The sequence below is a fragment of the Antechinus flavipes genome, chromosome 4 (assembly GCF_016432865.1).
Source record: "Antechinus flavipes isolate AdamAnt ecotype Samford, QLD, Australia chromosome 4, AdamAnt_v2, whole genome shotgun sequence".
Taxonomy (NCBI): domain Eukaryota; kingdom Metazoa; phylum Chordata; class Mammalia; order Dasyuromorphia; family Dasyuridae; genus Antechinus; species Antechinus flavipes.
Window position 1 is genome coordinate 386,838,765 of NC_067401.1, and position 288,358 is coordinate 387,127,122.

Genomic DNA, 288,358 nt, shown 5'->3' on the forward strand with positions numbered 1-288,358 from the left:
TCTAAGGGGTCCATGACTCAAAAGAGGAGAATTCCTGGATTGGCTCATATCATGGGACCCTACGGATCCTAGCAGGTCCTCCTAGGTGTAGGATGTAAGAGCTCCTTTGGCCCCCTCTTTAATCTCTGACCTTTTCATCCCTTCATCCTACCCTCATTTCTTTCCAGCAGCCAAGTTGTCCCATCTCCGATTCTTCTCCCCAGCTCGGACAAGAGGAGAACCAGTGGCCCTGATGACTCTTGGAAGGGAGGAGATCACCGAAGCCCAAGTAGAGATCACAAAACTCACTTGTGGTTGGTTTTATTTATTTATTTAATAAGCAGCAATTGTACATGGAGAGGCGGTGGGGAGAGGAATAAGTCGGGGAGAGAAAAGTGAGAGGATGGGGCAGTTATAAGTGGGAGGCAAAAGCTGGGAGAGAAGGCCGGAAGCCCCCCGCCGGTGTGCTCCCCTCCGCCCCCAGAAGTAGTTCTCCATCAGTGGGGTGGACCTGAGGCCCGCCCAGACGGCCACTCTCGGGCCCTAGGAAACGGTCCCCCTCTAACCTGGGGACGCTGGGCTGCTGACAGGAGACCAGGGTCACCGACGGGAAACCATAGGCTTCCAGCACTGGGGGGTGGCCCACCCCCGGGGCTTCCAAGACAAGATCCACATCAGAGAAGGCCACCAGGGCCTGCGTGGAGTCACAGGAGCTCTTCTCCAGCTCGTCTGGAGCTCCGTAGGCCAAAGGACTGGGCACCCCCGCCTGCGGCCGCAGGCGCCGGAGGTCCTCCCTGAAGTGGGGGTTGAAGAGCAGGTACAGGAGGGGGTTGAGGCAGGCGGGCAGGGGCAGCACCACAAGCAGGACAGACTTGACGGCCTCTGGGGTGACCGGGAAGAGGCCGAGCATGGAGGCAAAGCTGAGGAAGGCCACGGGACAGTAGAGGAGCCCGTCGGCAAAGATGAGCCAGGCCACGTGGCGCACCATGGCGCAGTCCCACACGGCATCAAAATAGTCCCCCCTGGGCAGGTCACAGTAGAGTTTGATATAGGCCCCGGTGACGACGAGGAAGCACAGGGAGTTCATCATGACCAGGGCCACGGAGAAGCCCAGGGCCGCGGGACGGCCCTCGGGAGGGGTGTAGGGCAGGCAAAGCGGGGAGGCGCCGTACTCCCCCACCGAGACCAGGGGCAGCGCCGCCGCCAGCCCCGCCAGCACCACGCAGCCCAGGGCGCCGGCTCGCACGCTGCCCAGCGAGGGGGACTTCCCGTAGGCGCGCGCGCAGGAGATGGAGATGCTGCACTGGACGGCGGCCAGGGTGAGCAGCAGCACGGAGGCCTCGGACGCAAAGACCGCCAGGAAGCCCGTGGCCCGGCAGCCCAGGCCCGTCTCCCAGCGGGCCCCGTACTGGGCGAAGCGGCCGAACGTCAGCGTGTCCACGCAGGCCAGGAGGCCGCAGGAAATGCCCGTGAGCGTGTTGGCCCCGGCGATGGCGCCCACCACCAACTTGACAGGGGACAGCGGGGCAGGCCCGCCCGCGAAGATGGCCAGCAGGACCAGCCCGTTGCACAGCACGGAGAGCAGGACGATGGCCCACACGGCCAGGCGTATCCCCCAGCTCTCCAGCAGGTGTTCACAGGGCTTGAAGGGGCCTGCGGAGAGAATCAGGCGGTCAGCTTCCAGCCCCGAGCCCGCTCCGGTTCGGCCACCTGCCCACGAGCGTTTATTAAGCACCCACTGTATGCCTAAGGCGTGTGAAACCTTAAATTGCCCGAGAGCCAGAAAGAAGGGCTGCTTTTTCCTCCTCCGTAGGACACAGGTACTGGTCCCACAGCGGTCCTAGGAAACGAGGTGCAGCCAAGAGCCAGAGGCTGCGCTCTACGGCCTCGGACAGAAGCTTCGCCCGGCAGCTGTGCCGGGGAGTCGGGACCGGCCACAGCGGGAGAGGGCCCGAGGAGGCCCGCAAGGGGAAGCAGGTCGCTGAGCGCAAGGAGAGAGCGAGAGCAGGTGTGGGAGGCGGGGCGAGGTGGAGGAGAGGAAAAGGAAGGTGGAAGAAATGGAGGAGAGTCCCCTGACTCTCCAGTGGCCCTGGTGCCAGACAGGATGTGCTTACTGCGGTGGGTGCCTGGTATCTATTCCCAAGGACCGGGACCTTTTCTTTACTTATGCATCTTAAGTAAATCGCAGGGGGGAAAATGGGCTTTAATTGCCGGAGGAATTATTTTAGTTAGATTTAAAGAGATTGAAGATGCAGATTGAAGGAGGAGAAGGGACTGCCATTTATTATTGTGGTAACCTTGCTGTAGACCTATCTTCTCATTTCTACAAAGAAGGGATTTGGACTCGGTAGTTATTTATTCTAAATATACTAAAATATATTATGTGTTACCCAGAGATGGTGTAGACACTTCTCTGGAGAGTTTTAGAAAGAAAGCTAACTGAAACCTCTCCAGGATGATTTAAATGTCATACAACATGGGCGTGAGGGAATGGTTTTGATGACATTTTAAAATTTTCTTAAAATTTCACGATTCTTTATTAGTAAAAACTGACAAAGTTTCTTGCTTTAGCCACTTTCTTCAAGAGTCTTTTCCTGATCCCCCAAGCTGCCTTCAGATTTCCTTCCATCTTCTTTGCACATATTTTGAATGTATCTAATTATTTACTTATTAATCCTTCATAAAATGTATACCTCCTAAGCACAGGAGCTATTTTTGCCTTCCTTTGCTACCCCAGCTCTTAGTACAGTGTCTGGCACATAATAAGTTCTCAATATATATTTGACTGATGGAGAATATTATATGATTCTATAGTTGACATTCCATCTCTCCCCAAAGGAGAGTCTTAAACTTGAGAGAGATTGTAATTATGAAAAAAAAAAGTCAAGAGATCAATGAAATTAGGACTCCTCCCAAAGCATAATCTCTATTCACCTTGGATGAGGAACCGATGATTTGTTAATCCAAAAGAGTCATTGTAAACTCTATCATCGTTCAAGGTACAATCTGATGAAAACGGACTACTTAACCTTTGTTAAGTGTTTTTCTAGGAGATGCATAAAAGAGGTATAGCTAGATGATAGATAGATAGAAAGGAAGGAAAGAAGGAAGGAAGGAAGGAGGGAAGGAAAGAAGGAAGGAAGAATGGATATGTTTGAACATATAAATTTTTTATATTTACATAAGAAAATAAAGGCCTGAGTGGAGCAAAATACATGCCCAGGAAAGTAAAACTGACTAAGGTTAATCATTCAATCATCAAGCATCTATTAAATGTTTATAATGCTGCCAGGTAAGTTATGCCCCAAGGATAAAAAAAGCAAAAAATAGTCCTTGCCCATATATATTATTTATACTTATATATACATATTATACAATAATTATATATTATACATTTACATACAACGTGTTTACATGTAACAATTGCACATTAAGAATGCAACATTTCCTTTCACCCCCTTCTCCTTCTACCATGACAAGTTTCTTGTCTCACCTGGGCTAGGACTGCATTGGATGCTTGAGTGTGACTTGGAGTCCTCCATCTCTAGCTGGAACTCATCCAGGTCAAGGTCATCTAGATTAGAAAGGAAAGGAATGTATTAAGAATGCTAGGCCCTAACATTAGTTGAACCTTTTCCCTTTTGCCCTTTCAAATCCTGTTACTCCAAACCCTACTTGTCTCTCTAAAGTCTTTTCCACCTAACACCTCTTTCCTCAATATCCCCCATCCCACTGCCTTCACTCATTTCTATTTTTGGGCAGATCAATCTCTCTTAATTAATTAAATCATTTCCTTTGTGGGTTCTTTCCAATAAGTTTCAAATTAAGTGTTAAGCCCAGTTTTATTCATCCCTGAGCATTTGCCTGACCATATTTCCAAATGGTCCTTAATTCACTTCCTCAAATGATTCTTCTTCAAACCTTTCACTTTTGTCTCTCTTTTCTATCCCTCACATATCCCCTGGATCAGTGCAGTAGTCCCCTAATTTGTCTCCCTTCTCCATTTCATTCTCTGCACTGCTGCCAAAATAATATTTCTAAAACAAATTTGACGAGGTTACTTTCCTTCTCACAAATCTTCAGTGGCCCCTGATTGCCTCAAGGATGAAACACAAACTTTTCAGTCTGGTATTCAAAGGAGTCTAGTATCTGGCTCTCACCTGTTAGTTTATTCTTTAGTTCATCTCACCTCTTGTAGGATTCTCTGCATTCCAATAAAAAGGGTCTGGATGCTGTTCTAGAAACATACTATTTCCATTTCCCACTTTGATGCCTTTATATAAGTGGTTCCAGGGACTCGAGTTCCCTTTGTCCTTATGTTTGCCTTCGAGAATCCTAGTTTCTGTCAGAGCTCAGCTGAAGTACCATTTCCTAATTAGGATCTTTCTTTTACTCAGCATTCATCTCCAATCTCATTCCTGGTTGCTAGTTCTTGCTTCCTCTTGAAATTATTTGAGGTCAAAGTTTTTATATTTATTAATTACTTAGGGTCATATTATATATCAATAGGAGAATATAAACTCCCTGAAGCAAAAACTGTAATTTCATTTATTTTTGTAATATTTTAATTTATTTTGTACATTACATTTTATTTAACTTTTGTGTGTATTTGTACCCTACCACAGTGCTTTGCACAATTTCTATTCTTATTATTGTTGACAAGACCTAGGATTTCTCTGACAAATCAAATCTGTATTTAATCTATGGATTAAAATCTATAATCTTTTACAATCTTAAAGTTGTCCAGAAACTGAGAAGATAAATGACTTCAGAGTCACATTTAAGTTGGTTTTTTACAGGCAAAACTTGTAGCCAGGACATCCTGATGATTCTATGCACTTTAGCCTCACTTTACACAATGCTGCTGCTGATTAAAAACCATGATAATAATAATTGCTAGCATTTACACAAGGTCTTCCCAAAAGCCTAAATGAAGTTTAAAATTATTAAAGAACCAAGATTTTGGGGACACCCTTCATAATATTTTTAAGTTTACAAAATATTTTATAGCAGTTATCTCATTTTATTCTCACAGCTGCTCTACAGAGTAGGTGTTAAATATGGTAGAATACAGAAGGATTCAGTTAAAATATGTATATTGATAGCAATGGGATAAAGAGGGAGGGAAACGTGAGGAGAGAAGATAAGGGAGGGAGTAAAAGCAAGTAAAAGTAAAGTAGAAGAGTTAGCAGGGATAGCAGGGATAGGAAATAAGAGATATATACAAATATAATAGCAATAATCAGGGGTAGAATTTATTAGGAAAAACAGTAGGACCAGTAATCATTGATCTCAGACAAAATCAAACTAAAAAGATTTAATCAAGAAAGAAATCTACATTATATGTCACAATATTTTTAGTTGTATGCGTGTATGTATATATGCAAGTGTGTATAACTATATACATATGCATGTATTGTATATATATGTGTATATGAGATTGTATATATGTGAAATTATGTATATATATTATCTGTGTGTATGTATGTATGTATACATAAATATATATTCATGTTGAAATGCAGCATGCTTGGGGAAGATGGGGGGAAGAAAGAGGGGAAAAAAGAATAAAGTAAAAAGTACACAGTAGAGAACAAAAGAAAACATACAAGGAAGCAAAAACATGAATACAATGTCTTCTATGATTATATATGCTTTCTTGAAATGGAAATTTATTGTTACATAGTTTAAATCCTTCCCAATATTCTACTGGGTACATGACAAATTTTTTGTTGTTTTTGTTTTTTCTTTTCCTGTCTTTTTTTTCTATTTTGTTTTTTTCTTATTTTGCATTTGAGTTTTAAATAAATATATTTTTAAATAAAGTAATAATCTCCATTTCACAGATGAGAAAACTATGGTCAAGAGAGTGGTTGACTGACATCCAAGGGCATGCAACATTTAAGCATCTGAGGCAAGATTTGAATTCAAGCTTCCTAACTGCAAGTCCACCCAGATGCCTTTAGTTGGGAAGAATAGGACTGACCCAAGTTGGTCTTTATGCTCAGTGAAGCCCTGAACAACTCTACAGCATGCTTAGGGAGATGCTCACAGAATCCTAACAAGGTTTAGTGCTCTGCAACTCATCAAGTTGTCCAGGGAAATTATATCGGAAGTGACTTGCAAGAGTGCCCTTGGGAGAATAAAGTCTGCCTTTAATAATGGAAGTGTCTGGACTCTGTGTCGGTCAGATCACATCTGGAGTATTTGGCTCCGAGTACCCCATTTTATAAGGAACTCTGACAAACTGGAGCATATGTAAAGGAGAGGGATCAGAATGATGAGAGGATTCAAAACCATGTTCAAGTAGGGGATGGCTGAAGGAGCTAAATGTTTAACCTGGAGAAGAGAGGACTTGGGGCAGGGTCCACTGTCTAAAAAGATTGGAAGAGTTGCTGGGAGGAAGAAGGATCAGAATTTTTTTTTCTTGTTTCAGAGCAGAAAACCAAGACTGGTGGTTGGTAGTGCTGAAGGACTAGACCTCTATCCAGGCTAAGGAAGAATTTTCTAACAATCAAGCTATCAGAAAATTTAAAATGCTAGTTTGAAAAGTCACCAAAAGTGTCCATGAATAGACTGGATGGCTATCTGTCAGGGGGGTTGGAGGAGACCTCTGCAGTAAGTGGGAAGCTAGACTCCATAGCTTCAAAGCTTTCTTCCAACTCTGAAGACCCAGCACAAATTGAGGGGTAGGGTTATATTGAAAAATATTGTCAACCCGTGTAAAATATGAGTAGGAAGGTAAGTCCACTGCCAAACCAAGTACATCATGTATTTGAGAATTTAAGAAAAGGGGCTTCCAAACATCAATAGCTTCTCCTGTGGATTATTTATGGCAGGGCCCCTGCCCATCTCTGCAGAACTTGCAAGGTTTTATCTTTGTCTTTCTGGCTGAGTCTTATGTCTCTTTCCTACAGTAGTGCATCCAGACCTTCCTGTTTGAAGCAGCTCTCCCCCCACTCTCCCACACCCTTCATATACATCCATTTCTTCCCAAGAAGGAGCTGGTTGGGGTTAGGGAAGAATTTTCTATTATTCCAAGTCCTGGTCTCCTCTTCTGATACATCTACCAACATCCCAATTAGAGATAACCAAAGTTCTCTTTGTGTTGGGAAGTCTAGGAGGTTCAGGCAAAAGGTATCTGCCGAGTGCTCCCCCATTCATTTTTCTCCCTTCCCTTTTCCTGTTTCCCCCTATTCTACTCACCCCTTGGCTATGGGCTCAGCAAGCCTTTGAAGCCCAAATGTATGAATGAAACACAAGGGAGTATAATAGACTCCTTCTGAAACTGGGAAAGTCACGGCTTAGGTGTTAAGTAACCATTCCTCCAACAGGAAGGAAATCCAACCTGGCTACGGTGACAGCTCCGGTTCTTCTTCCAGAGACTCATTAGCTCTCCCAGGAAGCTCCAGGCTCTGCCCCAGCTCCTGTTACAGGCAGCAAGGGGCCCAGGAGCCTGAACCCCTGTTGTTCTACTACAGAGTTTAGAACTGGTGGAAAGTTTCCCTTAGGGAAGGAAAGTTTCCACTCCTCTTTCCAGCCCCCCGAGGGAGTGTATACCAGACATCCGGAAAATCCTCCCGTGGACAGCCGTCTGCTGGGACTAGAGCCAGAGAAGCTGGGGCCCTGCCTGACAAGGGTCCTGCCCCTCTCCCTCCAGCACTGCCCAGGGAGAAACTGAACTGAAAGCAAAGGGCATTTTAAAGTGCTTTCCATACTTCCTATTCTTCTCTCTCTCTCTCTCTCTCTCTCTCTCTCTCTCTCTCTCTCTCTCTCTCTCTCTCTCTCTCTCTCTCTTTCTGTCTCTCTCTCTTTGTCTCTGTCTGTCTGTCTCTGACTCTTCTGTTCTCATCTCTTCTCTTCTCTTCCTTTTCCCCTCCTTTCTCTTCCCCTCCCTTCCTTTCTTCCTCCTTCTCCTCTTCTTTCTCTCTCTCTCTCTCTCTCTTTCTCTTTCTCTCTCTCTCTGTTTTCCTTTCTCTCTCTTTCTCTCTCTTGTTCTCTCTCTCTGTTTTCCTCTCTTTCTTTCTTTCTCTCTCTTTCTGTTTCTGTCTCTCTGCCTCTTTCTTTCTGTCTCTCTCTTTGTCTCTGTCTGTCTGTCTCTGACTCTTCTGTTCTCATCTCTTCTCTTCCTTTTCCCCTCCTTTCTCTTCCCCCTCCCTTCCTTTCTTCCTCCTTCTCCTCTTCTTCCCCTCCCCTTCACCCCTTTTCTCTTCCCCTCCCTCTCAACAATCTTCATAACCATAAGTTATGCATCAGCACATCCTCTGCGATGAAAAGGCATTTGTTTCTGTTAAATCAGCTTATCTTCACATTTGTTCTGTACTGAGCTGAATTTCTGTTTGTTTTTTTCTAACACAAAAAAAGGGGAGAAGGATCCAAAAACAAAACAAAACTCCAGAGAGAAAGGACCATTTCCCCTCCCTCCTAAAGCTCCGGCCTTGCAGCATCACTTACCTCCCAAGGGGGAATACTTTCTCAAGTCATTGAACAACTGGCTGAAAAGGCCTGACTTTGATCTCAGAGACCAGTCAATGAAAAGGTTCTGAACCATTCTCTTCTCCCTACCTCCCTGGCCCCACCCAACTTTTCCTTTCATCCCAACTACTCCAAAGGCAGAGTTCTAACTTGCCCCAAAAAGCTTTCACTGTGATCACGGTCCATGGCATTATTATCATTATCTCAAGTAAGAATAGTCACTAAGTCAACTCCAGGCGATGTTTGATAAGGAATAGGAAGGAGGGGCACAAATCATTCAAAACAGCAAACAATTGGCTTTTTTCCCCTTCCATTTGGCTCTGCAGTATATTGTATGAGCTTGGGTTTTGTCCTTTTGGGGGAGGAGGGGGGAATCAATGTAATTTAATTCTGCTTGGCTCAGGTTAAGACTGCAAAGAGTCTGTTTTCCTTAAGTAAGCAGACCAAAAGTGGGAAATAGGAGAGGAATCGTGATATGGTGGGAAGCAGAGGATCTGGGTACAAATATTGGTTCTACTATTAACTACCTAAGAACATTCTCTGGGCTTGTTTCCACATATGTAGGATGAAGGAATAGGAGCAAAGTAAGGTTTCTAAGCCTTTTTTTTTTATATCATAGATCCCTTGGGCACTTTGGGAAGCTATGGATCCCTTCTCAGAATCATGTTTTAAATGCAATTATTACAAAAGAAGTTATCAAGATATTAAAGACTCTAGGTAAGAATTCCTGAACTAGATGGATTTTTAAGGTCTCTTTTACCCCTGAAACTTCTAAAAACTCCTGTCAAAGGAAGGCACCTGGCATTAAGCACTGGCAGTAGCTAAACCACACGTGGATAACTAACAGCTCTCTTTTGGAGTGAGAAAGGGGAAGGGCATTGATACTTTTCTCCCAACTGGACAAAGTCCAATGATTCCTCCCCAGATTATACAGCAGCACTTCTCCCGGCAGGATCCTCCCTCCCTGCTTTCAGTTTGTACCCTGACTCATTCTCCCACAGTCACCTCCCCACAAGTCCCACGTTCAGCTCCCCAGCTCACTCACAGTGGCTCTCTGAATGACTGCCCAGGAGACCGGGGGGCCTTTTCATGGTTTCTTCCTCATCCGGGTGACCTTCCTCAGCCTCCCACTGGCCAGAAGCCTTGAAGTAGCCGGCACAGGTGCGATAAGCACAGCACTGATAGGCATAGGGCACCTCCAGGACCCTAGGGAGGAAACAGTGGGGACCTTGGAGACACTTGGGTAAGAGTATATCAAGTGACTTGCAGCCCGGGACCCACCACCCGTCATCTGTGGCCCTTGCCACCTGAAGTTTTATGCTCTTCAGACGGCCTTGCTCATGATATGTATTTAATAATTAATTGTTGGACATCATGAGAATTAATTTGAAGCTGAGCTCATGGGCATTATAGTGTATTGGGTTTCCAATACTATAGATAGATAGATATATGATAATTAGAAATAGATGATAGAGGTAGATAGATAGTAGATATATAGTCAGATGATAGGTGTATACATTCATATAAAAATAATAGACAAATAGATGATAGATATATAGATAGAAGATAAAGATATGTAAATATTCTATTTATATATTAAAGTTCTGGATTTGGAATCAAAGGAGCTGAGTTCAAATCTTAGCCCTATTACTAACATGTTTTTGGGCAATTTACTTCCCTTCTTTGGGCCTCAGATTTCTCACAGTTAAAGAGTTGGACTATGTGACCTCTAAGATCTCTCCCAACCTCAAAACAAGGATCCTGGGATTTAAAATTTTCAAAGTTCCTTCTATTCCTCCAAGGTGAGCCGGTAACTAGGAATGACTCATTTATAGAAACAGTCTCAGAGGGTTTAAGAAGTAATTGGCCAGTGATCTCCTTGGTATCTCTAGGAGGAGACCTCAGGAACTCTCACCACCTCTACCTCCTGGACTAGAATTCCACCATGGGATTTGGGTAGGATGGAGATGGAGATGGGGGGAGGAATGGAATTCTCTCAGCTCCACTCTACTTTCTCCCTCCGGGAATCTTCCCTCTCTATTCTTATCCTCCTGGGCACCTCCAAAGTGGACTCTGTGCCCTCTGCAGGCAGAATTGTTTGGTTTCACTGTTTAATTTGTGCCCTGCAGGTACCTCATTAATCTGTAGCAGACAAGACCTGGGCCACACAGACTGCCTAATTCTGAATGGAGGAGGCCTGGATGTCATTAGCACAGAGGGATTGGCTTCCAGCATGTTTTCCACTCATCCATTCTCCAGGCTCTCACCCTGATTCCAGGGACTCCACCATGGCCAGGGTGAGAATGGAAAGCGTGAGTGCGCAGAACTGATGGGATTCCCAACAAGAGCAGTTCTGGGCACAGAAGAGTGCTACTATTTTTAAGGGGGTAATCAATGGGCAGGCCAGAATGGCAAGGAGACAGGAAGGAGAAGCAGGGAAAAAGAGACAGAGATGTGTGGCAGCTCTTCAATGAACCTTAAGGAGAAATGATCAAGTACAATGAACCTTTACTACCCCACCCTTCTCATCCTACCTCAAAGGCTCAAAATGTGGCCAAGATTACTTAATTACATGATTCTTCTAAGTTCCAGTTTCACTAAGAAATAATGCTAACAGTATTTATACTACATATCTCATAGGGTTGAAACAATATATAAATGTTAATATTTTAAAAATAATATTTTTCTCAGTTCCATATTAAAACAATTTTTAATATTTTTTAAAAAAGTTTTGAGTTCCAGATTCTATCCCTCCCTCCCTGCCCTCTTCCTTTCTGAGACGGTTTATCTGATATAGTTTATATAGGTACAATCATGCAAAACGAAGTGCTATTAACAAAAGGCATATTGTTATTCTCCTCCTCATCAAACTTCCAAACCCCAGAAAAGGATGAGATAATAAATGAGAAATCTGGACAGGAAGAAACTCCTCTAGAATGGAAGCTGTGTGAACTTGACCAAATCATTTCTCCCATCAGACCTCATTTCTTTGCTTGAAAGAACTAGATGATGTCTAAGAAACCTTTTGGCTCTGATGTCCTTGTTCTTTGACAGTGAGGATTCTGGCTGTCCTAGGGGGGAATCCCTGCCTGATGGGAAAGAATCAGAGCCTCTCACCTCAGCTTGGGGAAACTGTCCTTGGAGAAGGCCTCAGAAAGGGACGGGTTCCCTTTGAGCTTGAGATGCACCAGCCCACTGAGCCCGGCCAGTGGGAGGGTGGTCAGCTGGTTGTTCGTCAGGTCCCTATCATGGGCAGAAAAAAACAAGCAGTGTGACGGAAAGCTCCTTCCGATGTAAGACAGAGACAGCTGTTAAATGCGCTTGGGGAGTAGGTCTGTGCTGAGAGGAGGGTCAGCCTGACCCCCTTAAGTGTCGGGGGACAGGGCTTTGAAAATGCAAGTAAGGATACATCCTGAGACTCCGCTGCCCTCCCTGGAAGCACTTTAAAATTCTCCAAAGCCTCAGTGGGGATGGAGGAATTAGGACCAAGCTGCAGCTAAGGACTGGCAGGGCAGGCCCAGGGAATACAGTCCTTTCCAAAGCTCCCGAATCCTCAGGCCTGGGACACGAGGATGTTTAGCAAACTGGTTCCTGTCCTGAGATGATATAGTCCCCTGCCTGAAGTTCCCCGTCCTCAGGGTCCAGACACCCCTGGAGGTTTCCTGTCCTTCCCGGGAGAGCCCACGCTAATTGGAAACGTTCCTGACACTGTCTCCCATCCTCCTGGCTTCCCTCTTGCTCCACTGTCAGAACAAGAGGTCACTGTCCATGGTCTCATTGCAGGCCCGGATCCGAGTCAGGGTTTGGAAATCCTTGTGCACCACAGTCACGCTCAGGGGCCAACAGACTTGAGAGCCAGGAACAGCCATGTTATTCTACCGGAGAAACCCAGGGGGCCAAAGCTCCAAAGCAAACACAGCCACAGACTGTCTGAGAGGCCGGCTGGAGCTGTGGGAAGAGCCCCAGACTCAAGAGCCTGCGGCCTGGGCTTTGGGCCTGCCACCGCCGCTGACTTCTGGGGGGGTGCCTTTGGATGGGATATGTCTCCAAACCTCAGCCTCCCTTCCCCCCAAACACCCGCAACTTCCCCCATCTCCCACAGGGAGAAAGGATGTCACACCTTCTGTGGCTACCTTACAGAGGGAGGGAGGGGGACACAGATGGTGTCTATAAGAGCACCTTGAAAACTAGGATTGCTATTGTCCTTGGTCCACAAAGTCACCTCCCCTCAGCCCCAGAGAGCCTCTGCTTGTAGGTGATCTCTAAGGTCAGATTATCTATGGAGGCAGGGGGTGCAGTGCAAAGGTCAGCCCTGGCTTCAGGGAGCACTGCCTCTCCCCCGGGGGCTGGATGACTCTGGTCAGTCTGTCAGTAAATGTTTAGTAGGTGCCCATTGTGTACCCTGGGGAGTGCCTTAAGTTTGCTGGTCTGCAGGGGGGAGGGAGGGAGGAAGGAAAGGAGAAAAGGGGGAGGGAGGGAGCAGAGAGGGAAGGAGACAAAAGGGAGGGAAGAAGGGAGAGAGATAGGGAAAGAGAGGGAGAAACAGACACACACAGAGGGAGACAGGGGAGGAGGGAAAGAGAGAGGGGGGAGAGAGGGAGGGAGAGAGAGAGAGACAGAGAGGGAAGGAGAGAGGAAAGGAGAGAGGGGGAGGGAAGGAGGAAAGGGGAGAGAAAGACAGAAAGAGGATGGAGGAAGGGAAGGAAGGGGGAGGGAAAGAAACAGAGCAAGGGAAGAAGGGAGAGAGACAGGAAGAGAGAGAGGGAGAGACAGAAACAGAGAGAGACAAACACACAGAGAGACACAAAGAAAGACGAGGGAAAAGGGAGGGAGGGAGGGAAAGAGAGAGGAGGAGAGAGAGGGAGGGGGAAGGAGACAGAGGGAGGGAAGAAGGGAAAGAGACAGAGAGACAGGGAGAGAGAGGGAGAGACAGAGACAGAGAGAGACAAACACACAGAGAGACACAAAGAAAGATGAGGGAAGAGGGAGGGAGGGAGGGAAAGAGAGAGGAGGAGGGAGAGGGAAGGGGAAGGAGACAGAGGGAGGGAAGAAGGGAAAGAGACAGAGAGACAGGGAGAGAGAGGGAGAGACAGAGACACAGAGAGACAGGTGGAGAAGGAGGGAGGGAAAGAGAGAGGATAGAGGATGGAGGAAGGGAAGGAAGGGTAGGGAAGGAGACAGAGGAAGGGAGGGAGAAAGAGACAGAGAAAAAAAGTGACAGAGACAGGAGAGAGATGCAGAGAAAAAAGGAAAGACAGAGAAAGAGACAGAGAGAGGGGGAGACAGAGACAGTGAGATGGGAGGGAGGGAAGGACAAAGAGAGAGACAGACAGATGACAGAGACAGAAATAAAGAGAGATACAGAGACAGAGAGACAGAGGCAGAGACAGAAAGATACAGAGACAGAGATAGAGACAGAAGAGAAATAGAAAGAGGAGAAGCAATGTGGCATAGCAGGTAAAGTCCTGTGTTTGGCAAGAAGACCTTGGTAATCCTACCTGGGACCAAATAAGCTGTGGAAACCAAAATTAGTTATTTAAGCTCTCTAGGCCCTGGTTTTCTTATCTACAAAGTAGGGAGGTTGAATTCAACTCTGACTTTTAAGCTTCTTTCTTGTTCTTAAAGCAATGACACAATGATCTTTGTTATAAGGTAAATTTCTAAAAGTAGAGATTATTTCGTTTTCTGCCTTTGTCTCCCCATCATCTAGCACAGTACTTGGCACAGTGCACTTAATAAATGTTTGTGGACGGATTGATCAATCCTTCTTTTTTAGAACTTAAGGGACTTGATCAGAATGGTGCCCTCCAGTTGTCTCCCAAAACAATATACGCTATTACTCTCCCAAGGCCTTGCCTGAGCTCCCACAAAAGCAAAAAATGTTTCCATCTCTATGAAGAAATCCTACTAGGAGAAATCTTCAATGCATTGAGGGTTTTGGGGTGAGGAGGAGGCAGAGAAGAGGTTAGTGAGAAAGGGCAGATGTGTACAATGAGAGTTGGTACTGTGGAAATGTGGGAACACATTCACGGATGATGTTCCCAGCTTAGGAGGTCATCCTACTATTTATCTTGCTCTGTCAGAAAGTCTGTCCAAATGAATGATTAGACAAGGGACACACTACCCTATGATCAAGCATTTACAAACACTTCCTCCCTGGGGCATTTATTCCCCTATTCCCCAGGTCTGGTTGACTGTCTTTAAGTCTTAAGCTCCCATCTCAGGTAACCAGAGAAAGGGAAAGGCTGAGTACTCACAATTTGACCAGGGAGTGGAGGGTTACAAAAGCTTCAGGATGGATGAATTGGATGACATTCCAGCTCAGGTCCCTATAGCATCCAAAGGAGATAGTGGAGATGCAGTTAGGAAAGGCAGGGGAGCTGATGCACTGCTGACTTAGTTTCCCCATCCAATAGTCTCATGATTCTTCATAACACTAACTGTAACCCACTCAAGTAGGAAGGTACCACCTGGCTCCGGATTTCTGTCTGGTCTCCCAAAGAACAGAAGCAGCAACAGCGAGGCTCAAAGCCCCAAAGGCCCTCGGGTGCCAGTCTGAGAAATGATTTGAGGAATCATAAATATTGCTGACACAGGCCAACAGTTTTGTGTGGATTACAAACATATATCAATTGTATATGTACAAATGTATCTATGGGCACATTACATATATATATATTTTTTTTATTTAGTCATAAATATCCCCAAATGTGCCTGTATATCCTTATGTGTACATATGTCTTTATAGAAATGAGTATATATATATATATATATATATATATATAAAATATGTGTGTATATAGATATACACACACCCCTACATAGAGAAATGTATATATTTTCTGTTTATATATATACAGGGGTGTGTGTGTATAGTATTCTAGGGGGGTGTAGTGCCTTTTACTAGAAACCTACGGTCCTTCCCCAGGACATCCCAGGCTACATTAGTACTCACAGAGCCCGAAGGACAGTCAGCTGGCTGAAGGTGTCCACACCAATTTCCCACATCTGATTGTGCTGAAGGCCACTAGGGCAGCAAGAGAAAACAGGGTGAGAAAAGAGAGGGGACAATGGGGAGGCTCTGGCCTTGCTCCCCACCCTAAGGGGGGGACAAGCTCCCCAATTCTCCTGGCCTAGGAAGAAAGGGCCCAGCCCGAGGAAGTCACCAGGATTAAGTGGAGCAGATGGGTATCCGGTTGCCCTGGATAAGTGGGTCAAGAAAAAAAGCTACAAAGCCACCAGTGTGGTCCCAGGGAGTTGCCTTTCAGAGCTCTCACTGGGTCTGGATTCCAGCCCCAAGCCTTCTTTGTCACTGAATTCTCCAGCTCTTTGGTGTCCTCCCTAGGTCCCTGGATCAATTAGGCTTCCCCTATCCAGGATTTAATTGAAGTGGGAGTTTCCTGATTTCATTGACCCATTAAATATTTGCCCCCTGGATCAGTGGCAATCTTTCCTAATTTCAAGGATTTGTCGTCCCTCCTTTCAAGTTCTTGGATCAGTATGATTTCTAGACTTCCAGGAGCAGGTAGACGGCACAGTGGATAGAGCATTGGTCCTGGAGTCAGGAGGACCCAACTTCAAATTCAGCCTCAAATACTTAACATTTACTAACTGTGTGACCTTGGCCAATTGTCTCAAAAAAAAAAAAAAAAAAGAATTCCATGCTTCTAGAATTGTTGAGTCCTACATGCCCACAGACAAATTGGGTACCCCTTCAGGGTAGGACAGTGTGTACCCTGGGGGGATAACTTGGGGGAGCTGTATGAACTCATGGGATATGTAATTACATCCCACTCTTTTTTAGGGAGCCAGTTGTGAGGCTGCTCTCCAATATAAATGTACCCCTTCTACACCCATGATGATTCTTCCACCTTACCCCTTTCTATTTCAGGACAATCTACCAGCCTTCCCTTTTCTGGACTGGGTATTAGCCCTCTGGGAAGTTATCCCAGCTAGCTATCTGAATAGCTACAGTAGCTATAAAGTTGCCATTGGAAAAAATCCCCTTGTCACTATCTCCATATGCCATTTTCCCCTCTTAGGATTCCCACCAGGGAAAAAGAAAACAGTTTACTTATAAAGGTACATGATAAAAATGTTTGGAAACCACTATTTTAAGGAACAGTGGTGGTACTGGGGGAAAGCATCCTGGTCAGAGGACAGAGCTGTCTCTGGGGTCTCTCTGGAATTTTAGTGGATCTGCTCCATTCTTCCTCACAATCCAGGAGTCCTGAAGAATCCTCTGGATGTGATATGTGGAGAGAGCCTCAGGAACATGAGGGAATCTCCTAGTAATTTTTAAGAAGAGGTTGTGCTTTCTCCTCCACAACCCACCCTCCTCTTGAACCACACTCTGATCCTAATAGCCACATGGGACAGAGTTGGCTCAGACCCGCATGGAAGCAGAAAGGGTAGAAATGGTCAGGCCCAGAAGCCCTCTCAGCCTGCAGACCAACTTTGCACTTACAGAGCCCAAAGAGAAACTCTTGTTAAAAAAAAAAAAGTGCCGTTTTCCAATGAAATTCCCAGCTGTTTCTTAGATTGGACCTGGCCCTGTTGTAATCCCACCTTATAGAGCCAAGTCTATACTCTCTCCCTAGCTTCTCCCTATTGCATCCCCCCATTTCTCTACCAACCCCTGCAAGGGTAAGAATACCAGACATTTAGCTTTCAACTAAGCTCCTCAAGAAAGCCTTCCCAGCTGACAGAAAAGCTCTTTCCTTTCACCCCACTCTCTTTTCTTGCATTTATCAATTTCTGTAGATTCTGTTGGTGTATTTGTCTTGTTCCCTTCATCCTCCACTGCCACTGAACCATCAGACCACTGGGTTCAGGCACCATGGCTGCTCCTTGTTCTGAGCCCCAAATGTTCCCCACGTGCCTTCTCCAGAGCTCCAATGGTAACAATACTTCCCCGCTTCTACAGAGCCTGACAACCCTGAAAACCCTGCAACGGGGTGGTGTAAATCTCCCTTAGCCAGAAGCTAAGATTCTGGACTTTCTGCCTGTTCCTCCAGACTGGCTCGGAGCAGTCAGCTTGGACTCCCGGGCCTCCCTCCTCACTCACATTTCTTCCAGTTTCTGACACCTGCGTAGGCTGGGCAGCTCCTCGATTTGATTATGAGAGAGTTCCCTGCAGGGAGAAAGGAAAAAGCCAACACGGTAAAGCAGCAGGGAACAACAGTATTGTAGGGATGGGGAAAGATGATCTGGGGGAGGGCAATGCAGGGGTGTTATCTCCCCTACCCAGTGGGGAACTCAGGAGGTCCCAGGGCGCAGATCCATGCTCACACATCGGACACTTGGACATCAATTTCCTCCTTCCCTCCCTGGAAACTGGGATGACTTACTATTCTCTCTCCCCTCTCCCATCATTTTATCTCTACTAAACCTTGACCAGGAGAGTCCAGTGTGGGATTTCTCCTATGGGATCTGGCCCAGCTTCATTGACTAGGGACTGGGAAACTGGATAAGGGAAGGGGATGACGGCTGGAGAGAAGACCCTTGAGGGCAGCCAAGAATGGAGGAAAGAAAGTAGGGGAAATAGTGGAGAGAGGCAGGGTGAGAGAAAATGAGCAAGAATCAGCATTATGTCAATTGATGTTGATTTATGCACATAATCATTTTTCCAATTAAGAGTTCTGGAGCCATCTGCTCAGACCATTTTTGGTAATTATGGAACCTATCTGGATGTCTTCAGAGCCAAAACCAGAGACAAGGAGAAAGCAAAACTCCCTTTGCCTTCCCAGATAGCAGAGCTATGCAAGTGCTCCTAGGACCTCGTGGGAGATTTATTTCCCTTGTGTAAACACAGTTAGGAAGGAAGGTCTGTCTTTAGCAGTCTCTAAGGGGGAGAGATCAGGGGGGCCTGGATCTGTCTCACTATCAGGGGCACCATCTGACCTCGTAGGATAGGAGTAAAATGGGCATTCCTAAGGCCATGGATAAAAGGAGATTATGAGGTCAGGTCTGGGGCAGGCCCAGGGTCTACTCACAGGACTCGGAGTCTGGGGAGCTGCTGGCACATGCCCAAGGGGAGCAGCCGAATGCCTGCCCTCGTCAGGGTCCTGGGGGGAGAAGACAAATAGTGTTGGCACCTAGCCTAGAGCCCGTGACCCCCCTTTCCCTCCAACTTTACCCCACTCTGGATCTGATGTTGATGTGGGAAGACAGAGCCAACAATAGAATGAGACAAAAGGCAGGGGGCTGGGTTGGGAAGGAAGTACAGATAGTTGTTTGGGTAAGGGGTAAGAAAGGTCCAAAGTTTAGCTTTCAACCAAGTTTCTGGAGAAAGTCTTCCCACCCATTCCTCAGCTGACAGAACAGAGTTCCCTGTCTCTCATCTCACTCCCTTTATTGCACTTATTTATTTCTGTGGATTCCATGTGTATATTCATCTTGTCCCTCTCCCCCTGCTCCCCACTCTCTGATACTGAGCTATTAGGTCACTTGGGACAGGGACCATATAGGATTAGGGCAGGCTGGGGTGAAAAGTGGGGGCAGGAAGCCAGGGATCCAAGGACATAGAGAGGGAGCATGCAATGCTTTGGTCAGTGGAAGGGGAAGAACATCAACCATTATCTCTATCCCATCTCAGGGCCCAGTCTTCCCCAGGAACAAAAAACAGATGTATATCCTTAGGAAAGCTTTACTTCTTCCTGGGAAGGCAGTTGAGAACATTGCTATTTGAGCTCCACTGATGGCCTTCTCATCCTGGAGCATCTCTCCAGCCCTGTAGCCCCCTCCTTTCCTGGGGGCATTCCTCCTAGAACCATCATTTTGAGCAAGGGTCCAGGCCACCATCTCTCATTCCTTTCCTGGCTCTTCTTATCCCTCTAGAGACTTTGTCAACATTTCTCCTCCCTTCCTTTTTCAGTTCTCTTTCATGTGTTTTTCTTTTCTCATTAAAAAATAAGTTCCTCTGGTCCTTGTTAAAAGGAAGGTTCCATGCGTAGGAAGAGGAGAAGCTTACATGAACAGGGAGAGGACACGGTTGGGTAAAAGATAGTTGGATTGGAGCATGAGGGTTAATGCAAGGGATGTGGTATGTTCTAGCTGGGAACTGAGGCCAAGGAAACCGATGGTTCAGTTTTCCCAGCTGTATTCCGAGGATCAGACTTGCCATTCCTAACTGTATCAGTGGCAAGAAAAAGAGAATCCATTGTTTAATCCATAAACATTTATTAAGTACCTACTATATGCCAGACTCTGTGCTAAGCACTGGTAGAAGCAAACAGAAATAGAAAGAAGGCAGTCTGTCTCACCATCTGCCTCCTCTGGCACTAGAGCTTCCCTATGGCTTTTGAGCAAAATAAGTTAAAGGATCAAGCTAAAAAAAATTCATCACATGTAGTTAAGCTAAAGAACAGGATGGAAGCCCTAGCCCCACATCTTGCCATGTTGTGACCAACGGTGGCAAGCTCCTAGAGGAACCCTGAGTGGGAAAGGTGTAAATGCTGGCTTACGGAGCCAGGTCTCTGGGAACAGAGGACTCCCCCCAGCTCAGCTGGCTCGGGGCCCACCTGGATGACCAGAGCCCAGGCCAGAAGTCCAGCTAGTGAGGGACCAGGTACGGGCCACCTGGCCGGGGATGACTTCATCACAGAGTCCTAGAGTTAGAGTTAGAGAGATCCTTTAGTCCAGTTCTCTCGTGTTATAGATGGAACAGGTTCAGAGAAGGGAAGCTGCTCACCCAAGAATACACATAGCAAAACTAGGATCTGAACCCCCTTTGTATGTGCTTCCCTGTGTCCTCTGATACCTCAAGAGGAAGAAGATCTCCTCTGAGCACATCTAGGGCGGTGATGGTGGGGACACAGGAAACATGGTGGGGGGTGTGGGGGGGACACTGCTACTTACAGAATCTCCAAACTGGTCGTGCCTTTCAGATCAGGGAACTCTCGGATATCAGTCGCCCCATTCAGTGACCTAGGAATGAAGAGCACAAACCTCTCTAAGGAGATGGTTTGGGGGACTGGCAGGGAGGGGTCAAAATGGGTTCTCTGCCAAGGAACGGGTTGAGAATCCTCCTTAATTGTTAATCTCCCCAAATTTAGCTTTCTTCCTCCAAGGACCTCATCTTCTAAACCTCCCACAGAACCTCCCTTTAATTTTTCCTAAGCCAACCATAGTCAGTAGGGATTGGATGCAGAACCCTAGCTATAAGGGAAGCCCGACATAGCTGAAAAAATATATCCAGCTGGGGTCAACCCACCCTACCAGAACAGGAAAAAAAGGAAAAAATAGGAATAGAGCAAATGCTAGAGGAATTCCTATGCATTTTGACTATGAGAAAAAACTCAACAAGCAACATGAAAATTGGAATTTTTTTTTTAAGTCAACAGCTTAGATCCTTCTGATCAAAAATCTACAACACTGACACTAAGAACAATGGGCTTGTATCGGTAGTCATCTAAATATCTTGTACAAATTGGTGGCCCTGGGAACTCTAAATACAAGTATTCGTTTAAACCAAGAAAGAATCAGATTTCTTATATTTTGTATCTCCCTATCCAGGCCTTAGCTACAGATTTCAGATGGGGAATTATGTATTCTTTCATTTATGCAAAGAACACTTATTCTAGACCTACTATGGACAGGAAAACTGTATTAAGTGCCTGGGGAAATGCAAAGAATAATAAATATTGTCCAGGCCCTCAGGCAGTTTATACTCTAAAATGGGAAGATGAGACATGTCAACAGAGAATTATAATACAACCTAGAATATGATAAATTCCTTTAAGAGAAAAATAAAGAGCTATGAGATTACTCCTTGAGTACAAGTACTGTCTCACTTTTGTGCCTGGAATATATTAGACCTTGTTAGTTGTCTGTTTATTCATTAAAATATGAGTAATGATTTATAACTAATTTATTTAAATTTTAAGTAATTAATTTAAATTTATGTATTTGGATTTTAAGTAATTTACTTTAATTTAAATAAATTTACAGTATTTAAGTTTAATTTTTAAATTTTATAAAAGAACGCTAGATTTTCATTTATTTTATGATTTAAGTATCACCTGGAACCAGGAAGTTCCAGTTTGTTTTCATTAGGCTAATAAATTTTCTGTAATTATCCCCTTTCCCTGATATAATAAAAATAACAGCAGCAACAATATATGTCGATTTATGATTTGTAAAACACTTTCTATCTGTCCTCTCCTTTGAGGTAGCTGCTATCATCCCTATCTTTACTAAAAAGGAACCTGAAGCTGACAGAGATGAAGTAACTTGCCTAAATGACAGAGCTAGTTGATATGTCGGAAGAGAAATTTGAACTTTGGGTCCTCCTGATCCCAAGCTTATTTATCTCCTAAATTAAGCTGCCTTTGCTATAAAATCACATTAGACATCTAGACCTGCTTTAGGAGCACTGTTCTTTCCCCTCAGCCTAATCTCCTTAGGGAACTGTGCTCCCCTCCCATGTAGAAGGGATCACCTGATTGCTGAACCTCTAGGCAGTTCCATGGGATGATGGGACACTGCTTGGAATTGAGTCTCTTTACATGAGCAGTGTATGCTTCTGTTTTCCCATCCAAATCATAAGCTAAGAGTAGAGATGAAGTTTTATCTTTTTTTTTTTTTTTTTTGCATCATCTTCAGTATCATCCTATCTAGATCAGGTGCTCAAAAGATGTTTGTTGGTGATGATTCTAAGAGGTGGACTAAGCCATGTGGAGCAAGGAGGGAGGAAGTGGGAGCTGAACTGAGTCTTAGGGAAAGGATATAGATAAAGACAGTATGTCTTCCCCTCAAAGGCAACGTAAGTCAGGAGAAGAGAACCAGCTTTTTTTCTAATTCAGCACATGGAACCAAGCAAGAACTATATCCACTCTTTCTCTGTATAACAGGGGAAATGCCAGTATAGTTCTAACAACCATGTCTCAGCAAAAAAGTCAACATATGCACAATACATTTTAAAATTTAATCAGCAGTATATAATACTTTGTCTGCCTCTTTCTTAAGTCTGGACAATCAGTAAAATAGTAAATCAAATTCTGATTTGTAGCAGTTGCTGAATTTTAAGATGTAAATGCTCATGTTGAAAATTTAACAGCATTTCTGGTGACTAAGAACTAGACCTAGCACACTCCTGTTACAATCCACCTGGATTAGCAAATCCTGAACAAGCTCTAAGGGTTTTGTTAATACTAATACTGCTACTAATAAAAATGAAGAGGAGGATAACTAATTTATTCTGTAAGTTCTGAAGCTGGATTTGCACTCAAGTCTTCCTGACACCAGACCCAGTGCTCTATTCACTGTATAATCTAACTGTTCCACATTGGCCAGTCCCTTTCTTCATACCATATACATGGACATGTCATACATAACAAAATTGATGAAAACTGGTGAAAAAATTTTGAATGGAAGTATTCCCTATTCCTGAGGACAGATCATTTCACTCATTTTCAGATCTAGGGAAATCTAAGGAAGCTTCAAAAGATAGAGTGATGTTCTGGACTTCAAAACTTGTTTTGAATGGGATTTTGCTGATTCTGCAAGGAAATTCTCTAAGGATTTTCATCAATGAAAACTTTGTCAAGAAAAATAAGGGAATATTAGGGAAATCTGACATGGTAAAGTGAATGTGAGAAGGTGGAGATAAGAAGTTCTAACTACCCCAGTCTACTTGTACCAACTTACAGTGTATGAAGCTTTGGCAGGTACTGAAAAGCTGACCGTCCCACAAACTGGATTGGGTTGTCATAAAAGTGGCTGGAAAGAGAAGATCCAAACTCCCAAGTCACTATATAGCTACAACAATTCTCCCCAAGTCCTTTTACCCACTCAGTTCTAATTTGGTTTTTCCCTTTTTTTCTCCTATCAATGGGAAATGAGTTCAGAGAGACTGAGAAGACACAGCCCTTCTTGTTTCTCTCTGGGAACTCTGGAAAGGCCATTCCATCCAGACCCATACCCCATTCCCACTACCAGAGAGTGCTGGCCCTTACATGGTCTGTAGTAATGGGTTCCCCACAAATGCCTTCTCAGGAATGGCCTTGATGTTATTGTTATGGAAACCCCTAGGAGAGAATAAACCATAGACAGTGAAGAAATGAAAGAGAGAATTAGTACAATGCGAATAATAGACAATCCTTTTAGCTAAAATTCAATTATTTGGTGACCTTTGAAGATCTCTTCCAGCCTTAAACCTAAAAGCTTAAGATCCTATCACCTGTTTCTGAGCCTAAATGCCCTAAGGTCAAATTTTGCCTAAAGCTCTTCTTTGTAAATCAAATTCCTCTTCTTTGCCCTGGGAGGTCTGAGAAAAGAAACAATAAAGTATCTCAAAACTTAAGCTGTCTTTAAAGAACCTATAGGCAATGTGGACTTCTCCAGAATTGGAGTTCTGGAGTTTAGATTCCCCACAAATGGGATTCTTACTCTAGAGGAAATCTGGGTGCTGAGTTTAGACCCCCACATATGGGGTTCTTACTTCTGAGGAGATCTGGTGGGCAGGACTATTTTTAGGAAGGATGCCTCGGTTAAAAAGAACAAAATCTCAGAATGAAGGCTAGCTTCAGGACCACTGATCCAGGGGAAGTGGGGAAGGATATTTACTAACAACGATAGAAAAGGCTGTGTAAGGACCCTTAAGCACCTGTGTCTTCAAGGAGACAAGCAAAACAGGCTAAGTTATAATTTGCATATGTGCTTATGGACAGATCTGTGGAAGAAATGAGGTCAGTGGTACCAAGGGAGCTAATTTCCTGAGCCTGGGGCCATCCAAAATGAGCTCTCTCAGCTTTCCTCTTAGATAACTAAAAATCTGTCTCTTTACTTTCCTTTTCTTCTTTTGCTCATGTATCAGTGGAAGAAATGTCCCTCTAGTTTTTCAAAACTAACTTCTTCACGGGTGCCTTTGATCCCATCACCCCACTCCATTCCTAGATGGTTTTCCCATCAGTCATCCCTTCTATCTTGCATCTTCATAAAGCTTTTTCCTCTCTGCCTACAAATATGCTCTAATATTTCCTTTCTTTAAAAAACAAAATAAATTTCCTTCTCCGGTGTCTTTGATGATGTGATTCTTTCCGATTTTCCTTGTATGTCTATAAGTAGCCCTTTCCCATCCCCTTCAGAGACTTCTCTTCCTCTTTCTGCCCCCCAAATGCATGTGTCTTCCCACCCCTCACTGATTTAAGGTCCTGAGCTTACTTTTGCCTACATTCATTTCTGGAGAAGTTCATCAACTCTTATAGCTGACCCTCTCATCTTTAAGACTCTCAAATCTTCATCTCTACCCTGAATTGCTCCTTTTTTTCTATGATACATTGCTACCTGGATGCCCTAACATCAGTTCTAATCAAAAATGTCTCTAAATGAAATAAAAGCTTATGATTGATTGGTTAATTGTCTCATCTCCTGCCCTTCATAAACCAGTTCCTCCTCTTGACTTCCTTGTTCCTGCTAATAGAACCTTCTCATCATCATCCAGATTCATCTTTGACTCCCTCTTCCTGGCAGCATGAGGTCCAGTTGTGGTGAGGGCGTTAAGACAAAGACCATGTTATGTATCTGGGGGGAGAGGCAACCCCAGGCCAGGGAAGGCGAAGAATCGTTTCTTTTGATGACAAACACAGTAGAAATGCTTCAAGCCAGGCTAATGAGGTCTGTGAGTATTTATTCCTAAGTTGTTGAGGGAGCAGAAGCAACTTTAAAGGAATGTGGACGGGGAGAGGATGAAAGCAGCCCCAAACAGGGGCTCCCTCTGCCTCCATCCCAAACCCTCTGGGACAGCAGACCTCTCTCCTAAGAAGAGGAGACCCATGGAAACCTACAGAGGCTCTTACAATTCCTGGAGTCTGCCAAGGGTCCGGATGGCCACAGGGAACTCCAGCAGCTCATTATAATTCAGGTCTCTGGAAGGCAAGAGCAGAGCAGTTATTAAAGGGGAGGCTTAACAGGGCATGGCAGGGTCCTGGAGAAATGGAAACTTGGCTCTGGATTCAACCAGAGAGATGGGTTTTCCAACCTTGGGGATCCAGCTGCCAATGTCTGGAAACAAATATTCACACTCCATCCTGCTCCCCAAATCACCAGCCATGCATTTTTTCCCTATAAAAAGAGACCATCTGGGGGGAGGGAAGATTCACCGAGAGGAGCTAATTTCACCCAAATGGCCCCCTAAAACACAGGTTAAACTCCAGGAGACACTGACCTATTCCTAGAGATGAAAAAATGGGGAAGGGTTGGCCATGCTCTTTCCTTCTAACACTCTGTCACCAGGACTACCAGGAAGAGCTCCTGCTCCTGCTAGAAGTTTCTCTTGGCATTCTCAGTCTAAGCTTTGGTCCTATTATAGAAAGGGACCATGTTGCAGATTTTTAAAGATTTATGTCTGCCTTCATACGCATGAAATTCATGTCATTTCTAAATGCCCTTAATCTGTGATCCTTTTGCTCAGGTGCCTACCCTGGTGCCTCCTTAGTAATTAGACTGCTCAACCTTTTCTTTTCCTCCCCAGCATCCAGTTCCACCCCCTTCACCTTCACTCCCACCCATCCAGCTCGTCCTGCAGGAGACAATGAGTCAGAGATCCCCAGTGAAGTCCAATGCTGGTCCAGGTAATGAATGGTAAGAAGCTGGGGAGGGTCTAGAGCCCTCACGATGATACCATTCTTTACCTTCTCAGGTCAGCTTCCTAAAGCCACACCCATCTGACAACTGGAAAAAGGCTAGAGCATAGGGACCACGTGGAGGCCCTTTAATTATAGGGCACCTAAGCAGGTTCTGTGGGTATAAATACCATGTTAACACGGCGATAATGACAGACTCCTCCAGATTGCTGGGTCATTACATTTAATAGTCCTGCAGGTAATTCATGGCAACTCTGCACCAGGGCTGAGAGAATCCAGACAAAAGTCTGACAGCCAGCCAACAGCTGCATCATTGTCCCCTAACTTCCCCCTCACTAATTAACCTATTACCCTCAAATCCTTCCCTTGCCATTCATCTATACACATTACATAACCCATTCAATTCCCTCCTTCTCCACCAAGGCCAGTTCCTTGCTCCACTACGTTCCAAACTTAATTTCCAAGCAGACTATTCCATGGTCTGAGAAGGGGAAGTGATGGTAGTCTCATGGCATGGATCTTCCAGGACATCTAATTGAACTTATTCATTTTCCCCAGAAAGAAATTAAAATCTAGAAAAGCTAGCTGACTGTCCTAAGGTCCCACCAACTATAAGTAGAATAGATTCTCTGACTCCCAAATAAATTCAGCGGCTTTTCCATTACCTCACTCTGACCCTCAGTCATTGCAGTAGAGGGATTAATATTAGACAACAGAAAAGGACTTTTCACACCACCACAGGTGGTTGGAGACTAGACTGGGTTATTGGGTTACAGGAAGTGGAGGAGATGAGAAGGAACAGGAAATCCCTTTTCTTAGACATTGGTATGCTTTGAGTCGAGAGGAGTCGAACCTGGAGACAGAGGCATGGGGAAGGAGAACTTTACGGGCAGTCAGGTGGCATGGATTCAAGTTCTATTCTGCTCATTGTATAGTCAAGAGCAAGTTAATTCAATTCTCTGAACCTCAAGTTTCCCGCCCCCTTCAAGATGGGGAAAACAACTCTTCTGCAGCAGGTTCACAGATTTGTTGGAAGGAAAGTGTTTTTATAAAGAACTAGGTAAATGGAAATGATTATTGTGGGTCCTTCTCTGAAATTCTGTGATTCTTTATCTCCAGGTAAGTCCCACTTAATGGCAACTTCCAGAGAAATGACTCTTTTGCAAAGATGACTCTTCATGCTTTCCCTTAAGAATAATGACATATTCTCACAAGAAAATTAAAACTCACCCCCAAAAAAGACAATGAATGAATGGAAGAAGAGCTATTACAAGAAAAAAAAATGAAGTAAGGAAATAATTGCTTCCAAATAGACTAGAAATCTAAATAAATTCAAAGAAGGATTAGTTAGATTCATGGGTGACAGCTTAATCTAAAGTTACACCAAGGGCAGGAGAGTTTTCAAGATTACCTAGGTCATTGAACCTATGTAGATATATGGATGAGCTAATTCCGGCTACCTCATTTGTTTCTAATTTAAGAGGTCTTGAAAGGGTTGTGCCTAAATCTTCTAAACTGATCTCAGAGACAACCACATCCTCCTGCAACCTGTGTTCTGTCACCTCTGAGTGACAAAACCCAATGCTGAGAGGCCATAAAGCTGACTCCTTGGGGCAAAGTGGTTGCTCCTTTTTCTTGTCACTTTCCCTGATCTTTGCTGCAGAAACAAAACTAGATAATTCTTTCTTTTTGTTGTTGTTGTTGTTCAGTCATGGTCAACCCTTCATGAGTCCATTTGGGTTTTCTCAGCAGAGATACTGAGTGGTTAGCCATTTATTTCTCCAGCTCATTTTGAGTAAACCAAGGCAAACAAGGCTAAGTGCTTTGAGCATAGTCACACAGCCAGCAAATATCTGAGGCCAGATTTGAAATCAAGAAGATGAATCTTTCTGCCTCCATCCTTGGAACTCTCCTGGAACTGCCCTTCTTCTGCAGGTGCTTTTCCAGAACTAATCTCATAGGCTGAGAGAAATTAGATTGAAGAAATAGCTCAGTTGGAATAGGCAAAGAGCACATGGCAGGGGCGATATTTGTACATTTAATCAAGAAATTAAGAGAAATTATCTGCAAAAAATTACATTTGCTATCCTTCGTGCCTAGAATACATTCCCTTAATTACTCAGGACTCATGCCATCCTTTCTTTCCTTCATGAAGGATCACAAGTTCCACCAACTACCTAAAGCTGCTGATTTCCCTTTCTGTTAACAGCTCCTCTCCCAGGCTACTTTCTGTTTTATTATTGTGTACTTATTCTCTTTATTCTGTTTTATGCTTTGTATTTGTATCCCTTGGACAGTGCCTGGAACATAGTAGATGCTTAATAAATTGTTGATTGAATAGCAGATTACAAACAAACATAATCTGGATTAGTCCATCCAAGTATCTATAGTGGTTCAATGATCTAGGTAATTTTGAAAACCTCCTTACCTTGGTGTTGTGTATGCATAGCTTCAGATTAAACTGGGTTTTTTTTTCTATGTAGCATTTTCTAATACACATCCCCATCTTTGCTTAAGGGTTCTTTCCATCTTTCTAACCAGCCAGAGTAGATCCTCCTAACCATATAGTCATAGATAATAGCAAACAATTCCTTTCCAGATAGGGCACTGTGTAGAACCTGCTTAAAACAACACCAGAAACACTGAGTCTTCTGGTTAGTGGCTTTGGTTTAACAGAGCTGCCCTTCTTGGGGAAGTTGGAAGCACAGTATGTATGACAAGCAGCTGAAGAAATGTCCCTTCCTAGCAAATGATGCAGCTGCTCACCTCCCTTCCAGAATGTTTTACAATGTTCTGAATGCCAATTGGAAAACTGATTCATAATTTTATAGTCTATTATCTTTAATAGCCCAGAATCAAAACAAATGTTGTAGAGTTAATTATTCTGCTCATTCCCAAGAGCTCAGTGCAAAAAGGAAAAAGTCCCAGCAAGGAGAAGCTGACCAAAGCAAGAAACCAATCTTCTGACCCGTCTACAAACTATAGCTTGCACCTTTTGGCAGACTTGCTGCTAAACCTTTATACTGTTTCGGGGGCCATTTCATAAAATCAAAATGATTTCTAAATCTATGTGCTACAAAATAACCAAAGGATATGTTTAAAGTACATTCTGACACCCACTTAAAGCAATGAAATGCACATCCACAATTGCTATGTAAAATTAGTGGGGGAAGGAAGGGAAGAAGAGAAGAGAAGAGAAGAGAAGAGAGAAAAGAGAAGAGAGAAACAAAGAGAAAAACAGATAGAGACAGAGTCAGTCAGAGATAGAGACAGAGTTAGAGAAAGAGAAATTGGTTGTGGTCCAGTCCTGTGATTCCTTTGGAATTAAGGAATTAACTCTTGATGAGGGAACTCCTACTTGTAAAGCAGAGTGCCAAATAGTCTGTGCCTAATAAATTTAGAAAGTTGCCCGATACACTGAGAAGTTAATTGACTTGTTGAGGGTCACACAACAATGGGTGATTTTAAAAATGGGGCTAGAATGCAGGCTCCCTGATTCCAAGACCAGTCCTCTATATCTGGCCACACTCTGAAGAACTTGATTCTCTTAATGTCCTAAAGATTATTTGTAGATGCTCAGAGAGTCACAGAAGATCAGAGTTGGAATAAGCATTTGTCCAACTCCCTCAGCTTACACAGCAAGTTGGTGAGAGAAGGAACATTAGAACTCAAGTTCCCTGAATTGTTTCATTGCATCATGCACATTACACAGTGCATTTTAAGTGGAGTCTCAGCTGGCTACAAAATGAAAGGTTCATGGTAGAATGTGAAGGGGGATGAAGACTTAAGTAAACTCATAAGTAAGTATGGGAGCTGGGAAGAGAAGATGGTAAAATAATGGGAATTAAGATGTAGTTCATTTGGTGTATATTTCAGAACCAAGTATATATATATATATGCACATATATATAAGGTTTGAGAATTGTGAGTATTATTTATGGGCACGTAAGTTGGGCATAACTGAAATGACTGAACAATAATTCATTTTTTGGTATCATTCCTAGCTTTTCTCCTCACATGTAAAAAATTAGTTCACAGTTTTCAGATATAATGAGTAACAACAGTTATGAAATTCATTATCTAGGGTTCTGTTTGTGTTATTATTCTCATGACTGATTACTCATTTTTATCTTGATCAGAGATATCAGTACTAGAAAATATAGAACAAGGCAAATTTCTTAGTGTGACTTAAAAAAATTTGTTGTTTAGTCACTTAAATTGTATCCAACTCTTCATGACTCCATTTGAGGTTTTCTTAGCAAAGACACTGAAGTGGTTTGCCATTTCCTTTTCCAGTTCATTTTACAGATGAAAAAACTGAGGCAAGCAGAGTTAAGTGACTGGTTCAGTATCATACAGCTAGGAAGCATCCAAGACCAGATTTGAACTCACGAAAATGATTTTTCCTGACTTGGTAATCTATTCATTTCACCAACTAGTTGCTGTCTTATGAAACTTTAGATACTCCAATACACATGTGAATAAAGATATTAACATTTGTTTTAAAATAAGTAATCAAGAAATGAGTTTTAAGAATAAAATATAAGCAAAACAATTCATTAATTTACTAATAGAACTTCTCTGTTGCAGACAGATATGAATATGTTTTACACCTGGGTTTCCTGTTTAGACCATATCACTTTGTCATATCTGGAACAAAAATTATGATAAGCAACTTAAATCAAAATAACCGATACAGACATGATCAGGGTAGTAATTAGTAATATTTTTATCTGTGTAAAATTGAAACTCAAAGATCCACTTTCCTTTCATTCTCCTGTGTGTTGCTCTGCTAATTTGCATCTATCTGATAACAAAGTTGCTAATTGCCACTCTATAACATGGATTTAGGAACATAGACTCTTAGAGTAGAAGATGGTTGCTAATTCTTCATTTTTGAAGAGGCTCAGTGACATCATGGGGTGATGTCTTGACTTGTGCATAAATTGGATTTAAGTGAGGCAAAGTTGCAAAAAGTGTTCGGCCTCAGTCTCCTTTCCAGAATCATCTAAGACAAAAATCAAGATGACTGGTGATGGCCCAGATTGTGGTGGATGACCTTGACGTCTTTGATGTCTGACTAAGCTGTAAGCGCTCCATAGCGGCTGTGTTAGCTGCCTTCATGACCATTGGAACAAATTGTTCTCATCCGCCCATTCTGCCAGGGGAAGTCTTCACATGCTTGTGGTTGACATCCCTCTAAGAAGGAAATGGCAAACCACTCCAGTATCTTTGCCAGGAAAACCCCACATAGGGCCACAAAGAGTCAGACATAACTGAAATGACTGAACAACAAAAAAACAACTCACCCACAGGTCTGAAGGCTGAAGGTTACCCTCACCTGATGGTTTACCAGAGTAACAGGCTGACAGACCAAGAGCCGTCAAAGACCTCAAGGACTGTCAAAGACCTCAAGGACCAAATAGTTCAAAGCCCTCATTTTATAGATGAGGTAATGGGGGTTCATGGAAGTTAAGTGAATTTCTCAGACCTATCTGGGGGGAGAACTTGATCCCAGGTCTTCTTACCCCAGAGTCACTGTTCTTTCCTTAGAGATTATTTTGTCCAACTACTTTCCCAGGGTGGGAAGAAACTTTCTCTATAACAACCCTTAATAGGCAGCCACTCAGGCTCTGCTATCTATCTCTAACATCTGCTCCCTTTGCAAGGAGGCCATTCGACTGTTGTCGGACAGCTCTAGCTATTACAACTACAGCTCTAGCTATTATAACTACTCCTGGGATTTTGCTAAAGAGAAGAAGCAAAGTCCAGAGGATACAGTCTCAGTCTCAGATCAGTGAGATCAATTCTGGGTAAGTCTAAGGAAGGTCACAGCCCCCCAATGCACTTGGTCACCTCTCTCAAACTTCACATTGCAGAGTAGATGCCTACGTGCACTGGTGTTGCTTACTGTGTTCACTCAAGTTCGTTCCTAGGAAATCACAGTTTGATGAAAAAAATAAATTAGAAACCTGTTTTCCTTAAATTCCAATCATAGATCTCAATTTTTTATGGGGAGATACAGAATAAATGAATTTTTTTCTTTATATGACAAGCCAAAGGATCCATCTTTGAGCCTTAGAAAACCCATTCAGGAGAACCAGGAAAACATTACACAATAACAGAAACATTGTGTGATAATTAACTTTGATAGACTTAGCTCTTCTCAGCAATACAGTGATCTAAGACAATACAAAAGACTCATGATGGAAAATGCTATCTATGTCCAGAGAAAGAACTATAAAGTCTGAATACAGATGGAAGCATATTATTTTCACTTTCTGTTGTTGTTTTTTCTTTCTCATGGTTTTTCCCTCTTCTTCTTATTCTTCTTTCACAACATGGCTAATATGTAAATGTGTTTATTATGATTGTTCATGTATAACCCATCTTGGGGATGGGAAAGGAGCGGGAAGGAAGAAGAAAAAATTTAGAGCTCAAAATCTTACAAAAAGGAATGTTTAAAAATAACTTTAAATGCAATTGGAAAAAATAAAGTACTATTAAATGAAAAAAAAAAAGAAAGAAAGCCCACTTTAGCTTTCTAGATAGTGAGCTTTTTTTCAGAACTGTTTCAGGGACTTTTGCCTTCATTCTTAGAGTTTTCTGTCCTAGATTCTAAAATTTCCTGAGTTCTTCTTTACAAGGCTGTTATGAATAAAAAGCTTTGTAAACCTCAAAGCACTTGTAAATGTGAGTTATTGTAATAATGGCAGACATTTATGGGTTGCCTCAAGGGGTGCAGTGGACTTTAGATACATTATCTTATTTCATCTTCACTTCAGTGAGTTAGGTATTTTATTAGCCCCATTTTGCAGATGAGGTAAATAAAACTAAGAGGTGAAGTGATCTGATTGGAGTTACACAGCTAACTATTGTCTGAGGCAGAATTTAAATCCAGGTCTTCCTTACTCCAAATCCAATATTCTATTCATTATTTTTTGTAATTCAGTCATTTTTTCAGTCATGTCTGATTCTTTATGACCTGCTTGGCACATAGTAAGCACTGCATAAATGTTTTTATTCAGTCATTTCAGTTGTGTTCAACCCCATTTAAGGTTTTCTTGGCAGAGATACTGGTGGTTTGTCGTTTCCTACTTAAGCTCATTTTACAGATGAGGAAATTGAGGCAAACAGTGAAGTGACTTGCCCAGGGTCACATAGCTAGTAAGTGGCTGAGGTCAGATTTTAACTCACGAAGATGAGTCTCCCTGACTTCAGGTCTGGCTCAGTATGAACTATGATGCCATTTAGCTGCCTTACTATTCACTGTTAGTTGTTCTCAAAGTTTGTAGATTCCTTTATTGAGGACCTCCCCCAAAAGCTTTTGTTTCTGTCAGTTATCTGTATCAGTGTTTCACCATATTAGAAATTAAAACATCTTACCATTACTCTGAAAACAATTTAAAAATCATAAATCTCCTTATAGAGTCTTAGAAACCCCAGACTATACTATGTCTGACTCCCAACCTAAGTCTTGAATCAAAGTCCCTTGACTTTCTAGCCCCTGACCCACATTGGCTCTCTGAGTTTCACCATGTGTTGTACCTGTTCCCTTTCTTTTACTGCTAGTACTGTCTCTAGGGGACTGGTTGCAGCATCCATGCTGTCTTTCCCATCTACTCCCTGACTCCTTGCATTCTAGACAACACGAATATATTTCCTAGGATTTACTTAAAAGGAGAAAAGGGAAACTACAAATTTTTTAAATGTGATCACTATAATTGGACATTGGATATGGTCTAATCAGTACAATGGAATTTTCATCTCCTTTGAGCTGAATACTGTTCTTCTATAAATGTAGCATAAGTTTGTTTTATTTTATTTATTAATAATCATATCACAAGGACAATTAGGTGGTACACTGAATAGAGTCTTGCTCCAGCCTCTATTTACCTCAGTTCCTCATCTATAAAATGAAAACACAATGGAGAAGGAAATGACAAACCAATCTACTATTTTTGCCAAGAAAACCCCCTGGCTTTGTCCACGGGGTCATACAGAGTCAGACATGACTGAACAACAACTTCATCATATTGCTAGTTTATATTGAGCTTACAATCAACTAAAGCTTTCAGACTGTTTTTTTATGACTTGTTGCAAAATGTTCATAGTTGACATTCAAAGACAATTTAAACAAAATTGAACAATGTCTCCTCTACCCGGTACTTGAGCGAATTGATTATTTCAACCTAAGCGCAGGACTTATATTTTCCTGTCTCTGTCAACGTGAATGAACCTCAGTCCAGAAAGAGTAGAATAAACATGAGTAAGTGAACAGAAACCTACAAGAAAGAAGATCACTAAGAGAAAAGAGGAAGCTCCTTTCTAAATTCCATCTTGTTTGTTTTGGTCCAGAGCTCATATCTGTTGAGATCCCTTTGGGTCATTATTCTGGTATGTAATGTGATATCTATTCCTCCTAGCTTCATGCCCTCTGAAAATCTCACAAGTTTGCCAGTAATATTTCTATTTGAGATAGTAATAAAAATGTTAAGCACGTAAGGACAGGGCCCTGTAGGACAACACTAGGAACTTGCTCCTCCCTCCTCACCACCCCCAGGTTAGCATAATCTTTTATTAATCAACACCCAATCTCAGTCAGCTTTGAGTCACCCAACTTAGAATTCTTCATCTTTTTTACAAGTTTATCATTAGAAACTTTTATCAAATGCTCTGATGAATTCAAGTTACATCATGTTTGCAGCATCCCCCACTCTATTCCTTTTAGTTGCCCCATATAAAAAGGAAATAAGATTAATTTGGCAAGAGTGGCTTTTTTTTTCTTAATGAATTTGCCCTGATTCCTAATGATTACCATGATTAACTCATCCCCCAGTTCAACATCAGTTTATTGGTCTGTAGTTTCCAGAACCCATTTTTGTCTTACTTTTGAAAATCTTTGCTTTTCTCCAGTCTAACTGGCAATTCTAGCATTCTCCATGATTTCTCCCAGGTCACCAAGAGAAACTCCATGAATTTCTCTTCATACTGGGATATAATTAATCAGGCCCGGAGATTCAACATAATCAGATGTTTTCTAATTATTTCTTCATCTTTTTCATAGGTTTCTAGTCTCTCTTACTCATGTTTCTTCTACACTTTCTAGACTGAAAATAATTCAAGTTGACAGAGAAAAAAGAAACAAACTATGAATTGAGTAGTTTTTTCTCTTTTGTTTGTTAACATTTGTTCAGCCTTGGATAAGAGTATTATTCCTTTTCTTTTCTTCTTATCCCCCAAATTTCAATGCATCTATCATCTTATTAGATTATGATTTTCCTTACCACTACACACCTGTCAGATTGGCTAAGATGACAGGAAAAAATAATGATGAATGTTGGAGGGGATGTGGGAAAACTGGGACACTGATGTGCTGTTGGTGGAGCTGTGAACAAATCCAACCATTCTGGAGAGCAATCTGGAATTATGCCCAATTTTGAATTGAAGCCTCAGATCAGAGCTTCTTCATAAACAGTAACTTCAGATGTGACTTGTTTTCTGTCAGGTATAAAGCCAATGGTCCTTATATAATTGTTCCATAGTATTTAGCAGCTATTTGATTTATAATTTCTCAGCTACAACCTTCAAAATTCTGAAAGCATTTATGTGTAAATGAGTTGAAAAACTATAATTCACTGCAACCATATTTACATTAGTAAATACCCTTTGATCCAGCAGCGCTACTACTGGGCTTATACCCCAAAGAGATACTAAAGAAGGGAAAGGGACCTGTATGTGCCAAAATGTTTGTGGCAGCCCTGTTTGTAGTGGCTAGAAGCTGGAAAATGAATGGATGCTCATCAGTTGGAGAATGGTTGAGTAAATTGTGGTGTATGAATGTTATGGAATATTATTGTTCTGAAAGAAATGACCAGCGGCATGAATACAGAGAGGCTTGGAGAGACTTACATGAACTGATGCTGAGTGAAATGAGCAGAACCAGGAGATGATTATACACTTCAACAACGATACTGCATGAGGATGTATTCTGATGGATGTGGATTTCTTTGACAAAGAGAAGATCTAACTCTGTTTCAATTGATCAATGATGGACAGAAGCAGCTACACCCAAAGAAAGAACACTGGGAAATGAATGTAAACTGTTTACATTTTTGTTTTTCTTCCCGGGTTATTTCTACCTTCTGAATATAATTCTCCCTGTGCAACAAGGGAACTGTTCAGTTCTACAAACAGAAGTATTGTATGTAGGATATACTTGACATATTTAACTTATACAGGACTGCTTGCCATCTAAGGGAGGGGGTGGAGGGAAGGAGGGGAAAAATCGGAACAGAAGAGAGTGCAAGGGATAATGTTGTTAAACCCTGGCATGGGTTCTGTCAATAAAAAGTTATTTAAAAAAAAAAGATTATGATTTCCTTGAGGACCGCCTCTCTTTGTATCTCAGCACTGGGCTTGGAGTTGGGAACTTGAGTTCTAAACTAGCCTCAGACCTGCTGGCTATGTGACTCTGGAAAGTCACTTAACCTCTGTTTATCTCAGTTTCCTTACCTATTAAAAGGGAATAACAATAGCACCTATTTCTCAGGGTTGTTGTGAGAATCAAATAAGAAAGTATTTGGAAAGTACTTAGCACAGTTCCAGGAACATAGTAGGTACTAGAAAAATCTTGGTTATTTTTATTCTTTTTAACGGTGTTTCCAGCATAGTAAATGCTCAAAAAATATTTGTTGATTTGTCTTTCAGTAGTACAGATAGCAACTCATCCTCACCTACTCATTTTGTGCTATTCATGTCTCTATCCTCCCCAAAAATAACCACAGAGAATCCATTTGTAAGATACTACCCATGTGTTATGTGTATATTTTGGTTGCTGAAGGGGACAAAATGAAAGAACATTTGTGTACAAGAACACTGATAAAATCAGCTTGAGGAGAAACACAGATCTTTAGAGAAAAATGCTTGAGAAGAGACTGGGCTAAGTGGAATTGTTTGAAGGCAGAACACAAATTAATGTAAATATAGTTGCAGTGCATTATAGTTTGTCAACTCATTTACACACAAATGTAATTTATGTGTAAAAAATTTTTTAAAATCTTGAAGGTTGCAGCTGAGAAATTATAAATCAAATAACTCAAACCTCAAACTTTTTAAATAGGGGGCCAGTTCACTGTCCCTCAGACTGTTGGAGGCCCGGACTATAGTAAAAACAAAAACTTTGTTTTGTGGACCTTTAAATAAAGAAACTTCATAGCCCTGGGTGAGGGGGATAATGATCCTCAGCTGCCACATCTGGCCACGAGCCGTAGATTGAGGACCCCTGCCAGGTAGATCATAACCCCTTGGTACCGTCTCATCTTGTGTAAGCCTTGTCCAAACAGCATGTTAAAGGTCTTTCTCTAGATCTCTTGAAGAGCCAATTCTTTTGATTGATTATGGATCATGTTTAAAAAACTCCACAATGTTTAACTGGTGCAAATAATACAATTGTCATCTGATCAAATGGAAATGACATATATGAAATGCTTTGCAAACTTCAAAATACTATATTCTCCAAAACAGGAGCAACTGGAGCATCTCTCCACATCTCTAGGGAATACATTTTCCATTTGACCTCTACGTTGGACTTTCTCTACAATGGTGGCAAACAACTTTGACAAGAATAGTCTTCCTGTTTTATGCTTCACTTGATAGTAATAATCAGAATATTGCAGAACAAAATTATCTTTGTGTTGCCTCTAGCAAAAAATCTTTTAAAATCTTAATTCATGAAAAACAAAATACTGATTTTTTTAAAAATGATCTTAATTTGTGGATTAGCGATATCTTGCTGTTTTTTGTCTTCTCCAAGCAAATACTTTAATAGTAAAAACAAACAAACAAACAAAAAACTAGCTCTCTGAGGCCCTTATAGTTTTTCAAGCCTTCAGTCAATTATGTAATTATAAAAATGTAGACTGCTGTGGAATGGCATTTGCAAAAACTCACCTGAATCTATTAATATTAGATTTAATAGAGACAAATAGAAAGTTCTACATGATTTAAAAAAAAATCAATCTCCAAATACAAAAGGGGGGAAGCGCTGGCTGGTCAATAATTTCTAAGAAAAAGATCTGGGAATTTTAGTAGACTACAAGCTTAACATGAATCAACATGTTTGTTTTTTTGTTTTGGGAGTTTTTAGTTTGTTTTCTTGATTTTTGTTTTTTTTAGACTAGGTTTCATTAGTTTCACCCAGGCTGGAAATACAGTTGCTATTCAAAGGCCCATTTCTATTATTAAACATCTTGGTAGCTTTGACCTGTGGCCCCAAGCTCTCAGAGGCTAACATATTGATGCCCAACTTGACTAACTGCAGCTCAGAACTCCACTCTCAGCTCCCCCAATGTCAGGGATTATAGGTGATTGATTGATTGATCGATTGAGGATCCAGGCAGATCTTTAAGTCTGTAAATTGCTTTTGTAGCAGGAGGTTTTCAAAACCAATGAAATCAAAGGTCTACCTTATCCTCATTATGCCTCTGAGTTTATTGAAGAAACAAAAAATGGATAGAGACAGTGTGCTTGAGGAGAATCGTGCCAAATAAAGCAGGACATAAACTTGTCATTTTAAAAAAAAGCCACTTTAACATATATTTCTACCATGTTTAACATATTGGACTACTTGCCATCTAGGGGAGGATGTGGGGGAAGAGGAAAACAATTGGAACACAAGGTTTTTCAAGGGCTAATTTTGAAGAATTGTCCACACATATGATTTGAAAAATAAAAAGCTTTAATTTTAAAAATCTACTTAATTAGGGCTTCACCTGAGGAAACTGTCCCTAGCTAACTCTTCCCTCCCTCTCAGTCCCTTTTCCTCTCTTCTCTAAACCAGCTGAGATGGGAGAACTAATAGTGAAAGCTGCAGACCCTCTGGCCAGTAGGGAAAGATGGGATAATGGCATTGCAGGGGTGACCTTGGCTCCCCCTGGTGCCAGCACGATGAGAAAGGGAATGTCATACCAAGTATAACTATTAATAACTCGTCATGGTCACAAAGCACAAGCAAACTCAATGGGTGGCTCAATTTTCTGCCTGTTAAAAGTCATTAGTGGTTCCTTGGGGGAAGCCAGAAAAAAAAGCTTTATATGGAACAATAAATTCCTCCATAGGCCACAAAAACCCCACAAATTTGCAGCTAATAAAGCCACAAAGGCATGATGATTAGGAATTGGAGGGGAAACAGTTTCTCATGATGACAGTCTCAGCAGAGAGCTAGACCCTAAAGGCAGCATGGTTTACAGGGTTGAGTGTTCCAGCTAGAAGCTAGGGGACTTGGGTCCTAGTTCTGGCTCTCCTACAAACTATATGACCTTGTATAAACATTTGTAAACTGAGGATTCAGATTAAAAAAAAAAAACTTGGGTTTTGTTGTTGCTCAATCATGTCCCAACTCTCCTTGACTCCGTTTTGGAGTTTTCTTGGCAAATACATTGGAGTGGTGGGCTATTTGCTTCTCCAGCCCATTTTACAGATAAGGAAACTGAAGCAAACAGGATTAAGTGATTAGTCCAGAGTCACACAGCTAGGAAGTGTCTGAGACTGGATTTGAATTTAGGAAGAGGAGAGTCTAAACTCCAGGTTGGGCATTGTGCACTATGGCGCCACCTAGCTGTCCTACTAGTAAGAAGACTTGCAGCTGAATCCTGCCACCTATTGTCTTTCCTTCTCTCCCATTCCCTGGTTGGTATATGAGCTCTTAGTAAGCAGTAAACACTTTCTTTCCTCTTTTTGTAACATTTGTATCTCTAGTGCTTACATAGTACTTCACATGTAACCAATACTTCAGAGATTTTTTTTTACTCATTCATAAGACATGATCTCAGAAAATTATAATATGTTATATCATGTATATTACAGATCAGATTACAGATACAATTAATTAAGGATAAGTAACATAGCCAGTTTAGAAATAAAAGTAAGCACTTCATGGAACAGAAATTAATTTGAGAAAATTTGAATGAAATGTATTGTAGAAGGCACAATCTTAATTAGATGGCTAAATATTTTTCTGAACTTAGCGCTAACATATATCTATGTATGTATATGTATGTATATATATTACCCACAGCTGACAATCATCAAGGAAAAAATATTTATTTAATATATACCTTACATATGCAGTAAAGCATGATGAAAGGCAGGTAGGTGGCGCTGCAGTGGATAGAGTACTGGGCTTAGAGTCAGGACTCCTTCCTGAATTCAAATCCTGCCTTAGACACTTACTAGCTGTGTGACTCTGCGTAAATCGCTTTACCCTACTTACCTCAGTTCCCTTATGTGTAAAAAGAGCTAAAGAAGGAAATAGCAATCTACTCCAATGTCTTTGCCAAAAAAACTTGAAATCATGAAGAGTTGAACATGACTGAACAATAACAACAACAAACACATGTACACGAGAAGCTCCATGATGTAGTGAACAGATAGTTGATCTTGGAGTCAGGAAGATTTGAATTCTGACTTATACCGAGTGTGGCCAAATCACTTAGCCCCCAATGCTTAAGACTGTCGAGGCAATTTTATGACTGTTCAGTATAAAGAAAGTTGGGTTGGAATTCCCCAATCCAGAAATTCACCATATACTTAAATCACAGGGTCAGACTTCATCCCTACTGAGAAAAAGGTCACAGTTGTGATGGGGTAGAAGGAGTTTTGCACCAAAAGACAAGGGAACTCAGTTTCTGCTCTCTAATCTACCTTCCTCAGGAGATGATAAGAAGATAAATGACACAGGAGAGGTGTCTTCAGTTAGGTAAGGGAAAAAAAAAGGATTGGGGGAGGTTTTTAAAGTTCATTATAATTACAAATGGTTATTAGTTGCCTATTGACTCGATTCCTGTAATAGGCCACCCTCCACCTGAAGGGAGAAAAGGAGCAGAGAATTAGACCATAATCAGAGGGCCTACACTCCAGAACCAATACTGCTACTTACTATCTGTGTGATCTTGGGGAAAAATCACTTAAACTCTCTTGGTTTTATTTTTCTTCTTCTGTAAAATTAAGATTCTATTTAGGGAAAAAAAAGAGCAGGAAATACGTCCATAAAGAAATGCCAATTTTCAATCCTTAGGGCCTAGAAGCTATTTTCTAGATGTCCTTCTCTGTCCTACCATGCTTAGTGATACTATCTTGTGACATCACAAAGGGTACCACCAATTAGGATGCCCATTTCCACAACCTGGTCTTCTAGGGATCTGCTAGATTTATGGAGTTGAAAGTTATTTGGTTTTTGCTAAGATTTCCATTAGAATAGTGTGGATGGGATCAATTGAGCATCTCTTAAGGAGTCTATATATTGTTCCTTTCTCTTGGGACCATTTCTCTGTTTACATATGGAGTTGCGGGAGAGGAGGGGAAGATGGAGGAGGGCAGGAGTGCTCCTAAGGAATTGGAGGGAAAGAGAACCTTTTCTCCCTTTTTTTCTTGGAAAAAAAATATTGAAACATAAAAAGCTGGGAGAGAGAATGTGGATCTGGGACCAAGGGTTCAGTGTTAGTGAAGGACTAGTAAAGGTTTAGAGGAAGGGTGGAGGCCATTATGATGAGAAGATTCAGGCACTGGAAACTATAGAAGAGAACATAATTTTCTTCATAAAATCTCTGATTCCCCATCTGCAAATGGGATCAGCACTTGAGCTCTCTGGATTATCCCAGAGAAGATAATCTGATAAAAACCAAATAAAAAGAGTGATTGGTAGTACAGTGGATAGAGTACCCAGCCTACAGTGAAGAAGACTCCTCTTCCTGAGTTGAAATCTGACCTCAGACAATAACTAATTGTATGACTCTAGCCTCAGTTTCCTCATCTGCAAAAGCAGGAGAAAGAATTAGCATTCTATGTCAGTGTCTTTGCCAAGAAAACCCCAAAACAAGATCACAAAGAATTGGACGTGAATGGAAAATGACTGAAAACATTAACAAAAATGACTAGCACCATGATAACTCTATAATTTAAGTAGCGCCAGTCCAAGCAAATCACAGATCCTCACTCATTGCTAGACAGTTCTAAGGGCAGAGACAGAATAAGGACAAAATCAGTTGAGTTTTCTTAAGGTGAAGTCTACTGGGATCAGTAGTTCTGAGAGAAGGGAATGTTTCTGTCAGAGCCATTTGGTTTCATGGAAACAGATCATTGGGTAAAGAGGGTGGTATTTGTGTTATGGAAGAAGGTTTCACATGGAATGTATGTTATTATATTATAAGAGAGGATTCCGTAAATTCCTGCATGGCCATTTTTTTTTTTCTCTCTCTGTGTTCTCACACAAATACTGCTCCCAATTTAGAAAGAAACTTGGGGCCAGACTTCCTCTGTTCTCACTAGGGCTGTGGGCTCATTCTCTAAGCGAGAAAGGCCCCACTGCCAATATGGTTCCAATTGGGCTGGATTTATTTAACAAGACTATAACAAGGCCCTAAGATGACAGCCTGACCAGGAAATAAGGGCTGATTAGATAGATGTATGTCTCTGCTGTACCCACATCCATCTCAGACCTAAAGGACATCAAACTTTCAACCCTGAGATCTAGGAATGGGTCCTTTGGAATGGAAGTGAGATGAACAGGATTTGGGATGATGTTCTGATGTTTTTGTCCTGAATTTCAACTTTAGATAGTCTTGGGGAGAGCCAGTGTTATTGAGCAACAGCACTGTTTTGGCAGGAATGATTATACCAAGACCATTTCATTAATTCCCCTGCTTCTGTACGTAGTGCAAATAGCAATTGTTTTCTGTTCTGCCCAGAAACTCTGAGGGTCTTCCCCTCTTAGACTGATTCTTCTGTGAAGGCAAACTAGACCATCATTTGCCACAATTCTTACTCAGCCTTTAACTACCAAATGGGTGTTGCCTCAGACAAATTGATGCCTGGAGAAGACTTTAGTTTAAAAGAGCTAAGGTCTCCCCACTGGGGCCCTCGTCAGTGGTCCTGACCCATGTCTTAGTCCTATACTCTGATGATTCTGGAGGACAGATTAAGATTTATAATTTTGCACAGCCCTGACTTGTTTGAATTCAATTCACTTGAAAGTCAAGACATCACCCTCAAACAACAACACAGTTCTCCCCACGCAGAGCAGGGTACTAGGCTATAGCTTCCTGGAGAAAACACTAGTATAGTTACTCCCTTTCCTAGTGTTTCCCAATGTAGGTTACTGGGAAGTCATATATTAGATAACTAATCTATGAAACAGTCATTGTATTGGGTATTTTAATTGGGGAGATAAACATATATAAAACTATATAACATAAATATAAAATATAATAATTGATAAATATTACAAGGCAAGAGACCTAGTTTTTATTCTCTGTTCCCCCACTGATTAACTGTGTAATCTAGAGCAAATCATTTAACATTCAGAGACTTCAGGTTCCTCATCTAAAGGCAGCTAGGTGGCTCAGTGGATAGAGTTTTGGATGTGGAATCAGGAAGACCTAAGTTCAAATGTGATTTAAGCTACCACCTATCTCCCAGAGTTGATGTTAAGATCAAATGAGACAATAAAGGAGTTTAGCACAATCCCTAGTACAGAACAGGTGTTATTAAAATGCTATTATTATTTTAAATAATTTTTTCCTAATTACTTGTAAAGACAATTTTTGCCATTTTTTTTTTTTTGAGTTCCAAATTTTTTCTCTGCCTCTCCCTTCCCCCATCCCTGAGATGGTAAGCAATGCGACACAGATTATACATGGACAACATAAATGCTATTATTATTATTTTTGTCTGCCTTGAGGTAAGGGGCTGGACCAATAGATCTTTGGGAATCCCTTCCTGCAGATCTATATGATTCCATGATCTTTGCCTATAAGCTTGCATCTTGTGGATGAGCTATGTGTTTTCCAGAACTAAAAGGGAGTGGAAGGTGCAAATAGCTGGAATTAGCATTGTTGTCTGCTTTTGTCGAGAACAGAGTCAGACTGACAGCCTTTCCCCTCCTCCCTCCTCTCTTCTCTTTCCATCTCCTGTTTTTTTTCCTTGGTCTTCTGGAGGACCTTCTCTATAACCACCCCTCTACTCCAGAAGAAACAGAGACGGGCTGCCCTTCCAAGGGGTTGTGTCTCCTGTCTGCTCACTACCTTTCTAGGGTCGTTTCCCAAAATGAGCAGGTCTGTTTCAAGCTGAGAGGGTACGGGAAATTTTCCCCTAGGTCAATGTTTGGGACATTTCTTTGGACACACTTGAATGATCCTGTGGAGAATGATTACTCATCCCCCAGCCTTATAACTAGGAAGTCCTATCTTTCTTTATAGGACCAGTGTCTTTGAGAAGGCAATTGTCTTCCTGCCTAAGATACTTTGGGGATCCAATGCTGTTTCCATTGTCAGAGGAATAGAAGAAACATTAGTATGCTTAGCCCCATTTGGAAGGTGGGTGGGGGTGAGTGAGCAAGCATATGTGTCTATGTTGTATGTATGGTGTTATACGTGGGTGTCCTTTGAATGAGCAGTACGTGGTACGCATGTGTCTATGGTGTGTGTGTGGTATGTATTTCTGGGAGTCTGTGTGTGTTGGGTGTGTATGATTTGTGGAGGGGGGTAATTGAGTGTATCTATGCATGTGGGGTGTGTGTGTGTGTAAGCAGAGGACCCCTTCCAGCATCCCCCACCCCACCCTGAGGTGGAATAGCTGGTGGGTGCCTTCTCTGGCTCCTAGGAGGAGGCTGGAAGGGAAGCCAAACCGCAGCTCAGCCCTCAGGGGTTTGATCCTCCCCTCTTGGAGTCAGGGTGAGAGATGAGTGAGTGGTAGAGATGTAAGGAGGCTGGGCCAGAGGAGAAGCAAAGAAGAACTTACATGAAAAGCTTCAGGAGAGATAACTGGAGGGAGGAGAGAAAGGAAAGGAGGGAGAGGAGGAACAGAGAGAAGAACATAGAGAGTGACAGAGATAGAGCCAGAGACACAGAGAGAAATAGAGGGAGAAAGAAAGAGAGAGGAAGAGAGAGAGGGAAAGAAGGAGGTAGAGATAGAATTGGGCCAATTGGGCAACAATTAAAAAGTGTGAACATTGTTTCTGCTCCCTTTCCACATCTGCTTCAGCTGCTAGGGGCCCCAACAAATGCCCCAAGCAACCTGGAAAAAGGAGAACACTTTTCTCTTTTTTCTTAAAGATCAAAAGCATTGAAGCCTTAAAAGCTAGGGGAAAGATTGGCCCCTTAAGTCATTGCTGGTTTGGGGTGGGGTTGGGGAGATTTGGTGAGAGTGATGGATAGAAAGATTTAGAGGAAAGGTAGAAAAGATGATGAGGTTCAGGTTCAGGGATGGGGAAAAACATCTTTCTTCTCATGGATTCTCTATTTGAATCTGAAAAGTGGGTTCTGTACTTGAGCTTTGTGGGAGTAATAGGGGTGGAGAGGGCCCCAGATGAAAGGAATAGTGGGGTGATTGCTCTGTAATTAAACTAGCACTAGCCAACTTAGGAGCAGCAATCTAGAGGCTAATTGGGAGAGAATTAGGCAGTGGGCCCCAGATGTTAAGAAACAGCTGCTGTGGGTGGCTTTCTGAAGTTGCTGTCCCTCATTCAATATATCCTTATATGGCCCTCCTCTTTCCCCTGCCCCCTTCAGTTGGCTCATCCTCAGGACAAAAGAGAAATTGGGATTGGAATCCTTCCTATTTGTCTAATGTCAAGTGGTCCTTAAGCACTTTATTCTAAGGAATTCTGTTCTGAGAGACAAGATGACTACTGAGGAAATGGAAATAAAAGAACTTTGACAAGGTCACCCAAGAAATGAGAACTCTTGATGCTCTTCCCCTGCCTCCTGCCTCATTTTCTTACGCCGCCCTGGGCCCACTTAGTCCTAATGGCTCCATGATGCAAGGAGACATATCCTTTCTTCTAGTTCTCCAGCTTTGGCCTGAGCTTCTGAGGACTCAGAGAATCATAAGATTTTAAGTTGGAGGACCTTGGAGGTCACCAAACACATTCTCCTCATTTTCCAGAAGGGAGATTGAGTGGATTCTGGAAGGTCACACTTATAAGCAAGCAGCAACACTGGGATTATGACTAAGGCCTGATGACTCCAAGGCCATTTTCACTCTCCTGGGTTTCTATGCCCCAGGCTTGTCCCACCTGCAGAAAAGGAGCACATGGAATTTAGTCTCAACTTCCTAGCTCTTCTTTCCCCTCTCACCCCAGATATGGATGAAGTGCAGAAGAGACCTGGCCAAAATAAAACTTCTCTGACTTGTTGAAGCTTGTTTTTCAGTCTTTGCTGTTTCAAATTCCTGAAAAACTTTCACTTCACAAGTAGAGTTTAATGGGGAGAGTGGAATTCAACTTTCTATTTCAGGTAAAGAGTAGGTTGAAGGGATGACTATTGCTTTGAGTCTCTGTCCAGCAGCAGGACACTCAAGTGAGGGATCCTTGGGCTCCTTCTTCCTCTCCTCTTTCTACCAGGAGATTTCTAGTTGTGCAATGGTATCCAGATTCCCAGATGGGAACAAATAAGAGACCCAGATGAGGTGGAGGGACTGCTCAAAGAAACCCAACCACTTTTTTTCCCCCCTAAGCATGACAAGCCCAGCATGGTTCCACTGGGATTGGCAGACACCCAGAGGAAAGGATGGGAAGATTGGGGTTTATTTTGACCTTAAATGAATTCCATGCAGATGATGTACAAATAATAGTTATTTTAAGCATCAATAACTCAGGAGCTTTTTATAGCACTGAATGGGCCATCATTCATTCATTACTTTATCTTTTCTCTGAGCATCAGGGCTGGCCAATCATCCTGGGTTTTTATGGTTATTCCTCCCCCACTGTCAGCAGCCATGTTCCCAAACTCAAAAATTGTCATTGTTGACAAGGCCTTCCCTCCAGTCTCTCAAGACGGATAATCCCAATTCCTGCAGTTTCTCCTTGCCACTCCCTCTCTTTGGTAAAAATCATTTGCATCATTTCAATTGGCTTCTACTGGAACTGGGAATAACCCAGACATATCATGCTTCCACTCTCCACTGCCATGCTGTCTGAACATGGATCTGACTCCTTACTTCCAATGGCCTCCCCGAGAGAGCAATGGCAAGGATGCTTGGATGCTTGGAAGCTTTAGGGAAGCCATGAGTGGTACCCAATGCTGATTCAGTTCACCTCTGTTCCTTATTTTCCCCACTCTTTCCTCCCCGCAACATGGGCTGGGACCCAGCCTCTACCCAAGCACTCACAGTGTCTCCAGGTTGTGCAGTCCCTCAAAACTGTTGGTACCCAAATGCTGGATTTGATTGTTGTGAAGATGCCTATAAATAGGAAGGAAAAAGAGATGTCAACTTGAAGTGTGGAGAAGTGAGTCAAGTCCCAGAACAGAAAAAGTTGAGAAAATGGTATGGTGGATATATCAGCACCCCTCCTCTACTTGTACCAAACAGGAGGGGCAGAGGTGGAGAGGGGAGAAGGGGGAATCACCGTCACCAAGACAAAGGACTTTGTGATTTTTTTTCAACAGACCCATTTGATGGAGGAATTCTCTCAAGAGTGACAGACTGACAACACACTTCTTCCTGAAGAAAGGAGAAAGACCCCCTCCCAACCAAAGCCTTCTTATAGTTGTCCATTTAGAGAGGTGAGATATCTGATAGAATACAGCCTTAAGGCTCTCTTTACAGAGACCTGCTCTCCCTAGCCACCAGCCCACCCTGCTTAGTACCCATTGCATATAACATCAAGGATTACTCACACAAAATAACAAAACAATACAAGCCAGTCTATAATTAAGTGCTAAGCTATCTGGGACAGACTGTTAAGTTCTATAGGAATTCAGAAAAGCAGATCAGTGCTTAGAGCAACTTGGAAATGAGCCTTGAAAGACAAGTAGGTTCTGTACTGACCCAAAGGGACAAAGGAAGGAGGTCATTCTAGACAGATTTAGTGTTAGCCCTTTCTCTCTGTTGATTGATTATCTGTCTACCATTTATCTTGAATATAGCCTGTTTGCATAGTCTCTAAATGTTGTCTCCTCCACTGAATTGTGAGCTTCTTAAGAGAAGGGACTGTTTTCTGCTGAATTTCTCTGAATCCCAGTGCTTAGCACAGTGCCTGGTACATAGTAGGTATTAAATAAATGTCTACTGATTGACTGATTGGCAGCCTGAAGCATAAGCTTGAGGATGAGGCAGAATTTTTTTTAAAAGGACACCAAGATAATAGAGGATACTGGAAACTTTGTTCCTTCCTAAAAAAGGTCTCAATTAAAAGGGGCCAGTCCCAGACTGGCCTGAGTGACACCTTCTGTATACAGAAGCTTGCTTATAGACACTGGAGAAAATTGGAGTTGGGACGGCTCAGAGGAATGGGGAAATATTCTCTGTCTTTGGGACGTTCTCAGTCCAATAAGGAAGATCCAGGCCTTGTTTCAGGTTACTGAGAGTTTAATAGGGGAAACAGTCTCTGGTTTTCCAGTTTGGGGGCCAGTCCCATATATGACCTCTTTGAAGAACTGACCATCCCCCACTTCTTGAACCTCCTCATTTAGCTTTCAAGACATCGAACTATTCTAGGCTATATTCAATCATCCTGATCTATATATTGCCACTAGATCCAGATGAGGCTGGTGATTTTGCATAATTCTCCCTCACTTTAATCTAATACACTTGCAAGTCATGGTATTTTGTAATATTGTGGCCTTCTTTGAGAACAAAAGAAAAACAATATCACAATGGACAGCAGATAAGAGGAAAAGAGATGTAGTTCTGAAAAGGACTTCAGAAATTCAACTCCCACATTTTACAGATAGCAAAATGAGGCCCAAAGTGGTCATATGGTATATGGAAAGAACCCTGACTTTGTAACATTGATTGTACCTCTGAAACCTCTGTAGGTCTCAGTTTTCTCATCTATAATCATGATCTAGACTAAATGGTCTCAAAAGTGTCTCTTAGTTCTGAATCTATGAGCCTATGATCTTCCACATCCATAAACATTCCTATGCTGGTTCCTCTTCTTTCTCCGACTGTCTCCATGGAAATATCTCCAAGGCTCCGTCTTCAGTCTTCTCCCTACTTTCCATACTCCTTCTCTTTGCCCACTCATAACTTCAACCATTTTCTCTAAGAGGATGCTTTAGGAATCTATAGTCTAGTCCTAATCTGTCACCCACATTCAGCTCCATGTTCTTCATCTCTTAAAGAACATTGTTGTTCCACTCAGATCTTCCTTCATCATCTCAAACTCAGCATGTCCAAAACTTAACTCTCCATTTCCCAGAGTGTTATCACTTCCAGTTAACAATATCAGCTTTAAAATTTTCTCTCTAGAGTATTACTCTGGTCTCACCCACTATGTGCTTCAGATTTCCCATTTCTCAAATGGGTCCGAGATCTAGCCCTCATTCCCAGGTCCTGAACCGGTCCTGGGCTTGGTCATAAACAGTGACTCCTCTGAGTCGGGTGTGTGGTCACTGGAAAGAGCCACTAATGGCAGTGCTCTGGGGCCGTGTTCCTTCAGCAATTAGCATGTGTGGGAAAGCAATTACCCATGACCTCCAAGCCCTTAGTAATTGCTCTATGAACTTACCAATCACTCAGAGCAATTAGCTGGAAACTAATTTGCACTCTAAAGTTCCCATTGAGAAGGCAAAATTAACCCTGAGTCCCCAATTCCTGCCAGGGATGCTATCTCTCAGGTAATTACTCTGACGGGCTTTGCCATGTAATTAGAAAGGATGACTTTGCATTGCTTCTTTAGGCTTAGTAAGTAAAGAAGATAAATTTGCCTGATTTCTAGGACCTTGAAAAAGCCTTATTTCTCACTCAAACATTGTTGGGATGTGATTGTTTTCTGGGGAGAGAAAGAATTCCTCCTTTGCCACAAAGCCTCACTTTGAGGTAGCTAGGTGATGCTGTGGATAAAGCTCTGGAAAATCTGAGTTCAAATCCAGCCTCAAATTCTTTTTTTTTAAATTTTATTTTATAATAACTTTTTATTGACAGAACCCATGCCAGGGTAATTTTTTTATAACATTATCCCTTTCACTTGCTTCTGTTCAGATTTTTCCCCTCCCTCCCTCCACCTCCTCCCTTAGATGGCAAGCATTCCTGTATATGTTAAATATGTCACAGTATATCCTAGATACAATATATGTTTGCAGAACCGAACAGTTCTCTTGTTGCACAGGGAGAATTGGATTCAAAAGGTAAAAATAACCCGGGAAGAAAAACAAAAATGCAAATAGTTTACATTCATTTCCCAGTGTTCTTTTTTGGGGTATAGCTGCTTCTGTCCATCATTTATCAATTGAAACAGAGTTAGATTTCTTTGTCAAAGAAATCCACTTCCATCAGATACATCCTCATACAGTATGGTTGTTGAAGTGTATAATGATCTCCTGGTTCTGCTCATTTCACTCAGCATCAGTTCATGTAAGTCTCTCCAAGCCTCTCTGTATTCATCCCGCTGGTCATTTCTTACAGAACAATAATATTCCATAACATTCATATACCACAATTTACCCAACCATTCTCCATTGATGGGCATCCATTCAATTTCCAGTTTCTAGCCACTACAAACAACAGCCTCAAATTCTTAATAGCTATGTTAGGTACTTATCCTGTCTCAGTTTGCTCAATTGTAAATTAGGGATAATAATAACACCACTTTCCTGGGTTGTTGTGAGGATTAAATAATGTAATATTTGTAAAATACTTGGCACATGCCTGACACATAGTAGGGCTGTTGTTATTCAGCTGTTTCAGTCATGGTCTGACCTGGCTCTCTATCTACTGGGTTTTCTTGATAATGATACCAGAGTGATTGCCATTTGGGCAGTGACTTGTGCAAAGTCACACAGCTAGGAAGTTTCTGAGGCTGGATCCACTAAGCTGTGCATAATTGGTTTAGCACTTAATAAATGCTTATTTTCTGTTTTCTTTTCTTCTGTAGAAGGAAGTTTAGAGATCTCATAGTTTATCTACTCATCTCACAAAGTAATCTACCCTCACGCACACACACAGCCCCTACATACACAGTTTCCCTAAGTCTCTACTCAGACTTTTCCAGTGATTTAGGCCCTGGAGAAACAGCAGGTTTTATTTTTCTATTTATGCCCAAATCAGTTTAATGTGGTTATTCGTTCTCCTCAGGAACTGAGCTAGATTCTCTGGTAGTCAAATATTAATGTAATACTGCCTTCTACTCATGTCACTTTTTTTTTCCCCCAAGGAGCTCAAAGCACTTTTAAAATTTTCCTTTCATTTATCCTCATTTAAAAAAAAAACTCCTCTTGAAACTTCTCATTTGTTTTCATAAAAATCTGGAGGTAGATCAAAAAAGTGATAATTCTCACCTCTTAACTGAGGGGAAACTGAGGCTTATATAATTAAATTAACTTACCTAAGATGCCCATGATTCAACAGTTAAATTAAATATTAATTCCCTAAATGGTCTCCCTCCCCAGATATCTGTTTCTGGTCAAAATTATAACTAGACTCTAGAACAGAGGTTCTTAACCTAGAATCTACGGGTTTTCAGAAATATGTTATTAACTATATTTCCATATAATTGATTTTCTTTGTTATCCCATATGTTTTATTTTATGTATTTTAAAACATTATTCTGAAAAGGAGTTTGCCAAAGAACCCATGACACAAAAAGGGATAAAACCCCTGTTCTATGGCAAACTCACATACATACCCCAGCCCAAAAATAGTTCTCCAGGGTAGGAAGAGAGAAAAGAGTAACTTACAGCACCACAAGGCTGGTAAGGTTTTGGAAGGCATAGTCGGGAATGAGGCGAATTTGATTGAGGGCCAAGGTCATGGCCTGCAAGGAGGGCAGGTTGTTGAGGGCTCTGATGGGGATCTCCGGGAGGGCATTGTCATCGAGCCACAGGTGGCGGAGGGAGGAGAGCCCCTCAAAGCTTCTCTCAGGGACCACAGAGATGATGTTGGCATCCAGACGCCTGGGAGGAAGAGGATGGAACAGTATCAGTAAAACTCAAATGCATGGTAGCAAAAGGTAGCTGGGAAGGTCCGGGTTCAAACTGTTGGATAAACTCAGTTTATGCTCCCTGGAAACTCCCAACCTAAGAAAGACATACAGCAGAATATCAGAGACAAGAAATTCACTCCCCAAGCTGAGGATGCAGCCTGCTGTAACAACTATCACCCCATGATGTGTGACTTGAAAATATCTTTATCTCTCCCCAGCATTCTCTATCTGGGAATGTGAGGAAAAAGCATGAAGAAGAGTTGTCTGAGGATAGAACAAAGTATAAAAAAAAAGAACCTGTTCCAGAAGGCAATAAGCATCTATTAAGTACCTACTGTGTGCCAGGTACTGTAATAAGGGCTGAGGATGTAAGAAAAACTAAGGAGGGGGGTTCCTGTTCTGAAGGTGCTCACAGCCAATCTGAGGAGACAACACACCAATAAATCTACACAACCAAGATACAGACAGATTTAGCTGGAGATAATCTCTGGGAAAAGTTAGCATTAAGACAGATCAGAAAAGGCTTCTTGTACCTGGTGAGGTTTTAGTGGGAACAAACAAAGAAGGCAGAGAAAATGATGAGTTGCCTTGGATTACTTTTATTAGAGATTTTCAGGTTGAATGATCCACTTTTTAGTGAATTCTCTTTCAGGGAAAGGCTAGGCTAAGTGTCCCCTTCTAATTCTGACAGAAGGAGACTTGAGTTCAAATATAGCCACAGATATTACTGTGTGATCCTGGGAAAGTCACTCAACTTGTCTGCCACAGTTTCCTTATCTGTAAAATGGGGATAGCAGCACTTACCTTCTAGGGTTATTGTAAAGAACAAATGAGGTAATAATAAGGAAGAAAAGGAATTCTTTACTAACAAAAGCTCTAAAGATGCTCCATTTTTTGGATGACATTATGCTGGTTCCATTAAGCCCTGAAATGATTTGGAGCTTTACTAAATGTAATCCACAGTCACTCAAAGATATTGGCCAAGTAATCAACATAGGGAAAACCAAGTAGAAGAATCCACATGACTTAGGGTGTGACAACTCAGTAAGCACAACTTGCTGAATTATTCCATCAGTACCCCTCTTGGACAGATGGTTCAGATGGACAACAATTTCGCTGCATAATTGAACAGAATTAAGAGATCAGGCAAGATCAAATTGGGAAAACTGCACAGGACTTTAAAAAAAATCCCAAACAACTCAATGACACAAATGCTTATCCTTTAAACACCAATATTCTCCTGGTGGTTTATAATTTGGTTATGAACTATGAAACATCATGTCTTGGAAGATTCATGCATAGTGAACTATCGTTAGCTTTAGCACATTATCAGTGATGACTGGAGTGCCAAAAATGATATGATGACAGAATCTATGACCCAGCTTCTTAAACTGTGGTTCGAAATCCCATATGGCGTCTCATAACTGAATGAGAGGGTTGAAAAATTATGACTTATTATCAGTAAATATTTGATCTGTCTAGATATAAAACGAGGGTCAGAAAAAATTTCTCTGGTGAAAAAGTGTCCCAAGTGGGAAAAGTTTAAAATGCCTGATCTATGGCATATAAAATCAGAAAAAGAAGTGGACTAACATATAGCAAAGATTAAAGATTATAGATAGGCAGTTCTGATACTATTCTGGCATCCACGAAACAGTAAATGAACCAGAGCAAAACTTTCAGTGAGTGAATTGAGTGGAATAAAGTAAACAAAAAGTGTACTGGAAACAAGGGCTACCTACAACTCACCAAGGAAAGGAATTCCCTCATTGATAAGATCCCAAATCAATTGAAATATAAGATGCTTAAAGCCTTGGGAGTTTGTTGCCAATCACATAAACACTAAAAATTATGCCTGTGGGGGGGGTGAGTGTCGGAGCGTGTCTTGTACTGGGGTTAGGAGAAGAGTTGGGGGAAGAAATCACAGATTAGCCATTAGGAAATCTAAGGGCAGACTTCAGGCAGCTTGGATAGGGAATGAAGCAGGAGTAGAGGAGAAAGGATGAAGAATTTAAAAGGACTATCTCCTCTCCCTGGTGTGGCTGTTCCTCTTCCAAGATGCAATGGTTACTAAGAGTTGAGAGACTAGACTACCTTGAGGGCAATAGGGATGGACAATCAGTTGACTGAATATTCAGCAGTAACCTTCTTGAGGGCAAGAGTTGCTTTGTCATTTCTATGTTTTTATTCCCAGCACCTAGTGCACTGCTGGAATACAAAGTTGTAGGTTTGCAGCTATTGTAGTTTAGTCATTTTTCAGTCATGTCTGACTCTTTGTGATCCCATTTGGGGTTTTCTTGGCAAAGATACTGGAGTGGAAAGGGAAGCAGTTCAGTGCCCAAGGTCACACAGCTAGTTCTGAGGTCAGATTTGAACCCAAAGAGATGAGTCTTCCTGATTCTAAGCCCAATCGTCTTTCCCCTTAACCACCTACTTTAGAAATAAATATTTGATGAATTGAACTCAACTGAAGAACCAGAGCCACCAGGCCAAAATCTCTAGTGCCAGCATTTGGGAAGTCACCAGTACCAGACGTTTACCATAATCATCAGGCATCCTGAGCAACTGTTCTATGTGGACTTTTATTTCACCCCATACTAAAACCAGAGTTTCAGAGGCTAGAATTGAGATGTATCATCCAGCAAAACTAGGTTAAAAGTATGCTTCCTGGACACACCCACCCCCATCCTGGAAGGCACTGAAATATGGATCTGCATGGAGTATTGGGATTATCCTGGAAAATATAGAACATAGGATTGCCCCACCTGGCTTGGTGGCCTGCAAGTGCCTCCACAAAACTCACCTTGCAACTCTTTCAGCCCCCTGAGCCAAGGATAACAATAAGAGCAATAGCTAGCATTTATAGATGGTGCTAATTAAGGTTTACATGTTGTCTTATTTGATTCTCGAATCAACCTTGAAAGGTAGGTGCTATTATTATCCCTATTTGACAGATGAAGAAACTGACATTCGGAGAGGTTAGGAAGTACACATTTCCTCCAAGGTCCCTGGGCACATGGCCCCTTGGGAACGGCTCACCACGAGGGGCCTAGCCCCTCTCTCCTGAGGGTGGGAAGGTGAGCCAGCCTCCCTGGAGCAGAAAGATTTGTGTCTTTGGCTAAAAGTTTTTCTTGGGGAAGCTCCTTCCCCCAGGCAGGAGAGTTTATCCAGACAGAATCTTACTTGGCAGGAAGGCGAGAACAATTATACCAATTAAAGCTTAAAAAAAAAGTCCACAGCCCCCAACAGCCCTTCTCTTTCTTCCAAGTGGGCTCCTGCTCCTTAAGTGATTCCTGATTATGATTCCTACCTGTGGTAATTGGGCAGATTAGCAGGGACCCCACAGGCCAGTGCTGGCTTGCTCAAGCCCCAGGCAAACACTTCTGCCAAACTCCTCCTTCATGATTCCCGGGCCTGAGGGAGGGAGGAGTGCAGGATGTGGGGGCCTCCCTCCTCTCCCCTCTACACCCCAAGGAGTAGCTTGCTATCATGTTAGCCATATAAAGGAAGGAAGCCCAGGAATGGTGGGAGTCACTTTCCTAGAGATAAATTCTTCCCAAAACTTGAATGAGAAGCTGGGAAGGGTAAGCTAAAGCAGAAAAGGTTTTGATTAGACAGCAAGAAGAAGAAATTTAGAGACTACGAGCAAGAGAAAGAAGGAAGGAAAGGCTGTGCTAGGCACTTTATAACTATTATCTCATTTAATCTTTACAACAACCATATGGATAGCTGCTATTATTATCCCCATTTTACAGTTAGGAAATCGAAGTAGACTGGTTAAGTAACTTGCCAAACATCACAAAACTAGGGTTTGAGGTCAAATTTGAACTCAGTACCTCTGGTTCAGTGCTCTTTCTAATTTACTAACTAGTGATGAAAACTTCATATCCTAAGATATTTGAAGAGGGGCTAGATAGCCCTCTCCAAGAGATGATTGGGACAAGAGACTTGACCTGCTTTGAGATACAGGGACAGAACTAATAGCTTCTTGCAGTGGCGTCCAATCTTTGGTGAATTCTTCTTTGTGCTTTTTAAAAAATATAATATTTAATATAGTACCAATTATTTCCCCCAGAATTGAAAATCTATAGTATTAGATGTTGATTGACCTAACAGAGCCATTAACTGTCTTTATTTTAATCAATAATAATAATAGGAATATTAGAGCGTCAGGTCTGGACTCAGGAAGACTCATCTTTCTGAATTCAAATCCAGCCTCGGACACTAGTTGTGTGACTTCTCTGGGTAAGTCACTTAACCTTGCTTGCCTCAGTTTCCTCATCTGTAAAATGAGCTGGAGAAAGAAATGGCAAAAATCACTCCATTATCATTGCTAAGAAAACCCCAAATGGTGTCAATGTAAAGTTTAACATGTTGTGTGATTCTTGCAAGAAACTAGCAAATTATTAATTTCCCCATGTGCAGATGGGTAATATTGACAATACTTGACAATAATGAAGGCTTCAGAGACTAGTCGAGGTCATATTTCTTCTACTTTACACATTCCACACTAGGTTGCTTCCAGAGGGGAAAATTTCATCCATTTTTGTTTAAATTTGAAACGGAAAAGGAAAAAGATCTCATGGTTATAAGAGACCACCACTTGAATCCATCACAGAAAACTGCATCAGAGTGTATTTATTGTAGGATAAAAGGCCAGTAGAGATGAACAAGAACGTTTCAAGGAGGAATTACACACTGTCCTCTTATTATTTTCAGTGAGTATCTCAGGCTACAATGCATCAGAATGTAATGTAGGATTACAAGACCCCTAGGCAAGGGTGGCTGCCTACAGAGGAGAAGCGGATTCCAGAAGGCGAATGAGAAGCGGGCTGGTACGATGGATCTGCAGGGACCAGACCTGGTGTTCTTCTCCCACTATCTGTTAGACCTTACACCAGTTATTTCTCTTCGTTCTGCTTTATCTGTAAAATGGGGAGGGGGACTCGAGATTCCTTTGGCCTCTAAATTCTTTGATCCCATGAAGCTAAGACACTGACAGGGAAGGAAACAACCTGTGATCCCAGGGACAGAAGAGGACCCAAGTGTCCAGTCTCCTTTCCCTCCCCATACCACTGTCTGTTTTTCTTTCCATGATCCCCAATACCCGGCCCTCCTGGGCTCTAGAAGGGGGTCCCACAATTGCAGTCAATTCTTCCTCCTTGCCTCATTTCCTAATACAAGAGAAAAAGTTAGAGAGTGCTTAGGACAGAGGGAGAATGCTTGTTGGCTTAGTGGGGTGTAGGTGGGGTAAGTAGGAGACAAGGTTAAGGAGGGAAGAGAGGCAAATGTTAAAACTGGAAAAGAGCAATCAGAGTTTAAATGGTTGGGTTTTTTTCTTTCTTTCTTTCTTTCTTTTTTTGGGGGGGAATAGTAAGGGAGGGAAAGAATCCAGGTAGAAGCCGTTGGTTGCCTGAAGGGACCAACAGCTCTGACCCAGTGCCTGCCAGGTGGAGAGACGGCTCCTGGCAGAGAGCACGCTGGCACCTGCAAATCAGAAGTGAATCCTGGGGGCCTTCTAAAAGGGGCAGAAGGCCCCCCTTCTCCCACCCCACCCCTCTGCTTTCTATAGCAAAGCCCAGTCTCTCAGCACTGGGGCTGCTTAGGAGGTGGGGGCATCTTGTCCAGAGCTCATTGAATTTAAAGTTGGAAGGCCCCTGAAAGCTCAGCTAATCCAAGGCCCTCATTTTACCGAGGAGGGAAATGCTGCTCAGCTCACCCAAGATCACCTAAGTGGCAAGAGGCAGTACAGAAATTTGAACCCAAGTCCTTTCTTTGACACCAAATGCAGCACTCTTGCCATGACATGACACAACACAGCAAATCCTGCCTGTCTATTGTGGATGAACCAGCAGATTCTCTCTTTCTCCCAACTTACGCATTAAATATCAACATTCACATAGGTTTTGGAATAGTGTAGCTTTGAGCTTTTCAATCTTGAACTCTGGAGGGTCATCTAGCCCCACCAATGGCTAGACCTCAGAGCAGATTTTTTTCTTTAAAAATTAATTATTTTTAATTGACAGGTATTTGTTTTCTCTCAATTTCAACTCCCCTGCACCAGTGAGGAAAAACAAAAATAAAAACAAAATAAATTCCCATATGGACCATCTCCAAAAAATATATGTCTCATTCTGCATCTTGAGCCAATCATAGCTCTGCTCAATCTAGTTCAATAGGTGATATTGAGACATTAATGTCCTATAGCACAATGCCTAATGACAAAAAGGATTTCTTATTTTCATTTAGAGCTTTTCAGTTCCCAAAGTGCTTTGATCTGTATCATTCCATTCAATCCCCTTAATAACTTCCTAAGGGAAATAGGACAAGGTTATCCCATTTTACATATTAGGGAACAAAACTCAATGGGATCAAACCCAGCATAAAACCCTGATATTTTTCCTACATAATCTCCATCTGAAGCCCATCTCTCCCATCAGTCATGCTTAAGCAATTGATCAATCAGAGAGCCAATGTCAGTAAGCGAAAAAGAAACTTAGGACTCATTCATTTACAATAATTAGAGATTGATCACTTCATTTGTTCATTTAACAAAGATTTATTAAACCCTTCTTTTGTACAGAACACTAGGATGAGCACTGGGGAAGATCAATAGTTTAGGTAAAAGATACAATCTGTTCCTTAGATTTATAATCCAGTCCCTCATTTTCCCAAAGAGGGAACTGAGGTCTAGAGAAGTAACTTGTTAAAAGTCCTGCAGCATATAGAAAGGGAAAGTGAAGGAATTAAGATGTCTTGGAAAGAAAACGCACCTACTTCCCAGGCTTGCCAAGGCATAAAGAGAAAACCAGTATGGCAGGGCAGCGAGAAGATTGGCTAAAAATCTGGTGGACCTGGATCTAAAGGGGCCTCTCAGTGCCTCAGATGACACTTTAAGACCACAAGCTGCAGATAAATTGACAAGTCTTCATTGGAGAACTGAGCAACTACACTGGGAAGCTCTCATAACAAAGAAATCATGGGTCTGAACCAGAACGGCAAAATAAAATTAATATCTAGAATTAGGGAGGAGAGGTAGCAAAATGGCAGAAATCAGGAATACCTGAGTTCAAATTTGACCTTTGACAGTTGTATGAACTCAGCTGTGTCCCTTAATCTGTTTGCCTCAGTTTCCTGAACTTTAAAATTGGAAGAATGCTTCCCAGGATTGTAGGAGGATCAAATGTGGTAATACTTAAAAAGTCCTTAGCATAGTATATGGCACATAGTAGATTCTATATAAATGATGATGATGGTGATGATGATGATGTCTAACCGGTGACACTTTCTACAATTCTGTGCTCAGTTCTGGGATCCACATTCTAGGAAGAACATATATAAACTGGAGAGTTTCCAGATTAGAATGACCAGAAAGAAAAAGAACTTGGCTTCATACCAGATCAAGACTGATTAAAAGAGGGAAGAGAAAGGAACAAATGTTTATTAAGAATCTACTATATAGTTAGTACTATTATTATACTAAATGATCTTTTAAAAAACAATGTTCTCTAGTTGCATCCTCACAACAATCCTGGGAGGTAGATGCTATTAATATCCCCATTTTAAAGTTGAAGAAACTGAGGCAGGCAGAGGCTGATACTTGTTCAGGAAGTAGGAATGTTTTATCTGGAGAGAAAAAGATTTTATAGGGACAGGGACATGAAAAATATATTCAAATATTTGTGGGTCAATCATATGGAAAAATTATTAGCATTATTTTGTTTGGCCCCAAAGGGCAAAGAAAACTAAGCGTACTATGGATGGAATTTACAGAGCCAGATTTAAATTTCATGTCAGGAGACACTTCCTAAAATTAGAGCTGTCCAAAAGTAGAACTATACTCCAAGGAGACTGGACTTCCTCCATTGCTTGTTGTTGTTCAGTCATCTGACTTTTTGTGACTCCTTTTGGTGTTTTCTTGGCAGAGGTACCAAAGTGGTTTGCCATATTCTTCTCCAGCTCATTTTACAGATGAGGAAACTGAGGCAAATAGGGATAAGTGACTTGTCCAGGATTACACAGCTAGTGAATGAGGTTAGATTGATCTCCTAAAGATGATTCTTCCTGATTCCAAGCCCAGTGCTCTATCCACTTTACCACCAAGCCACACTTTCCTCATTGGCGTCTTCAGTGAGCTGGATGGCTGCTATTCTGGTGTGCTGTAGACCATGCTTAATTGGAGAAGTTGACCTCCGAGGTCCCTTCTGACTGATAACCTGTGACGCCACGGCTGCACATATGTATGAGGAAAAATCCCTCATCTTCGTCAGGAGCTATACTGGGGAATGATACTCTTCCCCAGAGTGTTAGGAACTTGTGACATTTCCCAAGTAGGACCTTGTGGAAATGGAGAATGAATGGCACCTGTAAACAAATCTGCTGCCTTCTGAAGTAGTGGAGCAGCTGGGAAAGGGCAAGTAAAAGGACATTTAAAAAAATGACTTGCCATCTACATCATCCTTTATGTTTATAAAATGCTCTGCAGCTGTTGCCTCATACACTGATTGGGGGGAAATTTTGGATTATAGGCGGAAAGAAAGATTTCCCCAAGGTGATATGAGAGTGGAGCTAATTATGACTGAATGGAGGATACCTTGGGAGAAGATTCCAGGGCTCGATTCCTCATCAACGCTGGGCTCTGTAAATTGGATTTTTTTGAACCATATTGGCTTTACCTTAAGCGCTCTATTTGGAAAGAACAGCCTTCTTTCCCCTGGCCTGATTATTTTCAGACAATTTGGCAAAGTCTCCTCATTTCTATCCCTTTCTTGGAACTAAAAGGCTATCTCGTGCTAAAAGTGAGTATGTGTGTGGAGGTGGGGCGGAAACTGAGGTACCCTCCCATCTTGATCACCATCACCCCCTAAAGGGAAGCAATTCTTTTATAATCAGAACTCAACCTTGAAAAAATCAAGGATTTTTCCTTCCCTCTCATCCTAAGGCTGAATTCTGGGTGGCAGTTTAAGTGAAGGATGACATCATCTGGAATAATAAGAATAGCTGGTATTTATATAATCCTATAAGTTCTATAAAATGTTTTATATACATTAGCTCCTTTGATGCTCAAAATGATCCTGTGAGGTAGGTACCATATTACATTTTACAAATGTAAATTTTACATCTCCAGTTTACAGATAGGGAAACTGAGGCTTGCAGAGATTGTGACTTGCCCAACAAAGAGCGTTTAAGGGGAGATCCGAATACAGGTCTCGCTTGATTCCAAGACTGGCATTCCTTCCATATTTCTCATTGCCTCATAGACAAGGAATGAAACCAGCAAATACAGCAGACCAGGAACCAGACTGAGAGAGCTCCAAGTTCCCTTCCTCCCTCCTTCCCTCCACAAAGCCTTCCCTGAGCACTTACTGCCCTCTCGGATCACCCTGCTCCCTCCAGGCTCCCCAAGCGTTCCAGCTTATGCCACATTATTGGGGTGAAAGACTAGGCAGTATAGTGGACTGAACACTGAACTTGGCATTCAGGAAAACATAAGCTCAAACATTTGCAAGCTATGTGACTTGGAGCACAGAGTTCAAGTCCATTAACCACCATGTTTTCTCATCTGTAAAATGGGGATAATAATAGCATTTACCTCCCAGCGCTGTTGTAGGGGATAAAATGAAACGATATTTATAAAATTCTTTGTATATTAGTATATCAATTGTTCTCAGCATGTTATTCACGTTTGTTTTCATGTAGATGTGTATCTTCAAGGAGCTTAGTGTCCTGAATATGTGGTAGGGACTCAATAAACATTTGAGATCCTCTTCAGAGTGCTACAGGGGAAAGAACATTGGGCTTGAAATAAGACAACTGGATTTAAATCCTAGATCTGAGAGCAACTAGGCGGCACGCTGGATAGAACAACAGCCCTGGAGTCAGAAGGACCTGAGTTCAAATCTAGCTTTGGACACTTACTAGCTGTGTGGGTGATCTTGGATGAGTCATTTAACCCTGATTGCTTCTCCTCTCCCCCAATAAATAAATCATTACTCTGCCACTTAAATTTTACTGTGATCTTAGGTAACTCTTTAGGTCTCAGTTTCCTTATTTGTCAAGGAATGGGTCTAAATTACTGCCAAAGTCTCTTCCAGATCTAAAATGACCGTCCTGAGATCTACAAACCTTCAGGGCCTTTTTCCTCTTCTATAAAATAAAAGGGTCAGACTAGATAATAATTATGAGCATTTGTATAGCTCTTGAACACTAGTGTTTGCTAAACACTTTACATTTTACTCATTTGATCCTCACAACAGTCCTGGAAGGTAGGAATGATGACTAATCCCATTTTACAGATGAGGAAACTGAAGCAGGCAGAGGTGAAGGGGACTTGGACCTGACCATAGTCCCAGCTAGTAAGTCTCTGAGGCAGATTTAAATCTGATGTTTTTCTGATTCCCAATTACCACGTTCTATGCACTCTGCCACCAAGCTGTATCTAAAAGATCTTTAAGAACTCTCACAATGCTAACATCCAGTAGTATTATAGCCTCTTAAAGGGTCATCCATGTAAGGATGTGATTAAAGATGGTCAAGGCAGGAAGCCCTCCTTGTTGTTGGAGTTGTTTGAGCATTTTCAGCCATTCTTATGACTCATTTGGGGTTTTCTTGGCAGATTCTGGAGTAATTTTCCATTTCCTTCTCCAACCCATTTTACAAATGAGGAAACTGAGGCAACCAGGATTGAATGATTTGTCCAGGGTCACACAGCTAATAAGTACCTGAGACTGGATTTGAACTCAGGTCATCCTGACTTTAGCCTAAATGCTCTATCCACCCCCCCACCCCCCCACATGCACAATCTGTCAAAGTGTCTTCAATTCCACCACTGTTACTTTTTCCTGAAGACTCAGATTCCTGGAGAACTCCTCATTAAATGCACTTATTTCAGGGAACCATTTAAAATTACTTTAGTAGATTCCTCCCTCCAGTCGCCACTACAACTTCCTCCTTCCCTTTAACCACCACCACTATCAAGGGCACAAGAATCTTGCTAAGAAGTTGGGAATAAGAGACTCATCAAGTACAAACTAGTCAATAAATCTGGACGTTTCCTGAGGACAGGAGAGGTAGGACTTGGAACTCTCTAAGGCAGAATGGAATCTCTTCCTTTTTCTGGTGTCATAAGAAGTGTGCCCCGTGGCTTGGGTTCAAATCCTAGGATTTCTATTTGCTAGCTGTCTTTTCTTGGCAAGTCTCTGATCTGGGCTGGATGGAATGACCACTAATAGAATGACTATTCTAACCCTCTGACTTGTGGCCCTAGCTAAGAGTTCTGCCCACAGGGAACATCCAGTTTACTGAGTAACTGAATCACAAGTGTGTCTAGCAGAAGGGAACTAGGAAAGGGCTGCAGGGTCGCTGAATCCTCTTCTATGAGAGATTTCTATAATGTAAAAACAGAAAGGAGTTTTGGCAGCTATAAGATCATAGATTTGTAGGGTTACAGATCCCAGAACTGCAAGGAACCTGAGAATTCATCTAGTCCAAATGTATTTTACAGTTGAAGAAACAGGTTCAGAGAGATCTTGCTCAAGTTCACAAAGATCCTAACAGTTTTCATGGACCTCAGAGGTCATCCAGTACAATTCCTTCATTTCAGTAAACTGAAGCCCAGAAAGGGACTTGCTGAGGATCTCTTTGGGAGGAAAAAAAGTAGAGTGAGTTTTAACCATCACCCCTTCTGCCACCCCCAATCATCCTGTTCTTTTGGTGTCCAAACGCTATGCTCTTTCTACCATTACTTATAGATAAGCAAACTGCAGTCCAAAGAGAATAGATGAGCTGCCATATAATGAGTCTGTGACAAAAACTGGAATATGAACCCAAGACTGTTGATTAGGAACAGCTTTCCAGGATTCCCCAGAGGAATCTCTGTGTCTCTCTGTCTCGGTTCTCGGGGTGTCTCTCCAAACAAGCACATACTTTTCTAGCACTAGTATTTGGTCCTTCCAGCTTCTCCAAATGTTCATCCCACTACAGAGTCCACATCTGGGACCTATTGCTCAAGTTTCAACTGTGCCTTACCACATCTGGAACCCATCAAGCAGACTCCTCTCCTGGGAAGGATGTAAAACAAGCCGTGCAAGGTACTCATTGCCGGGCTAGTGGTCCAAGGCTCAAGCACTCCTAGAGACAAAGTAAGCTGTGCTTCCAAAAAAGCATGTTATAGGTACTATGGTCTGGGCTTTACACACATACACACACACACAGCTGTGGTTTATGTGATGAGGGATTGAAGGCCCAGTATGAATGCAGAAAGCAGATTAGCTAGCTCTTCTAATCCATATCCAAACTGAGAAAATTCTACACGTTCAAGGCATTGCGGAATGAACTCCATTTTGGAGTTGGAAGGACTGGATTCACCCTGGGCAGATAAGTAGACTTTTCTCATTTATTAGGGGCTTGGATTAAGTCACTGAGGTCAGAAATACGACCTATGGTAGCAACATTCACCAGTGAGTCCAAAAGTAGATTCAAATGTCATCGGGAAATATTTAACAAAATAAAAGTGAAAATACAATAAAACATAGTGTTAACAGGCAGTTTTCTAGGTCAACACACAGCCCATGGAGATCTTTAGGTACAGATGAGTGGCTCCCGTTTGAGTTTGACAATTCTGGCTTTTAAATCCATGAGCCTAGAAATCTGCAATCTTCTGAACTTCCCCTAGCTTGATACCTGTTCTGCTCTCTTTCCCAACTTCCCCTCTTTCTTTCTTCCTGGAGACAGGGGATGGTCTTAAATTGTCAGGGGAAAGTGATTTCATCAGGTATGATTTATGCCACCTAATAAGGTCCTTCCCTTCTCCCTGTCAGCTTTTCAACAGATCAAAGGTGGGATATTAAAATGCAGGCAATTGCAACTAGGTCTCCAGGCTATGCTAATTCACAAACAACCCTTCTCCCCTCCATCTGTCAGAAGAATTAATGTGTGTGCAAGAGCTTGGTGAGGCAGAGAAAGGTCTTCCTTTGTCTACATCAAAGGGCCAATACCTGCACATTCCTCTAAGCGATTTCTTGTGTTTTAATCGGTGGCAATATATAAAAATAATTATCCGCCCTGTGGGGAAAGGCTAAGTATGCAGTCTTTATGAGCTTCCCCTTGAGACCCAGATTTAATGATTTGGGAAGGTGGCCAACGGAGTGGGTAATGATCCAGGAATCCCGAGGTGGGGGAAGGGGACTGCAGCGGGTCATATGATCCATCCCCCAGACTTAAGTGTTTGGGGGAGCCGTTGAGAGTTTCCATTTGGATTCCAAGTATTGGAAGGGTTTCTGGGGTACCCCTCCTCATACCAGTCCGGCCGGGACCGCTGCAGCAGCTGGAGCTGGGACCGGAGCTGCTCCGGACCTGGACTTCTGCCCCTGGCCAGAGATGACTGTGGTCGGAGGAGGAGGAGGCAGTTTGGGGGTTTCCCAATCCTCCTCTTGGAAGAAAGAATCAAAATGAGGAGGTTTGGGAAATGGGAAGCGACATTCCAATGTCATTAAAATGCCAAGATGTTGGCACTGTGCCCCCTTGTCTTAGCAGACTTTGTGATGTTAGGCACCGGGTTGGAAGATGTTACATGTAACTTATTCAATACTTGCCAAAAGCCCTGAAAAAAGTCATGGGAAAGGGTTCGAGGGAAGAGAAAACATGGAGAAGGTCAGGTGAGTTCATTATGCCTGAACGGCTATCTCTGACCCACCTTCTCAGCCCTAAAGAAGACCTCCCAGCCCCTTCTCCATTCCAAATTGCCCCCAGTCTCCAGAAGTAGTCTGGGCCGTTGGTAAGCTCTATCCTAGTTTCTTATCTTCACTTTGAAGTTAGATCCCCTGCTATCCCTCTTATTAATCTTTACTATCTCCTTCCTACAAAAAGAATTGAGATTTTGTTACCTCTCTTTTGAACCTGCCCACCCCTCAACTTCTGGTTTATAAATATGCTTTCAAATCAATTCCCAAAACTTCAACTTTGGCATAAAGGCCCCTTCACTGGTAATTTCTTTCCCAAACCCTACTACAAACCATCAAAGTTATTTCATAGGACTCTCTCATGTTGTTTTCTTCTGGGTCAATATGTCCCTTCCTCCCTCCCTCCCTGACCCTAAACATAAGATTTTCACGCTCCCGTCTCTTTGCCTTTTGTCCAAGTTATTTCCTCCATCATGAAATGCCTTCCTCCTTTCTTTACTCCCAAACCCTGTCTTTCCCCTCTTCCAGAACATACTTAAAACTCCAAAACTCCCTTTCTCCAAAAAGCCTTTTCAAACTATCTCCACTTAACTCTGACTAATCTTTCTTTTCTGTAACTAAGACTTGTCAGTCAAACAATTAAGGAATATTGGTACTGACTGTGTGCCCTGTGGTCAGCTGTATGCTATGTGTGGTACCAGAGAAAGGCCCATGGATGAGGAAAGTGGGTAGGAGACTGGCTGTGGAACTGGTTGGGAAATGGAGCTACAGAAGCATGTACTGCATTTAGAAGGAATGGTTTAGAGCAGTGGTTCTCAGACTTTTGTTTTCAGTATCTTTATCCTATTAAAAATTATTGAGGATCTCTCCAAAGCGTTTTTGTTTATCTGGATTATATTTATAGACATTTATCATATTGGAAATAAAAACTATTTTTGAATTTGTAGACCCTCTAAAAAAGTTTCAGAGATCCCCAGGATTCTCTAGACCATATTTTGAGAACCACTGGAAGGGACAGGAGTAATATCCTACACCTAGAAGATGCATTCATTTAAACATGGCGAACAACACCTGATGACAATCAATGGAGAAAGAAACAAGCAATCTCTTGGTGGAAAAATACTATGATCCACCAGCATAGAAGGAAGAAATGGATGTTTTTTTCACAAAATAATAGCTAGCATTTATATAGCACTTTAAGGTTTGTTAAGCCCTTTATGTCTAAAAAGTGACCCAAAAGCTTTAGTGTAGTTTTAAGCTTTAAGAGTTAAAAATTGCCAAGGCTTTTGAAACATGTATCATCATCTGTATCATCTTATTGATCAGACACAACCAATGAAGTAAGTGCTATTATTATCCCATTTCAAAGATGAGGAAATTGACTCTGAGACAGATAAGTGACTTATTCACAAGCGTGTGCTGGAGCCAGCTTGTAGCCAATTGTTAAATTTTCATTGTAAACAATAAGCAAATACAACAAAACAGGGTTTGATTTATTGTTTCATTGATGGACTTAAAAAAGTGATATATAATGAATATTAAGCCTAAAAGTATGCCAAATTCGGAGCTTTCTTGCTTGCTTGCTTTTTCTTCTTTCCTTCCTTCTCTCCCTCTTCCCTTTCTTTTTTTTTTCCTTTTTCCAGAGAGACAGTTGTTAATCATTTTTACAATCTCAATCACTTACAGCTAGCAAATATCCAAGGCAAGATTTGAACTCAGATCTTCCTGATTCCAGATCTTTCTCCCACACAAGAAGATCTTATATAATGATGGCAAATTTAAACAATTCAGATATCTCCTGAAGTTTTCAGTACTCCTAACAGAACAGCAAATTCCTAACCTCCTTTAATGATCATTTTATTTTTTTTTAAATATAGCGGCAGCAACAAGAGAAACTGGTCTTCTGGACCTGTTTCTGTGGCAGTGGTCCACATTAAGAAAGAACCACTTATCATAATATAGGGAAAGGGATGTGGGGAGGAAGTGGTAGCTCTAATTTGGAGTTAGTGATAAATACGACAAAGCTGAGCCCATATATCCAGAATCTGGGGAGAGTTGATGTCAAAGAATTAAGGGAAAGAACAAGCAGCATGCAATGGCCTAAAACTCTTCAGATGAGGTCCCATCAAGAGTGATAGGACATTCAAACTGCTGATGACACAAGCACTTAGAACTCTGATAAGAGTGAAAAGGTGACTTATGTCGAAGAGACTGGGCTAGACCTACAGGGAACTAGAGATTCCAAATGCACTTGCAGAGAGTGAGAGGAAAAGTGGATGAGTGAATGTGAATACAAAATTGGGACACTCTCATATGATTGGTGGTCATCGAACAGTGGAATCTTCAAACTCAGAACACAGAGACTGATATTGGGAAGTGACTGTCCCCTTTTTTGCATGAAAAAATGAGGTTTTTAGATAAGTCAAAAGATTCACTCCATTTCACACAGATTGTAAACCAGATCTAGAAAGGAAGTCTTCCTATGCTTTTTCTCTGCTTTCCCACTATTATTGCTGTTTCCCTACTAATCTGACCTGAAACCTTATTTGCCAGATTAATTTAATTTTATTTATTTCTTGTTGAGGCAATTGGGGTTAAGCGACTTGCCCAGGGTCACACAGCCAGAAAGTGTTAAGTGTCTGAGGTCAGATTTAAACTCAGGTCCTCCTGACTTCAGGGCTAATGATCTATCCACTGCACCACCCAGCTGCCCCTAGATTAATTTTATAAATGATAATATAGGTACTAGAAAAAGGGTAGCCAGGTGATGCAGCAGAGAGAAGACACAACCTGGAGTCAGGAAGAACGCCATTTAAATCTGGCCTCAGGCACTTATTATCTGTGAGATCCTGGGAAAGACCCTGTTTGCCTCAGTTTCCACATCTGTAAAATGAGCTGGAGAAGGAAATGGCTAACCACTCTAGTATCTCTGCCAAGGAAATGCCAAATAGCTACTAGAAGAGTCAGACATGACTGAATAACTACAAAAGGGTGGCTTTTGTTTTGAAGCTTTGTTGAGGAAGAGAAAAATCGAATAAAGGACTGAACCCACCCTACATAGATGGAGCCTTGATAATAGACTACAGAAAAAAGATAGAACTACTTAACACTTTTTTTTTTTGGCTTGTTTTTTTCTAATAAGAAAGATCTTTAGATTGGCAAGGACAAAACAAAATGATTAACTGGGAGTTAAAAATGAAGGTGAGTGAGCAGATGATCAAAGAGGATCTAGCTTCCTTCAATGAGGCTCCTTAACTACAATTTACAATTCCTGAAAGGACTTGTGGTTGGGATTATTTAACCACTGTCTTTGATCTTTGAAAAATCTCGGCAATGTGTCATTGGTCTGAAGATAGGAAAATGTCCCAATTTTCAAAAAATATAAAATGATAGACTTCTTCAGGCTATAGGCTGATGAGATTGATTTTTATTCATTGCAAAATTTAAGAAAGTATTATTAAAGGAATTGCTGAGGAAGACCTAGAAAAGAAAGCCATGTTCACTAAGAGCCACTAGGGGTTTATCAAGAAATGAGGTTAAACTCATTTTCTTTTGTCATTGTTGTTGTTAGACTTAACCAAACTGCTAGATCACAAGGATGCAATAAATATAATATAGTAGAAATTGCCAAGATTTTGTAAAAACCTCTCATATTTTTTGTGGACATTTAAAAAACATGTGAGCTAGATGAAAAAGGAAACTGGGTGACATAGTAGGTGAAGCATAGGATTTAAAAATTGGAAAGATCTGAGTTCAAATCCTGTTTTGGATACTTAGTAGTTGTATGATCCTAACCAAATCATTAACCTCTGAAACTTAGATTCCTTATGCATAAAATAAAGATAAAAGATAATTAAGTGATGCAGTAAAAAGAGCATTGGGCTTGGAATAAAGAAGGTCCCACACTTAGCTGTGTGACTCTGGGGCAGGAGGGACCACTTAAATCTGTTTAAATCAGTTTCTTCATCTGTAAAATGAGCTGGAGAAGATAATGGCAAAGTACGCCAATGTCTTTGCCAAGAAAACCCCAAATGAGGTCACAAAGAATCAGACATGGCTTAAACAACAACAACAAAACTCACTAGAGTCCTTAGAGTATAGACTGGATGACGGCTTCTGAGAGATGTTTGGTTACATGAAGACTAACTGACCTTCAGGGTCCCTTCCAGGACAGCCACGGCCAAGGCCAAGGTTTCATGAGCCCAAAGGGCTGTGTGATTCCACTGGGAGGGCAAAGGTCTTTTCCTGCTAGCATGGATAGGGGAAGGAGGGAGGGAGAGGGACACAGGATGTGCCTTTGGGGAACACAGGCTAAAGATAAAACCCCAGAGTAAAGCACAAATTCTCAGTCTTCAACTTGGAAAACAGGAAAAAAACAAAAGGCCCCAGGTTCACTTCTCAGGCAATATAAAGAACTAGTGCCCACTTCTCTGCTTAGTAGAAACTGTCTTTTTTTTTTTTTTCATTGCAGATTCAACTAGAGTCAACTCTCCATTCCCAGTACTGAGCTAGAAAAGGAGGAATAGAAATCATCAAAATCTTTTTGGAGTTCATAATTAAAATTATAATAAATAGATTTTATATGGAGCTTCAACATTTGCAAAGAATTTTGTTGCATTTGCTCCTCATAATAAGCTTATGATATATGTGCTATTTACAGATAAGGAAATTGAAGCTAAGAGAGGTGGTGACATGCCCTGGATCACACTGTAAGTGTCTGAGAGCTGGGTTTGAACTGAGGTCTTCCTGACTTAAATGTCACCTAGCTGCCCAATAAAACAAAATCAAATAAAATAATGAAATATTAATACTAAAAGTACATTAAGATTGATAATAAGGGGCAGCTAGTAGTGCAGTAGATAGAGCACTAGCCCTGAAGTCAAGAGGACATGTTGTTCAAATCTGGTGTCAGACACTTAACACTTCCTAGCTGTATGACCCTGGGCAAGTCACTTAACCCCAATTGCTTCAGAAAAAAAAAGATAATAAAATGTCATTAAAATAAATATAATTTTCCTTTGTGGCTTTTGATTGCATCACATAAATTTGGGGGGTTTATTTTCTTGTCTGCTTATGCAATAGTAAATTCACCTTTCAGACTATGTTTTATTCAGGTGGCTGCATAAATCAGTGCATAATCTTTAATAACATATTAAGTGACTGACTAATGGAAAGAACTACCTACAATGCCCCAAGTTATGAGTTACATCTCTTAAGGTCTCCTAGCCTCAGTTTCCTTATTTGCAAAATGAGAGGATGGCTTCTTAAGTCCCTATCAGCTTTAAATCTATTTCTCCCTATTTTTTGCATGCACCAAGGACACATACAAGTAATCCATGTCTTCCATAAGCAAACCTGCCAATTGCCTCGGTTTCTCCGGATTTCCCCTACCGCAGATTAGGGTGGAATGTCTCTTTCCTCCTCCTTTCCGTTGCTGTACTTCAGTTAGCTTTCTCAGCCCTGCCTGCTTCAGTATGTAGGTACTGTTCAGCCCCTTCTTAGCTCCCAGAAACTGGGTGGCACATTTCCTAGGGCTGAGTGACCTCCAGAGCCTTCTCCACCCTCAATCACTCCAGGTTTTTCAACTGCAAACAAGCCACAGAAGCGGATAAGCCTAGATGTTTAGCTGTCTAGAGAATCCCAAAATAGCCTTCAGTGGGAGGATCCTAAACACAAGGTGAGCTTCTCTGGGAGAAGCAGAGCATATAGATGGAAATGGGGGGAGGGAGGGAGCAAGGAAGGAAGGAAAGAAAGCAATGCTGAAGCACTAAAGAGTTTGGGGGCTACACCCTGGTGTTTTTCCCCAATTCCTTTCTGATGATCCCTATAAAAAGTAAAGTCTGAGAGGGGACATCAAGTGCCCAAATTCCATAATCTGCTGGATGCCTAAGGCCTTCCCCTGCCTCTGTATGAGTCTGACCCTCACTCAAATCAAAAGAATACAGCAGCCCCCTATATCAGCGGACCCTCACTCAAATCAGAGAGATAAAACAGCCCCCTATGTGAACTGACTCTCACTCAAATCAGAAGCCCTTTCTCAGCCCTGGTTGCTCTTAGGGGGCTGGCTCTGTTAGAACCCATATATGGAGCCTGGATGGAACAGGGGATACAGGATATCTTGCTAATTCCTTCTGTATGTGAAGACTGGCCAACCCTAGTATTCTAATTGAAGTATATACTAAAGGCTTATATACTGATCTTCCTTTTGGGATGCTCTAAACTGGAAGTCAGGAAATTTGGGTTCTATTTCTAGCTATTTCCACTAACTAGCTGCGTACCTCATTCTATTCCCTTCCTTTCTATGGCCCCTAGTTTTCTTGTCTGTAAAATAAATGAGTTAGATTAGACAATCTCCAAGATCCCTGCTAGCCCCAACCTTCATGGGGTCAGTGATCCCTAGAGACTAGCCTTCTAGCAGCCAAGGCTCCAGGTGCCCCCTAAGAATGAGGTTGATTCTTCTTCCTAACCAGACCTATGGGAGCGTTCTAAACTTCAGTTAATGTGCTGGCAGCAGCTGGTGCTCTAAACTGATGGAAAATTACTTGTAGACATGAAAAAAAATACGCCTCCACTCTTTCAGACCTGCCTCTCCTTTCCTTGAGACTAGCGGAAGAGCTGGAAATGATGTGAGGGAGGGTGAAGGGGACTCAGCTCATGCCAGCTGGTGAAGTCTTGGCAAAAATCATTTTTATGTACCTGTGCTGCCTTTACTTTCCAATTTGTCTCACTAACAAACCTCTCCACTTCCCTTTCTATCTTCTCTTTTCCCAGTTCTTTTCCTTTCAATGGGTTCAAAGCTAAGGAATGTTAAGTGTTTTGATTCTCCTTAGAAGAAATCAGAGATTCCTTGGATTAAGCAATCCCAGACAATTGGAAGTTGTTTCAAAGAAGACGATCCATCCAGGTTTCAATAAATGGGTTGTAACTCTGAACAAATCATTAATTAATTTTAATTATTATTTTATTAATCATTCTCTCATCAGCAACATGGACATAACAATATTTGCACTATAAGTAAGCTCTTATAAGCGTTCCCCTCCTTTTCAATAAACCCATTGTTTTTTATTTTGTGAATCAATAAGCATTTATTAAGCACCTACCCGTGTCAGCCACTGTGCCAAGTACTGGATAAGATATATAGCAATTTCTAAGGGTGGGTGAGGGATCAAAATTATCTTTAATATGTACATGGAAATATCTTTGCTACAAATTTTATCACACAAATTAGGAAAAACTAAAAATATTGTCCTGGGATCTTAGCACAATTCCTCAAGAACAGAGTAGATAATATGGCTCAATTTAATAGACCTATTATGAGGAAAGAGTTTTGTAAATCTGAAAGTGCTATAGAAATGTGAAAAGCCAAAATGATCAATATTTACTTTTCCCTGAACTCTATTTTTCATTTCCCACCTCCATAATTTTGCACAGACTGTCTTATCCTCCATATCTGAAATATATTCCCTCTTTACCTCTAATTGTCAGATTTATTTTTCCCCTTAGAGCTATAGATACAAAATGTTCAATTTGTCTTCTTTTAAATTTTTCAAATAATAAATATGAAACTTAATTCAGTAAATACTAAAAAATAAAAAATAATTTAAAAAATAAACAAATACTTAGCACAACCCACTCACTTTACAGATGAGGAAACTAAGACCCAACAAAGTGAAATGACTTGCCCCAAAGCATCAGGTCTTGCAGATTCTATTCCCTCAGCAAAATGTAAGCTCCTTTAGGGCAGGGTCCCCTCCCCCTTTGCCTCTCTATACACAATGCCTATCAGAGGCTTAATAAATGCTTGTTGAATAGGAAAGAATTGGAATTAAAATGTTGCCAAAGAAGAGTGAGTTATATGATAGCCTTTTTCCTATAGTTAATCACCCATTCTTGTTTCTCCCAGCATTAACACACCAGGAAATTTTACCTGAGATTTAGCAAGATATTTCCTGCTGCAATAGAAACTTGACTCCTCTGTGTAAAGCACAATTGTGCCAAACAAGATGGAGAGGAATGGGGTCTGGACCTCTGATATAATTTTCTAGGGAACTCCCAAATGGACCAACTCCTTCCTTGAATGTAGGTCAGCCCCTTTTCTGCAAGTCTTGGAGGGTTTGGCTAGAACACTGAGAAGTAACATCCAGAGTCACACAGCCACTAGGTGTCAAATGGGACTTCATGATTCTGAAGGCTGTCTCTCTATCTGCCATACCTTATGCTCTCTTAGGATTCATTAAGAATGGGCTAGGAAACTGGAGTTGGAAGAAAAGGAGGAATGCTGTGTCAATGTCCTAGTTTTGGAGAAGAGCTCATAGGCAAATTTACTCTGGACCTCAGTTTCCTTTTTCTTTTTAATTTTTATTTAATAATTACTTTATATTGACAGAATCCATGCCAGGGTAATTTTTTTTTTACAACATTATCCCTTGCACTCGTTTCTGTGGACCTCAGTTTCCTTCCCTGTAATGGGAGAAGTTTGGAGCAGATGGTTTCTCCAGCTCTGATAGGATGGGGTTCTTTTGGACCCATGACAAAAATATGAGTTTTGAGTGTAGCTCATAGAGAGACTAAGGAGAGGGAGACTTTGGACCTTGGTTTCCTTACCTGTAATGGGAGAAGTTTGGAACAGATGGTCTCCCCAGCTCTGACAGGTGATGGGGTCTTTTTGGACCCATGGAAGTAGTATGAGCTTTGAGTGTGGCTCAGAGAGACTAGGGAGAGTGGACAATGGAAATGGGCTGTGTGGGATAGATGTTAAGGTATGCAGTCCCTCCAAGACATATTGCTTTTCAGATGGTTTGTTTAAGGGGAGTTGGGGGAAGTGGGAAAAGTCACACCAGCACTACCCAGACATTTAATGCAATTCAGAAGAGATTGAGAGGTCAGAATAGGAGGAAGGATGAGTTACCACTAAGAGATTGTAGTCTGGGGCTGCTGTTCTGATAAAGGGGAGAATGCTTCCTGTAGATCCAAAGATCACTGGACTGGAGTCCTCAATGGTGCAGCCCCCTGCTTCTAGGCAGGTCAGCATCCCAAAAATTCTTTAAGATCTGGAGAATGGAGAAAGGAACTTTCTTTGGGGATATCCTAAGAGCAAGTTGGGGACAGACCTGGATAGGGACTACACTGCTCCCCATGTCCATTTTCAAAAATTTAGGCATGTTGCTGCCAATGTTAATAAAATAAGTTAAATTAATAATCAATGATTTCAAAAAAAATGAAAGCACAAAAGTAGGGCTTTTATAGATCTAAAGCCTTTTCATTTACATCATTTTGTTTAAGTCTCACAATAGCCTAGAGGTGGAAGAGCCTGAGACAGGGATAGGAGATGGGAAAGACAGGAAGGATTCTAGGTAGTACAATGGGTAGGGTACCAGTCTTGGAATTATGGAGATCTGTGTTCAAATCCTTTCTCAGATATGTAATAGCTGTAAGACATTGGGCAATTCATTTAATCTGTCCACCTCAGTTTCCTCAGTTATGAAATAAGGATAATAATAGCACTCACTGTTCAGTGCTATTGTGAGAATCAAATTAGATAATGATTGTAAAGTGCTTAGCAAATCTTGAAATGCTACATAAATGGTAGCCATTATTATTTTTCTATTGTTCAGTCCGGTCTGACTCTGTGATCCCATTTGGGATTTTCTTGGCAAAGATAGTGTAACAGTTGGCCATTTCCCTCTCCAGTGGATTGAGGCAAAAAGGATTGAAGTGACTTGCTCAGGGTCAAACAACTAGTAAGTGCCTGAGGCTGAATTGGAGCTCAGGTCTTCTTGATTCTGGGCCAGCATTATCTATTGAATCATTTAGTTGCCCTAATCATTATTACATCATCATACCTATTTTTCAGATTAGGAAACTGAGACAATCATAATGAAAAGACCCAAAATGAATGGGATCTTTGAAATGAAAACCCAGGAATCAAGAGAAATATTGAATTTGATTTGATTTGATCAGACAGGAAAATCTATACAAAAAAAACAAATTTACAGAGATGAAGTGGTTCTTTAACCACTAAAACAGCTTAATAGTTCATTGTAACTAGAATTCAAACTGCTTCTCACAGATCCCAGAATCTAGAAATGCCTTGAAGGCAGGGATTGATTTCCTCTACTCCAAGCTCATAGGAGGAGTTTTAGATGAAATCTAGTCAATCTCTTCATTTTATAGATGAAAAACCTAAAAAATGAAAAAAAAAAAGAAAGGTCACACAGAAAAATGATAGATTAGAATTTGAAGCCAGATCACCTGATTCTAAGTTAATCATTAATCATAATCATAAGTTAATTATAATGATGCTGAATCCCATTTTCTCATTAGGATCAAAGCTCTCCAGGGAGCCATGGTTCCTAAATCAAATTGAGCTCTTCCCCAGCCTAGCTCATCAGACTGGGAGGGCTCTGAGGTCAAGAACTATATATGTATGTGTGTGTGTGTGTGTGTGTGTGTGTGTGTGTGTGTGTGTGTATGCAAGGGGTGGGGGGATGCATTGGAGACAATCATGCTGACTTAGCAGGGGCAGTGGTTAAATTTTCAGTGTGAGCATTTATGCTTCAGAAATCAAAAAATGCTACAAATCTGGGCTTGATTTATTGTTTCATTAATTCTCTAGACAAGAAAATAATAAAAAATGTTTGTAACAACTCAAAAGTGCATTGCACATACTTTTTTCTATATTTTCTGTAGGTTGTTAAACATTTGCCAACATACCACTGAATTGATATTTCCCTAAAAGACAAGTAGCTGTTTGAACACCGGGTCTCTCTCCACTCTCAGACTGGGAATCCCTGTAGAAGGGACTGCATCTCCTCCTCTTGGATTTCCAGAGTCCCTAAGACAGGGCCCCACACCCAGGGGTGGCTCAGGAGTTCACTAGCAGGTGGCAGTGGGGAAGGGAGATTTAGGATCTGCCTTTCATCTCTCCCCAGGTGGCAGCCCTACCCTTTGGCTCTGCATCTGGGCACAGCTGCCCATGTGGGCCCAAAGGACTACTCCAGCATGGTGGCCAAATCAGAGCTTGTTAGCTCCCTACATACCCAGCCCCAGGGCCCTCCTACCTTGCTCAGGCCCAGACCTGTTGGGGCTCCATGAGGCCCCAGTGGTAAGGGAGGAGAATAGCTCAATTTAGAAGAGTATTCTGGAATTGGGGGCCTATTCTAAGCCATGGAACTAAGGACAACCTGGGTAAGGGTTAAGAAAAAAGCCGGAGAGACCTATCTATCTGTGCCGGGATGCCTGCTGTGAGAACAAGTCAACACTCTGCTCCTGGGTGGCCTGGTCTCAATGGACAACCTCCCAGACCAACGTCCAGAGTTGAAACAGACAGCCATTGGGGATGTGAGCCATGGCCCACGGTGGACATTTTTTTGGCATCTCAAAGAAACCAAATTACCCTGTGTACTGGTTCCCACCCGCTGCAGGGGGCTGCCCTCATGCTTGCTGGGCCCCAGAAGGAGCTGCTGCCCCAACCATATGTAGTAATCAACTCCCGGAACCCTGGGGTGATCCAAATAAAGTAGGCTATAATCATGGAGTCCAAAATAGCCATGCTAGGGAGGACAGCCTGCTACCCCGCCACCTCCCAAATCCATCCCTTGCCAGGGGCCCCTTTCTCCAGCCCCAAAACATGTCTAGGGCTGAGGGGCCTGACTCAGGGGTTGATGGGTGCAGGCTAGCAAGCCACTTAGAGGGCACCTACCACTCCCACCAGGTCACCTTCAGAGTTCTGGGACAGAACAGGACAGCCAGAGTATTTCAGGCACAGACACAGGAGGCCCAAGACACGGAGCAGAGTATCCAGGAGCTCAGACCCTTCTTCCTTCCTCCTCCCTCACCCCTCAAGAAAAGTATCAGTAAAGGAAGGTTTTTTTCCCCAGAGCCCTTGGGAGATGAGATACTCAGCTGTGGTCTGGGGGAGAATGGTCTTAATAATAGCCCTTCCTTTGCTTACCACCTTCAATCCTCTCTCCAATTCTCTCTCTGATCTCTTCTCAGGTTCTCACCTCCCTGAGGGCAGGAAAAGTGTCTTATGCATCACAGTGAAGTTCTCCACACATCTCCTTCCCTCAGCTTCTGGTGCATCTCCTTCTCTAATTAATAATAATTATAATAACTAGCCTTTATATATTACTTTACTTACAAATACTATCTCATTCTATTCTCACAACAATCCTAGAAGGCTCTTACACCCCAATTTTACAGATAAGGAAACTGAGGCAGACAGAGGTCAACTATGCTCACACAACTAACGTGCCTGAGGCTAGATTTGAATTTAGGTCTTTTTGACTCTAGGTCCAGGACTCTATACATTACACAACCTACCTGCCTTGTATTTAATTTTATATATACTTTGTATATCTTTATAAGTCTACTTTGATAGAATGTAAGTTTATTGAGGGAAAAGGACTGTTTCATTTCCATCTTTATATTCCTAACTCTTAGCACAAGACTTGGCACATGATAGGTGCTTAATAAATGCTTGTTAATTGATAGAAAAGAGTTCTGCTTTTGTAATAACAGAATCTTAGGATTGGAAGGTACATCAGCTTTCAGGATAGGGACTGTCTGCTTGTATTTGTATGCCTAGAACTTCACACAGTAATTGGCATATAGTATATAATAAATGCTTATTGATTGAATGATTGATAGCATAGGAATATGAGTTCAAAGCATTCTTGAACAGACTCATTTCCCACATCTCCAGTAAGTATTATTCAGGTTCTGTTGGAAAACTTCTAATAAGAGGGAAATCCATTGCCATTGCAGGCAGTCCATTCTAATGTTGAAAGCATGCTTTCCACCCTTACCAAAAGTGTAGAAGAAAAAGAAGGATGAAATATTGGAAAAATTTTAAGAGACATCAAGAAATGTTGATTGCAGGGCAGCTAGGTGGTGCAGTGGATAGACCACCAACCCTGAAGTCAGGAGGACCAGAGTTCAAATCTATCTCAGACATTTAACATTTCTAGACAAGTCACTTAACCCCAATAGCCTCTGGGGGGAAAAAAGAAAAAGAAAAAAAAAGAAATGTTTCTTGCACTAAGTCTATAGTAACCAGCCTTAGTTTTATCTGCAGTTGGGCTATGTTTCATTTTCCAGAAGGAAGTGTGTTCCATCCAGAGTCTATTCCTTTCTCTCCTTCCAGAGCTCCTTCCAAGTATCTTGTTTTTCAATCCTCATCCTCTGCTGAGCCAAAAGGACCCTCTTCCTTCTTTCCTCTCTGAGGAGTTCATCTCTTACTGGGCTCCTTACAGTCCTATTTTGGAGGATTCTCTAGAGAATCCATGTTGAAGATTTACTGAAACTCCCTGCTCTTCCTCAAATTTCTCTTATTATCTTCAGGTCAGCTGGGCACCTGATATAATAGTAGGTGACACTGGACAGGCCTTGGGAATCAGTATAACTGGGATGAAGTCAACTGACTAGAGAACCCATTCTTAGTTCCATTTCTAACAAGTCATGTGACCTCAGACTAAACTCAGTTTCCTTTCTCCATAAGGAGACTAATAAACATTCTACCTCTTGGGGATGCTGCAAAGATAAAACAGATGAATTAGTTGAATGGAATGATGCTTTTGGAAATGTTTTTAAATGTCATGTATAAAAATATTATTATTCAAACTTCCTTGTACCTTAAATTTGAATGGGTTGAGGCTCCTGTAGGTTCTAATCAATGCTTAATAGTGAGCCAGTATGTTTGGGAAAAGCTCAGAAGTCACATCTTGCTCCTAGAAACTCACAGATATGTCATATTATCTTAGCATTCCCAGAGTGGCCCTTACTCTTAACCAATAGAATTTGGAGCTTGAATTACAAAAACCAGCTGATTCATACTTATCTCCTTGGTAACCTTCTTATGGTCATAGGTTTGAAGGCAAGAATCTATCTGCCTCTTTCTCTTTCAAAGGAGTCAATGTTCCCAAACTTCTACATTTCCCCTTCATTTCCTACTTCAAAGGAAGTAGAGGGAAAACCCTGTGCCTCTCACTGGGGATGGGAGCTGTCTTCTATGGACTTCTAGTTCTTATCTTGACAAAATCACCAGGTCCCTTTATTACCAAGTTCTAATTTCTCACCACATTCCTCTTCGCTGCATTCTTAGGTGTTCAGAAAGCAGAAAAAGACTTTTTCCATAATTTAGAGGAAGAAACTAAGGCACCCAGTAATTAAATTGTCTGAGGAAGGTAACATAGTAAGATGAAGAAGGGTTAGTGTTATTATTAATACTTTGAGTTTTTAGAAGACCATAAGATCACAGGATCATGGACCTGAAGCTTGGGAGGGAGTTTAGAGGTCACTAAGAGCCACCCTCTCATTTTCCAAATGAGGAAACTGAGGCTGAGAAAAATTTAATCACTTCCCCAAGTCACACAAATAAATGACAGAGTCAGAATTTGACACAAAAGCTAGTAGCAGCTAGACGGTGCAACGGACCAGAGCTCAAACCCAGCTTTGGACACTTACAAGCTGGGTGACCAAGTTAAGTCATTTAACCTCTCCCTTCTTCAGTTTCTTTATCTGTAAAAAGGAACTAATAATAGCACTTACCACAAAGGGTTGTTGTGAGAATAATATGAAATATTTATAAAGAGTTTTGCAAACCTTAAAGCATTATATAGATGGTGGTAGGAGCGGCTGCTGTAGGTTACCTACTAATATCATCACCCTGCCTTCCAGCCCCTTCCCACTCCAAATCCAACAATCTATCCTCAAAGGTCTTCTCGGTCTCTCTGTGTGTGTCTGGCTTTCTCCATCTCTTTTTCTCCCTCCCTTCTGCAGACTTCCCCCAAGTCTTTCCCCTCAGCAGCCACTACCCAATGTGTTACAGATTTGCCATTTGTGGGGAAGCTAGAGGAAGGGAGGTGTTGGGAGTTCTAACTTCAGTTTTAGACTGGAAGCTCTAGCTGTTCTCCATTAATTTCTCCAGTAGGGCAGAATATTTGTTGGATGTATGTGGTTGTCCTTTGCAATGATGCATTTCCCCTTCAAAGTGGTCTGGACTGGTCTGTTTTTCTGGTTTTCCCCCAATTCTACCACTATATTTTCCAATTCCTTCCCTGAGACTTTCTGGCTTGGATCTTCCTCAACCACCACCCTTCCCCTCTACACATAAATACTGCCCCTTTCCCTGACCCCCGCCCCAAGGATCTGCTTTGAGTTTCCTCAGAGATCCTCCTCTTTTCCACATTCTTCCCACCCTCACCCGGACTCCACTATCCCTCTATCGCATTTCTGTTTGTCCTCCCTAGTTCTGCTGTTTCTGCTTTCTCTTGGCTTGAGCCCAGCTCTAGCTTGTGATTGGCATTGGTGCTCCCTCCCTCCTGCTGCAGAAGCTTTGTGGCTCAAGGGAGAAGGACGCGTGTGGTATAAAAAATAAACCTCTGGACTTGGAGTCAAAGAGATCTGAATTCAAATGTAGCCTCTGACACTTAGTAGGCTATATGACACCTGGCAAATTACCCCTTCCGCTGTGCCTCATTTTTCTCATCAGTAAAATAAGGAGTTTGGGCTTAATGCCTTCTAAGGTCCCTTTTAGGGGCAGCTAGGTGGCTCAGTGGAGAGAGTGCCAAGCCTGGAGACATGAAGACCTGAGTTCAAATCTAGCCTCAAACACTTTTGTATGATAGTAAGTCATACTTATCATCCAGGGATAGTCCTGTTTGCCTCAGTTTCCTTATCTGTAAATGAGTCAGAGAAGGAAGTGACGAACCACTCAGTATCTCTGCCAAGAAAATCCCAAATGAGCTCACAGAGTCAGACATAACTGAAACAACTGAATGACTAGGTACCGTCTAGCATTAAATTAACAATCCTATGATCTGCCAGTCCAGATGCTAACCAAACAACCTGGGAATGATGTCAGATTGGACCAAGGACTCTTGGCATTCAGAAGTCAGCACTGGTTGGTCAATTCCCAATTCCCCCACCATCTTCGTTTTTTTCTCTGCTCTGAATCCTGACTGCTGCTTTTACTTCTTCTCTGGAATGATGGGCATGGAATTCTAGAACACTGGGACTGGGACTGTCCTCAGAGATGGTCTCGTCCAAGGCCATCATCGATGACTTGCCTTAGATCGTGGAGCTAATAAATGTGCCTGGGTGAATTCAGTCTCTCCAACTAGATTATAAACTTCCTGAGGCGAGAGTCCCAGTTTCCTCCATTGTTTTCCTCCATATACAACTGAACATATATTGGCATATAATGTCTTTAGCTAACTGCCTGACTCTCTCACTCTTACTCTTTCCTTTGGTCCAAAATTACCTGTGCTTCTTGTCATTTTGCAAATCAAAGCTGAAAACCCAACTCCTACCAGAAGTTATTGGGATCATGTACTTTGTGACTGGAAGGAACTCTGGAGATCACAGAATCCAACTCCATCAAGGAGGAAGTAGATGCCTTGTTCAAGAAAAAGGGTTAGAGAGCTGGGCTCCTCTGAGAGCTGTTAGCATGTGGCTAGGAACCTGTAGAGTGACTTAGACCTTTGGAGAGAGGGGAAAGGGAGAAGGTAGTTTAATCCCATAGGCTCTGATTAATGGTCTGGCCCTTTAGGGAGTAAACCTGATTTGCTTTGGCACACTACCTCATCCTAATAAATCACCAAGAAGGATGGGTTGGATATTTTTCTCTCTTTCCCTCTCCTTCCTTTTCTTCTTCTCCTCCTCCCTCTCTCCCTCTCTGTCCCTCTGTCCCTCTGTCTTTCTGTTTCTGTCTCTGTCTCTGTCTCTGTCTCTGTTTCTCTCTCTCTCTCTCTCTCTGTTTCTCTCTCTCTCTCTCTCTCTCTCTCTCTCTCACACACACACACACACACACACACACACACACACACACACACACACTTTTCCATGGTGTCATATGACTAAGGGTTTGGGTTAGAAGAAATTGTAATTCACACCTGGACTATCAAGTGAGGCTCTGGGAAGAAGGAATAAAGGCCAACATTATTGCTTATGAAAGGACATTACTTGGATCATAGGATAATAATAGCTAGCATTAGTATACCGCTTTTATATTTACAGAGTGATTTATAAATAGTATCTCATTTTATCCTTGTAACAACTCTGAGAGGTGGGTGGTAACATTGTTCTCATTTTACAGTTAGCAAAACTGAGGCAGATAATGGCTAAGTGATCAACCAGCTATATGTCTGAGACTTCATGGGAATTCTGGTTTTCCCGACTCCACTTCCAGTGTTCTACTCACTGTGTCATCTAGCTTCCTGGAAGGGATAGTAGAGGCCATCTACCTCCTTTTACAAGTTAGTAAACTGAGGCTCAGAGTAGTAAAGTGCCTTGCCCAAGATCATGAAGCTAGTAGATGTCAGAGGCAGGATCTGAATCCAGATTTTCTTGACTCCAAGATGAACATTCTACTCTTTAAATCATGCTGCCCCTCACATCTCCATCAGGGCAATGGGGGCAATCACTTTCTATCCATCAGCCTGTTTGCATGCCTCCTAAGTATGCTCCCTTTCCCTCTGCCCCTCCTTTCCAATTCCTCCCCTGCCAAGTCTTACCTCACCTCTGAGTTAAATAAACAGCAATTCAATCTCTGTGCTCTCTGGCATGGGGGACAAGAGGGAAGAGCCCCTTAGGGGGAACACATCCTATCTCTGCCCAGCCCAACCTTGACTGGGGGCCTTTTGGGGAATGGGTAAGATAGAAGGGAGGGAAGTAGGCGGAGTGGGGGGGAAGCTAATTATTTCATTTTCACATCAACAACTAGCAGCTAATGAGGGTTCCAGCACCTCTGTGAGGTCTGGCCCTAACCCAATTAGAGAGTGGGAGGGAGAGAAGCCACAATTCCTTGTTCCACCTATGGATTCTCATCTCCCAGGAAGCTATAGAGCAATTCCCTTTGGGTGAGGGGAGAAGGCGGGGAGATTCTCAGAAAATCATTTAGTATTTTATTTGATGCCATCCATATTCAGCCCAGGCTAGAGCTGGGCATAGAAGGTTCCTCGAAGGCAACAGCTCCAGGAATTCCAGTGCCTCTTGGAGCTGGAGCTGGTGGTAGCAAAGAATACCTGGGGAATAACCCCAGGAATAAGGATCCCTGAGCCCCTTTCCATTCTGTTTCTTCCATGTTGGGTGTCCCCCTCCCTTTCTTTTCTCTGCAGTTTCTGGGGCGGTGGAAGATTTTCAGAGTGCTGAGTGAAGTACAAATAAGAGATGGAGTGGTAGAAACTTATGCAGTTAATATCATATGATGATCAATTCTGATGGATGTGGCTTTCTTCAATAATGACATGATTCAGAGACCAGTTCTAATGGTCTTATGATCAAAAAAGCCATCTGCACCCAGAGAGAGGACTGTGGGAATTGAGTGTGGATCACAAGTTAGTATTTTCATTTTTGTTGTTTGCTTGCATTTTATTTTCTTCATCATTTTTTCTGGTTTGATTTGATTTTTCTTAGGCAGCAAGATAATTGCATAAATCTGTATGCATATATTGGATTTAACAGATATTTCTACCGTGTTTAGTATATATTGGACTACTTGCCATCTAGGGGAGGGGATGGGAAAAGGAGGGGAAACTGGAACACAAGGTTTTGTGAGGGCTAATGCTGTAGAATTATCCATGCATATGTTTTGAAAAATAAAAAGCTTTAATAAAAAAAAAAAGAAAGAAAGAAAGTTATGCTGTTAAAGCTGAGAAAAATATAGATTAATAGGACTCTCCAGTGGGGAAAAGGAAAGACCAGAACCAACTTAAAGCAGCGATGAAGACCCAGTTAGGCTGTTTGCTACTTGCACTGAGATCTGAAAAAGAGCAAATGAGGTGAAATTGCAGCCTGAAGGATTTGAGTTACTAGCCAGATAGGGCTTGCCTTCTAAAGTAGCCCCTCAATACTATCTGGGGATTTAACAGTCAGTAAATTTTTTAAAGAGCCTACTATATGGCTAGAAACTGGAAATTGAATGGATGCCCATCAATTGGAGAATGGCTGGGTAAATTGTGGTATATGAATGTTATGGAATATTATTGTTCTGTAAGAAACAATCAGCAGGATAAATACAGAGAGGCTTGGAGAGACTTACATGAACTGATGCAGAGTGAAAGGAGCAGAACCAGGAGATTATTATACACGGCAACAATGATACCGTATGAGGATGTATTCTGATGGAAGTGGCTATCTTTGGCAATGAGAAGATCCAATTCAATTCCAATTGATCAGTGATGAACAGAACCAGCTACCCCCAGCGAAAGAACATTGGGAAATGAATGTAGACTACTTGCATTTTTGTTTTTCTTCCTAGGTTATTTTTACCTTTCTGAATCCAATTCTTCTTGTGCAACAAGAGAACTGTATAAATATGTACACATATATTGTATTTAAGATATATTTAACATGTTTAGCATGTATGATACTATCTGCCATCTAAGGGAGGAGGTGGAAGGAAGGAAGGGAAAAGTTGGAACTGAAGTGATTGCAAGGAACAATGTTGAAAAACTACCCATGCATATATTCTGTCAATAAAAAGAGATATATATATATATTAAGAGCCTATTACATGCCAAGCATTCTGAGAATACAAGAGGTAAAAGAGGGGTTAAGATTGAAAGTAAGGGTAAGCGGAGCAGAATATCTTAGTAAAAGGGGAAAGAGATAGTAGGAAGAATGATGATTTGGGAAATCAGAGAAGCTGGATTTGAATCCTGGATTGAGTACTTAGAAGCCATGTGATCTTGGATTAGTTTCTGCTTTCTGGACCACAGTTCCCTTTTCTGCAAATTACAGGAATCAGCTCGATGACTTAAGGTCCATTTTTAACTATAGAGCACAGGCACCCCATCAACACCCTGATCACCACTGCCAACAGCAATCCACTGAGCTAAATGAGGATCATTTCTTAACTATGGCAGGGGAAGAGTCAGAGTCTTGAAATATTTCATTTCCTCCTGCCAGGCAGATCCCTCTAGGTTGAACTAAGATTTTCCTTGGGCTCTGCTTGGTTTCCCCATGTGTGACATGCCCCAGTCCTCCTCCATTCCAGGTTCACTCAATTGGGGCAAAACTACCACTCTATTCCTGGGTAAACCATATTATCCTGGTCTTTAAAGTTGGCAGAGATCTTAGACATCATCTAGTCCTCCCTTTGCCTATGCAGAAACTGTGGAACAGAGAAAGGGATACACAGATAATAATACTTTCCTAGTACTTTAAGAGTTTTAAAAGACTTTGCAAATGTTATCTCATTTCATCCTACCCATGGTAATGATAATGATCTTGATTCCCATCTGACTCCCCATGAACTCCATTTAGGGTTTTCTTGGTCAAGATACTGAACTGATTTGCCATTTCCTTCTCTAGCTCATTTTACAGATGAGGAAACTGAGGCAAACTGGATAAGTGATTTGCCCAAGGTTATACAGCCAGTCAGTGATTTTGAACATAAAAAGCTGCATCTTCCCCACTCCAGACCTGGCACTCTGGGTATTATAGCACTACCTAACTGCCCACAATTACCTATGGGGTAGATGTTCTTATTCCATTCTCTACATGGGGAAACTGACAAAAAAAATGACTCCCTGAGAATCACACTAGCTAGTGTCTGAGGTCAAATTTGAACTTAATTCTTCCTGACACTCTGCCTATTAGGTCAGATTGCGCCAAAGCTTGGGGTGCTGATGATATCACTAGGACTCCAGATTTTTTCCAAAGAACTAGTGAGCTCTTCCTACAATTGAGCTGGCCCAAGTCCTTGTGAGTTCAGAGAAATCCTGAGTTTAAGTATTAGCCTCTCATTTCTCCTCCCCCCAAAAAAGGGGAAAGTAGAACAGCTCAGACCCTTGTCTGCTCCCTGGAATGCCAGTTCTACGTGCCCTTCCCGATCCTGTGTCACACACATGCCCTGTCCTAATCTGACCAGTTGGGGGATGGCAGCTCTCAAATCTGAAGACATCACCAAGATCCCAGTCTCTGAACTACAGGTAATGTTATGTTGGGCATGAATAGGGGTGGTAAGGTTTGATATGAACAAGGTTCATCCAATTATTTTATAGATGAGGAAAAAGAGACCAAGAGAAAAGCTTGTCCTGAGTCACAGTGGGGGTGAGGAGCAGATCTGGGTTTCCAAATGAGGTCTTCTGTCTTCAAATCCAGCCCAGACACAAGCCAGTTTCAGGTAGAACTGAAGATCTCCCCTTCCACTGAAGAAGTGAAGATTAACCCTTTTCCTGAACCCCTTTGTTACTCTGGTGAAACCTCTGGACCCTTTCCCAGAACAATTATTTTAAATGCATAAGATAAAATGCAAAGGATTACAAAGGAAATACAGTGAAATATAGTTATTAAAATTCTTAACCCCAGAATTTTAGGATAAAAAAGTTACAGGGCACGGTACAGACACATTCAGAAACATGAAGTTCATGCCCATAAATACCAGCCTTACCCTCTGCCAGTTTGGAGCTTCCATAGCTGGACAGGGTCAGCTATATGAGCAATATGAGCAAATGAGCAGCGACACAAAGCAGAAGTCCTTTCTTTAAGCCTCATGGGACTCTTACCCCCAAAGAACAAATGACAATAACCTTTGCTTTCCCAGGATTCTTGTCCAGGGTTTGAGTTAGGGCTTTGGGTTAGCAAACAATCTCACAGATTGAGAAACAGGCTCAGCACCTATTCTATATGCCTCAGTTTCCCTTGCTTTGAATACTAATGACTCCTTTGCAGGAGTATGCTGGAACAAGCTCACAGATAACTTAAATTTTCAGTCTAAGTGTTTACATCTCAGATACTGTCAAATGCTACAAGTAGGAGTTTGATTTATTATCGTGTTGATTGCCTAGACTTAATAAAGTGTTGTAGAAAATGTTAAGAATGTAGTTTAAAAGTGTGTTATGATACATTATTTTTCCTGGGAGCCTGTTGTTAAATATGTATCCAAATAACACTGCCTTTAGTTTAAATTCCCTGATTTGGGTGTTTAGTGAGCACTAGTTAATTCACATGACCCTGGTACATCATTCCATTCTGACTCAAATGCCCCCAAATCATTTCAAGCCCGGCTAATCTGTCCTGACTCTTCCTTCCTCTCACACTTCAGCCCCAATGAGGTCTACACAGGAATTGTACACCCTGGAAAAACGACAGGACTTATTCCAGACTATAGTGAAGCTCTGAATGGAGCTTCAGTGGAGGGAAGGGGGAGGGGAAAGAAAGGAGGATGATTCCAAATTTTCCATGGATGGAAAAAGGGGCCAATCAAGGATAGAATGAAAGTGCTCTCCTGGTGTAGAGGGTAACCCAATGTCTCTCCAACAAACACAGGGAAGGAGAGAAAACAAGGGTGCATCCAGAGCTCTCAGCCCAGACCCAGGGGGTGGGTAGGGAAGAGGGAAAGCAGATTAAGCTGAGGAGACAGGGAGTCCTGGTTCTTTCTTGGGGCAGCAGTCCCGCCCCACCCCACCCCCCTAAACCTCCCTGCACCCCCAGGCTGCTATGGCAGACTGCCGGCTCAGCCCGGAGCCTCTGCTCTGGTGGCCCCACATCAGGAGGTCCCATTTCCACAATCCTCCAGGGGGGTTCATACCTTCCCCCAAAGACACACACAGCCACACTCCCCCCCCACCTCGAAACCAAAGCTAGGAGCAGCACATGGTAAGGGGTGAGGGGAAGAGGAAAGAGGAGGAAGAAAAGGAGGGGGGCCCAAGAGGCTGCAACAAAGGCAGAGCCTGTGACTCAGGCCTGGGGAAGCTGACAGCCCCAGGAGACTGAGTCCACAGAACTCCAAGTGTCGGCTCACTAATGACTTACAGAGACTGGAGGTTGGGCAGCTCCCACAATGCCTCAGCAGGGATTCTACTCAGCTGGTTATTCTGCAGCATCCTATAATTAGAACAGAAAAGAGTCTTAAACACACACTTACACGGTACATGGCACCCTGGGGGCTCCCCTTCCCAGGCCAGGTCCTTTCGGTCTCCTCCTAGGGATCACAAGGGAGCCTCAGGTCTGGCTACTCTTCATTATTAGCCGTAAGACAAGGGGCAGAAATCCTAGCCACAGGACAATGAGGTTAAGAGAGCCCAGCAGCATGGCTACAGAAAGGCAGACAGCCTTTGCCACTTTGTAGCTCTGTAAATATCTAAGGTCCCAGATTGTAGTTGGAATTGGATGCTTGGGAAGAGGAATGATACTGTATAAGTTAGGGTGAGCTGAAGACTAGGACTCCTGAACCTTTGTCTCAGTTTGACCTGGAGGAAGATAGATCATCTTGATTCTCCTCAGCAAGACTCAGCTTCCCCATCTGTAAAATTGGGAGAAAGAGTGAACAGAGAAGAGACTTTTGACTTCCAATCGAGAGACCTTCAATCACTGCTAGTGAGAGAGATCTCTGGGCACAGATCCCTGTACTAGGAATGGGAGATGAGGAAAGAGATGACACAAAGATGGAAACTTGTACTCTTGGTGTAATCATTATCTAGCTGAAGAAACCAGAGACTCTGAATATTTTAAAGTATCAAGGGTTAGGGAATATAGAGCAAGCAAACCATATAAGTGATGAATAAGAAGTTGTTCATAGCTGAGAAAATGGGCCAAAAAATCAAAGTTGGAATGAAAGAGACTATTTATCTATATCTATATCTATAGTTATATAGATATGCATATCTATATAACTATAGATATAGATATATAGACTACCCATCTATATCTCTATAGATATAGATAGATGATAGATAGATAGATATCAGAACTAGATTCAAATTGGGTGCCCATTAATTTAGGACCATCAAGACAAATTGTGGTACACAAAGTATAATGGAACATTAATGTTCCACAAGAAAAGACAAATATGAAGAATTCAGAGAAAACTTGAAAAGATATGTATGAACTGATGCACAGTGAAATAAGCAGAATGGAAAATAATCTATATGACTATAATAATGTGGAGGGAAAATAACATAGAAAGATAACAGAAGTCTAAAAGCGACCAGAGGATTGAGATTGAAGAAAGCATTCTTCTTCTCTATACTGAGGTAGGAACAAAATAAAGCATTATATATATCATCAGACCTAGCCAATGGACTGCCTTGTTATGTTTAGCTCATTTGTTACAAAGGCAGCTTCCATTAGGGTTGAATGGGGTAGGATCATTGAGAAGTGACAATGGTGCATTAAGGAAAAAAGCATCGACTACACATTTGTTTTTCAGAAATTTTTAAAAGAAAAAAAGAGAGAAACTAGGTCTATCACTTCCTCATGGATATAGAGAATCATGGCAGTTCAGAGTTTTAAGAGGCCTTGGAGGTCATTTGAGGACAACTTGTATTTGGACAGGAATCCCGTCTATAAGATCCCTCATAAGGGGTCATCTAGTTTCCATTTGAAGATCTTTAGGGAAAGTGAAATCCTAAAGTAGCTCATTCTACATTTAGATAATTCTAATTATTAGGAATTTTTTCCTTGTATCCAGCCAAAACCTCTTCACTTCCTACCTTTAGTCTTTGGTTTCTTTCCTCTAGGACCAAACAAAACAACTTGAATCCCTCTATCCCATGTCCTTCAAATATTTGAAGATGGAGACCATGTTCCTTTTATGTCTGTCTATTCCTTCCAATGATATTTATTTTATTTATTTAGCTGAGGCAATTGGAGTTAGGTGACTTGCCCAGGGTCACACAGCTAGAAAATGTTAAGTGTCTGAAGCTAGATTTGAACTCAAGTCTGACTTCAGGGCTGGTGCTCTATCCACTGTGCCATCTAGCTGCCCTTCCAATGAGCTTTATGTCCCAAAGTTCCATCCCTCCTACCATCCTGGTGACCTTCCTCTGGACACATTCCAGCATGACAAGTCTTTCCTCAAATGTGGCACCAAGAACTGAATAGAACACTCCAGCTATGATCTGGCCAACACAGAGAGAGGACACTAGAGGCATCAACTTCCCTGTTCTAGATACTTAGAAGGCAGCCTAAGATTGCTTAAATTTTTGGGACTGCTATGTCACATAGTGAGCTCACTTTGCATTTGCTATCTATCCTGGATTTTTTTTTTGGGGGGAGGGGGAAACTACTGACTGGCTATGCCCTTTACTTTTCTATATTTGTGAAATTGATTTTGGGAAAAAAATATCTCAAATACAGAATTTTATATTCCTGCTAAATTTTATTTTATTTGTCTAGTCAACAAGCATTTATTAAGCACTTCCTATATACCTGGAACTATGTTAATTACTGGGGATATAAAGAAAGGCAGAAACAGTCCCTGGACTCAAAGAGCTTTCAATCTAATGGCATAGATGGAAGGAAAAACAATATATGTACAATTATATGCAAAACAAGACATATACATGATAAATTGAAGATATTTTCCAAAGAAAGGCTGAAAATAAGCTGTATTTAGTAGTTGTTCTTTATATAGAAAAATATTTTTGTTGATGTTAGTTCTTTTTTTTTTTTTTTAAGAAAAAAATTTAAATGGAATGTAAGTAAACTCCTTGGGTTCAGCATTGTTTTCATTTATGTCTTTGATTATCAGTGTCCAGGATATTTCCCAGCACATTGTTGTTCAGTTGTTTTCAGTTGTGTCCAACTCTTCATGACACTATTTGAAGTTTTCTTGGAAAGGACGTTGACAAGGTGGAATAAGACCGTAGAAGGTAACCAGAATAATGGGGAGAAAGGAAACCATATCATTTATATGAAGGTATTTTGGAGGTTTAGCACCCAAAAGAGAAGATTTAAGGGGAATATGTTAATTGTCTTCAAATGTTTAAGAAGTATCACATGAGAAAGGGATTAAATTATTCTGTTTGGGAAACAATGGTAGATTTAGAATCCATGGATGAAAATTACAGGGATATAGATTTTGGCTCAATATAAAGAAAAATGAGGGACAGCTAGATGGTGCAGTGACTAGAGCACCAGTCCTGGTATCAAGAAAACCTGATTTCAAATATGGCCTCAGACATTTAATACTTACTAAACTGTGTGACCCTAGACAAGCCACTTAACCCCAATTGCTTTCACAAAAAAATTCATTTAAAAATCAAGGAAAATTAAGGTACAGATAGGTGATAAAACAGATAAGATTGCTGCGCTTGAAGTCAGGAGGACTTTCTTCAAATCCAGCTTCTGACACTTACAAGGAATGTGATCCTTATGATTCACTTAGCCCTGCCTCAGTTTCCTTATTGTTAAGATAAGATAGAGACGGAAACAGGAAACCACTCCAATATCTTTGCCAAGATGAAGTCATGTATAATTGGAAACAAAGGAAAAATGACTGAATGACAAAGGAAGAAATTCCTTCAAACTATGTAAATATGTGTTAGGAATCTGTGATACTGTCAGCATGGAGAACTCCTAGCACCTACACAAGTGAAATATCTCTCACGGGAGCCTTCCATCCCACCATCTTCCTCTATTCCTTCTATCCTTTGTGGCCAAACTCCTGGAAAAGTCCATTTATGATGGGTACCTCCACTTCCTCTTCTTTTGCTCCTTTCTTAACTCCTTACAATCCCAGCTTCCTTCCACCCTCATCATTCCACTGAAGCTGCTGATTCCAAGTTACCAGTGATCTCTTAATTACCAGAGACAATCCTCATTGTCCTTGACCTCTCTGCCAGCTTTGACACTTTTGATCATCCTCTTCTGCCCCATTAACTAAAGAGAGAGCAAGTCTTGGACTTGAGGTCAGGAGATAAAACTTCTGTCATATCCCTAGAGCACCCTAGTATGGTGTCTGCTACAAAGTGGACACTTAATAAATATGTGCTTAATGAAGCTGAGCTTAACTTTTAATTCAGAAATCTACTAGCTGTGTGACCACAGGCACTTTTCTGCACCTGTTTTATCATCTCTAAAATGGGGAGAACAGCATCTGTATTGCTCTTCTCAGAGTGTTTTGAACAGTGTTTTATAAACCTAAATAAGATTGAACCATTATTATTTCTTATACATTAGGTTGTGGCAAATTCCTGAGAAAGCTAGGATCATCCTCCAAGACCCACTTAATAATTATTTCATTAATAATTACATACTTAATGGAGAAATGCAGGAGAATAAATGAGGTAACAAGATGATGTCTTTAAAGTTCTAGATAAACTTTAAAGTGCTATGTTTTTATTGTTATCTCTATCACTTTCTATGTGGCAGTTTTTAAAATTTGAAGTTAATTGTCATGTCTCCCATTAAATATTCTTTTTGGGGGGATCTAAACCTCCAAAACTCCTAAAAATAAATGATATGTTTTCACTCCCTCTCATCATTCTTGTTTCATTTTTATGGCTTTATTCCATCTTGTCAATGTCCCTTCTAAAAAGCGGTGCTTGGATTGGAACAGGCTACTCCAGATCTAATCTGACTATCGAGTTGTGATGACCACATCCCTCCTTCTGTTTATATTTGGAGAAATTGATAAAGACAATACAGAGCAAGCCTGCTTCCTTTAATGTGGCACTCGATCTTATGTTCTCCTTCTCATTTCTCTATCTAGGTTACAGAGGATAGAGCAGTGGGCTGGAGTGAGTTCAAATCTAGCCTCAGACACTTACAGGCTGTAAGTGGGCAAACCACTAAGCTCAGACTCCTCAATTGTCTAAAAGGGGTATCATACTAGCACCACTTCCCAGGGTTTTTGAGGATCAATGAAGATAATATTTGTAAAGCATTTAGTACACTGCCTGGCACACAATAGGTGCTTAATAAATTCTTATTCTTTTCCCTTTTCCTTCCATTCCCCATTCAACTGGAAATGAACTGAAATACTCCCCAACCAAGAAAACATTGCTTTAACATATTCTGATTGAGATTTGGAAAAAGAAATTCTATTTCCTTCTTCTCTCACGACTATGGGGTCAGAATCAAGAAGGTCCCTTAAGGTCATCTTCCTGCGAGGACTAGGCAGGCTCAGAGAAGTCTGAGATGCACCTGCAGGAATGGCTAATAAGCAGAAAAGGTGAGAGCAGGTCAAATGAACCAGCTCTGCACGCTTATCAATGTGGCCATCTAAGCTTTGAACCTAATGTGATTAAAAAAAAAATCCCTCCTTAATTACCTTAATTAAAGTTAAATTAATTAAGCAAAATGCCTAAATAATGGTCTGTTTCTATAAAGGAATATTATAGTACCATAAAAATCTGGAAACTTATGGACACACATATATGAAAGCAATACAAAAGGGACTTAGCACAGACACATTGACTAAAGCTATATTGTTAAGCATAGAAGAAAAGAAAGAAGGAAGAAAAACAGGGCCAGAGCTAGGCCTGGAAGGGAGCCCAGAACAAAAACATCTTATTTGTTTGTTTCTTGTTTGTAGATTCTTTTGCTTCTGCCTTTTTAATGGCTGGGAAGATTCTGGTGAGATTTTGCTCCTTGTTTTATATGTTTATAATTATGTTTTGTGTAATTATTTTATAGATAACAGCACTTATAATTTTTTTTTAAAAGGGAGCTTAACTTTTTTTTAAAAATCACCTAGTTAACAAACAAAACAAGAGGAGATCAGTGGACTAGAGTGCTCAGAGAATTAGTAGAGATCTTTTAATGACTCCAAACTTGTCCTAGAAACAAAGGCCCATCTTTTTAATATCAATATACCAGTGTTGTTGCATGACAGCAGAGATATAGAACATAACAGCCTTGGAGGGATGGAAAATGAATATCACACAGAGGGCAATGGAGAGACAAGGGGTGGGTGTGAGCCGGATGCAGCATGCAACCAGGAAAGACTTTGAGAAAGAAGATGTCATTAAGAAAATGTATGATAAGAAAGGGAGATGATTGGTTCTATGGCCAGAGAGAGGGATGCCAGATGGAATGCTCCACTGGTAGTTTGAAACATCAAGAAAAAAAATCAGAAAAGCCTCCAACCCACTGTATAGAGCCCCTTTGGTAAACCAATGAGAGGACGTGGGCAAGAATGACACAAATGGACAGGTATGGGTGGGTTCTAGGGAACAAGGTTAAAGTCTGAATAGTTTAAGGGGATGTATATCAGGTCATGAAAGGAAGTCTTACATGAGGCGACCCAAAAATCTTAATGCAGTTTTAAGGTTTAATAAACTGCACTAAGACTTTTGGGCTACCTTGGGTCTACTTCGAGCAACCCAGGAAACATCTTGTCAGATACTCAACAGGTGCTAAAATTTTCCCCCTCCCCTGAAGTGATGTGCTGCCTTTTCTACTGTTTCTTTGCACAATCTCCATCAATCACTAACTACAGGCTCCATAAAAAATGAGTCTTGTGCAATTTCTGGTTGGGATGAGCTGGTGCTCATCATCCACATGATGACTCAGACATGAATCGTCCACATGACTCAAATGTTTGTTTGCTGCTTACTTATTGATATATTGTTGTCTGAGTTCATATGAACATCTCCCACAGAGATATTATGATTCTTCTTTTGGATCTTGAAAATTTCACAGGCTCCATCTGGAGGTAAACCACTTTGGGTTACATTTGACAGATACAATGGTGAGTGCTTATTATTAGCTTTTACCATTGTTCAATTAAGTGATGTATGCTTGTTTTAAAACTATTTCTTCAGATTTAAAAAAAACATTTATTATGTAAACTGATAATATCAATCTTCTTTTTTGATGAGGAAGTATTTGTCTTTTGGGGGAGGGGCTGAGCTTCATTAATTTTTATACAATTTTTTGTTAGGGCACTTTCCAGGTCTGTCATGCTCCATTTTATACTTCTGAAAGAGTTCATTAAGACTTGTATTGCATAGATTTCAGTTACTTTGACTGTGTTCCTCCTACTGGAATTTTTCTTCAGGACACCTATAAGTCTCTTAACATATTCACCCGTGCTAATATAGAAATAAGTTCTCCATGACTTCACTTATAAATGCGTATCATGTGACTTGCTTTCTTTTTCTTTGTGACTTGCTTTCTAAATGGCTGTGGTTGATCTGGAGGGGAAAAAGAAATTTAGAACTCAATTTTTAAAAAAGAGATAATTGAGTTTTGTTTTTTGCTTTTTAAAGAAACCAGATTTAGCCATGGTTTCTCCTTGATAAATTGATGTTCAGTGTATCTTGCTCAGAGGAAATCACAGTAAGTATTGCTTTCATCCATTGGTTAATTTGAAGTCCAAATTCATTCTCAAAGCCACTGGTTTTTCTGTTTCCTTGGCACACATTAAAAATTTTATACTTGAGTGCAAATGACATTTTGATATAATTGGAAAAACACTCCATGCTGGTTCTAAAATATTTTTTACACTTTCCATCAAATATTGTAGGAGAGTACATTTATTCACAATGATTGTAGCAAATATCAGCTTTTAAAAATTGCTTTGGTATAGTTGGCAAACTGGATTCATGCCATGAAATTCAATAAGGACTTTCTGAAGTTCGGTACTCTCATCTCTTTTTCAAAGCGATTTGAAACATATCTATTATGTTTCATTGCTAAACATAATTTTGTTGTGTTTTGGTTATGTTTCATTATTAGATACTTATTGAAGTTTGCATTAAGATCTTCAATAATCTCAAGAACTGCTTTTCCCTCTTCATATTTTAATAGCTCCTGTATTTCAACAAATCTAGGTTTAGAAATAAGGTTATTTCTGCATTGGCTAGTAATACATTGTTATATGATTGGAGTGGAAATAAACAATTTTGAGTTTTGACAAAAAGCAAGCATGAAGCATTTACCTATAACTGGTAACATCTGTTTCCAATTTTGTTATGATATAATGCTGGAACAAAAAGAAGTTATTCCTGTCTTCAGTCCATTTCATGCACGTGTGTAATTTGTTGGCATTAGTGGTCAGTGCCATCTTTCCTGAAGTATTTTCAACTACTGCAGTATATATTTCTGATTTCTTCTGGTGTGTTTTGCCTTCTTATGAATACAAGGAAGCATTGCTGACTTTGTTATCTTCTCTATTGATATGCTCATCATGATGATTTTGAAGAGAACCAGACTAAAAATCTAGACTTTCTCTTCTTTGACTCTTCTAGGTAGCTGCATCATACTGACTGAGATACTGACCTAATCTAGAGGTACCAACAGAGTACTAATTCTAATCTATATGTGCAAAAATATTTGTAGCAACTCTTTTTGTAGTATAATAGAATTGGAAAATGAGTAGGTGTCCATCAATTGGGAAATGGATGAATAAGTTGTGGTATATGAAGGTAAAGGAATATTATTGTTCAATTAAAAATAATAAACAGGCTGATTTTAGAAAGGTCTGGAAAGATTTACATGAACTGATGCTGAGTGAAACAAGCAGAACCAGGAATATATTGTACACAATAACAGCAAGAACGTGCAATGATCAACTATGAAAGGCTTGGTTCTTCTCAATGGTTCAGTGATCCAAAGCAATCCTAACAGATTTGGGACAGAAAATACCATCTGCACCCAGAAAAAGAACTATGGAGATCAAATGTAAATCAACACATGCTAAGTTCACTTTTTTTTTCTGGTTTTTTTTTTCTCTCCCATGGTTTTTCCCCTTTGTTCCCATGGTTTGTCTTCTCTCCCAACATGATTCATAAAGTAGTGTATTAAAATAAATAAATAAAATTTAAAAAGAAATGGGTGTGGTTTTATCAGTGGAAAGGCTATTTTTAAAGATGCATTGGTTAACCTCTACACCCTAAAGACCATGTGACCTGTGCATCAAACTTGAGACTGAAACCTTTCTATGTGTTACCTCCCTTTATTAGAATTGTGAGCACCCTGAATTCAAATCTGATTTTAGACACTAGATGTGTGACCCTCCCCAAATCACTTAACCCTATTGCCTCAGTTTCCTCATCTGTAAAATGAGTTGGAGAAGAAAATTGCAGATCACTTCAGTATCTTTGACAAGAAAACCTCAACTGGGGTCACTAAGAGTTAGCTATGATTAAAATTACTGAATAGCAAAGTGATTCAGTCAGTTTAAAAACAAAATATTAACAATTAAAAAATCAATGCCAGTCAGACACAGATAACTAGAGACATAGATGGAAGTAAGATGCTTTAGTCTGGGGAAGCAGAGGCTGACAGGAGGAACTACCCAATAATATTCTAATTATAAAAGATTCTTATTGCACATTTTCTTTTCAGGGATCTGAAAACAGAAGGGTAGAGTCGCCTTGTAGGTGGGTAAAACCGGACAATCCTGAATCAGTCTTGCTCGTCCATATCCTTCTGGTCATTCCTCCTAGAGCTTGCCAAGTACCTCCATCACCTATCTCATCCAGGTCCCTCTCTACAAAGCCTCTAAAACTGGGGGTGGGAAATATTGAAGGCAGCTAGGAGGCACAGTAGATAGAACACCAACTTTGAAGTCAGGAAGATCGTAAGTTCAAATCTGACCTCAGATACTTGACCCTGGTCAAGGCACTAAACTGTTTCCCTCAGTTTCCTAATCTGTAAAATGAATTGGAGAAGGAAATGGCTCCAGTAGCTCTGCCAAGAAAACCCCAAATAGGATCACAAAGAGCTGAAATGACTTATTGAAGATAGAGAACTTTATCCTCTCATCCAAGAGACAATGTGGTTCCTGGAGTCAGTGGGCCTAAGTTTGAGGCCTAACTTTTGCATTTACTACTTGTGAGAACTCAGGCAAGAATACTAATACTGTAACCTATATTAGATAATTTGCCATCCCAGGGAAGGGGAGTGGAAAGATAGAATCTGAACTTCAAAACTTTTTTTAATGTAAAAAAAAGTGTTTTAATATGTAATTGCAAAAAAAAATTTTTTAAAGAAAACTAATACTATCTATATAGAACCTACTATATGCCAATCACTGTGCTAAGGGACTTACAAATATTATCTCATTTGATCCTCCACAACAACTCTGGGAGGTAGGTACCAGTATGATCCCCATTTAACAGTTGAGTAAATTGAGGCAAACAGGGTTAAGTGATTTGTCCAAGATCGCACACCTAGTCAATGTCTGAGACTAGATTTGAACTCATATCTTCCTGAATTCATATCTTCCCTATTTCATACCCACTGGGCAATTTATCCTTATGGCTAACCTCCATTTTAGTCTCTTCAGTGCCTCAGAGGCACTTGGACAAGGTAAGTATAGGATCTCCAGTTCTAAAGAGTTTTAGCAAGAGAATCAATTCTCTTATCCCACTCCCTAATCCCTCTAGGCTGGATTAAAGGGAATCCCTGGAGACAGGGAGCTAGACAGGTTGGGCTCTATAGGACCTGGCAAATCTTGGAAAGGATGGGATGTGGGATCATGGGATTGGCCCCAAACAGCCAAATTCCAGTGGGATGCTGGAACTAGTGCTCCCACCCTGAACCTCGCCCGGCCCCACGGCTTCTTCAACCAAGAGCTCTGCTGGTGGAAAGGGGGTGGGCGGGCAGGCTGCGGTTTTGCTCAGCGCCTTTGATTTATTGCCTAATTCAGGCTAAGAAGAAAGGCAGCTCATCTCTAAGCTGGAGACTTAGGGAAGAGACTGGAGCTTCACATCTTCTAAAAGCCCAGCCAACAGAGCCCCACTCTCTAATCCCGGGGTGCAGGCCTCGGCCTGCCGTCAACCCTCGCCAACCCTCTCGTTTGCACTGCTGCGGTCGGGTTCAAAATGTCCCCCCCAGGCGCTGGATGTTTATTGGGAGAGAGACGGAGACAGAGGGAAGCAGTAGACTGAAGGAGAGAAGAGGTTACATTCTCGCTCAACAGAGACCCTGAGGAACAGACAGCCCTCCCGAGGCAGAGAAATAGCAAATCAAAGACTAGGAGAAAAACAATGGATGAGGGACAAACTGAGAGAGAGAGAGATCTGAGGACTGAGTGAGGGTGGGGGGAGATGGGGAAGAGAGCTAGGGAGAAACTGAGGGCAAGAGACAGACCAAGACTGAGCCTCAGGAGCAGGGGGAAATCAGGACACAGAAAGGGAAGAGAAATGACGAAAGAAAAAGAGAGGTTGAATTGGACAGAAACAGCCATTGATGGAAACACACTGAGAAAGAAAAGGTGGGGGAATAGACAGTGGTACAGGGAGATGAAGATGGAGGCGAAAGATTCTAAAGCTGGGAACCATGGAGAGGAGCAGGGACATCACTATGGAAGACCTAAAGACTCTACTGTTCTTTGGTGATCAGCACCCACGATCCTCATTGACTTTGCAGAATTCTACCCTGTAGGACAACTTCTCCCTACTTAGAGAACCTATCTCACCCAAGCTTTATGGCCTCAGGTCTTCCTGAGTTCCTATCTTCCTATTTCATACTCCCTGGGCAATTTATCCTTAAAGCTAACTTCCATTTTGGTCTCTTCAATGCCTCAGAGGCACTTGGACAAGGTGAGTATGGGATTTACAGTTGTAGAGAATCAATTTCTTTGTCCCACTAGCTAATCCCTCTAGGCTGGATTAAAGGGAATTTTGCCTGTCACAAAAACCATGAGATTGGGACAGGCTGGGAGGCAGTTTGAATAGAGAATTCAATTCATCGATAAAAATTTAAGTATTTGCTGTAGGTAAAACAATGAATAGACTAAGGGAAAACAAAATTAGTTCCTGCTTTCAAGGACCTTATTTTCTACTTGGGGCACAAAACATGTCAAAGAAATCAAAAAATGCAAAATCATTCGAGGAAGGAGGCAGGACTAATAACCAGGGGGAATCAGGAAACCTAGACCATGAATAGATTTCAGAGACTTTAGATAATCTGTTTTTTTAGTATTTCGATACACTGTAGTTCATTACAAGTAATTCCCTTTGCAATTTTATTTTAAGTATTTAAAAATATTATTCTCAGATACAGTATCTAGGCTTTAGCACACTGACAACAGGATACAAAAACACTGTTAAGAACCCTGATGTAGGAATGAGGAAACCTAGTCTATGAATAGATTTCAGAGACTTTGGCTAACTTGTTTATTTGATCTTTTTGATAACTGTAGTTCATTATAATTAAATACCTTTGCAATTCTGTGTATTTTATTTTATGTATTTAAAAATATTATTCTGAGATACAGTGTCTAGGTTTTAGCACAGTGACAACAGAATATATTTTTTAAAAAACTGTTAAGAGTCCCAATGTAAAAGGTAGTCCCCAAGTTGAACTTTGAATGAAGTGATATGAATTCTAAAAACTGGTGATGAGGAAGGGAGACTATTCCAGGCTATTCCAAATAGGAATAGTCTATATAAAAGACAACAAGATGGAATACCAAGTTTGGGAAATACCAAGTAGGGCTATTTGGCAGAAATGTAGAGTCTATGAAAAAGATTAATGTGAAATAAGTTGGGAAATGTAGAACAGAATCAGATCATGAAGTGCTTTAAATTTCAGATTAAAGAGTTTGTATTTTAGAGACAATAGGAAACCACTAGAAATTTTTGAAAAGGGGAAGGACGAGGTCAGGTTTTAGGAAGATTACTCTGGCATCTGAATGGAGGATGAATTGCAGAGGGGAGAAATTCAAAGAAGGGAAACTAGTTAGGAGGCTAATTCCAACAGTCCCATTTAGAATTAATGAGAGCTTGAACCAAGAGAGAATAGGGGAGGTATGCATGTAGGAGAGTGGACAAAATTAACAACAAACTGAATGTAGAGAAAGAGGAAGAGAGACAGAGAAAAAGAGAAGGAGAAGCAGAAGAACAAGGAGGGGGAGAAAAAGAAGGGAAGATGAGAGAGAAAAAGAAAAAGGAAAGGAGGTAAAGAAGGGAGAAGGAAGAGGGACATTTTTCAGGTTACAGACAAATACAAAAAGATGGTCTTTTGCTTTTTCAGTATCTGTCATCAGAACAATTGCAAGGAAAAACGAGATGGAATCAGTGTGAGAAGGGAATATGAATATTCTTTCCAACTGTCTCTTCTACTGAAAAGTAACACCTAAAAGGAAAGGTAAAGTAACTATGAAGATCAAGTCTGGAGAAGAGAAAGCTAAGAGGGAACAGACAAATAACCCTTTTTCTAGTCTCTGAAAAGACATGATTGATTATACTAAAAATGAGAACCCAACGAACTTCCTCTCCTTTTGACAATAGAACCAGGGTAACTGGACTAAAATTATAGCCAGAGACACTGAGGTTAGACCTCAGAAGAAAGGAAGAAGGAAAAACAAACCAGATTCCTTCTGTTTAGAAATGTTCCTAGCTCCTCTTTAGAGGGGAGAAAAATAAGATATAATTGAGAGAATCCAAGTTTATTCTGGGCTCAGCACTCATACACATGAGAAGATACAGGTGCAAAGATGGTCGCTAATAAGAAAAGAACTATCTCCCTTAATTAGCAATGCCACTTTTAGCATGTAGCCTAAAGGGAACAAAAACGGTGGGGAAAGGTTCCCAGATACATAGAAATATTTTTAGCAGGACTTTTTATAGTGAGGAAAAAACTGGAAAAAAAGTGAATTTTCAGAGGAATTCTGAAAAGAGAAAATTCAGAGGAAGGAGAAAGGCTGGATAAATAACAGTATATAAATGTGTAAGTGAGGTGGGGTGGGCAGTGATTAGAATAGGATTAGAGTAGAGATTGCTTCCCAATTAAGATTAGGCAAAGCAGCAGGGCTTCTAACTTCTGAACAAGAATGCTATTGACTAAATGCTTGGGGAGTATGGAAGAGCCTTTATTTCAATCTTCATAGAAAAAGTGTTTTCTATGTAAAAAATTATAAGGTGTGAGCAATAGCCTAAAGGCAATTGAGGGGTACTTCCTACATCAGAGGTATTTAACTTTTTTAGAGTCTCGGATGCCTTGGGCAGTCTGATGAAAATATGAACCTCTATTCAGAATCATGTTGGGTTTTGTTGAGGTTTATTATTATTATAATTGAAAGAAATGCTAAATTTCTGCTAGAAGTTAGTGAATATAAAGATGTAATTTTTCCTATCCAAGTTAACTACCCTCTGAAATCTATCCATGGATTGTAAATTAAGCACCCCATCCCCCATCCTATAAGAATGTGACCATGGCCATAATTTCATACTGACTGGATTTAGAAACTAAGGCTGCCTCCTGATGAGTGATTAATTGGCTAAGAGTTAAAACTAAGAGTCACTCGGTATCCTGTGTGATCTGTGTTGGTCAATCTACCTACCTCTCTTTGTGTATCTTCAGGACTTCCTCTAAGCCTTTTTTAATCAAAGTATTGAAGTGGGAAGGAAAAGAGGGTGTCTCTCTACCCACAACTCCAGAAGAAATTGACAGTGACATATGCTTTGCATGTGGCCTGAGAGGGGAATTCAAAGATACTCTTCTGAACCCTGACCTTTTGTGTCAAGGAAGGGGGATTTTGAATTTTAAAGACAGCTTTTTCATTGGGGTTTCTATGTCTGGAATTCTCTCCATCCTCATCTCCACCTCCTGTTTCCCTAGCGTCCTTCAAATCCAAGCTAAAATCCATCTTCTATGGAAATCCTTTCTTGATGTACTTTAATGATGTTGCTTTTCCTCTATTGATTATCTCCAGTTTATCCTATCTATATCTTGTTTGTGTACAGTTGTTTTCACATTGTCTCTCCCATTAGACTATGAGCTCCTTGAGAGAAGAGACTAGATTTTGTCTCTTTAGCAGTTATCTCATTTCCTGGCACATAGCTGATACTTAATAAATGCTGATGACTGATGAAATATTATGCCAGAATTTATTCTTCTAGCTTAGCAATGACAATTTTGGGAATTGTCTCATGAGTATTCCCCATCTCTAGAGCTCTGGAGTCAGATTTTCTAGAGAGATTTTCTGACTCAGTGTGCTCCTTGGAGCAAAAAGAAAATACTCCACATAGTTCCTGCACAACGTCCTACTTGGAGAGCAAAACCAATGAGTAATTTAGAGGATAGAGCAGGTTTGGCAGAAAGAAGACTTCTTTTTCAGTAGCCCCCAAAAAATGTTGAATTTCTAGTGACGTCTACGCCACAGGGTGGCACTATGGATTTGGAAGGGACCCTGTAAGGACGAAAGATTTCACCAGAATTTCAAAGTATTGCTCTGATAGCCATCCCAAGAGTAATGTGATTTGAGTACATTTCTTATTTTTTCATGGATTCTCTCAGGCTCTTCACATTGTTTGCATTTTCTATGGCAGCTGAAACAAAAGCTCTTTCATACCCTATATATATTCAGACAACCGAATGCCTGTTCAGAAGTTGAGAACCTACGGGCAATGAGATGGCTCAGTGGATAGAGCACCAGCCCTACAGTTAGGAGGACCAGAGTTCAAATATGGCTCTAGACACTTAACATCAACCAGCAAGTAACTTAACCCCAATTGCCACAAAGGAAAAAAATACAGAAGTTGGGAGCTCTATTGTTCTTTTTTGGGGAAACCAAGACAAGCGCCATATTTAGATATTTTTTGAAGTACTCCAGGTGAAGACATTATATCAAGGCAAGAAAATGACCCTCATGGACCAATCCCCAAAACCAGACCCTGTCCACATGAGTTTAGAATACCTGGGAAGGCTGAGCCACGTGTTACAAATGTAATAATGTCTGCGAGAAATGATGAATAGGAAGAATTCTTAGAACTCGGGAAGACTTGTAGGAACTGGTGTAGATCTAAATAAGCGGGACCAGAAGAGCAATTTACACAATGACCACAATAATGTAAGGGAAAACAACACTACAAGACTTCACAGCTTTGCCCAATCATGACTTCAAAGGTCTGATGATGAAATATGCCTCCCTCTTCTCACCAGATAGATGGTTGTAGACAATAGGTGGAGAAAAAGGAATATCTTTTCAGACATGATGACTGTGTTGACTAGTTTTGCTTAACTCTATTTGTTACAAAGGAAAGTTTTATTGGGATGTAGGAGAGGGAAAGTGTAATGAACATAAATAAATGTGTTTTTTTTAACCTGATTTAAAAAAAACTTCATTTACAAAAATTCAAGCTTCTCCAAAAGATATCAGAAGGTCATTAGTCATGTTTGCTACAATATGTTCTCAAGCTGGCTTGAATGCCAAAAGTGAGGAAGACACAATCAAGATCATGTATGATGAGAAAAGGAGGTGGGTCATTGTCCTGAAATATTAAAAGAAGAGGAAGCTGTCATCATGTGAGTTTAATTCTCTATGGCTAATTTATAGAAAGACATGAATCTAGTGAATGCATGGAATCAGTGAAGTAACAAGAGGATTCTTCCCTTTACCTAGGAATGTACTGGAATATCAAGTTCTCCTAAAGCACCAAAATATGAATTTATAGCTTATTAATAACATGAATGACAATCCCTTGTCATGTGTACCTCTTCCATGTGGATGTTTTTGTTTTTGTAGTAGACTTTAAACTCCTTTAAAAAAGTTTTTTCTATAAAAAACAAACAAAGTTGTGTTTTACATGATAGATAACATATGTGTAAACTATATCAAGCTGCTTACCATCTTTGGAAAAAGGGTATGAAGAGAGGGATAAAAATTTGGAACTCAAAATCTTGTAAAAATGTAAAAAAAATTTCTGGACATGTAAATGGGAGAAAAATAAAATACTATTTTAAAAAACAATCTTTTAAAAATGCTCCCTCCATTTCCAAATATGCTTCTTTTCCTCTCTCCTGACAACCAGCTCTTCTAATAAGAATTTTAAAAGAAAAAAGAAAATAGTCCCCCCAAACTATTCAACCAATCAATGAATCTGACTGTTCCATACTTCTAGACCCCGATTTCCCCATTGAACCTGGGAGGACATATTTTCATCTTTCCTTAGGTCAAGCTTGGAAGAATATCCTTTTTTTTAAAGGTGAGGATTGTTTCTTGATTTTGTAGCTTCATCTGCACATGATAAAGTGGAATCAGAGAAATTCAAATATTTTGCATCTCTGCCAATGAAGAGTCAATCAAAAATAAGGACCAAGACACTCTAAAATAGTGAAGTAAATCAAATGAGAAAGCAGGATTTGGGAGGTACTATTGGTTCTTGATGTCAGAGTTCCATCCATGGCTTATTCAGGAACACATATCTATGTGTAAAGTAACAAACACCTGTACTTACAAGATTTTCAGGCTATAGAGACCAGAAAACGCTTGTCCTGGGATGTGGGAGAGGTGATTTCCGGAAAGACGGCTGTAAAACAGAAGGAAAGAGAATATGAAGGGTTATTTGAAGGGAGGGGTGGGTTTTGTCAGTAATTATAGTCAATTCTCAATTATATGGGAAAGGATTATAGTTCTGGATCACCTACACCATCCTATTCCTAACTCTTCAACCTAGTCTTAAGATACTGACAAGACCAAGAAAGGAAGGAGTGAAGGATAGAGGGTCTGAGAGAGACAGAGAAACAGAGATAGACAAACAGATAGACAGAGACAAACAGACAATGAGTATATATGTTAGGTATGTGTGTTTCTGCTATTGCATTCCCAAAGCCAATATGTATATGTGTATGCAAGTAAGTGAGAGTATGTGTGTGTCTCATGGCATTCCAGAACCAAATATGGTAAACTCTCATTTATCCAGAGGTCTCAGGGAAATGGGATGTTCTAGTAAATTTAACATTCTGAGTCACTGAGTTATCAAACTCACCACATAAGAAGTGCCAATTTTTAAAGAATACAAAGAAAAATGCACTCAGTGTGAAAACATTAAATATAATTTAATCTTTAATGATTCAGAAGGTATTTATTGATTTTTTCAAAGCCACAGAAAGATTATTGTGACCACAGAATGAGAGACTGTTAGAAATGGAAGAAACTCAAGAGATCAAGAATCTAAACTCTGCATTTTACAGTGGTATAAACTGAAGTTTGGAGGGAGGAAATGGTTTGCTTTAGTAAATTCTTACTCCTTTAAAAGGTAAAGGAGTTAATTATTTAAGTTGTTTTATTAATAATCCTTGATAACACTTCATCTTTATTTTGATATTTATCGTGAAAATTACATTTTCCCCATTGACTTTGTGATTTCATTGACGTAGGAAGCTATAAATGAAGAATTTCCTCTTCCAAAGTAGACTGACATATTATCTGAAATTTGCAGTCTTCAGAAAATTGCCTGGAGACTTGAAAGTAAGCTGATTTGCTCAGAATCATATAGTCAATATGCAGCAGAAGCAAGACTTGGAAACCATATTGGTGGGGAGGGAAGAGCAATATAGGGGGAAATGTTATCTGATTCTTCCCTTTATTGGAAAAATGGGGAAAACTATGGGTATACAATATTGCACATACTGTCAGATCAGCTAATAAGTTGAATAGTTTTGAGAGATTTCCTTTTTTTTTTATTCTTTATTGCAAGATTGGCAAAAAAAAAAATGATGAACACCTAAGCTGCTACCATGGTAATCACAGGAATGAATAGAAGGACAGGAAAACAAAACAACAACAACAAAAAATTGTATGTGGAATACACAGGGGATAGCTGAAGTTAATAATTTTTCACTTTAATTTTCCTTTCAAAATTGTTTTCCAGCTGTTTTCCTCTTATAGGCTTAGTCTCTCTAAATGAATTATTATAGAATTTGAGAACTGGAATAAACCTCAATCGCTGAGTCCAACACACGCCCCAAGAAGTGTCATTACTCACATTTAAGCTTAAAGACTACAACGCACCTACTCCCTCCTGAGGAAGACCAATGCAGGACAAGATACTCAAATGATAGACTCTAATATAGAGATAAGGGCAGCCAGGTGGTTCAGTAAAGGGAACCCTAGGCCAAGAGTCAAGAAAACCTGAGTTCAAATTCAGCCTCAGGTACTCCCCAGTTTTGTGACTCTATGCAAATCACTTAACTCTACTTCAGTTTTCTCATCTGCAAAATGAGCTAGAAATGGCAAAATGCTCCAATATCTCAGCCAAGAAAATTCCAAATGGAGTCACAAAGGGACATGACTGAAAATGACTAAAACAACAACAGTGAGAATACAAATACTAATGTTACAGGATAATACATTACTTTATCTGGAAGAATGTGAATAATACATTTTTTATTTTTAAAAAATACTATGTTCTGGCACTAATAATAATAGCTGTTATTTATATAGCATTTTAGTTTTTACATATAGCATTTTAGTGTCTACACAAATTACTTCATTTGAAGGTCATAACAAACCTGGAAAATAGGTACCATTATTCTCTCCATTTTACAGCTGAGGAAACTGAGGCAGGCAGAGGTTAAGTGACTTTTCTAGGATTACATAGCTTGTAAGGAAGAGGCTGGATTTGAACTCAAGATCAAATGCGATCATTTATAAAATGTATAGCAAGGTGCCTGGCACATAGTCGAGACTCAATAAATGCTTGTTCCTTTCTGCTTCCCCCTTTTAGCTCCCAGCTTTATCCACTCAATGAACACATTCAGTCACTAATATCATCTGCATTTCCTTTCTCTCCCAGCACCTCCCTAATTTTTCCTTTTTTCCTCCTGTCTGGGAATCCCCAATTTAGATCACCCATCTAAAGGAAGCTCAGAGCCATCTCCTCTTGGGAACCTTCTCCCAGGTCACAGTCTTGGGGCCTTCCACTTCACTAGCTTTATCTGCCTCCAACCCATCCTCATCCCTACTCATGGCAAAAAGTGGCTTCTACTCACAGTTCCTCCAGAAAGCGCAGGTGAAGGAAGAGGCCAGGTTGGAGCTCAGTGAGGTTGTTCATGCTCAGATCTCTAAGAGGAGAACAAGAAAGCACAAAGTGAGATCATTGCCAACAGGATCACTGTTGCTGTCCAGTCTACAAACCTGTGCCCAGGGATAATCTCCAAATCCATGCATTTCCAGGCTTCCTTCAGTTGCTTCCCCTTTCCTCCCTCCCAATTGTTTTTTAAAATAGCTTTTTATTTTCAAAATGCATGTAAAGATAGTTTTTAACATTCACCCTTTCAAAATCTTGTGTTCCAAATTTTTCTCCCTCCTTTCTCCACACCTCCCTCCCCTAGATAGCAGGTAATTCAATATAGGTTAAATGTGTACAATTTTTCTAAACATATTTCCATATTTATCATGGTACAAAAGAAAAATCATATCAAAAACTCCCTTCCAATTCTTTTCTTTGAAGAAGCAGTGTTCTATTAGAATATAAGTTTCCTGAGGGCAAGGACTGTTGGTATTTATATCCCCATTACCTGACTCTTGGCAAGCACTTAATCAATACTTCATTTGTTCAGAGAGCCACAACAGGAGTTCCTATAACAAAAATGTCACCATCTCAAATCCTGGATACTAGGGCATTACAAGCTATGTACCTTTCAGAGGTCAAAATGAATTGAGAGGCAGGGCATCCTGGACTCATTTCTATTTTCTGCCTTTGCAGCTGTGCCTTCTCTATGCCTCAATTTCCCCATATTCCCTTTACCCAATCTTCCTCCAGGTCATATAAAAAAAGTAAAATTTTAAAGTTGGAAAGGTTGGTGGAGATCATCGTCGAAATCCTCATTCAACAGAGGAGGAAGCTGAAACTTAAAGTAAGGTCAAGTGAAAGCCCAAGGTCACACAACTAGTTGTTAGTAGCAGAACCAAAACTAGAAGTCAGATCTCCAACATTTGCTCCTGACTACTGTGTGCTTGTAATGCTGGCTAAGATTGGGCCCATAATGGGATCTGAATTCCTTAAAAGGAAACAGGCTAGGGAAACCGATGATTACTTTGCTGTCCAGCACATACTGCTGTTAAAAACAAACAAACAAACAAACATGACTATTAGGGGCAAATTTTCAGACTAATAACTAATAGTTTAAAAAAAAAGGAGGGGCTTTTCATCTAGAATATTTCAGAAGCCAGAAGATAAGGATAACTGGCTTAAGAAGTCATTCAAGCCTGTCCTTTTCTCCTTAAGTTCTTCTGTGACTCTATCTTATTAATGTTTATCAAAATAAAGGTCCTGAATCTCCCTTCTCCCAACCCTGTGTCCATCTTGGAAAGACCTCAGTCCTTAGAGATCTCTTAGTTCAACCCTCTCACTTTACAGATGAGGAAACCGGAACCTAAACAGATAAAGTGATTTGTCCCAATGTCACAGAGGCAATGAGCATCAGAGGCCAGATCTGATTCCACTCTTTCCTGTATAGGCGCCTGCTTAACTCTCCCAGTTAGTATCTTTCCAGGGAAGTTTTCAGAGCAAGAAAAAAAAAAAAAAGAAAGAAAAAGATGCAGGTGACAGAATGTAGATGGGAGGGTCTGAGAAGAGAGTGTTTTTCTAACTTTTTGAGTGGTCTAGAGACATGGGGGTTCATATGTACCTACAGTCTGTGTTGATCCTTGAGCTGCATCCTAACACAAAACATCCTACCAGGAAAGTGGGGCAATTTGTGGAAATGAGGTAAGGGTTGAGTAGCTTTCTCGAAGCTACCATGTGTTTATCAACATTGCAAGAGCCTTTAAGTATCTTCCAGCTTGAATTCTGTTCTAGGTCACCACATGATCCCTGCCCTCGATGAATTTACAATATAAGTCAGAAAATCTAATGTGGCTGCTGGTACGTGGAATACACTTAGCAAGAGCAATAAAGGTATTTATATCTTAAACCAGGAAAATGTTCCTCCATAAAGGAGGGGAACATTTTTTAGAGATGGATTGCTGGGGAGATAACCATGGGAGTACCACTCAACTCAAGAAACATTTCTTAAGTATCTAGTATAGGTGATAGAGAAAGAATTAAACAATTCCTGCCCTCAAAGAGCTTATAGTTCTCCAAAGAGGGTTCAACATATACACATATAAATAAATATAAGTAGTTATGGGAACAAAGAAGAAATTTGGATAGCGACGCTAGGAATATCTGAAGGGGAGAGAACATTTTTGGCTTGGGAAGATCAGGAGAGACATCCAAGTTCAGCCTTAAAGGAAGACTGGGATCCTGAAAGGTGCTAATGAAAAGGAGAATATCAACCTATGAGGATTTCATGAAAGAAGTAGAATTTCAAGTTCTGTTTAAATTAGGAAATAAAGCACCTGGGAACCCTTGAGCAGGTACTTGGGAGAAGAGGGAAAGAGTTGTAGGGGCAGCTACATGGCACAGTGGATGGAGCACTGGCCCTGAAGTCAGGAGGACCTGAGTTCAAATAAGACACTTACTACTTACAACCTATGTGACCTTGGGCAAGTCACTTAACTCCAATTGCCTCAGCAAAAGAAAAAAGAAAAGAAAAAAAGAAAAAGAAAAAAAGAGTTATATAAGAATGCCCACTGATTCTTGGCAGAATCCTCCCTAGAGGAACAATTCCTGAGTACCTACAATGACATACCTGGGTATCCTTAGTATCATCCACGGAAGTGCCATGGACATGTAGGGAGAGGATTTGATCTGTGTTTTTGTGTCTAAACCATGTCAATGGCTGTTTGTCCATGAATGCCTGGGCATACGATTGATGTTTGTGTCTGTTCGTGTGCCTGACACATTTGGCTACCAAGAAACCCTGTTTCAAGCTCCCAACAGCTGCTGCCCACCCTCTGTAGCTCCCACCCATCTCTCCCAGGGGGACAGATGTGAGACCAAGCCAGACCACCATTATCCTGGGCTCCTCAGCACATCTTGAATTTGCTTCCCTTCCCCAAAAATCCACTTTCGCTGCCGAATCCTGGCCCTGTCCTTTTCCCCAAGAACCCCCACATAAGGTTTATTTTTGTTGCTCAAAAGGCAGGCTGGAGTTGGTCTAAGGCGGAGGTGGAGGGGGCAGGGGAGAGAAGAGGGAGAATGCATTCTGGAGCCCAGCTCTGATCTATAAAAAGACTGTTTAGTCTCAAATGTTTTATCTTTGATAAGGCTCGGGCTCGATCTCAATGGCCTTTAACGAAGGCATTCCAGGCCTGGGCAGGTTCGATCAAGAAAATCTGAACGCCAAAGTCCAAACACTCCTTTGTCTGAAATTCTCTCTCCCCACCAGGAACACGATGGCCATCTTTGAGGCAGGATGGGGCCCCATTCTGGGAATCATAGCATGTCTGAGCTGGAAAGTAGTCTCAGAGACTATCTAATCCAAACCCCTCAGCACATAAATGAAAAACTAAGGCTTGGAATGTTTTAAGTGACTTGTCCAAGATCACACAGCAAGCTAATTCTTGAGCCAGAACTAGGACCCATATGTCTTATTTCACAGTATTTGACTCTTTCCATGACCTCAACAAGGCTGAGTCAAAGAGGTATTTTTTGATAGTGATGATAGCCATAAGAACAATTCACACATGTGATGCTTCAAAATTCAACACACTTTTTTTTCTAAACAATCCTTTGGGGTAGATTTGGAAGAGCATTATTGTCCCCTTTTTACAGATGGGGAAATTAAAGCTCAAAAATAATAGTGAAGGGCCCAAGATTACAGTTATAATTGGGATCACAGCTTGGCAAGGTAGAGTTCTCGACATAGCCTGGGGATTAGGGAATTCAGGGGAAACTGCATTCAAATCCTACCTCAGATATTGGCTAATTGTGTGAAGCCTGGCAATTCATTTAACTCTCTGAGCCCTCATCTTCATATTAGGGATAAAAACTGCTTTGATAGTCAGTGTGACATGTTGGGTTGAGAAACAGCCCTGGAAGATCTAGATTCAAATTTGAACTCTAACAGTACTTAGCCTCAGTGGCTCTATTACTATTAATTCCAGAACACGTGTCAGTCAGTATTGACAGGTGGAAGTGTTTCATCTCAGAAATCATGAGAAATTCTGATTATTTACCAATAAATTTCATACATCTGGAATTTGAACAAGGTGGTAGTGATGTGTGGAGGTAAATAGCCTTTATTAAGTACCTACTATGTGCCCTACTATTAGCACTTTTTGTGCTAAGTGTTGTATAGATACTAAATTAAGCAGTATTATCTCATTTGATCTTCACAAAAGTCTTGGGAGGAAGGGGTCTCAGCAGCTAGTACAATCCTTAATTTTTGCAGATGAGTAGCAGAGGTTAAGTGACTTGCCCATAGAGCTAGTTAAACATCCGAAGATGATTAGAACTTAGGTCTTCGTGATTCCAGGTTCAGAGCCCTTTGCTGGCTGGGTCCCGTACTGTCCAGATGCTGTAATTGTAGCTTCTGTACTATATCACACACTGCCCCTAGAGTTAGCAGGAAAGAGGCAGGAAGAGAAGGGAAGGAGGAAGAGAAGAAGGCAGAAAGAGAAGGAGGCAGGAAGGGAAGAAGGCAGGAAGGGAAGAAGGCAAGAAGAGAAGGAGGCTGGAAGGGAAAGAGGCAGAAAGGGAAGAAGGCAGGAAGGGAAGGAAGCAGGAGCATTACCAACTTTTTGAAAGTGGTCAATTGAGAGGGTTTTGAGATTTAGCCCAGGTGCTGCACAAGTGTAAGGATGAGTGGGGCAGACTTTGTGGGGCCGGGAAAGGGAGGGGACTAGAATGGTGTGACTACAGGAATTCAGGTTTGCAGTCTGGAAAGCCTGGGGTCTTTTCCGTCTCCTCCCCCAAAGTCCCCCCTCACCCCGACAGGGAGGTTGGAGGTGCCGCGAAAACGATTAATTCTAAATATTTACCCTGAGCATTTCTCAACTTGTATACACAGGCAAAGGAACCGGAGTTCAAGGGGAACGCAGGGCATGTGACTCAGGGTTCATAACTCACCTGTCCCTCCAGGGGCTGCTTCCTAAGCTTTGAAGTCGCGCCCCTTTCACAAACCCCGCTCTTACCTTCCTGATTAGCACGCTCATTGTTCTTTTCTAGGAGGGGGAGCCGGGAGAATAGAAGGCGCTTCTCTTTCCGTTCCCCTGTCCCCATCCTTTCCCCCGCTCTCCCCACTGGCCCATCAGATCCTGTGTTAAGACAACATACTGAGCTCAGTGTCTGTAAGGGAGGAGCGGAGGAGAATGGATTTCAAACCGGGGAGGGGGCAGGGATGGAGCCCCATTTAGTCCCGGCTGTTTCACAAAAGGATAGCACGGGGAGGGGGTTGCGGTTATGGCTTAGGGGAGAGGGGTGGGGACAGGAACTTACAAGTCTGTGAGGGGATAGTGGAGAGGGCTAGGAATGAAGGGGTTCAAAAAAGAGATCCTCAAAGCTGAAGCCCTACATTATATGTGGGCTTCACACACACACACACACACACACACACACACACACCCTTCTCCTTTCCCCACCTTCCTCACCAACAAAGGAAAGCCGGGACTGTGGGCACCCGGAGAGAGTGCTAGGTCCGTACCCAGGGAGCTGGGACGTCCTAAGGTATGAAGCTTTTCCTCCTGAAGGTTTCCTGGTCATTCTCATCCTTCTAAGATTGTGTCGGAATCATAAATCCTAGGTTCGAATCCTGCTTCCCTGCTTATTTATTGCCAGGAGCAAGTCACTCCTCCTGGGGCCCTAATTTCTTCGTGTGTGAAGTGAGGAAGGTGGGCTAGAGAGGGCTTCTTCGGGGCCTCTTCGTCTCTGAATCATATGACCCTAACTAGGGTCATTGTGAAGAGGGCAGGTTGGGACAAACATTTCTGGCTCGGACATAGCTGAAACAGATCTTAGAGGTCATCCTAGACAGACAGCGTCCTGCAACAGAAGGGAGGCATTCCTAGCCCCTGTTTATAGTTTCTAAATCTGGAAGAGACCATCAGCTAGTTCAACCCCTTCATTTTACAATAGGGGTGGAGGGATTTACCTAAAGGGAATAATTAGCAGAGGCAAAATTTGAACTCAGGTTTTCTGTCTACAAACCCAGTATTCTTGCTATACTCTTCCAGCTCTCAATCTTATGATCAACTCACTTAAAATGCCAATTTTAGAGAACAGGAAAATGAATATAGTACCTGGCAAAGCCAATTTCCTTGATGCCCAGGATAGCCTTCTTTCCATTCCTCCATGTTGTTTTTATGTACATCTATGGATTCAGGTCCATGTGTCCATGGATGTATTTATGTTTTATGAGTGGATGTGCACATGGGATTCAAGCAAAGACTGGATGAACCTTTGTATGTTTTCAGTCAGATGTCTTCCTAACCTTCCTTAAAGCAGCCTACTCAAACTCTTTCCTTGCCACCTCCACATATGCCCAGAGCCCCCATTTATAAATAACAAAAACCTTTCACCTATTGTCCTCCTCTCTTTGACACTTCCCAAATGTGACCTTAGCCACATCACTTAATTTCCTCTGACCTCAGTCTCATTACCTATAAAATGAGAGGAGTGGACTAAATGATCTCTTTGATCCTTTAATTATATACCTCCCTTCCCTTTCAAAGACAAACTCCTAGAAAGAGCCCTACTTTCTCATCTCCCCATTCTGCTACTGATCCAAAACTCATTCTTTCCAATCTCCCTACAGAAATTTCTTTAGCCCCTTTTATTGTGTGGCTCAGTGGAAGGAACTCTGTTCTGAGGCTATAGGACCTTAGTTCAAATCTCACCTCTGAAGTTTGCTCCTTAGGTGATCCTCGACAAGTCACTTAATCCTTATCTCTAAAATTAAAGAAGTGTTCAAATTCTATAAGGATAAGGACTGAAAAAAAGATCAGGTCATACTTTAAAATTGGAAAGCACCTCAGAGACCCTCTAATCCAATCTCTCATTTTTACAGATATTCTCTTTCCTTCCTTTCAGGGTATAATTCAGGTTATATTTTGTTTTGTTTTAAATATACTGCTCTATTGTGATTCTCTTCTAATCAATTTATCTTTCCTATTTTCTTTTTCAGGTTCATCATTCAATGTCCAGCCTCTCTTTTGAGGCAGTATTCTAGGGCCCTTTTCTCTATGTATTTTCTTACTTGTTGATCTCATCAATATGATTTATTATTTTTAAGCAGATATCTCCCAAATCTCTAAATACATCATTCTCACAAATTCTAGACCCTCATCACTACCTCCTTGTAGAACTTGTCATCTCAACATGTCCACAATAGAATTTATCTTCATCCCTGAAGCCAACCTCTCCTCCCAACTTCCCTAGTTCTATTGAAGGCAATCAATTTTGAAAGCTTGTCTTCAGCTCTTCCATCTCACTCATTCTCTATATCTAATCAATTGATCTAATTGGCCAAGTCTTTCCAATTCTACCTTCTCAAGATTGTTCACATCCATGGGGTGTGCTGGAACCAGCTCTAACTGTCTCTTAATTGTTAAATTTTCAGAGCGGGCCTTTACAACTCAGAAGCTGGCAAGCAGTTATATTTATCAGAACTCGATTTCTCATTTTATTAATTACCTAGACTTAAGAAAGTATTTATAATGCAGATTAAATGGAAAAAATGCACTTCCATTTTTAAGACATTGTTAAACATTTACTAGCACACCTCTACAACCATCCATTCATCCCCTTTTCTCTGTTCACACCACAATTAGCCTCCTCCAGACTTTAATACCTCTCACATCTACAATTGTAAAAATTCCTAACTGGTCTTATACCCAGTTTCTTCTTCTCCAAAGTATTCTCTGAACAGCTGCCAGATTGAAATTCTTCAAAAAATAATGTGACCCTCTGCTAAAGAAGCTTTAGTGTTTCCTTCCGATTTCTCACCTTCATTTGGTATTTAAAGCTCTTCCCAGTCTAGTTTTCTGTCTAGCTACTTTTGCTACTCCCCATAAAGTATGTTCCTCCATTCTCTTGAACAGTCCTGGAATGTTCTCTCTTTTCAGTATCATCTCTTGAACCTCCTTTTCTCCTCAAAGCTCATTTCAAGCGCTATTTCTTTCAAGAGACCTTTTCTGATTCCTTCACAGACACTCACAAATTACATTTTTCATATATAGATATACACACTCATACACTCACATATATGTACTATATTTACTTGTTTGTAAACATGTATTCCTCCAATAAAATGTAAACTCCTTGAGCCCAGGAAGTAGCTCCCAATAATTTTTTTTGATTGTTTCATTTTTGTTTTTTATAAGGCAATTGGGGTTAAATGTCTTGCCCAGTGTCACACAACTAGTACATTTAAGTGTCTGAGGTCGAATTTGAATTCAGGTCTTCTTGACTTCAGCACCAGGACTCTATCCATTTTGTTACCTAGCTGTCCTCCTTATATTAATCTTTGTAAACGCAGCATCCTCGCACTATACCTGGCACCTACTGCAAACTTAAATGCTTATTACTAGATAACTTCCATAACCAGTTCTGGACTCCAGGGTTGAAATCAGGGGTATATGACCTTCTACCACATACCTTCCTTGTCTGGGCTAGATTTAGGTCTCCCCTTTGGTCTATTTACTAGTGAAAGGAAAGAGCAAAACCAGGTAGAAAATAGAGTAAGAATTCCTAGGGGAGAAAGACAGAAACCAGAAGGAACACAGGAAAATAGAAGCCTTTTTATAGACTTGAATCAAAAACTACTAGAAAATGATGAGATCGTTTCTAGAGACTTGAAACTCTAGAGCCAGTGGTGACTAGAGTATATTTCTGAACAAGATCCAATTCAATGAGCATTTATTACCAACTCTCTAACATCTGTCAGTCAATTCTCTAGGAGTGTAAAGTCTAATGGGAGAGAAAATATGGAAACCAATATATACAAATAAGCTACAAGTGGGATAAAGAGAAAATAATCCACTGGAGAGAAGGCCCTTGAATTAAGAGGATTTGGCATGTGAGGGACACAAAGGCAAGGCAAGAGTGACATTATCTATGACCTCTTACATGAGTAGGGGTCATTCTTCTTGGGAGAAGTGGGGACAACATGTGCCGAGAGAAGGTAACTTGAGGAGGGAGCCCTGACAACTGGGGGGATCAGGAAAGGCTTTGCCTAGAAGTTGGCACCTGAGCAGAGCCTTGAAAGAAGCTAGGAATTCTAAGAGATGGAAAAGAGAAGGAAATGCCAGAATGCATTCCAAAACCAACTCCAGAGGACTGGAGTGCCCTGCCCTCCCTCCCCTTCCTCCCCCCCCCCCCAGGTCCTGGGGCAATTTAAAATTGTTTTCAACTGAGGAATGGGGGAGAGGAAGGAAGGAGCTCGGACCTCTGTGCCTCAATTCACCTCGGACAGTTGCCACACACTGGCCACACCTTCACTATGAGCCTGGCTACTCAAGGTCAGTCCCTACAAAGCCTGTCAAACCTAATTTAAGACCCTGTATTTTATTTAAAAAAAAATTCCCCGCAGTTTCTGGAGCACCAAAATCTTCCCCAGAAGAGACCCAAGTCACAAACTCAACACAGCCAGCCACAGTCGGGAAGGGGGCCTGGAAGGCTGGCAGGAGGGGAGGGGAAGGGAAGGGAGGGGAGGGGAGGGGCAGCCCCCAGGCGCAGGAAGGAGAAGTTTCTGGCTGCATGTTAGGAAAATGTTCTCAGGGCTGCAGTCCTGTGAAGCAACCGGACCACCCAAGGGAGCTGGGCGAGGCCATGTCACCATAGCAATGGGGAACAGGTTTGATAAGAGGGAGGATGCTGGGGGGCAGGGGGAGGGGGAACGACTAGAATACCACAGAACCTAGACTTCTCTGGAGAAGTCCTGGGAAGCTGGGTCTGGGAGTCTCCCCAAGGAGGCAATCTAGTTCTTGAGTTCATTAAGGAACCACTTTTCTCCCCCTTTTCTGGAGGGGAAAGAAGCCACAATGGCCTGGGCCTCTGTCCAGCCTGCAACTAGGGTGGTTATCTCTCTGAGATCTGGGGGAGACAAACAAGAGGCCCTTAAAAAGCAGGGGGGAAATCTGATACTGGAGAAAGGTAGTCCTATTCTTGCCTTTCCTCATGCTGGACTCGTTTTTGCTCATCGATGCCTTCAGAAAGAGACCTGATCTGCCTTAAGGGATGGTCTCCACTGTTCATGTGCCTTCCAGCATAATCTCACTCTGTTCTAAGAGATATGGGAGGGAGAAATCTCCCCTATTCTTAAAGATCTCCCCAAAGATGATCCCAAGGTCTTTCCTCACTCTTTTGCCTGTCCCCACAGCCTCAGTGTGTCCTGGAAGGAGGGTCTGGTGGGTTGCAATGGAAACCTTCTGCAGCTATCAGCTCCTCTCTGGGTGGGCATGGGCGAGGCTGGACCCACCACACTGGGCAACAGGAGGGCTCCATGTGCACAGGGGAAGGGATCTGAGCTCTGTCTGCAGAGGCTAAAGATGCCTCATTTCCCCCAGAGGATAGAATCAGATTTACACAACATCAGGAGGCTAGATGCAGGGAGATTAGATAGACTGGGGGATTAAGAAACACTCAACAGATTCTTGTTAAATCAAAGGATTTAAGAGTTGAAAAGGACACCACATTTTAAGCCACAAAAGGTAATAAACTGGAGAAGTAAATAAAGACCAGAGAGAGTGTTAGATTTGAACTTGCATTCACCCCTCGTCTTACATGTACAAGAGCCCAACCTTATAAGCCCAAGATTGAGAACTGGAGAAGAGAAACCAGGAGAGAGATTGTGTAGCCTGGCTTTGTCCTGAGTTTCTCTGTCCCTGACAATCAATCTGTTTCTACTGAGAAGGAAGCACATAAGCCTCATTACCTGTGGAATGGGCCATAACCCCGTTACTCATGAGGGTCACTCCTTGGGACTCATTTCCCCCCCTTCATGTTTCTCTGTCTGCTTCATCACTAATTTTGTATTTTTAGTCTTGGAGCTTTGGTGGTATTTTGAATTTGAATTGATCATGGAATCTGGTTTGCTTGGTAATTATACATTAGCATAATTATTTTTCCAGCTGGGCATTTGTGAATCCCATGAGCATATTCTTTGGTCTTAGTTTAACCTATTTTTCTTTGGTTATTTTGCCTCAGAATAGATTTTTTACCTTTCATTCTGGACCTCACATTTTATATTGCATTTTTCTTCCATAATGAGCAAAAAGAAAAATAAGAAAATTTTGTTTAATTTCCTGGTTGTATACTGGAATAATCTTCTAGAAAGTCCAGTTTATTTTCAATGTTATTGTATTATATATATATTATATTATATTATATTATATTATATTATATATATATATATATATATATATATATATATATATATACACATTTATTTATTTATTTATTTTCTGGACGTTTAGAGAGCTTATCCAAACTAGCTTAGTTTCATACATTACCTGAAGTTAGCATGAACCTTTTGTTATCTGATGTGTCTGTAGCTGAATTTTATTAAGTTGTTAATGAGTCAGTTTTTGAATGCCTACTTTGTATGCTTAACTATTCCCTTTAAATTGGTGCATGAAAAAGCTATTTATGGTTTGGAGTTCCTAAATGTTGCTTTGAAATTTTGTTATGCACAATATAATCCTGCAATTATTGCTTGTATTAGTATTTTAGTATTGATGTTGCCACATATGGTGCAATTTAAAAAAAATTGAATTAAATTTTTTAAAAAAAGATGGATATGGTAGAACATTGGCAAGCATAATCAAAAGACTAAAAGTCTCTTAGTATTAGGATTAGATTTTTCTCTTAAGAATGGTGATATCAGGCAGCTAGATGACAGCACTGGCTCTGAAGTCAGGAGGACCTGAGTTCAATCCAGTCTCAGACACTTAACACTTCCTAGCTGTATAAGTCGTTTTACACCAATTGCCTCATAAAAAAATAAATAAATCTCACTTTTCTCTCCCAACATGATTCATAAAGAAATATGTATTTTTAAAAGTGAATGTATATGTATAACCAGCAAAAAATAAAAAGAATGGAGATATCTTAAAGATATCTATGAAGAAATGTTGTTGTTTGTCTTTTGTTCTCTAAGAGGACCATGACATGCAAGTAAATTAGATTTAAGTGAGGGAGGGCTGTGTAAGGTGACCTGCTTCACTTTCAAAGGTTTATAACTGTTCAAGTAAGTCCACTAATGTTAAAAAATAGGTGCGACAGAATACAGTTGTTCAGATGTGCCCACCTCTTCATGATTCTGTTTGGAGTTTTCTTGACAAAGATGCTGCAGTGGTTTGCTGTTTCTTTCTCCAGCTCATTTCACAGATGAGGAAACTGAGGCAAACAGTGTCAAATTATTTGTCCAGAGTCACATAGCTAAGTGTCTAAGGCCTGATTTGAACTCAGGAAGATGAATCTTCTGGACTCCAGGAGTGGCACAGTGGCCAACGTACCACCTGGCTGCCCTTTCTAATTCCATCTGAGAGTTTTGAGTATGGAAATAAATATATCTGAGGAACTAACAGTAGGAAGTTGTTCCTGAAAGGAAAAGCTACTGAAAAGGTAGGAATTCTTGTGGTTATTGTCCTTTGTTCTTGAAAAGAACCATGACTTCAGGTTCTTGATGTCATAACATGCAAGTGAAGTGGATTTGCGCAAGGTCACCTATCTTACTTTCTTTTCCAGACCAGGTCCAATGGCCAGATACCGAGCAGGACGACCAGAGACGGTCCTCTGAAGCTCCACTATTCAAAGAAGGCTTTCCTACTTAGAGACTGAAAGTCACAGTCAAGGCTAGAAGGAATGCTTCCCCTTCAAAGAGAGCTGAAGTCCTGCCCCTTGTGGTAGACAAACCGTAGACTGAAAGTTGGCATCTTCTCTGGAAAAGGGCCATGTCTTCCAGGAAAGCAGCATTGGGAGGCTTGTATTGGGCAGGTTTGTTTGAAAAGGCGAGAGACTCAATATGGGGAGGCAAGATGTTACAAGAAGCACCTTCAGGTTTTATTGATACTACCATTCAGCTTAAAGGAGAAAAGCCTACGGACATTATCCTCGGATCAGACAATCTCCCTGCAGAGATCACCAGAGAAGCCTGCAGCAGGTCTGTCAAAATAGAAAACAATCCTGATCTGCCTAAGATTATCTGGCTTCTGTTGATGCAGAAAACCATTTACAGCCACTTTATATGAGGTAAAAGAATTAGTTCTAAGCATAGGATGGTTACCTTGTGATAAGGTGGACTAGGATTCTGAATATTGGACTTGGAACCAAAAGTAAAGCTGGCCTACTATGCCATGGGTTCAAGATGCCTTGGATGGTTTTTAATTTTTTCTTAATTAATTAATTAATTGATTGATTTTTTTTTTTTTTTTGCTGAGGCAATTGGGGTTAAATGACTTGCCCACGGTCACACAGCTAGGAAGTGTTAAGTGACTGAGGTCACATTTGAATTCAGGTTCTCCTGACTTCAGGGCTGGTGCTCTATCCACTGCACCACCTCGCTGCCCAATTTATTTATTTCTAATACACATTGCTTTATGATAAGTCCGCGAATGTTAAAATAGCTGAGACAAATCAGAAAGTTTTCTAATATAGTTGTTCATTCTTTATTTTTTCTTAATTTATTTATTTTTAATATGCATTGCTTTATGATAAATCCACTAATGTTATAACAAGTGAGACAAATCAGGAAGTTTTCTAATACTATTCAGGTATGCTCAACTCTCCATGATCCCCAAAACCTTCCTGACTCCAGGCTGAGCACACTAACCACTGTATATTTGAGCTGCCCTTCCTAACTCTACCTGAGAGTTTTGACCACAGAGATCAATATATCTGAGGAACTAACAGTAGGAAGTTGTTCCTAGAAAGAAAAGCTACTGAAAATATAAGAGTTTTTGTGGTTATTTGTCCTTCTTTCTCCAAGAGGACCATGACTTCAGGAACCTAAGTGTCATAACATTCAAGTGGATGGGATTTCAGTGAGGGAAGGCTATGCAAAGTCACCCGGCAGGCAGTGGTTTTCAGTTCTCAATTTATGGAGGGGATGCTATCAGATCCTTTTTCCGAGGACAAAAACAAGGCTGTCTGCATCTGTCCAGTTGGATTTGATCAATTTGAGCACATGCCCCAAAGCATCCTGGATGTACCAGCCACTTTTCATCAGCTGATGGAGAAAGTCATTGCTGATATGCACTATATAGAGGCACTGATGTACCTTGATGACTTTGTCGTTAGAAGGATATTGGAAAAATATAAAGAAAAGGCTGAAGAAAATTAGATTGACTCGGAAAAGCTGGTCTGAAATTGTCAATTGGCAAGTGCCCATTTTTCAGTTTTGTTGGCCACAAGAGGCAGAGCCAAAAAGAGAGAGAAAAGGCACAAACTCTCCTAAGAGTTCCCAAATTCCTCTCCAAATAGCTATAAAATAATGCCTAAAAACTAATCCTAGAGTGGCCAAACACACAAAACAAACAGCTCAAGGCAACTTAGAAGGTCAACAGGAAAGGTCTGTCTCTCTGGAGTGAGATTGAAGCACAATGCAGCCCAAATGGCACTCCTATAAGCCAGCAGCAGGCCTTGGGTCAACTAAATTTTCAAAGGAATTCTCAGCCCACAGATGGTAAAGGAGCCCGACAACTGGTCTGAAGGGGATTACAAGGGTCCCTTTGCTGACACTGGAGGTGAGACTCTTGTTGCATGCCCCTACTAGGATCAAAGTCCCAGAATGAGCAGGAGCACCAACACCAGAGCTTGCAGCCACAGTGGATCGGGACCCTCCTCATAATTCCAGGACAGAAAAGACTTCTTGTGATCACTTACAGAACAGAACACAGCCCAGGAGAGCAGGGAACACACCTCTCTTTAGATCATACCATGTTGGAAGACCTGAAAACTTACAGGTCTTCAGAAACAGCAGCATGAAAAACCTGAAGCTTGGGAGCAGAGCCCAACTTTGACATGAAGTTAGAAATCAAATATGGTGCAACATCATATCCCAACAAGGTGGGAGCCCAGATCTGAAAAGCAGAAATCCTTTTGAAATAGCTACAACCACATGGTCTTAAAGACTTAAAATCTTTTTAGGGATTTCAGAAATGGCTATTATCACAAAATTCTTAAGAACCATATGGCTATTGAAGCATACTTTTTTCAGATTTTTTCTTTTTTTTGTGTTTGCTTTTGCAACCCAGCTAATTTGGAAATGTGTTTTACATGACTTCACATGTATAATATTACTTGCTTCTTAAGGGATGGGAAGAGACTGGAGGGAAAAATTAGAACTCAGTTTTTAAGAGTGAATGTTAAAAATTTCCTAAATGTAATTGAAAACTATTTGATGAAACAAAAAAATATTCTTTTAAAGATTTATTGGGGGAACTGTGGCCCTATTGCCAATGACATTGCTCATGTATATGTGACTGAAAAAATTCATGAAAAGCAAAACTGTCTCAACCTCACAAAGCCTTTTGGAAATAGATAAACAAGGAGAAAAAGCCTTCAAATATTTAATCAACTACGTTGTCGACACAATGATGCTGGCTTATATGGAACTAAGCAAATTTTTTGTTCTCCAATGGATGCCAGTATGAAAGATTTGCGAGTTTTATTATCCCAAGAAAGGGATGCTGAGATAACGATAAAAGTGGGAGCCTTGCAAATGAGTATTATGTTGGATGCTGATTAATCCAAGAAGTGGAGTAAAGAAGCAACTCTCAAAATCCAGAGCATACTGCCCAGTAGCCACAAGTGTCTTATATGATGACTTTGAACATCTAAGTCAAGAAAGAACCCCAGAGCTAGTCAGAAACAGGTTTTACCAGCCCACAATGGCCACAGATGTCATCAAGAAGTATGACACTGGTGCCAATGTGTCTAAAGCAAAGCATTACCAACTCATGCTGCATAGTTGGAAATTAAAAGTCCTAGCAAGTCTTTGGGTTGTGTTGTATTGAAATTCAATCTCTGGGAGGAGAGAATAAAAATGTAAGTCACATCTTAGTAGAGACAGATGGTTTCACCAAGTGTATAAGCAGCATATTCAACCAGAAAGCAAAAAGCATCCACAGTTGTTAATGTCTTGTGACAAAATAAATGTTCAGTCTCTAAGATTTCTTGACAGAATCCATTCTGACAAAGGTAGAGACTTTGAGAAGAGAAGACACAAGGAAATGTTGGCTTTGGCAGAGATTAAAAAGTCAAGAACTACACCTTACCATCCACAAAGAGACCCACAGCCTGAGTGTTTCAACCACAAGTCATTGAACGTGTTGGGACCTCTCCAGCCTCTCTAGAAAAAGCTCCACATAGACAACATATGTCATTTCTAGTTCATGTATACAGTTCCACCATGAATAATGCTACCCTCTTTAAACGACTTGCTCATGTTTGGGTGGGAGCCCAAACTCGTGCTTTGGAGTTCCAGATGAAGGAAAGGATGCAAACAACTATAATAACTACATCTTCTAGTTGAGAGAAAGCTTAGAGAAGTCTACCCAACAGCCATGGCTTTATTTCACAAGAGCTATGATAAAAACAAAAGATGATACAATGCTAGGGTAAATCATTAACACTTATGACAAGGAAAAAGTTCTATTTAGTAACTCTGGAACTCACATGTTAACTGTCTGATGGAAAGCTAAGAGACTGGGCAATATGTCTGTTTACAGAAGAGCTTCAAAGAGTGGAGGGGACCTTATCAAGATCATCCACCATCATTACTTGTTAACCATTTTTGTTGTTCAGTCTTTTAAATCTGACTCTGTGACCCCACTTGAGGATTTCTTGACAAAGTACTGGAATGGTTTTTTTCTCTAGCTCATTTTACATATGAGGAAACTGAGGCAAAGAGAATTAAGTGATTTGCCCAGGGTTAGTAAGTGTCTGAGACTGGATTTGAACTCATGAAGACTCTATCTACTGCACCACATAGCCACCCTTACTTATTGACCATAGAGTAAATTGCACTTTCTAATGAGTAATTAATTAGTAAATTAATGAGTAATAAAGAATGGACATTTACTTTGTTGGATACTGAGCAAACGAGGTCATCTACTAGTACAAAGACTAAACCAGATATGGAGGTAAGTAGTGATGTTTCCTGTAAAGGACACTAACTGTACTGTTATAGGACAAGAAAACTAAATCCACAGACAACTCTTCTCTCCAATAGGCCTAGAAAGGATCCTAGGCTATAGAAATAACCCTCAGAGAACAAAAGTACTGACAGCCAATCTGCCCCTCTTCTAAGTCCAGGTATATGGAAATTGATTTATGATGATAGGGATGGACTATCTATCGTACCATCTACTCTCTCAAATAGGGGAGCAGAGAGGTCAACAGGTACCAAAGAGAATCAGACCCATCCAAGTAGTCACTAGACTATTAAACCATCAGCTCTCAAAGTGGATCCACAGAACCAATACCTTTTTAGGGAATCCAGGAAATTAAAACTATTTTTATAATAATACTAAGACATTATTTGTCTACTAGCATACTCCTCTCTTTTCCAACTACATTTCTGTGTAAGGCAGAATGTTCTTCGTATACTTCAACCAAAACAACATATCACAACAGATTGAATGCAGAAGGAGATAGGAGAGTCCAGCTGTCTTTTGTTAAGCCTGATGTAAAAGAGATTTGCAAAATTATATAAAACAATGCCACTCTTTCCACTGCCTTTTTGTTTGGGAAAATAGATATATTTTTCTTTTTTAAAATGTTACTTATATTAACATGTAACAGTTTGTTATTGTTGTTTTAAAACATATAGAAGAAAAGAAAGAAAGGGAGGGAGGAAGCTAAGAAGGAAAGAATGGAGAAAGGAAGAAAAGGAAGGAAGGAGGGAGAAAGGAAGGGAGATGAGGGAAGAAAGAATGAAGACAGTGAGGAAAAAAGGAGATAAGGGAAGGAGGGAGACAGAAAAAGGAGGAGGGAGAAAGGGAGAAAGAGACAAGGGAGAAAACAGAAGGAAGGAAGAGAGGAAGAAAAGAATGGAAGGAGGGAGAAAAGAAATAAAGGAAGGAGGGAAGGAGGAAGGAAGAGAGGGAGGGAGGAAAGAAGGAAGGAAAGAGAGAGGGGAAAGGGAGGAAGAAAGGAAGGAAGGAAAGAAGGAAAGAGAGAGGGAGGGAGGGAGGAAGGAAGAAGGAAAAAAGGAGGGAGGGAGAGAAAGAAGGAAAAAGGGAAGGAGGGAGGAAAGAAGGAAAAGATGGGAAGAGAGGAATTAGATAGAAAGGAAGAGGAGACTTAGGGAGACTTACAGAGAAGGAGGAACTTTATAAATGTAAAAGGTTTTTTTCGTCGCTGAATCAAATGACTCAGGGAAATCTGCCTGAAGGCTGGGAATGGACAGACCACAGGAAGGAAGGTCTTTTCTGATCAGAAATGCCAGACTTTGGGAAATTATCCTTTGGAGCCACAGGAAGCAATTTCAGGTAAAGGGCCAACCCCAGCTCCACCTATGCCTTTTCATTTGAAAAAGAGGAAACGTGGAGACCAAGTCGTGCCAAGGGTGTGGCTGGCGTGACCATAGCGATGAGCTAAGGTGGGGACTAAGCGCAGGGATCAGGGACTCTGTTCAGAAGGAGGGGAGCGACCGCGCCAGCGCCGAACCCCGGGAGACTCCTGCCTGCAGAAGGACAGACAGACTAATGGGGCTATTTCAGGCTGTGCCTGCATGGAACTATTTGATCTCGAGAGGGTTAGGAGGGTGGGCAGGATTTGACCCGCGGTGCGTCTGAAACCCACAGTCAAGAGCTATTTATTATGAGAGGGCGCTGCTGGATACGCGGCCCTCTCTGTTTTCCCCGCTGAGGGATTATTTGTGACACTCCAAGGACAGATATCAGGAAGGAAAAAGGGTCCTCCCTGGGTGAGCTGTCGCTTTGCCTGTGTCTGGGGCTTGGCTAGGGTTTCACAAAAGCCGAGTGTGGCAGAGAGATTGCGTAACCTGCGTCTCGATCTCTTTTCCGTGCCTCTCTCTTGCCAAGCTCTGCCACCCACAGGCAGAGAAATTAAAGAGATCCAGGCCTCGTAGGTCCTACCTCCTGGGCCGAGGCCTCTGCAGCAGTCAGGGTGGAGCCGCGCCAAATGAGTGGGGCAGTGCCCGCAGGATGGCGCGCAGCCCACAGGGAACCTGGACCAGGAGAGACCTTTGCCTCTCCCCACCGTACAACAATCTCCCGTCTTGCCTCGTTTCCCCCATTCTGAGCTCCGAGCTGGATTCCTCTTTCCTAACTAGAGCTAGAAGAGACTATAATATAGATATTTCCTTGTACCATCCCTTCATCTGACAGAGAGGGAAACTGAGGCTGAGAGGAGGAAAGTGAATTACCTTCAATCCCATAGCTAGCAAACAGCAGGGCTGAAATGCAAACCCGGTGGGAAAACGCTGGATTTGGAATTAGAAGAGTTGGGTTCAGATCCTAGCCAGGCCACTTAAAATTTGTGTGATTTGGGGAAAATCACTTCCTCTCTCACAGCCTCAGTTTTTTTTTTTGTCTCTAAAATGGGACAACTGAACCAGATGACATGTAAAGCTACTCTCGAGCTCAATGATTGTACATCCAATAACTATTGCTGATGTGCCTAGTCAAATTAGGGTTCCGTCAAGTCCAGCTGATTTACTAACCTTTCCCCAACTCCTTCATCCCTTGTTGAAGAATGGAAAACACTTGCGAATGTTTGGAAAGAGGGAATAATTGGTGAAGGATTAATGTTCCTCCTTGGATGATTCATTCATTAGATATTGATTACCCATGTGGGAATGGTCTGCCAAGACCTGGCTAGATGTTGATAGCCACGCCTGATTAAGGAGGATATGAATTTTGAAATAAGCCAATAAGTTAAACCCAGATATCAGGAGGCTGACTTGGTTCCTTACTGAAAGGCTCTGGGGAGTTGCTTTCTTGAGGCTGGACTCAGAGAGGGAGCAAATATTTTGACAGCATACCGTGATTAATGTGTTTCAGGAGAAAACCAAACTTAGAAAGTTAATGTTGTCCAGTGGTACACTGGGTAGATATTTTAAACTGTATATCTCTCAATAAAAACAAAAAGAATTGTTTATTAAGGTCATTTGTTTTTATATTACCTAGATATTTTAACATACACTTTCTTCCTCCCCCCCTGAGAGAATCGCCCCTTTACAAGAAAGAGTTAAAAAGAGAAAGATATTTTAGCTAAGTCAAGGAAACACTGAAAGTCTGACATCTATAATATTCCACACACATGATCTCCTTCCTTTTCAAAGGGAGGGAAGTGCCTTCTCATATCTCTTCTGTGAAATGAAGCATTGTCATAATTTCAAGTCATTTAGCATCTGCCTTTCATTCAAAATTGCCATTTTAAAACTCATCTCGATTCAGATTTGTGGAAGAGCAAGGCTAGGAAAAGATAAATATAGCCTTTGGCAACAATGTGAAAAAATATATCTAGAATTCCATTTACTAGCTGTGTGACCTCATTATGCCTCAATTTCTACATCTGTAAGAAAGAGAAAATATTTTTTAAATGAATATCAGCCTCACAAGATTGTTAGGAGGAAAGTGCTTTGTAAACCCTATGGGACTCTATATATACAATACAATACAATCCATTAAGTATTTATTAAGCACTTACTACATTCAAGGCACTGTTCTGGGGACTAGGGACACAAAAACAAAATGAAAAAGTCTCTGCCCTCAAGGAGATTATAGTCTATGGGAAGAATAAATACATTAGACGAAGATTTACACAAAAATATGAGGAGGAAAAGAGCATTAGCCAGCAGAGGGATAAGGATAGAGTTCATAGAGGAAGTAGCAAGTCATGATCTGAGCAATGAAAGAAACTAAAGCTGCTAGGGGACAAAATTGAAAAGCAAGTACACTGCAGGCATATGAGACAGTCTGGGCAAAGACAAAAAGATAAGAGATGTCATTTACAAGGTGAACAGGAAGTAGGACCGGTAGGTTAAAAGGTAAATTGCATGAGTGGAAATAACATGAACTCACTCCAAAAGATAGGTTGGAAGTAAATTTAAAATAAATTGTAAGTTCCTTGAGGGCAGAGACCACAATTGTCATAGAGAAAGCTCGGTGGAAGAATGAGTGGAAACCCATATTGTTCCCTCATCCTCTCCCCAGTTGTTCCTTGAGCCAAACTCATCATTCTTGGGAAGGGATGTTACTCAATTCCAAATGACTGTACTGGAGGTCATCCAGAGGGAGTTCCAAATATGGTCTCCACTAAAGAATTGGGTACATAGTGGATTCTTGACCATCTGCATGTATGCAGAAAGACTGATGGCAGGGTGTAGTTGGAAATACTTAGGAAATAATGCCTGCATAGTATTGGAGGATATGATGAGAGGAAAAGTCATTGAATAAGCACAGTGGATAGAGTTCTGGACTGGGAGAAAAACAACATACATGGTACTGAACTTGAACTGCCTCAAATTCTCTGTATCTTCAGGCAGATTGTTTTCTCTTTCTGAACTTTGGTTTCCTCATCTGGAAAATGATGATAGTAAACTAAACCAGTGGTAGCAAATTCTGGCACATTGACTTAAAAAAAAACTACAAATTAGCATTATCTATGTTGTATTATATTTTTGTTAGCACAGTGCCTGACACCTAGTAGGTGCTTAATAAATATTAATTGAATGATATAAATAATACCCACTGGAGGGAGGGAATGATCTTCCACGGCAAGCATAGTAGTACGGGTGGACACATGAATGGAATAGTAAATAAAAACACTAAAAAGTCTTCATAATACATTCATTTCAACCATGAGGTTTTTTAAGGATAATCAAGAATATAGCCATTGCAGTCTCCATTCCATCTCACCGAACTCAGCTTTAATTTCTCCCTAACTCAGATTCTCCTATCTAGGTAAATTTGTTTTTTATTTCCCACATATCACTACTTATCTCTTCCTTCCATGCTTTTGGCTGAAATGCTCCCTTCCAAACCATCCAATAGCCCATATCTTTCTGTCCTACAAATCTACACACTTTCTCCAGTCAGACCTTCTTGTTTAAATCCACTAGATTTTTCTAGTCCTCCAACATCCTTTACAATAGCTACGTCAGTCTATAGTTATGTCCAAGTGGTATTACTTGCTATGGTTCTTCTGTCTTTCAGGTGGTATCCTGGTTATGATGAGGCTTATCTTCCCCAACAGGCTGGTTAAATACTATGCATACCTCTTCTACCATACCAAGAGATCCGTAAAGTCAGATTGTATGTCTTCTCCATCCTCAGGGAAGTCCCCAAAGATAAAAATCTCTACCTCCTTTTCCCTCTGCTTCTTTCCGCTTCATTTGCCAAAGCCTGAGACAAGATTCTACCATTTGGATTGATCTGTCTAGAAAAGTGACTGACCTCCCTGGTATAGTGAAAAGAGTACTGGATTTTGAGTTAGAAGTCCTGAGTTCAAGTTATGGCTCTCTCCTTTACCAACTATATAAGTCACTTTTTATTTCTGAAGCTCAGGTTCCTTAGTAATTAAATGAGGATAATATTATTTATATTACCCACTTTGAGATTAAGAAAGGAAAAAAATCAGAGCCTTGTCATTTAGGCAGAAGCTTTGTCATGCTTATACATCATAAAAGCTTTTGTCAATGAGGACAACTGGAATTCAGTAGACAGGGGGAACGTTGAATAATATTTTTAAAAAATGAAACTGACTATATATTAACAGACAGGAAATGATTGCTTACAGATGTGATAGTCATTTTGGAATCAGCTGTCTGTGTGCAGTCAGATCATCGACTGGCAGAACAAAGGTCAAAGTAAACACCACAGTGGAAGAAAGGATAGAGAGAAGAAGACAGGGCATGTGATTACAGCTGCTACAGCCCCACCTGTTTAAACAAGCCATCAGTTTTTGAAAAAGAGAGAGAAGAAAGAAAAACGGGAAATGGACAAAAGTAAAGACAGTGGCTCTATCGCTATTTCTTAGTGCAAAGTAGTCACTGCACTGACGATGGTTAAAGCATCCAGAAATTGACTCTGCCAGCAAATTGTCAATCTCTGTGCCAAAGGCAGAGGCACGGCAGCCCAGGGCAACATCAATTTGGTGTTCAGGTTCACTTGCAAAACCAGAGTAACAACAACAGAGGAGAAAATGAGACTAGAGAGAACTGGAAATAAATGCGCCATCTACAAGAACATTTATATCTGAAGAACAACATGCAGAGGTAAAACAAAATAGGCCAGGTTCCTGAATTATGGTATATTTTAATTAGTAACAGTACCTGCCAACCATTGTTTGAACACTACCAGTCTCGGTACCCAGAGTATTAGATTGGGAGTCTCCTCGATATTGGAAAGTACTATTAAACTGTATCCTAATAGATTGTAAGCTCTGTGAGGTCAATAAATATGATTTATCTGAAATTTGTATTCCAACCAGTGCTCTGTACACAAAAGGTGTTTAATTGAATTGCATGGAAGTAGCAATGGAACTTAAGATAAAATTGGCAGAGTAGCTGGATCGTCCGAAGACATATAGAAGAAATCTGTGCTAGAGATGGCATTAAGGGATCTATATTCAAGCTATTTAATAGATCAGAAAATTCCAAAAAGAAAGGGAGAAATCAGAAATTACTTCTACCACATTAAAAAAAAAACTGCAATGAAGAAGACATTAAACTATTGATCTCTATAAAATCCTTGAGTGTCCTTGGAAATCCTTGATTTAAACATGAAAAGCCAACAGACTGGTTTTCCCAAATGGCTTTCTATAGGAACCATAGTTTAGTCACAGAATTGATTGAGAGGTACAGAAAATAGGTCATATCACTCTGTGCTTATTGACTGATTTTTTAAAAAGCATTTGACTCAGTAAAAATGAAGTCTTGAAGACTCTTCTCATACAAAATATCTCTGCTCATATATTTAAATTATATGACTATGACAAATGCTAAAAACCAAGTATTAACATCAATACTTCAAGGACTCATGCTTTTGTTGGTGTGGATATTCTCTCTAGGGAGGCAGATAAAAAGCTCTCTCTGATTTAGTAAACAGCCTTCAAAAATCAGTCCGACTGAGAAACTCATTATCTTATAGTCTATCTGGCAATAATCTTATCTGAAGTTAGCTAGGCAGACCTTCCTATAAGAGACACAATCTGTCTCTCAGCCTGTACTTGAAGCCTTTCTGGCTCCAAACAATTTGCCCCAGCTTCTATTTTGCCACAGCAGAAGACTTAACATCAAAGAGAGCTGTGAAACAGAGACACATTCACCTCAATTGTTCAGAGTGTTATGAATGGGACTCTTCATAAAGTCCAAACAAAAGGATTCTCTACTGACAGCAAGATTCTCCTATTTGAATTGACATTGCATTGATTGCAGTGAACCCTAAAACACTATAGATCTTTTTCATAGAATCCACACCCATGATAAAGAGATTGATTTAACTAACCATCTACACCAGAAAAAGCAAGCGGATGAAAAACATTGCTTAGATTATGGCATGAAGTTGGATGGGCAACCCAGTGAGTTACATATACATACATATAGATATATACATATGTATATATACATATATATAATATGTATATATCTATATGTATGTATATATGTACACACAGTGTATGAGAGACAGAGATAGACACAGATACAGAGACACAGACAGAATAAGAGAGACAGAGAGAGACAGACAAGAGACACACACAGAGAGAACCAGTGCTTTAGGGGAAAAAGTGGAAAATGAGATGGCCCAGTATTTTGTTTAAAAAAAAAAAGAGCTCAGACTTGATTGCTTTGGGGGAATGTCACAGTATTTTCAATTACCTCGAATTTCCTTGTGCTGGAAATGCTCAACTTTTTTACTTTAGTATTCTCCTAAGGTTGCTCTGCAGATATGAATGATAAAACACTGTAATCTTCAAAGAATCAAAATTACAAGTAATCCAAAGGGCAATAGAAAGACACATGGTGGGCACAAGGAGGCGGTAGCAAGTTACCGCTGATGACTTCATTGCCAGAAGAAGCATAAAGCACACCAAGGACATGGAGAGCTGGAAAAATAAACATGTGGGTCATGTAATAAGGAGAGAGAACAGATGCTTACCCTAAGTGCTGCAGTGTAATGGAAAGAGTTAGGAGACGCTTTCCAAATCCTGGAGTCAGGAAACTTGAGTTCAAATCCCAGCTCTTACACTGTCATTGTGTACTTGTAAGCTAGCACTTAGCATTCTTCTATAAAATGCAAATAATGCTCTTCCTACCTCATCTTATAAGCTTTAAGGAGCTACATAAATGTTCACTATGATCATATCAATTCAACCCCAGGAAAGGCTCTGAGGGAGTTGGGTGCATCACCTTTGGAAGGTTTATGGAAAGACATAGACGAGAATGGATGACATGATGTTGGAGGGACTATGTTTTTCACCCATTGAAGGAAAATTCATATTGATGAGATCACAGATCCCTTAAATGCATCAAAGCTCCTATCTACCTCATGGGCTTGCTACAAACCTAGTTCTTTGTGAGCTGCAAAGTATTGTGTTAACGTGAACTCTTATTATTACTACAGTCAGAAATTCACCCTCCTCTGCCCACCCAGCCCAAGGAGCCAGGCTGGAAGGAGACAGGTGGGGCAGGTGAGGGCATCCAGAGAAAGCAGAGGAGCCCACCAGGATGGAGACTTAGCTTTGTGCTGAGATCACAGCATCCGCTGTGCTCTTTGTTTAGCTGAAGCTCCTAGTCCTGCTGTCTTTATTTTACTGGATAAACAGACAGGCAGAGGTATGTCTAAGGGAGAAAGTTGGGGGGGTGGGGGGTGGGAAAAGGACATTTTTTCCTGCAGGGCTCCTCTCTCCTCTCACTGAGTTGTTCAATGCCTAACTGGATGGTCTCCCTCTTTTCCTGTATACCCCCCTCCTCCCTTCCTTTTTCTTCTCTTTCTAGCCCCAATTTCTAGATTTGGAAAAAAAGGAAATTCACCCTAATTTACCATGCTACATAGATCCACCCATCAGGGCAGTCTAATAGAACATACTGACTAGTCATTTTTTTTCCCAGATTGGACTAACCCATTTGACACATTCTGTCTTGAACCTGGAATTTCCCTGAATGACCTATGAACATTATGGGAAGGGCCATATTCAAAGCCAGTGATCACTTTGTCACCCCACAATAGAATTATGGAACTTTAAGCTTAGAGGTGCCTAGAGATTTTCTCATTTTAAAATTGAGGAAACTGAATCTCAGAAACTTAAAACCACTTGCACCATGTTTGATTTGACAGCTACAACACAAAGCACCTATCCTTTCCCCTTTTCTCCTCTTCCTCTTTTGCGACCCTTTCTCCTCTTCAGTCTCCTGCTCAACAGGAGGATAAAGGTAAAAAGCCAAGCAGAAGATGGGCACAGACTTAGCGGGCAATTATGGGAAATTAGGCTCCACTCCAGGATTGTTCTTCAGTCAGAGACTTCCCAAGGAATAACATCCCTTTGATACATATACATAGACACACATATACATGAACATACACACTTACACATACCCACACCCTAAACTTTCTGTCTTCCCATCGCTGCTGTGATATCCTCTCATTGAATACTATCTGTAGCTGATGAACTAGTAGCTGCTACATTTGTAGCAATACCAACATATTGATTTTCTAGAGATAGAGACTAGATCTGTAATTTCATCCATTCATTTATTATCTCTCTTAGATAAAGAAATTCCCTCCACCAATGCAGGTTGGCACCTTCTCTAAAATTTTAAATCTTGGGCAAAAAGGACTGGGTAGTGGAAAAAATTAAGAAGCCCTGGTCTAGACAACCCTGCATCAAATGATTTTAACTTGCAACATGCTATGTTCACTTCTTTTTTTTTTCTGTTTTTTTTTAAGTCTCTTCCATGGTTTTTCCCTTTTGTTCTTATTTTTCTCTTCCAACATGATTCATAAAGAAATGTGTATTAAAAAATAAACAAACTTACTACAAATTTTAAAAAGGCATATTGGTACATTAGGTATACAAACCAAATATTTACTGATGATAAATCCTAATTTTGCAATCCTTACATTCAGTTAGGAGACTCCATTTGTGGTTGCAATCCACACTTTAAGAAGCTGGAGGTCTAGAATGCTTAAAAGGTAAAGTAATTTGTGTAGCTAAAAAGAATTCAAGATTGCCCACCTCATGAAAAACTCTCCACCTGGTCCCTGGAAGGCAATAATTAATAATAATAATAATAAACATTTTATAATGCTTACTGTGTGCCAGGCCCTGTGCTAAGTGTTTTATAATTACTATCTCATTTGATCAACACAAGCCGCTACCCAGCAAGACTTCTGTCTCATCTAGCCAGGTGGTATAGCAGCCAGAGTCCTGGAAGAATTAGGAAAGCCAGAATCCAAATTGTGCATTGGACACTTACTAGATTGCTCAGTCATTTAACTTGTTTGGGACTCAGTTTTCTTATCTGTAGATAGGAATAAGAACTGAAGGAATCTAATGGAATAACATTTCTGTGAGGAGCAAATGAGGTAATTTAATTAAAGTGTGTGCTATGTAGGGGAGTTGGGTGACTCAGTGGATAAAGTGCTGGGCTTTGAATTAGGAAGCCATTTCATTGTCCTGAGTTCAAATCCAGCCTCAGATACTGGGTAATTCTGGGCAAGTCATCTAATCCTGTTTGCCTCAGTTTACTCATCTGAAGAAATGAGCTGGAGAAGGAAATAGTATCTTTGCTAAGAAAACTCCAAATGGGGTCATGAAGAATCAGACAGGACTGAAAAGGAACAAGAAGTGTGCTACATAAATGTTAACCATTATTATTATTATTATTATTATTATTATAGCACCTGGCCTTTCTCCCCTGCCCTGCCCTGGACTTATAATAGGTTCCTGGATAAGGGGTGATTCTGACCATCATCTTCCCCAGGTAGGATCTAACCTCTCCTCACTTGCCAGCCTCTTCAAAGGCTACTCCTTCTTTGTCCAACATTTAGGGGAACAAATGCTGCATTCACCCTCAGTCTCCATTAGAGTTCTTTCTGATATTTAACATCCCCCATCTACAGTAAGATTGGATGGAGTCTGCCACAGGAGCCAGAAATTCAAGGTCAGAGACTAGATAGCCAAGTGAGATAGAAAATAGGACTTTCTGCATTGCCTGGCCAGGGTGCCGGGAGTTGAACTGGTTTGGAAGATATGATTTCTTTCTTGGTACCCAGTGGACTTGAATTGTACCCCCCAAAGGTTGGCATAAATGTCAGCCAGAGCTTGTCCCACTTCCGCTCCTGGTCTGCATCTGGGACAACAGTGTAGCTTGGGAGCCCCTGGTGGGCAGAAGGGGAGCCTGTCTGGGTTTTTGATTGGCTGGAAAAGGACTGGGGAGAAGGGAACAGGAGGGGAGGGAGTCCTGGGTCAGTCCCAGGACTGATGAGGCAGCAGCTGCAGCCTCTGGCGCCTCCAAGTGACCACCTGCTGTGCCACTGATCTCCCCATCTTTTGATCTCCTGATCTTCTGATCTTCAGCCAGTGTCCATAAGCCAAAGGCCAAGCATTCATGCCCCCAATGGCCCTCTCCAGGGAATCACTCAAGACGTGAACTAAGTCCCCATTCTCTCCTGAGGTTTTTGGTGTTTCGCGAGTCATTCTGTCCTGCATTAAACCCAAGATCAGGATAAATATAAACCCCCTGGCAGTTGCTTATTGGGGAGCACATAAAGGCCTCTCTTTTGTGGGGAAGCATAGTCAGGGCGCTGGACACCAAACACTTTCCCTCTTCACACGGCAACTTTGATTACAGGTGCCTTTATAAACAAAGGTCATGTGAAAGGAAAGCAGGGAGGGAGAAAAGGAAGGAAGGAAGGAAGGAAGGAAGGAAGGAAGGAAGGAAGGAAGGAAGGAAGGAAGGAAGGAAGGAAGGAAGGAAGGAAGGAAGGAAGGAAGGAAGGAAAGGAGAAAGGAAGGAAGGAAGGAAGGAAGGAAGGAAGGAAGGAAGGAAGGAGGAAGGAAGGAAGGAAGGAAGGAAGGAAGGAAGGAAGGAAAGGAGAAAGGAAGGAAGGAAGGAAGGAAGGAAGGAAGGAAGGAAGGAAGGAAGAAAGGAAGAAAGAAAGAAAGAAAGAAAGAAAGAAAGAAAGAAAGAAAGAAAGAAAGAAGAAAGAAAGAAAGAAAGAAAGAAAGAAAGAAAGAAAGAAAGAAAGAAAGAAAGAAAGAAAGAAAGAAAGAAATGGAAGGAAGAAAGAAATGGAAGGAAGAAATGGAGGGAGGGAGGCAGGGAGACAGGGAGGGGGGAAGGAAGGGAAGGAGGAAGGATTTATTAAGCAGCTACTGTGTGCCAGACATTGCACTAAGTGCTTTACAAATATCTCACTTGACAGTAGGCAGTAGAAAGGACAGGGAGTCAGGAAGGTAAAATAGGAAAAAGAAGAAGCTATGGTTTTTTAATCTCAAGGGATTCCCATTAATGAGAGAGAAGCACAGAAGTTAGACATAAGAGAGAAAACCAAGTTCAAACTAATCTAACTGATCAAAGCTGAAGATACATAAATTGGACTGAATGGCTCTGGACTGGTGAGTGCAGAGGTTTCCTGTAACTAGCGAAGACTGAACTAGACCAGAGGGACTTGGTTTGGCCTAGAATAGTGGAAAACACCAGAACTGTAAGGAAATGAGCTGTAGCTTGAGAGTCTGAGCTGGTGGGACCCAAGAGTAGTTGGGAGAGGATGTAATTGATAATCAGGATAGAGATCCTTCTGGAAAAGCCCTTGCTGCTTTGATTGCTTTTGACTGTGAGTGAAGGAAATTTGGGATGATTTCTGGTGCATCTTCTCTCCCAGACCTATAACCAGCAGAAAGGGACGAGTTCTTGAGACACACCTATCAGAACTTAGTCTGTTTTTCTCCACGAATGGTCACTGTCCCTCAGCCTGCCATGGCTGGTGCTGAGCTGAGTCAGAACCAGAACTCTGATGTGACATCAAATGTGACTCTGAATGAGAACCTGGTTGAGGACACCAAACATCTCGAGTCACCTAGAAAGTTTAAAAAAAAAAGATACCAGACAAAAACAAAAAATGACAAAACAAAACAAAAAACAGTCTGAGAGAGAGCTTTGTGAGTAGGACAGGAATCAGCTGTGACAAAAAAAAAAAAAAGGATTAAAACCAGAATAAAGAGACTGGAGGTTAAACTTTGCCGATAATTTATTTTGTGATCAAATCACTGAATCTCTGAGTCTATTTTCTTATATCTAAAAGGAAGGAATTAGGTTTGAAGATTGGAAAGATCCCTTTCAATTCTAATATGATTTGATGACATCTTATTCCAGAATAAGAGGGAAAACTCTCGATCTGTAGCAAAAGGGATTCCATTTACACACCAGGCAGAACTTCTTCATGATCACAGTGATGAAAAATCAAAACAATGTTTTAGAAGTTGTGACATCTGGAATTAACTCAGCCCTCACCTGAGCTTAGTCTAGAGGCAAAGAACTGGGCAAGATGATTTCAAGAGGGCCCCTCAGACGGTGTAAGTGGAAAGAACAGGGAGTCTGGAAAAATAGGACATCTCCCCACTTACTTATTAATTAGAGTATTATCTAACCTTTCTGGTCTTTCCTCACCTGTAAAATTAAGGGGTTAGATTTTATATTTAGTGATTAGCTTTAATCATAATTCTGGCAATCTAAACTTCTAAACCGAGGTCTTCTTAGAAAACGTTACAAGTCAAGCAATTAGATCGGTAGTTTTCAAGAGTTTTCAATTCATTGAGGGGGGGAGGAGAATTCAGCATTCAGAGAATTAACCCAAGTATTTTACCCATCCACCCCCTCGAGTTTTCTCTGTGAAGATGAATAAAGTGGCCCCCACCCAATAGCTCTAAATACCCTGATTTTCACTGGGGAGTAATGACCTCTTGTCCCCCACTCCCCCACTTCTGGGCTAATCTGGCCCATTGGGGCTAATGCTTTCTGGCAGGTCTCTGCAGGGCAAGAAGGGAGAGGAGAGGAGTACCCTGGGCCTCTGCATTCAGGAACAGGGATCAGGCATGGAAGGGAGAGCTGGCGTAGCCTTGGCTGGCAGGGGGAGGTGGGCATTCCTCATTCCGCCCACTGCACATAGTTAATGGGGGGCCTTGTTCTGGACTGGGCATCGAGCCCTTTGGAGGTACCGGAGAGGGACAGACGATGGAGTGGAGAATGGACGGATTAGAGGCGGGAACTGCCCGAGGAATCTGTGTCCACCCGGCCCTAAGGTCCCCAGAGCCCCCCAGGAGCCCACTTGCAATCCTGGAGCCGGGACACCATGGTGTCCTCTTCTTTAGTGGGTACATGATAGCTGCCTGTTGGTATTTGAAGGACTGTTACGTGGAAGGGCCCCAAAGCACTGAACGAAGAGCAACGGGTGGAATTTTCAGAGAGACAAACTTAGGCTCGTTGCATGGAAAATCTTCCTAACATTGAGAGCTGCGCCTTGGGAGGAAGTGGAGCCCCTTCATGGGAATCCAGACAGCCCTTCTGGAGTGAAGGGGAGACCTGTTCAGACATCCATTAGAATAAATGGCTCCCAATCCCTTCCCACCCGACTTTCCACGATTTTGCAGACTCTCAGTCCTGGGCTGCTGGGGATCTTCAAGCCCAGAACCAAATCCTTGTCACTTTTTCCCCTTTAACATCCTTTAACATCCCATTATCTGTAGAGAAATGTATTTAAAGAAGAAGAGTTAGCCCCCAAAAGTACGCAGCAAGTCAGGGGCAGGGGCAGAATTCTAAACTAGCGGCACCCTACTCCAAGGCGAGTGAAGGCGGAAAGGAAGGATGGGATATTAAAGCAAGGCCCTGACTCCTGTGGCATCTGAAAAGAATCTAAGAGCGGACGCCAGCCCAGGCTTCCCTTTAGTGCACGGCAGATGCCCTTCAAGTTCTCACACTGATTCTGGGGAGAGGGGATGAGCTGCCAGGAAGCTAAAGCCGCTGCCCAAGAGCTCCTCTGGTACTGAGCTGGCAGAGATCCAAGGCAGGGAAGCTCAGGGAGGAAAGTCCAGGCTGGTGGGGAGAACTGGGTGGGATGTGACCAGAATTCTGAGTTCTGTTTAGCGGCAACTCCATGATGCAGTTCATAGAGGGCTGCGTTTGCAGTCAGGGAGAACTGAGTCGGAATCCCGCCTCATGTACTTGCTGACTGTGTGAGCCTGGACAGCTAAACCTGCTTTGTGCCTCAGTTTCCTCGTCTGTAAAATGGAGATAAATACCCTAGTCACGCCACATGCACACCTAAACCCAATCTTTCCCTGCCCAGGATTCTCCTGTTCCTTAACTGGACGGCCCCATCCTAGCAAGAGCCCCATCCACCTCATCTTCCTGACCTGCCTCAACTTGCTCCATGCCTGGACATCTGCATTTCTGGAAATCATAAGCCCAGAAAATCCCCAAATCCACCGACCCCTTCAGTAGTGCCCATCCCAGGCCATCCGGGACCCAGATGGGCTCACTGCCCCCTCACACGGTCTGCCAATCGGCCCAATTCTCAGGAAAACCCAACTGGGTAGACCCAATGCCCAGTTTCTTTTTTAGTTCATTTCCCGATTTCTCTTTAAGCCCCAGCACTGGGTCTTTTTAAGCTGTCAAGGGACAGAGCTTCCTTCCCCATTCCCTCCCCAAATCCCACCAACTCCCTGTTCAGCAGTTCCCAGAGCAGGGTGAGTCTCCCTGGGCGAGGGCCTGGGGAGGGATGGAGGGTGCTGGGAGGCAGAAGCTGGCCACTTCACCAAATCTCCTTTTCTCTGCCGCGTTCCCAAGGGGCAGCAGGAGGGACAATGGGCTTCTCTTGGCTCCAGCAGGTGCTGAATTGGGGACTGCCCCTAGCCACCCTAGGGAGGAGTGTGAGTATGTTTGCTGGGGGAGGGGTGGGCCCCCACAGGGTCCCAGGCCCAGTTCTTATTCTCTACTTTTGTCCTAAACAATAGCTCTCTTCCTTTCTCCTCTTATCCCTGCCTGCTCATCCGCCCTGTGGCACAAAGGTAGGGGATTAGTTTACGTCTCTTCCTGCCTCAACACTCACAATTCTTGGACATTCGATCTCTCCCATCCCCAGCCCCCTACACCCCCCCCAACTGGAGCCTGCCCTAGATTCTGGGGATACCTGGGGGTGGGGAAAACATTCCCAGACAGGAGAGGGTGGGGCAGAGGCAACACCATGGAGACTGCCATACCTACCTGAGTAATTTCAGATAATCCAATTAGTTTCCATGGACCTCAGTTTCTTCATCAGGAATATGGGGTGGTAGTAGACTAATATGGCCACTATACTCCTATTACCTCTCCGTTGGACTACAAGAGAGTTCTGGGACCACTCTGTTCAAATCCATGCTCAGACACTTCCTAGCTGTGCAATTCTGGGCAAACCACTTACTGTTTGCCTCGTTTTGCTCATCTGTCAAATGGGGGGCTCATTATAAAACCAAAAAAGCCCCTACTTCCCAGGTTGCTGTGAGGGTCAAATGAGATAATACCTTCTTCTTTAAATACATTTCTCTACGAATAATAGAATGTTAAAAGGAAAAAAGTGACAAGGATTTGGTTCTGGGCTTGAAGATGCACCTGGCACATAGGGGCAGTATGTAAATACATATTCCCTTCCTTTCCCCCCTTGTAATAACCAGCTCTCCCTTATTCAACCAATCTTTCACTCAGATTGTTTCACAGCATATTTTCCACTACATCACAAGCCTAAATGATAGCTCTAACGCAAAGACCCAGTCATGACAATCCCTCATTCAATAAACATCAATTGTTTCCTATTATCTCTAGACACAAATGCAAACTCTTCTCTGGTATTGGAAGCCCCTTTCATCCTGGCTCCACCCACCTTTCTGGCTCATTGATCCCCTCTACTCACCCTATGGTGCAGCCAAAATGGTTTTCCCCAGCCCATCTCCCTGCCCCATTCCTGGAATAGGCTCCCTCCTCATTTCTGTCCCCTTTTAGTTTGAGAGCCATCTCCTGCAAAAGCCCTTTCCTGACCTTCCTCCCAGCTGCTAGCACGCTCCCCCCAATCCCAACTTATATTTATTGCTTGTATGTGTGCATGCACATGCTTGAATATACTTATATGTCTGCTTATCTACTCCCCTAGTAGAATGTAAGCTCCCAGAGCACAGGTAAAGGTGCAGGAAGAGCTCGAGTCTCTTCCCTCAAGGAGATCCACTCCACAGGAGAATAACGATGATGATGTTTCTGTATCATTTTGTTTTACAGCTGTGCCTGCAAGATGCAGATGCTGAACCATAGAGGGATAGGAATTTGATCTGTGATTTCATTGCTTGAGAGAACCTCCCTCCCTCTACCAAAGTATTCTGGTGATTAGATTCATCTGAGAGGTTAAGTTAGTTGTGGAAGAACTCACGGATAGAATGTGTGAAGCCAGACTTGAATCCAGGTGGTCCCGACTTTAAGGGCAGATTTCTGTTGACTCCACCATCCTTCCCAAAGTAATAAAAGCAAGTGGGACTTGTTTGAACTTTTCACAGCGTTTTTCTAGATATTAGCCCCATTTGACCTCCCCAACAGCTCCAGGAGGAAGCAGAGCAGGGATTATGATTATCTTCCCTATTAGACAGATATGGGAACTGAGGTGCTCCCTTAAATGAATGTGGGTACAAAAGGGTGAGGAATGGGGAGTAATAATGTTAACAGGTTCTACAAAATCTGAAGAAAGATCATCAGTCCCTGCTGATCTTGTCCCCCTATTACCAAAGGTGGAGCTTAATTTAAGGGGATTCCAACCCCTATTTCACATAGGGAAGGGAAATAGGTTATGAGGTCCTCAGCCCATTGTGTGACACCTGGAGGATCAGGGTCATTTTATCCCATACCTTTCCATTTCTAAGCAGGCTCCCACCTAACCCTCCCCACCATGGGCACACAGGAACATTGCCCAATGGGGAGACAGGTGATGGGTGACCAGATCCTTGGGGTCAGGCTACAAAGCTGCCCTTCTCCTCCTGGAGCTCTGCCCTCCTGTTGCAATGACTTCCAGCCTAAGAACCACATCTAAATCCCTGGCATTCCCACAAAGACTCTCATCATTCCTTCAGCCTGGACACTCTCAAGAACACCACCCCCTCACCCCCCACCTACTGACAAAAGCAAATAAGCAACTGGGAATGGGGAATTAGGACACCGAAATCCTGCTCTTGGCAATAATCTACATTGTTTGAAAGAGGAACAGCTCCTCTTCAAACCTCGGTCACTTCCAATGTCTTTCCAAACCATTCCCAAAGGGGATATCATCACAGACCATTGAGAAAGGGCAGGACTGTTTGATAAGTTTGAGACCCTCAATATCATTCTCATTTCTGGGCCTTCAGAGCCTTGTGAAGGTATCTTAGAATAGTGAGTAAAAAGCTGGCTCCAAAGCTGGGAAATCCTTAGGTTCTAGTCTTACTTGTTATTTGCTATCATATATGAAAACGGTCACTTGACCCTCGGCAATATCTTTACATATCTGTAATAGTTTTTTTTTTTTGCCTTCTCAGTGAGTGGGATAAGGGGAGAAAATGAAGAACTGAAAAGAAATAAAATTGAATTAAAAAAAGACTATACATTAATCTATATCTGATTGCTTTCTGTCTCAGAGAGGGAGGAGGGGAGAATAGAATTTGCAATTCAAAACACTGGGGGGAAAACCCCAAATGTTAAAATATTTTTAATATGTAATTGAGAGGAAAATAAAAAATATATTTAAAAAATTGTACATTGCAGAGCAAGTGGTGACCTACATCAGTGAACAGAGATTTCTCACATGGGAGTTCCTTATGCCAATGAAATCACAGATCTAAGTCTCCATTCCTAATGCCTGGAGCTCCTACCTCAAGAGACAAGAAACTGTGAGACACAGGGGAAACAGGGTCAGTACTGAAGTCAGGAGCATAGGGGTTGAAGCCCTGCCTCTGTCATACTGGCTGGGGGACCCTGGCAAGATATTATCTTCTCATCACTCTTAAGGTGTCAAATACAGATCACCACACTCCTGAATGGGTCCTGATCCAGAATAAAATGCTCTTTGGAGATGTTTAACAATATATATAAAAATCAAACAGAACATTTTAAAAATAAGTCCATATGAATTAGACAATTCTCTAATACTGTAAGTTGCAAAGTAGGTGGTGACCTGCAATAATAGAGGGAAACATCTCACCTGGGAATTCCCTATGAAAATGAAAACACAAGTGCAGGGACATCTAGGCTGATCCCTCCTCTCAGCTAAATCAAATCCATGAGCATTTATTAAGCACCTACTATGTATGTAGCATATATGTATTAGGCACTTAATAAATGTTAATTGACGGCTTGGTGTTTTAGGTACTGTGGAGGGGAACGTGGAAAAGAAGATGCCAGATTATGAAAGTCTTTAAATGCCAAACAAAAGATTTCATTTATGATTCTGGAGATAATAGGGGTCCACTGGAGTTTATTTAATTGGGTGGGAGGAGGAGAGGGGAAGGATGACAAGGTTAGACCTGCCCTTTAGGAAGATCACTTTAGCAGCTGAGTGGACAGTAATACGGAGGAGGAGAGGGCTTGGGGGAGGGAGTTTAGTTTTAGACACATTGAATTTAAGACATCTATAGGACATACAATTCAAGATGTCTAGTAGGCAGTAGGAGATGTGAGATTGGAAGTCAGGAGAGAGTGCTATATCAGTAAATCTGAGTTATCTGCTTTAGCCTAAATCCACTACCTAGTTCCTTTCTGAATCCTTCCTTGATTGTCCTGATCCTATCCCTCACCTGAATACCCATTGCACTTGTTTGGGTGTCTCACAATGCACTGAGGACATCCTGGTCCAAAGGATCTCTTCTCATTCAACCAAACAATAAGCTGTTTGAGGGCAGATTTGTAAGAATCTATTTTGTGTTTCCCTCCAGCACTCAGCACAGTGACCTACATATGGTTCCTTATAAATATTTTCAGATAATATTGATCTCTCTTCTCATGAGATTTTCCAGCCACAATTAGAAGAAGAAGAAGAAGAAGAAGAAGAAGAAGAAGAAGAAGAAGAAGAAGAAGAAGAAGAAGAAGAAGAAGAAGAAGAAGAAGTGAAGGAGGAATAAGAAGTGAAGGAGGAAGAGGAAGGGGAGGAGGAGGACGAGGAGGAGGAGGAGGAAGTGAAGAGGAGGAGGAGGAGGAGGAAGAGGAGAAAAAGCTGCCTTTGTATAACACTTCAAGTTTGCAAAGTACTTTATATGTTATCATATCCTCAGAGCAATCCTGTGAAGTAGCTAATATTCTTGTCCCTCTTTTACAAATTGGGAAACTGAGGCTGAGAGAAGTTAAGTGACTTGTTTAGAGTCTGAGGCAGGATTCAAACTCAGGTTTTCCTGGCCCCAGGTCTTATATCCATCCATTTCCAGACCTTTTTTCCCCTTGAGCATTAGAACCCTATTTGTCAGAAGCCGTGGGAGGACCTCCCTCAGCCTCCACTCCCCTCAGATTGGAGGGCTAGATGGCAGAGTACAAAACCCTTCCCGATGCCTTCTTTTATAGAGGTCAGAAAATGGACTTTCAACTTACTCTGCTTCGCGTCTGCAGCTCTCTGCCTGCTTTCAGCTCCACAAAACAAGATGCCCTGTGCTGTGTACCCCCAGTTTCCTCTGCTCTCCTGCCTCCTTCTGTTCTCTGCCTCCATCAGACCGTGAACTCTTTGAAGCAGGGACTTTTCTTCTTACAATTGTATCCTCAGGGCTTAGCACAGTGCCTGGCACAGAGTAGGGACCTACTGTGTGCCAGGCACTGTGCTAAGCCTCCCCCCTCCGATGTGGATTCAGCTTCTGCTACAGCAGCCCAACTAAGATACCCACAGCGCTGTCCATCCCTTGGGGGAGTTCAGAATTCCTGGGGTTTTGCCTGAGCACGGCAGAGTAAGGGTTAATCGGGGTTATGGGCATGGCATATGCCCTACCACTAATGGGGTTTATACCCATGGGAAAGACCTGGCTGGCTCGGCTGGGTCAAAGAGAAGCAAACTCCACTGAGCTTAATGGTCCGGGCTTGAACCTACCTGGCAGCCAACCTTAGGGGCATCCTGGAAGCGCCTGGAGAAGAGTAAGGTAGATTGTCGCCTATGATCACGGAGTGAGACAAATCCAGCCGAAAAGGATCTTGGAGCATTTCTAGCCCAATTTATTTTTTTAACTGGTTTGATTTGATTTTTCTTAAGCAGCACGATAATTGTATAATTCTGTAGGCATATACTTTAACATATAGTTCTACCATGTTTAACATATATTGGACTACTTGCCATCTGGGGGAGATTGAAACACAAGGTTTTGCAAGGGCTAATGTGGAAGAATTGTCTGGCCCCATTTCTTATTTTACGCCAAGAGGATTTAAGTGACTTGCGCAGGATTTGAATTCAGATCTCCCTATTCTGCTCGCCATGATGCCTCTGCTGAAGGGCTGATCCCAGGGCGTACCTGTCTTCAAAGGGCTAGTGAGAAGTCAGGATGCGGGGTGGACAAAGAGAAGACTCTTTGTCCTTCCCAAAGATCCCCTCGTCCAGACAGCGCCCTGGGAAGGATGGCAAAGATGGCAGAAAGTGGGTGAAGGGGCTGGGAGCGGGAACATGAAAGGAAGCCTCAGTTCTGTAGGTGCCCTGTCCCTGAGCAGCTGGCCCCAGCCCCTGCCTGCTGCTCAGGTTGGCACAGCTCCGGGGGAGGGGCGATGTGCCAACCCCATAGCTTTCTGAAAGCTCTCCTCCGCCTGCCATGCCCTCTCACCGCTTCCAAAATAACTCTCTTCTCACTGACCAAGTTTGGCTTCTCTGGTGTTTTTCTCCTCCTGGGGCCCAGGCTTTCATGTCTGGAGGACAGAGAGGAGAGGCCGAACCACTGTAGGGGAACGGGCATCCCACACCCCCTTTTCATTAAATGAGGCCAACTGGAAAAGACTTGCTTAGAAAATGGGCAAAAAGATCTGGAAAGTGCTTCCTCTTCCTCTCAGATTCAGATTCTCCATCCTTCATGTCTTCCTTAAGGAACCCGAGCTCCCAAGGATGCCCATCCTTGTCCGGTCCTCCTGATCCCCAACCTTCCTCTCCCCGAGCAGAGAGGGTAAGTATCTATCCCAAAGTCACACAGCTTGGGAGGACAGAATTTAGAGGAAGACACTGCCCTCTGGAGGTACAACAACATGAAAGAGAAAGGAGCTACGGGTGACATTCAAAGTCCTCTGAGCTGCTGGGGGGAGAATTGTTCAGAATTTCCATTTTTTGGAGAAAAGCTTGATTCTACAAACATGTACCTTGACATAGAATGCCAGAGCTTTTCAGGTTGAAGAATATCTCCTTGGAAAAGGACAAGGGCACAACCTTTTCCAGTGCCAACTCTGACTCCATCTCCTTAAAAGCTAGGGGAAGAAGGGTGAGGAAAATAAGTCCTCCCTTATTTCAGTGTCCCTAAACCTAGGAGACTCTGATGCAGACTCCTCCTGAAGTCCTCTCTTTTCCAGGAAGCCAAAGTATGAATGGGAGGGGGGGACACCTTAGTGTCCTTAGCTCAAGGAGGGTCTTGGAAGCGGGGCCAGCCCCCCTCTCAAAGACCAGGACCCTCTCCAACCTATTCCCAACACATCTCCCAGACGAGCAGATGGGGGATGCTGAGGAGGCAGCGTGGGGGGAGGTGTCCCAGAAAAGTTGGCTTCTAAACTTGGACTATTGCTCTCTTTTTTTTCTTTCATCTCTGTTCCCTCTGGAGACTGTCTACCCCACCCCCACCCACCTTTGGGGCAGACAAACCGTGAGCACCAAGGGGCCAATGCCAAAACAAAGATGCCAACCTGGGGACAGGGAGATGGGGGGAGAAAGGGGAGGGGAGCTGGGCCTCCAAGTTGAAAGCTCATAGGGTAGTGGAGGAAGGGGCCTGGGGTGGGGATGTGGAGAATGGAGGAGGGGGGGCAACTCTGTTCTGAACCAAGCTTTCTTCTCCTCCGCCAGCCACACCCCACCCAACCGCACCCCATGCTTGATGCCAGAACCAACCAAGAGGTTTCCTTTTTCTCTTGCCTAGGGCTTTGTTCCCTGCCATTCCTTTGAACTAGGGTGTTGGCTCCTCCTCGCCCCCCTCCCCAAACCTCCTCCACCCCTAACCCTCCCCTGGGGTCTGCCCTCTGATGAGCCCGGGCCCCCAGGCTTTACTTTGGAGTGAGGCTGGCACAAGAGATACCCCCCAGGGACCCCATTTCCTGGAATAACTCTCCCCCTTCTCTTCAGCACCCCTAGACTGTCTCTGACTAGTTGCTGTTCCTAATAGGCTTGTCTAAGTCACTGTCCAGTCGATGAGGGCATAGGGAGTGAGACTTAGGGCAAAATCTAACCTCAGGAATAGATCAGAGGAACTTAGCATGCTAGATCAGGAAGAGGACTTTGGAAAATATCTCATGCATTGATTTTAGAGAGGAGGAAGTTAAGATCTGGAGTGCTTTACCCCAAATCACACGAGTCATATGTCGTAAACTGGGAATCAGTGGGTAGACATCCTCTTCTATCAGGGAGGAAGGAGGTCCCCCTTGGAGCAGGGAAGGTTTCTCCTTCAAGCCCGTAAACTCCTGAGGGATTGTGCCTTCTGCCCTGTAACCCACAGAGAAGCTAGGACAGAGTTCTAGTGTGCTCAGGAGAGTGAAAGCCCTCAACCACCTTCGTCTTCTGCCTGGGAAGCTGGTTCCAAGGTCTCCCCAGGGTCGGGGACATCCAACTGATGGCATGTTTGGGGAAGGGAGAGAGAGAGAGAGGTAAATCTGTCCTTCAATTGCCAATGTTCAGCACAGAGCCCGGCATGCAGTAGGCACTTTGGGAATACTTGTTGATTAAGTGTTTGAACTTCCCGGAGTTTAGAACTGATTTCCTACTTATTCTGCATAGCCCCTAGCACCGAGGACAGGGCCCTTTTTACTGGGGTGGGGAAGAAATATCCATCTTCTGAAAAGCTATCTTCCTAGAGAAAGGGAAATGATGCTAATGATCTGTGGACATTTAAGCTCTATCTTCTCAATCCAGATGGAGCAGGACAGATGGCGGTCCCCAAAGTGCTCATATCTGTTGGATCTGAGTGGCAAAGTTCAGGTTAGACATAGAAGAAGAACTTCCTAACAGGAAGGATTCTTACCTCTGGGGAAAATGCTCAGAGAAGATGTTGTAGCATCTTCCTTCCAAGATCTTGACAATAGGAGAAAGCTTCTTCCCTCTATGGATGGGAAAAACATTGTCCCTTCAAAGTCCAACTTTGTAGGAGATGATATGGTCCTCCAGGGGTTACAGAGATACTTCAGCTCATGGCTCCCCAAAGGTCATCCAGATTGTTTTATTTCATTATCAAATACCAATTCCATGGAATTGGGGAAGTGTGTGTGGGGGGAATCCCCCATATACACATACATAAGTATCTTTCCCTGACACCCAGAAGAACACTGGATTTTGGAGTAAGAAGACTTGAATTAAGTCAGCATTCTAACACTTGACTAGCCTTCCTTCATGATGGGTAAGAGACTTTGCCCATGAGCAACTTGGATTTCCTCAACTGTGAATTGGTGATAATCATTAATGCTGAGAGGCAAAGGGGCACAGGAGATAAAGTTGGTCAATGTGACTTGGGTTCAAATCTGCTTCTGAGACTTGACATCTACTATCTGTGTAATCCCGGGCAAGTGACTTAACATTCTGTGTTCTCATCAGTTCTCTAGGGCTACAAGTTACAGAGAAAGTGTTGATCTGCACTGGTGGAGGAAATTTCCTCACCTGGAAGTCCCTCGTGTCAGTGAGATCATAGATCCTGTCCTTATTCCTATCTGCTTCAGAGGGTTCTTGTAAAGTTAGCACTTTGTCAACCTTGAAGGACTAGTTCAACACCAGATGATTAAGGACTGAACTTCCTTATCAAAAATGCTTTCTCTAATGTCTCTCACATCCCTCAAAGACTATACATCAATAATTATTTCATCAAGTATCAACTAAAAGAAGTGTTCCACAACTCATCCCCCATAGAGTCTCTCTCTCTCTATGGAAGAGATCTCTGGAGTCATCTAATTCATCCTCTTCATTCAACAGAGAGAGGGTATGCTGAGGACTTTACAATGTTACCTCATTCGATCCTCACAACAACCCTGGGAGAAACACACTATTATCTTCATTTTATAGTTAAAGAAACTGCAGCAGACAGAAGAGAAGGGACTTGTTCCGCTAAGTAAGTGCCTGAGGCTGGATTCAAACTCAGATCCTCCTGACTTTAGAGCTAGTGCTCTATCTACTGCCCCATCTAGCTGCCCCCTTAGCTTCCTTTTCATGGAGAAGTCTCCTCTACATACAATTTAGCAAAGGATAAAATAAATCTTTCTCCACCCCTACACCAGTTCATCTATGTAGCTGATGCTTGGGGAAGGAGCTTTTGATTTAGTCAACAAACCTGGATTCAAATTCTTGTTCTGCCATTGAGAGATCTTTGATAAGTCATTTTCCCTTCAATTTTTTTTCTTTTTTAAAATTAGGAAATTAGAAATAAATATCTAACATCATCCCCAACTTTAGACTGTCCGTGAATTTCAATAGAACTAGAATATCCCCTTCTGTATCCTGTTCTGTTCCCCACCACCACCACTTTTGGTAAATCTAAATGGACTGAAATAAAGAAGGGTTCTATTCTCCAAGTCTGATACCTCCACAGCCTAAGCAAGGGCAGAAAAGACATGCAGTTTTAATCCTGTGTCCCCTTTCTCTCCCAGATTCCAAGGGCTCCTGCTAAATTCCAGGCACTGCCTTGGAATCTGTCATCTCTTTGGGAGAGAACTCCACTCGAGGATCCAGCCGGGAGCCAGCTGAGATAATGTGTCCTGAAGCTTCAAATCAACACGGATCAGCCAGGAAAAAAGCTCAGAAAAAGCCAGTTTCCCTGAACACTAAAGGACTAACATCATTTGGAAAAAGCATCCCAACTATTCCGAGTCCCTAAGAGTGGAAGTCCTGGCCTTTCCATTCCTGATGTTGTTACAGAGAAGGACCACCTTGCCCCTGCCCACCTGAGCTAAGCTGGATTCTTTGGAACAGGTAAAGAGGGTAAAGAGATAGAAGAGGTAGAAGGCCAGAAACATATTCCATACATTCCCTCAATGACTACTAGAAGCCTAGAATGGGAGACCAGCAAGCCAATGGAGTTTCTCGCTTTGAACCTGGGACCTCTGAAAGATCCCAAAGCCCACAGCTCTCAGGCTAGAGAAGTTGGAGAGCAAGGGGCTTTCCTAATCCCTCCCAAAATGAGTGGGAAGAAATTTACTCCTCCCTGGAAATTGGCTCTGATCATCTCCTCCATTGACTCCTAGGAACTGCCCAGCATGGACATCTCAGTTCCACTGACCTTTCAAAAGCCCTGGGGACCAAAGCAAGCTGGGAGTAAGAGGGAACATCTCTTTTTATCAAAGCATGAGAGATCTAAAGCTCAAAGATCATCTAATTCAGTCCCCTCATTTTAGGAAACTTAAGTCCATCAGTAATTAAATGATTTACTAGGTAAGTTTCAGAGGTAGAATTTGAATCCAGTTCTTCTGACTCCAATTCAAGTCTTCTTTCTACTGTGCCATGACATTTATTCCACTAGCTACCTCCCCTATTGTCCAGGAGGAACCATAGAGGAAACTCAGACCCACACCCCAATGTGAGGGCTACCCAAAGTAGCCAAAGTCTTTTTCTTGCAATACCTTGGACTTTTCCCAATTTTATCTGCTCTAGAAAGAGAGTGATGGAGCTCTCTGGAGAGAAGGAGAAGAGGGTGATTTCCCCAGGTATAGAGTAGGGGATGGGCATTTAGCCATTCACCCCAATAACATCCTGGCCCCATTACAGATGAAACCATCTTTTCCCTTTCTATATTTACCACTAGCAACCAGAGCCAAAGTCAGGAAGGGTTAGGACAAAACCCTTCTTCTCTTCAGGTTGCAGTGTCTTATACAGCTGGATTAGGTAACTTACCCCCTAGAGAACTTTCCTTCACATCTCCCTCTTCCCCAAGTTATCTCACCCCAACTCAGACGCTAAAAATGGTTCTCTGGTTTTCAACCTCATTGTCTGCCCACAAATTAGTGTCTCTGAAGAGGAGGCCTCCCCCCGGGGACACAACTTCAGGGAGGCCTTTGGGAGAAAAGGGAAGGCCAGGGTCAGAGGGTTCTCTGAGGACCCCCTGTCAAGGAAATAAGCCCTGGTACCCCTATATCACTCCTGGGTTAGCTCCACAAAATCTGTCTCCTTACCCTGAACAGTTGAACAGATTACCTTACCCTTCATTCAACAGACGTTCATCCTGTTTAAGACAAGCAACCTTGCCCTGACTTACCCTGTCTCTCTTCCCCTCAAACTTTGTGCTCAGGAAATAAAAATAGTGGCTCAGTGTCTATTCATGCTCCTCCAGACCAGAGTCCTGAGTCCTGTTGGCAGTTACCGCAGTGCTGCTCTCCCTGATACCCTCTTCCCACTCTGCTTTCCCTCTCTGTGGGAACCAAAGTCCAGAGAAATTAGGTGCTTCCCCAGACTCCTCCAGGTAGTAAGTTAGTAGGGATGAGACCTGAGCCCCGGACCAGTGCTCTTTCCATTACCCTGCACTATCTGGAGAGGGAGTTCATGGGATCCAGGTGACCAAGGGCCACGACTCCAACCTTAGCCAACTGGAAAAATCACAGTGCAAAGACGCCTTGTTTTTGCTAGCTTGGGCTCTGCCGGTCTGGAGGAGCCAACTGGATGGGGGCACACATCAGAATCTCTCCCAGCAGTAGAGAATTCTGTCGGTGCACAACAAGTGACTGGGAGAAAGGGATGGACCAGTGAGGATGTGCACCCCTAGGACAGAGGGCACCATGCGGAGTCCTTTGCCCCAGGCAGGGGGCACTGAGAGCAAGTGGCTGCCTGGCACTGCCCCCAGCGCAGGAGTGGCGGAGCCAAGGGAGAAAGGAAGGAAATGAGAGCCCAGTACTCACAGGTACGCTGTCAGAGGGTTCAGGTTCCCAGGCACCGCGGAAAGTCCCAGCTCGGAGCAGTCTACGGACAGCATGATGCCGTCTTCCTCGCAGTGGCACGGCGCCGGGCAGGCAGGCGCTGCCCCCGACTGGGGGGCCCCGCCGTGGCACACGACAACATAGAGCCACACGGCCCAGAGCGGGGCCAGGGTGGGCATCTTGGCGCCCGGCAGGTTGAAGGGCACCTGGCGGGCACGGCGGGCAAAGCTCCCTCGCCCTTTCCCTCTCCCGAGCCCAGCCAGCTCCGGACCCCGGGCGGTCTCCCTCCTGGTCGCAGCGGGCGCACCCCGGGCTCGGCTCGGCTCGGCGACAGCGGCGGCTGCTCGGAGGGCGCAGCGCGTGGGGACGGCGCAGTCAGAGAGGGGCAGGCATTGTTGAGTGATCTTAGTTCTGGAGTTTCACGGGCTGGGCTTGCCAAGGGAGGGAGACACAGGCGGAGGAGGAGTCAAGGAAAGTTTCTACGCTCTGGCTCGCTCCCCTCTCCCTCCTTCCTTCCTAGCTGGCAGGAATTTCATTCAAGAAAAAAAAAAAAGCCAAGAAAGAAAACCAAGAGAAACACACAGAAAACGCAGAGGCTGAGGGACCTGCACTTGTTTGGAAACAGTCATGCAGGGACGGGAGGGGCGGCGCGCGGCCCCGAGCCAGCCAGGCGGATGGGCTGCTGCCTATTGCAGGGCCGAGGGCTAGACGAAGGGGCCGCTGGGCACCGGGGCGCGGGATGTCAGCGTTTAGACTGGAAAAAGTCTTCCCGAAAGGAGGGATTTGGGGCGAATGGCATCCCTCTATGATCCTAAGGACCGACACTGTGCCTTAGCTCACGTCGAGATCTTCTGTCCCTAGCACGGGGTTCTCAGCACACTGTAGGTCTGGACAGAGAAAAACTGCCTGCCCTCTGTCCGAATGAAGTCCATTTTACCGAAGAGCAAACTTAAACCCAGAGAGAGAGTGACTTAGGGAGGATCACACAGGTAAAAGCCAGAATTGAAACCTCAGACTGCAAATTCGTCAAATTGGAAATGGGAGTTCTACTGAAACTAGATCTAGGGATGGGGAAGCCTGAAAGGGGTCACTTTGCTTCCAATTCTTTATAAAAATAGGTGGTTTGGGAAGAAGGAGATTTTTGTACATAAAAAAATATAGATTTTTCTACAATAAAAAAGAAATGGGAGAAAAAAACCCATCAAATTGGAAAAGGGAGTTCTACTGAAACCCTAGGGATGGGGAAGCCTGAAAGAGGTCACTTTGCTTCTAATCCTTTTTAATCCTTTGTAAAGTAGGTGGTTTGGAAAGGAGATTTTTGTACATAAAAAATACATAGATTTTTCTACAATGAAAAAAGAGAAATGGGAAAAAAGTGAATGAGTTGGCCTAGATGATCCCTTTAGTCCTTTCCACTTTTAGCATTCTAAATTTGTGGCAGATGCTACAGTCTTCATGGGAGCTGTAGCTGGCCAAGAACAGAACCCCCCTCGTAAAGGAGAAACCCTTGAAGCCAAATACTGGATTTAGATCCAGAAGTAATTCAATCCAATCCTTTCCTTTTACAGATGAGAAAATTGAAGTTCAGATTGGGGAAGCAACTTCTCACAAGTCACACAGGAAATGGCAGAGGGGATTTGAACCCAGAACTTCATCTGTTGTAATTTGGTGCCTTTCCTCCTGGCTCCAAAAGAAGTAGTGGTAGAATAATAGGTTTGGCACTGGAAAGAACCCCAGAAGTCATCCTTGTTCAGTTCAGTTATTTTACAGATGAGAAAACTGAGGCCCAGAAAGGTTAAGTGACAAGATAACATGGGTAGATAGCAGAGTTCAAATTTGAACTCAGGTCCTCTGATTCCAAATGTAGGCTCTAGTTTCCCGAGGCATTGCCTTCATGATGTCATTTAATCCTCTTCCAGAACATAGGGCAACACCACTGCCAGTACGAGGCAGCTTTTCAAATCATTTACCTATGCCCTTCTCCAGTCCTCCAAGAAATGGAAGTTCCCTTCTGTTGTCACTTCTGGGATACACTTCACATCATCCCACTCCTACCTTCCACACAACCTTCCCCAGGGGAGGGAAGGAAGGAAATGAAAATTTATCATGCACATATTGCTGTCTCTATTCAATGGTATCCAACTCTTTAGACCCCCTTTTTTGGAGTTTTCTTGGCAAAGATACTGGAATAGTTTGTCATTTCCTTCTCCAACTCATTTTACATATGAGGAAACTGAGGCAAACAGGTAAAGTGACTTTTCAGAGTCACACAGCTAGTAAGTGTCTGAGGACAGATTTGAATTCAGCATGATGAGTCTTCCTGACTCCAGGTCTGGCACTCTATCCACTGTGCCACCTAGTACCTACTATGTACTACTTAAAGACACAGAGATATCACTTCCGTGCTTCTTGACAATCCTGAATTCACTGAGCTCAGGTTGTTGGGGAAAGGTTACGGAGAAGTTAAGTGGGATGGAATGTCAGTTAACTCTGGTAGATTGAGTTGAGTTAAACTCAAAAAACCAAAAAATAAAAATAAAAAAGCTGGTTGTGCTCCACCTAGGGGCTCAGGTCTTCCCCTACAACTTGGTTTGAACAATTATGGAATCTCTACTTTTTGCAAAGAGTGCTTGTCTGATTTCTGCTAAGGGACAAAAAGAGGGCTTTTTCTCAGTTCAATCACAGGCAGGCTTTTCAATCTCCTCCTCCTCCTATGTGACCCTCTGAGACCCAGCTAATGGAGATGAAGAGGAAAAAGAGATTAGTGGATATTCTAACTTTCCAATACAGTCAGGCTCATCCTCAATACTAAGGGGGAGTACTAAGCCCTGGGGAGAAGGCTTAAATTCCAACACAATCAGGAACAGAGTGAACAAATACTATCTCTTACATTACCTATGCTGGAACTCAGCCTTTCTCTCTCACCAACCTTCTTTGTTCCCCATCCCCTGGGAAATGGAAGATCCCGCCCTCTTCCCACACCTCTGGGACACACTCTATCCTCCAGCTCACCCCATCCCCATCTTCCCCATCGCTCTGTGCCACTATTCATTCTACTTCCCCAAGGGAAGGAAGGAAATTAGCATTTATTAAGTGTCAGATGTCCTGCTAAGTTGTTGACCCTCACAACAATCCTTGGAAGCAAGGGCCATGACTATTCCTGTTTTACAACTGAGGCAGACAGAAATTAGCTGATATCCAAGGTTAAACAACTAAATAAGTGCCTGGGCTGGATTTGAACTCTGGTCTTCCTTTCTTAAATCCCAATGTTGCCCCCACTGCTCCCCTGACTTCTAGGTAAAGGAAGACTGGGTAAGAGGAGCATCTAAGACATCTTAGAACTAGAAGAGATCTTAAAAGTTATAGATCTCATTTTATAGACAAGAAAACTGAAGCACTGAGAGTCACTCAATTAATAAAAGTCTGAGGAAGGATTTGAAGCCCAGGTCTTCAGGATGCCTAATTCAATACTCCAAACACCATATTGCCTTTTGAATATTATCTGATCCAGACTCCTGATTACAGCCCAGAACTCTAGAAAGAGAAAGAATTGGAAAGCATAATCAAGGAGGAACTGGGAAGCAGAGAAGCTGACCCTGTATCCCCAGAGAGATGTGTACACTGACACTGGATAAAAGAGTTCTCAGTTTGTTATGGGATTACCCTCACCACCCCCAGATTCTTAGTCAATTCATTATATGAAAACTACGGGACTTCAATATACCTATTGACTTCTTCAAACATTCTAACCACTCAGTTCCTTAATCTACTAATTTCCCATAACTCTCTCTCCTATCCCACCTCAGCAACACACAGAGATAGCTACATGACCAGTATATTCTTCCATCCCACCTCAGCCATATACAGAGATAATCACATCCTTGATCTTGCTATCACCCACAAACATACCACCTCCATGTTCAAGAATTCCAAAACCTCCTAATCTGATCCTAACATACTTTCCATCTCTCTCTCTCTCTCTCTCTCTCTCTCTCTCTCTCTCTCTCTCTCTCTCTCTCTCTCTATCTATCTATCTATCTCTGCCTTCCCATATCAAACCCTATTCTTCATCTGTAAAGATGGCTTTCAATCCCTCAGTCCCTCAGTTCACTTTCAGGCTATTATTGCCATATTAGTAATTTTCTTTTCTTTTCCCATCTTGACTCCCAGGTGAACCAGTTCAATACTAAACTGTCCTTTTTTCTTGAGTCCCTGATCCCCTTATCTTGTCTTTTTTTGTGCTCTGCCGAACATCAGTCTGGGATATTCCCATCATCTATTGTCTTCCCTTCTATACAAATGCTGAAAAAAAGATGAAAATCACACAGCCCCTCTGACTGAGTCCACCATGAATTTGCACTGTACACCCTCAACTGGGTCCTCACTGTTATTTCATAATCTTCCTAAGTCTCCCTTAGCAACCCACCATCCTGGTGCTTCCAAACCTTTTCATTCCTCCTCAAACCTTCCACCTCCTTTGTTCCCCACCCCTTGGGAAATGGAAGATCCCGATTTCTCCTTTTCCCACACCTCTGGGACATATTCTATCCTCCAGCTTCAGGGTCCTCTTTCCCCTACTCTCTCATCGGAGAACCTTGAGTCATATTTAACAGAAAAAATTTAGGTCACTCACCATGACCTCCCTCTTCTCCTCACTTCTTCATCCCATATCACTAAGATATCCTCTGCCAGTTTCTTTCTTCTTCCCTATCTCACAAGAAGAGATTGCCCTATTCCTCCCTGAGGCTAATCAATCTATATACACAAGGGATCCCATTTCATCCCTTTCATGCTTTCTCACTTATCTTCCATTTCTCCTTGTCTACCAGCATCGCCCCTGCTGCTTACAAACATGTCTGTGTCTCACTCATCCTCAGAGAACCCTTGTTTCATTCTTCTATTCCTGCTATCTCTTTTGCTCTTTAGGGTCAAAGTCTGAGAAGGCCATGGACAAAAGAAGCTTTCACTTTGTCTTTTTATTTTTTCATAACTTCCTATAACCCAGCTTCCAAATTTTTTATTCCACTGAAACTGTCTTCTCTAAAATTACCATTAATCTCTTAATTGCCAAGTCCAGTGAGCTTTCCTCAATCTTCATACAGCTTGACTTCTCTGTGGCCTGTGACACTTATTCACCCTCTGAATCTTGATATCCCTTTCTCTCTATGTTTTTGGGACACCTCTCTCTACTAGTTTTTCTCCTATCTCACTGCTTCTTTTCAGGGTCCTTTGCTGGATCTTCATCCAGATCATGTTAGCTGACCACAGGTGTTCCACAGGACTCTGTCCTGGGCTCTTCTTCTATACTACTTCACTGGCTGATCTTATCAACTCCTGTCTCAACTCTGCCTATCCAGTCCTAAACTCTCACTGACCTCACACCTCCAACTGCTTTTCAAACATCTCAAACTGGATGTCTAGTAGACATCTTAAATTCAACGTGTTCAAAATCTATCTCTTTCTCCCTAAACCCTGGCCCCTTCCAAACTTCCCTATAACCACTGAAGATACCACCAGTCTCTAAGGCTAACAATTTAACTGTCATCCAGAACTCTTCACTCTCTCACCCCCATATCCAATCTGGGTTGCCAAGAACTATTGATTTCACCTTGGCGACATCTCTCAAGCACATCCCCTTCTCTCCTTTGATACTGATACTCTCTCTGGTACAGGCCCTCATTACCTCATGCCTAGATTACTGCAATAGCATGCTGGTGGGTCTGCGTACCTAATCCATCCTCCATTCAGTCACCAAAGTAATTTTCCTACAGTACAGATCTGACCATGTCACCTCTCCCCATTCAATAAATTCCAGTGGTTCTTTTTCACCTCCAAGATCAAATACAAAATTCTCTCTTTGGCATTCAAATTCTTTATAACTTAACCCTACCTCTTCTACCTTTCCATTCTATTTGTTACACCCAGCCACCTCCAATTGTCCAGAGCTATGTCTTGCCATTGGACCCAGATGGCTCTGGAGGGGAAAGTGGGGCAGGTGATCTTTCACAGACCTCCTTCACTTAAATCCAAATCACTTGTATATCATGTCATTACCTCCCTGATATCATGGCCCTCTTAGAGAATGAAGAACAAACATCAATGAACACAAAACCTTTTCTATCCACTGTGTACATACTTTTCAGTATGGTGATACTCTGCTCTAAGAATAAGACATCACATCTATTCAACTCAAGGCATTTTCTCTGACAGTGTTCCTGCCTAGAATCCTCTTCCTCCTCATGTCTGCCTCCTGGCTTCTTTGCCTGGTCTTTTACAGGAATTTCTGCCCCACCCCTCTTAATTTTGTACCGTCTTTCTGTGCAAATTAGTTTCTCTCAACCTGCATATAGCCTGCTTTGTATATATTTGTTTTCTTGTGTCTCTCCATTAGATTATAAGTTTCTTAAGAGCAGGAACTGTCTTTGGCTCTTTCTGTATCCCCAGCATTTAGCACAGGTACTCAGCAATTAGTAGATGCTTAATAAATGCTTATTGTTTGTCTGGTTTCAATGACCTGTCTAAAAGTTGTATGGATTTTCTCCCCTCATTCAGTCTTCTTGCCAATATCCCAGAATAGGCAGACTGAGTCCATGGACTCACAATCATGAATCTGTTTGGACTCCTTTGAAAGAGTCCTATGTCCTCTCCCTTGATCCCCATCCCCAGATCCTTTATCTCATGTCAGAATCTCTACCCACTCCTACTAGGCTGAGAAATGGGAAACCCATTTTCCCTGTCTCTCTGCTGGGTCTCTGGTTGGACTAATGACTTGGGAAACCTTTCAAGCTCTCTGAATCTGTGATTCTCTAATGTCCTTTCCTCTCAACGTCTTTACATCTGTGTGGGGTTCCTCCCCTGGTGTCTTTCTGATGTCCAACTTCCAGACCCCATTGTGGAAATGGACAGACCTACTCAAATACAACGATGTCCTAGACACTCTCTTCCCCCTCCTTCCAGTTTCCTAATTTTTCTTTTTCCTCTTTTACCTCAGTTTCCAATTTCCCTCCCCCTTCCAGTCTCTTTTCTCTTAAGCTCCCATTGCCTTGGCCAGTTTAGCCTCATCTCCATCCTCCCATGGGAGCAGCCAAGCTCCTTCCTCCAGACCTTGCACCATAACACAAGACATTTCTCCTTTTTACCTAGATTCTCCTAGCAGGGAATCCAGATGAGTAATCATAGCTATGGGCAGTCCCCAATGTTGTGGGCAGGTAGATTAGGTACATCACCATTGTCTCTGCTCCGGTTACATCTATGGAGGGCATCCACAAGGAGGGTACCCCCCAATCCCCACTGGGATACAGCTAGCCTAAAGGAAACACTGAGGACTAAAAGACAGGGGTCTGAGATCTTGGGGAAATGGGCCAAATAAATCCAGGAAGCTAAGAGCAGAGGCTGGGAATACAGGGAACTGAGACCAAAGGATGGGTGAAACTGGAGGTGTAGGGTGAGATAGGGAAAGGGAAAAGAAAAGGGAGAAGGAGCAACTTTTCTACAGAATAAATGGGGACCAAAAGGGGAGAGAGATGGGCATTCAACAAAGGGTAAATTACCAAGCACTTAGAGAAAGGTGGGTAGTTCAGGCATGTAGACATCTCCAAGGGTGTGCCTGCCAGAATTAACTCAAACTAGCTTCTGAGAACCAATTGTCAAATTGTCAGAAATCCACTTCAAATAAGGATTTGATTTATTGTATTGTTGATTGTCAAACACATAGCTTGTAGGTGGAGTGAGGCGCAAGCCAGATTAAACTGTAATTGGAAAATATTTAACTAAAGATACCAGAGAACTTAGACACAGTTAATCTCCAGTTTTCAAAGTTAAATCGGTGGCTTTTGGGGATCCTTGAACCATATGGTTCAGTAGCCTAATTTCTGAGTGTGATACCACTAGTCTAGACTTAATAATAATGTTAATAATACAGAATAAGTTTTAAAAGTATATTCTGCTTGGATGAATACAGAAAGGCTTGGAGAGACTTGCATGAACTGATGCTAAGTGAAATGAGCAGAACCAGGAGATCATTATACACTTTAACAACAGTACTATATGAAGATCAATTCTGATGGAAGTGGCTATCTTTGGCAATGAAAGGATCCAATTCAGTTCCAATTGATCAGTGATGAACAGAACCAACTACACCCAGCAAAAGAACACTGGGAAATGAGTGTGGACTGCTTACATTTTTATTTTTCTTCCCAGGTTATTTTTACCTTTCTAAATCAGATTTTTCTTGTGCAACAAGAGAACTGTATAAATATGTGCACATATATTGTATTTAAGATGTACTTTAACATGTTTAACATGTATGGGACTACCTGCCATCTAGGGGAGGGTATGGAGGGAAGGATAGGGAAAAGTTGGAACAGAAGTATTTGCAAGGGTCAATGTTGAAAAATTACCCATGCATATGTTCTGTCAAAAAAAAAAAGCTATAATAAAACATTTATATTCTGCTTTTTCTGAGAGATGCTGAACAAGCATTTAACAGCACACTCCTGTACTTACCTGTAACCTCAGAAAAAGAACTTTATTTGGAGCCTAAACTCAGAAAGACTACTCATTATTCAGACAAACTGTTTCCCTTCTTTGAGCCTCAGGCTCCTTACCTATAAAAAACGAGAGGACTTATATAAAATTTAAATGGAGCTGGATCTCTGTGGACTACATATTGACTTAGAAAACCATACACTAACATTATCTGTGTCATATTGCGTGGGGAGTTAAGTGACACAGTGTAGTGGGCTTGGAATCAAGAATACTCATCCTAATGAGTTCAAATCCAATATCAGACAGTTACCAGCTGTATGATCTTGGACATGTTCCTTAACTCTGTTTACCTCAGTTTCCTCTCCTATAAAATGAGCTGAAGAAGAAAATGGCAAACCACTCTAATATCTTTTTCAAGAAAACTCCAAAAAGGGTCACAAATAGTAAGATATGACTGAAATGGCCAAACAGCAATAGCATTTTGTATTATCTTTTTATTTATTTCATCAAAATATTTCTCAACTACCTCTTAAATATGGCTCGGATTGCACTAAGGAATTTTGCAAGTGGAAAGTTTAATTTTCCTGGTCTAAATGATCTGTAGGGTCCCTTCAGGTCTATAACTTATTTTCCTATTAAAGACTGGGAGATTAAAGCACTAGGACTGCAGGAAATTGGAAGAAAGTGGGAGATAAGATGATTGGGTGCTAAGGTAATTAATAGGGAACTGGGAAGGGACTAACAATTCATTTAGTGATTGCTACATTCCAGGCATGGAACTAAGTGCTTAAAAAGAAAAAAAATCATTTGAACTTCATAAGAATCCTGTGAGAAAGATGCTACTATTGTCCCCATTTTATAGTTGAGCACATTATATGGAAGCAATGATCTTTACTATGTAATATGATGTAACAATTGTATAATAATGTAATAATATTGTAAATTGTACTGGGAGTAGTTGTAATATTGTAAAAAATAATATGTAATAAAAATACTATGTATTTTTGACACCATCACTGCTTGAATTTCTAGATCACAGACCAAGCCTGTGTTTGTAACTGAACTCGAGTAATTATTATGAATTCTTAGATTTATCAAGGGTGCGATAATTAGTAATCATGAGTAATTGATCAAGCAGAATTTGTTAAGTGGAGACAGATGTCAGTGATATGTTAGATAAGTATCATAAGTATGATATGAACACTGGGGACTAAGGAAAGGGGAAGGTGGGGCTAAGAGACTGGGGTCTAAGGAAGCCTGCTTAAGGTTCCAGAATCTGGTCCTCACCTCCTGCTCAGAAAGGACCACGGTGCTAGGAGGCAGCTTCAGGAGTGCTAGTCCATCTACTTGGCAGCTCTTCTGTAGACAGACCACACAATCAAACCTGATACACTAACATTTAAATAACCAATGACTCTACTGGTATGCATAAAAATCTCAAGAGGATTTGAGAAAGGCCCCAGAATAATATTAGGTGGAAATTCCTTTCTCCACCCCCATCCTCCACACAAGGATTTACAGGAAGTCATGGACCAGGTCCGGCAGGTATGAATAGTTTTAATCTGAATCATTTGAAGTTGACACACAAGTGGCAAAAAATTGGAAAATAAGTGAATGCCCATCTACTGGGGAATGGCTGAAAAAGTTATAGTATATGAATATAAGGAAATATTATTGTTCTATAAGAAAGGATGAGCAGACTGATTTCAAAAAAGCCTGGAAAGACTTATATGAACTATGTTGAGTGAAGTGAGCAGAACCAGGAGAACATTGTACACAATAATAACAACATTTTTCAATGGTCAATTTTGATAAACTTGACTCTTCTCAGAAATGTAGTGATCCAAGACAATTCCAATAGACTTGGAATGGAAATGTCATCCATATCCAGAAAGAGAACTATGAAGTCTGAATGTGCCTCAAAGCATAGTATTTTCACCTTCTGCTTTTGTTTTGTTTGCTGCTTTTTTCTCATGTTTTTTCCCCCTTTGGGTCTGATTTTTCTTACACAGCATGACAAATATGGAAATGTAGATTTTTTGGTTATTTTTTTAAAGTTTTTTTTTATTTTCAAAATATATACATGAATAATTTTGAGCATTCACCCTTACAAAACGTTGTGTTCTAAGTTTTCCCTCCTTTCCCCCTCTCCCCTCCCCTAAATGGCTAGAGATCCAACATAGGTTAAACATGTGCAATTCTTCTATACATATTTCCACAAATATCATGCTGCACAAGAAAAATCAGATCAAAAAGGAAAAATGAGAAAGAAAACAAAATGCAAGCAAACAACAACAAAAATGAGAATGCTATCTTATGATCCACACTCAATTTCCATAGTTCTCTCTCTGGCTATAGATGGCTCTTTTTATCACAAGACCATTGGAACTGGCCTGAATCTTCTTATTGTTGGAGAGCCACGTCCATCAGAATTGATCACCATATGATCTTGCTGTTGCCATGTACAATGATCTCCTGATTCTGCTCCCTTCACTCAGCATCAGTTCATGTAAGTCTCTCCAGGCTTCTCTGAAGTCATCCCGCTGATCATTTCTTACAGAACAATAATATTCCATAACATTCATATACCATAACTTATTCAGCCATTCTCCAATTGTTGGGCATCCATACTCAGGTTCCAGTTTCTAACCACTACAAAAAGGGCTGCCACAAACATTTTTGCATGGAAAGGGTCCTTTCCCTCCTTTAAGATCTCTTTGGAATACAGACCCAGTAAAGACACTCTGGATCAAAGGTATGCACAGTTTAATAGCCCTTTGAGCATAGTTCCAAATTGCCCTCCAGAATGGTTGAATCAGTTCACAACTCCACCAACAATGCATCAGTGTCCCAGTTTTCCCGCATCCCCTCCAACATTCATCATTATCTTTTCCTGTCATCTTAACCAATCTGAGAATGTAGTGGTATCTCAGAGTTGTCTTAATTTGCATGGAAATGTGTTTAAAAGGATTGTACATGTATAATCTATATCAGATTACTTACTATCTTGGGGAGAGGAAAGTATGAGAGAAAGGGAGAAAAAAATTGGAACGTAAAATCTTGCAAAAATGAATATTGAAAACTATTGTTACATGTATTTGGAAAATATTAGGGGAGAAAAAAGAAGTCAATACACATAGCTTTGACATTTGACTATTTAAATATAAAATCATACTTGTCTCAAAGAAGATCATTATTTTTTTGTTGTTGTTATTTACCTCCAAGAAGCACTAATTCTTTCTTTTAGCAACTCCATTTGGAATCTGATTTCTCCAGCCCCTAGCAGCTCCCTCCTCTTCCCCTTCACTTTGAAATAAGAATGAAGCATAAGGGACCTTTCCTATTCTCTTTTCACTGGACCAGTCCCTGGCTCTGACCCTTTCCCAGCCCCAGCAGGAGCTGAGATGGGAGGAGGAGGAGATGACAGAACACACCCAGCCTTTGTTTTGGATCATCTATGTTTATTTCCAGAAGCCCACAACAATTTCCTAGTTTGGGGAATGGACATCAGGGGGAACCAGGCCAGGTTCCTGAAACTCTACCACATTGGCCACGCCAGGTCCAATCTGAATCCATAGCAGAGGGGCTCCGAGACTCTCCGACTCCTGGGCAGCTGTCCCCTTTCCCTTAGGCTAGCTCACGGGTCAGGGCACTGCCCACACAACCATAGAGGTAAATGTACTGATCCTAGAGAGAAAGGGGAAGGGGAAGGGTCTGAGTAAGGAGCTGTCTCTGGGCGGGTAAAACCCAGGGCCCAGGGAAGAATCCAGCTATCAGCTTCTTGATTCTGATGAGGATTTCTAAAATCCCTTTCTAGATTTCTGCCTCCTGAGGGGTCTTCCCCCGGCGTCAGAAGTGCTCTCCAGAAGCAGAGGAGGAGCAGAGGTGGTCGGCAACGCCCCCTGGTGCCCACATTGAGCAGCTCTGGCCCGAACCTCCGCCCTTCCCCACATCCCAGGGATGGGCTCCTCCCTCCCATCTCTCACCAGCGTCGGCGTCATGGAGCCACAGGCCTGCGCCAACTGCAGGACCACCCCAAACACGTCCACTGAGCACTGGGATCCTGCCTGCTCCAGGAGCCGCTCCATGGCCAAGAGCATCCCCAGCTGGACCATTCCTGAGCTGCAATGGGGGTGGGGAAGGAAGCCCTCAATGGGAGCACGCTCAATGCTTGGCTAACATCCCTGTGAGGCAGGTGAGGGTCATGGCTCCCAGGCCAGTCCTTAGTGAGGACTTAATAAGCATGCGTTGGCTGATAGGTGAGAAGGGGACACTGGATACATGGGACCCATTTAAGAGATGAGCACAATGGAGGGACTTGGTCCCCGGTCCGGGAGATCAGAATACAAGTCTAGCCTTCCCTCCCGAGCCCTCCCCATTTCTCTTTGGTACCTGGAGTACACCAGCAGCGTGGCTGGCTTCTTGCCTCCAGCCTGTGAGCAGCACTGGCCCACAGTGCTCAGGAAGGGCAACAAGGTCTGGGCAGGAGGCTCCTGCCCACATTCCCAGCATGGGAATCGTAGCAGATCCACCGGGAGCTCCTTCTCTTCCTTCTCCTGGAGACCCAAGGGAAGGGTGGGAGGCAGAGGGTGATGGACCACCAAGGGCCTCTCTTTCCTCCCTGCTTCCCCATTGTGGGCGATGCAGGGAGAGCAAGTGTGGGACCCGGACCTGGGCGGCTTCCTCCCCCCTCCCCAAGGCTGGCCCTCACCCCATCCTCCCTGTTCCGGTACTTACATGTGTGATATTCAAATGAAGGCAAGACCATCCTGCCGCTTCGCTCTCGGCTACCCAGTGGACAGCCAGTGACTTGGTATAGAGGGGCTGCTCCGACACCGGCCACCATCCCTGGATAAGGAATGCCATCTCAGTGCCCACTCATGGCCGGCTCCCCTGCCAGCTTCCTCCTGCTCTCCCCCCCACACCCCGAGCCCCTCACCTCGTTCTGAGTGTCCAGTGGGCACAAGGAGACTACCACACAAGCTTCATATTCCCACACCAGCTGCCAGAACTCTTCCGCCTTTACAGGACCTGCCAATGCTACCTGGTCTCGGCCAGAGGGCCCCCCCTGTGGGAGAACTCGACTGAGGCTACCCCCGAAACTGCCAAGGTACCTCCAACCACCCACCCCCAATCACAAACCCTGACAATGTCAGCACCGGGCAGGTGCAAGGGGGGAGGGGGGAGGGAAGGGGGCAAGGGGCAAGGAATGAGGGAAGTCCCAGGGGGCAACATCTCACTGGAAAGAGCCAGGCCTGAACAGAGTGGACAGGATTCTGCTCCGCAGGAGAAAACTTCACTTTCCAACGCTCATCTGTGAAGCAGGAGGAGAGGGGAATGGTTGGGAGGCTGAAGGGGCCACTCCCTTCCCCCCCCCTGAGTCTCCCCACACTCATTGAGGCAGGGAAACGCAACCAAGCTAAGCCAGTGTGACTTCAGAGAGAGACAAGTCCTGGGGACTGATGTCCTGCCATCTGATGACCAAGTCCAGATAACAAGAACAGACTTTTGCAAAGAAATTCTGGAAGCTGCACTACACTCTAATTTGCAAAACTGAGCACCTTCACAATAGCTGGAAAAAAGTGCCTGAAGTGGTCAGAATTACACACCAGAAGCTGGCTATTCTTCCTAAACTAATGGCTGGAAAATCCTACAGACACACCGCAAAAGGTCTTTGAAACCATACCACTTGTTGTTGTGTCCGACTCTTTGTGATCTTATGAGGGGTTTTCTTGGCAGAGATACCAGAGTAGTTTGTCATTTCCTTCTCCAGTGGATTAAGGGGCTTGCCCAGGGTCATAGGGATAGTAAATATCTGAATCTTGAACGCAGGTTTTCCTGACTCCAGGCCTGGCACTCTAGCCACTGAGCCATATAGCGACCTCAATCCCACTCCACAAACTGTCCTAAAACTGGAGCATCTTGACAGAAAAAACTGCAATCCTCAAGCTCCTGGATAACATGGCTGCACAAAAAATTAGAATAACATTTTTAATAAAGATTGACATACTTAATTCATCTACTCTCCCATTGACAGGGAATGAAAAACTCTCAAACAGAAACCTGGCTGAAGTCAAGAGCCTGTGAGAGAGGAATGAAGGACATATCAATCCAGTAGTGATGCCCCTACTAGACTTGCCTCAGAGATGTTTTCAGTGAGTCCCTAGAAGATGAATATTCCTAAGCTTAGTCAATAACGAAAAACAATCATTTCTCCCCATCCCCTGCAAAGTCATCAAACACAAAATAGTAAAATATCTATCTGTCCCAGAATTATTCTAAGTGAACTACATCAAATATAAAATAAGAAGAAAACAATAGAGATGATAAGTGACATTTATAGAATGATTTCAAACTTGCAAAGAGCTTTAGTTAAATTATCCCCTTTAAACTTCACAACATTTCTGTGAGGTAGTATTTACTGTAGGTATTACTGACCCCATTTTACAGATGAGGCTTAGAAAGGGCATAGCAGTGCATTCCTGTAATCCCTACTAGTAGGGGAGGATGAAGTTAATGGACTGCTTGAGTTACATTGTGCTAAATTACCTGGGTATCAGCATGAAGTCTGACATCAGAACAAGGAGTCAAATAGGAAGAGGGAATCAATGGGTGATTTAAGGAGGGGCAAATCAGCAGAGATTGGAAATGAGGATGTGAAAGTTTCCAGGCTGATCCATTTAAGGATCAAGAGAGGGAAGGAGGGAGGGAGGGAAAAAAAGAGGGAAGGAAGGAAGAGAAGGAAGGAAGGAAGGGAGGGAGGGAGGAAGGAAGGAAGGAAGGAAGGAGGAAGGAAGGAAGGAAGGAAGGAAGGAAGGAAGGAAGGAAGGAAGGAAGGAAGGAAGGAAGGAAGGAAGGAAGGAAGGAAGGAAGGAGGGAGGGAGGGAGAGAGGAAAGGAAGGGAGGGAGGGAGGGAGGGAGAGAGGAAAGGAAGAGAAGGAAGGAAGAAAGGGAGAGAGGAAGGAAGGAAGGGAGGAAGGAAGGAAGGAAAGAAGGAAGGAAGGAAGGAAGGAAGGAAGGAAGGAAGGGAGGAAGGAAGGGAGTGAGGAAAGGAATGGAGAGAGGAAAGGAAGGGAGAGAGGAAAGGAAGGAAGGGAGGAAGGAAGGAGGAAGGAAGGAAGGAAGGAAGGAAGGAAGGAAGGAAGGAAGGAAGGAAGGAAGGAAGGAAGGAAAGAAGGAAGGAAGGAAGGAAGGAAGGAAGGAAGGAAGGAAGGAAGGAAGGAAGGAAGGAAGGAAGGAAGGAAGGAAGGGAGGCAGGAAAGAAAGGGAGGAAGGGAGGGAGGAAGGAAGGGAGGAAGGAAGGGAGGGAGGGAGGAAGGGAGGGAGAGAGGAAGGAAAGGAGGAAGGAAGGAAGGAAGGGAGGGAGGGAGGGAGGAGGGAGACTCAAGGTAGAAGAAACTAATCACCCTAGATTGGCTATCAAACGATGAACATTTTTGGCCAAAATAATTCATGTCCCTAAACAAGGTTATTATGTGCATTAGTGAAAAAAATACATAGATTAAATCCCAGGCCTTATGCTGAGAGGATCCAATAAGATAATGTATGTAAAGTAGCTTATGAAGTGTAAAGAGCTGCATAAGTGAGAGGTGTTATCATTAAGAAAAGCTTGCAGCTAGTGGCACATTGGATAAAGGGCCAGGCCTGGAGTCAGAAACCTGAGTTCAAATATGGCCTTAGACACTTACTAGCTATGGGACTAGGTGGGCAAGCCACCTAATTCTGCTTATCTCCCTTTCATCATCTACAAAAGAGCTTGAGAAGAAAATGGCAAACCACTCCCATATTTCTGCCAAGAAACCCCCAAATGGGGTCATGGAGAATCAGTCATGACTTAAACAATTCAATAACAAGAAATCTGTCTGCCCTCTGGCTCCAGAGTTCTGCTCTCAGCCAACCTAGCTGAAGCATCCTGCTTAGTCGGTGTAGGAAGGCAGGCTGGCCCTTCCCCTAAGTAAAGATTGGCTATTTCATCTTTAGCTAGGCTCACAGAACTTTAGAGGTAGAAAGACCCTTAAATCATCTCTAGTACAATGTCTTCATTCCACAGATGAAGAAACCGTAAAGAAATGACTCTGACCCAAGTTTGCTGCCTGCCAACCCAGTGGAGTACAATGCCATACCACAGCCAGTTCGGGGGGTTCAGCCCCCCCTTTTTTAGCCCTTTCATTTCTTTGGGTCTGGGTTCCTTCCCCAGTTGAAAGAACAAACTGCCTTTCTGCAAGGGAGGATCAAAATTACCCACCCGGCAACACCTGGCATCTCCCACCAAGTTCCTGCTGCTGGGTGGCAAGGGGCAGGCTCAGAATATTTGAAGCTGAAGCTACACTGACACTTAACTAGAACCCAATGAATATAGCACAATTCTACCGGTCCAGGTGATGGTACCTCCCAGGTCCCTGGGATCTCAAAATGAGGAATCTTTTTCAGGTGGGTTTCCCACCCCTGGTTTACACATAAAGCCATGGTCCCCTCTTAGCTGGTAACAGGAACAGTTCCCACCCTGCGATCAGAGATGAGTTCCCCTTTCTCTGTCCCTCTGACTTACAGGGGAGGAGCTGGGAGATGGCACTGCCCAGCTGGTGTAGGGAAGAATTATCCTGGTCCTTGATGGCCTCCAGAAGGAGCTAGGGAGAAAGGCAATGTGCACGGGCCCACGTCACCAAGGGGGCCCCACCATCAAAGTGGATGGACAGTAAGAGAGATGATCTTGGGCAATGGCACCAGAATTTAGCTGAGGGTGGGCAAGGGATAGCCAGATCTCACTTCATATTCCTTGAGGAAGCCAGCATTGGAGTGGGCCAATCTCTTGGCGTGATGTTGGGAGAAGTTCTTCACGAGGATAGGCCGGGAGCTGGAAGGAGAGGGGAACACTCTAAGATGCCAGCTGGGCAGCTTCATCTGTGCCAGGGCCTCCCCTCTCAGACTAAGGGCCCTAAGAGAGGAAGAAGGGTCAGGACTTACACAAGGGACTCAGCTGGCTCCTCCAGAATCTTGTCCAGCAGACAGCTGTGCAGAAAGATGTACTGGATCTGGTGGGAAGAAGCAGGAGACAGGAGAGTCCAACCTCGCACCTTCTCAGTGGGACAGCTAGTAGGGTTGGGGGGAGGAGAATCCCATGTTCATAAGGGATTTGGGTATCATCTATGGAAACACCAGAATGGCAGAGCTGGAAAACTAGAAACGTCTGTGGAACGAGTCTGTAATTAAACAACCCAGGTTCAAATTCTACTTGAGATGGTTACTTCTTATATGACTCTGGGCAATCATTTAATCTCTCTGGGCCTTGGGGACTAGATTCCTTCTGAGATCCTTACCAACCTAGGTCTCTGATCCTATGAATGCCGATGTCTTACACAGCCACAAAGCTGGTGATCTGGGGTGGGATTAGAATGTGGAGCTTCTGTCTCTTGGGCTCTATGTAGTGGGGATTATAGGGAACCTTTATATAACAGGGCCTACTCTGTGCCAGACACACACTGGGCAAAAATTTGGGAAACTTCCTGACAGAGAAGAAGTGATAGACTCAAGGTACAAATTAAGATTTTTTTGGATACAACCAACATGGGAATTTATTTTGCTTGACTATTCATATTTGTTATAAGGTTTTCTTCTTTTTTCAAGGATGGAGAAGTAGGAAAAAGATAAAATAGATTTTTGCTAATTTGAAAAAAAAATTGATGTTAAAGAATCATAAAATAAGATAATTATGCCTACCTTAACTGTACCCAGGTTTTTCCAGGATGGCCACTTGAGCACCCTCAGGCCCTCCACCCCACCAGCCATTTGCCCTCCTGCTCTCCTCTCCATTCTTTCCCCATCTTCCCCGTGACTCCTTCCCTCAGCAGCCCTGGTGCTCACCGGGGTCTGGATCATGAGGGGCCGGTACAGCCGCAGGGCATACACTGTGTAGAACACATCCACCACCTGTTCCTCTTGTAGCTCTTGTAGGAGCCGAACCAGGGCCACAAAGGTGCCAGTTCGGCCCACACCAGCGCTGAGGGGAGTCCCAGGTGAGCAGAGTCCCAGTCCCTTTTAGGGCCCCAGGCCAGACAATGGGGCCCGACCAATCATTTCTCTTGGTTGGTCTGGCCTAGTCTGACTCAACAGGAGGTGAGGGGGCAAAGGGGGCAAATAGGAAAAGGGCTCTGGGAGGAGAAGAATGAGGTCAGGATAAGGGCAGGGATAACGTGGCTTATCTGGCTTTGGGCAGCCCCCTCCCATAAATACATACACCCCAGCACCCAGCATGGCGGCCAACATAGAACAGGAGAAAGAAATCTGTGGGGGGGATGGTGGGGATGAGGGGCAGAAAGAGGTAGGGATGCTATGTTAAAGGCTGAGTTCTAGAGGAAACGGGGTGGGAAAAGAGACGGCACTGGGGACTTGGGGATCCTGGTAAGGAAGGGGATTGGGAAAGTATCATGGTGAGGAATGGGATAGTGGGGGGGATGTGGGGGAGCAAGAAGGCTGATCTGGGCAAAGGACCAGAATTAATCTCTCCGGAGCTTTCTCAACAGCCCCCAGCATTCCCCCTCCCCTAGGCCTCCAGCCCATTAGAATCAGCGCCTCTTCTTCCATCACTCACCTGCAGTGCACCAAGGTGGGAGATATGCTGGGGGCGGCCTGTACTCGCTCCTGTACCAACTCTGCAAAAGCCACCAAGGAACTGGGGGCCTCAGGGACACCGTGGTCTGGCCAAGCTGTGAACTGTAGCTGCTGGACCCAGCGTTCCTGGTTCTGGGGGCCCTGGGCAGGAGGGAGGATCATGGCGGAGAGGAAAGCTCCCTATTTTTCCTATGGCTCTGCAGGGAAGGGCTCAAACTTGGGACTCGGTCTGAGTTGGAGGCTTAGCTGGGCTCTCAGCAGGGCTAGGGACAGTCTTGGGCCATTCCTTAAACTTGGGAAGCCGTCAACCTCTGACTGTCTCCAGGCTACTTCCTCTGCCCTTAAAGATAGAATACAAAGGCAGAACTACTGGTGAGGGTAAATGAGTCTCTCCTTACATCCTTTCTAAATTCCGATTGTCCAAGATGGGATTTACAGGGTGGGGATGGACCTTGGGGAGGGATGCAAAGCAGACTGACATAGGCACAATATAGGAAGGACATCACGGACACTTTTCCATGTGACATTTGCACACATTTTACATGACAAAAAATTCTGTTCTTCGGGAGTTAGTTTTTTTTTAATTTGCTTAACATGTATTACACTGAGGTCTCAAGAGTCTCCAGAATACAGGAATCCATAGTGAGCACAATTTTCAAACCTATCCAAGTCAAAGAAATGTCTTCTCTCAGTCGTGGTTTTTAAATTTCACCTTTTCCAGGAAAATTCCCTAATTCCATTCAATTGTATTCACCTTAGTTCTCCTACCTCAGGGATCCTAGGAAGCCTCACACACAATCCTGCTCTGGGGGACACTCACGTGTAGCACCTGGAATTCCCTTTTTGTCCAGTCTTCTTCTTTATCCTCTACTAAGAGGCGAATGGTGATCTCGCCATAGGTGACTGGGGTGGAATCTAATGGCCAGTAATGCTCACATAACACCTAGGGAACAAAGGAGATGTGGAAGAAGAACGTAGCAAGGAGCGCAGTAAGAACTTCCCACCTATCACCCCACCTCCAATCCCCCGAATCTCTATCACTCTAGCCCAAAAGGACTAGCTTCCACTCCTTTGTCCATGCTGTGCCTTCTTCCTAGAATGTCTCTCCTCATCTCTTTTCCATCAGTCAAACACCTATGACCAAAAGATGATGGATTTCAGTCCTAGAAAACCAAGAAACCCTCCCATGATTTTGCTGATGAGGAAATGGAGGTGAGTTTAAGTAATTTGACCATAGTCACACAACACCATTAATGAGCTCCTAATTGCCAAATTCAGCAGCCTCTTCTAAATTTTCATCCTTCTTGACCTCTTGGTAGCCTTCCAACATCAGGCATCCTCTTCTAAATACTCTCTCCTCCCTGGGTTTTCATGATACTGATGTCTTCTATTACTCCTTCTACTTACCCAGTTGTTCCTTCTCTGTTCATCTGCTGGATCTTCATCTAGGTCAAGACCTTAATTTTGTGTGTTTCCCAAGGATTCATCCTGACCATCTTTTCTATTCCCTCTACACTATCCTGATTAGTGATATCATTAAATTCCATGGATTGAACAATCATTTCTATATGGATGATTCTCACCCAGATCTATATAAAAGACCCTAACTTCTCTCTGCTCCACACTCATATTGTCAGCTACTTATGAGATATTTCAAACTTAACATGTTCAAAACAGGATTTAGTTTTAAAAAAAAAAGCTTTCAACTTATGGGGAAGGAACAACCATCTTCCCAGTTAGTCAGACTCACAAACTTGGGTATCATCCTTAATTCCTCATTTATACTCACCCCAGATATCCAATCTTTTGCCAAATCTTGCATTTCTACTTTCACAACATTTCTCCTACATGCCCCTGTCTCTCTTCCAACACTGATACCACCCCTCATTAACTCCCTCCTGGACTATCACAATACCTGCAAGTCACTCCATTCAGCTGCCAAAATGATTTTCTTAAAAGTACAATTCTAACCATGCTATTCCCCTACTCAAATACCAAAGGCTTTCTATTACCTCTAAGATCAAATATAAAAATCCTGTTTCACTTTTTGCCCTTCATAAACTGAGGTCTCAGAGTCTCCAGAATACAGGAATCCATAGTGAGCAAGATTTTCAAACCTATTCAAGTCCAAAGAAATGTCGTATCTCAGCTGTGGTTTTTAAATTTCACCTTTTCCAGGAAAATTCCCTAATTCCATTCAATTTCATTCGCCTTAATTATCCTACCTCTGGGACCCTAGGGAGCCTCACACACAATCCTGCTCTGGGGGACACTCACGTGTAGCACCTGGAATTCCCTTCTTATCCAGTCTTCTTTATCCTCTACAAGAGGTCCCTTCCTGTTTTCCCCGTCTTCCATGTACAATTCACTGGCCTATTTGCCAGTCCCCAGGCATGACAATTCATCTTCCTCCTCTCTGTTAATGGTTGTCTCATATTTGAAATACTCACTCTCTCTCTCTTCCCTCAGTTCTGCTTACTGACTTCCCTGGCTTCCTTCAAGACTCAGATCAAATCCCACCTTCTGCAGAAGACTTTCCCCAGTTCCCACTGCTTGGTGCCTTCCATTTACATTGGGTAGATCTTGCACATTCAAGTTTTTTCATGTTGTTTACCCCATTAGAACCCTACTCTTGGGAGCAGGGACCATGTTTTTGCCTTTCTATCTCCAAAGCTTAGCACAGCACATAGAATATAATATAAAATTAATAAATATCTGTTGTCTTAATTGACTGGGATTCAAATTCATATCCTTTAACTCCATATTAAGGGCTTTTCTCACTTGAGAAATCCTACTCATCCACAGCTTGGTCCAGAAGCTATTCCTTATGAGGACTGGTTAAAAGAATTAGGATAGGAAGAGTGAAGACTTGAGGACTGAAGACATGAAAGCTAGCTTCTGTACATTGTTGATTGACTGAGAAGTGGGCTCTATCATTGACCACCTGGGTGATCTTGGAAAAGCCATCTCACATCTCTAGTCCGTTTATTCCATTCCAGTGGTGGGGAGAAAGGGGAAAGTCAATGGCCTTTAAGGCCACTTCTGACTTTGACATTCTAGGATTCTCAGAATAAATCAGGCTACTTCCATAGCCACTCTATCTATAGCTTCTCTAATCCTTCTCTCTTACCTGATTTATTTCTCCTGTCTGCTTCCTCTGCCCTATTTGTACCCAGAGATGGAGATGATGGGAACAGGTAAGAAGGGGACGGAGAGCATCAGTCTCGAAATGATCATCTCTAGGATTTACTTTGAGCTTCAGGGAAGAACTTGTTCTTCTTTGAGCCTCAGTCTTTCTATTCGAAGAAATGGGGAGACTTGCCCTTCCACCCCAAACTATAGGACTTCCCTCCACCAACATGATAGATATAGCTCAGGCTTCCTGAAAAAGTGTCTGCACTGACACCCAGTGGTGATTTCAGGCACCTACAAGGTATGTCTACTCACCCTCCCATTCTCCATGCCCACGGTCAACATGACAATTGTGTGAACCTGCTGCTCCCAGACCAGCCTCCAGAAATCTTTCAGGGTCTTCTTCATCGGACCCTGAGTAGCAATGAACTCTTGTGACCGGCTGTAGCCCTGAGGGGAGAGGACAGGGTCCCATGGGCACAGACACTGGGTACCGATACCATCCTTAGGAGGTACCCTCTCATAACCAGCACCTGGAGATCCCCATGTGATGCCCCCAGTAATGTGTGTGAATACGGGAGGCGTGAAGGTACAGATAAGTGTGAGCATATACACATATACAAAGGACTCAAACCTGGAGAGATGGAACCTTTTGTTTTAACCTAGGTGCCCCCATACATACATATCTTTATACCTCAGTGGGAGAGAACCTCGTCATTGGTGATAGGGCAATAGCAAGGAGAGGAGAATCCAGAGATAATCAGAGCACAGATATATGGCACTAGGACACATGCACAAAGAATACAAGCAAACATATGAATGTGCCACATGGATAAAAACTGAACAGACCGCCAAACACAGTCCACAAATGCCCAGGAGCTGACAAGTCTATCTCCATAGGGACAAGGCAAGGGGGGGCCGCGGGGACGAGTGCCCTCACAGACAGACGGCACATGGACGGACAGATGGCACTCACTGGGATGAAGTTGGCATTGATGTAGTCCGAATGGGGCTCATCGTCCAGCGGAGTCAGTCTCACTCGAGAATGATCATCTAAAGGGGCAAACATTTAATATGGCCCCTTTGCCATCCCTGCTTCAGACCCATCCCAAGCCTCGGGGCCCCTTCTAATGCCAGCCAGTACTCACAGGGTAACACATGTGGGTAGCGATTCTTGATGGCATTGGCAGGATGCTCTGCCTCCAGTTTGGGCTGCTCCTTGCCAACTTCCTTTAGTTCCTACAGATAACAAGTGGTCAAGGAGCTGAACCAGGTTTCACATTACCTCATCCTTCAGAAGAGGGGTTGTGGGGAAGAGGAAGAGGAAGAGGTGACCCTGTTCTCTCACCTGGGACTGTGAGCTGCCACGAGGCTCTGAGCAGAGCAGGAGCCTTACCTCAAACTCCTGGAAGAAAGCATGATGGGAATTGGCTATCTTATCCTCATAGCTCTGTTGGAAGTTCTGTATAAGAATTGGACGGCGGATGTTCCTGAGGACAGAGGCAATCAGTCAGTAGACCACATGGACACTCTAGAAGGGTCTGGATGCTAGGGGAAGATTAGGATCCTAAGGAAGGAAAACAACTTGGTTCTTGTTAATTAAGGTACACCCAATTTTATGGGGAAGAGGAAAGGAGAGGAGAAAAGAAGGGAGGAAGGAAGAAAGGAAGAAAGGAAGGAAGGAAAGAAAGAAGGAAGGAAGGAGGACAAAAGGAGGGGAGAGGAAAGAAGGAGGTAAGAAGAAGGAAGTTAGGACAGAGGGAGAAAGGGAGAGAGGATGGAGGGGGAGGAAGGGAAGGAGGAAGGATGAAAGGAGGGAAGGAAGAAGGAAGGAGGGAAGGAAGAAGGGAGGGAGGAAGAGAAAAAGGAAGGAGGGAAGGAAGAAAGAAGAGAGGGAGGAGGGAGGGAAGGGGGAAAGAAAGAAAAAAGGAAGGAAGAGAAGGAGGAAGGACAGATGGATTTATTAAAAATCCATGTGCCAGGAACTATGCTAAGCACTTTTAAAATATATCTCATTTGGGGCAACTAGGTGGTACAGTGTATAGAGCACCAGCCCTGAAGTCAGGAGGATGTGAATTCAAATCTGGTCCTAGACACTTAACACTTCCTCACTGTGTGACCCTGGGCAAGTCACTTAACTCCAATTGCCTCAGCAAATATATATATATATATTTGTAATTTGTATCACTACACATCTCTTGGGTTGGCTAAGGTGATAGAAAAAGATAGTGATAAATGTTGGGGGGAGGTATGGGAAAATTGGGACACTTAATACATTGTTGGACTTATGAATTGATCCAATCATTCTGTAGTGCAATACAGAACTATGCCCAAAGACCTATCAAACTGTGTACACTCTGATCCAGCAGTCTCTACTAGACTTATATCCCCAAGAGATCATCAAAAAAGGAAAGAATTTACTTGTGCAAAAATGTTTGTGACAGCCCTTTTTATAGTGGCAAGGAAGTGGAAACTGAGTGGATGCCCATCAGTTGAAGAATGGCTGACTAAGTTATGATATATGAATATCATGGAATATTATTGTTCTATTAAGAAATGATCAGCAGGATGATTTCACAAGAGATTCACATGAACTGATGCCAAGTGAAGTGAGTAGAACCAAGAATACATTGTACAGAGCAACAAGATTATATAATGATCAATTCTGATGGACGTGGCTTTTTTCAACAATGAGGTGATTCAGGCCAATTCCAATAGACTTGTGATGAAGAGAGCTATCTGCATCCAGAGAGAGGACTATGGAGACTGATGTGGATCACAACATAGTTTGTTCACCTTTGTTATTTGCTTGCTTTTTTGTTTTTGTTCTCATTTTTTCCTTTTTGAGCTGATTTTTCTTGTGCAACATGATAAATGTAGAAATGTATATATAGAAGAATTGCACATTTTTAATATATATTGGATTACTTACTGTCTAGGGAAAGGGATGAAGGAAGGGAGGGAGAAAAATTTGGAATACAAGGATTTACAAAGATGAATGCTGAAAACTATTTTTGCATATGTTGTAAAAATAAAGGATATTATTTCAAATATATCTCATTTAATCCCATTTAGCTTAACTGTAGATAATATAAAATATTTGGGAGTCTACCTGTCAAGGCAAAACCAGGAATTATATGAACACAATTACAAAACACTTTTCACACAAATAATGGTAGATCTAAACAGTTGAAAGAATATCAAGTTTTCCTGAGTAGGCTGAACTAATACAATAAAAATGACAATTCTACCTATATTGGTCTAATTATTCAGTGCCATACTAACCTAATTGCCAAGAAATTACTTTATAAGCCTAGAAAAAATAATAATAAAATTTATTTGGAAGAACAAAAGGTCAAGAATTCAAGGGAATTTTTTAAAACGCAAAAGAAGGTATCCTAGCTATACTAAACCTAAAACTACAGTTATAAAGCTGTGGTCATCAAAATCATTTGGTACTGGCTAAGAAATAAGGGTGGTGAATCAGTGGAATAAATTAGATTCACAAAATACAATCCTCAATGACTACTTGATAAACCCACAGACTCTAGCTTCTGGGGAAAAAACTCACTATATGACAAAAATTGCTAGGAAAACTGGAAAATAGATAGCAGAAACTAGACATTGGTCAATATCTAACATTCCATACCAAAATAAGATTGAAATGGGTTCATGTTTTAGATATAAAAGGTGATACTATAAGCAAATTAGAAGAACAAGGGATAGTCTAGCTCTCAGATCTATGGAGAAGAGAGGAATTTATGGCCAGAGAAAAACTAGACAATATTTTGAAATGCAAAAGGGATAATTTTGATTACATTAAATTAAAGAGGTTTTGCACAAACAAAACCAATGCAGCCAAGATTAGAAGGGAAGTAGTGAGCAGAACCAAGAGAACCTTGTACACAGAAACAACAAGATTATGTGATGATCAACAACAATGGACTTGGCTCTTTTCAATAATGAGGTGATGCAAGGCAATTCCAATAGACTTGGAATGGAAAGTGCCATTCACATCCATTGAGAAAACTATGGAGACTGAATGTGGACCAAAGCATAGTATTTTCACTTCTTTGTTGTTATTGTTGTTTGCTTGGGGCAATCTAGTGTTAGACAAACCCAAAGACCACAGCTTTTGAGAAAATAATTCACTATTTGACAAAAATTGCTGGGAAATTTGGAAACTAGTATGGTAGAAACTAGGCATTGACCCACACTTAACGCCATATAACAAGATAAGGTCAAAATGGATTCATGATCTAGGCATAAAGAATGTTATTATAAATAAATTAGAAGAACATCGGATAGTTTACCTCTCAGACCTGTGAAGGAGGAAGGAATTTGTGACCAAAGAAGAACTAAAGATCATTATTGATCACAAAATATGTAATTTTGATTCTATCAAGTTAAAAAGTTTTTGTACAAACAAAACTAATGCAGACAAGATTAGAAGGGAAGCAATAAACTGGGAAAACATTTTTACATTCAAAGGTTCTGACAAAGGCCTCATTTCCAAAATATTATAGAGAATTGACTCAAAATTTATAAGAAATCAAGTCATTTTCCAATTGATAAATAGTGACAGGAAAAGATAATGACAAATGTTGGAGGGGATGTGGGGAAAATGAGACACCAATACAGTGTGGAACTGTAAATGGATCCAGCCATTCTGAAGAGCAATTTGGAACTATGCTTAAAAAGTTATCAAACTGTGCACACCCTTTGACCCAGCAGTGTTACTACTGGGCTTTTATCCCAAAGAGATCTTAAAGGAGGGAAAGGGACCTGCATGTGCCAAAATGTTTGTGGCAGCCCTTTTTGTAGTGGCAAGAAACTGGAAACTGAGTGGATGCCCATCAATTGGAGAATGGCTGAATAAATTGTGGTATGTGAATGTTATGGAATACTATTATTATGTAAGAAATGACCAGCAGGATGATTTCAAAGGGGCCTGGAGAGACTTACAGGAACTGATACTGAGTGAAATAAGCAGAACCAGGTGAACATCATACATGGCAACAACAAGACTACATGATGATCAAGTCTGATGAACATAGTTCTCTTCAACAATGAGATGATTCAAACCACTTCCAACTGTTCAGTAATGAAGAGAGCCATCTATATCCAGAGAGAGGACTGTGGGAACTGAGTGTGGACCACAACATAACATTTTCACTTTTTCTGTTATTGTTTGCTTGCATTTTTGTTTTCCTTCTCAGGTTTTTTTTCTTTCTAGATCCAATTTTTCTTGAACAGCAAGATAACTATAAATATGTCTGCATATATTGGATTTAACATATATTTTAACATATTTAATATGTATGGGACTACCTGCCAGTTAGGGGAGGGGGTGAGGGGAAGAAGGGGAAAATTTGGAACAGAAGGTTTTGCAAGAGTTAATGTTGAAAAAATTGCCCATGCACATGTTTTGTAAATAAAAAGCTATAATAAAAAAGAAAAAAAATGCTCTAAATCATTAATAAAAGAGCTGCAAATTAAAACAACTCTGATGTTCTACCTCTTACCCATCAGATTGAAAAAAAAAATAAAATAACAACTGTTGGAAAGCATACAGGAGGATGGCACTAATAGGTAGAACCACTCCAGAACTATAATCAAGAAATCACTCAATTAACTTTTAGACCCAGTGATAACAGTACTAGGAATATACCCCAAAGAGGCCAAAGAAAGTGGTAATAAGTCTTTTTACATATTTTACATATACATAAATATTTATAAGAGGACTTTTGTTGTAGATCCAAAAAAAAGGAAATTAAGGGAGTGTCTACTAATTGGAGTTGGTTAGACAAATTATTCTACATAAAATAATAAAATATTATTGTACTATAAGACAGGAGTAAAGGAATGAATTTAGAGAAATCTGGGGGGACTTATATGAACTAATGCAGAGGGAAGTGATCAGAACCAGGAGAACAATTTATATGACTAAAACATTGAAAAGAAAAACAACTTTAAGACTTAAGGACTCTTAAGACTTCTAGATTTAAAACTTTGATCAATCCAGTAACTAACAATGATTTCAGAAGACAGAGAACGAAGGATGCTACATCTTTTTTAACAGAGAAGTGATGGACCAGAGGAAAGGACTGAGACACACATTTTCAAATTTGTCCAATCTGTGGATTTGTTTTTCTTGTCATTGTTAATTTTTGTAAGAGACAGCTTTTTTTTTTTTTTGGAGGGAGAAGGGAAATGACTCATGGGAGAGGGAAAGAAGGTTTAACGATAATGACGCCAAAAAAGAAAAATGGGTCAATGAAACATTTTTAATGCACAAATAAGGACAGAAGTTCAGAGAGAGATGCAAACAAAGCAGACAGCTTTAGAGCTAACATTATTTTAAATAAATTGTGTAAATTCATTCATGGTTATACAACTCTCTGTTCCTTACAAAGGAGAATAAATATTCATGTTTGTTGATATGCATCAAGTTCATGATAAGAAATTAAAATTAAAATGATGGAAAAAAATATCCAAAGACTTTCCTCAGTCATGGATGAGTGTGGTTTGATGGGGTCTACATCACACAAGATTCAAGAAAAGTACTGGAATTTTAAGTTAAAAGAGCTGCCAAAACCCTCTCTTCAAAGATGGGGGAAGCCAAATCAAAGCTGAAGACCAGCGGATGACAAGAGAGCAGCAACCTAGCAGAGAAAATGGGATGGGATCCCTGAGGATGTTAAGCAGCCTCTTGAAACTGAACTGTGAAATTTTCTAAGCACCCATGTTTATCAACCATCTGTGTTCTTCTATGCATATTCAATGTGTTCACAGCCTATGTCCCCAGGTCTACTCATGATGTGGAAAAGGATATGCTTTCATGAATAAGGAAGGAGTCTTTCTTACCTCTTACTTTGCTCTGCTGTTTGATTAAATAAATGTCTTTTGCTTTAATATGTTTTCTTTTGTCCTACTAAGCTGTCCAACTTGTATTGAGTTGAAAATCCACCAAAATCCTCAATCTTTTCCCAATAAATCTTATCTTCTCCAATTTTGTATTTATGAAATTGTTTTTTTTTGAACTTAAATATAATTTACCTCTCTTTTAAATTTCATCTTCTTAGATTAACCCAGGATCTTTGGAATCTCTAAACTCTAACTTCTATCATGTTTACTATAGTCCCAGCTTTGTATTATGAACAAATAAGCCTTTATCCAAGTTACTGATGAAAAGACTATACAAGCAGTAAAAGGTCCAACGTGAATTCATGATTCACGGTAGATCTTTCAAGTTGACAGGAACTCTTAATGACTAATTTTTGAGTCTGAATACTCAATCAGTTATGAATCCATTCACAGTTAATGTGGATAGAGAACTCTGGAAAAGATCTGAATCCAATTCCCAACTCTGTTACTTCCTAATTGTGCAACTCTGAGTCGCTTCATCAGTAAAATGAGGAGACTGGACTCAAGAATCTCTAGGGTTTCTCTCAGTTCTGAAACCACGATCTATCCCATATCTCCTCATCTTTTCCATAAGAACTAAATAAGGTATTTAATCCATCTGGTAGACTTATCTGGAACTCTCAGCCTCATGCAGGGAAGAGCCCAGGAAAAAACACTCACCGTAAGCTGTAGGATGTCATCTCTTCAGAGAATTTCTTTTCTGTCCTAAAAAAAACAAAAAGGAAATTGACTAAGAGAGGATCAGAGTGTTGGGGTAACCGGTCCCCACCAAAGAAAATTTCATTCTTCTTCAACCATGGGATCCCAACACCCGGCAAAATCCTCAATCTCTAGAACTACAGTTGGAGCCCATGGGGAGCCCCTCAACCTGTCTCCCCTTTGGCCACCCCAGCCACAAGGCCTACCTTTCAACCCACACCCGTCTGCAGCACAACAGGCCCAGCACGGCACACAGGGTAAAGAGGCAACCTGATATAATGCCCGAAGCCACCAGAAGGGGCATCGATGCCCCCGAGACGCTGGTCCGAGGCTCTGGGGAGGACGAAGGAAAGGATGGAGCTGTTAAAGCCGGGTTGCCCAGCCGGCCCCCCAAATCTAGGCATTTTCATTTAGCTACCCTTGAGGGCTCCCCCCAGTTCCCCTGTCAGACTCATGCCATCCCTTGAAGATCAGAAACTTGTAAACAAATTAGCAGCCTACCCTATGGGTTCCAGAGGCTAAAGCTCCTCCCTGTCTTCCTGTCTACCACGGAGGCTAGATGGCATCCCGAAGGGGAGTTCAAAAGCTCGGTTCTGTCCTGCCCTCAACTCTTGGGGATGCTCCCTCTCCTCCACTGGCAACCAACCACAAGATAGGTAACAGGGTAAACAGTCCCATCTGACCCAGGGATTCTAGAACACTCAGAGACCATGAAACACCCAGACTTGGGGGAACAGGGCAGAGTGACCACAGTCCTGGGATCCCTGGAGCACAGATTTCGAGCTGGAGTAGACCTTCAAAGCCGTGGAGTCCAAGCCCCACCTCCCACCTCTCACCAACACCGTTTTACCATTTTGCAGATGAAGAAATAAAGCCACAGAGAGAGATTAAGCAACTTGCAGGATTTGAAACTAGGCCTTCCTGATCTCTCCCTCCATTCAAGTTATTAGAGTTTAAAACTATAATAAGATATTTTTGTGTATATAATATGTATATATGAAATATACTAGTATCTCTTGCCCCCCTTCCCTTTTTTCCTCATTCTTCTCCCTTTATCTTTCCATTCATCCTCTTGCCATTTTTAATTTCTCCTTCTACTCACTCTCTTCTCCTATCTCTCTGTTTCTCCCTTTTTCTTTTTCTCCCTCCTCATTTTTCCCTTTCTCTTTCTCCCTCCATTCATTCTCTCTCCATTTTTTCTCTCTCCTTCCATTCACTCTCTTGTCTCCTTTCCTTTTTTTTATCTTTCTCCTTCCATCATATCTACCTGTCTCTATCGTCCTCTCTTCCTTTTTATCCCTTAATCTATATAATAATGTATAACATTAGTAACCATATGTGGAAAATGCTAGTCCTGGTCTCAAACTTTGAGGTGGCTGGAAAAAAGAAAACCTATAAATGTTCTCCTTCTGTCTCCTTGTTCCCAAATCCAACTGTAATAGATGAAGCATCTTTACTTCCTACTTACCTGAGAAGGCTGTAAAGGAGACCATAGGATTGACTGGGTCAGAACTGGTAAAGGCTGCAACACTGAACCTGGAGATTCATTCAGAGTTCGAGAAGAGAATATAATTAACCCAAGCAGGAAACGCTAAACTGGAAGATACCAAGCACTCGGGATTTCCCAGGACCATGGGATGCCACCTCCGCTTTTGTGGGTCAGGCTCCCCCTCACTTTGTTTCCACCATCTCTTCCCAGGAAGGTAGGAATAGCTGGCACATTCCCAGAGCCCAAAGAACAGGCAGACCTGTGGTACTGGACCAGCCTGACTGGATGGGCTGAATTATTCTCTCTCCATGACCATCCAGCCCCACCCAACCTCAGCCCTCACCTATATTGGACATCAGGTTTGAGCTTCCCATTACAGGTCTGCTGGGTCTGGCCGCAATCCTCGATGCCCACAGGCACCGTCCAAGAGCGGGGCATTGCCCATGGGCCTGGGCGGAAGGGGGAAGGTAGCAAGACAGCCAAATAGGAGTCAAGTCCTCGGTAGTAATGGTCATACCATGTGTGTGAGATGGCTTCCTGGGAGGGCTGGACCACTGGAAAGGGGGAAATTAGGAAGAGAGAGGGCAGGTAGCTATCAGTGCATGGAACATAGACTACTTTCTTCTCCACAGACCCTCCTCCTCACCTTTCCCTTTTCAACCTACTCACTCAAAGGAAACTCCCCAAGCTACCTCCTGAATCATACAAGACAAACATGTAGCTAGACTAAACAACTCTAGGAGTTTTAAACCCTCTCCTTCAACCTATCTTTCATATCCTTTACCATAGCTATGTCCCCTTTTTTTTAGTATCTGCTCCCTCTTTCTGTCCTCAGAAAATTTTGAAATCCAGAGAGAGGACTGTGGGAACTCAATGTGGATCACAAAACAGCATTTTCACTCTTTTTCTTGTTTGCTTCTTTTCTTTCTCATTTTTTCTTTTTGATCTGATTTTTCTTGTGTAGCACCATAATTGTATAAATATGTTTACATATATTGAATTTAACACTTTTTATAGAATGTTTAACATATATTGGATTGCTTGCCATCTAGGGGAGGGGATGAAGGGAAGAGAGGGAAAAATTTGGAACACAAGATTTTGCAAGGGTCAGTGTTGAAAAATTATCCATGTACAAAATAAATCTACATAAATCATCAGCATCTTTATATGTCACTAACAAAATCTAACAACAAAAGATACAAAGAGAAATTCCATTTAAGATAACCATTGATAATATAAAATATTTGGGAATCTATCTGACAAGGGAAAGTCAGGAACTATATGAGCAAAACTACAAAACACTTTCTACAAAAATAAATCTAAAAAAAAATCTAAACAATTGGAAAAATACTAAATGCTCTTGGCTAGGTCAAGTGAACATAATAAAGATGACAATTACTACTTAAAGTAATCTATTTAGGGCTATACCAATCAGACTCCCAAGAAACTATTTTACTGACCTAGAAAAAATAACAACAAAATTCATATGGAAGAACCAAAGGTCAAGAATTTCAAGGGAACTAATGAAAAAAAAAAATCAAACGAAGGTGGCCTAGATGTACCTGATCTAAAACTATATAATAAAGCACCAGTCATCAAGCCATTTGGTACTGGCTAAGAAATAGACTAGTTGAGCAGTGGAATAGGTTAGGTTCATAAGACAAAAGTCAATAACTATAGCAATCTAGTGTTGGACAAACCCAAAGACCCCAGCTTTTGATATAAGAACGCACTATTTGACAAAAAAACTGCTGGGAAAACTGGAAATTATTATAGCAGAAACTAGGCATTGATCCACACTTAACACCCTGTATCAAGATAAGGTCAAAATGGGTCCATGATTTAGGCATAAAGAATGAGATTATAAATAAATTGGAAGCGCATAGGATAGTTTACCTCTAAAGGTGGAGGAGGAAGGAATTTGTAACCAAAGAAGAACTAGAGATCATTATTGATCACAAAATCGATCATTTTGATTATATTAAGTTAAAAAGTTTTTGTACAAACAAAACTAATGCAGACAAGATTAAAAGGGAAACAATAAACTGGGAAAACATCTTTACAGTTAAAGGTTCTGACAAAGGCCTCATTTCCAAAATATATAAAGAATTGACTCAAATTTATAAAAAATCAAGCCATTTTCTAATTAATAAGTGGCCGAAGGATATGAACAGACAATTTTCAGATGAAGAAATTGAAACTATTTCTACCCATATGAAGAGGTGTTCCAAATCATTATTGATCAGAAATATGCAAATTAAGACAACTCTGAGATACCATTACACACCTGTCAAAGTAGTTAAGATGACAAGAAAAGATAAAGATGAATATTGGAGAGGATGCAGGAAAACTGGGACACTGATGCATTGTTGGTGGAATTGTGTATGGATCCAACCATTCTGGAGAATAATCTGGAACTATGTCCCAAAAGTTATCAGACTGTGCATACCCTTTGATCCAGCAGTGTTTCTACTGGGCTTATACCCCAAAGAGATACTAAAGAAGGGAAAGGGACCTGTATGTGCCAAAATGTTTGTGGCAGCCCTGTTTGTAGTGGCTAGAAGCTGGAAATTGAGCGGATGTCCATCAATTGGAGAATGGCTGAATAAATTGTGGTATATGAATGTTATGGAATATTATTGTTTGGTAAGAAATGATCAGCAGGATGATTTCAGAAAGGCCTGGAGAGTCTTACATGAACTGATGCTAAGTGAAATGAGCAAGACCAGGAGATCATTATATACTTCAACAACAATACTATATGATGATCAGTTCTGATGGAGGTGGTTCTCTTCAACAATGAGAAGATCCAAATCAATTCCAATTGATCAGTGATGAACAGAACCAGTTACACCCAGTGAAAGAACTCTGGGAAATGAGTGTGGACCACAACATAGCATTTACACTCTTTATTGTTTGCATTTTTGTTTTTCTTCCCAGGTCATTTTTACCTTCTTTCTAAATCCAATTTCTCTTGTGTAGCAAGACAACTGTATAAATATGTATGTGCATATATATATAGTATTTAACATAAACTTTGACATATTTAACGTGTATGGACTACCTGCCATCTAGGAGAGGGTGTGGTGGGAAAGAGGGGAAAATTTGGAACAGAAGTTTTTGCAAGGGTCAATATTGAAAAATTACCCATGCATATGTTATCAATAAAAAGCTATAATAATAAAAAGAAAAATTATCCATGCGTGTGTTTTAAACATAAAAATCTCTAATAGAAAAAATAATAAAATTTTAAAAAATTTGAAGTTCGTCAGCCTAGGATAAGCCTAATAGTACCCACCACTGAAGGCTAATTCCAAATATGGAGGTACTCCCCTTCTTCCCATCTCCATCAATCCCCCCACCCCCAAAATTAGCTGTGTCCAGGGCTCCGTATCACATGAGGTACTCACACGAGGCATTGGTGGTGGCAATAACACCATACCACTGGATCTGTCCATTGTCCTCTCCAAACATGTCACGTGTAATCACCACGCCAGCACCTGCTTCCTGCTCCAGGTGAGGGGCAGCTGCCATCTCTGGGGGGCGCCAGGCTAAGGGCAGAAGTAGGATGATCAAAAAACCCAACCACAATAGGGAGGAATAATGTATTAAGACAGAGGTTAATTTGGAAAGTGTTGGCAATAGTCTTAAAAGCTGGATCCTAAGACAAAAGGTAGACAGCCAGTGGAAAGAATTTGAATTCACAGGCCCTACAGATATAAGAGATCTTTAAAATCCAGGCCAGAATGTGTTTTGTTTGAGGATACATGTTTGTAACAGGGCTTTTTTCCCCCTATTTTCTAAATGGGAAGAGAGGGAGAGAAGGAGGTAGAGGAGGAACTGGGCAGAAAAAAATAAAATAATTTAATTTAAAAAAAAATCTAGACCATGCTGATTTGGAAATATATTTCGTATGACTTCACATGTATAATCAATATCAAATTACTTGCTTTCTGAAGCAAGAGGGTGAAGTGGAAGGTATAGAGAATGAGAATTTGGAATTCAAATTTTTAAGAATAAAAGTTAAAATTTTTATATATATAAATGGGAAACATTTCATGAAATAAATAAAAATATATTTTAAAAGAAAGAAAATCTAGCCCCATGCTTTTAATATTAGAGATGAGGAAACTGCGATCTAGGGAGGTTATGCAATTAATATACAGATGGTAAAATAGCTGATAAAACAGCTGATAATTAAACCTCTGACTCTACATTCAATTTCTTTCTGCTATACCCACCAAACAGAAGTCCAAAAAGAGGATTAGGGAGAAGATATCAGTACCTAGCCTCCAGAATTTCCACCCTGCAGGGGAGGAGAAACTGTGGGTTTAGGTGATCTTGGAGTTCCCTTTCCACCTGTTGATCCTGTGATTGGGGCCTGGTACTGGGAGGAGAGGAGGGGGGAACCTGGCTTGTGCCAGCAAGGCGCACCTACCTTCAGGAGAGGTGGTACACAGCAAAGTAACCGGCTGACTCCAGAGCCCATTCCTCCCCAGCAACGTGAGACTAAGGCGGTAAGAAGTGGCAGGTGTCAAGCCAGGGAGCTGGAGGGCACTCTGGGAAGTGTTGGCCCTGAAAATGGGCTGGACTTTGCCTCCGGTCCTCAGCTGCTCCGCCACCACCAGACAGGTGTCCACTTCTCCCGCAGGGACTGTCCAGTTCAGTGCCAGGTGGGTAGCCTCAGGTTGGCACTGCACATCTTCCACTGGCCTGGGTTCTGTAGGGACCAGATGCTCGTGACCCCCCAAAGAATGGGCGTCCATGTGCAGGTGGGTGATGGATCTTCCCATCAAATGGAATAGAGAGATTAAATACCTCCTGCCACATCTTGGGGGGCAATCCCCCAAGAGGAAAAAATTCAAAATTGGGCATCATTGTCCCTAAAGGAAAATGCCAGCCTGAGAGACATCAGCATGGATAAAGACCCAGAGTGGGTACCATGCCCACCCACCGAGAAATACAACCTACCAACAAGCAGTGCTATTGGAGCGGTGGATGCTTGAAGGGGTCCAGCTTGGCACAGCACGGAGAGGAGGAAGGTGTGCCCGGGGATCAGGCCCCTGAGGATGAGGCGGGCTTGGCCCAAGGACACAGGCTGCCTGTGGAGTATCTGTTCAGACTCTAAGAGCTGGACATGGCATTCTCCCTGCCCCTTTGGGGCAGCACTCCATGCCAAAGCCACCATGGCGCTGTCCCCTTGGGTGGTCACTGAGATCTCCTTGGGCACCAGTGGAGCTGTGGGCAGAGGGAGAGACATAACCTGGCACCGAGTCCCTCCCGGAGCGCCAGTGCGGCCTCCAGCTCACTCCAGTGCCAGAGAGCCTCAGGGAGACAACGAGAAGGAGAATTTTGAGGGAAGACTAAGGCATCCTGTCCTGTCTCAGCCACCCTCCCCACTTAGCTGAGACTGGAAGCCTTGGCCCACATACAAAGGGCGAACACGTGACTCCTGTCATCCAAGTCCCCCCTGGGCAAGGGATAAAATTCACGTGTGGCCCAGAGAGGAACAAGAATCCCAGGACGGCTGAGGAACGCTCCGCTCTCCTCTCCTTGGCTGTGGGAGAGCACATCCCCGCGCCCAAGTCTTATTATAATCATCTAAGCTGGTTAGGGACCACCTGCTCAGAGTTAGGGCTCTATGATGCTCCTCCATCTCCCCCACGTCTAAGTGTTACTCTCCCTCCTTCCAACGTGTTCCCAGAGTGAGTGATCTAGGATAGCCCTTTGGACACGGCAAGCCCCAAATGCTTTTGCCGCCTCTTGGAGTTCCTTCCATCTACTTTGCTTATACCTCGCGTTGTCTCCCCTTAAGACGTAAGGTTCCTGAGCACAGGGGCTGTCTGTTTTGTTTCCTTTCTTGGGATGCTCAGAACAGCTCCTGCCATACACTAGGAGCTTAATAAATGCTTACTGACTGGACTGGACCCGGCTCCCCTCCTCCCCTTCGTAATCTCTGATTCCCTCCACTCACGGGTCCAGCTGGTGGCGTTGGCTGCCGCAGAATGGTGGGGCCCGGCTAAGGAGACAATCTCCACCCAGTACTTGGTGCCCGGAGTCAGACCGGAAAAGCTTATGTTGTTGACCTCGGGTCCGACGGCTCTGGCGCCCACCGTGGTGCCTTCCTGGCGAAGGGTGACTCGGTAGCCATCCTGGCGGCTGCCAGGTGCCTGTTCCCAGGATACCCACAGCTTGGTGGGGCCCTTGCTGGTCACATTTACCATGGCTGGGGCCAAGGGAACTTTGGAGAGAGAACCAGAGCAGGGAAGGAGGGTGACGCTGTAAGCAATGATCTTCCATCCCCTTCACAAAAGCCTCCCCCTCCTCATCAATCCTCCATGTGAGCAGTGATCAACAGGGCGGTTTTTCCTCCACCATGGATAGAACTAGAGTGGGCAGCCCTCCGACCTCAGAGCTGCTCACAGACCTTGGCTCCTGTCATCCAAGTGCCCCCTGGGCAAGGGGACAAGAATCCCGGTACGGCTGAGGAAGGCTCTGCTCTCCTGTCCCTGGCTGTGGGGATGCACGTGCCCGTGCCCAAGTCTTGTTATAATCATGTAAGCTGGGTTAGGGACCACCTGCTCAGAGCTCTATGATACTCCTCCATCTCCCCACGTCTGTCTGCTATCCCAATAAGTATTACTCTCTCAGACACTAGCTACTCACGAGTCCATGAGGTGAGATTGGGGGCCCAGGCCTGATAAGGCCCCCCGTTGCCACCAGCCCTCAGAGTGTACGCTGTGCCCGGCTCCAACCCCCAGAAGGTATAGCTGGTGAGATTGCCCGAGAGGACAGCGTGGTGAGCGACACTGCCCACCGGCAGCTGGTACAAAGTGAGCTCCAAATTCTGTGCTCCACTCGCTTCCCAGGATGCCAGCAGGGCCGGGGCCTCTGGATCGCCCACGCTGAAGAGAGTCAGGTTCGCTGGCGCCTCTGGATCTGGGAAATAACCAGCGCGGCGGGTGTCCGCGGGCAGCATTCCCAGGAAGCCCCACGGGCACCCTTGCAGGTACGGGAAGGAACAGAAATCCAGGAGGAATCAGGGTTGGGATATGGTGCCCAGGGGATGCGGGGGGGCGGGCAGGGGGGCAGTGGGGCGCCCCAGCCCACTCACATGTCCAGGCCGTGGCATTTATAGCGGCACTCTCATCCTCCCCCCGCAGGGCGGCGAGCTGGACCACGAATTCCATGCCTGGGGGCAGCCAGGACCAGGAGAAGCTCTGAATCTCAGAAGGGAATTCTGCCTCCCCTTTCAGGCGGAGGGGTGCCAGGCGGTACAGCCGGAGCCGGTAACCATCCAAAGCCCCGGCGGGCGGGCTCCAGCGGGCAGTCAGGGTGGACGGTTGGCCCTCATCGCCCAAGCTCAGGTTGGCAGGGGCGGCAGGAACTGCAGACACAGGGAAAAAGAGATTCAGAATCCCCCTTACCATCAGTGCCATCACCTAGCACACAGAAAAGCTATAAAAGAGCGCCCTACATAGCCTGGATTTAATACCAGAAACTCACAGGTGCAAGCACGTGCCTTCTGGGCGGTAGAATTCAGGGGCCCAGCCCAGGCCCACGCTGACACGATGAAGCAAGAACCAGGCCGGAGACCCTTCAGAGTCAAATTCGTTTGCTTGCTGCCCACACTGAGGAAGCCTAGGGCCTTCTGGCTCCCTCCTTCCTGCCAGGAAACCTCGTACCCATCCCGCCTTCCTTCCCGAGAGACCCATCCGACGTGGAGGTCGGAGGTGCTGCCCCCGCTTGTGACTTCCAGTGACTGGGGAGCCGAGGGCCCTGCAAGAGTGTGAGAGTTCTCAACACATGGAAACATGTTAAAAGCATTACATATACTTTACCCAGTTCAGATCCCTTACTATCTTGGGGAGGGGGAGGTCAGGGAGGGAAGGCAAAAAATTTGGAACACTAAGTCTTACAAAAATGAGTATTGCATGTGGATCTGTACACGTGCATATATCTTTGTAGATGTGTCCATACATGTGCTTATATGTGTATTTGATCATATGCACTGTATGTATCTCATGTCTATACCCCTAACTATACAGAATACAAAGGCTTTCCTTTAATCTGCTCATCTGGGAAAGAAGTGAGAATCTGATTATGTGTTCAGCAATTGTATAAGACTTATTCAATCTTATTGGTTTCCTGAAAATATAAAAACTAATGAGGCATTTGTGGCCCTTGTATTTTTTTTTGTTATTGTTGTTCTGTTTGATGAGTTCACCAAACAGTATCTATTTCAAAGAAAATGGTCTGGTCTCAGGATTTTCCTCTAGGATTTTAGCCTGCAAAATGTAGTTTTTTTTCATTTATTTTTGTTTAAATAAACACAAATTTAAGACCTCAAAAAAATGATTGTTGAAAACTATGTTCAGGGCAGTGAAGTGTCACAGTGGAGAGAGCACCAGCCCTGAAGTCAGGAGGACCTGAGTTCAAATCTGACCTCAGAGACTTAATACTTCCTAGCTGTGTGACTCTGGGCAAGTCACTTAACCCCAGTTGCCTCAGCAAAAAACAAACAAACAAATAAAAAATAAAAAAAAAACTATGTTTAACATGTATTTGGAAAAATAAAATACTATTGGGGGAAATGAAACACTATTAAAGGGGGGAAAATAAAATACTATTGAAGGGGGGAAATAAAATATTATTGCAGGGGGGAAATAAAATACTATTGAAGGGGGGAAAATAAAATACTATTGAAGGGGGAAAATAAAATATTATTGAAGGGGGGAAAATAAAATACTATTGAAGGGGGGAAAATAAAATATTATTGAAGGGGGGAAAATAAAATACTATTGAAGGGGGGAAATAAAATATTATTGAAGGGGGGAAAATAAAATACTATTGAAGGGGGAAAAATAAAATACTTTTGAAGGGGGAAAAATAAAATATTATTGAAGGGGGGAAAAATAAAATACTATTAAAGGGGGAAAAATTAGATTATAGGATCTAATGATGAAAACTGAAGACACATCCACTGTTTCGATAACCACTGAGATCTCCCCTTCCATATCTCAGGGAGTGACTGCTGGGTTCCCGATCTCTGTCCTGCTACAACACAGCCTTGCCGAGCTTGCCACCAGCTCCGTCCCATTATCCCACCCTTCCCTCTCCTGACACTCACAGGTGTACCCAGCAAGGCTCTGAGTGGTGGCCCCGGCCGAGGAGATAACTTCGACTCGGTATTGGGCCCCTGGCACCAGCCCTCGGAAGGTGACACGGGTGGCATTGGGCAGCACAGAAACGTTGGCGATGACATCCGGGGAGCCATCGGCGTAGAGCAGGGCCCTCCGGCCCGGCTCCCTCGACGCCCGCAGTCCCGACAGCTGGAGAAGCCCGGGCTGGGGCCTGGCCTGGGAATCTGGAGGAGACGCGGAAAGGAAACACCCCCGGGCGGAGTTTTAGATGGAGAAAAGGAGTGGGCTGGGTGTAATGCCAGCCAAGCCAAGCCCTGGCCAGCTCCGAATGCAGGATAAGATCTCTGCTCTTGTCTGGTTCCTATGCTCTGGTATTTGGCTTCGTTTCACTTTCCCCTAGTAACTTACTACAGCCCTTTCTGGGGAAAAACATCTTTGTCTCTGCTGAACCAAGGGAAAAAGAGGGCCTGTCTGTCTATACCTTGGCCAGAACAGCGGAGAACGGCTCGTGCTTGCATGGCAGATTCGCGGTCACAACAACCGGCCCCTGAATTGTTTTCTCCTGATTTCACAGATGATGAAACTAGGTTTTAGATAAAATGATCTGCCCAAGATCATACAACTAAATGCGACTGATAGTCTGCTTGTCCCCAACCCCCTGGCTCTTTGTACCCCACCACAGTGCCCAGAGTTTCAGACAGGAAATACAAAGAAATGCCCAGAAGAAAAGCAGAGCAGATGGTGCCTTTGTAATCTACTGGCACTGAATCCCAGACTGTCTGGGTTGGGGCTTCCTGTCCCTCCCTGGTTCCCCTGCCATACCTGGGGATCACCAATGCAACAAAACCCCTCCACCCAGGTCCAACACAGGCAAAGGTGATTTTTTTTAAATTACCAAATTAAAATCTCTTCTAATCCTCCCAGTTGTTAGTACTTTCTCCAGCTTTAAAATAACTTGATCTTTCTTTTGTGAACATTTCATTTCTATCACTCCCCCATCCCATCCACCTGAAGACAGGGATTCCCCACTTCCAATCTTTATCTCCCCAATACCCAGAGGGGGGCCCTGAACATAGGAATTATTAAATAAATTTGCTGAATTGAACTAGCACACAAATAAAGAGTATGGAAATGAATATACAGCCCTAGAAAATTAAGGAAATATGTTTAGAAGAACTGCACATGTTTAACCTATATTGGATTACTTGTTGTCTCAGTAAAGAGAAGGAGAGGAAAAAGGGAGAAAAAATTGGAACACAAGATTTTACAAGGGTGAATGCTGAAAACTATCCTTGCATGTATTTTGGAAAACAAAAAGCTATTATTAATTTTTTAAAGAAGAAAAGAAATTAAGTACAAGGGACAGAATTGTTCATTAGTTGACTCTGGTCTCACTGTCCACCTTAGGGATAAAGCTACTACTCTTTTTGTTCCCCAATGTCTTCCCCTTGCAATCAGGGCAAAGAGAAGTGACAGTTTGGAATGAGTTGTCTTCTGTGAATTCAAGGGGGAGGTTATGAGCTAATTTTCCCAATCAACTCTTTTTTGAAAGTTATTTGAGAAATCAGATAGTAACTATTATACACACATTCGGGAGGGGGGAAGAGAGAAAGAGAGAAAAGGGGGAGAGAGAGAGAGAGGAGAGAGACAGAGACAGAGAGACAGAGACAGAGAGATAGACAAAGAGAGAGAGAAGAGAGAGACAGAGACAGAGACAGAGAGATAGACAGAGAGAGAGAGCGAGAGCGAGAGCGAGAGAGAGAGAGAGAGAGAGAGAGAGAGAGAGAGAGAGAAAGAGAGAGAGAGTTTCACAGTCCACAAAGCTTTCCTTACGAGCTCCTAAAGTGAGTAGCACAAGTATTCTGATCCCCATTTTACAGCTGGAAAAATGTGAAACTGGCTAGTGAGGTAATGTCTTTATTTTATAGATGAAGAAATAGAGTTCACACTTTTTGACTCAGTTAAGAACTGGAAACAAAAGGAAAGTCCATCAACAGAGGAATGATTGAGCATAAATATATAATGGGTGGGAATATAATGGCTAGTTGTGCCTGATAAGAAGCCTAAAAATTTTAGGAAGAATTCAGATTAGCATGAGAAGTATTTAAAGAAATTGATGAAAACTATAACAAGCAGAACTAGAAAACAATCTACAAAGCACAAGTAGAAACAACAACCATAACATAAAGAGACAATGTTGCATAATTATAATGGCCAAGCCTGGTCCTAAAGAAGAGATGAGAAAATGTCCCTCCTCTCCTTTTTTACAGAGGCGGGAAACTATGGATGTGGAATAATGCATATGGTATCGGATTGGAGTGGTGAGCTGGTTAATTTTGGTGAACTGTTAGTGAAGGTGAGGTTAAAAAGGGGGGGGAGAAAGATAGAGACAGAGAGATGAAGATAGAGACAGACAGAGACAGAAGGAGAATGAGAGAGAAAGAGAGAGAGACAGAGAGAGACAGAGAGAGAGACAGAGAGATTCAGAGACAGAAAGAGAGGGAGAGAGAGAGTAAGAGAGACAGAGATAGAGATAAAGAGACAGAGACAGAGAGACAGACAGAGAGATTTAGAAACAAAGAGAGAGGGAGACAGTAAGAGAGACAGAGACAGACACAGAGATATAGACAGAAAGAAGCAGAGAGATAGAGACAAAGAGGGAGATACATATTTATATACACATATGTATGTATATATGTCTCTCTCTCTCTCTCTCTATATATATATATATATCCCTTCTACTAGATCATTCTGCCTCCCTTAAAATAAAAGATGTATTATTTAATATGTATTGGTCTACCTGCCATCTAGGGGAGGGGGTGAAGGGAAGGAGGGAAAATTTGGAACAGAAGTTTTTGCAAGGGTCAGTGTTGAAAAATTACCCATACATATGTATTGTAAATAAAAAGCCATAATAAAAAATAAATAAAAGATGTATATATCTTTTAAGGGAGGTATGATATAGTAGAAAGGATATGTCATGAAGACCAGAGTTCATATCCTACCTCCCAGTCACTAATTGGCAAGTCAGTAAACACTCTTGAGACTCAAGCAGCCCTTTTTTGGACTTATCATAGCCTGGCTGGATTTTGAATTAGTGAAGGGAATTTCTGCACCTGAAGTTCCCCACAATGATAAAGATATCTTTTGTGCATAGATGATGAAATTGAGATCAGCTAGTGACAAAAGCAGAATTTGAACCCAAGTCTCCTGGCTCCAAGTGCATGAGCTCTTTGCTTTATGTCAGACTCCTCTTAGAAGCTAGGAGGTACAGAGATGGAAAGCTTGGCCTGGAGTCAGGAAGATCTGGATTCAAATGAAGCCTCAGATACTTCCTATCTGCCTCACTTTTCTTATCTGTAAAATGGGGATCATGTTGTTGTGAGGATCATATGAAATAATATAGCAAAGGTTTAGTAAATTCCCTTCCCTCTCCTCCCCTTCCTTCTGGGTATTTACTATACAAAGATTTGAATTGTCTTATTTTTACATCTAACAAGATTGCTCAGTCCAATCTGGGATGTTGGTTCTTACAGAAAGGTGAGAAGCTCAGTTAAGATGATCCAGGGTTCAACCAAGTGCTATTCATTTCTTCCCAGAGGAAGCTGGCAGATTACATAGCCTCACATGCAGGGGCCAAGAGGATCCTAGGGATGAGGGACCCAGGAGGCTGATGCCCATGAACAGTGCCCAGAAAAAAACCATGATAACCTCCGCCCTCCACCCTGTGCCCACACGCACAAACTTACCCTCCAGCCAAGCGTCAGCCTGAGCCGAGGCGCCGTGGGGTCCAGCTAGGGCTACGAGCTCCAACGTGTACTGGCCAGCAGGAAGAGGGCCAGGAAAGGTAGCGTTGAGAGCCTCAGGTCCCAAGGTAGCGTTCCTCACAGCCTGTCCACTCAGCTGCAACAGGTAGCCATCCCGGTGCCCTGGCCCTGCCTGCCAGCTCGCCGAGAGCCCAGGGGGCCATGGAGTCAGCGTTAGGTCATAGGGGACAGAGGGATCTGTTGGGAGAAATTACAGGTGGAGGAAGAGAAAAAGATGGAGGGGGTTAGAAGGTAGGTGCTGTGTTTAGGTAGGTACTGGAAACCCTGCATTCTGAATGAGCCGTTCCTCCAATGTCCAGTGACCCACCCAGGTGATGGGGGCTCCCATGTGACATGTGTTAGAAGAACTGAGCTCTTCCTGTTATTACAGGTGAATATCACCTCATTAACTGGAAGAGCATTCACACAACTGGCTACCCTTTCATTATGGGATATCAAGGTGCTTCCTTCCAAGGACAGCCTGGCAACCTGCCCTGCAGTTGCCTCCCAAAGAGCAATGGCCAGTTTCTCTTTCTTGCTCTGCTTCCCCATTGGACCCAGAGGCTCTGGAGGGGAAAGTGAGGCAGGTGACCTTGCACAGGGCTCCCTTACAAATCCAACTTATTTGCATGGCTTGGTCCTCTCTGGGAAGGAAGGACAAACAACAACAACAATAAATAACAGCACTCACGGGTCCACTCGGTGGCATTGGGTCCCGCAATCTGCAAGAGGCCAGCAGTAGCATTGAGTGACAGCTGGTAGGGAGTGCCCGGGGTGAGGGTGAGGAAGGTGTGGTTGGTGGTACCCCTCTTGGCCACAGTTGTGAGGATAGTGCCGTCTAAGAGGTCCAAAAGGGTCAGGTGGAACCACGCTGCTCCTTCAGCCCTGCTCCAAGAAGCTTGAAGGGCACTTGGACCCATGGCAAACAATACTAAATGTTCCGGGGGCACTGGAGCTGAGGAGGGGCAGAGAGAAAAATGGGAATTCTTAAGTAAGAACAGAGGATCCCAGACCTCAGCAGATAACAAGTCCAATCCCTTTATTTTACAGATGAAGAAACTAAGGTTTTGAGAATAAACTGAACCAGGGTCACACTCTAATGTCTGAAGCAGGATTCAAACTTGGTTCTTTGTGATTCCAAATTCAGTTCTCTATCCCCCGGGCCACCTAGCTGCCTTAAGAGTTAGAGAACAATGGAACACAAGGTTTTGCAAGAGTCAATGTTGAAAACTTATCCATAAAAAAAAAAATTAAAAAGCATTAGAAAATGAGGGAAGTTGGAGCTGAGCTAGACATGGGAGAACAGAGAAACCAGCTTGTCTCTTGAATACCTTGTCAATGAAACTCTGCCCTACTTGCCCTCTCCTCATCCCAGCCTCCAATGGCCAAATCCCTGAAGACAAATTCCAGCAAAGGTTAAACCAGGATTCCCTCCTTACTTGTCCACTGGCGGATGCTGGTCTTAGCATGGAGGTCACCAGCCCAGGTAGTGACCCATAAGACATATTCAGTGCCTGGCAAGAGGCTGTCAAAATGGCAGGAGAGAGTTCCTGGAGCCACTGAGATATTCTGCACCAGGGTCTGGAACTCCAAGTGGTATAGCAGAAGCTGGTAGCCGTCTTGTTCTCCGGGAGCAGAATCCCAAGTGGCCTTAAGGCTGGTTGGGCTCCCAGAGGTGTTGAGCCTCAGATTGTGGACAGGTGAAGGGGCTGTGCCAGGGACAGAAAAGAAGGCATCCAGTGGGCGGATAAGGTAACCATCTCCCTCCATTTTTAAAATCCTGACTCCAAATCAGATCCTACTAAAAAACTGTCCACTTAGGTCCAGTTGCTATCCTCTGCCAGTTCACTTGAAGTTGCCCCTGTGGGCTGGTCTCCTTGCCTCCCACTGATAGCACTCACTTGTCTGAGCTGTGAGGGTGATGGTGGAATTCTGGGAACAGGGGAGCAGCATCGTCACCTCAAGCTGGTAATGGCTCCCGGGGACCAGGTCCTGAAACTCGAACCCACTGGCATTGGGGCTGGCCTGGAGCTGCAGCCTCCCAAGGTGGGCAGAAGGGCCCAGGCGAGTAAGACCGAGGACATAGCCCAGCCCAGCAGGGACGGGTGTCCCCCAGCTCAGGACCAGGCTGGCAGGCTGGCTACTGACGTTCACCTGCAGGGGCTGTTCTAGAGGAAAACAGATCCGTGGGATCAGAGAAGGATCAGCTGGAAGGACATGGCAGCTAAGGATGTATGTTTTGGGGTGAGGCAAGTCGGGTAAATGACTCACCCTTCTAGTAAGGGACAGGCAAGTATGGGGTCACATTTGAACTCAGATCCTCTTCAATGCTCTGTCCACTAGTATCATAGGATTTAGAGGTAGAGGAATAGCCCTTATTTTTATACCCCCAAAACCCACCCTGACCCAGAGGGGACACTGGATATGCCTTGGATCCCAGGCTGCTGGCAGAGGAACCTGGATCTCCTGCCTTCAGGTGCGGCACAGATGTCACCCAGTGGGGTGTGCACCCTCCCCTCCTCGCCTCCCCTCTCCCATTGCCTCCCATCCCCTGCCCATGGGGAGGTGGGGGGGAAGCAGAGGGAGAAAATGCAAGCGGGCTCCATGAACAGTGGCCCCTGAGGCCAGAGCAGGACGGCTGATGCTGGAAACTTTGCAGGGGCTTCTTGAGCACCTACCTCCACGATCACCTTCCGCGGGCACTTCTACCTGGTTGCAGCCATCATGATCCTATGGGAGGGAGAACAGTGGGGACAAATGGCCCAGGACCCAGGCTTCTCAGGCGGGGCAGCACAGGGCAGGAGGGACGCCCAGGAGAGGGGTCCGAGGCAGACTCCCGCTCGTCTCTGATGCCCCCGAGCACGAGCCTGCCTCCCCCAAAGGGGCGCCCAGAGCTCCTAGGGCAGCCCCAGAAGGGCGGGGGAGGCTGCTCCGCACTCTGCCGGAGCCAGCACGGGACGGCCGCCCTGCAGACCTAACGCAGCCCAGCTGCGGGTCCGCAGGGAAAGGGGCGAGCCCCCGCGTCCGAGCCCTCCGGCTGTGCCCACCTTACCTCTGCTGAGCTTGCCCGGAGCCACAGGAGGACAGGGAGGAAGAGCAGGGGCCTCATAACCGAGCCTGGAAGGGATAGTTAGGAGCAGTGGGGGTGGAGCCGGCCCCTCCCATCCACCCCCCACTCCCCACCCCCCCCTCCCCGCCTCGCCTGTGGGCCGGGAGCAGGAGGCTGCCCGGGCTGGGACGGGGAGCTCTGCTACCTAAGACCTGGCTGGGAGAGGAGGGCAGGAGGGGTGCCGGCTTGAGGCTGGCGCAGGGGAGAGGGCAGGCAGGGCTGGGCTCCCCAGGCCTTGCCTCCCTTCCGTCCCCCCTCTCTACTGCCATCCCCAGCCCTGTCCCCGTTCCTCCCTCCTCCTTTCCCCCTCTCTCTCCCCCTCAGAGGGGTAGGGTAGACTCTCTGGAAGGGATGTGATTCTCCACTCCTGGGGAGGAGAGCAGGAGAGACGCCTGTATTAGATACAATGAGGGAGACTAGGTGGAAATCTTACTTCAGATGCTTACTTGCAAGGCATTTTCCCTCTGAAAGCCTCAGTTTTCTTATCCGAGAAATGGGTTCTATGACCCTCAAAGTCTCTCCTAGCTCTGTATCTAGAATGCTCTGACTTAAACAACCTACATTCCAATCCCTGCCTCCGGTGGGAGGACTGTGAGCAAGTCGATCTCTGTGAATCTCAATTTCTTCATTCATCACAAAAGCAGGAAAATAATTCTGCTAGTAGGCTTTTTCAGAGTCGGTTGGGGGAAGGTGCTTTTTCAACTTTGGTGTATCATAGCAATGAGGATGATACGGATGTATAAATGCTGGGGGGGGCAGCCCCCACGGGCAAGGCTGTCTAGTGATGGCAGGATCGTCCGGAATGGGCACAAGGCTTCAGCCTGCACGTGTCTGCATACATACGCTTCTGAGGGCAGGCGGAGCATCAAGTCACAGAATTAAATATTTTAGAAGCCACCTAATTTACCCTCTCATTTTCCTGAGCAGAAGGGAGACTGGAATCTAGGTCAAGGCGTGGCAGGGAAGGGAACAAGTATCTACTGAGCACCTACTATATGTCAGGCACTGGGCTAAGCAGAGCTTTACAAATATCTCATTTGATCCTCATGACAACCCTGAGAGAGAAAGGCTATTATTATCCCCATTTTACAGATGTGGAAATTTGTAAGTAATTTGCCCAGTCACACAACTTCAAGTCTTTCTGACTTCAGACGTATAGTTCTACTTATGAGGCCACAGAGTTATGATTATAATCACAGAATCATAGGATTATAAATCTAGAGATGAGGACTTTTAAAGGTTGTTTTATCCACCTCTTCCTTTTTTACAGAAAAGGAAATGGAGGCCCATCGACATTGAATAACTGGCCCAAGATTCGGACACAGATCTCTGATTCCAAACCCAGCCCTGTTTCCGCTGCCTCCTCTGTGATGGGGAAATGGAGGGAAAACCAGTTACAAGATGGAGTTGGTTTGGTGTCCCTAGTGGGGGGCCCTGAGAAGAAGCCAGGAGTCAGTCAGGTCTTGCCTTCCACTGACCCAGAACAGAGGAGCCTTTCAACTTGAGACGGGCTGTGAAAGAAAGGGGGTGTAGGTGACCTACCAGGGGCCCAGGGCCCTTTGTCACTGCTGCCCAAACTGGTTCCTCCTGCCCCACACAGCCCCCCCCCCAGCCAGACCCGGCTGAGCCACAGCCAGGAGGCCTTACCCCCTCCTAGAGCCTGAAGCGGGCCAGGGCATGGGAAAGCTGGGGTGATGGGGAACGGGTGGTAGGGGTGGGTGCACTGGCTTTGAGACAGGGAAAGGGGATGCCCTGTAGGGCAGAGAAAATAAAGGGATGGGGAACAGGAGTGGTGGACTTTCTGCAAGAACCAGGGCATCCTGAAGGGGAGCCTGGGGAGAACTCCACAGTGCTTTTGCTTAAGCCTCCGCCCCCCCCCCACTACGGACTAAGCTGGGGGGTTGCTCCCTTCCCCCCGTCTGGCCCCAAACCTCAGAGCCGCCGCCAGGCCCCTGGATAAGGGCCTGGAAACTTAGGACTTGCAGACTCATCAGATTTTCCAGGCTCTGGGCTCCGGGGAATGGGGCTGGTGAAGGGGGGAGACGGGCAGGGAGGCCGACGTTAGGCCAAAGAGGAAGCCTGCTAACCTCATCCCATGCTTGGGGCCCCGTCCCCAGCCAGGCCTCAGTGCCCCCATCCCGCCCCACCCCCCTGAATAAAAAACAGGACTTTAAAAGAGAAGGAAAGCGCTGAGGATGGAGGGTGCGGAGCCTGGTGGGATCCGGCAGGGGTCTCTGGGCCACAGCTGAAGAGGGTGCCGCGATCTGGGCAGGGAAGGAGGAGACGGTGAGGAGCGGCCTGAAGAGCCCAACAATTGTGGCACAGAGCTCTGCCCCGCCATGCGGCTCTGCTTCTCTTGTGTCTCTCTCTACCCCCTACCCCGTCTCTGGGGGAATGTCTGTCCCTGTCTGTCTGTTTGTCTCTCTTTCTCTGTGTGTGTCTCTTTCTGTTCTGTGCGTGTGTGTGTGTGTGTGTGTCTGTTTGTCTGTCTGTCTCTCTCTGTCTCTGTCTCTGTGTAGAGACACAGGTCTTTGTGTGTGTGTGTGACTCTCTCTCTGTCTCTCTCTCTTCCCCTCTCTCCCTCCCTCCCTGCCTCCTTCTCTCTCCTTCCCTTTCTTTCTCTCTTCTCTCTCTTTCCCCCTCCTTCCGTCCGTCCCTCCTTCTCTCTGTCTCTGTCTCTGTCTCTTTCTCTCTGTCTCTGTCTCTCTCTGTCTGTCTCTGTCTCTCTCTCTGTCTCTCTCTCTTTCTGTCTCTCTCTCTGTCTCTGTCTCTCATCCCACCCTGAGAGGTCAGGGAGTGCCAGGGGCTGGAGCTAACCCCATCCTGAGTCTCAGGAGGCCAAAGCTCAGCAGAGAGCAAAAAAAGAAGATGCTAAGGGACAGAAAACAAACCCCTCCCAAACATTCAGCATACCAGGTCCTCAAGAGACCAGAAAAATATCTCTCTCAACTTTGAATCTTTCCCATGAATCCTTCCAGGATCTCAAAGCATTTTTCTGGCTACCTTTCAACAAAGAAACAGCCAGCATGTGGAGAGATAGGGTCTAGATCCCTAGGTAGCCAGGGGTCCTGGATCCCAAACGTGGGTTCGCCGTACATTCGCCGTACCCCTCCCAGCCGCCTGTCTAGCCTTGACTCTTAAAGACCCAGTGGTCCTTTCTTACAACCTTGACCTGGTGATTCAGGCATTCCCCCCACAGAATGAGGGTGAGAATAGTGAGTAAGAAGAATGAAGGGACTTGCAGGGCCAGGGCCCCCCTCCTGGGGTGCCTTCCTCCCGGGGCGCTACCATAAGAAAGAAGGGAAGGTCCAAGCTGCCATTTTGACCTGGGGATAGATAAAAAGGGGGACCTGAGATGTGTGTGTATGTGTGTATATATATATATATATTTATATTTATATTTACATATATATAAGTGTAAACATATGAGGACACTGAATGTACATAAGTATTGCACGCTTATGTCTAAGAATATATTTCATGTATACGTGTAACAACCCTGAGTGTCCTTGTCTCTAAGCATGGGTGTGTGCCCACATGTGCTGAGCATGTGTGAGATCCCTGACAGAGAGCATCTGTGGGTATATAAGGTACACATAAAATACACCTCATATACCCACGGATGCTCTTTGTCAGGTGCTTATTTCCCAGCACCTAACACAGTGCCCGGCACACAGGTGGCGTTTAATAAATGCTTCTTGGTCTACTATGAGCATGTGCAAGTAGGTGCTCATGTAAGTGCTCATGTATGTTTTACTGTGTGGGTGAGGTTATTGTATACATATGTGTTGGACATTTAAGTGCCAAAATTATCTCAAACTCACCCTGTACAAAACAACTCATTCTCTTTCTCCCTAGAACCTACCCCTCTACCAAACTTATCCATTTATATATATATATATGCATATATGTATATATATAACACAATTATATGTAATATATTATTTATATATAATATATAAATATATATAACGATGTATATAAATATATTTATTTTCCCTTGTAGGCAATTGGGGTTAAGTGACTTGCCCAGGGTCACACAGCTAGGAAGTGTTAAGTGTCTGAGGCCAGATTTGAATTCAGGTCCTCCTGACTTCAGGGCTGGTGCTTTATCCACCGTACCACCTAGCTGCCCCAAACATCTACATTTCTACAGAAGGAATTGTCATCTTCCAAGCTCAGATTATCACTGTTCTCCCTGTTCCCCCCTCTCCAGGCCCCACATCAGTCACAAATCTCACCATTTCTACCTCCGTCCATGACATCTTTCACCTCTGACCCCTTCTTTCTACCTACCGACCACCCCTTGGCCACCCCCTTCCACAATGAACGGCATGGCCTCGGATTGCCTTGTGTTTACAGAATATAAACCCTTCCATTTCCAGGATAGCCCCAAATAATCTTCCCAGCCTTAGCGCACTCCTCTTCCCACTGGCTACAGTCCAGCCCAGATGACCTCTTCGGTCTTCCTTCTTGCCCTGGGCACTCTCCAGGCCTGGAAGGCTCCCATCTCACCTGGGCTTCTCCCATTTCCTCGTTCCTTCGAGGCTCTATTCCAGCACCACCTTCTCCGAGAAGTCTTTCCCGATCCACCCCCACTGTTGGAACTCTCCCCCCAAGCTACCTCACATTTACTCTCCCCTGTAGAAGGGAAGCTCCTTGAGAGAGGGGACCGTTTCTTTGGTCCTGCATCCCCAACACTAGGCGGGTGCCTGGAGGACAGGGGCTGCTGACTGCCTGACTGATCGGTTCCAGGGTCTTTGTGCCTGGGAGTGTTGAGGCGGTGAATGATAAAGTGTCAAACTCTGGGGATGACACTGGATGTTGCCTGGATCAGGGTCTCAGCCTTAGGAGGGGGATGCTGAGGTGCTGCCCTCCAACCAAGCCAGCAAAGGGTACCAAAGGGCTTGGGCCCTACCATAGCCCAGGACTGGGGGAGGAGCTACAAACTGCCCACGCCAGACTGGACTAAGCCCCCTCCCTGACGATCCCAGACTTTGCAGGCTACCTCTCTGTCCTGGGGAGTCTCGGACTCTCCGAGGTGGAAGGGGATACCCGAATCCACAAAAAAGGAGGGGAGAAGCTGGCAGGAGCCCCCTCCCCAGCCATGGGCCCTAAGGTCCCATGCCGACCCCACCTTACCCCGCCCCCACTGCGGCCCCAGAGAAGGGCCGGCTGCTCAGGGGCTAATGTCCGGCCACACTCACAGTCCCTGTCCCAGCGTCCTTTCCCTTCCTCTTCTTGGATGGGTCCTCTCTGCTCCAACCATCACACCAGCAAGACAAGCCTGGGCGGGCACAGGGGGGCGGGAGCAGCTGCGCCCAGGCTAGCCCGGCCTCTCCACCCCTAGGACCTGGTGGGAGGAGGAGGAGGAGGGGAGGGAGCAGGGGAAGATAAGCCAGTGGAGAAGCAATAATCCTGGACTTCGAATCCAGAGCTGCTGCACGGAAACGGAGACTGGGATGGAGCAGAGAAAGGGAGAGGAAAAAAACAGGGCTCAGGAGTCCTGGGCCCCACAGTTGGGCCAGACCCTGACTCAGATCCTATGAGGTGTCTGGGACCTCCGCTTAAAGGCTGGCACCAGCCTGCTTGCCCTCCCCCAGAATCCTGGTAGGGGTTTGCCAAGGGATGCATCCTGGAAACTCCCATCCCAACCACACCCCCAAGGAGCTGATGCTAGAACTTGGATAATCTCAGGAGCCTAGAGTGGGGACACTGGGGACAAAGCCCCTTCCAGCTCCAGAGCAGAAGCTATCCTAGCCCTCCCTCTCCTCCCAATACTCTCTCCCAGAAGACCTGACTGGGCTGGGAGTTTTGCAAGTATGTGTGTGCTTTTGCCTTCTGCTCCTCCAGAACACAGCCTAGCTTAGGCAACTCCAGGGACATCTCTGAACCCAAAAGACCCATTCTCCAGATGGAACCAAGAAGGACTGAGGGTTCTGACTCTCTTCTCTCTGAAATTTTCCCAGATAACTTTGGAAGGAACTATCATTTTTAGTATTTGATGCACAGGAACTGGACACACAGTAGGTGCTTTTTTCTTAAAGCTTTTTATTTTCAAAACATGCATAGTTTTCTTTTTTTTAATTTTTTTATTGAAGCTTTTAATTTTCAAAACACATGCAAGGATAATTTTTCACCATTGACCCTTGCAAAACCTTATGTCCAATTTCTCCCCCCCACTCCCGCCCTCCCTAGAGGGCAAGAAATCCGATATATATTAAATATGGTAAAAATATATGTAAATCCAATACAAGTATATATATTTATACAGTTATCACGCAGCTATGCATATTATACACAATCATACAATTATCAAGAAAAATCAGATCAAAAAGGAAAAAAATGAGAAAGAAAATAAAATGCAAACAAACAACAAGAAAAAGAGTGAAAATGCTATGTTGTGATCCACACTCAGTTCCCACTCTTCTCTCTCTGGGTGCAGATGACTCTCATCATCACAAGATCATTGGAACTGGCCTGAATTGTCTCCTTGTTGCATATGAATAGTTTTCAACATTGACCTTATAAAACCTTGTCTTCCAATTTTTTTTCTCCTTCCCTTCCATCCACCCCCTCCCCTAGACAGCAAATGATGCAATATATGTTAAACATGGGCAATTCTTCTATACATATTCCCACAATTCTCTCACTGCACAAGAAAAATCAGATCAAAAAGGGGAAAAAATGAGAAACAAAACAAAAAGCAAGCAAACAACAACAAAAAGTGAAAACGTTGTGTTGTGATCCCCACTCGGTTCCCACAGTCCGCTCCCTGGCTGCAGATTCACAGTAGGTGCTTCAGAAATACTGGTTTATTAACTCACTCCCCTTTAAGGTAGGCGAACAATAGCCCCTGGACCAAATCCAGCCAGTTTTGGTAGAAAACAGGAAGTGGGCTGGATCTGGCCCCGGGGCCATGGTTTGCTGACCCCAGCCCTCCCCTGGCTTTATCAATGAACCAAACCGACACTAGAGAAATGACTTCGTGATTGTCGGTCATAGTAAGTGGCAGGGCTGGGGGTGAAACACTCCTTTCAGTCTTCCTACCTGAGTGTTCTAGGCTCCCACGCCCACTGTCCTAAGTTAAGGGTTGCTGGAAGTAGGAGGTGAGCCCAGCAGAGCAGAAAGGCAGATTTATCCCGCACAGGTGTCTGGTATTCTGGGGGGAGCAAGAAGGCTGGGGGCGGTGAGCACAGAAGGGACAACCAAAGAACCCCGGGGGGAGCTGGGACACACCAGGTACGGAGATTGGCTCTTCTCCAGCCTCAGCCCCTCCCTCCTCCCAGCTATCCCGCCCTCACCTCCCCAGGAGGCCCCAGGACCCGAAGCTGCCCACCCACGCAGAAACCGCCGGCCAGCCGAGCTGGGGAGGACCAGAATGGGGGTTCAGCACCATGGAAACATGGCGGGGCGGGGGGGGGACCTTCGGGGTGAGGATGGGGGGAACTCGCCGCTTCCTCCTCTCCGCCCCCCTGTGGCATCCTAGCTTCCTGTTCCTGATTACAATCAGCACCCTGAGGAGGTGGCCCCTTCTCCCCTCCTTGTTCTCCTCCCCAACCCTGAAAACCCTCACTGGAGTAGATTGTTAGGAAGCTGCGGGAGACTCCTGAGATCCGGCCCTCCGCGGAGAGGAGGCTCTCCTTTCCCACCTAATCCAGGATCGGAGTGACCCCTTCTTCCTTCTTGAGAAATGGGAACTTACGGCGGGAGGAACCTCAGAAATCATCTCTTTCCACCTCCTCATTTTATCCCTAAGAAAATAAAGGTGATTTTTCCAATGGGAAATGACTTATCCATGGTCACAAGAATAAAGAAAACATGGTCCTTCAAAAGGGAAGTCCCAGAGGGACAATTAAATGCGTTTGTGAACAGAGCACCGGATCTGCACTCTGAGTACCGGGGTCCGAGTGTCTCTGTTCATTGTCGGGATGCGGTCCCTCACCCCCAACCCCGTCCGAGACTCAGTTTCCTTCCCTGTAAAAGGACCCTATGATCGTTCCCTACTCCCCCCTCCCACATGGTTGTCCCCCCACTCCTTCCCAGCACCTATTGTACCTCAGTTCTTTGATGCTGTCACCGTTTGATGGCTGAATCAGAAAAGTGGGAGGAAAAAAAGAGAGTGTGGGGGTACCGGAGGAAAGATTGGAGAAGGAAGGGAGGATGCCTGGGACGACATAAGGCAAAAAAGACAGCGAACATGAACAGGTTTGCCTGGCTGAGCGGCAAAAGAACGGGGAAGGTGGTGGAGACCTCCAGGTGTGTGGGGGCAGGGCTGGGGGGCAGGGAGGGAGGAAGGCAAACAGCTGGGTCTGTCTCCCTAGAAGCCATCAGATGGCTGGGGAGCCAGGAGACTGGAGAGCCAGCTTACCTCTCCCTCTCAGGCCAGAGGTTTTTCTGGATCCATAAGTCTTCTGAGATGGTATGTGGGGGTGGGAAGGGGTTGTCAGGGAGAAATGTGAGCAGGGCTGGGAAAGACTCTCCTCTGATCATTCTCTGTTTTGGGCTTTTCAGCTGAATTGCCTGTCTTCGGGTCAGAGAGTCATGAAGAGGGACGTCCTGAGTTCAGGAGAAGCTGTGCTAGATTTCCCTGCTCTGGGCTCTGGGGTCCTCTCCCAGAAACTGCAGAGCCCGGGACCAGATAGTCCCATTCCTAGCTGGTAGCCCACATCCTCTCTGAGGTTCACAAGGGCTCTGCTTGTCTGTGAATTCTGGAAGCTGGAAAGGGCAAGAAATGCCTGGGAGAAGGCTCCCACCAAGGAAAGCCAGCTAGGTAGGGGGAGATCTGCACAACAGGGGGAGATCTGGACAGCAGGGGGAGAGCTGGACAGCAGGGGGAGAGCTGGACAGCAGGGGGAGATCTGGACAGCAGGGGGAGAGCTGGACAGCAGGGGGAGAGCTGGACAGCAGAGGGAGAGCTGGACAGCAGAGGGAGATCTGGACAGCAGGGGGAGATCTGGACAGCAGGGGGAGAGCTGGACAGCAGGGGGAGAGCTGGACAGCAGGGGGAGAGCTGGACAGCAGAGGGAGAGCTGGACATCAGGGGGAGATCTGGACAGCAGAAGGAGAGCTGGACATCAGGGGGAGATCTGGACAGCAGAGGGAGATCTGGACAGCAGGGGGAGAGCTGGACAGCAGGGGGAGAGCTGGACAGCAGAGGGAGATCTGGACAGCAGGGGGAGAGCTGGACAGCAGGGGGAGATCTGGACATCAGGGGGAGATCTGGACAGCAGCGGGAGAGCTGGACAGCAGGGGGAGAGCTGGACATCAGGGGAAGATCTGGACAGCAGAGGGAGAGCTGGACAGCAGGGGGAGATCTGGACATCAGGGGGAGATCTGGACAGCAGAGGGAGAGCTGGACAGCAGAGGTAGAGCTGGACAGCAGGGGGAGATCTGGACAGCAGGATAGCTGGGGAAGCAGGATAAAGGTTAGGGGTCAGGCATGGCAGTGTCCAGCAAAAAGGTGTCATGTGACTATTCAGGGCAGTCCACACTGCTTAGAAATGAAACCCATCAGGAGGAAGATCTTTAGAAACTATTAAACACTTGTAAGTGGAAGAAAGGGAAGATGCTTTGGGAGCTGGGTAAATAAATACTGATGTACGGTGGAAATAGCCTGGCTTTGTAATTAAACCTGATACTAAACTCCAACATTACTGTTACTCCCTGTGTGATCCTGGGAAAGTCATTTCACCACTTTGACCCTCAATTTCCCCATTTGTTAAACAAGAGAATTGGACTAAATTATTCAGGCCTCTATGAAATTGAGGAGGCCTATGAGAGTCAGAGCTTCCCTTTTTCACAAAATGGGTCACAGAGTCACAGCATCTGGATTAGAGGGACTCCAAAGGTTCTTCCTGTTCTAGATCTCTCACCCCTTGCCCCTGCCCCATGGTCAAAGACAGTTCTTAGAGAGCAGAAACTCTCTCTTTAAAACAACTGTGTTTATTAAAATCTTAACAAAATGCTCTGCCTATAGAAGATAATTAATAAATATTTGTTGAAAAAATGAAAAAAATTGTTGAATAATTAAAGTCTCAAAATTTAGAGCTGAAAGGAACTTTAAAGAATATCTCAATCAACTCCATTATTTAACTAAGAAAAAAATAAATGGGAGAAGTGTCGTGCTTAAGATCCTATAGCATTAGGCTTAATTGCATTGCTTTGAATTGAATTCCTGGGGAAATGGACAGGACACCTGATGTCAGGATTGTCAGATGGCCCCGGCAAACGGGCACCCTCCCCCTGGTGGCAGTGGGCGCATGGAGGGCAGCATGTGGTTGGGTGTGCGTGGGTGGTAGGCAAGGAGGGGCTGAGGGAGGAAGCTGGCTTCCTGAAGCCTTCTCAGCCCTCAAACAGACAGACAGACAGCTGGCAGGAGGCAGCCTGGGGGGACACAGCCACTCCAGTAAGTACTAGAAGGGGGATGAGGGGAGGTGGGCTCATGGAGTCCCTCAGTTCTGTGCAAGGGCAGCAATAGCGGGGAGGAGGTTATTGCTGGGAAGGTGGAAGTAGGGAAGGGGCACCACACTTTAGGGCTGGACTGGGCAGTGGACACACTTCCAATAACCCTCTGAGACCATGAGAACGCAAAAGGCCAAGGGATCTCCCAGGAAAAAGAGGGGCAAACTTCCTCTTTCCCCAGACCCTGACAGGCACTGTTCCCCTTGATCCCATATCCATTCGTCTTGCTTTTTTTTTCCTTCTCTCCGACCCTAAGAAGTGCAGTTTCCCGGCTGCCCCTCTTTATCCCTAGACCCTGACCGGCTATGGCTGAGACTCTGGGAGAGGGGCTTGCCCCCTAAAGAGGAAAAGGCCAAGGTACCTCCCCATCCCCACCCCCACGTGCTCCCAGCTGTGTTCTGCCACATGCTCCCTTAGATTAAAGGCTCAGTGAAGCCATTTCCTGACAGTTACGGAGGCAAGAGTTGGGGAAGGACAGGAAGAGGAAAGAATCACCCCCTCAGTCTTCCTCACTGCACAGAGACCCCAGAGCTGAAGCTGGGACGGAGCATGGCCCATGGTTAAAGGGGGCCTGAGTGGACACTCTACTGAGACAGATGAGCCCTGGATCCCCTCTGATCCCAGCACTGGGATACGCCTGGTATCAAGATGCCCAAAAGAAAGCTTCCTCCAACCCTCTCTCTTCCTCCCTAGTTTTCTCCCCACAAAACCTCTCTTATTTTCCTCTTAAGAGCTTTTCCTGATCATATGTATACATGCACACACACGCGCACACACACACACACACAAACACACACACACACACATGGGTATATCTCCCCCCCCCAGCCCTCTCCTCTCTACCTCCTCCATAGCCTTCTATCTCTTCCTCCCCCTCACCAAAGTCCCTCTCCTCTTCCCCTTAGACAATTCATCCTGGGCCCTAAAAGGCTACCCGTCCTGCCCTCCAGATAATAACTGCTCCCACCCCGGAAATGCAAGCGGCTCTGGGGGGAACGATAACAGCACCATGAGAAAACGGACAGCAGACGGGCCCAACCGCAAGCCCCAGCCCTGGCCTGTGGGGTCCTGCCCTGCCTCCTCCCCTGCTCAGATTGCCCGTCCTGGTCCCGCAGGCCTGAAGGCTTCCTGCCCATCACCCGAGGGATGTCAGCCCTGGGGTGCCTGTGTCTTTCAGATGGTTACCGTGGCTGAGTGAGCCTGCTCTGGGCCCTTGCCTTGGCCCCCTGAGCCCCAGCCCAGCATGGTCCAGGCCTGGGAGGAGTGTTCCCGAGCTCAGCAGACAGCTCTGCCACAAGGGGCAAGCATGGCCCAGCCTCCTGCCCCCGGCTCTACCGCCAAGAAGCACATTAGACTGCAGGAGAGGTGAGACCTGGGGAGGGTTCACCAGGAGGCGGGGTCCCTTATTCCAGACCCCTCAGCCCTGATCCCCCACACCACTAAAATGCCCCTCCTCCTTCCACAGCAGACACCTTAGTGCAGAGCAGACTATTGCCCTGAATCAAGAAAGAAACCCAGATGTGCTGATTTGTGTGCATTTGCATATCTGGGACATGGAGATTCTTGTCACTCCATACCCAACGTCCCCCATGTTCTTCAGCCTAATATAGGCTCAAGTTGGGTCGGTCTAACCTGAAAGAAAAGGTGGCTGGACTCTGACAGGAGCATTTCTCGGATATCAACAGCACAGATCCTTTCTGGACTGCCCTTGTCCTCCCTGTCCTTGGGTATAGACAGGGGCGGGGGAATTGCAGACATGGAGAAAGAAAGAGGGAAAAGCCTAAGCTCCTGCAGAAGTCGGGGACCTGAAAGTTGGCAGTTTCCCTGGAGGAGGGAGAAGCAAGGCCTGGCCTCCTGGGTCCCCTCCAGCGAGGGCACTGGAGCCCGTGTCCATTCAAGCATCTTGAAAAAAATGGGAGTGTTTTCCTTAAATATGGGGGTGGGGTGGGGATAATAATCCTTAAAGATGTGAAGGTCTGCCAGGTAGAAGAATTAACTTTATTCTCCTTGGCCCCAGACAGGAGCAATACATGGGAGTTTCAGAAAGGCAGATTTAGGTTCCCTATAGGGAAAAACTTCCTAACAATTAGGGTTGCTCAAAAGTAGATTAGACTGCTTTGGGAAAGAGTTTCACATCATTGGAAGTCTTCGAGTGGAAAAGCTGGTGTAGGGACAGCTTGGGCTGGATCCCCTTGGAGAGCTCTTCTGGCGCTAAACTGCTGGGACTCTGGACCCCGGGGACTTGAAGTGGGACCCTGGAATTAGGAAGCACTGAGAACGGTCTCCCCAGCTGTGACCTCTGGCTTTTCTTGCAGGAGAGGCTCCAACGTGGCTCTGATCCTGGATGTGAGCTCTCTGGGGGCCGTGGAGCCCATCTGCTCAGTGTCTACACCCAGAGAGCTCACTCTCCACTTCTTAAGGACCGCTAAGCACCCCCTCACCCGCTGGGCCCTACAGCACCAGCCCCCCAGCCCCAAGCAGCTAGAGGAAGAGTTCTCGGTAAGATCCCCGGGGCTGTCCCTTAAACTGCACCCCATTTGCCTCTGAATCACCGCCCTGAATCATTCCACAATAAGGGCATGCTCGAGGTTGGGGGAGCCATTAGGCAATATTACAGTTGTTCATTACGTTAGCAAAAATTGAAGTCAAATTTGTGTCTTTCTGTGGCCAGGAGAGGCCCGCAGGGGAGTCAGAGCTAACAGGAAGAATTTCAGAATAGAGGTAAACATGGAAGTAGAAAGTCATAGAAAACTTGGCAATTCTCTGGGGCCTTCTTTTTTAACTATAACCCCATAATAACATAACCTTATATGCTAATATCAAAAATAGGAAATTTAATCAACTAATTAATCAGCTGGGTAGATACAGCTACAAGTCCTGGGCTTATAATTGGGAAGACCCTCAGCTATTGACTGGCAGACCATGCACAAGTCACTTAACCCCTGAGCCTCAGTTTCCTTATCTGTAAAATGAGGGGATGGGACTCCATGGCCTCTAAGATCCTCTCTAGCTTTTAAATCTATGATATATGATCCTATGGGAAAAGTGAGCCCCAGAGTGGAGGTTTCGGCAGGGAGTCCAGGACAGGAGTCACAGCGGCTTACACCCTTCCTCCTCACACTTGCCAGAAGATTCCCCCAAACTTTGTCAATCCTGAAGAACTGGACATTCCTGGCCATGCCTCTAAGGACCGATACAAGACCATCTTGCCAAGTAAGAGCCCTGCCAGGGAGCAGGGGAGGTGGGGGGAGACTTCTCTGTGGGGCTAGGGAAGGCAAGGCGTGGAGTGGAATTTAGGGGTGGTCAGAACCTTGGGTCCAATTGAATGACAGCCATGAAACCCAGGGTCTGGCCGGAGCAGGGGGCTCCTCTCTCTCCACAAGAGCATGGCGGAATGGAGGAGCCACATCTGGGAGGGAAAAGTGGCAGCTAGGGTGGAGGAGGAAGGGCTGGAATGGAGAGGGCACAGCTGGGCAGAGGGTGCTTTTAAATTAGAGAAAGCACAGTTGGAATGGAAGATACTTTCTAGAAGAGAAAAGATACCGCTGGGATGGAGGAGACATAGCATCGCTTGGGAAAGCACTGCTGAGACAGGAAATAGAAATGCAGCAAAGGCTTAGGTGGAATGGAAAAGGAATCAATTCATAAGCAGCTATGGACCACTTAGGTGCTGGGGTAAGCACTGGGGAGACATTTGAGCTGAGTTTTGCAGAAAGGCGGGAGGTAAAAGAGAGTATTCCAGTGAAAATGTCTGGAGTTAAGAGATGAAGTTTTTATGTATACGGTGGGACTGGGAAATCAGATTTAGAATGTATGCTAATACAGAGAGAATGCTAGAAAGAGAAAAGTTTCAGGGTCTTAAATGACAAATAGATGATCAAGGAAGTGATGGGAAACCACTGCAGCTTATTGAGTGAGGGATAGTGGTAGGGGAACAAGACCTTTGCTACCTGAGGAGAGGATAGACTGAGATGGGGAGAGGCTTGAGGTATGAAAACTAATGAAGGAGCTGTGGTAGCAACCCAAGCAAGAGATGATGAGAGCATGGCTCAGGGCAGCGGCCATGTGGGTGATGAGAGGAGGACCCCTTCTAGAGATGCTCAGGAGAGAGAAATCGAGACCTGACGACAGGCGTGGTGTGAGTGAGAGCTGAGGGTCAGGGACAGCTCCTGAGGTCGCAAACCAGAGTGATGGGAGGAGAGGGGAAAGCAGAGTCTGAACGGAGGAGAAGGAGACGGGCTGGGCTGGAGGAGATGTAGCCTCCAGTTACGGAAGATGGACAACTGGGAAAGGGGGAAGCTGAGGAAGATAAATCTAGTCCAGCAGGTTTTCCATGAGACTAGGGAATTAGGGGGACACTAGGCTCCAAGGAGCTTGGATCTTCTACCTCAGCTGGATGTGAAAATCTGTTTCCAGGGAATGGGTAAGCATAAGCCCCGCCCCAGTCAGAACCTTTACTGCACACAGGCTTATCTGATACTCAGCACTCGCTCCCCCCTCCTTCCCTTCTTCCTCTTCCTCTCTTCTCCCCCTTCCCTCCTTTTTCTCCTCCTTCTCTCCCTTCCTTCTTCCCCCTCCTCCTTCCTTCATCTCTCCTCCCTCTTGCCTTCTGTCTCCTCTCTTTCCCCTCCACTCTCTACCCCTTCTCTTTCCCCCTCCTTTTCCTCCCTTCTTCCCTCCTCCTTCCCCCTTCTTTTCTCTCCCTCCTTTCCCCCCTCTCTTTTCTTTTCCCTCTCCTCCCTCTCCCTCCCTTACTCTGTGTGTCTCTCTGTCTCTCACCTGTCTCTGTCTCTCTCTGTGTTTCTATCTGTTTCTCCCTTTCTCCTTGACCCTACAGAGTCCCAACTTGATGATTCGATTCACTATCATACCTATACCCAGAGGAGAGTTTTCTACTCTAAGAATCTGGCTGCTACATAGCCCAGAGGGACTTGGCTAGTGAAAAGCAGAGAGGGATTCACTTAACTAGAGAGAAAATAAAATAACATTGACTAACTAATTCAAGCCTAACTCACCAACCACAGAAGTTCCAGGGTGGGCAAAAGGACCAGAATTGCATTATGACAGACCAAAGCTCTTCCTGAGCCCCTTTCTAGAGCCCTCTCCATGGGAAGATATGGGCAATAGCAGATTTCCTCTCAGATGCTCTTCCTGCTGAAAGCTACCTTGTCCATGATGCTTATAGACCTGACCAGACTAGAAGGGATTTCAGCTGATAATGACATCATCATGAGATGACCCAGAGAGATGAAATTATTTTCCCCAAGGTTTCTCAGGAAATTAGTGTAAAAGCCAAAACTTGAACCAACTTCTCTGACTTCCAAACTAGCACAGCCTTGATTGCTTCTTCACAATCCTACTTGTGTTTTTTTTTTTTTTTTGGCTGTTTGTTTTTTTGTTTTGGAATGTATTTGTTTGTTTGTTTGTTTTGAAATAAAGACTGTTAAGTCCTCCATGGGAGGTCTTACATCTGAATCAAGAGACCTAAAATCTCGTCCTGACTCTTCTCCTAGTTTGCTGTGTAATCTTGGGCTAATCACGTTTCTCTCAATCTTGGCTCTTCCATCAAAAGGACATTCATGATTTTCAATATTGGTCATCCTTTCCTACCTTTCCATAAGTCCATAGTGTCCATAGGAGACAGCTCAGTCTGTGTCCATATCACCGCACACCCAAGCTATTCTAACAGCCTTCTAGCTGGGTCTCCCCCTTCAGTCTCTTACTTCTCCAATCTATCTTTCCCAGCACTGGACCCAGATGGCTCTGGAGGGTAAAGTGAGGCTGGTGACTTTGCACAGATCTCTCTCCCTTAAATCCAATTCACTCGCATGTCATGGTATGGTCCCAATGTCATGTTCCTCTTTGAGAACAAAGGACAAAACAACAATATCTTGATCATCCTAATACCCAACAAATAGCACCTCCCTGTTCAAAGACTTTTAATGACTCCCTATTTCCTACTGAATAAGATCACTTTTCATTCAGCAAGCATTCACTTACGGTGCTGATAATAAGCATTATTCCATAAGATTCCTGACCTCCGTAATTTTTTTTCTGTCAGATCCTCAAAGCCGTGTCTGTCTTGGGCGGGCACAGAGCCAGGAAGACGGGGATTACATTAACGCCAACTACATCCGAGTAAGTATCTCTAGCAGCACCACAACAATCCCATGGTCAAGCAAAAGGGGTTTCTTGGGTAATTTGTATTTTTGTAATTCAATTCAACAAAGCACCTACTTCCATGGGCCAGGTATCATGTTAAACTCTAATAACTGATAACAGCAACATGCATTTCTATGACATTTTATAGTTCATAAGCTATGACAAAAAGCTCCTTTCTTAAAAACTTTTTACATACGTGGTACAGATATTAATGATCACATTTTCCAAATGAGAAAACTGAGATTCAATCTGGCTAAATGACACAGTAGATAGAGTACAGGGCTTGAAGTTAGGAAGACTTCTCTCTGAGATCAAATACAGCATCGGACACTTACTAGCTATGTCACTTAACTCTGCCTGCCTCAGTTTCCTCATCTGTAAAATGAGCCAGGATAATGGCAAGCCATGCCAATATTTTTGCCAAGAAAATTCCAAATGGGATCACAAAGAATCAGCTAAAACAAAAATGATTGAATAACAAAACAACACATAGAAAGTATCAAGAGTTGAAATCCTAATTCAGACTTCTGTTTAGAAGTCAGTGTACTTTTCTGCCTGTTCTTTTCTGGACCTTAGGTTCAAAAGCTCCCCACAGAGCTGATCACCCTTGGGTAAATCACAGAGAGGGGCCAGAATAGAGCTGGAGAGGATGTTAGGCAGTGAATCATATGAGAATTCTTAATCTTCTGGCATCACAAACTCCTTTGACATTCTGGCAAAGCTGAGGAAGGCTATCTTAGCATCACATTCTTAAATAATTGAAAGATGTGCTCAATTTTCATTAGAAGTTAGTGAAAATAAAGATGTAAATTTTCCCCATCCAAGTTCATAGATCAAATCTTGGGAATCTATGGACCCCAACTTAAGAACCCCTGATCAAGGAATGTAAATCCCTTGACAGCAAAGGCTAATTTTATTTCTTAATCTCTATCTTCAAAACCTAACACAGTTCTGAGCTCATAGTAGGCATTTAATAAATATTTGTGGATTAATGAGTCTTATCCAGCTCCTTCCTTCTAAAGCATATGAAACAAAGATGTTAGTCGACTTCCTCTGTAAAGTGTTGAGGTTAGATTGGGCCAATGTTCCCCAAACTGTGACTTGTGGAAATCTAGTGTCCAGGCATGTTAGCTTTGGAAGAAAACATTGATGGTTTCTATTCTATTCAAAAACACCAAATATGAACATATTTACATATATTTACTACATGGAATTTTTTTGGTCTGAAGAAACCTAATTTTCTCTATTCTATTCTTTTATCCTGGGGGTTTTCACAGAATAATATTATTTCAAGGATGAAAGAGACCTCAGAAATTAACTAATCTAACCCATGATCAAAAAAAATCACCCTATAAGAAAGCCACAAATATCAGCTAGCTACTATGTTTGTGTATATATATACACATATATGTACATACAAACATATACATATTATATACAGATATATACAGTATATCCATAGTGGAACAATGTTGTTGTCTGGTAATGTTCAATTGTTTATGATGCTATGGACCATTCCGTTCACTGGGTTTTCTTAGTAAAAGATATTGGAATGGTTTACTATTTCTAACTTGTTCCAATTATGTGTAATTCTAATTGTTAGGAAATTTCTTTCCTGATATCAAATTTAGATTTTTCTACCTGTTCCTTTCTTTCATTCATTCCTTTTTTTCTTTTGCTGTCAATGAATTGTATTCCACAATTCATGATCCTATTTGGGGTTTTTCCTAGCAAAGACACGGGACTGTTTTGCCATTTTCTTTTCCAGGTCATTTTACAGATGAGAAAGTGAAATAAACAGAGCAAAATGACTTGCCTCGTTCACCCAGCTATTAAGTATCTAAGGCTGTATTTGAACTCGGGAAGAGTAGTCTCCCTGACTCCAGGCTGAGTGCTTCACTAACTGCCAATTTATAATAAGAGAAGCATTTATATAATACTTTAAACTTTACAAAGTCCTTTATAAATATTATCTCATTTTATCCTTACAATTACCCTGGGAAGTAGATGCAATTACTAAATCCTGTTGACTTTTTTTAGATGAGAAAATAGGTAAATAGGATCTGCTTGTGGTCAGTTTGTCAGTGTCTGGATTTGAACTCTGGTCTTGTTGACCCCAGGCTCAGGATTCTATGCACTGTTCCACCTAGTAACCAATTTATTCCAATAAATACACACAGGAATTCCCTATATAACCAGATCCATTGCTATGGTCCATTTTATGATTCCCCCAAAGGTCACCTAGTCTTTTTTTTCAGTCATGTATATTGACAGTTTATTGATATGCTGTTGTTGGCTTCTTTTCCCACCAAAAATAATGACTGTTTTCCCCTCAGATTTGTCTTTAATATTTTCCTATTTTAAAAGATATTTCTGAAATTAAGCTATTTATTCAGTCAAAATTGTGCTTTGACTTTTCCAAATTGTATTCCTTATCCTTGCCCCCAGTGACATTTTCATTTTTTTAAAATTTTTATTTGCAAAATATGTTTTTTCAACATTCAGCTCTTACAAAATTTGGCGTCACCTAGTCTTTAAGACTATGAGCTGCTGCATTTATATACAGTGTTCACAATAATTAAACCCCCTAAATTTGGCAGGAGACCCCCGCCCATACTGAAAATCAGCTACTCAACTTATAAGACATAAATAAGAGGTAATGAGTCTGGAAATCTGCAGGGGGAAAAGTGCCAAAGGTGGTGGAGAATAAGCCTTCCTTGGACCAACATTTCTTAAACTGTGGGTGGCTATCCCATATGGGATCAGTAACTGAATGTGGGGCTTAAGAAATTATGATTTGTTATCAGTAAATGTTTTATTTGTAAACCTATTTTATATACCTATTTACCAGGGGTGGAGTAAAAATTTCTCAGGTGAAAAGGGGTCCGCAATGGAAAAATTAAGAAGCTCTATATTGGACTGCAATATCTCTTCTCTCCCTGGGAAGGGGAGAGACAGTATCAAGAAACAAACATATACTCTGTGCCAGACACTGTTCTAAGTGCTTTACAAATATTATAAAATTTAATTAATAATAATAATAATGAGATAATAAACATTATGTTGCTTTTGCAATTCAGCCCTTAAGGGGTCCTTTTTTTTTTTCATTTATCCCTCACTGCTCCCTATTCTCAGGCCTATAAATTCCATCCCACATAAGGATTCAAAGCTGAGGTGCCACTTGGTCAGGAAAGGAATAACTCTCCAAAAATTGCCGGCTAAGGAAGCTAAGAGAAATGCCCCAGATTTCAGCCTCAGGGAATTTTGATAAACCCTTAGCTCCTTCAGGTAAAGAACCACACATCCCTAGAGTGGGCATGAAACCTTCTGCCCTCTCGTGGTTATCAGGAGCAAGGGCATCCTTTTGCATCTCTGATAGCCATCTCTGATCATTGAGAGGGGAAACAAGAATCTCTCCCCATTTATAAGATTTAGGGCTAGGAGATAACTTAAAGAACATATAATTGCCCTTATCCTCCCACCCCATTTTACAGAAGGGAAAACTGAAGCCCAGAGAGAAAATTGGCCCAAGATTATGCAGGTTATAAAGACTGATTCCATAGCAGATATGCTAAAAAGAATGTGGGATATAGAGGAAAGTGATCCACACTCAAATCCTAACGCTACCAAGAAACTTTAATCTGTGTGAGTTTTGTCATGTTACGTTGACTATTTTGGCTTCTGTTTTCCCAGATATAAAATAACAAGTCTTTACTAGATGGCTTCTGAGGTCCCTTCCACACGGGACCTAGATTTGAGGGAAAATCAAATGCTTCATGACATCTGTCTCCAGTAGCTTCTCTAATCAATCCCCACTGAGGAAATCTGGACCCAGAAAAGTGAGAATGGCCATAGTCACAGAGGGAGTAAGTAGCAGAGCCAAGGTTGAACCCAGGACTTCTACCTACAGTCCCGGTCTGTTTCCATAATGTTACACAATCTGATCCCTGTTTTCATGGGATGTAAAAGGAGAATGTTGATTTTAAAATCAACAGTAGCAGCAACAGCAACATATTCAAGGATAGACAATTAAGTATCCCAGAGCTGAATCCTTCTTATACCAAATATTCCATCATCTCTTTGCCTTTGCAATGGTCATCTCCCATGGCTTCCTTTCCCATCCCATGTTTCCTCAGACTCAGATTAAGCAGGACTTTTTATATGGGGCTTTTCCTTACCTTCCCAGCTCCTGCTGCCTTTCTCAGATTGCCATCTATTTTGTATTTTATCTATTTATCCATCCATTCATTGGTGTATGTGTTTGTTGCTGTCCTTTGAGGAGAAGGACTTCATACCCATCTTTATATGCACTTAGCAGAGTGTCTGGCACATAGTAGGTGCTTAAGGAATGCTTATTATTCATTGATTGATTAAGAGGGGGCAGAGAGGAAGATGGATTTTGGAGAAAAAGAGGAAAACTTGAAGATCTTGCTCTGCATTTTGATGCTAAATACATGAAATGTAGCAAAATTAAACTATGCAAATGTCATGTAAATTGTGAAAAGGGTTGTGGGTGTGGGTGTGGGTGTTTGTCAAGAGTTCTGCCAAGTTTTTTTGCAAAAGGGCTGCAACTTCATGTCAGGATGTCTAAGCTCCAGGGAGAGGGAGCTTGGGGAAGTTCCTTGAGGTTCTTCCTCCTTACTCTGTTCGATCTCTCCAGGGCTATGATGGCCGGGAGAAAGTTTACATTGCAACCCAGGGCCCCATGCGTAATACTGTGTCTGACTTCTGGGAAATGGTGTGGCAAGAGGAGGTGCCCCTTATCATCATGCTCACCCAGCTCCAAGAGGGCAAAGAGGTAGGTGGAAGCTTTCCCCAGAAAAACCACTCTTGAGCATCCCACAGGACCAGATTGCAGCAGATAACAAGGGCACTTGGGAAGAGGCAGATTCCTAGTATCTGTTAGACTAAGGAAGGATTCCAACTGATCTTCCCCAGCAGGTGATCTTCCTGGAGCAGAGGCAGCCGGTACCTCAGGGAAACACTCATAGTCCATCCCTAGGGAACAGTCTTCTAACCATAGGAAGCCATGGAAAATCTGCCTCTCTCTTTCTCCATTTAGAATATTGCAGGATCCTTTTTCTGATTTTCTTTCCTTTCCCTTCCCCTTTCTCCACCTTCCATAGGGTAAAGACAACCACTTGGGGATAAAGTTTACTCCTTGCTCATTCTTAGTAACAGACCTAGTCCCCAACTTTCATCCAAGAGGAGATGTAACTTCTACAACATAAACTCCTATCTTTCACCCCTAAAGAGGCAGTTCCTGTCTAGAGCATCCCTGGATCATGCTAGTGGAACTACTTCCCTCTCTCACTCCCATTTCCCTTCTACCTAGAAATGTGTTCACTATTGGCCGACAGAGGAGGAAAGCTATGGGCCATTCCAGATACGGGTCCAGGATGTGAAAGAACGCCCAGAATATATTGTCCGGCACCTTACTATTCAGGTATAACAACTGTTCAATAGAGATATAAATCATTAGCTAAAAACTCTCCACACTAAGGTATCTGGAGAGCTTGATAGGAGACAGACCTTTCCCACAGGGTGTAGGACCTGCCTAGTCGTTCCCACCTCCCAAGTCCAAAATGTATGTCTCATTATGCATTTTGTATTTTTCAACTCTATGTCAGGAAGTGAATAGTGCGCTTCATCACTGTTCTCCTGGAATTGTGGCTAATCATCATATTGATCAGAATTTTCAAATTTTTCAGTGTTATCTGTCTTGATGATATTGCTGTTGTATAAATCGTTCTCATGATTCTGCTCACTTCACTCTGCACCCAGTTTTGCTGGGTTTCTCTAAAACCGTGTCATTTGTTACAGCACCATAATATTCTATTCCCGGGAGGTATCTTGACTTGTTCAGTCATTCTCCAAACAATGAGCACTGTCGTCCTCCCTAACCTTTTCTAGTAACTCTATTTTAAGTCAAATCAAATCCTTCACCAGGACCAACAGAATTTCTTGAGCCCATAATTGGCAAAAACCCTATCCTCTGTATCTAAGGCACAAGAGAGAACAGACACTGCTTCTGCCTTCCTGGAACTGAAAGTTTTCTTGTCTTTGTTCTGCATGTCTCCTCAAGCACTCTTTCCCTCACGAGACCCTTCCTGGGGCTCTTCCCTAGCTTTCTATGCCTCACACTCCCCTGAAATTTCCTTGTATTTGCTCTGCATGTATGCTGTGCATACTTAGGGGAATCCAGGTTGCTTCCCTCGATAGAATGAAAGCTACTTGACAGTAAGGTCTGTTTCATTGCCATCTTTCCCCAGGGTCTAGAATGGCTCATAGTATGTAATGGGTGCTTAATAAATACTTAATTGATCCACTGGTGAGCCTAGATCCCAAATAGCACATTATACTTTTCTGTATGTATTCATATCTGTTTTGTCTTCATGGCAACTGACAGAGATAGGAAGCTGGGAAGGGGAAGTATATCAGCACTCCTATTTTACCATGGATTAGGAAATTGAAGCCCAGGAGACAGAATGACTTCTCCAAATTCGTACTACAAATCAGTAGCAACTTAGGACTAAAAAGCCAGATCTCCTCAGAAGGACCCATTTTTTTTACCACTGGTCTGTGCTCTCTTGGTTCCCCAATCTTCTACAATTATTTTTTATTTAATTTATTTATTATAATTTATAATATACTAATTTACAAATAATTAATTTAATAATTTAATATTTCACTTTCCCTCAAATACATGTTAAAAACAACATTTAATATTTGTTTCTTAAAACTTGACAATCAAATTCTCTCCTTCTTTTTTCCCTCCCCCTTCATTGAGAAGGCAAGTAATTTGATAAGTTATACATGTTCAATCATGCAAAACCTATTTCTCTATTAGTCATGCTGTAAAAGAAAACACAGGCCAAAAACAATTTCCAATAAACACAAAGCAAAAAAAAAGTTTGTTTAATATGCATTCAGACTCCATTGGTTCTTTCTCTGGGGATGGATAGTATTTTTCATCATAAATCCTTAGGAATTGTTTTGGACTGTTGTACTGCTGAGAAGAATAAAGTCATTTGTAACTGATCATCATACAATATTGCTGTTACTGTTCTGATTCTATTTACTTCACTTTGCATAAGTTCATGTAAGGCTTTCCAGGTTTTTCTGAAAATATCCTGCTCGTTGTTTCTCATAACACAACAGTATTCCATTACATTCATATGCTACAACCTGTTCAATCATTCCCCAATTGATGGCTATCCCCTCAATTTCCAATTGTTTGCTACCATTAAAAGAACTGCTATAAATGTTTGTGTACATATGGATCCTTTTCCTTTTCCTTTTTATTTCTTTGTAATACAGACCTAGTAGTTGCTTAGTCAAATGGTATGCATGATCTTATAGCTCCTTGAGCATGGTGCCAAATTGTTCTGTAGAAACCACTTTATAAACAGTGCAATACTGTCTTAATTTCCTCACATCTCCAACATTTGTCATTTTCCTTTTCTGTCACATTAGCCAACCTGATAGGTGTGGGATGAAATCTTGGGAGTTGTTTTAATTTGCATATCTTTAATCAGTAGTGATTTAAAACATTTTTATGTGACTATAGATAACTTTACTTCATCTGAAAACTTCCTGTTTGTCACCATTGATAATTTATCAATTTTTCATAAATTTGGCTCAATTTTCTTTTTGAGAAATAAAGACTTTTTCAGAGATACTCACTGTAAAATATTTTTCAGTTATGATTACTCTGTAGTTCCCTCCATTCTATTTTTCCCCATTTATGCTCTCTCTCCTTTCACCCTGCCCATCCTCAAAAATGTTTTGCTTCTGATTACCATCCCCTCCACTCTACCCTCCTTTTTATCACCCATCCACTTCTCTTCTCTTATCCCCTTTCCCTCCTACTTTCCTGTAGGGTAAAATAGATTTCTATACATAACTGAGTGTGGATATTATTTTTTCTTTGAACCAATTTCAATGAGAGTAAGTTTAAGTTCTCCTGACTACCTTCCCCATCTCCCCCTCTACTGTAAAAACTCTTTCATAGCTCTTTTATATGAGATGACTTACCCCGTTCTTCCTCTCCTTCCCCTTTCTCCAAGTGCATTTCTCTTTCTTTCCCCTTAATTTTATTTTTTAGACATCATTCCATTATATTCAACTCATACCCTTGTCTTTTCTGTCTCTCTCTCTCTCTGTATATATATGTGTGTATATATATATATACTCATTCTGTCCAAATAATGAGAAAGTCTTTAAGAGTTATAAGTATCATATTCTCATGTAAGAATGTAAACAGTTTAACCTTATTGAATTCCTTTTTACCTTTTTATGTTTCTCTTCAGGCTTGTATTTCAAAATCAAATTTTCTATTCAGCTCTGGTCTTATCATGAGGAATGTTTGAAAGTTCTCTGTTTCATTGAATATCCATTTTTTCCCTTGAAGAATTATATTCAGTTTTGCTGGGTAGGTGACTTTTGGTTATAATCTTAATTCTTTTGCCCTCTGGAATATCACATTCCAAGCCCTCCAGTGTAGGAGCTGTTATATCTTATTTATTCTGACAACACAATATTTAAATGTTTTTTTTCTGGTTGCTTGCAATATTTTCTTCTTAACCTGGGAGTTCCGGAATTTTGCTAAAACTAAAATATTCCTGCGAGTTTACATTTTAGGGTCTTTTTTAAATGATTGGTCAATTTTTAAAATTTCTATCTTCTAAATATCAGTGTAGTTTCCCTTGGTAATTTCTTGAAAGATGACATTTAGGCTCTTTTTTAAAATCATGGATTTTTAAAATCATGGATTTCAAGTATTACTATTCTAAAATTATCTCTCCTTGATCTATTTTCCAGGTCAATTGCTTTTCCAAAGAGATATTTCACATTTTCTTCTATTTTTTTTCATTCTTTGGACTTTCTTTTATTGCTTCTCAATGTTTCATGGCATCATTAGCTTTTACTTGCTCAATTCTAAGTTTTAAAGAATTATTTTCTTCATTTAACTTTTGTACCCCCTTATTATTTGTCCAGTTCTACTTTTTAAGGTGTTCTTTTCTTCAGTGAATTTTTGTACATCTTTTTCCATTTAGCCAATTCTGCTTTTTAAGGCATTCTTCTCTTCACTGGATTTTTGTGCCTCTTTTGCCATTTGGTCTAGCTGTTCTTTAAAGTATATTTTCTTCAGTATTTTTTGTGCCTCCTTTACTAAGCTTTTTTTAAATAATTTTCTTGAATCATTGTTATTTTCCCCCCAATTTTTCCTGTACCTCTCTTATTTGATTTTTAAAATCCTTTTTGAGCTTTTTCAGGGCAATTCATATTTTCTTTGTGGCTTTGGATGTAACAGTTTCTATTTTATTGTCTTCTTAAGGTTGTTTTTAACTTTCTATGGTTAGGATCTTTTATTTTTTGTTATCTGCTCATTTTTCTAGCCTACTTCTTGACTTTTAGCTTTATATTAAAATTGGACTCTGCATCCTGGGTGGAGAGGGCACCATCCCAACCTTCAGATTTTTTGTGCAATTATTTTCAGAACTAGTTCTAGGGGGTCTGTAAGTTTTAAGTTTCTCCAAGATCGTATGCTCTAAGGAGAAGTAAGTTTATTACTCTCCTGTCCTGTGCTCTGGTCTGTGAGTGACCACAAGCAGTCTTTTCCTGAAACTGTGATCATCCGGGTCTCTGGTCCTTTGCTGCCACAAGCTCGGATGTGCTAATGTTCCTCCTTGCCCTGGAGTGCCACCTGGATCCTGGTGTTAGTAATACAACAGACCCCTGCACCCAGTACCACCAAGGGACCCCTGTGCTCTCATTCTGACCAGTTGTATGACCACCCTACTATCTATGGGGTCCCAGAGCATCAAAAGTGGCTACTGCCACCCTGATTCAGTCCACCTCAAGTTCTGCTGATGGTTTGCTAGGGTTACCCTAGTGTATATGCTAGTCTTACCCTAGTGTAATGGACTTTTTCTGCTGACTTTCTAAGTTGTCTTAGGCTGAAAAATTACTTTGCCCTGTCCTTTTGTGAGTTCTGCTGCTCCAGAATTTGGTTCAAATATTGTTCTGGAGAGCTCAGGCAATTCCTGCCTTTTCTTTTTTTTCTTGGCTCTGCCCCACTTCCAACAGTTTTAAGAAAGAAAGAAACAGGGCATTAAAAGCAGAAGGAAAACTGGTATCCCCGACTTCTTGGCCCCTAAATTCTCCAGTGTAATAATGTCTCATTACACAAAGCCCCCTTCTCCTTTCTACCTCTTGGTATCTTTGCTTCTTCCTTTTAGGTTCAAGCTCCTAAGGAGAACCTTTCCACATCTCCCTAACGATTAGTGCTCTCTCCCTAATGAATCTGGCCCAAGTACACTTCTCTGTGTTAACACCCTGTACAATATGAGATCCTTGAGAGCAGACACTAGTTCCACCTTTGATGAACTGAAGGATCTATTTGAACTTCACAGTCCCCATTCCTGCACCCCTCCCTCCCTTATGCTTTACCTCATCTCTCAGTACCAGGAGGAGCGTCGTCCAGTAAAACACGTCTTCTTCTCTGCGTGGCCTGATCATCAGACCCCAGAGTCAGCCGGGCCCCTCTTACGCCTGGTGGATGAGATCGAGGAGAGCCCAGACACAGCAGCCAAATCTGGGCCCATCGTGGTCCACTGCAGGTTCGTATCTCACTCAAACCCTCCTAAGTCTGCCTCAGCCCCTGAGTTATATACAAACACAAACATACTCACACCTACACGTACACATGCGCTGCGCTCTTGGGCTTTATTGCTCAAACATATGCAAAATGAGACCAAAGATGGCCTTGGTTTGGGAAACTCTAAAAGATTAGTTGGGTAGTCAGATGGCAACGTGGATAGAATACTATCGTACCATACTTGGAATCAGAAAGACTTGGTTCAAATCTATCTTACAATCTGTATGATTATGGGGGCAGGAATATGAAAAAATAAAATGATAATAGCATCTGGCTGAGAATTGTTGTGAAATACTTTGAAAGATATAAAACACTATGAAATGCTCTTTTATTATTATCAAATGTGCTGATGCTGAATACAGAACACCAGCCTAGATACTGAAGGGAGAACTGGGGAAGAGTGGACATGGAGAAGAGGTCCTAGCCTGAGGGAGCTCCTGTTCTAGGAGAAGGGAGGTTGGGAAAGGGAGCTGGCTTGGTGAACTCCCAGTCAGGTGACGCATGAAGGCTTCCTAAAAGCGATGAAGTATCAACAAATCTGAGAAAAAAATTGAATGGGAGAAAAAGGGAGAATGAAGTAGGGGAGGCTGGGATGGAGGAGATAACAGGGAGAGAGGGTTGGGGAGATGCTGGTGAAAATGGCTGGGATAGAGAAGGCGCGGAGAAAATTAAATATAACTAGCTGACATTTATTTAGACAGGGCTTTAAGGTTAACTGCTTTCCCATGGTTGTACTGACAAGCAGGCTTTGAACTCTGACTTCTTCTATAAAGGAAACAAAGATCAATGAAGAAATGGCTTACCAGAAAAGCATGAGAAACTTTGCTCAGGTGGGGCCATACCTGGGCTGATCAGAGAGGAGGAGGATTCCAAAGAAGGGCTAAGTGACAGAAGGGGCATCGTGGAGAAACACTGGAGCTTTCTCAGCAGATGAAATGTGTTTTTTAAAAAATATAGCAGTGAGAATGTGTCTGTGACCATTGCTTGACTCCTGCAATAACCCCTCCTCTGCCTCTCTTTGATGAGATTTTCTTTGACCCATCCAGTTGTTATGCTCCACCAGTGCCCCGAGATGGTCTTCGCAGCATTGATTTTATTCCCCAACTCCCAAGAGAGAAGCCCTGATTTCCAGCTCTGCTAGCCTAGAACTAGGCTCCTGGGGCTAACTAGCTTCTACATACCCTGTTCTCCTGGTGACATACCCTACTTTTCCCCTTTGCTTTATCTCTAGTGCTGGGATCGGCCGGACTGGCTGCTTCATTGCCACACGGATCGGCTGCCAACAGCTCAAGGCTCGAGGAGAAGTAGACATCCTGGGCATTGTTTGCCAGCTTCGGCTGGACAGGTGGGTTCCTGCTAAAGCTAAGAGCCACCCTGACAACCATACCAACGATCGTCCCCAGGTCAAAGCTTTTCCTTATGTCCCCATTCTTGTATGTATCATTCAAGCACTAGTGTCTTGAAAGAAAGGATCCCTGCTGCTGAAAACAACTTTATTTTATCATTAGTAGGGTGTACATTTTTACTTCGGGTGGGGCACTAGGATTTGGATCACAAATATATGGATTTATTAAAAACCTCAACTGCTCATTTAAAAAGATTTGGTATATGTATAAAAACATTGTATAATCCCCCTGACCTGGAGAATTTAAGGGTTGAGGGCTGGGGAAGAATGAAAAACCTAGCAATGGGAGAGAACTAAAAATCAAAGATATGGAGATGAAATTGTAGTGAGACATTTGCAGAAAATATGTCTCATCAAAGTTGCACAAATTGCTAGGACTCAAGAGCTGATGGAATCAGTTTGATTATATATATTATATATATTGGCTGAGACAATTGGGGTTAAGTGACTTGCCCAGGGTCACACAGCTAGGAACTGTTAAGTGTCTGAGGTCACATTTGAACTCAGATCCTCCTGACTTCAGAGCTGGTGCTCTCTCTACTACATTAACTTAGCTGCCCTCTCAAACATTTATTAAATTTCGGGCAAGGCACTGTAGTGAGCACCCAGGAAGCTAAGATGCTTCTTCCAGAAACTCCCTGCCCTCAAGGAGCTTCCTATCTAAAACAGGAGAAAGATGAAAACACAAATAACAATAAGTAAAGATAAGGCAGGAGAAGCACTGAGCAAAACACTGTAAGAAATTTAAGGAGGGAGGGATCACTCTCCTGTGCAGGGAAGAAGGAGGGGCATGTCAGGAAAGGATAGATGGGGCTTGAAGAAAAGAGAGAACTTTTAACAGATGGAGACACAAGAGATCAGATGCACGAAAGTCATGCTAGGGCAGAGTAATCCAATTAGCTGCTAATTGACTCCTCAGATTGATTTTCCTTTCACCTTTCAGACCATGCTTTCTCAGTGTACTTTGCTGATCATCAGCCATCTTTGGCCTTTAAATATGGGTGCCTCACAAGGATCTCTCTTGGGCCCTCTTCTATCTGTACTCTATCTTCCTATGATCTTTTTAGCTTCTGTGAGTTCAGTGGTCATTTCTTTTTAAAATTTCTTTTTCATTTCACAAAACAAAACAAGCATGTCCATTATGCAGTAAAATAAAAAATGATTATACATGGATTATACTATATACAACTTACTATTCTCCCCAAATATACAACAAATTATCATGTAAATTTGTTTCCCATCTTCACTCAGAGATGGCTACCACTAGACACAAATAGTTGTGTATATATATCACATGCATTATGTGTATTGTATGCTTATATATACACACATATATACATATAATTCTATACATACTTCTACCTATTGGGTTTTTTCTCAGGATGCACATAGCATTTTTCTTTGTGTGTCCTTTATTTCTAATTTGTATATTTACAATAATCGAGATGACTTAGCCACTCTCAATAATTATTTCTATGCAAACAACTCCCTGATCAATATATCCAGAATTGATTTTTCTCCCACACCCTAGAACTGCATCACTAAGTGCTGGGGAACACCACCACTTGAATGTCCTATAGGTATCTCAAACTCAACATGTCTAAATAGTATTCTTCATTCTCTCCTGTTTAACCTGTCTGTTCTCTAGGAACTATTTCTGGTGAGGGCATCTCATCATTCTGGCCACTCAGGATCAAAACATTAAAGTCATTCTGTGCTTTTCATTCTTCCTTACTCCCATATCCAATCAGTTGCCTTGCCTTGTCAAGTCTGCTTCTACACATTGCTCCTCTCCATCTCCTCTCTATTGTGTAAGACTATTGCAATAGCCCCTCTGCTTCTAGTCTCTTTCCCTCTCAAATCTATCTCCCACATAGAAGCTGAAATAATCCTAAAGCACAGGTATGAGCAAATCGCTCCTTCACTAAAAAATATTCAGAGGTTCCCTGTTATTGCTGCCTTAGCCTGATATTTAAATCAAGCCATCAAGCATTGATTAAACATACTACAGATACTGACTACAAAAAAGGATGAGTGCTGGGTCTGGACTAAAGGTTGTAAACCAAAGAAACCAGATTTGAGTGTTAGAGCAGAAGCCGTGTGGGACAGTTGGAGAAGATGGAAAGCTGGAGTCTTTGGAATCCTCCTGATCTTGTCTCTGCTCTCAGCATCCACTGTGTTGTTTCTCCTTCCAGGGGGGGCATGATCCAGACCAGTGAGCAATACCAGTTCCTGCATCACACCCTGGCCCTGTATGCTGCCCAGCTGCCCGAGGAACCAAACCCATGACCTTCTGGGACTTGGCTGAAGAGATGGCATAGGTCATACAGCATCCAGCCTGGATCCAGCCAAAGAGGGGGAAACACTCTCCTTATAGGTCTAGAACTTTGCCCTCTCCCTCTGTCACATTTGTCCCTGGGGTCTCTGATCCCAGAGCTGGACATTGTTCCCTCCGTGCCCGAGTTTTCACTCTCCTTTCATGTCCCTGGGAAGGACCTGGTATCCCAGATCACTAACTCACCAACTGGCAGATGGAGGAATGGGGAAATTGTGAGTGTCAGAAGGAAGGCCATTCCTTGGACCAGAGTGCAGAACTGATCCTCTTCCTGCAACCAGAAATAGTTTGAGTTGGAAACGATAAAACCAGAGATGCCAGGACTTTTTATCTTACCTTCTTCTCTAGTCCTCAGTTTCCCAAAGGGACAGAAAGGACGTTACGTCTATGTTTGTGTGCCTAATTCTCAAGCCCATAGCCCGCTTCGAGCTTAATGATTTGAGTTGCCAATTGCAGTAAGCCTGAAGGGAAAACCCCAAGCAGTCCCACATTCTCTGGCATATCACTTATGTGCCCAAATTTCCTTGTCTACATCATGGGGGCAAAGCTTCCAGGGACCACTGATCATGGAGCCTGTGTTTGGGGATCCTAAGGATAAAAGGAGCTTGGGGAAAGTCCTGGCAACTATTTTGCCTCATTCCCCTTCCTGGGCATTGGAAAATATTTCTGGACTATCCCTCCACCCACTCCTTTTGGGAAACTTTGTAACACAAAGAAGTCCTATACCAAACCACCCATGCAGCGCTTAGCACATAGAATGCCAATCAGCCCTGAGATGCTCGTGATGTTCTTTTTAGGCCAGACCCTCCTATAGCTTTCCAAAGTCCTAGAGATGTTTCCTTCTTCTCCCCATCAACCAATCTGTGTGCACTGGAGATTCCCTGTAAAGACTAAAGAACCCAGTTCTCTCCTGCATTCCCACCTTGGGTCCTGGGACCACAAATGGAGAAATGGCCCGGGCCATGTGGCATCCAGCCTAAAACCATCTTGGGGGTGAAGGGGAAGTAGGGGGAAGAAGGGAGAGAGGAAGGTGAAGATATCCTCTCCCTCTCTGACACCATTCATACCTGCCATTCACGGTTTAAACTTCTCTAGGGTAATCCCATCAACAAGCTGTAAGCTCCAAAAGATCCAGTCCAATAAAGCAATAAAGCATTAATTAAATGCCTCCTATGTGCTGAGCACTGAGCTAGGTACTAGGGATGTGAAATATGAAGAATGAAAAAATCCCAGTGCCCTGGAGCTTAATCTTAATAAAGGAGACAAGCATATACAGCATAAACATACAAGTAAATAAATATATGCAAATCATTTAAATAAAAATTGGGGAAATAATTAATGCAAACAATGGTCAGTCCAAACCCAGAGGTGGAAAAAAGCTTTGATGCAGCTAGGTAGTACAGTGGGTAGAGCATGCTACTTGAGTCTGCAAGACCTGAATTTGAATCCTACTAAGACATCAGCTGTTTAACTCTGGGCAACCCTGGGTCTAAGTTTGTAAAATGGGGAATAATAATAGCAACCACCTCCCAGTATTGTTGTGAAGATCAAATGAAATAACTATAAAGGACTTCCCACAGTGTCTGGCACAAAGTAAACACTACATACATGTTAGCTATTAGTACTGGCTACTGTGAAGATGGGAGGAGGAAATGGGGAGCTTAAGGTACCCTTCTATCTAAAGCCTTTCTGGTGGGTCACTTTAGTTTCAAATATAGTCAAAGACTAGCTGACCCTCTAGTGGACCTTGCATCAAGGCGTAATTTCTCAAACCCAGATGTCTCCAGGACTAAGTAGACATCACATTCCTAAAGAGAGGGAATCAGATTCAAAACCTATAAACCCTCCTTTCCAACATAAGCATGGAAGAAGGTCTGGCTTTTGTTCCATGACATCTTATATCAAGTAATGTGGACAGGGTAGTACCATTCCTGGATCTCCAAGGAGCTGATCTGCAAGGAGGTTCCCTTTCTTCATGATCTGTGATACTTCAAAGAATAGTGTTAAAAGATTTTTCTTGATCTTCCTGGGAAATTCTTCACAGAGAATATGATTTCTGAAATGTTCTTTTCTGACCCCTGTAAGTCAGACACATCCATGTGGAAGGATGAAGCTGGAGGCAGGTCTCTCAAATGCCTGGTCCAATCCTGAGCTCAAACCCAGCACAAAGGGAAGCTATGAGGATTCCCATAGCATCTTCTCTTGTCCCCAACCCACCCCTCAATCAATGGCCCTGTCGGCCTTTTACCTTCTGTCCCCTTTGAGGACTAGAAACAAGAAAGCTCTGAGAAGGTGATCAAATAGAAAAATAAAAATTTCTTGAATTACAGGGTTTCTTCCTTCCTTGCTATGTAAAAGAAATACTTATAAAATACTTATGAAAAGAAATATATGAAAAAGTTCAAAGTTTGCTTTTGAGGTTTACTTATCAATCCTTACGTGTCAATGCCATGGGAATGGATGTATGCTGGTCTGGATCTCTGTTGCCAAAGAGATGCATTATTGGGATAGAAGTGTTCAGGCCTCAGAGTACCATTTGTAGGCCATCCCTGGATCCATTAGTAACTCTGCTCTAGTCACCTGAGTCTCCTAGATGATAGCAGAAAAAGCCCTCGGTATTTAAGAAGAGATCTTTCCTACCCTTCTTCTCAAGAACATTCCACTAGGGCTCATCATTCTCCAGAAAACACATCAGAACTATGAAGGACACCAGAAGTAGAATTCTGTGCCTAAGAATTTGCATAGCTTCTCGCTCCCTCTTCCCACCAAAGCAAAGGGATAATTCTAGATCCTCTTCTGGGAGGTCACTGTGTAAAAGGAGGGAGGGATAGATTTGAAAAGAACTCTTTTCAAATCTCACTATCACTTGGTACCAGTATGATCATAGGCAAGTCACTCTGAGTAGTCATTTCTTCTGTGAAATGAGAATTAAGAACACAAGTATTCTCATAATGCTGCGAGGAAAGTATTTTGTAGACCTTAAAATACAATGTAAAAAGTCAGTTAATAAGCATTTATTAAGTGTCTGCTATGTGCCAAGTACTAAGTGCTGGAAATAAAAACGGGGGGAAAAAAGATAGTCCCTGTCTGAAAGCAGTAGGATCTAATGGGAGAAGATGTATCACAAGAAGCTGATATGGGATATAGAGAGGAGTGAAAGAGGAAAAGGGATAGAGGGTGTTCCAGGACTGCTCATCCATCCACCTTTGGAGTCCACCTGGACTTTCACCTTTGGCTCCAAGAAGCTGTAGCACGAGTGGCTGCCCTGTTCCAACAAAGCATCTGGACAGAGGGTAAGTGACAGGCTTGTGAACTGCGCCAGTGGCCATGAAGGTGGCCAAAGTGGGCCCAGTAGGGGCTCAAACACTGGAGAAACTTAAGTCATCCATTGCATCCTGGGCCATCTCTATCTGTTTTCTATCTAGCCACTGAACTTTCAGGACTCTCCGAGACTCTTCAGGACGGATGAGGACAACAATCTGAGGCTAGGAGAAGTTGGAAAAGTCAGAGAAGTCCCAAGTGAGAGATGAGGTCTGACTCAAGCTCTCTCTTAAGTGGATGTCTGGGATTCATGGTCTCAACCCCGAGTCAGGAGCAGCAGGAAGTGATAAGTGGAGTAGATCTGAGGAACAGGGAGGTGGACAATTAACCTCTGGTCTGACTGAATTCACTGAGTATCCTAGTCAACCAAGGGGCTACTAATCCCAGTCGGAGGTGTCTTTCTTCTATAATGAGCAAGCGTACCAGGAAAGGAAGCACTTGAATGGTGCTCTCCATGTCCAGCCTCTCCAGCCTTGAACACCTATGTCCAGCCTCCCCAGTCTTGGGGATGCTCCATGTCTGGCCTCCCCAGTCTTGGGGATGCTCCATGTCTGGCCTCTCCAGTCCTGGGGATGCTCCATGTCTGGCCTCTCCAGTCCTGGGGATGCTCCATGTCCAGCCTCTTCAGTCCTGAATGCTCCATGTCTGGCCTTTCTAGTCCTGAATGTTCCATGTCCGACCTTTCCAGTCCTAGGGATGCTCCATGTCTGGCCTCTTCAGTCCTGAATGTTCCATGTCCGACCTCTCCAGTCCTAGGGACGCTCCATGTCTGGCCTCTCCAGTCCTGAATGTTCCATGTCCGACCTCTCCAGTCCTGAATGCTCCATGTCTGGCCTTTCTAGTCCTGAATGTTCCATGTCCGACCTTTCCAGTCCTAGGGATGCTCCATGTCTGGCCTCTTCAGTCCTGAATGTTCCATGTCCGACCTCTCCAGTCCTAGGGATGCTCCATGTCTGGCCTCTCCAGTCCTGAATGTTTCATGTCCGACCTCTCCAGTCCTAGGGACGCTCCATGTCTGGCCTCTCCAGTCCTGAATGTTCCATGTCCGACCTCTCCAGTCCTAGGGATGCTCCATGTCTGGCCTCTCCAGTCCTGAATGTTCCATGTCCGACCTCTCCAGTCCTAGGGATGCTCCATGTCTGGCCTCTCCAGTCCTGAATGTTCCATGTCCAGCCTTTCCAGTTCTGAAAGCTACATGTCTGGATTCTCCAATCCTGGGGATGCTCCATGTCCAGCTTCTCCAATCCTGAATGCTCTTTGTCCGGCCTCTCCAGTCCTTGGGATGCTCCATGTCCAGCTCTCCAGACTTTCCTCTTCCTCTTTCATTCCCTATCACTTGCTCATCTTTGGAAGGGCCTGTGGGTCCTAACCTTTCTCACCACCTCTTGGGAAGGAAACTCCTCCCTCAGAGCAGAGCGCTAGTATCACCACCACCACCTTTTATTTCTGGAAAGTCTCCTACAATTGAATTTCACTCAGACAATTTAAACTTCTCAAAAGTTAGGGATTGGGACACTAAAGAAGGAGCTGGCTAAGAAGGAGGCAGAAAGATGGATACTGGGGAGAGAGATAGGATCATTACAGCCCTAAACATTACTGATTTCTTCAAAATAAGTATTTCAAGTTTCCAGGGACATGTGAATTGGGAATTAGGGGATAAAGCTTGTCTCAGAACTGGTCCTCCAGTCCTTACCCTGCATAAGTCTCCATTTTCTGATGTAAGATAAGAGAATTGTACTAGATTATCTCCAAAGTCATTCCAGTTCCAAAACTCAAACTGCCTCAGTCAGGAAAGCGTCTCAATCCTCTCTGGCTAAGGGGATTTCCTAGGAGTGAGTGAAAAGACAAGCCGGGACAGAGACCAGGAGCACAGCTAAGGGAGATTTTACTAAGGTTCTGGTTTTTTGCTTCATTTTAACCAAAAAGGAAAATTTTGAGGGTGGTCTGATTTCTTTCCAGACACAATGATGGTCAATAAGATCTTTTTAGAATGTGCCACAAGATATTGGGTCAGCAAAGTGCAGCTTAAAAACCAAAACTTCCTACCTTGGCTCCAGAAGGAGGAAACACTGTCTGGGGACAGCTTTGAAACACAAGGCCTAGAAAAGCATGAGACTAGAGTGGTACAGAAGACGTAGGCAACATCCAACTTAAGCTGGGGGAAGGGTGCCTTTCCATAGGATTATTTTGGGGGCTGTAACGGTTAGCAGACTAGGCCTAGCTATAGCCTGGGCCCCTTATGATAGAAACTGTTTGTTTCTTAACCAAACAGACAAACCTTTTCCTTCCCCTCACTCGAACTATCTTCCCTGGAAATCCCCCTTAACAAATTCTCATCAGCCAGATCTCCCCGCCACACACACACACACCCTTTTTTTTTCTTTAAACCACAGGGACACCAGTAAAAATCACATTAACCATAACGACTCTATCCAGGCCAGGGTCTTTCTTACAGAAGTGGGTTGCTTGTGTAGGACACAGGAAAGAAGGGTGAGGAAATAAAAGACCAAAATGAGACTATTTGTTGCCTCAGCACCATGTGTACAGCTGGGGCCAGCATCTGGTGCCTGTATTCCCTGTGGACATTCGACAATTTATTTTCAGTTGGTGGCAACTTATATCCTCTGGTTTTCTTCTCAGAAAGTCCCATTCCCATCACCACTTCCAACTACCAAGAATGTACTTTCTTCTTCCTCTCCCAAATCCAATTTTCTTATACCTCTAGTTTTGGAGCACTTAGATGGGAAGGGACCTTGAGAATCTAGCCCTACCCTCTCATTTTACAGATGGGGATACTGAGGCCCAAAAAGATAAAACATGCTGTATAAGTCACTCAGGGAACAAGGAGAGTCCAAGATCACACCCAGACCCAGTGACTCTCAGTTCAAATCTCCCAGCACATTATACCACTGCTGCTTTTCCCCCCATTCTTCTTCCTATCTACTCCTCAGTTCCTGACAAACTTTATCACATACTCCAGAGCTTCAGTACAAGGCTGACCTCAACCATCATCAGATCAAGTGAACTAATTTTGTAAACATTCTCAAGCGTGACATAGTAAGGCCATTACAGATGGCAAGAAGAAGCTCAGTTACCCTTCATGGTAGCTTCATGGAGACAGGGGTGAAGGACAACAGGACAAGTAGTGTGTGTGTTAACTAAAAGGCCTGGAATATCCTTCTTGTCATCCTCCCTTCATCTCTTTTGATCTCAACATTTTCTCTAGAAAAAACAAAAGAAAACAAAACAACAACAACAACAAAAACAACAAAAAAAACAGAAAACCCATGGCAAAATGCAAAGAGTACAGAACTCAAGGTCAGAAAGACTTGATCAGGGATGTCATTAAATCAACAAGCATTTATTAATCACCTACTATGTGCCAAGTGCTGCTAAATGCTAGAGCTAAGCCAGTAACTTCTCTGACTCTGTTTCCTCCTCTGTAACAACAACAACAACAACAAAGAGTAAGTTTCTGCCTTAGTGCTTTGTACATAGTAGGTTCTTAATCCATAATCTCACAGTGCTATGGGAAGGATCAGCTACTAATAATAGTAATAGTGACTTCAAGCACTTCTATAGTCCTTTAAGATTTATAAAAAGATTTATGAATTATCTCATTTTATCCTCATAATAACCCTGGGAGGAAGGTGCTATTATTAATCACCTTTGGTCTAGCTAAATTTAAAGTGCAGGAGAAGGGGAAGGGGAAGAGGGATGAGAGGGAAAGAGAGCAGGAGGAGGAGGAATAGGAGGAGGGATGAGAGGGAAGGAAAGCAGGAGGAGGGATGAGAGAGGAGGAGAGGAGCAGGAGGAAGAAAGGGAGGAGGGATAAGAGAAAAGAAGAGCAGCAGCAGGAGGAGAGGAAGGGGAGGAGGGATGAGAGGAAAGGAGAGCAGCAGGAAGAAAGGGGGGAGGGGAAGAGGGATGAAAGAGGAGAGCAGCAGGAGGAAGAAAGGGAGGAGGGATGAGAGAGAAGGAGAGCAGCAAAAGGAGGAGAGGAAATAGAGGAGAGATAAGAGGGAAGGAGAGAAGGAGGAGGGAGGAAAAGGAGGAGGGATGAGAAGGAAGGAGAGCAGCAGCAGGAGAGGAAGGGGAGGAGAGCAGCAAGAGGACAGGAAATAGAGGAGGGATAAGAGAGAAGGAGAGAAGGAGGAGGGGGAAAGGGAGGAGGGATGAAAGGGAAGGAGAGCAGCAGCAGGAGGAGGAGGAGGGGAAGGGGAGGAGGGATGAGATGGAAGGAGAGCAGCAGTAGCCGCACTCTAGAGGGGAGGAGAGAGGGGAGGGGAGCCGGGGAAAGGAGAGCGACCACGGCCGCGGCGGCAGGAGGGGGAGGGCTCTGAAGCCACACCCATCGGCGGGCGGGGAACGGGGAGCGAGGAGCAAGCCTTTGCTGCTGCTGCTGCCGCGGCTGCTCGGAGGGCCGGGTGGGCTGGCGGACAGGCGAGCGTGCAGGCGGCAGGCAGCTCCAGGCCCTGCAGGGAGGCGGGCGGACGGACCGACGGACAGATAGACCGACGGAGAAGCGGGTGGCGCGGCTCGGAGGGCGCTTACTGCACACATAGACAGACAGACAGACAGACGGACGGAGCGAGCCAACCCCAACTGACAGGCAGGCGGGCGGGCGGCGCCGGGGGCCGGAGCGGCGGCGGCGGCGGCTGCACCCGAGCCGCCTAGTCCCCCGTGGCGGGCCGGGCAGACTAGCAGGCGGACAGGCCGGCGGGCGCGAGGCGAGCGTGCGGGCGGGGCCCGCGGCCGGAGCTGCCACCATGATCGCTTTGTTCAACAAGCTGCTGGACTGGTTCAAGGCCCTGTTCTGGAAGGAGGAGATGGAGCTCACGCTCGTGGGGCTGCAATACTCGGGCAAGACCACCTTCGTCAACGTGATCGCGGTACGCGGCTGGGAGCCTCCCTGCTCTGGGGGTGCTGGCGGGGATGGGGGGCATGACGCGGCGAAAGCCGCCCGAGTCCACTCCCCAAGAGGGTGTGGGGGGGCTTCTAGTTTGCCCTACGGGGGGGGGGGACCCCTCCCAGCCGGAAGAGGAAGGACAGCCTAGAGTGGGGGAGGGGAGGTGTCATCCTCGTGGGGCCCTGCGAGGAGGGGGAGCCGAGAGGCCACTTCCTCCAATCCCGCGTGACTAGTTGAGGGAGGGGTCCCCGAGAGCAATGCAGAACTAGACGCCCTCCCCGAAAGGGTCCGAGCAGCTGATGCTTGCTGAACGTGGGCTCGAGGCCGGCGAGAGGTCTGGAAAGAGTTAAACCCACTCCCTGATGGGGAAGATGAGCTCGCTGGGTGTGTGAGCTGAGCCTGCAGTAATGGCTGCGGCCTGTATGGCCTGCATCCCTTGTCAGAAGCTGGGGCACCCTCTGCCCTGGGATTCAGCCCCTTTCCAAAGCTGGCCACTTCAGAATAAAGGGGTGACTCGGCCCCGTTCCCAAGGCTCCCTCCCAGGCTTCAGGTGTGATTCGGCCCTGTTCCCAAGCTTGGGCCCTCCAGGATTCAGGAGTGACGGCCTCATTCCCAAGCTTGAGCTCCCGGGATTCAGGAGTGATTTGGCTTTTTCCCAATGCTGCTCCCCAAGGATTCAGGAGTGACTCGGACCTATTCCCAAGCTTGGGCCCCCCTGGATTCAGGGGTCACCAGCAACTCGCTGGGCGTGCTAATTTGGCGGGTGGTCAGAAGAGCCTCCTGTGGACTTTCGGGTACTAGGTGACCCTCCCTTCCCCTGCCAATCAAGTTCCCAATCTAGTAAATGGCAGGGCTCCCAAGAGGTGTCAGCATTTCAGGGTCTGTTATCCTGGATCCTCCGAGACAGATGTCATCACATCAGGCCTGGGTGGGCGGGGCCTGGGGAGAAGCAGGCCTGTCTCTAGAGAGTCACATGAATTTACCCTTCAGTTTCCAGATGCTCCAGAAATAACCTCTGCCCCTTCCCCACCCAGTTCTGCCTGCCCCCAGACCGCAGGACTCCTTGTCTTTCAGGCCACCATTATTCCCTTTGGCACAGTGCTCTGTACACCCAGGTCTTTGCTTCCAGGGACACAAATGCCCACTTGTCCCTCCCTAGATCTATAGTCAGGAACTTCACGGGTAGTGTCCTGGTGTTCAGGGACCTTTGGTCATCTCAGACTCAGGACAGGAGCCCTCAGTTCTCTCTTGCCTTTTCCCCCTTGACTTTGGGGAAGTCACATATTCAGAGGAGAAGTTAGCAACAAAGAATGGCGATCACAGAGGCCGATTCCCACCATAAATGGACCAAATGATCTGAGCTTGCTGGCAAATTTGTTTTTGCTTGCAAGAAGTGAGCATCTAGGAGACTAATGTATGCATAAAAATTTTTTAACAATAATTGTTTGCAAATATCACAAAATAAAAGCTATATGACAACATTATGTAGTAGAAAGAGTGCTTTAGGAGCCAGGGAAATAGATCCTGCTTTCTCTTGGGCTGGTTAGCTGAGTGACCTTGGACAAGTCTGGACCTGGGCTTCTTATCTTTGAAATAAAGGAATTGAGAGAAAAAAATGAGCTCCGGCAAAATGATCTCCAAGGTCCTTTCCATTTTTCATAGTCTGTCATCTGAATTCTGTAGGTTTGGCAGGATCGGTAGCTTGAGTAGAATGTTGTAACTTTTGAATTTAGGCCCTGGCACCGGAGAGAAATCTCTTAAGTATGGGCCTGAGAGAAGTTGATGCTGTTCTGCTCCAGACCTAAGCAACAACATGAGGCAGGGGGGTAGACGGCCTTGGCGTTACCCACAATCCCTTGTGCAGGGCTCTTGGTAGAGTATTAATGAGGTCATGTTCCTGGAAAAGAATCAGTAGATATAGAAATCCATCCACTGCCCAGCTGTACTCTAGTGGTCATTGCCACGCCCACTCCCCTATAAAGGACAATCCCCGTAACAATAGCAGACACCTGTGATGGGCTGTTGCTGTGACTCTAAAAGCATTTGTTAGAAGGGTCTCCTCTGTCCTAGGCTGGCACCCTACCTATTGATGGGAGAATGCAGGAATCCTGAATCCCAGCCTGGCCACCCACATCAAAGATGCTTCTGGGAGGCCTACAAGGTGTTTCAGTTCAAGCAATACAGACCCCAGAAGGACATGGCAGATTAACGTGACTATCTTTGAAAGGAAGCCCTAAAAAGCACCAAGAAACTTATAAACCCTGCTCTTGCTTCCTAACCTCATAACTTTCTCCAATTCTCTCCGAGTCACTTCTGTCTGCTGTGTAAGCCCTACAGGGGCACCCCCCAGGTAATGAGTGGTATTCACTAACAATACCCAGGAGATTTGTAAAGCTGATGAGACTATGAGACAAACAAGAAATTGGGTCAGGGGCTTAAGGGATGGCAAGTATTTACTATGTGCCAGGTACTATGCTAAGTACTTTTACAAATATTATCTCATTTGATCCTCACAACAATCCTGAGAGGCTAGTAAAATGACACCCATTTTACAGTCAGGGAAACTGAGTCGAGTAAAGGCTTAATTGACTTGTCTGAGTTCACATAGCTTGGAAATATCTGACTCAGGATTTGAATTCAGGTTTTCCTGACTTTAGACCCAGTGCTCTATCCATTGCATCACCTAGCTCCTTTCCCTATTAATTGAACAGGAGAGGGTGAAATAAGGACTACTTGTTTTCTGCCCATTCTTCCAGAATTCCCACTTTTCCCAATATCTATATTCTGCTCAATTCTTGTTCACTCCATTTGGAAGCTGTGAGTGAGCCTCACAGTGCTTTGGTTTTGTTTTTTGTTTTTTTCCCCTTTCAGCGTTTACCTCAATGCCTTTCTGTTTTCACAGAGAGGGAACTGAAATTCAGGCTCCCCCAAAATGTTAGAAGTAGAAGGTACCTTATTGATCACATAGCCCAGCCTCCCCATGTTAGAGATGAGAAATTGAAACCCAGAGGAGGAAGTGCCCCGACCAACGTCACAGACTCAAAGTCGTCACAGTCGGGGGCTTTTTCCCAGTTTGTAGGAGAGCCCTTTGTTAAATCTTCTAAAGGTCCCTTGCTGTTCCCTGTTCCTTTTGCCAGGACTTGCTGATTCAACCATATTTACGTGGCATTTTCCCGTTTGCAGAGACTTGGTGTATTCTACCTCCTGCAGCCTTAACCACCTATGAGGAAGGTGCTTTTTTTTTTTTTTTTTTTACAGAAATGAGGAAACTGAGGTTAAGTGACTTGCCTAGTCACTCAGTGATCATCCTGCCTGTCTGAAACAGAATTTGAACTCTGTTCTTCTTGACTTGTGGCCCAGCATAAGACCAGCAGCCCCCAGATTAGACTGGTGACAGGCTCTTTAGACTCTCCGTGTGACCTCGGGCCAGTGTCACTTCCCCTTTTCTGGTTTCTCACTAGAGGACCTCTGATAATCCAGCTCCCAATCGATTGGCCAAGGATCTCCTTTTCCTGGCCCCCCTTTGGAAGTGTTCTGCCCTGGGTGCTCTTATAGGCCTGGAGCTTCTGAGGTAGAGAAGCCTTCAGAGCCAGACCCCAGGACTTCCGTTGGCATCCTGGCCCAGAGTGACTTTGGACAAAGCACTGGGTTGGACTCAGTGACCTCTGAGATTTCATCTAACTCTTAGTCATTATACGCCCCAGCCACCGTGGCCATCAATCCAAGTGGTGCAGAGTGCTTTTATAAGGACACCAGAGCGCCTCCTGTAGCCTTAGTAAGACCCATGGGACCTGGGGAGGGCTGGGGGGTGGAGCCAGACCCCCCTCCCCTTCCGGCAGCCCAGGAAATGGCCATCTTCAAACCCCCTGGGAGTCTTGCTTCCTCCCGGCTGTAGCTCTCAGCCTCTCCCCCGCCTGCCTCCCCCAGCTATTGAGGGGTCTGCCTTTTTCTGGTCTGTGACCTAGGCTAGGCCCTGTGTTGTCCAGGAGGATGCCCCATCCTTTGGCAGACCGGGACCTTCAAAGAGTGCGGTACTGGGGTAGGAACAGGCTGCTTGTGGCCCACAGGCCTCGGTCCTGAGAAGCCCTGTACTGGAGGAAGGCCCCGCTTGGTCCTAGTTCTGGGCCTGATACTTTGTAACTTGAGCACTTTATTTTGCTCGGGCTCAGGGTCTTCCTCTGGGAAGGGAGCAGCCAGGTGGCGCCATAGTGCACAGGGCCTGGAGGCAGGAAAACAGCCCATTGAATTGCAGTCCAGCCTCAAACACTGTGAGCCTAGGCCAGTCACCAAACCCCGTCTGCCTCAGTTTCCTCATCTGTAAAATGGGCTGGAGAAGGAAACGGCCAACCCTCCCCCCAGTATCCTGCTGAGAAAACCCCAAATGGGATCCCAGAGAGTTGGATACCCCTGAAGGGACTCAGCAACAACAAATAATGGTGGTAACTCATCTCACAGAATAATTGGGAACAAAGTGCCCCCTAAATCTGAAAGTGAGTTGTTATGAAGATCCTAGAATACCCCTAATTCAGGATAAGAAGCTAACTAATTGAGGAGAGACGCCCAGGGGATGTGGAAAGCCCCCCACTGGTTATAAAGTCCCTGGTTGTGGAGTGCCTGGGCTTGAACCCCTGGGGCTGTGACCTTGGAAGTCCTTTGGCGTCCCTGGGTCTTAGTTGGACAGCATATGGAGCATGGGCCTGGAGTTCAAACGTAGCCTCCAACCTTCCTAGCTGTGTGCCTGGGAGGAAGTTACTTTCTGCCTCAGTTTCCTCCCCTGTAAAATAGGAAACATACTGGCACTTTCCTCTGAGCTTTGTTAAGCTCAAATGAGATAATTGCAAAGCACTCGCACTCTTCGCAGTTTCCTCTCCTTCATGGAGGGCCTGGACTAGACCTCAGAGGCCCCTTCCAGCTGTAGACCTTGTCCTATCTCACTCACCTTGTAGGGAGGAGGAACAAATGGTTCCGTGTGCCCAGGTCCAGCTCATACCTGGAGGCCTGACCCACAGAGAGCCGCCATCTGTCCTCCAGGGCCAACCCACGTGGCTAGGCTCCTGCCACCCATCCCGGCCCCCCGGGCCTGCAGTGTTCTGCACAGAGGGGCAGAGAGACGCGGCCACACACAATTCCCACCGAGAGTTTCTTCACCCTTAAATGAGCGTCGTCGGTGCCCCCGGCATGTGGGAAAGGGGACTCCAGGAGCTCAGATCGCTTTAAAGACAGTGTGCCGGAGTGGAAGCTCCCCGGACCCGAGCCACAGGCCCAAGTTCAAGCCCTCTGTCTGTGACCCTCTGTAATCCCGGGGCCCCTCTGAGAGTCTTTGAATGTGAATGGATACCTGGAGATGGAGAGGGCTCTGTGCTGATTGTCAGTCCCAGCCTGTGCCTGGGACCAGACAAAAATCCGGGAGAGGATGTTGGGGGGGAGCCTGAAGCTTGGGCTCGGTCCCCTGTTTTGCCCTTGACTTTGTGTGAGCCGCACGGCAGAATCCGGGCCGTGGGCCTCCGAGGCCAGCTGGCCTGACCCACGCTACAGCGAACGCCTTGCCATGAGACCCAACAAGTGAGCCCCGTCCTGCGCTCCAGTTCATGGCGTCCGAGGGCAGCGTCGCTGCCTTTCAAGCCGCCCCTGGACGCCGCTGCTCCTGGACCCCTGGGTAACCACCGGAGGCCCTTCCACTGCCCTTGGTCCGGCCTTTTTTGAGATGTATGGCCAGCTTGGAATCGGAGGATCCTCTCCCTTTATTTGGCATGAGGAAACTGAGGCTCAACAAAGCTGAAAGGCTCAGAGAACCAGAAACAGGGAGACAGACCTTAGACGCCCTCCTTTCAGAGAGGAAGCAGGCCCGCGGCGGTGACTGGGACAGAACCAAGATGTCAGCCCAGCTCCTGTCTCCAAATCCAGGCTGTTTTCCACCACGGAAGCAGTTCTTGGATCTTTGGGATTTGGCGGCGACCCAGGGCAGCTAAGTGGGTCAGTGCATAGAGTTCCAGGCCCAGAATCAAGAGGATCTGAATTCGAATCTGGCCTCAGGCACTGCCTAGCTGCATCACCTGGGCAAGTCACTTATCCCGGTTTTCTCATCTGTAAAATGAACTGGAGAAGGAAATGGCAAACCGCTGCTGTCTCTCTGCTGAGAAAACCCCAGATAGGGTCACAGTGAGACCCGATAGAAAACAACTGAACCTCAGCAATATGGAGATCTTGGAAATACCCAGGGGGAAAACTAGACAGTGGTTTACAAGTGAAATCACAGCAAACCCCCAGGTACCCAAATGAATGAGAGGGAGTCTTCATAACGTGGGTGAACCAAAGTACTTAGATGTGGCAAAAGGCAGAGAGGTTGGAAATCAAGGCTTTATAAAAACTAAAGCTGTCCATAAAATAAAGAGGGGGGAATTGTGCTTGTTTTTGGAAAATACTGTGATCGGAGGGTGGCAGAACTACTTGCTCAAGCTAACGGGAAAGTTGGTCCATATTTTTTAATGATAAGCAGTGTGATCCAGCCATGCTCTAAGGGACCAGGAGGAGCCACATTCATCCTGGACATCCTACACTCCTTGTGGGTGATCCAGAATGAGCTGAACTCTTCCCTGGAAAGGAATGGCTGAAGTATAACTTGAATGGTTTGTCCAAAGCTCTCCACTGTGTTGATGCTAGGAAGCGACTATCTTCCAGTCCCACTGAGGACTAAAGAGAAGGGTTTCTATTGCATTTTATAAATTACAGTCAGAGACAATCTATCATACCACCTAGACGGACCTGAGTCAGTACATTTGGGAAGTGAAAGTACTAATTCAGACACTAATTAGCTGGATGACTACAGGCAAGTCCCTAACTTTTGAGTCTGTTTCTTATTTGTAAAGTAGGAATGAGAACTCTTATTCAGCAGAGTTGTGAGGAAAGTGAACTTAACAAAATTGTATGACCTTTTATTTGGTTGATCTTGCCTTTTTTGAGATCTGAGGCCCACTTGGAATCAGAGGTCTGAGACCAGCCCCTTCATTTGGCTTAACAAAAAAAGTACAACTAAGAAAGATCAAGCAGAAATGGATCTTACTAATGAAGGTGAATGCAGAGATTTAAAATAAAACTTAGCAAAGAAACTCTTAATATTATCCAAAAATTTTGCTGTGATCAAGAGATGGTGGAGGAAGGAAGATTAGCAAAGCAGTTGGTTTAATTAGCCACAGAAATAAACTTTAAAACACTCTACAAATGGCACTTATTAGAACTCAGGAAAAATTTCCTGACAGTCCAGTGTGAGAAACATCAAAGTTGGTGGTAGAAATGGAATTCTCTCTTCCTTGGAGAGATTTAGCCGTGAACCAAGCCCCTGGGTTGATTTAGGCACAGCCCAGTTCCAAGGACAGGAGACCACAAGCCTGTGGGCTTATCTTCAAACATGAGGAATCTGGAATCCATCTTCTTGATTTAGTCCGTCCTTGAGGGCCCCGATTTCTTGTGTCAGTGGGGAAATGCAGCTCTAATTCTGACTCTTCTTCCAGTCAGGACAGTTCAATGAAGACATGATCCCAACCGTAGGCTTCAACATGCGCAAAATCACCAAAGGGAACGTGACTATCAAGGTGAGAGGGCCAGAGCCCGAACCCAGAGTGGAGAGGAGGCCAGAACGGGAGGGCGGCTGAGGGACAGTAGGAGAAGCCTCCTCCATTCCCTTCTGCTCCCCCAGGGAGACTCCCGAAAGGAAAGAGAAGAATGAGTGTCCATTGTGTACAGGGACTGAGAAGTTTACTAAGTTGAGTTAAAATCCAGCCCCCAACCTGATGGAATATATGGGTTATTAGTAAGAAGATATTAGAGTTTAATCTGCTTAAACTTCCACTCTGTGTTAGAAAACAGGAACTGTCCATTTTTATTTATATCCCTAGTACTTTGCACATCATAAGTGCTTAATAAATGCTTCTTGATTCTTTTATGATAATAAAAATTGCTGCACAAGAAATACATCGGAGAGGAATGAGGGCCAGTGGGAAGAAGGGGAAGGGACACCTTGGAGGTTCTAGTTTTTATGGGAGGGAGAGAAACGTGGATCCAGAAGGGATGGGGGTGCTGGCCCTGACCCCTCTTGTCTCCTTTCCCCATCGCCAGCTCTGGGACATTGGAGGCCAGCCCCGCTTCAGAAGCATGTGGGAGAGATACTGCCGCGGTGTGAGCGCCATTGTGTAAGTGCAGAGCCCGTGATCCTCCTCCCACTCCACCTGCTTCCCTGCCCTGCTCCCTCACAAGAGCCTTGGGGTCCTCCAGACAAGGCCTCCACCTCCTGGGCTGGGACCCATGTTGGCCCTGCCCAGAGCTCCTCCCTCATCATAGGGAGGTATCGGGGGAGGCTGCAGCAGGGCTCTGAGGGTCCTCCTGGCTTTTGATCTTCAACTTCTCCCTGTGGTATTAAATCCCCATTTCCTTCCTGTGTGCACAGGTATATGGTGGATGCTGCTGACCAGGAGAAGATCGAGGCTTCCAAAAATGAACTACACAATCTACTGGACAAGCCCCAGCTGCAGGGAATCCCGGTCAGTGAGCCGAGGCCGGAGGAGGAAGATGGGGAGACTGGAGCAGGGAAGCAGGGAGAGAATGGCCCCGAGGAGGAAGGATGTGGGAGACACTAGCAGAAGGGGTGGGGATGGGAGGAAAGGCTGGGCCAGAAGGGGAAGGTGAGATTAGAGACTGGACAGTATGGGAGAGCAAGGCAAAGGCTCTTTCTGAAGAAGTCCCCTCCTCATGGGGTCTGTAGGTCCCTTCACCCCACCCCTTTCCCTACTTCTCTTCCCAATAGGTCCTAGTCCTGGGAAATAAGCGAGACCTCCCTGGTGCTCTGGATGAGAAGGAACTGATTGAAAAAATGTAAGTATGGATTGATCTTTTCTAGCCCTGGTCTCTTGTTAGAGCAGGAAGGGGGGAGGAGCCCAGCTGGGGGAGCCCAAGGAGTTTGAGGCTCATCCTGGCGGTCAGCTGGAAGATGGTTCCCTTTCCTCTCCCCAGTTTTCTTTTCTCAAATATTCTGGAGAACTGCACAGCTCCATCTTGATGGAAGAGGATTTCTAGATTAAAGTCCGTGACATTCTGAGACTTCCCTGTTATCTCAGATGTAAAGAATTTCCCCCTTACAATCCGCTAGTATTTCTCCAGGAAAAACCCCAACACTCAGTTTCTGATTGAGACCCAGGAGTGTCACATAAATGGCCTGAGATCACACGACCAGACAGAGCGAGAGCTAGACCCCCAGTCTGCTGCTTCCCAGGCCCCCACTTCTTCCAGCTCTCCTCACTGATCACCTGTTTCTAGCTCTTCTGGTGCCCCCGTGTTTTCTCAGGAAACCAGCTCCGTGCCCTGACTAAGGGCACCTATTCCCTGACTCAGCCACAGGGTGGCACTGGTGATGTTTTCACGGCCTGGCCATGGCCCAGAGGCCCTGTCTGCTCCCCTCCCCCAGCACCATTGCCGGAGAAGACCCCTCCCCTTTCCTGGCCATTTTGGGTGGACACTGTTCACCCCCACACACACTTCCCGAGTCTGAGAAACATCTGTTATTTCCCACCCCTAGGAATTTGTCTGCTATCCAGGACCGAGAGATCTGCTGCTATTCGATCTCCTGCAAAGAAAAGGATAACATCGGTGGGTAATTTGGGGCTGGGGGTGGTCGTGGGAGGGGGGATGCAGGAGAGCCCTGGGATTACATATGCCGAAGAGCCAAGGAGACCCATTTTCAGGGGGCTCGTTCTTGCGCAGATAGCCTGCCCAGCTCGCCCTCCTCGCTGTGGGCCCCAGGTTTTCTGTTCTCCCTCCAGACTTTCACATCCTCCTGTCACCTCTAAAAGTCCCTAGTATTCTCCTTTCTGGAGCTTTTAGTCACTAGGAGTCAGAGAGCGAAAGCCTCCGTGTTCCTCCTTCCCCTGGCAGTTCTGTTCTGGGAGTCCCGGCCTCTCTGTAGTTTGGGTCCTGCCCCCCACCCCTCTCAGCCACCTCCACTCATCGTTTCTAACCCGATGAGTCTTATTCTTCCCACAGACATCACCCTACAGTGGCTTATCCAACATTCAAAGTCACGGAGAAGCTGAGACAGCGGTCCATCCCTCCCCCCTGGACCAGGGACCACCATCGTCCAACCCTAAAGCCGCATTCCCCGCCGGTCCCTACTGGCCCCCTTCCTCCTGCCCCTCCTCAGTGTCTGCGGCAGGGGGGACTCTTGAGGGACCCAGAGTCCTGTTCTGCTGAGGTCTGAACTCCTGTTTTTATTGTAAAGAATACTGGTCCCATCTGGACCCGCTAACTTCTCCCCCTCTCCTCTGCCCCGTGCTTCCTTCCCCTACTCCCCACATCCATTTCCTTGACCTTGCACCCCATACCATCCCCGCTCTGCCCTTCCCCACACTGTTCAGTTACTGTCCTGTGTGTACAGTATATATATGTATATATATTTTAATTTTTTAATTTAAGCAATGACTAAAATCAACCATATGACGATGCCAGAGCCAACTGGGGATTAGGAGAGGGCCAGAATCTTTTGGGAGGAAGAAAAACTCTAGGGGAGGGGGAGGGAAGAGGCTGATGTCCTGGGGCTGGACCCTGGCCCTGGCACTGGTGGCCATCCTGCTCCCGACCTTGTGGGATCCCCCCAACTCCTTCCCTCTGGGTGAGGAGGGACTGACAGGCACACACCAGTTGCCAAAGACCATCTATCTGGCAAAGGGGACAAGATGCCAGCTTTTTCCTTCAAGCTTCCTCCCCCATTCCCTGTCCTGCCTGGCCCTGGCTCCCCCCCCCAGAAGGGGCAGCCTGGCCAGCCCCCAGCGGCCTGTGCTCCTGCCCCCTGCCCCTTCTCCTCCCTGGGCCTCCCCAGCTCTCCCCCATCTCCCTTTCTGTTCTGATTTTGCAGACTTGCACAAGGAGAGAGCTCAGCATGGGGGATTTAGGTTCTTTGGGGTTTGTTTTGTTTTTATTTAATGAATTGTAAAGTGGCATTTATCTTCCCTTTTTTTACGACACTTTCTGGCTCATATTGGATTCCTTCTGTTGGAAAATGACTCTTGTAACTGTACAATTTTTTTTTGGCCTCCTAATAATAATAACAAAAATAAATTAACAATTTTGTGTTGGGGGGGTTTTTGCTGCCAGTTATTTTTTCTAGTTATGATGGACAGTAAGACAGACCCTTGGACATACAGATCATTTGGAACACAGCCAAGACACACCCATATCCATGTACCATAGGGGAACCCTCCCCCCACAGTGTTCAGTGCTGGGAGTACCAAGATTCTCCTGCGGGCAAGAGCTGGTCTTTGGATTCCAAGACCTTAGTTCAAAGCCAGCTCTTGTTACACTACCTGTGCAACCTCATGCAGCCCATTACTCCCTCTCTGGAAGACTGTCTCCCCATCTGTGAAATGGGCAGTTTGGACCAGATATCTCGAAGGCCCCTTCTAGCTCTGGCTCGCTGACCCAGCTGGTGATGCTTTTGTGATGGTGAGATGTCAGTCATTTCTGAAAGAATCCTCCCTCTCACTTGCATTGCTCAGCTTAGCTCTGCCCTTCCTGCTGCCTAGAAGATGGGAATGTTTTAGTGGTCTGGGTCCTCATCCTGCTGGCAGTAAAGCTTACCTGTGTCCGGATTCAAGCCCCACCTTCCTGGTGTCAGCAGACCACCGGATCTCCCTCAGGTCTCCCCCGTCCCTCCTAATGACCAGCCTGTGAGGTCCCGCCACAGCCTCTTTGCCTTTCTGGCCTTCTACCTAGTCACCTTTGCCAGCAAGGGTTGGCCAGACACACTCCCCTTCCTCTGAGGTTATTTATAAAAAGGAGGCCATCGGAACCTATCTTTACCTAGTTAGCCCCCTTGACCTTCCTTTTTCCTGGGTACGGCAGAAAAACAGATGGGGGGAGGTTTGCAAACACCCACTTTTTGGAGGGAGGTGGGCAGAATACCGCTCCCTCCACCTCCCACTCCAACCACACCTGTCTGAGAAGGAAGGACGGCATAAAGGCAGCTAAAGGAGCAGTGGGCCTGAATCTCAGCTCCACACACTAACTGGGATTCTGGGCAAGTCCTTGAGCCTCAGTTTCCTCAGCTGTAAAAGGAAGGGAATGGTAGTCTCTAGCTCCCAGGGCAATTGTGGGGTACGGGCCCTTGGCACATGTTGGGTGCTTAATAAATACCTGGCGCCCCTGGACTAGCATCTCGACTCCTCCCCAGCCCAAGACTCGGAGCTCGAACGACCCTGGAAGTCGTCCAGCCCAACATCCATATTTTACAGACAAGGCAACTGAAGGCCGGGTTGTTCCGCGACTTGTCCAAAGTCGGACTGGTGGGAAATAACGAGGAGTATAGAGCAAAGTAAGGGGGGAGCCCCGACCAAGTCAGCGTTAACTAGGAAACTGAGAACAGACCAGCAGTGTGCACAGCTGTGTATGCAAATGGCATGCAAATAGGCCTGTGGGCCTTCAGAATTATGTCAAGCTCTTGGACGGTACGGGGAAACCCTGATGGAACTGCAGCCTCCAGAGCAAGGAGAGGGGTGGGCGAGCCGAGTCCGTCCCGGGGCTTCCCCCTCCGCCTGGCGCAGGGACGCAGCCGCTCACAGCCTCCGCGCATAACAGACTGGGAGGGCAGGACCTTGCCAGCCCCGTTCTCTCCAGCCCTGTTCCCAAGTGTCTCCCCCTCCTTCCCTGCCCCCCACCTCTCACAACTGCTGGAACCTCCCCCTTCTTCTCCCCCTCCCCCCCCCTCCGCCCCAAACTCTGGACCTCGCAGCAAACCGGATCCCAAAGCAACAAGCTCCACATTGTTTGCCCAGCTGGCCTGGGCCAAGGAGGACAGCAGTTCCTTTCCCAAAGCCCGGCTGGCTAATCCTGCAAGCTGTTCACGTGGGCAGAGCTGGGGGGCGGAGGAGGCAGCGCCTCTCACCCCTTCTGCTCTGAGCCTGGAGGGCGCTGCTCTTCTCGTGCTCCCCCGGTCCCAGCTTTCTGTCCCCTCGTTTCCGTTTCCCCCTGCTTCCCAAACTAGCCGGCTCAGATGAGGTCGGTCCCCTGGGGAGATCTGAGAAAGGCCGGGGGAACCTCCGGGGGAGGCTGAGGAGGGAGCCATCTCCCCTAGTTTCGCGAAGGAATCTCTGCTCCGGCCAGTCCTCCCCACCAGTTTGACCGCCTCCCTTTACCACCACCCCCATCCCATCTTAAGTTTCTCTAAACAAAGCTGGGGGCTTCGGTCACCGTGGCAACAGGTCTGCAAGAAAGTGGTGGGTGTCATTCCTCAGCACAAAGGGCGGGCACATGGCAGGGCCGTCACCTAGCAACTGCCTCCCTCTCTTGGCGGCGTCACCCGGTCCCCGGGGGTGGATGCCAGGGAAAGAAAACAAGGCGGCTAAGATTCCTGGGAGGAGTGGGGGTGGGAGACGCAGGGGATCTGATGGGGAAGGGGAGGTGAGAGAACCCCTCCATCCTGGCCTCCCGACTTTGAGGGATCCCTCAGAGGATTCTGTTGGGACATCTTGAAGGAGGGGCTGTGAGCTTCAGAGAGCTGGGAGGCTGGGCAGGGGAGCAGGGTGTTTCGGAGAAAGGCTGGTCAGCCCAGGCCTCTGTGGCCATTTCCATTTCTCTCCTGCCACAACCGAAGGTGGATTTGATACAGGGCCCAACATAAGGGATGAAAGCAGAGAAGAGAGTCCCTAGAATCACAGACCCAGAACTAGAAGGAACCTCAATGGCCCGCTAATCCAACCCTTTAATTTTACATAAGGAGAAACGAAAGGCCAGAAAGAGTGATGTTACACAGATACTGAGTAAGAGCCAGCATTTGAACCCTGGGTCCTCTGAGTGCAGAACTGCTGCTGTCTTCCCACTGCACCACCCTGAGAAAGTTCCTGCAAATGGGATCAGCGTGGACACTAGTGTAGGACTGAGGCCACAGGCCTAACTAGCTTCAGCAATTAGGTCTTCCAGGGTCTCATCCCCATCAGAGGCAGTGTACTGGACCAGGTCCAGAGTAGGGGAAGGAAGGACAGTCCTCTGAGCTCTCTGTGGGCAAGCATCCCATTCTGAGAAACAAATAAAAACAAAGTAGCTCAGGGAGCCAGAAAGACGCGGGCTGGGAAGTCACAGGGCTTGGAAAGACAGAGCTGGATTGCTTCATAGAAGCTGGGGGGGAAGAGGGAGGAGAGCCCCATTAAGAGATGGCATGAGCCTCTCAGCACCTCTGCTCTCCAGCTCAAAGACTGGGGTAAAGTCCCTGGATCTCAGTCTCTTTCCTGCAAAAAAGCAATGCTACATCCCTTGAAGTCAATGGTGTCCACTATGGCAAGCACTGGGGGTGTTTCCAAATGGGACCCCTAGAACCTCATCTAGCCCAGGGTGAGGAAGGCTGAGCAAGAAAAGCTGGATGCTGCCAGAATGTGACGACATGGAAATCACAGCCGGGGCAGAGGGTAGTTCTAGCTAATTTATTGGTTTCTTAGGCAGGTTCTTCTACAGGTCAGAATTTGGCAGGGGGCCTGGGGATAGATTATGTCCTGGCCCACCCTAGGAAGAGAAGAAAGAGGAAGAGTCTTCAGGGGAGGGGGCTTCCAGGGCTTGGAGCTCTCTAGTCCAGGCAGGGTAGTGCTCAGAACAACTGGGATCACCCAGCCCCTGCCGAGTTGGGCTACCCCAAACAGAACCCCCTTTTTTCTAAATGTAGGAGATACAGGGTATGTGAATGTATGTGTTTGGGCAGAGAAAGTAGGGCTAAAAGCAGAGGGCCAGAGAGGATCTTGAAGGCGGGCCTGGGGAAAGCTGGGCTGCAGCACTGAGATGCGGTCAGCAGGCGGGACTCCAGCTTCTGTTGGTTGGAGATAGGAGGCTAAAGGGGGGCTAAGAGAATAAGGACAAGTCTACCCACCAACCAAGACTCCCAAGCTGAATGCTCTTCACTCTGGAGCAGCATGGGGGGAGAAGAGGAGACTGGCCAGAGGGCCACTGTTAAGAGAAGGGATTTTCGACATTCCCAAACCTCTACAGGATCAAGTCCATCTTTAGATGGCAAGATGGGAAGAAACACCGAGCGCAGCACTGGTTTGGAGCGACCACCTCCCACTCCCCCCGACTCTGTCCAGGACTCAGCACGGAGTGCCCAGGGCCAGGAGCGGGGGAGACTCCCTGGGCTTGTGGAAGTAGATGGAGGAGGACATCTCTGTCTTGAGCTTGCTGTCCGAGCCGTCGGCGGAGGCGCCTTCGTCTGCCCCACACTCATCGCAGCAGCAGCAGCAGCAGTCCAGGAAGGCCTGGCCCAAGGGTTTGCAGAGGCACAGGAGGAGGACGGGGGTGACTGAGCCTTTGAAGAAGATGGAGAACTGGTTGATGAGGCTGAGGAGGTCCAGGGTCTGCCGGGACAGCTCCGTGGAGAGGTACGCCACCACGATGTTGCACACGTTTTCTGGCAGGGTGCAGAGGCCGTACACCACGGTCAGGCCCACCACGGTGCTGTTCAGCTGCTTCTCGCACTGCCCGTGCTTGCCCGCCCGGCACTCGGGCTTCTTCCCGGGGCTGCTCCGGATCCGCCTGGTCACCAGCTGGCAGGTGACGGTGAAGAGGATGGGCAGGCAGAAGTAGCAGCCAAAGTACCACCACATGCGGGCGTTCTGGTAGGTCAGCACCAGCGAGTAGAGGGACTCGGGCAGGCCGGGGGAGGGCTTCATGATGCACGAGTCCACCAGGGAGCCCGTTGGGAGGGAGGGCTCCTGTGCCAGCTGCCACAGCAGGACCTCAGGCACAGCCAGTGTCATGGACCCCACCCAGATGACCGCCAGCTTAGCCACAATTGACTGGCATTGCTCGATGGGCCGGGCCTTGGGTAGAGGGCTGGTGGCCGCATGGAAGCGATCAATGCCCAAGGCACAGAGGCTGAAGGTGGTGACTCCCAGGGAGGACACCTGGAGGCAGACACAGGGAAAGAACCGAGTTAAAACCAGGGATAGAGACAGCAGAACAAAGAGCAGGGCAGTTTCCACCAGGACCAGAGCTGAAGCCGCTGGACCTAGAGAGAGCCACCAGGACAAGAGTGACCTTTACCCGTTATATCCTAAATAAAATTATTATAGCCCCACCTTCTTTCTTGCCATTAGGACTGGGAGAATTGAGTCAGAAAAGAAGCCTGGAAATACCATTGAGTTATTAAACTCCAGGTGCCTTGCTGGGTAATTCCCCCTCCAATTGTGTATTACCCCTCACCTCGCTGTCTCTTGCCCTCCACCTTCTTATCATGACCCTTATCCTGTCAGGACTAAGTTATGATCCTGTCCTGGAATTATAGCTTGTCCACTCACCCAATGTCCTCGCCCCCTTCTCTGCCTTTGTATACCCTATAAATTTGTATGCCCTTGTTAACTATAAAAGTTCCCTGCTTCAATTGCTGAGGTCAGAATGATTTTGGGACATGAGTCCCATCCAGGTCAGCCTAAACTCTCCACAATTAAGAGATTAAAAACCAATCTCTTCATTATACACTTTAACAACAATACTGCATGAGGATGTATTCTGATGGAAGTGGATCTCTTTGATAAAGAGAGCTAATTCAGTTTCAATTGATCAATGATGGACAGAAGCAATTACACCCAAAGAAAGAACATTGGGAAATGAGTGTATACTGCTTGCATTTTTGTTTTTCTTCCCAGGTTATTTTTACCTTCTGAATTCACTTCTCCCTGTGCAACAAGGGAACTGTTCGGTTCTGCACACATATATTGTATCTAGGATATACTGCAACCTATTTAACATGTATAGGACTGCTTGCCATCTGGGGGAGGGAGTGGAGGGAGGGAAAGGAAAAGTTGGAACAGAAGTGAATGCAAGAGATAATGTAAAAAAATTACCCAGGCATGGGGTTCTGTCAAAAAAAGTTATTAAAAAAAAATCTCTGTCTTGCCTCAGTTTCTCTGGCATTGCATACCCTTACTCATGGCATCAATGATGATGATGATTCTACTGCATCTGCCAGATTACAGTCGTTATTATAGTGTTATCACCAAAGTAAGAAAAATGGATGTAGCAAAGAGGTAAACCAAGGGCTGATGATAAAGAAAAACTATCCCAGAAGGCTTCCCTGAGAGGTGGTGAGCTTCCCTTCCCTGGGGATCTCTGAGCAAAGGCGGGATGCTGACCACTCCGAGGGTATTATTGAGAGCATTTGGGACTTGGCATAGATTGTACTCAGTGAACTCTGAAATCCTGCTATTCTTCCCTGACTGTACATGGGCCAGGGAAAAGCTTCCAGTCCCAGCCCTGATGCTAACCATTCAGCTTCCTCCTCTGAAAGGTCTCTGAGGTCCCTTGCAGCCCCTGCGCTGTGGTCTTGCAGGCTGAAACCTGGGCTGGATCGGGTTAAACTTTGGTGTCCCCTCTAGGAACCGACACAGAGTTCCGCACACAGAAGGCACTCGATAAGTGTTGGTCAGTGTGACACTGTGTCCTCCCCTTGCCCCCGGTTGTGAGGACAGAGCAGGGCTCTGGTTGCCAATGGGAACAGCATGGTCTGCGGCTGGACAAATGCTTGTACACATCCCCTCCCTCCTTCCCCCAATACCCCTGAAAATGTCAGGATCCGGCCCTGAGGGGAAGCAGAGCTGCCCTCCACCAAGCCTGCTCCTTGTCCCCATCACGCTATTGAGTGCCCAGGAAAACAGGCCCGGGTGCCAAGAGGAAGAGGCCAGAAGCAGCAGGGGGAGAAGAGGCCCGCTTGAGCACAAAGGGAGGAGAAGAACTGTCCGGAGCTATCAAATAATGTCCGGACACACTCGGGGATTGTGTGCAGAGCTCTCTCCAATCCAAATTCCTTGCTCCTCTACAAGGGGAAACACAATCGCCAGCTTATTAGACCCCGCGACGTACCCCCCAGTCAGCGAGCATCCATTGCGAGCGCTAGCCAGCCCCCCTCCCCCCACTCTCTGACTTGGTTTGGGGCACAGGCTTAACAAGATACAAGCAGGCATCTGGGTTCAGGAAAATAGCTCCAGTCTTTCCCTTTCCCTCTCTTCCTTTCTCCCTCCCTTCCTCCTTCTTCTCCTATCTTCTCTTCTCTTCTCTCTCTCTTTTCCTTGCCTTCTTTCCCCCTTCTTCTCTCTCTCCTCTCTTTTCCTTATATCCCTTCCTCCCTTTCTCCTCTCTCCCTCATCTCTCTCTGTCTTCATCTCTTCCTCTTCCTCTTTCCCATTTCTGGTCTCTCTCTCCCTTTCTATTTCTGTCTCTCTGCTTCCATCTATTTTCTCTCTTCCTTATTACCTTTCCTCCTTCTCTCTCTCTCTCTTTTTCTTATCTCCCTTCCTCCCTTCCTCTCTCTTTCTCTCTTTCTCTCCCTTTCCTCCCTCCCTCCTTCCCTCTCTTTCTCCTGCCCCTTCTCTCCCTCTATTTTTCCCTGTCTTCATCTCTCTCTTCCCCACTCTCTCTTTCTCTCTCTCCATCTCTCTGTGTCTCTGTCTCTCTCTGTTTCTCTATGTGTTGTGTCTCTGTCTCTGTTTCTCACAATTTTTTCCCTGCTTTTCTTCTTTCTACTAACCCCAATCTAACCCCAATCTACTCTGCCTCACCTGTCCCTCCTCCAGTCTTGGGATTCACATCCTAAGGTTGACCATATAAAGCAGATTTAGAGAGGTCATGTTGTTCATTCCCCAGCTTCTCCCTACAAAGGACTGCCCTTTATCCAGCCAGAACCTAGGGTTCCCTGTCAGCCAACCAGTCAAACCAACACTAACTCAGTGAAAGGGGGTAGAGAATAAGGAAAAACAAACAAACAGAAAAACCTAGGCAAAGCTTAAAAATAAATTAGGCTTCCAGCAATTAAGTAGCTTGTACTAAAATAAAAGAATCACCCCACTCTGGGTCAGTGTTTCAAGCTTTCAGTTCTCTTGGTCGCTGATCTATCAAAAATGAGAAGGGCTTGGGAAAGCTTTGGGGCCCATTACTCGCTGGTTCAGCAGGCTTAAACAATTATTTGATTCTGTCCAAATACAGACCTGCTACAACTTCCTAACTCATTTCCCATGTCCTGAGATTTATTGGCCCATATACAGCATTCAACATCATCTCTCGGAGGAAAATCCTGGGCAAGAGGGCCTGGAGTTTAAAGGAACTGCTTTTATACATGTCAGGTTGTTTGCACATGTCACATTTCCAGATAATAACATCAGAGAGTAACTTCAACTTCACCCTGTCTCACAAATGTTTACTGGAGGTCTTTATGTGGTGCTCTGATTCAGTCATTTCTTTATCTAAAATCTCCTAGAAGGAGGTTAAATAAAATCACTGAATGTTAAAGTTAGAAGGAACTTTAGGATCTGTTCCAATCCCCTTGTTTTATAAGTGAAGAAACTAAATGCTAGGGAAATAAAGTATCTAGCCAGGTTCACATAAATAGTGGCAGGGCCAGGACAAATTCCCAGGTCTCCTGCCTTCCAAAGATCTACAGGGAATTCCAGCAAAATTTAAGTTCCTGGAGTATGGGGACTGATTTCCTCCTCTCCTTTTGTCTATGTGTCCCCACTGGGCCCTGAAAAAAAGTAATAAATGTTATATAGATATAGATATGGCTCAAGGTTGGGGAACATCTGGACAGCAGGCCATCTAAGGCCCACAAAATCATTTGCTAAGACTACCACAAGCAATGATTAGCTAAAAACTAGATACAATGTACCACCGCTTAAGTCTTATAAGTTGATAATTTTGTCTGGCCTACAAATGATGTTATAAGTATCCAAATGATTCTTGGCAGAAAAAAAAAAAAAACTTCCCCACCCCTGATACAGCTGGTGACACAATGAATGGAGCCATGAGCCTGGAATCAGGAAGAACTGAATTCAAATACAGCCTCAGACACTTACTAACCGTGTAACCTTGGTCAAGTGATTTAATCTGTTTGCTTTAGTTTCCTCAACTGTAAAAATGGAGATAATAACAGCACCTGCCTGGCAAGGATCAAATGAGATTATATTTGTAAAAAAAGCACTTAGCACAGCATCTGGTACATAGTGGGGACTAATCATTGGTTATCCCCTTAATCTCTTCCTTTACTTGATGAGAATTGGGCTCTCCTGCCTGCTCTATCCAGGTAGCTCCAAAGGGCGTTGGAAAATAGGGGGAAAGGGAAGGAGGAAAGGAGGGTACTGAAGAAGCAGAGAGGATGCATGAGGCTGTTTGTGGTACTCTCTAACCTGAAAGGGGAGGAGATTATTCAAGTCTGCACCAGGAAAGGGGATAAAGCTGAGGCTGGACCCTAGGCCACTGCAGGGCTGATCCTATCAGATATCTCATCCACATCCTTTCCTAGTGCCCTCCAGGAACATCAGGAGGCACCACCAATCCCATAACCACCAATCCCATAACCATAACCATCACCGCCACCATCAATGTCACCATTCATATCACCACTACCATGGTGGTGGTTACTACCATGACATAATCATTACCACTATCATCCTAATCCCCATCCCCATCATCCCCACCATCAACACCATTCCCATCCCCAACCCCACCATCATCCTTATCCCCATCCCCATCTCCACCATCATCCCCATCCCCATCCCCATCCCTATCCCCATCCCCACCATGATCCCCATCCCTATCCCCATCCCCACAAACATCACCACTACCAATAGAACCTATACCCTACCTCCATATGAGGACAAGAGACCCTGAATATTTCTATCCTATCACAAAAATGGACCATTAATTTAGCACCTTAAATTTTGCTAAGCCCTTTCCTCCCAAAAACATTCTCAGGGAGACAATGCCAGTATTATCTCCATTTTACAGATGGGGGGATTGCCCAGGGGCACAGTTCACTCTATCACACCCTTTCGAGCCCTGCTAGTTTATCTGTCCACTTCTCTCTCCTTCCCCCAAGTCATCAACTGGATCACCCCCAGCCCCAGCCCTAGGGGGAACAGCCCAGCTCCTCTGGAGCCACAGCAATGACAAGCAGTGGGTACCTCACCTCCATGAAAGGCACGGCCCGGCAAGAGACATCCCCCAGGAGTCTCTGCTTGGTGATCTCATTGAAGATGACCACAGGCAGGCAGAAGAAGAGCACCAGGAAGTCCCAGAGAGCAAGGCTGGCCAGGATGGAATTCCAGGCACTCTTCAGGTAGTAGCTGTGCCACACAATGCACATGACCGACAGGTTGCCAACAATGCCCACAGCAAACACCACCAGTGCCAGGAACATGACAGCATAGGCGCTGTAGGAACTCTCCGTCACCGGTAGAGGGGATTCTGAATCTGCAGCCTCCGCCCAGGGGTGCCCGTCAGGTTGCCATAGGGCTCCTGTCCGCTTCCTTGAATGCCCCCCTCCTGGTCTGGCTCGGGGCTTGTGGGCACCAGGGGGTCGGTGGGTCGGAGCCCAGCGGGATGGATGGGCCGAGGATACTCAGCCCACTGCTCGGGCATGTACTGCTGCACTCCCCTGGATTCATCATCCTCCGTTCCTCTCCTAGTCCGTGCTCGCTCTCCTTCTAGGGTGGTAAAGTGCCCGTCAGAGCGCAGGGTGACACCCGGGATGCCCTGGAGCCCAGCGGTGGATACAGCAGCCAGGAAGAAGACCAGGAGCCACAGCCAGAGCATGGTGAGAGGTCCTCTCGGGCAAGGGGAAAAGGGAATCCCCCAGGTCCTGTGTCCCAGAGGAGGAGAGGCAGCCGGCTGGCTGGGCTGGCTGCAGCCGAGCATTTGGCATCAGTGTCTAGTTCTCAGCCCTCTGAAAACCTCTCCTCACCAACCCCCTTTTCCTTCTTGGGCCAATGGGCTGGGCCGGGCCCTCTACTGGAGACCACTGGTTCTAACAGCTTAAATAGCCTTGAGACCAAAGCAAGAATGGCCACCAGTCCAGGGGCAGGCCCGCCTTTTGTCCTAACCAAGATCCCTTTTCTCTCCTTCCTTATTCCACCTTCCCTTCCATCCCAAACCAACCAGGTTCTTTTTCAGATCCCTCCAGCCTTCTCTTTGTCCCTTGTCCTCCCCTGAGACACGTTGCCTAGCATATTCCCATTATAAATTCACAGGAATAAAGATCCTCATACAACAGACAGATATACACTGTGTTAGGCACTTGGAGATGAATTACAAAAGAAATAGAAGAGTTAGATAAGTCATATATGGTCCATAAATGATACATGTATAAATAATCATTTGTTGTTCATTACTGCAATCATTTCGACTCTTTGTGATCCCGTTTGGGATTTTCTTGCAGAGATACTGAACTGGTTTGCCATTTCCTTTTTCAACTCATTTTACAGAAGAGGAAACTGAGGCAAACAGGGTTAAGTGATTTGCCCAGAGTCACATGGCTTATAAGTATCTGAGGACAGATTTGAACTCAAGAAGATGAATCTTTTTTTTTTAGTTTATTTATTTTTAATACACATTGCTTTATAAATCATGTTGAGGTATGTATATATGTATATGTGTATATAAATATATATATACCCAAAATATATGCTAAAATAACATTCAGATCCAAATTAAGATGCCTTGCTCTAAGGGATGGGAAAAAAATTTTTTTTTTAAATTCTGCTCTTTGACTCCATAGTTACAGTCTTTGGACTACTCTTTGTGTGATCCTGGGCAATCAGTTTAGCCTCTCTGGGTCTTAGTTCCCACACAGATAAAATAAAGGGTCTGGATTCAGTGATCACTCTTCCAAATCTAAAGGATATAACATTTCTAGACTTGGAACTAGAATCTTAATACAAAGTGGTTTTCCCTGAGGAATAGTCCATCCTATTCTGGGAGGCAAACTTTATCCTTCTCTGAGCAGATAAGCAAGTTCAAGGTCTTGCTCTTGACCCCTATTTCTCCTTTTAAGTCTTAGCAAATTTTTTTTTTTTTTGCTCCTTATTGTACTTTTATAATCTACCCTGAGTTACTGTTATTTGTATACTCATTTTACTTCTCTTGCTTTATGATAACTTTTTTAGAAGTACATTTTAAATTAACTTTACATTTAATTTTTATTTTCTTTCTTTCTTGGTCTTTTTTTCCCTTTTATTTTTTTTTTTTTTTTTTAATTATTATTCAACCTAGATTGAAAGGTCTGCACTCCTGTTTGTAATGGCTAGAAACTGGAAATTGAATGGATGCCCATCAATTGGAGAATGACTGGGTAAATTGTGGTATATGAATGTTATGGAATATTATTGCTCTGTAAGAAATGACCAGCAGGATGAATACAGAGAGGCTTGAACTGATGCTAAGTGAAATGAGCAGAACCAAGAGATCATTATACACTTCAACAATGATATTGTATGAGGATGTATTCTGATGGAAGTGGATTTCTTTGACAAAGAGACCTAACTCAGTTTCAATTGATAAATGATGGACAGAAGCAGCTACACCCAAAGAAAGAACACTGGGAAACGAATGTGAACTATTTGCATTTTTATTTTTCTTCCCGGGTTATTTTTACCTTCTGAATCCAATTCTCCCTATGCAACAAGAGAACTGTTCAGTTCTGCAAACATATATTGTATCTAGGATATACTGCAACATATTTAACATATATAGGACTGCTTGCCATCTTGGGAGGGGGTGGAGGGAGGGAGGGGAAAAATTGGAACAGAAGAGAGTACAAGGGATAATGTTGTAAAAAAATTACACTGGCATGGATTCTGTCAATATAAAGTTATTATAAAATAAAATAAAATAAAATCGAGAAAAAAAAGAAAGATCTGCACAGTATAATAACTTCAGGGGCATAATTTCAAATTGATTTGAAATTTATAGAAATAACTTTCTGTGAGATAAGAAACCTGCTTCATTGTCTTTTGAGAACTTCATGCCTTTTGACTACTTATCTACTGAAGAATTACTTTTGATCTTGTATATTTCCTTTAGTTGTCAAAATTGAGCAATGAGCATATTAGATCAAGAGTTCTGATAGACTTTTAAAAATTAAATTAAAAATTTTATTAACATTTTAAATACTAACAATTTAAATTTAAACAAATTAAATTTAAATTAAATAAACATAGTCAATTTAAATTTACTAACAATTTAAATTTAGTAAAAAAAACTTTACTAAAATTTTAAATTAAATTAAACATTAAAATTAAAATTTCTTCCTCCCTCCCTCCTTGCCCTGATCTAGAAAAAGCCACTATTTGACACAGATTTTTAAATATATGGAAAAATATATATATATATATATATGGAAAATCATAGTATGAGGGATATTTAGGTAGAGAAGTAAATAGAGTACTGTTTGGTTCTGGAGTCAGGAGAATCTGAATTCAAATATCTCTTCAGATATCTACTAATTGTGTGACGCTAGGCAAGTCACTAAACCCCATTACTTCCCACAAAAAAGTAAACAAATGAAACCATACTATGCGTATTTGTTTACCAGTTCTTTCTTTCAAGAAAAGGGAACAGTTATATGGAGTCATGCATGGAGCACCAATCCTTGATTCAGGAAGACCTTGGTTCAAATCTACCCTCAGACACTTAAACTTACTGTGTGACCTTGGGTAAGTCACTTAACCCCAATTGCCTCAGTTTAAAAAAAAAGATAGAAAGCATCTTCTTTGATAGGTCCTTTGTAATCATTTGAATCTTTATAGTATTCATAATAAATTGGTGGATCATAATTATCAGAATATTCTTGCCTGACATCTCTAAAACTATTCTTCACACTGATCAAGTAATTTTCCTCTAGTTTAATTTCCCTCTAGTTCTACTTGTTTCTCCTCAAAATTGTCAGTGGCTCCCCCTATTGCTTATCAAATGAACTGATCAGCTCTTTATTTTGGCATCAAAGACTTTCAAGCTATGGCTTCAAGTTGTCTTTCTAGTTTTAGCTGTATTGTTCTGTTCATTTAATGGACATTCCAGCAAGAGCAAAAATGGTGTAGTGGCTAAAGTCAGAAGGACCCATTTTAAAATCCTGGTTCCAGAAATCTAGGGGGAATTTTTTTTTACATCCAGAGTTTTTGAAAAAGGTCTCATTTCTAAAATAGAGAACTGATTTAAATTTATAAGAATACAAGCTATTGATTAGTTGAAAAATGGTCAAAGGATATGAACAGACATTTTCAGATGAAGAAATTAAAGCCATTTTTATTTATTTGAAAAAAGGCTCTAAATCACTATTGAGCAGAGAAATGCAAATGAAGACAATTCTGAGGACCACTTCATATCTTTCAGATTAGCTAAGATGACTGGAAAAGTTAATGATAAATGCTGGAGGGGAAATTGGGACACTAATATATTATTGGCGGAGTTGTGAACTGATCCATCCACTCTGGAGAGTAATTTGGAACTGCCTAAAAGGCTATAAAAGTGTGCATACCCTTTGATCCAATAGTGTCTCTACTAAGTCAGTATCCTAAAGAAATCAGTAAAAAGGAATGAAGGATCCATATGGGCAAAAATGTTTATAGTAGCCCTTTTTGTAGTGGCAAGGAATTAGAAATTGAGTGGATGCCCATCAGATGGGGAATGGCTGAATAAGTTATGGTATAAGAATGTTATATAATATTGTTCTATAAGAAATGATGAGCAGATTGGATTGATGCTAAGTGAAATAAATAGAGACCAGGAGATCATTGTACACGGCAACAAGACTATATGATGATCAATTCTGATGGATGTGGTTCTTTTCAATAGCTAGCTAATTCAGGCCAGTTCCGATGGACTGAGATGGAAAGAGCCATCTGCACCCAGAGAGAGAGAACTGTGGAGATTGAATGTGAATCACAACATAGTATTTTCACTTTTTTGTTACTATTTGCTTGCATTTTGTTTTCTTTCTCATTTTTTCCCTTTCTGATCTGATTTTTCTTGTATAGCATGATAATTGTGGAAATACATATAGAAGAATTGTACATGTTTAACAGATACTGGATTATTTGCCATCTAAGGGAGGGGATGGGAAAGGGAGGGAGAAAAAATTTGAAAATCAAAATTTTGCAATGGTGAATGTTGAAAGCTATCTATGTATAGATTTTGGGGGAAAAGCTTTTAAAAATAAAATATAAGGATAATTGATTCATGGGGGAAAAAATCATAAGCTTTTTGAAGGAAAATGATGAGCAGGCTGAATTCAGAAAAGCCTGGAAAGACTCACATGAACCGATGTTAAGTGAAATGAGCAGAACCAGGAGAACATTGTACACAGAAAAACTGAGATAATATGATGATCAACTGTGATGGGTTTGGCTTTTTTCAACAATGAGGTGATTTAAGACAATTCCAATATCCTTGGGATGGAAAATTTCATCTGCAGAGAGAGAACTATGAAAACTGAATGTGGATGAAAGCATAGTATTTTCATCTGTTGTTGTTGCTATTGTTTGTTTTTTTTTTCTTTCTTTCTTGTGTTTATTTTCCTTTTTCATCTGATTTTTCTTGTGCAGCATGATGAATATGGAAATATGTTTAGAAAAATAGCACATGTTTAATCTATATTGGATTGCTTGTTGTCTAGGGGAAGAGTATAGAGAGGGAGAAAAATTTAGAACACAAGGTTTTGGAAAGGTGAATATAGTGAATATATATTCATATGAGCATTTTGAATATATTGTATATATTGTGAATATATATTAATATATGATGTTGAAAACTATCTTTGCATATATTTGGAAAAATAAAAAGCTATTAAAAATAATGAAATCCTGGCTCTGTCTTTGTGATCTTTGATAAGTCACTTAATTTCTGGGCAGGAGTGTGCTAGTAAATGTTTTAACAATTGACCCTCTAAAGAAGAAGAAAAAAGATACAGACATATTTTAAACTTAACCTGTATTATTAATATTTTCTCCCTCACTTCCTTGAGTTTAAACAATCAACAACATATTAGATCAAACTCTGGTTTGTCGTGTTGGTGGATTTCCAAGGTGTAAACCTGGCACATTGAAAATTTCACTATGGGCTCTGAGTAGCTACTGCATAGGCTCCAGCACATCCCTACCACTGGGTCTCAGTGTCCTCATCTGCCAAATGGATGACTTCTGAGTTTTCTATCAGGTCTATTATCCTGTCCTCTCCCATCTCTTCATCTTCGCTTTAGTTGAACCTCTCTGCTGAATGTTCTCCCTCCAATAGGTCAAACTCTCTCCTTTAATAAAGCCCCATACTAGTCAGGAGCTTCATCCAATTGAAAGTGACCAAGCCTTCCTTAAATTTCTCACAGAACTTTCCTGGATTTCTTCTTTGCATTTTTCATTTTCCACGGATGGAACTTTACTCATCTTCCCTTTTGTTGTTGTTTAATCGTGGCTGACTCCATGCCCCCATTTGGAGTTTTCTCAGCAAAGATACTAGGGTAGTTTGCCATTTCTTTCTCCAGTCCATTTTGCAGATGAGGAAACTGAGGCAAAGTTAAGTGACTTGTCCAGAATCACACAGCTGGTAAGTATCTGTAGCCAGATTTGAAGTTAAGATGAGTCTTCCTGACTCTATCCACTGTACCATCTAACTACCCACCTCAATATAATCTTCTTTAAATACAGAGATTCTTTTAAAAAAAAAAAATCTATCTATCCCATAACTCAGGACAGATCATACATAGAAGTTTAAGAAGTGTTTTTTTCTTTTCTTTTCTTTTTTCTTTTTTTTGCTGAAGCTATTGGGATTAAGTGACTTGCCTAGGGTCACACAGCTAGGAAGTATTAAGTGTCTGAGACCACATTTGTACTCAGGTTAGGGCTGATGCTCTATCACTGCACCACCTAGCTGCCCAGGAGTGTTTCTTGGATTAAATGGAATCATTTCCCCTTAATGCCTTCCCTTTGTTGATTATTTCCAACTTAATTGTAGATATCTTACACATATTAATTAATTATTTTTTTTTTACACACATTAATTTGCATGTTGTCCTTTCAGTTAAACTATAAGTTTCTTTAAAGGGGTGGGAGAATTTTTCGCCTTTCTCTATGTTTTTAGAACTTATTGACATAAAGCAGGGAATTGATAAATGTGTGTAGTCTGACTGAATGACTGAATTGAACTGAATAAATTTGCATGTATATGACTTTCTGCGCTTGAACTGGCCAGGCCCTGTTAAGCCAGCTGGAGCCTGAGATGCCACTAGGTGGTAGCAAATGATCATTGATAAGGAAGGGAGAAGTCTTCAGTGGGAAAACTGCTACCCAAGTTTCTCTCATCTCATTCAAGACAATAGGATGTCTCTCAAAGAGATCTCCTGAGGAGTCCTAAGGAGAGAATCTAAAGCTGTAGATAGAGAGCTAGAAAAGACTTTAGGCGCATGTTATAGATGGAGACACTGAGATCCAGAAATTTATCCAAGCTCACATAGGTGATAAGAAATAGAGTTAGAATTTTAATTTCAGATCCTCTGCTACCAAATCTGAGTCTTCCCTGTATAATGATGCTCCCTATATGGAAATTAAACATGAGCCTCCAGAGAAGGGGACTAAGGTTTTGGTAAATAAACTTAAGATTCCTAGTGGGGAATACTTGAATCACTTAGGAGGGTCTATGTCTCAGGCAAGACTTCCAAAATGAAAACAAAGGCCTTGCAGAAGTGTATTCAAAAAGAACAACATTCTGAAGATGTCAGAATTCCCCTCTTAGCACCTTCAATTCCATGGGAAAAAAGTAATTTCCAGACTTTTCTGGCTCCTGAAAATGTCCCTTCAAGTGGCCTCCAGGAATTCCCCACTTTTGTCCCAGGGAGTTTCCCTGCCTTGGCTAAAGAGAAGGTGCTCCCGATGGGACAGGCCCAGAAAAGAGATCCAGTTGTTCTTCAGTATTCACCCTGGGAGAGAACCTCTATGCAGATGTGGGGAAGTTGCTCAGGAAGGGGAAGTTTGGAGCAAAGTTTTTGGCCATGTTAGGCTAGTGTTAGATCTAAGCAGGACTGTGACTGGCTGGTCCCCACTGAGTGCATGCGCAGGGTTGGGAATACAAAGGATGCAACTGTAAAAATATCAGGCTTCCATGTGTAAAATATGAGATTGGATTCCTGACCTCTAAAGTCCCTTTAGGATCTAAGTCACATGATTACTGCAACCTACTATGCAGGGAGAGTGGAAGCACTCTGGGAATGGAATGAATATAATAATCAATGGACTCACTGGGCAGTCCGGTCAAACTGGCTTCACCTTGTTCATCATACATGGCACTCATCTTCTATCTCTATGCCTTTGTCATTCCCAGAATCTGGGGATCTGGATTCTTTTACTACGTCTCTGTTTCCTCTCAGAATCCCCCGTTTCCACAGAGAAAATTTTTAACCGTACAAAGTATAGGAACAATTAAAAAAAAAAAGATAATTTTGATTAAATAAAATTGAAAAGCTTTTGTGTGAACAAAATTAACAACATGGATAAGAAGGGAAATAAATGGGAAAAAATCTGTATCAAATCTCTGATAAGGATCTTATATCCAAAATATATTAAGCAACTAATAAAAATAAATAAAACACAAATCTATCTCCCAATTAAAAAAAAAACACAATTATTCAAAGGATATGAATAATTCTCAAAGGAAAAAAATCAAACAATCTGTGGAAAAAATTTCTAAATCACTGTAAGTTCAGTTGTTTTCCATTGTGTGTGACTCATCATGACCCATTTGGGGTTTTCTTGAAATTTAAACTCCTGACTCCAGGATGCACCGGGCTACCTAGCTGCCCAATTAATAAGTTAAGCAATTCATAAATGCTTCTTCTGGGCAGCTAAGTGGGGTAGCTCAGTGACACAGTGAATCTTAGAATCAGAAGGGCCTGAGTCCTCAGATATTTACTATCTATATGATCCTGGGCAAGTCACTTAATCCTGTTTGCCTCAGTTCCTTATCTATAACATGAGCTGAGAAGGAAATGGCTAATCATTCCAGTATCTCTACCAAGAAAATCCCAAATTGGATCATAAACATGACTAATTAACTAAACAACAACAAAACATATTTTACTAAGCAAAGTGGTAAACACTTTACAAATAATATGTCATTTGATTCCCAGAACATCCCTGGAAAGTAGATGCTATTGTAATCCACATTTTACAGTTGGGGAAAAAAAAGCAGACAGAAATTAAGTAACTTGTCATTGGCCATTTAGGGTTAAATGACTTGCCCAGGGTCATATAACTAGTAAATTTTTGAGCTTGAATTTGAACTCAGGTCCTCCTGACTCCTTTGCAGACATCCTACCACCTAGTTAGTTGCATGTGAAACACTGAACGTAATGGTTAATTTTGCTAAACTGGTTTTTGTCTCCTTTTTATTCTTTGTTACATGGTTTGACACTGGGAAGGGAAGGAAATACTGGAAAACAGAAGTGATGTAAAAATAAAACATATCAATAAAAATTTATTTTTTAAAAATCCCTCATCGTCTTCTGGAGCTACTGTCTAATCGTCATCCTATCCTTTGATAGATTCTCCCCACAAATTACTTTACATCAGATGTTGTTTACATCTATGTTCTAGATATCTGTACACATGTGTGTTTTCTTCCCCAGTCAGATGAAAGGTCCTTGAAGGCTGAAACTGGTTGTTTTGTTTTGCCTTTATATCACTATTACCTACCTTTGAGCCTGTGGGTGCTTCATCCACACTAACGGCCCATGGGAAGAACTTCTGCCCTCAAGCTCACTACAGTGAGCTTCCCGAATTCTTAATGATTGAAAAATAGATGGGAAAGAACCAGAAAAGTGTTCCACTGAAAAGAATAGAACTTGGGTCCAAGAGGCAGGAGCTTGGAGACCAAGCTCTAATCTTACTTCTCTCATGAGGAGGCCACTTAATGTTAGACCAGCCATTTATCTTCTCCCTGCATCTAAAGCACCTTTATAAAAATGGAGTGTAAATGTAACACCTGTATTAGCTATCTCACAGGCTGTAATAAAGATAAAATGCGATAACAGAAGTCAATGTTCTTGGAAAAGCTAAAACTAAGCTAAAATGAAGGGCCCTTAGATTATTTACAGTACTCTCTTGGTCTAAATTAGCCCACACCCTCTGGAAACTTCCCCATCTGAGAGAGAAAACTTGGTCCCCAACCATAGGGAGCCCCAACCATCGGGAGCCCCAACCTGCCCCTTCCCCGTCTTCCAGCTGATTCCATTCAATTAACAAAGCTTCATTCGGTGTCCACACTGGATGCTGAGGTTCCAAAAGTGAAAATGAAACCCTCAGGAAGCTTACATTCCATTGATGGGAGAGACAGTTCCCCATCACTGGAAGCACAGACAAGTACAGCAAACACAAACCGGTCGGCTCTTCGAGGTCTGTGATTGGCCCCGAAGGATGTAGGGGGAGGTGCTACGGTGCTCGGGAGCCTCTGGAGCCGGTTGGGTTGGTCTGAGGTTTCCTCCGGGGGAAGACAGTATTAAGGAGTGTTTGGAATGAGGTGAGGGGCTCTTGGTCAGAAAGGAGAGACAGGGAGTGTTGGGGTGAGGATGGGAGGAGAAGAAGCCTTTGTCAAACAAAACTAAAGGTCAGAGGGAAGAAGACTGGGGATAGACGCCTCCAAGTCGCCCCAATGGTTGTAACAAGTACAATCTTGTTGTTCAGTTATTTGCCATGGAGTCCCACTCATCGTGACCCCATTTGGGGTTTTCTTGGCAAAGATACTGGAATGGTTTGCCATTTTCCTCCTCCAGCTCATTTTATAGATTAGGAAACTGAGATAAACAGGGTTAAGTGACTTGCCCAGGTTCATACAGCTAGTGCCCCAGTTCATACTTAAAAAATCAGCTCTTCCTGACCCTCAATCAGACATTGCATCACCTAAGTGCAAGTTCAGCTGAAGGCCTTCTCAACCAGGGGCCTATAGATAGATTTCAGCAGGTCCATGAACTTGGATGGAAAAAAAAAATACATCTTTATTTTCAAACCTTTGGTTTCCTTTGTAATCCTAGGCATATTTTTATTCACTTCAAAACATTATCCTGGGAAGAGGCCCACAAGCTTTACTAGACTGTCCAAAAACCTGTGGCACAAATAAAGATTTAAGAAGTCCTAACCTAAAACTGAGGAGTAGGGTGGGGCTGAAGAGCTGAAAAGTCCATCTAGACCAGTAATGCTCTGGGGGAAGAGACCTGGGAATGAAAAGGCCTGGGTTCTCGGACCCTTGGCCCTGCTCTCAGCTCAACCTGACCTTAATGTGGCCAGTCCACAAAGATAAGCGAGAGAGGGAAAATTCCACAGCCCAACTGGAAGGGGAAAGCTGACCTTATCAGGGAGGTCCAAGGTCTGGTCCAGGCTGGGATCCCCATGTTCTATCTCCCCTAGTGATTCCAAATGTGAGTGATTGAATGAGTTGTTGCTCTTTTATTCTTCAATAACCTTGAAAGTCATATGAAAGGGCCTACTGCGTGCCAAAGTGCTGTGAGAAAATGAATAGGGCTGGAGGAAAGTGAGAGGAAAAAAATAAAAGGAAAAATCACTCAAGTCCAGGGAGTACTTACAAAGATGGTGATAACTGTGTATTCTTCCATAGATTGAATGTCCTGGGGTGCATGTTACTAGCTCATGCGGTGGCTAGGAGGTTAAGACTCCTGGTTCTGCCAGGCTCAAAACACCCTCTGGAGCTTTCTGCTTCCAGATTCACCCCACCCCCACTCCACCCTTATCGAGCAACCTTACAGAGGAGCTGGGGTGGGGAGGAACACAGAGTACCTGGGTCAAAAGCAGCTCCTCTCCCCCTCCACTGATTTTAGTGGGGGCATTCATTCTAATATTCAATTCCCAGCCATGGAGTCATTTCAGGGGGAGCCAATTATTCATTGCAAGATACCCCATGTCCTTTTCTCCTTCTTGCCCTGATGCCCTGAGAGAGCCTGCCAGCCCAGAGCTCAGCTAAATGGAATGCAGTAGGATAGGGGAGGTATTAACCCTTCGAAGGCCAATGTGGATGTGGATGCAGGATACCGGCTTTCAGACGGCAAGGAATGGAGTTAGGGGAAGGTGAAGGTTTACTCTACAGCTTTAATTTCTTCTATTCTCTTCCTCTCTCCCAACTCTAGTGCCCTGAGATAAGGGACTTCTATCTCATTCTCCTTTACTTACTTCCCTAAATGAACTTGGACTGGGGGCTATCGGTCCTCTCCAAGTAGAGAAGCTGTTTTCTGGCCTGGCAAAGAGTATTGTTCCGGGGGCTGATGGGTCTGGTTAACATTCAGTCCCTCAGTCCTCCCCCCAATCTTCTCAGGGTCTCCTCAAGCTCCTTCCAGCCCAACCCTTTCCCTCCCAGTTAACCACCAGGGTGTGTCCCAGGGTGGATGGCACATTCTGTGCCTGCTGGGCCATCTTATTTACACCTGAGGGGAGAAGGTTGGGTTAAAGAGAAGGGGACAAAGGTTGTTGACTATACCATGTTGTTGACTATACCATCCCCTTCAGAGGAGAAAAGACCAGGAGGAAATTCAACCTCTCTAATTAGCTGCCTCATCTCTCTAGTTTTAGGACTATAACCCTTTTTCTTGGGGAAGATTAGCCCAGATTCTAGGTGAGAGATATTTAGCTTGCAGCTAAATCATGAAGACTTTTGGAAAGAATAAAAATACAAATCCATTTCCTTCCCTCATTTTCCTATTACTGCCCAGAGCACCTGCATCCTCAGTCATCCAGGATCAAAACCTTGACTTCTTCTTTCACTGACTACACATTCAGGCCATGGCCAGATCCCAACAGAGCTATCTTCACATCTCTTCTATAAATACTTTTCCATTCCTGAAGCTATAGTCCTAGTTCCAAGCATCATCATCTCTCATCTAGAAAATTACAAAATGATTTTTCAAATTTGTCTAGCATTTTATTTTTAATTAATTTATTTGTCATTTTATAATTATATCTTTTCTCTTCCTCTTTTCCTTTCCCACCCTTTGGGCAAAAAAAGAAAAATAAAAGTCTTGTAACAAGTTGTTGTGTAGGACTCTTTGTGACCTCATTTGGGGTTTTCTTGCCAAAATATTCAAATGGTTTTGCTATTTTCTTCTCCAGCTCATTTTACAGATGAGGAAACTGAGGCAAAGAGGGAAGTGACCTGTAGCACAGGTCACCAGCTAGGAAGTATCTGAGGCTGGATTGGAATTCAGATCCTTTTTTGTAGAAATGAATAGAGTAACAAATATGTAGTCAAGCAAAACAGATTTCCACAATGGCCATGTCAAAGGAAAAAATTACGTGTGTGTGTGTGTATGTCTTATTGTCCCAACAACTTTTAGACTAGTGTTATTCAAATCTCCCCCCCCCGACTCCAATCCATGTTCCACTTAACTAAAGCCAAAGAGCCCTAGTAAGTGGCTCCCCATGAAATCCAGAATGACACATGGGTTGTCATTGGTGATGAAGCAGTTTGGGGTCCCTTTAAGAAACTATTTCCTGATGATCTATCATCCCTTTCAGATTCTCAGACCCTCTTGGGGAGCATATCCTTCCCAGGTCTTTCCAGGATGCCAGGGTCTTTGATTCAATTAGAAATCCTGGTCAAAAAGCACCCCTTTTGAAGTGTGGTTAATTCCAATAGAAGATCTGGGCTGATAAGAACCTGGGCTGTCCCAGCCCCCTACCTGGTCTGACCCTTGTCAGAATAATCTGCTCAGGCTGTCCTAGCCCCCCACTAAAGATACCCAACATAATAGCTTCTCTCCACTAAGGTCTTTGCAGATGGACCTAGGTAGCTCACTCAGCTGCCAGGACCGTTTGTCCACTGAGAAAGCATTCTTTCAATGCAAAACTCTATTTTCCATAGAGCTGACACTATGGAAGTTAGGTCTCGTGGTAAACTGATTTCTATCCAACAGAAACTTTCATTATGCAACTAATAATTCGGGAATGAGTGAATTCTTTCACTTCTAAAACCTGCGGCCAATTTAAAGAGGATTCCTAACAACTCTCTTATTGCTACTAACCTCTAGACCACCAAGAATTTAGATCATTCAAACCGCATCAGTTAGACTTTTAAAGCTCTTCATAAAAAATGCTCTAAATCAGTATTGATTAGAAAAATGCAAATTAAAATAAATCTGAGGTACCACTTCACATATCTTAGATTGGCTAAGATGACAGGAAAAGATAATGAGGGGATGTGGAAAATCCAGGACTCTAATACATTATTAGTATTAACTGATTCAACCATTCTGGAGAGCAATCTGGAACTATGCCCAATGAGCTATCAATCTGTGCATATCCTATGATCCAGCCGTGCCATTAATGGGTTTGTATCCCAAGGAAATCATAAAGGAGGGGAAAGGACCCATATGTGCAAAAATGTTTATAGTAGCTCTTTTTATGGTAACAAAGAATTGGAAAAGGAGTGGATACTCATCAATTGGGGAATGGCTGAACAAGTTGTGATACATGAAGGTAATAGCGTGTTATAGTTTTATAAAAAAACAATGAACAAGCTGATTATAGAAAGACCTGAAATGATTTACATGAACTGCTGCTGAGTGAAACAAGCAGAACCAGGAATACATTGTACACAGTAACAGCAATGATCAACTATGAAATACTTGGTTCTTCTCAGTGGTTCAGGGATCCAAAGCAAAATCAATAGACTCTGGACAGGAAAATCCACCTGCATCGAGAAAAAGAACTAAGGAAATTGAATGTAAATCAACACATGCTATGTTCGCTTCTTTTTTGGGTTTGTGTATTTTTTTCTTTCTCCCATGTTTTCCCCCTTTGATTTTTCTCTCCCAATATGATTCATAAAGCAGTGTGCATTAAAAATAAGTATACTTAAAATACCAGTCCTGAAATCAGGAGGACCTGAGTTCAAATCTGGCCTTAGACCCTTAACACTTCTGCTGTGTGACCTTGGGCAAGTCACTTAACCCCAATCGCCTCTGCAAAGAAATAAATATACTTACTACAATTTTTAAAAAAATAAAGCTCTTCACAACTAGACCCTTTCTAGCTTTCTACTCTTCTTACCCTTTCTTTCATAAACTCTACATGCCATTGAATATTAGTCAATAGTCAATAAATATTTATTTAGCACCTACTTGCCAAGACATTGGCTAAGGACTGGAGACAAAGAAAGACAAAAAAACCAAAAAAAAAAAAAAAAAAAAAAAAAGAATAACAACAAAACCAGTATCTGCTCTGGAGATAGTGGTCTGAGGAAGGACAAATGCTACATACAAACAAGCTATATATGGGACAAACTGGAAATAATGAACAGAAGGAAGGTACTGGGAGGCAGGGAGGGAGAGTTTATAAATAGTTATATAATACAATCTTCTACACATCCGGCATCATGTTAAGTAGTAATCTTTTTTATTACTGTTATCTCTCAAGTGATCTTCACCACAACCCTAGTATGTAGGTGCCCATTTCATAGTCAAGGAAACTGAGGCAGACAAATTTAAATGACTCATCCCCTTGGATCACAGTTAGTAATTATCTGAGGCTATATTTGAAGCTAGATCTTTCAGATTCCACAACCAGTACTCTCTCCACTGGGCTTCCAGCTACCCCTACCAAAATTAAGGGGGAATCTGGACACAATCTTTTCACTGGCCATTCCCCTACACCTTGGATGCTCTATTTATCCACTTCCACCTCCTAATTTTCTGGATATCCTTCAAGACTCAGCTCAAATCTCCAGTACTGCAGATAACCCCACACACTTGATAATAAATGTCCTCTCTCAAAGTATCTTCTTTTGTATGTATAGTTGGGATCTCTTTGCACTGTTTTTGCTTTTCTTTGCATTCTCAATACTTATCACAATGGCTCACATACAGTAAGCACTTAATAAATGCTAATTCTCTAGCTATGGCACTACCAATCCTCCTCACTCTTATTGCTGCAGTAGGTATGCACTCCTACCTTAGTTAGATATCCTAAGGAAAGTATCCACATCCAGGTCAGATCCTGATTTGTAGGGCTTATTTACCAGCTGTTATTGATTCAATTTAACAAACTTTAAGCCCCAATGCATTGTGTTAACTTCAAGGAATACAAACTGAATTCAATCTATCAATCAACAAACATTTACTAAATAAACTTTGACTTAAGCCCTGAGTATAAGAAGAAAAACAAAAAGAATCTACAGAAGACTTATGCATAAATTGGCACAAAAAAAAGATGAAGTAATTGGAAGATAAGGCACTAATTCAATCCAATAAACATTTATTAAACAGCCACTATCAGGAAAGATCTCCAGGAGGATTTGAGCGGAGACCTGGAGGAAGCCAGAGGCAGGGGTCCTCAAACTACAGCCCACGGGCCAGATGTGGCAGCTGAGGATGATGATCCCCCTCATCCAGGGCTATGAAGTTTCTTTATTTAAAGACCCACAAAACAAAGTTTTTGTTTTTACTATAGTCCGGCCCTCCAACAGTCTGAGAGACAGTGAACTGGCCCCTATTTAAAAGTTTGAGGACCCCTGCTAGAGTCTGAGATCAGTATGGAGAGCATTCCAGGTCCTCAGGGGTTACCAACTGGAAGACTTCAAAATGGGAATGGATGGAACATCCTGTTTGAGGAACAGCCAAGTGAATCCATGTGAATATGGAAGGTGGAAATGTTATAAGAGTGGAAAAATAAGGAGGGTTCAGGTTGTAAAAGATCTTTAAATGCTAAAGAGAGGAGTTTGTATTTAATCCTAGAGGTGAGTCATTATAGTTTATTGAGTAGAAATTTGACACAGTCACACCTATGCTTAAGAAAATCACTTTAGCCTCTTGTGCAAGGTGGATTGGAATGGAAAGGATCTTAAGGCAAGGAGTACATGAGATGAAAGCTAATGAGGGCCTGAACCAGTATGGTGGTTGTACATGTGAAAAGGATACGTCTAAGAGATGTTTTTAAGAGAAAGAAAAGCCAAAATTTAGTAATTAATGTGATATGTGGGGTGATAGGAGTTGAGGATGTGTTATGCCATAGTTCTCTTTTATTATCCTGACTCAGTTTCCCTAAATTGTCCTGCCTCGGTTTCCTTATTTGTTCTGCCTCAGTTTATAATTCTTCTGCTCAATCCCACAAAACCATCCCTCCCTCTTGATCAGAATATTTGATAAGGATAAAAGATCTTATATTTTAGAATATCAGAATGCCTCTCCCCATCCCAAGCTATGGGAATATCAGATATCATCTTATCAAGATGCCTCTCTCCATCTCCAGATGCCTCCCCCATTATGACATCCCATCTCCGGAGGCTCACCCCACCCTGTCAGAGTCCTGTCCTCGATCTTAGCACCCAGACTCCACCCCTGCCTCAATCTACCTCCTGAGTCTGAGCCACAAGTATATATGTCATTGAGAACTCACATTGTTTGCTGGATTCTTGGAGACCATAGTTTCATTCGGCCCATGAATCATGGATCCATTTGGTTCCAGTAAATCTCTCCCTTTTAAATAAAATATTAAAAACTCTCTAATCTCTATCTTACCTCAGTTTCTCTGGCATTACATTTTGGAGGCTTCCCACGGAGATATCATAAAATGAGCAGAATTAGAGCATAGAGACTTTCGGGTCTCCCCCTTGGGCCTCAGGGCGGCTGGGGATCTGGGTTCTCTGCTTGGAGAGGCCGGCCCTCTGGATTTTTTTCCAGAGCCTCCAGGAAAGAGCAGTTTGCAGCCACAACTGTGCCTGATGTCTGATGGTAGACACTCCATTTGGCCATGGGAGAATCTGAAATCTCTGCAGGCTAAGTTTTCTGTCTGGTCTGATTGCTAGCAAATCTGGTCCCCAGAAAAAGTTGGGCTGATGAGCCATACAACTCTGGGAAGTGCCGATAGGATGCTATGTGGCATTACCTGGTTCTGAGTACCTTTTGGTACTATCTGGTTCTGAGTATCTTTGGGTACTATCTGGTTCTAAGTACCTTTTGGTACTATCTGGTTCTGAGTATCTTTGGGTACTATCTGGTTCTAAGTACCTTTTGGTACTATCTGGTTCTGAGTATCTTTGGGTACTATCTGGTTCTGAGTACCTTTTGGGTACTATCTGGTTCTGAGTAATCTGAGCAATCTGGGCATGCTCTGTGAAGGCAGAGAAATGCACCAAACTGAGGCTTGGGAAAAAAAAAATCTCCATTTGGATTCTGGGAGGGAAGACTCTGGAGATGACAACTATTCTCAGGGCTATTCTAAGGTTTCCTCATAGCCCTGGTCTCTGTGTTAAATGTTTTGTTTAATTTTATAGCTGCCACTATTTGACAAAAATTGCTGAGAAAATTGGAAATTAGTATGGCAGAAACTAGGCATTGACCCACACTTAACACCATACACCAAGATAAGGTCAAAATGGGTTCATGACCTAGGCATAAAGAATGAGATTATAAATAAATGGAAGAGCATAGGATAGTTTACCTCTCAGACCTGTGGAAAAGGGAGGAATTTATGACCAAAGAAGAACTAGAGATCACTATTGCCCACAAAATAGAAAATTTTGATTATATCAAATTGAAAAGTTTTTGTACAAACAAAACAAATGCAGACAAGATCAGAAGGGAAACAATAAACTGGGAAAACATTTTTACAATCAAAGGTTCTGATAAAGGCCTCATTTCCAAAATATATAGAGAATTGACTCTAATTTATAAGAAATCAAACCATTCTCCAGTTGATAAATGGTCAAAGGATATGAACAGACAATTCTCAGATGAAGAAATTGAAACTATTTATAGACATATGAAAATATGCTCCAAATCATTATTAATCAGAGAAATGCAAATTAAGACAACTCTGAGATACCACTACACACCTGTCAGATTGGCTAGAATGACAGGGAAAGATAATGCGGAATGTTGGAGGGGATGTGGGAAAACAGGGACACTGATACATTGCCAGTGGAATTGTGAACACATCCAGCCATTCTGGAGAGCAATTTGGAACTATGCTCAAAAAATTATCAACTGTGCAAACTCTTTGATCCAGCAGTGTTTCTACTAGGCTTATACCCCAAAGAGATACTAAAGAAGGGAAAGGGACCTGTATGTACAAAAATGTTTGTGGCAGCCCTCTTTGTAGTGGCCAGAAACTAGAAACTGAGTGGATGCCCATCAATTGGAAAATGGCTGAATAAGTTGCAGTATATGAATGTTATGGAATATTATTGTTCTGTAAGAAATGACCAGCAGGATGATTTTAGAAAGGCCTGGAGAGACTTACATGAACTGATGTGAAGTGAAATGAGCAGGACCAGGAGATCATTATATATGTCAACAAAAATACTATATAATGATCAATTCTGATGGACATGGCCCTCTTCAGCAATGAGATGAACCAAATCAGTTCCAATAGAGCAGTAATGAATTGAACCAGCTACACCCAGAGAAAGAACTCTGGGAGATGACTATGAACCATTACATTGAATTCCCAATCCCTCTATTTTTGTCCACCTGCATTTTTTATTTCCTTTACAGGCTAATTGTACGCTATTTCAAAGTCCGATTCTTTTTGTACAGCAAAATAACTGTATGGATATGTATACATATATTATGTTTAACTTATACTTTAACATATTTTACATGTATTGGTCATCCTGCCATTGGGGGCAGGAAGTAGGGGGAAGGAGGGGGAAAATTGGAACAAAAGCTTTTGCAATTATTAGTGCTGAAAATTTACCCATGTATATATTTTGTAAATATAAAGCCATATAATTAAAAAAAAGAAAAAGAAAATGTTTCTGTGTTTCTTTAAAATGTTTCTAAATGTTTTAAATGTTTCTTTATGAAAGATAACTTGTGAACTTACTGAAACAAATTTATTACTGTTATCAATATGAGGTTATAGCATTTCTAAAAGTTTAATATTTTAAAGAAACTCTTGGATTCTTTTATGTGGTATTAGGATATTCTATCTAAGTTTTAATTGTATTGGGTCATCCTGAGGTCATTTAAAGAGCTTTGGAAATAATATTTTCTTTGTCTTTTTGAAAATGTTTCTGTTATGGACAATATGCAATTTGGAATATTTGTCTATGTATTGGGTATTTTAAAGCAAAATGATTTGTATGTATAATGTTATGATTTGTATGTATAATGTTCACTTATGAAATTGTCTACTTAGATATGAAGGAAGTGAACTTACTGAGACAAATTCTTACTGTTATACTATAAAGTTATGGTAAATATCTGTTTAGGATTTATCTGACACTTTGGTTAATGGGATTTGTTATTGGAAGTAAAATTTCTTGGGCTTATAGTTAATGCTATTTGGGAGTTTTAAAGCTCCATTCTCTGACAGTTAGTAGGACAATTAACTGGAGTAAAAATGAATTAAAGCTATTTTATCCTGTTTTGTTGAAAGTTAAGTTTTAACTGCTTATGTTATGGTTGTGTCCCTGCATTTTTTTCCTCCTGTGACTGATTTCTATGATCATAGCAATGGTCAATAGAAACTGTTAATGCAATTCAATTATGTCATACCTTGCTGTTTCCAATCTGCTTATATGTAATCATTACATCCTAAATACTTGGGCAAATAAGTATTTAGTCTGATCATTTATCTGTAACTGGATATTCAAGTTTTCTTAAGGTTTCTAACTAATGAAAGGACAAAAGCCTAAATGCTATTTTATCTAGTGGGACTATAGCTGACAGCCATTTGCCCTCCTGTGAAGAAAACCTGTTAAGCTGCTGGCCAATTCATACTTCACGTTTTGTATCTATCTGTTCTAACCTTTATTTGTTAGATTTGTGTTTTTTGTTCTAGATTTTGATCAAATTGTAGGTATTGACTTACTTCTGGGATCTATATCAGCTTTCATTGTCAGCACGCCAGGCCACACCACATGTATCCCCTGCATAGACTGAGAGTCTCCTGCCAGTGCCCAGCTTGAAGCAGTTTTCGTTCCTTACCCCTGATGGACTGATAAGGAGAATTTAGGAACCTTGATTGGGTCATCTAATACTGTGTGTTTAAAATTTGGGATGGATTTGGTAAAACTGTGTAACTATTGCTGTATGTTTGAGGGATTTTTAGGAAACTTGCTGTACTAATCTGTTATGTATAGGAATGGTCATTTGATAATTCCTTTCTGTGAGAAAAAAAGGGAGGAAGGAATTGGTTAGGAAACTGGGGAAACTGATGTATTTTTCTTGGTTACTTCTGCCCCACCCCTTATCTCATTAGTTCAGATTGAGTTGAAAATTATTTAAACAGTCCTTTTCTTCATTTTTACTCCTTGCTTAAAATTACTGGACTGTGATTTCCTGTTATGTTTTAACTTTGAAATCCCTTATTCTGCTGGAGTTGCCCTGGAAGACTCAGTTTTGAGGATTATTTTTTAGAAACAATCAGAAATCAGACACCTTCCTGGGACTGGCAGTCTCTCTGATCTGTTTCTCCACTCCTGTTACCCCAGTTCCTTAGTTAGTATTTCAGCATTCTCAAAAGTTGGTATCAAGCCTCTAACAGTTACCTGCCTTGGTCTAACTGTATAATCTGCTCAGAAATCTGTTTCCTAGTAGCAGCTCATTCTATCAAGAGGCGACAGACAGAGATACTCCAGGCCCCACTTTTCCCCCCTTTGGAGTCCCTGATAGACTTGGGATGCCCTTCTTAGGATGGGCAGCAGGACTGTCTTAAGCACTGCTACTCAGCAGAGACTGAGTTATACACAAATGACAATAGACCTAACTCACAGTGAACTATCTCAAACTGGATTCTCTGTCTGAGATGCTTCCCAACTGCAGAGGACTCTATTTCTGCAACAGGAAAGTCTGTGTGTCTCCCTAAATGAGGAATGCTGTTTTTATTCTAATAACTTTGGGGTTATCAGGGAGAGACTTGTCCTTGCCATAAGTTCTTGCATTTTTCTATAGTATTTTGGTTTATCTGCTTTACATAGGGTTGGTCAAAACTATGGTGCTAAGACCTTCTAGAGGAAGGTAATTCAATGATTTGAATATTCAGAAGAGAGAGAGTATGGAATGCTATGCCACAGTTCTCTTTTATTATCCTGACTCAGTTTCCCTAATTATCCTGACTCATTTTCCCTAAATTGTTCTGCCTTGGTTTCCCTGATTGTTCTGCTCAATCCTGCAAAACCACCTCTCCCTCTTGATCAGAATATTTGATAGGGATAAAAGATCTTATGTTTTAGAATATCAGAATGCCTCTCCTCATCCCAAGCTATCAGTATGTCAGATACCATCTTATCAAGATGCCTCTCCCCATTAAGTCATCCCCATCTCCGGTGGCTCACCCCACCTTGTCAGAGTCCCATTCTGGCTCTCAGATCCCTACCTTGGTCTACCTCCTGTGTCTGAGCCACGTGTATATAGATCATCGAGAACTCACATTGTTGGCTGGATTCTTGGAGACGATAGTCTCAATTAGCCCTGGGACCAAACCATGGATCTGTTTGGTTCCAGTAAATCTCTCCCTTTCAAATAAAATATTAAATGCACTCTAATCTCTATCTTGTCTCAGTTTCTCCAGCATTACAGATGCCATCAAGGTTAGGAAGTTAGATGGTAGGAATAATGGTAGTGCCCTTGAGGGTAATAGAGAGATTCTTGATGGAGATAGTAGCTTACTGTAGAACAGGCATTATACTAAGTACATTACAATTATCTCATTTGATTCTCACAACAATGCTGGAGCTAGGTATTATTAAGTTCAAAGGAGAACTCCAAAATGGTTGGGATTCCAAACCGGCATCATGAGGTGTCTCAAAAGGATTTGCAGGCTTGGACCTATCTCCAAATCAAGGAGCAAAGTTTATTGTAACTGTAAGGCATGTTAAAGTGGGCTAAGTTCCAAAAGAATTTAGCAAAGAATCAGGAGCAAGAAGATGAATTTGTAGGGAAAAGATAGAAAGATCAAGTGTTTCATGTCACTGATATGCTAATTTTATGGCTCAGAAGTAGAATCCAGGAATAGTCTGGAATGCACCCCATTATTGAATCTATGGCTTAGATTGATTCAGAAACTTTGTTATTACTGACCAACTGATTGTTATCAAACTACCAGCATTGTTTGTGGAACTACAGCACTTCCAAGACCAGGTAGCCTTAGGGTTATTGCTACATCTTCCCTAGGAGCTATATTACAATCACCCATTTTTCAAATGAGGAAAAGACATCGAGATCTATCTACTTGCCCAGAGTCATGCAAGCAGTAAGTATCTGAGACTGGATTTGAACTCAGATTTTCCTGATTCCAGTCCCCTATTATATCTATTAAGATTTCAAATGTCTAATCTGTGCCAAGTTCTATACTAGGCACAGAGGATAAAAAGCCCAAACCAGAAAACCAACCTTCCTTCACTTTTTAGGAACTTTTATTCTTTTAGGTTTATGTTGTATTTATATAGATGAATAAGTGGAAAATAAATGAAGAAGCAGAAAACATTAATTACTAGAAAAAAAAAAAAACTAAAAAGTATTTTTGATAGGAGTCCTTTAGAGCCTGCCCCCAAAGAAAGAAAGGATTCTAAAAATGAGGAGGAGGGAGTAAATTCCAGAAAGAAATATACAGAAAGTATAAAAAAACCGCCAAATTCTCGGAACAGATAATAGGTCAGTGTGCTTGAACATTGGATGTAAAGGGAAGAAAAGGATTGTCATTGTCACATCTGGCTTTTAGAGGAAGGTGAATTGGTGAAGGGAAAGACTGGACAAGTAAAATTAGGCTATTATATTAGCTCTAGTGAGAGGTAATCAGAGACTGAATGGTTAAGGGAGAGAAAGATACCACTGAGGCTTAAGGAGTTTACCAACTAGTTTGGGTGAGCAGGCAGACAATGTGAAATATACACAAATGATTATAGCAGGTTCTACTCAGGAGGATCTCTTCTTGGGGGATATGGACAATGGTTAAGCGAAAAAGAGAGAAACTATCTGAGAATATAACTTATGGAAGAATGTAATGAATTGATATAGGGTGAAATAAGCCATACTGGGAGAACAATGTAACAGTAATATTGCAAAGATAATCAATTGTGAAGACTTAATAACCAACATAAGTAATGACTCAACCATAAAGAAACATTCCACCTTCAGATGGAGAAGTGATGGATTCAGAGTACCGATTGAAACATGTTTTCTTCTATTTCTTTTTCTTGATTTTTAATTTTGGGGGGGGGTGAGGAATATGGCTAATGAGGAAATTTGTTTGGCAAGACTATATATATTTTAAAGGGTTCTATTTTTCTAGTGCAGAAGGGGAAGGGAAGGGAGAGAATTTGGAATTTAAAATGAACTAAATGGGACAGCTAGGTGGCACTGGATAGAGCACCAGCCCTGGAAACAGGAAGACGTGAGTTCAAATTTAGCCTCAGATACTTTCTTGCTGTGTGACCCTGGGCAAGTCACTTAACCCCAAGTGCCTCAGTAAAAAAAAAGAAAAAAGAAAAAAGAAGAAGAAAGAAAGAAAATGAGCCAGATTTCTCAACTTCATTTTAAAAATTCAGTTCTAAACAAACAGTAAAATTAAACATTATCACCTGGAAATCTGGGTTTGCTTTTCTTATAACAATGAAGAGCAACAGATTTAACACCAAAAATGTGAGTGTAGCAACATCTCTAACCCAAAACTTCAATTTGCCCATCCATGAGCCTATCCCAGTGAGGAAGGGGAAAGGGGGGAGGAGATCAAACCCTCTGCTAACTTTCTGTTGGAATGGTGGAAGAGGAACCAGTCAGGTTAAACCAGTCTGATTAAATCAGAGGCCAAAGGCTGGTTTATATCATGGGGCACATTTAAGGAAGGTCTGGCCAAAGCCCCCGATTCTCTGCTTCTTTTTGTTGGGTGATGATTTGATAAGTATAACCTCTGGATGTGTTTATCTCTGGAACAGTCCAGAAGGATCATCTTGTCTAACCACGGCATCTTACATGTGAAATCACTGAGTTTCAGAGAATATCAATTGGCTCATTCAACAGGTTACAGATAATAAATGGCAAAACTAAAATTTGAACTTCAGTCCTCCAACTGGCAGCTGAATGGTGAGATTGATGGGCCTGGAGTCAGGAAGACCTTCAGTTGAAATGTTTCTTTTTCTCAATAGTATTTTATCTTTCCAAATACATGCAAAGATTGTTTTCAACATTAATTTTTGTGAGATTTTGAGTTCCAAATTTCTCTCCTTCCCTCCCTTGTCTCCCCCTCCCCAAGAGAGCAAACAATCTGACATAGGTTAAATATGTTCCATCCTTTTAAACATATTTCCATTGAAAGAAAAGTTGTATATATTAGATTACTTGCTGTCTAGGGGAGGGGAATGAGGGGAAGGGAGGCAGAAAAAATTGGAATACAAGGTTTTGCAAGGGGGAATGTTGAAAACTATCTTTGCATATATTTTGAAAATAAAAAGCTATTATTTAAAAAAAAAAAAAAAGAATCGTTGTGACTTTGAACAGACTACCATCTCTAGGCCTCCATTGACTCACCTATAAAATGAGATTACACTATATGATATTAACTTTAGGATTATAGGTTTAAAACTGAAAGAGACCTTAGAGATAATCTAATTCAAAACTTCCTTCCCCTCCCTTTCTTTGCTTCCTTCCTTCCTTCTTTTTTCTTTCTCTTCTCTTCTTTTTTCCTTCATTTCCTCCCTCTCATCTTCCTTCCTTCCATTTTCTCCTTCCTTTTTACCTCTTTGCTCTTCCTTCCTCTCCTCCCCCATCTTCATTCTTTTCTTTTTCTTCCCTTCCTGTCTGTCCTTCTGTCACTTAGCGAGTATTTACTAAAGCTTACTATGTGCCAGGAATTGTGCTAAATGCTGGAGATAAAAAGAAAGGCAAAAACCAGACCCTGTTCTGATGGAGCTCATAATCTAATGAATCAATATGCAAACAGCTACTTACAAACAAGACATATACAGGAGAGACTGGAGATAGTTAACAGAGGGAAGACATTAGAAATAAGGGTGATCAGGAAGAGCCTCTTGTACAAGGTGAGATTTTAGCTGGACTTAAAAAGAAGCCAGGGAAGCCAGTAGATGAAGTTAAGGAGGGAGAGCATTCCAAGCATGGGGGAATGAACACGGAAAATGTCAGGAATAGAGAAAGGAAGTTTCTTGTTCAGGGAGGAGCAAGGAAACCAAATGTCTGCCACTGGAGGGAAGAGAATAAGGTGTAAAAATAGGGAAAAGGTTAGAAGTAGTCAAGTAAAAAGACTTTAAATACCAAATGGAGGATTTTACATTTGATAGGAAGCCAGTGGAATTTAGTGACTGGGAAGTTGATGATGTACAAATGATGAGGCTCATGGTAGTAAAAAGGTGTGAGAATTGGGGTGGGAAATCTCCTCTGGTCTTTGCAGGTCCAATGCGAAAGAATTCAGAATTCGCAAACCCACAAATCTGAGTGGCAGAAAAGGGAATTTTATTGTTAATTAAGAAGGTAACTCCTTAGGATTTTGGCAATGAAAAATCAGCTTTGCTAGGAAGACAGACTTCTTAATGACAAAAGGTCCTGTCAGAAAAATAACAAAGGTTGACACTGAGAAAAGAATATCTTCACAGTGAGCAAAAGTCCTGGCAGGAAGCTTTGCCAAGAAGAGATCTTTCTTAGCAAGCATAAAATCCTGTTTCTGACTTCTGCAAAGATTTGGGTTCAGAGTTGTCTTTTATTAGCAGTCTGAGGCTCAGGCTTGCATTCAAAATTGAGATTCCTTCAATGTTGTCAATGCTCAGGGCTTCAAACTCTAATTGAATAAAATCACTTAACTGGTAGTTTGAAGGCTTTTCCCAGAGTCTGGGAACTCCCTGAAGGGGATCGGGGCCACTCCCAAAAGATCTCAGTTTCAATGGAGGGTGATTTGACCTGGATCTCTGATTGAATGAAGCCACTTAACTTGGGAAAGGCTAGTCTGGGAAAGGTATGCTTTTCCTAGGATTTGGGAGCTCCCCAGAAGGGAATCCGGGACCCTCAAAAGATCTCAGTTTAGTTCAAAGTGACATGGTCAGATAAGTTTGACGGTGGAATAGAGAATTGATTGGGGGGGGGGGGTCCTAAGGCAGAGAGATTAACCAGAAACTTATTATAATAGTCCAGATTTGAGGTGATTGGGCCTGCTCTAGGCTGGTGTCAGAGGAGAAGAGATATACAAGAGAGATACAGATTGGATAAGGGGAATAATAGAGAATGAAGGGGTAAGGACATTTCGATTATAAGCCTGAAGGACTAGGAATCATGGTGCTGGCTACAGAAATAGGAAAGTTAGAAAGAGGAGGTGGTTTGGAGGGGAAAATAATAAATTCTGTTTTAGACATATTGAATTTAAAATTTCTATCAGACATCTAGTTCTAGATGTCTTAAAGGCAATCAGAAATGAAAGACTGAAAATTAGGAAAGAGGATAGGACTAGACAAATAGATATAAGAGCCATCTGCATAGAAATGATCATTGAAGCAGTAGGAGCTGATGAAATTATCAAGTGAATTTATATAAAGGGAGAAGAGAAGAGGACACAAGACCAAGATCCATTTAGTGGGGAGACCTCACTGTTACTGGGCATGACAGGCAAGAGACCCCACCAAGAGACAGAGGAGTAGAGAGAAATGGAAGAGGATTTGATTGCTTTTTGACTGATTGATCATGTCTTAATATTGAGTTTCTAAAGACTTTCTGGGTGTAACCTTGGCTGTTATCATGCCCCACTTGAGGCCCTGGAGCTGCGCCCTGCCTCTCATTTTCCTGGGTCAACCTATATTTTGAGGCCCAAGGGGAGCCTCGGTTGCATTTTGGACATAGGATTTTAGGTTTTATTCTCTCACCCTGTCCTCTCACTCTATCTCTATACCTACATTGAGCTCTGAGATGTCCTACTTTCCCACACTGAAAGCATCGACGAGTTTCTCTGGAAGTCCCTTGCCAAGAGGGACCCTGTCTTCCCATAGTCATCATAGTCTGGGTATAAAAAGCATTTGT

At 43.2% G+C, this 288,358-nt stretch overlaps 5 protein-coding genes across 8 annotated transcripts; 2 read left to right on the forward strand and 3 right to left on the reverse strand.

Moving 5' to 3' along the window:
• Window positions 1-294: 294 nt before the first annotated feature.
• Window positions 295-153,333, reverse strand: LGR6 (leucine rich repeat containing G protein-coupled receptor 6). Its single transcript, XM_051998646.1, has 18 exons — window positions 152,907-153,333; window positions 108,042-108,113; window positions 105,506-105,577; window positions 88,401-88,472; window positions 51,716-51,931; window positions 47,205-47,276; window positions 25,254-25,322; window positions 23,412-23,483; window positions 23,104-23,175; window positions 20,314-20,382; window positions 18,450-18,521; window positions 17,522-17,587; window positions 15,410-15,481; window positions 14,712-14,783; window positions 11,572-11,697; window positions 9,500-9,660; window positions 3,473-3,553; window positions 295-1,632 (listed from the first exon to the last, which is right to left on the reverse strand). The coding sequence occupies exons 1-18, from the start codon at window positions 153,101-153,103 to the stop codon at window positions 392-394; spliced, it is 2,874 nt and encodes a 957-aa protein (XP_051854606.1). The 5' UTR covers window positions 153,104-153,333; the 3' UTR covers window positions 295-391.
• An 11,518-nt stretch (window positions 153,334-164,851) lies between these two features.
• LOC127562720 (receptor-type tyrosine-protein phosphatase V-like) lies at window positions 164,852-200,360 on the reverse strand. The gene is made up of 34 exons (XM_051998647.1): window positions 200,268-200,360; window positions 199,894-199,945; window positions 199,117-199,383; window positions 198,655-198,924; window positions 197,907-198,170; window positions 197,159-197,413; window positions 193,397-193,633; window positions 191,773-192,045; window positions 191,381-191,653; window positions 190,933-191,205; window positions 190,241-190,507; window positions 189,238-189,504; window positions 188,705-188,986; window positions 187,677-187,817; window positions 184,610-184,820; window positions 184,246-184,313; window positions 182,984-183,110; window positions 182,739-182,783; window positions 176,548-176,641; window positions 176,300-176,390; window positions 176,128-176,204; window positions 175,467-175,601; window positions 172,840-172,962; window positions 172,000-172,160; window positions 171,273-171,408; window positions 170,376-170,443; window positions 170,178-170,265; window positions 169,960-170,038; window positions 166,652-166,725; window positions 166,351-166,479; window positions 166,149-166,259; window positions 165,804-165,967; window positions 165,398-165,533; window positions 164,852-165,098 (listed from the first exon to the last, which is right to left on the reverse strand). The coding sequence occupies exons 1-34, from the start codon at window positions 200,322-200,324 to the stop codon at window positions 165,039-165,041; spliced, it is 5,355 nt and encodes a 1,784-aa protein (XP_051854607.1). The 5' UTR covers window positions 200,325-200,360; the 3' UTR covers window positions 164,852-165,038.
• Window positions 200,361-210,628: 10,268 nt separating this feature from the next.
• Window positions 210,629-232,517, forward strand: PTPN7 (protein tyrosine phosphatase non-receptor type 7). Of its 3 annotated transcripts, none has more exons than XM_051998649.1 (10): window positions 210,629-210,732; window positions 211,966-212,153; window positions 213,104-213,287; window positions 213,917-214,001; window positions 216,850-216,926; window positions 221,611-221,748; window positions 222,286-222,396; window positions 227,418-227,575; window positions 228,845-228,958; window positions 231,214-232,517. In XM_051998649.1, the coding sequence occupies exons 2-10, from the start codon at window positions 212,032-212,034 to the stop codon at window positions 231,305-231,307; spliced, it is 1,083 nt and encodes a 360-aa protein (XP_051854609.1). In that variant the 5' UTR covers window positions 210,629-210,732; window positions 211,966-212,031; the 3' UTR covers window positions 231,308-232,517. The 3 variants fall into 3 exon arrangements, with proteins under 3 accessions (XP_051854609.1, XP_051854608.1, XP_051854611.1); XM_051998648.1 differs by having other exon boundaries at window positions 210,643-210,732; window positions 211,694-212,153; XM_051998651.1 differs by having other exon boundaries at window positions 210,643-210,732; window positions 211,694-212,153; window positions 213,920-214,001.
• Window positions 232,518-239,346: 6,829 nt separating this feature from the next.
• Window positions 239,347-250,700, forward strand: ARL8A (ADP ribosylation factor like GTPase 8A). 2 transcript variants are annotated; one of them, XM_051998652.1, is made up of 7 exons: window positions 239,347-239,566; window positions 247,092-247,172; window positions 247,696-247,769; window positions 248,024-248,117; window positions 248,381-248,448; window positions 249,149-249,219; window positions 249,613-250,700. In XM_051998652.1, the coding sequence occupies exons 1-7, from the start codon at window positions 239,444-239,446 to the stop codon at window positions 249,660-249,662; spliced, it is 561 nt and encodes a 186-aa protein (XP_051854612.1). In that variant the 5' UTR covers window positions 239,347-239,443; the 3' UTR covers window positions 249,663-250,700. The 2 variants fall into 2 exon arrangements, with proteins under 2 accessions (XP_051854612.1, XP_051854613.1); XM_051998653.1 differs by lacking the exons at window positions 248,381-248,448; window positions 249,613-250,700 and having other exon boundaries at window positions 249,149-249,214.
• A 3,321-nt stretch (window positions 250,701-254,021) lies between these two features.
• GPR37L1 (G protein-coupled receptor 37 like 1) lies at window positions 254,022-261,311 on the reverse strand. Its single transcript, XM_051998654.1, is given in 3 exon segments — window positions 254,022-255,503; window positions 260,555-260,823; window positions 260,826-261,311. Coding segments are annotated over 3 exon segments (1,539 nt in total). The 5' UTR covers window positions 261,283-261,311; the 3' UTR covers window positions 254,022-254,690.
• Between the last annotated feature and the right edge of the window lie 27,047 nt (window positions 261,312-288,358).

Bases quoted from the DNA above. Each gene is read 5' to 3' on its own strand.
- LGR6 (XM_051998646.1), bottom strand. From the start codon at position 153,103: ATGCCCACCCTGGCCCCGCTCTGGGCCGTGTGGCTCTATGTTGTCGTG. The intron at 51,932-88,400 runs GTAAGTCATTAG...TCTTCCTCCCAG, and splicing joins CTGCCCAACCTCCAGTCTCT to GCGTCTGGATGCCAACATCA. The intron at 18,522-20,313 runs GTAAGTAGCAGT...TTCTCCCCCCAG, and splicing joins ACGACCAGTTTGGAGATTCT to GACCCTGACGAGGGCAGGCA.
- LOC127562720 (XM_051998647.1), bottom strand. From the start codon at position 200,324: ATGAGGCCCCTGCTCTTCCTCCCTGTCCTCCTGTGGCTCCGGGCAAGC. The intron at 166,726-169,959 runs GTAAGTCAGAGG...CCTGCTTCACAG, and splicing joins CATCTCCCAGCTCCTCCCCT to ATGAGCGTTGGAAAGTGAAG. The intron at 166,260-166,350 runs GTGAGGGGCTCG...TTCCTTATCCAG, and splicing joins CACTGGACACTCAGAACGAG to GGATGGTGGCCGGTGTCGGA.
- PTPN7 (XM_051998649.1), top strand. From the start codon at position 212,032: ATGGTCCAGGCCTGGGAGGAGTGTTCCCGAGCTCAGCAGACAGCTCTG. The intron at 213,288-213,916 runs GTAAGATCCCCG...CACACTTGCCAG, and splicing joins AGCTAGAGGAAGAGTTCTCG to AAGATTCCCCCAAACTTTGT. The intron at 214,002-216,849 runs GTAAGAGCCCTG...TTTTTCTGTCAG, and splicing joins ATACAAGACCATCTTGCCAA to ATCCTCAAAGCCGTGTCTGT.
- ARL8A (XM_051998652.1), top strand. From the start codon at position 239,444: ATGATCGCTTTGTTCAACAAGCTGCTGGACTGGTTCAAGGCCCTGTTC. The intron at 239,567-247,091 runs GTACGCGGCTGG...CTCTTCTTCCAG, and splicing joins CCTTCGTCAACGTGATCGCG to TCAGGACAGTTCAATGAAGA. The intron at 247,173-247,695 runs GTGAGAGGGCCA...CCCCATCGCCAG, and splicing joins AAGGGAACGTGACTATCAAG to CTCTGGGACATTGGAGGCCA.